The 275,586-nt window shown below is 42.8% G+C and overlaps 10 protein-coding genes across 10 annotated transcripts in view; 2 read left to right on the top strand and 8 right to left on the bottom strand.

The window, feature by feature from the left end:
- The window catches only part of chrm3a (cholinergic receptor, muscarinic 3a), a gene marked incomplete at its 3' end in the record, with an annotated part of 1,962 nt that extends 209 nt beyond the window's left edge, over positions 1-1,753 (bottom strand). Inside the window, exon 1 of the mRNA XM_079280800.1 lies at positions 1-1,753. This exon is cut by the window's left edge and continues 209 nt beyond it. Coding sequence (XP_079136926.1) covers positions 1-1,738 — 1,738 coding nt within the window. The 5' untranslated portion in view covers positions 1,739-1,753.
- An 85,806-nt stretch (positions 1,754-87,559) lies between these two features.
- Positions 87,560-139,622, bottom strand: LOC306785667 (ryanodine receptor 2-like; the record flags this gene model as incomplete). Its single annotated transcript, XM_079280123.1, has 103 exons — positions 87,560-87,655; positions 88,620-88,671; positions 89,918-90,018; positions 91,952-92,016; positions 92,289-92,445; positions 93,478-93,612; positions 93,814-93,960; positions 94,292-94,352; positions 95,208-95,344; positions 95,687-95,729; positions 95,930-96,060; positions 96,321-96,533; positions 96,952-97,038; positions 97,122-97,251; positions 97,485-97,546; positions 97,697-99,148; positions 99,416-99,520; positions 99,649-99,777; positions 99,925-100,013; positions 100,286-100,366; positions 100,700-100,773; positions 100,879-100,955; positions 101,183-101,262; positions 101,585-101,684; positions 101,884-101,937; positions 102,176-102,227; positions 102,790-102,920; positions 103,252-103,348; positions 103,660-103,772; positions 104,563-104,691; positions 105,306-105,368; positions 105,540-105,701; positions 105,866-105,952; positions 106,062-106,149; positions 106,487-106,724; positions 106,822-107,136; positions 107,280-107,410; positions 107,792-107,873; positions 108,359-108,606; positions 108,995-109,055; positions 109,288-109,337; positions 109,483-109,595; positions 110,388-110,464; positions 110,735-110,850; positions 111,043-111,166; positions 111,278-111,353; positions 111,723-111,800; positions 111,942-112,079; positions 112,301-112,390; positions 112,624-112,702; positions 112,900-113,063; positions 114,013-114,153; positions 114,257-114,347; positions 114,914-115,134; positions 115,410-115,579; positions 115,899-116,019; positions 116,667-116,775; positions 117,616-117,802; positions 118,511-118,646; positions 119,350-119,453; positions 119,752-119,884; positions 120,135-120,249; positions 120,408-120,684; positions 120,976-121,116; positions 121,233-121,344; positions 121,438-121,638; positions 121,792-122,421; positions 122,526-122,739; positions 122,885-123,111; positions 123,346-123,432; positions 123,651-123,810; positions 124,075-124,235; positions 124,556-124,670; positions 125,033-125,165; positions 125,391-125,610; positions 125,774-125,982; positions 126,171-126,345; positions 126,756-126,964; positions 127,248-127,395; positions 127,673-127,832; positions 128,005-128,088; positions 128,201-128,304; positions 128,462-128,566; positions 128,736-128,955; positions 129,060-129,252; positions 129,405-129,646; positions 131,634-131,767; positions 132,051-132,169; positions 132,414-132,509; positions 132,762-132,897; positions 132,983-133,163; positions 133,842-133,963; positions 134,097-134,261; positions 134,422-134,578; positions 134,950-135,024; positions 135,119-135,215; positions 135,559-135,682; positions 135,875-135,987; positions 136,131-136,209; positions 136,530-136,604; positions 137,254-137,358; positions 137,624-137,743; positions 139,575-139,622. The coding sequence occupies 103 exons, from the start codon at positions 139,620-139,622 to the stop codon at positions 87,560-87,562; spliced, it is 14,961 nt and encodes a 4,986-aa protein (XP_079136249.1).
- A 724-nt stretch (positions 139,623-140,346) lies between these two features.
- On the bottom strand, positions 140,347-160,853 carry actn2b (actinin, alpha 2b). Its single transcript, XM_079280560.1, has 21 exons — positions 160,535-160,853; positions 154,909-155,023; positions 154,570-154,689; positions 154,349-154,435; positions 154,123-154,210; positions 153,349-153,427; positions 150,250-150,331; positions 149,946-150,031; positions 149,614-149,706; positions 149,068-149,298; positions 148,689-148,836; positions 148,152-148,302; positions 145,897-146,005; positions 144,966-145,106; positions 144,528-144,710; positions 144,125-144,259; positions 143,611-143,790; positions 143,018-143,164; positions 142,344-142,409; positions 142,100-142,258; positions 140,347-141,927 (listed from the first exon to the last, which is right to left on the bottom strand). The coding sequence occupies exons 1-21, from the start codon at positions 160,664-160,666 to the stop codon at positions 141,769-141,771; spliced, it is 2,691 nt and encodes an 896-aa protein (XP_079136686.1). The 5' UTR covers positions 160,667-160,853; the 3' UTR covers positions 140,347-141,768.
- A 356-nt stretch (positions 160,854-161,209) lies between these two features.
- On the bottom strand, positions 161,210-172,716 carry p4ha1b (prolyl 4-hydroxylase, alpha polypeptide I b). Its single transcript, XM_079279801.1, has 15 exons — positions 172,583-172,716; positions 169,797-169,879; positions 169,596-169,692; positions 169,269-169,420; positions 168,938-169,075; positions 168,521-168,760; positions 168,016-168,239; positions 167,734-167,910; positions 167,365-167,435; positions 164,875-164,974; positions 164,664-164,717; positions 164,488-164,553; positions 163,337-163,405; positions 162,768-162,864; positions 161,210-162,648 (listed from the first exon to the last, which is right to left on the bottom strand). The coding sequence occupies exons 1-15, from the start codon at positions 172,624-172,626 to the stop codon at positions 162,578-162,580; spliced, it is 1,683 nt and encodes a 560-aa protein (XP_079135927.1). The 5' UTR covers positions 172,627-172,716; the 3' UTR covers positions 161,210-162,577.
- Positions 172,717-181,067: 8,351 nt separating this feature from the next.
- ecd (ecdysoneless homolog) lies at positions 181,068-185,916 on the bottom strand. Its single transcript, XM_079279673.1, has 14 exons — positions 185,803-185,916; positions 185,475-185,699; positions 185,265-185,382; positions 185,031-185,118; positions 184,573-184,751; positions 184,037-184,229; positions 183,740-183,868; positions 183,463-183,588; positions 183,247-183,332; positions 183,040-183,143; positions 182,579-182,840; positions 182,158-182,225; positions 181,842-182,056; positions 181,068-181,712 (listed from the first exon to the last, which is right to left on the bottom strand). The coding sequence occupies exons 2-14, from the start codon at positions 185,677-185,679 to the stop codon at positions 181,482-181,484; spliced, it is 2,004 nt and encodes a 667-aa protein (XP_079135799.1). The 5' UTR covers positions 185,680-185,699; positions 185,803-185,916; the 3' UTR covers positions 181,068-181,481.
- Positions 185,917-186,554: 638 nt separating this feature from the next.
- On the top strand, positions 186,555-194,029 carry fam149b1 (family with sequence similarity 149 member B1). The gene is made up of 16 exons (XM_079280900.1): positions 186,555-186,756; positions 187,153-187,269; positions 187,772-187,916; positions 188,350-188,498; positions 188,636-188,776; positions 189,648-189,809; positions 189,900-190,081; positions 190,189-190,331; positions 190,961-191,029; positions 191,516-191,628; positions 191,899-192,123; positions 192,475-192,598; positions 192,731-192,856; positions 193,072-193,153; positions 193,362-193,499; positions 193,650-194,029. The coding sequence occupies exons 1-16, from the start codon at positions 186,710-186,712 to the stop codon at positions 193,730-193,732; spliced, it is 2,046 nt and encodes a 681-aa protein (XP_079137026.1). The 5' UTR covers positions 186,555-186,709; the 3' UTR covers positions 193,733-194,029.
- Positions 194,030-194,528: 499 nt separating this feature from the next.
- On the bottom strand, positions 194,529-196,489 carry dnajc9 (DnaJ (Hsp40) homolog, subfamily C, member 9). The gene is made up of 5 exons (XM_079279763.1): positions 196,171-196,489; positions 195,705-195,845; positions 195,150-195,404; positions 194,926-195,012; positions 194,529-194,838 (listed from the first exon to the last, which is right to left on the bottom strand). The coding sequence occupies exons 1-5, from the start codon at positions 196,342-196,344 to the stop codon at positions 194,731-194,733; spliced, it is 765 nt and encodes a 254-aa protein (XP_079135889.1). The 5' UTR covers positions 196,345-196,489; the 3' UTR covers positions 194,529-194,730.
- Positions 196,490-198,083: 1,594 nt separating this feature from the next.
- On the bottom strand, positions 198,084-205,491 carry ndnfl (neuron-derived neurotrophic factor, like; the record flags this gene model as incomplete). Its single annotated transcript, XM_079280300.1, has 4 exons — positions 205,468-205,491; positions 202,537-202,792; positions 200,983-201,107; positions 198,084-199,510 (listed from the first exon to the last, which is right to left on the bottom strand). The coding sequence occupies exons 2-4, from the start codon at positions 202,713-202,715 to the stop codon at positions 198,084-198,086; spliced, it is 1,731 nt and encodes a 576-aa protein (XP_079136426.1). The 5' UTR covers positions 202,716-202,792; positions 205,468-205,491.
- Positions 205,492-208,340: 2,849 nt separating this feature from the next.
- On the bottom strand, positions 208,341-217,511 carry sparcl2 (SPARC-like 2; the record flags this gene model as incomplete). The annotated part of the gene is made up of 9 exons (XM_079280122.1): positions 208,341-208,375; positions 211,548-211,642; positions 212,762-212,874; positions 215,083-215,237; positions 215,356-215,474; positions 215,696-215,807; positions 215,962-216,034; positions 216,795-216,847; positions 217,430-217,511. 9 exons carry the CDS (start codon positions 217,509-217,511, stop codon positions 208,341-208,343), a joined length of 837 nt encoding a protein of 278 aa, XP_079136248.1.
- A 1,983-nt stretch (positions 217,512-219,494) lies between these two features.
- On the top strand, positions 219,495-271,933 carry ccser2a (coiled-coil serine-rich protein 2a). Its single transcript, XM_079280598.1, is given in 11 exon segments — positions 219,495-219,546; positions 229,707-231,181; positions 231,274-231,485; positions 240,172-240,265; positions 243,996-244,104; positions 244,221-244,401; positions 254,971-255,036; positions 255,183-255,302; positions 257,104-257,250; positions 266,822-267,445; positions 267,448-271,933. Coding segments are annotated over 10 exon segments (3,069 nt in total). The 5' UTR covers positions 219,495-219,546; positions 229,707-229,749; the 3' UTR covers positions 267,532-271,933.
- Positions 271,934-275,586: the final 3,653 nt, after the last annotated feature.

Raw genomic sequence — 275,586 nt, 5'->3', positions numbered from 1 at the left:
GGATGCAAACATTACAGAAGGTATTGACCAGCACCATGATGTTGTACGGTGTCCATGTGATGATGAATGCAAAGAGGATAGCACTGAGAGTTTGAGCGGCCTTCTTCTCCTTTACTAAGGACATGCGCTTCCTCTTAGTGATCTGAGTCCGGGCTCGGGCAGCAAAACGCTTTGCCAGAGCTGCATCTTTGAAGGACATTGGGACAGAGGGGGATTTGGTGGAGGTGCTGGTGGTGGTGGTATTGTCGGCGACTGTAGTAGCAGTTGTTGCGGGAGCATCCGAGCCTTGGTTAGAGGTAGCCTGGATGGTAGGCATTGACTGAATCTTTCGTGAGCAGAAGCGTTGGTGATAGCTATTTTCTGAACTGTTTGCCTCATCGGGAGTAGTAGCGGCAGTGGTGTTGGCGGTGACTGTTGAGAGGCTGTCTCGGTTATACTCCGCTCCCCTGAGGGGATCCTCCTCTGAGGCTGCATCCAGATCCTCACATGAGGTGAGTTGGGAGTTGACAGCAGCCTTTATACCAGGCAGGCTGAGAACAATAGAGAAAATAGCATGACTCTGGGTAATCATCTCTTTGCCCCCACAGTCCTCATCCTCTGAAGACCCAGAGTGGTCTAACGAGACGGCAGCATCATTGTTGTTCCAGCTGTCGCTGCTGCTCTGGTCTGGATCCCTCTCCCCCTGCCGGATACTTCCAGGTCTCCAAGAACGAACCCCAGGCCAGCAGTGGAAGCGGCCGACTAGTTCCCGACAAGTGCTCCTTCTCCGGGACAACCTGGTCAGCTCATAGCTGCTGCAACTTCTAGAACTTCCTGTCTGATGGACAAATCGTGATTTCTCGCCTTTACCATTACCACCTCTACCTGCTATCCCACCACGACTCCCCGAACCCTGCAATCCAGCTAACTCCTTCGAACGGTTCTGGGTCTCTTTGTAAATGAGCCAGTAGAGGACACTCATTATCGTCACAGGCAGGTAGAAAGCCGCCATGGCTGTGCAGAAGGTTATAGTGGGCTCTGTGAGGAACTGAATGTAGCACATATTTGAGGGCACTGTCCTTTTACCTTCAAAATACTGCCATAATAGGATGGCTGGGGCCCACAGGACAAGAGAAACAAACCAGGCTAGACCGATCATGATCCCAGCTCGCTTAGTGGTCCGTTTGGCCCGGTAGGTCAAAGGCCTTGTGATTGAAAAGTAACGGTCAAAGCTGATGACCAGTAGGTTCATAACTGATGCATTGCTGGCCACATAGTCTATAGCCAGCCACAGGTCGCAGGCCCAGTTGCCCATGGCCCAGTAGCCCATAACAAGATAAGCTGTGTAGAGGTTCATGGAGATGACCCCTATGATGAGGTCAGCGACTGCCAAGCTCAGCAGGAAGTAGTTATTGACCGTCTTTAGCTGGCGATTAACCTTGAAGGATACCACCACCAAGATGTTGCCAATGATGGTGACCAGTGACAACATGCCTGTCAGCAAGACAATAAGGACAACCTGCCACAAAGGGTGGCCACCCAAGGGACCAAGGGGCACAGTTCCATTTTGGGAGTCTGAGGTGAGGTTTAAGAGTTTGCTGGTGGAAGAGGAATTATCATCCAGGGTATGATAAGCCAACCAGGCTGCTCCTCCATTTCCTCCTTGGTGAAGAGCATTGGATTGAGGGTAGGCTCCGGCTGCTGGTAGTGAGGTGTTTGCAGTCAGGAAGAGACCAGGGTCTGTGCTGTTGGAGCTCATTGTTATGTCCTGGCATATTCCTAAGACAGAGACAGAAAGACAGGAAAGAGAAGAAGGGAGGTACAAAGAGAGAGGGGGCGGGAGGGAGGGACTTGACACAAAAGGGGAAGTAGAAAGGGGGTTTGGGGATGACAGAGAGAATGAAATGGAGAAAGGACACATCAGCATTTCTTTTTTCATCCAGTAGGTGAGGCTAGAAAGCTACTCTACCAAGCTGGATGTCTGAAATGACAAAGATGCTTGGGTCTGATTTGTCCACCCTGCTAAACAATCACTTATAACTGCATTTGTAGACGATCTGTATGCACACTGTGAATGCATTGCAAGCCATATATCAAATTACAACTTGGCATCTAAATCAACAAGGCCAGACAGCCAACACTTCCAGTGAGAGAGACTGACTGCATTCACCAGCTGTCACGTATGACACGCAGCAAATTGCAAAAGACATTTCACTTAAACACAGGTAATGCATTTTCGAGTCTGTAAGGATGGCTGCGTTGGGATTGCACCTTGCATAACAATAGGCCATGAACAGGGGTGGTTTTCTTCTGTCCGATTAGGTGTGGAAGCTGCTCACTAATGATCTTCATTCAAAGCCTGGTGTCTTGTGTCAGTCTGTCTGTCAGTCTGTCACTCAAACACATACAGAGTGAAACCGTTTGCTCGTGATGTGTTTTGTAGTGTTAATGCTCAAACTCTGTCAATTGTTTTTTCTAAAATATGAACGTGACAGAAAACAACCGGTGTCTGTTCATAACCCAAGTCAAAGTCAGAGAAAAGTTAAAAACGACGTTGCTGGCGACAGCTAGGCTATAACATTATGCAGGCATCATCTTATGTAGGCGATGGCAGACAGCATGAAGAATGGAGGAGAAAGAATAATTTGCCACCAGACTTGATCTACTGTTCCAGGAGCCTTCTAAGAAAAGCTTCGCAGAGACAAAACTAAATCGTGAAACAGAGAGAAAATAGCAGAGTGCTGTTTGTTGTTTGATTGGGCATCACTTCACAATGGAAACAAAAAACGGAAGACCCTGTGGTTTTCGTTGAAGCAGTTATTGATAATTAGATAATAGCAGGGACTGTCCTTTTGTAGAGCAGCATGTCTTGTCCATTTCAAGTTTTCCTGTGAATCAATTACCGTTGCTTTTTGCATTCAGTGTGCATGTATATGTTTGTATGTGTTGAAAAAAAATGAGATGCTATCTAGTGTAGAATATTTAGTAACTTTTTAAAAACAAATGTGGCAAAAATTCTTTGTGTGATTTGATAACTTTGGCTCAATACCATGACTTTTCTTTTTAATGTGAAAGTCGCTAACTTGGTGTTCTTGAGCTGACGTTTATGCCAGTGGTTTATTTTAAACCTGACACTGTCCTTAACCGGCCTGTGTGAAGGGAACAAACGCCAACCTGTTATCCTGGGGGACAACACCCCCCGACAACACCCCCCGGGAGCACCACCACCACCACCACCCATTTAAACAAATACACTGACAAATACATGTGCAGATAACACATGTACGACACATTATACAGTAAACCCACAAAAGCACACACACTATTTGAAACGACAGACAAAGGTATTTGAAGCTAAGTGCTGCTCCTATGCCTTGACAGAATCTCAGACCTCCCGCAGAGCTTTTAAAGAACCTCAGTAGCCAACAGCGACTGACAGCCGTTTGTGACATTGAGCGCATGCTGCTACTACTATTGACAGTGGGCTCCCCGCTATCCCCTCTGTGGACATATACCACTGCAGCCATTCACATACACACAGAATATGCTCTCACATTTCACACAAACACTGTTTATGTTACATGAGCATGCACAGCCACATACATGAATTGTATACATTATGTGCATATACAAATACAGTGCATGCATATGCGCACATAGATGGAAAGAAAAACATTGATCCTCCGAAAACAAAGTTTACCCTTCACAAAGCAAATTCTACTGAGAATTCAAGACAGCAATGTGTTGCTTGTGAGTGTTAAACATCTTTTAATTGGCTTACAAGGGCCAAATGTGTCCATGTGAAGATATGGTAAGGGCTTAACAGTGGGGAAATCTGTCTTTAATCTGATACCTTGACTTGGCGTAAACACAGGATGATAAAAATGAAATTAGAAAACCAAATAATAGAATAAAAAAAGGAAAATCAGACAGTGTCATGTCTGGGGAATAGAGGCAAAAGGAGGCTTGCAGAACAGGGGAGGAAAGAGTGTACCTGCCTCTGCCGCCTTAAGAGTGACAGGATAGTTCAATGTCGGCATAGCATTCAGGGAGTACAGCACACTGAGAACACAAAATGAATTATGTTAGTTATACTGATTGGATCAAATGATGCTTGTCTTGTTTCGTATGCTGTCAAATATACAGTACATACAATGTATGTGTCTATATGTATGCTGTTTATTCATGCTCCATTTTTCTGTGCCCAACACTGACTAATACCACAGCAGAAATATTAATATGGGACAATCAAGCCTGGCTGTTGCCTGAAATTCTAATGATTAACGACCATAGATTTACATCTGTAAACATCCCACGAGAGCAGAAACTGGCTGAACAACAGAGGACGAGTGGCTTTGTTTCTTTTCCCCTATAATTAAACTGATCAAGCCTTTTAAGATGAAAACTGTATGCAGCAGATGACAACACGGGTGGGCTAGCGAGACTTTGAAAATCAGCTGCTATCACAGTGAAGCCATTATAGTGTCTATCGCTCTGTTCACACCCACGCTAAGCTTTACATCTTATGTTTGACTCGCAGGCACGTAGGTGTGATGGTTTCAGGTGCACAGAGAGATCGATATTCGTTTATTGTGCTCCGGGTTCCTTGACATTTTGTCCTAGCAGGGTTCAGCGCAATCCGAGTTGGGTCCAAGGATCCATCTCAATGATTGGGTGGCTAATACAAGGCCATTTCAGGTTACTATTATATACGCACTGATAATGTCCAACAATGTTGAGTCTTTGATAAGTGCTTTTTGATAAAGGTTAAAGCTGCTGTAATTTGATGCAGCCCCTTGAGTGCCACTACATGCCTTGCGTTAAAGAGTTGCATGTCTCCTAGTACCATTCTTTAGGTATGTTGGGGAGGTTTAATCAACAAAAGAAAGAAAAAGAATATTGGTGTTGCTTTTTCATGTTGGCTTGTCTAAAATGTAACAACTGGCTTATGTAGCACCTTATGTAATGTGTGACAAGTGCAGGGAGACATCTGTATGCAGTCAGGGGTTTTTAGCACTTTACTGCAATGAGGCATTATTGTAAAAACGACTCAGGCGTCAACAGCTTAAACACAGAAAAGGCTACTGCCAAACAAGACAGAACTAGACTCAACCATGGAACGAAAGGTTCGTATTCAGGCTGAGAAAAACGAATCAACAATTGGAAAGCTACAGTGGACTGACAAAACTAGAGTTCGGGCTTTTGGCAATTACAAGAGAGCTTTTTTTTGCCTTGTAGCAAGAGGACGGACAGCGAGTGTAGGAGAGGCCTTCAAACAGTGGGCACTGACCGTGCATTAAAAGCAACAATGCCTTCGTACTCACAAAAAGAAAAATCCACGAGCTCCTCTCAGTCAAGCCTCTGCTATCCCTCAAAGCTGGAGGATGTGGTGTTGCACGATAAAGGATAACACTTATAACCAAAGATACCAGCTCATTCAGAGTGATAAAAGGTGGTAATGTGGCTTGTTTCAGGGTGAAATGTAATCTGGTAAGTAATACCACAGCACCGACGGCTCTGTGGAGTTACCGATTTCTGTGTTTTGAGTTCATTAAGCAGGCTTGCTGGAACAACTTCTGACCCACTCTGCCATTGCCACTCAAATTGTGTAAGTTTTTGCCAAACTAATCATCATGTTTCCGCTGGCAAAACAACTCTGCTGAGCCGGGCCCAGCCGCCTGTGCCCTTCAGTTCCTCGGTTGCATTTGAAATATTAAGTATGATTTTACCGGCAGACTGTTCACACCATGCGTTTACTTCAACATGCAAACACGATCGCAGTGAACTTCCAAACAGGTGTTATTTAAATAAACTGAGCAGATATTGGGAAAATAAATGGTTATTTTCTTACATGCAAACAAAGTGAAACTTAGCCGAATTAAATGAAATATTACCGGTTTTATTCACAGTATACAAAACTGTCTTTCTGAAGTAGAAATATTGACTGTTAGTAAAACTATGAATACCCAACAGTACAATGTTATCCTTTGAAGCAGTATATATCTCAATACAGCCCAGTAAACGTACTGCATTCAATTATTTTACTTCAAGTGAAGAGTGAAGAGAGGCACCATCAGCACAATGTTGTTAAATGTAAGGTGTCCAAGGTGGAGCTTTCAATATCTCATGCTGGATAATTCAATGACTAATTATTCATCATACTTTCATTATCATATATTTTTTGAGTAAAATCTGAATCTGCGATGAAACCAGCGTTCCCAACCATGACAAAGACTCCGACTTGTGGTTTTGCAAACTCTGTGTTTGAAAGCTTTTTTTTCACACAGATCCTCCAGCTGCACACAGAGCGCAGGAAGATAGCAGAGCAGCAACTGCAGTCTGCTGCTCTTTCCCCACCACCTCCGACATGCGGTCCGGTGAAACATCAGAGCCACTCTGACAATACAATTTGTAGACTGGTAAATGTCATTTTTCCCCGAGGACCATTCAGGGGAACTGTTTGCTCTGAACCAGTAGTATATACATAAGAAGAACTGTGTGAATCCAAGTTTTTCTGAATCAACACAAAGCACTGCACCATTCTAGTATTTGGTGAGAAATGTGAAGCCAAAGCCTGATTTCAAAACATTAATTGAACAAAGACAGTAATAACATGGAACTGCATGGTTGATGATGCTAATTACAATGCTAATTTATTAGATTTAATGAATCAATTATATTTTGGTCCGGTTTTGTTGTATAATTGCACCTAGATATAAAGATATAATAGAGACTACATCTACGTAAAAAAATTACAGAGACGCTTGGATTACACACACACACACACACACACACACACCTACACACACACACACACACACACACACACACACACACACACACACACACACACACACAGCAAATAGTTAGTTTGCTGTTGAATTCATCTTCTGAATTTAGCACCTTTTAAACGATGGTGATTCATTTCAATAGTTTTCAAACTATTTCATCGGAGCGAGGGTGTAAAGAGGTGGTATTTAATGAAGTTCATAAAAGAAAAAGGGACTGCACAGGATGAGCTAAATCTATCACAAGCTGGTGATGATGAGGCTGCTGCCAGTTGATGGTGACAAGGGTTGTGAAACAGCACTAGGCCATCTGTCAGGTGCTCACTGCTGACAAGAACAAGCATTTAGTGCCTACTTGGCAGGAGATGGACCTGCTGGAGTCTGTGAGCTGTGCTTTACCGCCACCCTTAAAGTTCAAAGATTTTCAGTTAGGCAAATCTTAAGTGAGTGTGAAGCATTCACCACACCTCCTCCAAACAAAGGTTTGCGAAAGCTGCAGATAAAGACAGCTCATAAAGGATGTCCACCATCCTGGTCCGTCTCAGTGAGAAACATGACAAAGCAAAAGATGACTTGCTGAACAAGTCTTCGCTGGTGGATCCGCGATTCCATGCACAAGGGTGACAAGAATTATGGCATGAAAATGAGGGAGGTGTCTGACGGCGGAGGGCGACCTCGATCCATAAACTGCACGATGGGTTCACAGGAAATGATGTAATGCAGAGTTACTTATATCATCTCACAGTTTACTTGTTTTCTCTTCTACAGCAGTACCAGAGCTGTATTGAGTTAGCGCTAACTGACTGTTTGCTGCCCCCAGAGTTCTGGGAACTGAAGTATTAAAACCGTTACTATGAACAAAGATGGAAATCTTAAAGCCTCTGAACATTCACATAGTTGTGTTCAATTATTCTGGCTGATTAGACCTCTGATCATGTTGAAGGAGTCCAGAGCTTTGATGAGAATGTATTAAGTCTCAAATCATCATCTTCCAATAAGCATGATAAAGGTGTGATTTGCCCCGCCCTAACAGGTGCAACAAAGCTAACAGGACACTCAGGCAGATGTCACTCAATTAGTCTATACACGCCCCCACAGTCCTGATCAGAGGTCTAATCAGACACCTGTGTGGGTGTTCGCAGGCTTTAGGATTCGCCGACAATATTGATGATTCTATTTACTCAATTTGTTGACATGATGCTGTTTTTTTAATTATCGTAGACCTTTTCCACTCTTGTTTTCATTTTTATTTGAGAAATGTACATTTCTGCTGACACTGGCATAAAGGGTTTTAAATAACTTTACACTTTAAGTTCACCCCAAAATGTAATGTATCACTCATTCAGTTGAAACAGAGTTCATATTCATCTGAATCTTTTCAAGGGAAAGAAAAAGCATGGATGGGCGATACACAACTTTTCCTGGTTGTTTCTTTGTTGTTTACTTTCTTCGTGGTATGTGTGACAGCCAGGCATAGACCGGGCATTTAAGGAATTGCATTTGCCGTTTGAGGAACTGCATTTCAACTTAATTTCTCATCACCGGAGGTTTTCGCTTGGTGGCAAGCTGGCAAGAGAACGGAAAACTAAAACCCAATTTCTTCTGACTTAAATAACAAAAGCCTTTGATGCATCACCCTATCTCCTTGATTACAGGCATCATATGTCCCTGTGGATGCTCCCCAACTGGCCAAGTTGGTCAGCTCGGCCAAGATGTCCACCTGCTCCCTGGACCCCATGCCTACAGCCCTGGTCAAGGACTGCTTACCCACCCTCTGCCCCTACATGGTGGACATCATCAACGCTTCTTTGGCATCTGGTATTGTCCCTACCAGCTTCAAAACTGCCTCAGTCACCCCCATCCTCAAAAAGCCTGGCCTGGACATTGATGACCTCCACAACCACCGGCCGATCTCCAACCTCCCCTTCCTCAGTAAGACTCTGGAAAGAGTAGTCGCCGGCCAACTCCATCTCCACATGTCCAACCATGAGCTCTATGAGCCCCTCCAATCCGGCTTCAGACTCCAACACAGCACGGAGACCGCCCTCATTAAGATCATCAACGATCTCCTCATTGCTGCTGACTCTGGCCGCCTCAGCATCCTCATCCTCCTGGACCTCTCTGCAGCATTTGACACTGTCTCCCATACCATCCTCCTCAACCGCCTATCTGACCTTCTAGGGGTCACTGGCACCGCCCTCTCCTGGTTTTCATCCTACCTCCATAACAGGGAACAGTTTGTTTCCATCAACGGCTCTATTTCCCCCCTAGCCCCAGTCAATCATGGCGTGCCCCAAGGCTCTGTGCTTGGCCCCCTCCTCTTCACCATCTACATGCTCCCCCTCGGCAAGATCATCCGCCATCACGGACTGAACTTCCACTGCTATGCTGATGACACTCAAATCTATCTCAGTACTACTCCATCCTCCCAGTTCCCCCCTCAGTCCCTTGTCAACTGCCTGCACGAAATAAAAACCTGGATGTCATCAAATCTCCTCAAACTCAACACCAAGAAGACAGAGCTCATGGTTGTGGCACCCAAGGCGCTGCTCCGGAAGGTTGGTGACTTCATCCTCGAGGTTGACGGCTGCTCCATCTCCCCATCTCCTGAAGTCCGCAACCTGGGTGTCATCCTGGACTCCACCCTTTCCTTCGAGTCCCACATCAAGTCCGTCACCAAAACTGCCTTTTTCCATCTCCGGAACATTGCCAGACTCCGACCGTCACTCTCGGAGTCTGTTGCTGAAACCCTGGTCCATGCATTTGTCACCTCCCGCTTGGACTACTGCAATGGTGTCCTGTTCGGGGTACCCAACAAAACCCTGGACAGGCTCCAGTATGTACAAAACTCTGCCGCCAGGGTTCCACGCACACAAAGCCCTGGCAGCACATCACCCCCACCCTCATCAACCTCCACTGGCTCCCGGTCAAGTCCCGCATCTCATACAAGATCCTCCTCCTCACCTACAAGTCCCTCCATGCCCATGCCCCCCAGTACCTATCGGACCTCCTCCGCCCACATGCCCCTCCCCGGAACCTGCGGTCTTCAGACTCTGGCCTGCTTGCCACCACCCGCACCAAACTGCGAACCTTCGGGGACAGAGCTTTCAGTGTGGCAGCCCCCACCCTCTGGAACTCTCTGCCTGCGGTGATCCGCAACATCTCCACTCTGGACGCCTTCAAAAGGGCCCTCAAGTCCCATCTGTTCGCCAAGGCTTTCGGCCCCTAGTTTACTTGTTCTGTTTTTCTGACTGTTTGTCTAAACTGTTTTTGTCTAAACTGTTACTCTTGTAAAGCGGCCTTGGGTCCCCTGAAAGGCGCTATATAAATTAAAGTTATTATTATTATTATTATAATACTGGAAAAATTAGGGAGCAAAAACTTTTTGTCCTGACACATTTAATATATTCCCAAAACAAACATGGCATTTAGACTGAGGAACAACTCCATCTGCTAATATCGTGCTTGAATTTCAGACAGTTGATCCTTGCAGCTGTCTCTAAAGCAGACGCGTTCAAATTTGGGTTTTGGTGTAAATGCAGTCCATATGGTATGAATACCAAATAAGTATTTGCAATTACTGTGTGTTTTTCTCTCGGAGCCAAGAGTCAGATATGGTTGGTTGCAAAACAGATTTTCGATACCAGCTCATAGGTTTGGGCAACGATCTATATTTTCATATTGTCAAATTGTAATTTCTGAGAGACAATCCGGCAGCTGATAGAGGGGCGGGGTCTTTGGGTTTTAAATGTCAATATGGCCTATCTCACAGCACAGCTGCTGTCATTAACCTATATTTTCATATTTATTTTCAGATTATGTAATCTTGCAAAAAAAGATTTCATCTGCAGCACAACAGCTGGGTAATGATTGCTGGTTACGGTCGTTTTTCTCGAGATATTCTTGACCAAAGTGGACCAACAGACCTACATTGCCCTCCCTAAAGATATGCTGTGTTCACACCTTAGTTTTCAAGCCAGCTAAGAAGATAATGGTTTACATAATCATTCTGGAAAAAGTAGTTGAGACAGGTATGTGTTGACTTTACTTTAGCTACTGAAAAGGAGAGAAGGGGATGCAGAAACCCATACAGCCAAACACAGAAATATCAATACTTAAGTCATCAAGTGGGAATCTTCAAGTTGAAAATGTAAACATGGCCAGTGTAAACGCTTCTGCCTCTAGGGCCAGAAAAACAGGACTTGTGTCTGTACAATGGAAGAAGTCCCGTCAGTCCCTTAATACCAGGAAGCAGCTCGGCATAATTATTCTGCCCTAACCTTGTTTATTCTCCTTTATGACCGTGGGCAGCCAGGAGATCTGCTTTTATTGAGGTGTCTTTTTTGCTGCAATCCAGATTACTGCAGCAGAGTGTCTGAGTCCTGCTTACACTGGCACCAGCGGCCATAAACAGACGGCAGTTTGACGGGAGCTCGGTCTGATAAAATAACAATGCAAGGAAGTGAAATAATAATCAGTGTGAGAGGTTATGCAGGGTGCCAAGGATGGCTGTGCATGGGATCCAGCCAAAACAGGATACTTGGAAAGATCCCTGTTATACCAAGAGCAGGTAGAGGGACCGCACTACAATTTACAAGGTACGAAATGTGAGCTACGTTTTTTGTTGATCCTCTAAATCTCAACATGCGGTAGTGGTCAATCTTGCAACCCTATCTCCAAATGCAACTAATTTACACTCTTGAATTCAATTCACTGGGACATTTAGCTCCAACATAGGAATCATTCTTACAGCGCGAAGCTTAAAGAGGAGGTTGGAGTAAATGGATGGTTGTACAAAGTGTTCATTGTCCTGTGTCTTTATTCATGTCAGTTTTGGGTTTTTCAATATTTAACAAATCATGGTCAAAAGCCCTAACCTGACATGCTTTAGCTGGGGCTACCAAGCTTGTCAGAAAAACAAACAATAAATACTGAACGCCCCAAAAACGACATGTCCTGTCCATCAAGGTGTGGTTGGATGGGTCAACAACATGTCAGACTTTGACAAAAGAGTCTTGTTTGTTTCCCTTTTTTTTTTTTTAACCATGACCCAGTCGTTCCCTCACCTTACAAAGTAGTGATTTTAACCCCCATCTTGATCTTTGCCTGTAACCTATCCAAACCTCAACCGTAGCTGCGTCACCGTAGCTGTGGTGTTACAGTAGTTAGGTGTGAGGAAAATATCTCCACGTGGAAAGAGAAGTAGGATGTTGTTTTGCTCCTGACCAGTGCAAGAGGCTCATGGGATTTCACACACATCCTCACCTCTGTGGTGGGTCTCCTCGCTTTTTGACAGCCTCAGTAAGAAGCTGCTGGAATCTTTTGTCACGGCACTCTTAGACACTTAGACATGCCTGTGTGGTACGTGTGTATGTGAACGCAAGAGACGGGAAGAGAAAAAAATAATAGAGCGGCAAAATAGAGTCGGTGAAAGAATGGCTCAGGAATATGTCAAACCAAAAGGCTGCAGCCACTTGACGGGGGCTGCACGGAGAGCATTGAAAGTTCACCTTGCTGTCGTTCTCACAATAAATCGAAACCTGGATGAGGTCCAATGCATACCTTGTGTGTGTTTTAAAATAAGAGTTAAGTTCCTGTCATTACAATGAGGCTGTGTTGGATGTCAGAGGAAAGAAAATGCTTGTGCATTCAATTCGCCACAGTGACAGCTCGCTCCTAACAATTCCCACAATCCAAACTATGAAATGCCACGCTTTTGAGAAACAATGTAGTGTCGTGTGAGGCTAATTCCAGGCGCTGACCTTTCGCCTCACTCCTCATGCCTGCGCTTCAATACAACACTAGATGCTATACACATGTAAGTGATAGGCTATTGCGATCAATCCTTAAAAGGAAGTGCAACCATCTGTCTATTGAACAGGCACTTGAACGAGACGGAGAGGGAGAAAAAAAAAAACACACACTCACTCCTATGTAAACATGCTTCAGCAGGAGGAGAGGGGTCTTTGAATGCTGGAGGCAGAGATGAGGGGTTGTGCAAGAGGTTCAGGAGACTGAGGTGAATGGATATTGTCGAGAAAGCTAGGAATGTGCCGGGGAGACGTGTGTAGTCACACCTCCCGCTTGGGGAGTGTAAGTCATGCAGCAGTTGGATATTATGTGTTGATGTGAGAGCGGAGGAACACAACAGACTTCTCATCTCAGGACAGAGGGCTGTCGGATGATGGAGACCATGTTGACCACTGGACTGTGTGCTTCCACACATGCATGCGCACTCTTCTTTGCAGATACGCGACACCCATACAAATGTTGACTCTGTCACACACTTTGTTTCTCCTCCACTAATGCACACATCACCAGTTGCCAAAGCTCAAACACTTGAGTAAACAAGGTGATTACAAGAAGTCTTGAAAGTGATCCCAAGTACCAAGTAAGAGAGGTGGCGCTGACAGAACTGGTCATAATACAGTCCAAACACGTCTCCTGGCGCATGCAGACATGCTTACATAGACTGGTAATGAAGCGCCAACAGTATCACAAACATGAACACTCGCAGGGACATGGAGAAAACACACACAGGCACACAATCTCACGTCGCTGGCTGCCCCTCTGTTTCATTCACTCAAACATTGACGGCCCGGCCCAGCCACCCATTCCCGCTCTCTCTGGCTGCTTCTCCCCCCCCACACACACACACACATAAACACACACACACCGACTTAGCAGAGGGCGTATGCTATTTCATCCAATAATATCAACCCAGGTGACGTGACCGCACCTGACACTGGAGCCTAAAATAGCTTTTAAATTAGTCTTTCTCAGTATTAAAAGCCCATTCTCTTTTAACCAGGCTCCAGATGAACCCAACGCAGACATGTAGATCTGGACAGACAGGTTGGATTCTAAAACAAAAGTCACCTGCTCAAACACAAACGCACACAGAAGTCTCTGTGTGGGCTTGTGCATATGGGTGCTTCACACATGAATGCACCGAGGAGCTTAAACTGGGCAGAACATGTCGATAAACATTTCTTCATCCCCACTTCCCGTATCCTAAATCTATAATCTCACACAAACTGTGTTTTTTCTCTTGTACAATTTCCGCTACGCTCATGTCATAGAATGCAGTCCCAAGATACTACATATTATCATAATATAGATTTCACTGGAGAAACTTTTGTCCCTCGAAGTTGGACTGAATTTGCCTGCATCTCACTTTATCAATATTTAATGCTCTTGTCAACACAGCACCTCATAAAAACGATTTGGTCCGCTGGATTATTTTATTTGTATTTACCACCCCTGTATAATTCATTTCCTCTTCTCTGACCTTTCAGTAAAACTCTGTTATATTTAATTCATCAAGTTCAAAACTAAATTGGATCGAGTAGGAATTGGATTACATGGAATAAAAACAGATTTCGTACAGAAGTTATGATTGGCTTACGGTTTTTCCTTTTTAAGTTGGTTATTCATCAAAACTGATGACTCATGCAGGGTGTATGCGAAATGCAAAGCAAACTTGAGACATGGTGGGAGTTACATTCATGCGAGTTGACAATGTTTCAAATTGAGCAAAACAAATTGCACCTACCTCGAGGGTTTAAGACTCCAATTCATGACCATACATAGCGCAAAGGAAAAATAAGGGTCAGGAGGACAATAACAGGAAGAACTTGGTAAGTTCTCAGTAAGTTTTGACAGCAGTCAAGACTCTGAGCTGTCACGCAAGTACAGTAGAAAGACACGTTGGCCGTTTGGGTTGGATGAACACAGATTGTGCAAACAGTCCACCAGGGTACAAATTATCTTCACGTTCAATCTGACAGCAAACAAAAGTCAGTATTGGGTGAATGTAGACAGACAAGGTACTTTATTTGATCAATCTATCTATCGAGTACACGTTCATTAACAATCAATGGGATGGAAACGTGCCAGCAGAAAGGCTTGATTGCATCTGCAGTCCCTGGCAGGTTGTTGTCACTGGTCAGAAAACATCCAACACAGGAGCGAGACGTGAAAAAAGATTCCGTTCATAGCCGAGAGCTTTACTTTGGCGGGATTACAATGGAGCTGAACTGAGAGGAAACACGAGATGAAGACTGGCATGTTGTAAAATACATCTGAATAGTGATGTCATCCCTTTGACAAGAGCGTCTCGTCTTTCGCCATCCTTAGAAGGAACTACCGAGCACATTCGACACATTCTGAAATTAGCGTAACCACTGAGCTAATACACAGATGGACTAATTTATTTAATTTGAACACTGCCAGTATTTAACTGCTTCGAGTGAAAGATGATCTGTGGCATGTAATAGTTCTCATCCGCCGCACTGACAGGAACATTACGAGGATGGAGAGTAATGGCAACTTCATAAGCCTGTGATACTGTATGGAGCCATGCTGAGTGGAAAAAGACTCTCTTTGACTCCTATTACGTACTTACAGCACGGCTAATATAAGTGGAAACACTCACCGCAAGAGACAACACAAACCAGAACAGGCTACTCGATTACTGGGTGGTTCAGCCATAAAAATCATTCTCAGGCTATGAAGTAATCATGCAATCAAATGACATGTTTGCTGTAATGACTCCATGAATATTCACCTCTTGATTGTCTTCTTCAGGTGACATCAGTTTATGGCTTTGAAAATAATCTCTTCTAAAGGGCTTCGGGAACACAATACCACGTACACTGTGAAGGGTAACACAAGCACGGCATGTATAATATGCCGATCAGTTCTCCTCTGCTGTTTGTCGAAAATGATCCACAACTTGAGAACTTCCATTTGTCACAATCACATTACACCTGTCGTTCCAAATGCTTCGTGCCAGAGTGCGTGCTGCATAAATCGCAGTGTTTACTGATACTGCACCGCTGGACTGTCAACATCGCATGTGCTAAGAGCAGAAAAACATCAGTGACTGTGTTCTGCAAAAAAGGGGCCGCAGAATGGTGACGGTTTAACATTTCCATGAAGTTCGCCTATTACTCCTGCAAAATGTTTCACTGTTCAAGCACTTGTGTCCCCTGCCAGACAATAATAATCTATCCCTTTTTGTCTCATGGAATACCAAGAATGAGGGTTTCTGCTTTGAACTACTTCCCTCTTGATCAACCAAGACCATTTTTCTCACCCTGGGGCCTCTTGTCTGTCGCTCAGCTTCAGATGTCAACACCAAACGAGGAGACTCTGGGGCTCTTAAACGTATTTAAACAGTGCTGAGAGTGAGCATATTACTCAATAGTGTATGAAGATAAACACCATGACTCAAGTGTCTCAGTCATTCCTGGAAGAGTATGATCCAGAGGTTGTAGGCATTTTGTAGCCGTAAACCTTTAAACGTATTCATACCAATCCGTAAAAAGAAAGTGCGACTGTAATACAATTCCTCTCTTTATCTCATGCCCTGTTCAAAACGTCTTCATATGGGCTCATTGATTTCCTAAATGTCAATGGATTTATGAAGGGAATGAAGGGAGAGAAATAGACATACAGGAGGACGTAGAGAGCATCACAGAGACAGGAGGAGAGGGAATCCCCCAGTGGCCTGGATTTGACTGATATTATTCCATTATCCCTCTTTCTATTTCTCCGCAAGTGACCTTAACCTATACTATGTGGGAATTGAAGTTGCACTGGGTTGTCATCCATGATCAAGGTAAAAGCTGCTATATATATATAGTCACATGTATTGTAATCCATAGAGTCTGGCAGACCTACACGTGGACATATGGAGCACCATGGACTAACTGATGATGGTGTTTTACACTGGTTACCACTCCTGAAATATATTAGCATTTAATATGGAAGGTCCCAATTGTGATAAGAAAAGGATCATCTTACAGAGATGCAGGTGATTGAGCTCTGCAAATATTGAACAAACGCCTGCGTTAAAAGATCAACTTGATGACGCACAGAGAGAAAAACGAGTCCACTGTAAGTACTTAGTGCCCTCATCAATCTGATGTGGAAATTAAAAGGTCGGACTCAAATCACGATCTTTTGAGTTATCTATCACAATGTGGTGCCTGAACAGTGTTTTGGCATTTTAAAACATCCACACTCTCACACAGAAAATTCCAGGGAACAACATCGACACATTTGAGTTCATAGCTAATAACACATTTGTGCAGGGGATAATTGTGGTGTAATTATTGGCTGACTATTAACTGAAATGTGTTTTCTTTTCGCTATAGGACCTGACAAATGTGAAGTGGAGGGATGATTGAGGAGCCGGCAGCTTGAGCGGACAATCGACTTGTCTGAATCGCTGAACGTGATTGATGTTTTTTTTTGGATCAGCTGATTATCAGCTGCCGGGTGCACATGAGTTACAGTCCACGTCCTGCCTGAACTAACGCGAAGCTTCATTAACTTCTATCCTTCTTCAAAGTCCCTAAATTGGGAGACATTTTCACTTTGCAACTCAAAGCCACATTACATCGCTGTACTCTCCTCATGTGCAAACAGAAATAAGCCCTGATGTCAAATACTTTGAACTGTTTCACACAAAACACTGTCGGGGGAGAATCAGGTCAGAAGAGGTAAAAAAACGTTTTTCTGAAGGAGACGAAGTTCACTTTACAAGCTCCTGTAGAAACCCGGTTCTCTGCAAACAACTCAATAAGCATTTGATTGCCTTCACTCTGTTGTTGGGGGACTGAATCGCTGTTCACCGAGATCAATAACATATTTAGTTTGTTAGCAAACACAGTATTCTTTCCTGCTGCGTTTTCAAGGCACGCATTAAGGTTGAACCAGGAATTTCAGATCAAATCCACATCCGGGATCTGTCACGATAATGGATGCATATTTGCCGGCTCAATTGTTTGTCTGTGTGATACAATGCGACTCTGGCCTTTCATGCCTCGAGGGCAAGCCTCTCTGTAAACATGGCTTAAATCAAACACGCAATACAATGAGAGTCATGTTTCCCACTCATGTGGATGTGTTGCATAAGAAACAGTCCTTTTTCGTTTCAGCTAAAAAAAAAAAAACATTGCCGACTCTCGTCTCCTGATCTGGAAAAAGAAAAAAGTAATCCGTGCCTTTATTTCATCATGCTTGAATTGCTGCGGCTCTCTATTCTCCCGTCTGAGCACGAGCTGCGTCCGCCCCAGAGGCAGGAGCGTGTAGCATAACACCAGCTTCCCTGTCTCAGCTTCCCTTTAATCTCAGAATTGATTTTAAGATCCTACAGTTACTTTTGTAAAGCTCAATGAAGAAGACTCAAGTGAAACAATTGATCTTATGACCTCCTGCATGCGTGAGCAGCAAATGTTTAGGTCTGTTCTTTAACCTAAAAGACATTTTCACACTTGTACTGTCAGAGCCTTTTTGCAGCCAGAAAAAGATACTGAAGGTCTAGGTCATCATTTAAATGCTTTTAATACGTGTCCTTTATAGAGTAAATGTATTCTGTCCCTGCATTTATCTCTTCGTACACCCTTTGGGGAGGTTTTCTCTTCAGTGGGCAACAAAGCCAAACGAAAACTTTGGTTGGAAGAGTGACAAGTAGGCTGTTTGAATGTGTTGGATTTGTTATTTTGGTGGGAAGGATTCATTGTGTGTTGGCATGACTATTCTTTCAGTGTAACCGATAAATTAGACTTTCAATTTGAAATCCAAATCGTTCCGTCTTGGCATTTGGCATAAAGCGAATAGATATACATCAGCCAGATGGCCACAAAGGGAGTTATGCTGATATTATGCCTCAGATTCAGTGAAAGGAATGATTTCCCAGTGTTATAATGGTATTATATTCAGAGCCTGATAATGTACACTTCCCAAAAATACCATATTAGGCTTCCCGTGTCTGTGAGCGCTGTGGACATTTAATGAATACTTTTTAAGAGTCTCTCCCTCTGGGGGTGGACAGATTCAGGGTATTTTGGAATTACAGTCTAATTGTTGGCATTGCTCGAGCACCCCCGAGCCAAATGAATGCTCTGAGTTGCCACCTGCGTGTGCACAGAATGCTCTGATCCAAAGAGGTTTTCAGACAGTTGCTGCAGTCCAAACCTCATCATTGTTCCATGTCTATGTACAATCATTAGCTGCTGCAGAACACGGGATATTTGTTCCCACAAAGAGTAAGACAACAAAAATAAATGTACCTGCTGAAATGCAAACACTCTTCTTTCAACCGCACTATGATAAGTGACTGTAATGTCATACGCTTCAGGTTTACGTGCCTATTAGACAAAACAATCCAGTTACTCTACCCTTGATTTAATGTTGCAGTACAAAAGTGGATCAAGTTTGAGATCATACATCAAAATGTATACCAGCAGTTACAGGACATAAGCAAAAGTTTCATCATGGGTGAGTCTTGCTTTTAATTGACAGAGCGATCACTCATTGCTATTGAGGGTGCCGTTTTGGGCTTTTAAGTTGTGATTTGAGGGTGGAGATGTGTCCACAGAGACCTGACACCAGCATTTCATTTGAGCAGGAGAGCATTTCTGCAGGATGTAGAAAAAAAAACAGGAGGCTACGCCTGAGCCCCTTTCGTAGGTATGAGGGAGTATTTGTACATACAAATTTGTATTGTGCAGCCTTGTGATTTTAAACATCGAATACATCTATTTTATAACTTCTCTCCCTTCATTTGTATGACATTAAGGCTGCTGAACAGGCTGTGTTGACTGTGTGGAACAAAGAGGGGACAGTGACAGGTTTCCTTGGTGGACAACAAGAGAAACGTAGGCTGGTGTGAAATAACAATAATGCTGTTACTTTCACTTTCTCACTTCTTGCCTTCTCTTCAACATGCATATAATTATATTACAAGCTAAATATAAGTGCCTTGTTCTTTCTGTTTGTAAGGAGTTTTGTCATGTAACATCTGATATATGTAATTATCATTCGAGTCGATGATTTCTTGCTCCAAAAGTGAGCTCTATTTGGGGCTTTTTGCACGCTGACAGGGCGACACGACCCAACTTAGTGTGAAGTGGTTGAGAAAAAGCCACACAAGCTTTTCTTAACTGAAGCCCCTGTATTTCACTGTGGTATTCAAATAAAAAAAGCATGAATGCTTAAGCTCTGAGAGAGACGAGTACTTGCTACAATACAAGAAAGCCGGAGATAATTAACCATTTTGATACTCTGCAGGAGGTGTTCCTCTATTTCATGTGGGAAGCCGTCACCTCTGCACACAGCCTCCACTGATTGTCAAGGACACGACTCACTGACTATTACACTTCGCGGTTTACTTTCCTTGCAAACATCTTTTGGGTGGTAATTGTTTTTGATGTTGAATGCACTCAACAGAATAACAAGAGCTGCCATGTTTATGCTTGAAATAATTTTTATATGAATTCCTTTTTTGCTAACTGCAGTCAGAAGAAAAACAAAAACTGTCAGTTCTTTGCTCAAATCATTCCGATATGAATTAGTGTATACACAGTAGAATATATCAGTGGAAAAGAGGTGCAATGCTGTGAAAAGTTTGGTTTCATTGTGTCAGTTTCTGACACGAGTTGATGTTTTGCTACAAGGTGTTCTCCTCGGGGAAGAAGCTTCGCTGCTTATTTGATGCATCTGACATAAACTCATCACATTCAATCTTTTAAAACGTTACGATGCTGCTCTTCAATTTACAGACTGTACGTTTCTACGGACATAACAGCAGTCCAGTCTAACATGTGAGGAGTATATTGCAGTCAGTGAACAGTCAGTGATTATTACCAGAATAATGTGGGACGAAAGAATAAAAGAGTCTTTGGTCCCCGGAGGATGAAGACTCGTCCATCAAACAGACATGATTTTAGCCGCTGGGCAACACACATTACCGCTGATGTGGAAGTTACCACTGAAATATAAACACTCAAGGGGTTTGATGGACCCCAGCAGGCTCACAGAACGTGATGTCATTAGATGTCAACCAACACAACTACTGTTCCCTTCTTTCGGTGGACTCGCGCCATGTATTCCCCACTGGCCTAAACGAGTTAAATACATGAGTGAGCTCGAATTTATCTTTTCTGTTATGCCGAGAATTTTATGCCAGTTAACTTCCAGTAAGATCAGCTGCTTATGTGTGTTGACCAAGGATGATTATGTTTCCCTGCCAGTGGAAAATCATGGGGTGTTTTCATCTGGTTAGATGTTTTCTTCCCACAAATTAGAGCAAATTCTGAAAGATTTTCAAGCAAATAGATGTGTTGAATATTACTACTTCATGCATTTAATCATATTTTATCATCCGGCAGATACAACTTCTTTCAGTGCTCTTGGTGTTGTACTGTTTGGCATGTTTGTAGAGCGAGACATTTGATAATTACAGCATTAAATAAAAAAGAATAATACCAAATTACAGTTTAATTACTTGAGGTATTTCAGCTGCAGAGTAATAACCCAATATTATCATTATGATGTATTCAACATAACTAGTATTGCTAATGATTAAATTTCCCAAATGGAAGAAATAATCATCCTAAAACACTGAAAAGACTTCACGTTCACTTTATATCCCAACAAAGAATCCGTCATGACAGCTTCACATGGAGGCCGCGGGAATAATCAAGTGAGGACTGCAAATACTGTGCAAAGCAATCGTGATCATGCAAAAATATAATCTAAATATGACCCAATATATAAAATTGACAGCATTTCCTAAAATACCATGTCTTGGGTATTCTTCGGCCAGTCTAAAATTCATCCGTTTGTTTTCATTATGCATCAGTGCACCTATAATATGCAAACAAATCAAATCTACGCCCGCAAATGAAGTCAAACACTCCAATTAAAACATTAATATTGACCGAGTACGCTGCAGCTGGAGTGTGAAAGGACACATCATGTCTGTTGTTATAGTCTGGAAAAGGGGTGCAGTGATAGTTCTTTGATGTCGGTTTGGTGTGTCTCGGACTTTGCAAGCCATGTCTGAAATTAAAGAGGGTGAATATTTGAGCAGATACTTGCTGACATCTGAGCTTCAACCTGGGACTATAGGCACAGAAGGTACAGGTAAATATCCCTGGACCTCAGTTCCCAAAATAACTATTAAAAGTAATAACACCGTCATTCACTAAAGGGGCCCACTTCTTTCAAACAGGCATTGCAAACTGTTTATTGAATCCTTTTGGAGCTTTTCTTTCTCCTGTCCCTCAATCACCCTCGTCCTTTCTCTCTATGCTCCTCTGACTCTGACACTCTGTCTCCCTGTTGCCTTCAGTTGAGGGATTTGCGGTGGGAAACCGCTGCTCTTACAGGAGGAGAGACACACGGTTGGATGAGATTTCATCGATCAGTTGCGACTGACCACAGCAGGTTGCTTTGTTCGGGGATGTGCTTCGGCAGTATAGGCAGCATCGGCCTATTTCATACTGCGGATCACATTTCCAATTACATTTTGAAAGCATTTCCCGTACAGCGCTCCCTCGCCTCCCACGGTATCACACGCCGTCTGCACAGTGTTTGTTTTGAGTCACATGTTGAGACACTTTCTGAAAAGAGTGATCTTCAATGTTGTTTGTTACCACTGTAAACAATGCTCAACATCAGCAGTATTTATTGTTTTCTGGGATGTTTTTTACAGTCTGAAGGACACCTTCAGTGTCCCACTGCCTGACGGTTATGAATAATAACTCCTGACTTGGGGATGAATGATGGGACTCTATGCTTGTATACATAAAGCCCACAGATGGTCATTGCTCAATACAGCTTAGTGGAGGAAAGACTGCTTTCTACAACAAAAGCCGAGGTTTAAGTCTTGTTTCAGCGTATTTCTTGGTCATACACTTTCACAGGAGGTGTTGGTGTTTACCCCATACATCTTTAATATTACACATTTTGGAGCTACTTAAAGTATGCATTGTTCTTTCGAAAATGACATTGGAAGCTGTTTCAAGTTGGAAGAAGTACTATCTGCAAAACTCACTGTGCGGCAGTGATAAAATCATGTGAAGGGAAAGTAATTAACTTCCACTGACCCAACCAGAAAATTAAACGAGAAGAGCAAAGTAAGACAAATGCTCAGTGGACCACAGTTCCAATGTTTGTTCAGTGTTCAATCAAACTCATCATCATCTTCTTTATCTGGCCAATCAATCCATGTCTCCTCCTCATCATCTACAAACAAGTAAGGGAGGAGTCAATGGAACCCAACAGCTCCCTCCTGGATACCCCTGGAAATCATTTTTGTATCCCTGAATCCAATCTCAGTCGCCTTTTGTCCGTTTTTATTTTTATCCGTGGTGGAAAAACCTGAATGACGTCTTATATGTGCTCACTCAATTCTTCCAAAGAAAAGAAGGTGAATGGCAGTTTCTTTTTTCTTCTTAAGTTAATAACATGAATGCTATTATATAAATATCATAAGCCAGCTTTTCAGTTTTTGTATCTATTTGCTCGTGAAATGATGTTTTAAAGACAAACATAATCAATTTAATCCAGTCAAGAGTTTGCTATGAATTTCTTATTCAGTGTGCTAAACTAAAATGTAGCATGTTAATATTTAGTTAGCACTTAAAAACAAAGGGCAGCAGATGCTGGTTAAACCAAAGTACTGGACAAACTAAAATATTGACCCGATGATTGCAACAGATGAGAAGTCATTTCATGGCAATCCGATAGTCTTTGAGACAATCCACTTAAAACAAATGTCAACCACATGGCAGCAGGAAAAGTCAATGGGCATCATTTCCTGAGAACCATGAATGTACCATATTGGCAATCCATCAAATAGTTGATGAGATATCTCAGCCACGACCAATGAGGTAGACCGGCCAGCCAACCAACCATCACCACATCATTTACACAGTGACTTTACACCGTCCACGAAACCAGTAAACAATGTGTAACAATTTGAGGGGTAAAAAACTGGTGATCCAATTTAAAACATGGGGTTTTATCAGATTAAAACATGGGATTTTGTCAGAATAAGAGACATCAATAAGTATGCCTTTTAAAGGAGAAACCGTTTGAGCCGTCTCAGTCAGAGCTGCAGCTACCATCGAGGACACTGTGGTCATGTGTTCCTTTATTTCTGGGGAAATTTGGCAGACTTAAGTGCAGGTTACTTTCAATAGAACATTACACATAAAGGTCACACGGTGTAAACAAACTCAATATTTTTTGAGGTGACAAGTTCCACATTTACGGTAAGACTGCAGTAGGTCAGTCATTAAATGTGTCCATATATCATCAACCTTCACTGGAGGGGAAGAGTACATCAATACTCATTATGGACATTACAGTCAACTCTATATTGGCTTTTATTTCCTCTCTGAAAAAAGGCGCTGTGCCTCCTGTGGCAATTTCTAGTGTTTGTTTTCTATTTGCAGGATAAGAAGATATTCATCTGCCAACAATGCTAACACTGAATATAGGAATGGAAGTTCAGAACTGGGATTGAAGAATACTTTGTCAAAAACTAATTTGATGATGCCTTCAAGATGATGCAATTTGGGTGCAATTCATAACAAGGCTTTAGCATACTACATGGCTGTAGCTGGAGAGTAAGATTAAGACAGAGAGGAAATTTGCCAAATTGTCTTTAGCTGAGAGTCTTTTTCATACATTCAAAAAACAGATCTCAGTTAATAGGCAAACATCTACTCACTCTCTAGTCTCTATTTCTCTTCCCAGCATTTCAGAGTTGGGTTGTTTTTCTTCGTAACCAAACGACAGCATCAGCAGTCATTTCCAGTGGGATAATAAATCACCTTCTACCCTGAAGACATTCAAACACGGCATGTGTGATGGATAGCCAAGCTGTGAAAATGTGAAAACGCACAGTTTGGGAGGAGACAATACCGCGCCAGAGTCTATGTCAAGAGGCACTCTGCCATTATGAAACTAGCCATTATCTTGAATAATAATCTCTGGGGAAAAGGTGATTTAAAACCAGGTTGCTCCGGGTGACGACGATGATAGTACCATAAGTGAAAAGAATCGCTCAAAATATGATGTTTGTGACGTAAACACAGAGAAGGCAAACTATGGGGAAACACAATCTATTTGCCTGAATGCCAAGAGGAAAGATGAATGAAAAATAACAAAAATGTGTTCAGTGCAAATAGCTTTCAGCAGCTGATGACAGAAAAATGACACAAGAGGATGTCAAGGAAAACACAAGTAGGTAACAAGGCATGACATTAGGATGCGAGAGGTGAGAAAAGGGCGGTCAAAGTAGAAAAAAAACATGATCAGCACATAGAAACAAGTATTGACCTATAATGGAGTGAGGCGATTATGTGTTTGTATCATCCGACTGGGCTGGTGGAGTTGTGGGAGGCTGCAGTGCAGGATGGAGGTGCTGGGGTGGAAAAAAAAGCAGCAGGGAATGCATCTTCTCCTCTGGGATAAATTGCCTGTGACTGCTTGGCGTGGCCATCATTTCGCTCTACGGTCTAATTACAGTCGGTTCCACCTGGCTACACTGCTCCGTCCTCGTCGGTGCACAATGATGGTAACATACAACCGCACTGAGATGAGGGGATGAGGAGTTGAAGTGGGAATAATTGCTGTTGTAATTTGGCAACATTTCGTTTTTATTTTTTTCTCTTTACATCCAGCAAAATACGTAAGGTTGTACGAGCAACTTTGCTTTTCTTTTACTGCAAAATCTCCAAGGCTCCAAGGCGTATGTCTGTAAATTCAGTGGCGTGAATGTATTGCTTGGGTTTTAGTCGGAGAAATAATCTCTGTATTTTAAGAGTTGGAGGGAGATGTGTTTTTTTTTTTGTCTTTCCTGAATCAAAAGCACAAGAGCAATTTGTAAGCAATTAATTAATCTTAAAGACATCTGTAAACTGAAGACGTTAGCATGTCCGGCTATCTAGCTTGCTGAGCAATTTAGCATTATTTCCACAGAGAATGTTGTAATTCAGAGCATTTTCACACTGGGAGCGTGTTTTTGTGCGATTAACACGCACGCGCACATCTTTTTCTTCGAACTGTTGCTTTTGTTATGAGTAGTTTCCCACTGAACGCGAATATGAAAGCAACATCACTTTTTCCTTCCAGAACGAGAGTGATTTTCCTGAGCGGTTTAACCGCTAATTCAAGCATCGACCAATCACGTGTTATGGAACAGACATATTCAATACGTACATTTTTAATGTACAACAACACGGAGGCTCAGTGGTACGAACCAAGACGGCATCGTTTATCACTCCTTTTAACCTTGACAAATGCAGTGTTGACCAGATCCTGTCCTTTCGTTCCTACCTTTCACAATAAAAGCCCAAGAAATATACACTGCGTAACTGTTTACCAGAGGAAATTCAACTTTACTCAAGCCTTTTGCTTGAAGGAAACTCAACAAAATATCTTACAGTAGCTTAGGCTATACAATAATTTACCCTCGACAGACTGCCAGATTCCGTAAGTCAATTATTTGTGCTGTTTTATCCTTTAAAAGATAAAAAAGCTCTGTCCAGTGTTCTTCCTCGCTGGAGGCTAGAGTTAGCAGTGAGTGGTAAATCTGCCACCATTATCATTGTAAACTGCATATGTGCTGAGTGAGAATAGAAAGTGTGCCAGGTTACTTTATCTGGCAACTTTTTTCCTCCATTGAGTGTCATTAACTCAACTATCATTATCGCAACTGTCTCGATATCTAACAGAACTGCCCCTAAAACGCATCACGATGAAGAGTCCCCGTCTTCACTATCTAATGAGAGGGATTGTCTTTTCTTCTTCTATCAAAATAATGATGGAGTCAAAACCTGAATAATAGAACTGTGAGACTCATTTAATCAAGCAACAGATTCTTGCCTTCAACTCTTACTTTCTCTCATCATTACTCCTGAAGCTCATTTTAAAGCCGTCATTCAGAGACATTTGGAAATAATTCATCATTAGAAAAGACAAAGTTGTCCTGAGGATATTAAGGATTGCTATATGAAGGTGGCCTCTTTGAAGTGACAAACAACAACAACAACTCACCAGAGCTGTCTACAGGTGCTCATGCTCAGTATGGTAGCATATTCCGGAACAGCAGGTGACAAGCGCTGGCACACATTTACACATTGCAACACTGTGGGAAATGATTAGTCATTACAAAAGCATTTTTACTTTCAGATTTAAAGCCTAATTGCACAACAGGGGTTGGTACTTACAACTACCCTGTCTTTTGTGGGCTCATTAGTAAGAAAGGGTATTCATTTCAGCCATCTCTGACACTCCAAACCACCTCAGTTGAATAACAAGTGGTCCACATCAAAATGCACGCTGAGCGTTTGCTTGACATTACGGAAGCGTTGGCAAATCACCCTTCAAAATAATAATCGACTTATTACAAATCCTGACAAATATGTGTACAGAGTTAAGTGGTGACAGCTTTCGAAATGAAGCACTTGCACTAATTTAACAAGACACGCATGACTGTTTGTGTGCGGTGCACTTAGTAGTCTGTCCAAATCACTTTGTCAGTTATCTTTTGCTGCGTAAAGCAGACCGCATTTTGTAGCGCTCTGAAGACACAATGCAAGAGGCAGAGTATATATAAAGAATGACAAGCATGAGACCTTCCAAGTGTAGCTACAGCTGTCTATCAGAGGAGGCAAATGCCGATAAAATCAACAGCATCGGTTTCAAGACATGGACAGCAGGTGAATGAGGAGAGAGGATTACTAGCAGCTCAAAGTTTTACCTCTCTACCTACAGACGGGGAAAGTGACAGGAAACGTCTGAGCTGTCTTCAAGATTTGGACAAACTGATTGTTTTACTGAGAGCGACGGCTCAGTGCTGAACAACACGGTACTTTCTGCCACGTTTCCGCAATCCCAGTCAGTCAGGGAGAACGAGGCAGCACTTCCCTAAAAAGTGAGCCAGGGTTCACAGCGTGGTGTCACTTTAAATTCAGACTGAGAGCATTCCAGCGAACTAGGATTGGCTACTTTTATAAAAGTAAAAAGCCAGGGAGCTTCTTCTGAAGACAGGCAGAGCTGCAGAGACTCAAGAGACTACGTGCACTGCATTGAAAAGGAATGCCACGTAATACCTTGTATTCTGTCTTTTATGGTTTGCTGACAATCACAGTCACAGACAGTCAGTTTCTCAGCTGGTTGCTGTGTAGCCCTTTTTTGGCTGATTAATTATAAAATTGGTGTCGAGGACAGTCTGAGATAAGGTTTCCCGGGGAGGGATGAAATAGCATTCTAACTGTGGGAGGTGAGACAACAGAATCAAGTTAGCGTTTTATAACCCGAGCAACTCGCCAAATGAAATATTGCCATGTGAGACATTTATTGCTGCGAGCCTTAAATTATCCATGGAGGCGTTTGGAACTCAGATTTCCAGACTGTGTTAGTGAGGACATATTTTACGGCCTGCTCCTCCACTTTCCCATTTGGGGATTGAATTAGATTATATTACACAGCACATGTGACCGTATTGAGTTTGCGAACAAACAAATGGCATGCTACGTTTGGCTGCCGGGTCAGATGTCGGTCACACCACTGTCCCGGTCCTGTGATTGTGTTAGCACACGGTACGAGTTCCCTGTGTGACTACGAGGAGAACCGATGGTATCAAACCTCAGTTTGTTATGAAACATGCCTTGGCTTAGTCATGTCTGAGTTATGCCAAGTATTGGCCACCCAAACAGCGGACAAAAGTGTGGCTTGTGTTGGAAAACTATGAGATTGAAAAAAATAACAAACCAAAGTATGTTTGTAATCACTGTGGAAAACATGAATTTTTGATGATGTAGATTGCAAATGTACTTTTATTCACTGTTGTATACAATGTTTAAATAATCAGAGACAGCCAACAGCATAAATAAGAAGCTAGATCAGGGTTGTGTCCATTTGAATCTCATTTCAATTCTGGCAGCTTTTTGCAAAATCCTGTGTCGAGGGCCACGCATTTATTTACGATTATGCGTGATGATTGTGTGATACCTCCGAGTCTGGGGGGTCGTACAAAGCTTCCATCACTGCGTCAGTGGCAAAACAGACCTGCCAATCATGTCACACTGCAGTCATTTCCAGCTGCGACTAATATCCTGTCAAGTCCAGCTAATTCCCGCGGATGTTAAGTCGCTTAATATGATCCAATTTTCTGTGCCATTATTTCCTCTTACACACCATGTGACAGAGCTTTTGTGTCAGCAAGACTATAACTCTTCGTTTTATTGACCACGCATCAATTAGTGTAAGTCTGTAACAGCCTCTTAGACAGAGGGACAGCTGCTTCTGTTCTGACAGTAATGTAGATAGACAATTTAGAATAAAGAATTTTTCTAACAAGTTTAGACATTTTGTAGGGGTTTAATACATTTGATTGGACGCCATGAGATACTGCTTCACAGAGAAAAACTCTCATTTGAAGTCAAGTAGTACAGTTAGGAAGTAAGTGAGAAGACCTTCACATTTACTGCTTGAATAAGAAGTATTTTCTCTCATCATCTTCTACTTTCATCTCTCAACTTAGTTTTCTCTTGATCTGCCCATGCTTTTCCACATCCCCGTTCTGTCTGCGCCTTTTACTTTCTCCTTTGCTTCCAGGAAGCGAGTGAAATCCAACAGCTTTTCAACCACTTGTGCTGATTTAATCCATGACAGTTTTAGTATGGTCCCTCATACTCAATCACACACCCATGGTGTGAGGATGATGCGATAAGAGCATTTGATTTCAGACATGCTGAAACAATGAATTAAAAACACAGATGGGTTGGGGTGTGGGGGAATTCTTTGAGTGACTATAATCTCTGCAACTTCATCCCGTGGGTTTGATGGCACAATTAGCTTGGTACTGATCTGCATTACGCCACACAAACACAGCATTAAATACTGAGAAATGTTTGTCATTCTTGTCCCTCTCCACTGGAATTTAGCTGCAAATTCATTAGCTTTGTTCAGCCGGCACCCTGAGGCATTGACTTTTGCATTATGTTGTCCTAGTGAATCCATTAACACCGTGTCACAGAGGCGTTTCTGTCACTGGCTACACACAGAGGTGGCTATGAGATTTCGCATCAGATCGAATCTCATCATCTTTGCGTTCGTCTCCATCAGCGGCAGGTGCAGCAGCAGCAGAATCAGCTAGACACTGTTCATTGCTGCTGGTCTCGCTGAAAAAGAGATTTTCAATCTTATTGGATCCACTTGTGTGGCAATTCACACTGCAGTGAAAGCAAGGTGAGTGCACACCCACACCAATACAACCTGGAAACCGGGCTAGACAGGAAATCAAGGCAGAAATCCATTAGCCGTTACTGGTGCGGGTTGTTTCATTGCTAGTAAGTTGGATTGATCGTGCGAATGAAAGTGTTTTGCTGTTTGTGTGCTTTATAAAGGCGAACAGGCAAATTCTTCTTGCTCCTGAGCAGTAACAACTTATTTTCTACCAGAGCAAGGGCAGACGTTTCACTTTCATTTATACCTGAAAGTGAAGTGCCATGAGGTCAGCAAATTCAGTTTAAGGAAATGAAGGCACACTCTGACCTTCTGGTCGCACACATATCTCATCAAGATCAACGAGGCATTCATTTCCTCAAGAGTTGAGAAATCAGGGAAACTCAGCAGACGAGCGGATGCCGAGCAAGTATTTCAGTTGTGAAAAGTGAGTCATCGGCCATCTCAACTGCCATCAGATGTTCATGCTTCCTAGGTGCTATATCCACATTCACTTCTATTAGAAAGATTTCAGCTACTCATACAAAAAAAGAATGCAATTTTAGTGTCTTCATTATTGAATGCTTCTTATTATTTGCAGCCAGCTATTATGGTATCTACTAATAATAATTAGTACAGAAGTATTATCAGCAAGATGTACTTTAAGTGTCAAAAGTGAAAGCTCTCATCGTGCAACAGAATGACCCCCTACTAATTGATAAACATTTGCTTTCATCTATAACATTGCACTGTAATCTATAAACTGGTATCGGATGTAAAATAAGATGAATTCTGAGTGAATGTAATAAAAGAGGTGAGTCAATGTTCTTGGCTATGAGCTACCACTGTTAAGATGAACAGTAAAATGAAAGGGTGAAGTAACACATTGTGCGAGATCTTTTTCTTTACATTTTCTAAGCTGCAGCATGCAATCAGAGTCTCTCAGTGTGCACAGATCGACCTATCATCCAATAAATCCACTTTCGCTTCATTCAAGGTAAATCTTTTATGCTCCATGCCATCACTTTGAAAAGTTTGCAGCTTCATGGCTGAACTCCATGCTCCACAAAACTTTCTCAACCGCTCTCCTTTATCACTCTCAGAACATGAATTGAGAGCTTTTACTCTTCTCTCAAAAGCCTTCGTCTCTGCCCTATACTGGAGGACTCTGTGTCCCTCAGTGTTGGATGCTGACCAATAACACAGTTCCTCACCCTATAATGCTGATGGAGGACTTTCTGTGCCATCTGCCAGCTATGTGAATTTGCAAGTGTAGACGCAAGTTCATCTGTAAGGTTATTTCTGGCAGAAATGTGACCTTACAATATGCTGTGTAGAGGCAGGAAGGAGAAAAAATACAGAGGAGGAACAGTAACAGGCAGGAAAAGGTATCGTGACAGAGTGAGCGAGACCTGGTGGAGGATAACGATCTTTTTTTAGTTTTTAACTTGCTGCTATTCCTCAAAGAAACAACGGAGAAATATCATGAGATGTCAGAGACTGGTTCAAGCCTTGCTGCTGAAATCCTCTGGGGTGAGAAATAATCCACACTACTATTTAAATTGCAGCTTTCAAATCAAATCATGAAATCATTCATGTAAAATCATGTAAATCATGGACAAGTAATAGTCTTCTTAATGAGCGGAATCTCATTGGAATCTTTTTTTTTTTTTTTTTTTATCCAATTCCAACAGTACTTTGAACTGATCATGAATATTCAGACCGCAGCCAGCCAGGACTGACCTCAGTCTCACTGGGTGAAGTGACATGTTGAAAAGCACACGTGTTTGACGGGGCATAAAAATCCACTTTAACACAACGTTAGCTTTTGCAAATAAACCAGGCAGCACAGGCCCGCAAATCAAATGTTGAGTGGACTCTTGAAGTAGGGTCTGTTAAGGTTAATATGTTGGTGCAGCTCCACTGGTTATGTCCCCAGAGAAACATTTAAACGAAATGCATGAAGCGAAAAAAATAAATGTGTGACTTACATCCCCAGGGGAGAACAGTCCTCTCGAGGGCTTTTTTTCCTGCCAAAAGGAAACAGGCTGAATCGATGGAGTCATTTACTGCAGGACAGGGCGATATTCTCGGCTTCAATAACTCACAGAGGAAATAGCTGTGGGCATTATTGCACCGCACAAATGGCATGTTAGCTTAGCTGATGGACAAGGAGCAGCCAGGCTTGAATGGACCGAGAAATGAACAAGAAGTCATACATTAGAAGTGATGCATTATTATTAAGTCACATATTCTGAAAAAAATCTGGGAAATACTTTCCAGCCGATATCCATCCTTCTGTCATTTTTATAGGTGGGAGTCAATAACAAAGACAGAATGACGAGATAAGCTGACAGCAGAATAGCATCGGAAGTGATAATATTAAATCAAAATGTCATGCAACATAAATTACGTGATTTAAGTTTATGGGTGGATGATCACAATGTACCGGTATGTGATTTTATTTTGCAATATATTGTGATGAGCAAAGTTTCAATAACGTCTGTTGATTAGGGCTGCAAAACAACGATTAGAGCTAAAACGATTCCACAATTAATTTAATAGTAAATCAACAGAAAATTAATCTGCAACTATAATGCGAATTAATTACTTATCAAAGTCATTTTTCCAGCAAAAAACAAGCAAACATTCTCTAGTTGCAGCTTCTCAATTGTCACATTGGGCCTTAGAGAATTCAGATTGTGATTTTCCCAGAGATGAATTGAGTGACGATAATGAAAGTTACCATAGCTGCAGCACAACTAAAATTAATTTTCATTGTTTATTCATCTGCCTACTATTGTCTTCTTGATTAATCAATTATCTGCTTGGTCTATGAAAAAAGCCTATTTTCATTTCCAAAAACACAAAAAGGCTGTCTTTAAATAGTTTTTTTTCGAAACCCGAAAGAAATAGACTTTACTGTCACATAAAACAAAGGCAAATGCTTGGTGAATAAAATTAGCAGACAGGAATGGCACATCGTTACAGTAATGGAAAACAAAAATTTTGATCCAACATTGCCATAACAAAGCTGCTCATTGATTTGCCACAATGCTGACAATAGCCTACACTTACAGATATTAAAGAGGAAAATGTAACTGTATCAATCTCTGATGACAAAATTACGTCTCATCACCCAACCCCAGTTTCCATCAAAACAATGCATCAAATAGTTCTTCAAAATATGTCACCGTCAGAATCAACACACCAGATTCTTTCTACATCTAGATTTTACAAATTATAATAGAAATGCCTAGATACCAAACACGCTGCAGAACCCATCACCTCCATCTTCAATCAGTCAATTTAATTTTCCTCAGTGCACTCGCTAATTACTCGGATTCCAATTACTTATCATAAGTTCTCCTCTCGATTTACTGCAAAGTGAAAATGTGGCTTTGCGTTATAGTTTGTTTATTTTTGCTGCAGGCTATGGTGCAAAATAGAGAATTTCTCCCTCCGAGCGTCTTATCGATGTTTGGAGACAGAGGGAGAATACTCAGCATGTGCGATCGCTCATGCACCCACACACATAGCGGGTATCTCATAAAGTAAGGCTGCTTAAGAGCCTTGCTGCTCAGGCGTAACACTTTCCATGCATACAGTTTGGAGAGGGAGGTAATGAGGCGAATTACTTTGCTAAATGGAGGGGCCTGGTGCTCTGGAGTATAGCACTGTGCAGAGGTGACCTTAGGGGGCCCTGCACTTTATTCAGTTCTCTTTCTCTCTGCTGATAGGCAGGATTCAGCCGGGATGTTATCAGCCAGGTTAAACGGGGTCTATCACTGACTGCTGGATTAAAGGCAACAGACTGAGGAGGAAGGTATTAGTCCAAAATGTCACATAAATAAATAATAAAGGGGGATACACCTTTATGCACCAATACCGGTACTGATACTGGATAATGGCCCAATACTGACTCAAAAATCTGGATCGGGTATCGGTGACAATAGGCCGATATGGTATCCAAAAGCATATGTAAGTATTCATTTGTTTTACAAAGTTAGAAAAGCATTGTTTGAGTCAAGCCTGATGTTGCCACTATATACATACAGTATATATATATACATACAGAGATACAGAGAGAGAGAGAGAGACAGAGACAGAGACAGAGACACAGAGAGAGAGAGACAGAGACACACAGAGAGAGAGACACACACAGAGAGAGAGAGAGAGAGAGAGAGAGAGAGAGAGAGAGAGAGAGAGAGAGAGAGAGAGAGAGAGAGAGAGAGAGAGAGAGACAGACAGAGACACACAGAGAGAGAGAGAGAGAGAGAGAGAGAGAGAGAGAGAGAGAGAGAGAGAGAGAGAGAGAGAGAGAGAGAGAGAGACAGAGACAGAGAGAGAGAGAGACAGAGACACACAGAGAGACAGAGAGAGAGAGAGAGAGAGAGAGAGAGACAGAGACACACAGAGAGAGAGAGAGAGAGAGAGAGAGAGAGAGAGAGAGAGAGAGAGAGAGAGAGAGAGAGAGAGAGAGAGAGGGAGAGACACACAGAGAGAGAGACACACACAGAGAGAGAGAGCGAGAGAGAGAGAGAGAGAGAGAGAGGGAGAGAAGTTACACCAATTATGTAACTTTTTCAAAAGTTACATTATAATTACCCAGAAATATTAAAACATTATTTCCATTGATGAGCTGATTGCAGAGACAAAAGACAGACGGGGATAAAAGCCAGACATGGGGAATAGATAATTGAGAGCATTAACTTCATTGGGCCGAAGCTGATGTAACGAGGGGAGTAATGCAATCATTGGCTTTCTGTAAAGTAGAATGTACTGTGGGTCTGATTTAAACAGCTACATCAGTGCTTTAAACACAGCTGGACAAGATGGATGGAATCTTCAAACGGGCAAGCTAATTGCCGTGAGCCATAAAGACAGATGATTCATCAACATAGATGTAGATAACATGACACAGTGGGCAGCAGACTCATTTATCAGATACAAAAATCAATCACCCCGAGTCTCGAGCATGTTTCAAAAATCCAGAGTAAATTGTGTTTGTGAGAGGTGGAGAGACTGTAGAACTTAATCATGTCCTCCTGAAATCTAAATAATGACTAATGGCAAATTACTGAAAACATTAAGCTTTAAAGATCGTACCAGATAAAAACTCCATGGGTGATTATGTTAAGAAGAGGACATTTCTTCTCTCGGCTGCTTCAAAGTGAAGCCTACGCAGGTGGATTGATATTCCTGTTGGAGCCACACAAAGCAGAGAGGGATGGAGGGTTAGAGTGGGGCCAGTCGCACCATGCATGTGTGTGTGTGTGTGTGTGTGTGTGTGTGTTTATGCGTTCCTCTCTGTGTGTGTCTGCAATTTTTATCAGGGTCTGATCCAAGTGCCTCCAGATGCTGGTGCCATTTGCTCCCCTGCCAATCAAAGGCCACAGCAGCATGCCAGTCCCTGAGAGTCCCGGTTTACAGGCGGCTTACCTGTATCTCAGGATTACCGGATACGCACTGTGCTCTACCCCTGTAGCAGTTAAGTCACTCAAGTCAGAGCACCATTTATCAGTTGTGAGCAAAAGGCACAGACTATTCTAGTTTAAATACATTATGAATATGTATAATCACATTAGTATGTAATCAACTGCCAGGAGTACAAAACTGAATGTTTTAATCCTTTAGTTTTCAGTTGTGGTTGATTTGTCGAAGCCCCAGTTCAATTTGAAATGACACTGAAATGACGATCACAATAACGAATGAATGAAGGATTCCAACTTCAAACTGATTATTCCAAACACTCCAAAACAAAACATGAAAACGAGAGAATGAAACATTTTCAAGCTTTCCAGAGGGAATATGTTCTCCACACAATATGTGCATTAAGAACAAGACACAGCATTGTACATTTATCATCGAGGAGGTCAAACAAGCTTCTGAAGATATAATGGCTTTTTTAAGAAGGACTGGGACGCTATTAAATGAAGTGTCTCCAGGTTAGGCACCTCTCACACAGTAGGTTAATGGAAATACCATCTACAGAACATGTCAGCAGCTGTAGGGCCAGTGTCATGCGTAGTTTTTGACACAAATGATCCGCCTGTTGCAACAACAAAGATGAGGTGACATTACCTTTGGCATTTACATTCATTATTGCCAAGTGGATGCCTCAGAAAAGGCCACATAAGACAAATACAGGTAGACCTACTGTACACTCGTATTTTTCACTCTGGTTATTATAAATTACATCACGTCTGCAGACCTGCACCTTGACAGATAGACTTTATCAACTTTCATCCATCTTGAGGAAATACGTTTTTCTCTGTTATATTTCAAAGCATTGACTCAAAACCAGCAATAAATAAAAAAGAGAAAGTCAAGGAAATGCAACAGAGCAATAAACAGCCTGACTGTGCGTCATGGAGAAATGCATCCGTCCCAATCGCATTGCTGATTCTGGCACAGATTAGCATAGCCTGTAAAGAATTGCTGATATCACTAAAACAGGCTATACTAATTAAAGCCAGAATCATCAATTCAGATCTTCGGAGACCTTGACCCCTAAAAATGGAAGAGAGGTTTGGTTCCAAGCGAAGCTGAAGCTGGAAACGAATCAAACGTTAGCATCGGAAAGTGAGCAGATGAATGGCAGATACAAGAAAACGACACGATAAACTGGATACTTCCACTGAATGGAAATGTAAAGAACAACACAACTTTTAATTGAGAGTTAAACTTGCCAAGATAGGCTCATTACATGCCACACAAACAATCTGTTTCCGTCTTATTCGGGAGAAAAGGAAATGTTTTCACATCACTCGAGCTGAGTGTTGAACACATGGTGCATCTCAGCAGCACAGGAGCAGAGAAGGGGTCCACAGGACAGATGGCCTCTTGTTCTATAAGCAGTCTTTATCACACAGAAGCCGTATCTGTGAATTATACCGCACACAATGCATCAAGAGTAATGAAAGGAGCATATAGGAAAGAAAAGGAGAGCAAACAACCAAGGAGGAAGTTGGGAAGGTACAATATGACAGAAAACAAATGACCAGTTTCGAGATAAGGAAAATATACAGTACATTCTGTTTCAGCTTAGAAACAGGTGGAGCAAAGATATTGCAGAATTTCCCACACAGAGGGACAAAGAAAGCTTCACTAACGGAGATGTTTCACTGGCTTTGACTCTCAGACTTATATGTCACAAAAGATGACGTTCCCTGTGTTTGGTTTGCTCTTTGAAACCTTTGTGACTAAAACACCAGAGGGTATGTCTGATTGTCAGAATTGTCCAACGAAAAATTAGCACTCAAGATGCTCTGCTCGGGAGTCTCAATCTTTCACAGACTTCCTGTGGCTCAGCGTATGTGGAAGCTGTAATAATTTATCAACGTAATGAAACAGACCTAAGAAACGGTGTTCGGCAGATACAATTCTACCGATTCATCAGCACTCCATCGTTACACAGGCTGTGATTTCTATCATTGACTTTGAAAAGGAAAAATTCCTAAGGGGTTGTGTAAAACAAATAACTAAACTACCGTAGTGTGACTGAGGGCCAAAAGACGAAAGGAAGAATGCTTGAAACAAAGAATGCTTGAAACAAAAGTTCCAGCTATAGCAATCTCATAGATGCTGAGTCATTTCACTGAAAACCGAAAATGTGAACATCATAGTGCTGCAAGAAGAAAAGTCAAGGGATCATCAAAGTCATTAGGATTCATCCATTAGAGACTGAATGACTGAACAAAATGTAAAGGCAGTCAACAACAGCTGTTGAGATATTTCAGTGTGGACCAAAGTGGTGGGACCAGTCAACCGGCCAGCACTGGCATCCCCAAGGCCATGCCACTTCTATTTAACTTCTAGTGTTGCACACTTTAAATCCCCGCCTCCCCCCCGTGTTATCGATCCAGCAGTGAAACACCAGCATTGTTATTCTTGATCAAACAGATGCTGCGCAATTGGCAAATTAAACTGAAAGTTCAAGACCTGGCAACAAATTGATTTACAAAAGAAACAGAATCAAAGCCATTTTTTCCCTCCCTCAAATAATAAAGCTGCTGTTTGGCATTATGTAATACCAGTTAGTGCTGCTGCCTTGTTCCAGTCAATAACGTTCGGTGCTAAAACAACACTTTTAGTGTGATGGAGCCTTTCCGAGCTAATAAAATCGAATTAAGTGTTCTGACTATTTGCTTTAAAAGGTTTTGTTCTGGGTGTATTTTAGTGCTGTCCCCTGACAAGTATTTACTGAACAGAATCTGCGAGGTCCAGTAAAACTATTCAGCTAATTAAATGGGTATTCCGCCAAAAGTCACTTCATATTGTTTCATACAGAAACTAAATAATATAGGTAAGTTTTAACCAAAAGTCTGGTAGTTTTGGTTTATAAGTTGTGTTGCCAGGAAATAAATATTTCATATTGCTAAATCCATGACAGCCAACAAAAGGCAAGGTGTAGCAATTTAAATTCCTGGAGGGTCTTATGAGAGGGGGCAGCGTAAATAATGTATTACATATTGCAAATATGGACGGAGGCAGCTCTGTTTCCACCAACGCATTCCAAAGCCGCAGAATAACATGTCTATGGGTTGACTTAAGAGCTGCACGAATCGAAAACCCCCAAATAAAAATGTATTTATGCCACAGGAGAAAGGTTGGGGATATACATCTGGACACTGTCTCCAGCAGGTATGGGACTGTGTGTTCTGGCAGCTGAAGGAGGAAGGATAACAAAACAAGGGAATTGTGTGGAGGGAGGGAAAGGAAAAAGGAGGTGGAGAATTTTTTTTGAAGTAAAGTTCTGGAATGTAAAAGTATTGTATCACTAGATCTTAGGAAAACATGGTTTGGTGATAAAGTATTATGTTTCATTTGGCTAATGCAATCATAGACATTAAGATGTTGGAGAGGTCAGGAAGTGAGTCTTTGTATGAGCAGTATGGTTTTGTATAGGAAAACTGCCTTCAATATATCAAGTCTGCAGGGTGCACAGCAGCAAGGAGTACAGAGCTCACGGTCAACAAGTGTAATAAAGAAATTCAAAAGAAGTTCCTCAAAGGCATAGTAAGTGTCCAGACAATAGGCAAACCAAAGGTGAAGCTTTCTCCAGCAGGACAACTCATCACAGAAAAGAAAGATTGCTGTGGAGCAAACATATCGACAAAAAGAGGCAGCAATTTGAGCAACAACTGCCTCTGGAGAAAGCAGCCATGGATGAGCTGGCGAAGTGCAGGAAAGGGACTCGGCTTAAGGGTTGTGCAATATGGAAGGGAACCAAATTAGACTCATTACTTGCAACATAATACGTCCCCCCACCACCAAACCTCAGTGGGTGGGTGAGTGGGTGAGAGTGACAAAAGACGAGATAATACTGGAGATAATAGAAATGCAAAAGACAATCAACAATAATAACCAAATATTTAAAACACCAGTTTCAACTAAACAGTGCAATAGCCACTCACAACTAAGGTTTTGCTTGTATACGTTGTTTAACAGTACAAATGACTCTATCTTCACTTTCTCTTGCATACTTTAGCAAGAATGACACAGCATGCATTCTTGAAATGACAGCACCTCAAGGCTCTAACCCCAGAGTAAAAAGCCACCAGAGACAATATCACAGCTGTGGTTCTGCAGTGTTGCAGCTGCGGTACTTTCACTTTCCTTAACACCCATGACTTCTTCAATCTGTCCCCAGAGGCTTCAACAGGGACGCTCCATCACAGCACCCGGGTGTTTGTGAAGTTCATCACTGTCCCCTACAGCAACTGATACATATGACACAGACATACAGCTCTACACTGCAAAGAATGGAAAGACGGCCTTCTGGCAATAAATGATACACCTATTTTCTTTAGGCATGCTGTAGTTTAGTGACAAAAGGTTTTTACATTACATCAAACTAATTGAGGATTAGACAGAGTAAATGCTGCAAAGCGTGGTGGCACAATATGATGTGGGCCTTAAGTAACAAAAGGTTGAGAACCCCTGATCTATTTTACTAATCGAGTACCGATAATTCGATCAATAAATCAAGTCATCGATTTAAATAATAATAAAATTCTAAGTTGAATCCTTAAAAGTGATCGAAATAAAAAACCCAGCCCAGAGTTGCCGACTCTTTTCCAATGGAAGCAGCGAGCAGAATTAGCTCCAAGAGTTTCTAAATCTAGCAGGAAGGTCGCCAAATTGGCAACACTGACAGCCGGCCCCTTCAGCCATGTATTATTAATGTACATTCTTCACTAGCCTCCATCTCAATCATATTGATTCATGTTAAATGCTTGTGTTACCACAGGGCATCCAAGTCACATCCTTTATTCATTGTAACCAATTGTGCAGCTGTCAAAATATTCCATTGTGCTCTGTTGAAACTACTATTGGAAAAATACAGCTTGATTAATGAACAAGAGAACGACAGAGTTACACCAAAAATGTCCAGCAGCCAACTGTTCCAATGAAGACATATAGACACACTGACAGCAAAGACAGTAGAGGTTAAACAAAGAGCCAACGTGCATCTGTTTCAGCAACGTTTTTTCAAAAGCACCGTGCTTCTCAAGTGCTGCAATTAGTTAAAACCTGTATTTGAACGCCAGTGCTGGGACAGAGAGGCTGTCCAAACCATCCTGTACCAACAGATCCAAACAAAGGCTCACGTGGGGTTTCATGATGTGTTGATTACCGTAAGTGGGGGGAAGCATGTTGAAATAAAGCGTAGCATAAGCTGTTTTAGTATTTTTAGCATGCACCTTATTTAGTATTCAATGTGCTGCTGTGTTATGTTAATGAAAAGATCAACTATACTACACAAAGCTGCAGGTCTGCTGAGACCCTCAGCTGTGTTTTAAAAAATGATTTATTCTGCTTCATCAAAACATGAAGTGGATTGTGAAGACTTCAGCAGAGTAAAGTTATGGTGTGTGTGTGTGTGTGTGTGTGTGTGTGTGTGTGTTTGTGCCTCTATGTGTGTATTAATGGACTTGTTTTCCCAAGTTAGTCAAGGATTATTTTGAAATTGCAAGTATGAGCCCCTGAGAGCTGCAGCTGAATACTGAATAGGTTTGTTAAATGTTTGAAGTATCATAATGCAGAACCTCAAACACTCCATCAGTTACATTTTGGCACAAATGGTTAGGATATCCAGCGAGTTACAGTCGACAGATTATCGTCGCTTGTGGCTCTAAAAAGTGGAGTAAATGCAAAAATTCTGTATGTAGTCATGATTATTTTGCATCTTTTTCAACATCTGAGACTAGACGACAGAAATAAGCAAAAACTAAAGCGTTTATTAACTCTTGCATAATGTGAGGGTTTCTCTCAAATCGCTGTTGCAGAATTGCAGCGTGAGATCTCTACAAGTTATTTTGAATTTCTGAGATACGTGCACTAGAGTTGTAAGGTGTGCAGGGAGTAAGAGTAGCTTCTATAGATCTGCTGTGCAGTGTGATTTAAGAGTAACTTCTGCAAAAAAATTACTTTTTAATGATGAGAAAATGTCATTTAATTATTGCAATTTCTTACTGTAAACTAGGACTAAGTAACAAATATGACTGAAGAACATGTCCTAAAGTTTTTGGAACATCAATATACTTGTGGGTTTCAGATAAACACAATTCCTCAAAGCATTACAAACCTTGAATCAATGATTACAATCTGCCACTAAACATCGTGAAAATCCAATAAAATCTAACAATGTAACCAATAGCTGAAACAGATAAGATAGAAGACGCGTCGCAGAAACACATTACTTCAGACAGGTAATCATATTCCAAAAATTGAGGTGACAGAAATGGTTTATCTCCTCCTACACTCATGCATAAATGTGCTCGACCATATCTCTTGTATAACCTTGTCTGCGCCTCCAGTTTCTGAGAACTCTAATTAAATGCACGCTGACTGAATTCCATCCGATGCTCGAATGCTTTTAACCAGTCCTGCTGTATACACGGTGAAAAACTGAAAACCCACTCAACTCTTTAATGAGTAACTTCATTTACAGTGTACACATGCACCATTTTGTTCTCGTGACAAATGAGCCTTGCCTTTGGCCAGTTAGTACAAGTTATTATTTTTTGCTAGATTTTCATGTTTTTCTGTGCGTTAGTTTCACATACAGAGATTGAGTTGATAATAGCCTCGAGGTTCTCCACTAATGTGAATGCAAGTCTATTATCGATCATTGCTTCAGTGCAAACCTGATTTACATATAGGCTCTCTCGCTATAGGCTATTTCACTTAATTGTGTATGTTTAGATGAGCTGTATGAATTTTTTATTTTTTATCACAGAGCAAGCTTTGCAGCATCATGCACTGTAGTACTATCACTCAAAACCAGCCATATGTCTCTTACTACGTCTATAACGATGACCATTTGTTTTCATTCAGAAAATACAGTGAATGCAAAAGCTTTCCATGTGTGGTCATGACCGCTCATAGGCCAAATGTTTGAAGCCTTGGATTAATGGATAAAGCATAACCTGTATGATGAAAATATGAAATATTCATTTTTCTTGTCACTGTGTTCTCACCCTAGTTGAAATCCTTTGGCATGTGAGCGAACAGATTACAGTAACCTGGTTGCCTGTCTGTCTGCTGCCAGGTCACAAGTGGCAATTCAGGCCGTGCAATCAAAATCCCAGCCTCTCCAAGTCAACACACATTTCCATTTCCGTTGTTGAGGAGCTGCCTCTTGAAGCACCAATACATTGTCTCCAACAACATTTCTAAGGTTCTTATCAAACCCCTTGTTTTTATCAAACCACACATATGCCGTGTTCAGGCAGCACAGCTGACGTTATCTCAAGCTCTGTATTTCTCTGCCCCCCCCCCCCCCCCCCCCAATCCCAATGCACATTATTACACATCACAAACTTTTAGTTTCTACAGATAATAAGTTACAGATGGTTTCCCCCCCGTCTCTAAGGACTGCTTCCCTATGTGCCTTCGCCTATGCTGATATCACACTGGCAGAAATGTGCATCCAAATTAAGGTCAAACATGATTCACCAATGTTTTCACATGGGCACTTTAGTTGAGTGATCTGCACTGGCTTCATGGATGAGACAGAGTTTTTATTTTTTTCAGATTCAACAAATAAGATTTAAGAAGTGTGATTCTACATTGATCTTATTTTCAACACAAAGCAGATGAAAACACCTTACAAACAATGAATGGATTGAGTACTGCATGTGTAGCCAAAGCCTATGTTGCCTAAAGTATTAACAACAATTCACTGAGTAACATTGTTGCACTGGTTGATATGTTCCCTTATTGGGATTAAAATGCATTGTAGTCTATTTTGAGTAAATCCCACATAAAAACAGCAGGTCATCAAATGGTCACTTGAGGCTGGCTCCAAAAGCGAGTCAATCCCCAAAGACCCCTGTGGTAAAATGCCCAAATTTACAGCATTTTTACAACCTGGTACAAAAAAAAAAACTTGTTTTGGATCTTTAGCTAATTTCCCTGATCATGACATCGTTAAGGGAGGTGAATCTTCATACATCTCAGCTGTTTGAATTATATTAGGGCTTGAAGTTAGGCATGATTGAGGGTGTGGCTGCTTCGAGTGACAAATAGATGCCGCACTCGGTCGCTCACATTAGGCTGTGTCGTCACTGCCAAAAATGGCGACGGCCAGAGCTACCCACTTTGAGCTCTTCAAACATCCATGGGATGAGTCACGGAGAATACGTCCATATTGTACACAGTCTATGTTTGTCACACAGAACCAGCTGAGAAGCAGACGTTGGAAACTGTTTGGAAAAGGTCAGTCACTTTCAAAACACACTGAGTGGTAATTGGATGAACCATCTGTCAAACAAATGTTTACTGAAGTCGGGAGAAGAGCAAAACAAAATGTTTCCATTGAGAAAAGCCTTCAGTGCCGTTCTCTGACATACGTAACTAATACTATTGCAGCATCTAGGCTGACCTCTTTAGAAGCCGCCATTGTTGTTTAGAACGAACATTCGCCTCTCCTCGTCATCTCGTCCCCACCTAAGCTACGCCCGTTGCTCCTCACATTACACTGATTGCTCCCTGCTCTGGCGCAACGGACACAAGCGCATAACTTGACACAGTGTGACATTGCAAGAATCCAGCTGCCATGCAAGGTAACTGTTGCAGAGGACATATGAAATGTCTAACGTGCACATTAACAAATGATTTGGAGCTGCACATCTTGCCAAACGTTGACGACGGGGGACATGGTGTCATTTGTGAAAACAATGGATTCTGTGACTCTTAACTCACCAAATGTTTTGGGGAGGTGAAGCGTCTGGAGGTCACCTTTCAGCGGAGGGCCTTCTGGTTACGATGCTGTCGACTGGGGGTGCATGATTATCCTCCTCTGGTCGGATCATGGCGTCTGGGAGGCAGGCAGGGATCAAGGGGGCAGAGGGAGGAAAAGAGGAAAGGAAAGAATGAGTTGCGTCGAGAGGATGTGTCCAAATTAGGAAGTGGAACACCTAAAGCTAACCTTTTTTTTTTTTTTTGCATTGGAAATGGAGGGCATATTTCAACAGGTCGGAAAGACCATCAATCTTTCCCTCCAGAAAATATAAATGTTGCCTCTCAAACTAGAGCCAAAGGTCTTCAGTCATCAACTAATTTGTATATCTTTTCATGTGACAAATAGCATGTTGCTGTGAGTAATCTACCTTTCCATCTGCAGCAGTGTTAGAATCTTGAATCATGCAATATGTTTCAATCAAGGATCTACTTGAGAAGTGTAGCTACCATTCCCCACTGGATAATAACTGTCAAAGGGAAGAATGGCATGTCTTCATGTCTCGGGAAGTGTTCATGCCTTATATAGTCTTGGTCTAGTAGAGTTGCCTGCTGCACATAGCTAGATCTAGCCAGGGACGAAGGAAGCAGACCTTATGAGAGCTCATTAAAACAGTCTTCAAGTCTTAAGAGACAAATACGAATGTACCACAAAAAAACGAGCTTGCCATTAAAAATAATCATAAGTCATGGAGCAGTTCCCAGACTGAAAAGGCCTTTATATAGAATGGAAGTCATAGTTCGATTGGATGGGTAAATAAAAAAGGGTGACAGAGTGGAGGACGGTCAAGGCAAAGGCTCGGCGCTAACAATCTAATAGTTCACAAAAGCTTCGAGTATTGTGAAACAAATGAGCACGTTACACTCTCCTTTTCATGTTACAGTAAAAAAAATGACACCTCAAAGGTCAATCGAGGAAACATTTCTCTTTTAATCGGAGTTACATGACATTTCGGGGCGAGGAGGATTCTCTTTAAAGTGACTTTTTTTTTTAGTAAAACTGACATCATTGCATGAAGACCCAACTAATTTAAATACAAATAGAAAATAGTTTTCTTGCATTTGAACAAGATGGGGTACTTTATCATAATTCTGACAACCTCATTGGCTTATCCACATTTTTGCTGAGTCTGCAGGGGCAAGTGAGCCATAAAGAGGACTGAACGAGACAATTACCATTTTTCAAGTTTCCTCTTCAAATCAGCAACTCGACTTGATCCGAGTCTCAATTTGCATTAAATACCCTATGAATGAGTGGGCTTTTCCCACAATAATATGAAATGGTAATTATGCAGATAGAGGGTGAATGTGAATGTATAAAAAGCTCATTACCAATCTGAAACGCAGTACAGATCAAGGCCACGCCTTTAAAGTAAAGTAAGATAAAAGGTCAAGTAATTATATAAGCTTTAGTTCTCAGTTTCACAGTGAATTACTCCAAAGACGAAAATCTTGAAGTGCTCATTTTTGAGATGCAACTCTGAGGAATAGGAAAATAAACCAATGTCTAATCAGTAAACCTTTGTTAGATGTGAGAATATCATTCCACACTGCGGGCAATTCCCTGCACCTCCCCCCAACAACAACAAAAAAGGCGGTGTTTGTGGTTTGGGAGGCAGCAACAGATCTTGTTCTGGTTGTTGTTATGGTGAGTCCTACAACAGGGTGTATTTAATGTGTGAAGAGTAAAATGGTTCGTAGGAAACTGTAGAGAAGTCCAATCAAAAGCATCTCAGTGAGAAGAGGTCCTTCTTAAACCGGAAGGTTGGCGGATGATCCCGGGTTCTCGGGTAAGACACTAAACCCCAAGTTGCTCCCAGTTTTTTTAAGTTTTTTAAGTTCAAAGTTTAGTTTTGCTTCCTAAGATGACATTTCTAGGGAGAAAATAATATTTTAATTTCTAAATTGTGTAGTATTTTTTTTTAAATTTCATTTATTTAAAAGGGACCATGTGCAGTTTAAACATAAATGTCTCCATTCGATGCACTGTACCAGATTATAGCTTCAGCTAATTTGCATCTGCAGTATCTAATTATGCTAAACCAGCTGATGTATCTCGGCCATTTTGAACACATTAATGAATTAATCATTTTTCTTAAATTTGTGATGCATTCAGCTCCACTTAGTAAGCACTTCTGTTATAATGCGGCCGAGTATAAAATGACAAAGAGCTGGTAAACCTCTGCATGTATTATGCAACAGTAAAACTTGACGGTGTCAGGTGAAAAGAACCACCTGGTGACTCCATGTGTATTAAAGGAGGCACGCGGGGGTCTACAGCCTCCTCAGGCCAACAGTGCAGCACACAGCCACAGAGGTACAGATAGAAACCACAGCGGCAGCAACTTCAACATGATAGGTTGGACTGTACAAATCTCATGGCACTTTCACTCACAGCACCACTTCTGTCCTCCTCCTAAATGGAGCCCCTTATCTCACCTCGCTGTGGTCCAATATAAATCTACTAGCAAAGCTCCTCAAACTTATTGGCCCGAAAACACATCGATATCAGCTTTCACTGACTGTTTATCCTGCCCTGGGAGAGAACAACTACACAGAAAAACTGCCCTTGATTTATGTCTTTTGGGTTTTATGTTACATGACTCAAACACCCAGTGTCGGGTTTATTTAGAAGCCATGATTAAACAAAATGGGGCTCAAACGTCATTAAATGCTCGGGGAAGAAAAAGGGTAAGAACGTTGAGTAAATCTGCCGCTGATATTAACTTTCAAGCAACATCTTAACCTTGCAGCAAATACTTCATCCCATAATAACTAGAACAAATGACTCAGTATCTAACCACCTGCGTGCAAGGGCTCTGCAAGAGTGTCCTGCAAATGGCAATCTTTTTTGATGAAGTGATGATGCAGAGTATATATTGTCTCCAGCTGTAACACTGTATCGAGGAATGTATAGGAGCAAGGCAGTTTGTGTGTGTGTAAAGAGAGTGTCAAAAAGACAGAGGTACAGAGAGAAAAAGACGTGTGTGTGTGTGTGTGTGTGTGTGTTTGTCATGAACTGCAGTTAAAATTCAGCCAAGGTCATCCTCTTACTTATGACATACATGGAGCCAGACTGAGCCTCTCACTTGGACGCTCTCCATCCGCTCCCACTGATAAGACCGGCGACTTCATGTGCAGCATACAGACACTGAGGCTCTGTATTGTGTGGATCTTGTGTCTATTTTTCACAATAAAGACGACAAGTATTCTCATCAATATGCCTTTAAATGTAAAAAAAAAGGGCTTCGGCATAGTTAGATGTCATGTTACACTACATCTGGGTACGTGACTAAAATAAAGACTTCACTGGTGCATTTTTTAATGTAGAAGGATGTACTAGGGTAGAAAAACAGTCCATGTATGAGCTACTGTAAAGCAGAGGAAGCTCTCACTGCGCAGTGGAGCACAATCATTCCATTCAAAGGACCTTTCCAGCCACAAAGGTGGAATATTCTGTTAAGTGGTTTATGCATTTCAGCTGGGAAACTCAATTGCAGACTATCAAAGAGGCCTGAAACAGCTTAAGGCAAGGCAAGGCAAGTTTATTTGTATAGCACATTTCAACAACAAGGTAATTCAAAGTGCTTCACATCAAACCATTAAAAGCATCAAAACATAAGGCAAAAGAAAAGGAGTACAATTAAAGAAACAGTGTAAGAAATAAAATTCAGTAGTAAAAAGTAAAGGAGATTTAAAACATACATTGAAACAATAATCGATGTCTCCCTGAGACATTACGCTGCACGCAATCAACCATACACTGCCGCAATTCTGCAATTACTCGCACACAAACCACGTCTGGAAAAGATCTCTGCCGATCTGCGTTTTATAGTGTACGCCTTGCACGAACTCGGTCCCGGAGGAAATGGCGATATATTGTGCAGTCCTTTTAAAACCATTAAAAGCATCAAAACATAAGGCAAAAGAAAAGGAGATTTAACAGCAATTAAGAACAGTGTACGAAATAAAATGCAGTAGTAAAATGCAGAAATGCAGGAAATTGATGAATATATGAATTGAATGTGGTTCAATTAAAGGCAGCAGCAAACAGAAAGGTCTTCAATCTTGATTTAAATGAGCTGAGGGTCTCAGCAGACCTGCAGCTTTCTGGGACTTTGTTCCAGATATGTGGAGCAGAAAAACTGAACGCTGCTTCTCCATGTTTAGTTCTGACTCTGGGAACAGATAGTAGACCGGTCCCAGACGACCTGAGGGGTCGGGATGGTTCAAATAAGACCATAACCCAAATAAGACCATAACCAGACTGTCAGCAGTCCACATATGTGTTCTCAACATCTGAAAACACGTGTAAAATGGGAAAGGCGTAAGTGCAACTCGCTGTCAAGCAGGATTGCTCTACTTTCTCCTGTTCAACACTCAGTCACCACCCTGGCAGCTAGAGCTTTCCTTAAAATGTATGAGACAAAAAAAGCATCTCTCTGGCACATCAGTGAGGACACATTACAGGTTTGTCTTCTTCCTGTAAGCCTGCTGTTGCACTCAGAGAACAACATGAATTCGAGAATAGGACTCAGTTAAGGACAGCAGCTCTAACAGAAAGAGAAATACGGGTGATAATAAAAAACTGTATGGGTGAGACATCGCTACATCGCTGTTTATAGAGATCAGATAGGCGCCATGTTGGTAACAGATCATACAGTGTTTAAGAAAGTGGCAATAAAGTCATGAAGTCCTATTTGCTGTACTGGGAGGATGGGTTTTTGTTTGCAAACAGTGACACGCGATTCTGCAATTAAAATGAACCGATGCTCCTATGCAGATTGCAGTGAGTTGACTGTACATGACTTGCATATGAAACAAGCAGACCCCATGGCCCTACATCAATAAACCACAAACTTTGTTTCTTCATTAAATGTTCACGTTGTTAAAGGAGTATATCTGTGAGCCATCTGCTAAAACACTGCCACTTCAAACACACACACACCTTCCCCCAGTGGTCTTGAAGGGCTATATCCAAAACTTCAGTCAAGTGGCCAAACCCCAGGCAACCTTCCGTGATGCAGAGTGGTTCAGGGACTGATCACCATAAGTACAGCGGATGATCTCAACATGCGATGCTTCCTGTTAAATGCGCCTTAGCCCATGGAGGTGGACCAATTGGCAGGAAATGAGACCAAATTGATTGGGAACCAGATGGAAGAGAAGCAGCCGCATGGGCTTCATAGCGGCTGTAAAGGAAAGGAAGAGATGAGGGGTGAAGATGAAAATGAGACCGAGTGAGCGAGAGTGGAGAATTTTAGAAAAAAGCAATTTCCTCATTAAAATCAATGAACTGTTTTCGTCTAGGTATCCGAACAAAAAGTACAACTTTGAACAGTGACATTCAGAACTGTCAGTAATGCATTTAAACAAAACGTATCTGCTAAAGGAGTTTAAAAACACTGAAAGCAATCTGTAACCTGTATTCTTGTGTCATCTTTCTAAGTGACAGGACACGAGGGAACACGAGAAGCCTTGAAAACGTGCCAAAAGCAGAGCATTCATTCGCTCTCATTTGTTAAAAGGCATCTTTCTAAAGAGTTCCGCTGAGAGACAACATGTCCGCCGTCTAAGTCAATTTCAAGACAGATTCAAGATTTATTCAATCAGACGTTTCACACATCAACACTAACGGTAGATCGGGTCTTTGTGACCTTACACAAACAGACTCCTCGAGTCTGAGAGAGTTGTGAAGCCCTTCGAAGGCAAAATCCTTGATCCAAATATAAAAAGGGTCAAACTTTCAAAATTCAAAAGTAACCTGCTTAGTGCACTCCTTTTAATATATATTACATCAATGTTGTTGGAAGCTGTATAGAAACCCTACCATCTGCCTGCATTTAAAATTGTATTTCGCCTTGTTTGGGATGTTTCTGGACGTCGGCAAATAGCATTTGGACCCCACTTGGGGGTGTAAGCCCATGCCAATAAGCATGGAGTGCAGTCCGTTCTTATTCCCAGGTCAATCAACGTCTCTCTGTCACACCCCTGCGATGCGAGTGATACCAACATTGACACGCCAGCCGATTGTGTGCGCAATAACCGGCTCTTGAAACTCCCTGTAATACCTGCTGGGTTGATATAACATCTATGCTGAATGGCCACTCGGATAAAACCTTTTGTCATCGGGGCAAATGACACATTGCCATAATAATGAATCTCCTGTGTTGAATTGGGCCATGCAAAACCACACACACACACACACACACACACCTACACACACACACACACACACACACACACACACACACACACACACACACACCTACACACACACACACACACACACACACACACACACACACACACACACGTCACTGTGTTTATCTAGCTTACTTTACTCAGTTGAGTCAATCTGTCTTGTAGGGCCGGATATGAAAGCTTCATATAAATCTCTGTATACTGCATGAGGGTACAGCAGTTTACTTCAAATAGCCCCACTTCACTTTCGCTGAAGTTGAGAAGTGGAAATGTAGAGGTAGGCATAATGTAGTTGCATCATTTTCTCTGTCAAGGTAAGAAGCATAGCTGTTATTATATACGCTTAGAGGAATAAGGATCAAGAGAGCTATATCGTACATGATAAAAAATAAGAAAACAGAAATTGAACCTTGGAGAAAAGATCTGCATGAATGTGCCACTTCACTGTGAATTACCTCCAACTTCAAATAAGTATCTGTACTAGAGGATACTTCATGCAACTGCTGAATTTCGTGCCTGCCGCCATTAACAGCCAATTGATCCCGGGGAAAGTCGACAGTGTCACATAATGACTGATCTGAGCCGAGACACATCGAATTATAGTCAAACAAATTCATATAAAGAGCTTCAAATAAACAGGTTGATCGTAAAGTGCAAAGTGCATGAGTCATCATAAGTGGGAGGATGAGACTTGAATGGGCCGAGGGTTGTTATCTGAGTGTGAATTAAGAATCCAAGCGTGGTCTCTACATCATTAACCCTTCGGAGCTGCACTGACCTGAGATGTTCGTTTGATCTCATCGTGTTTTGGTGAGTGTGGAAGTGGAATGGGGTGAGGGTGCGCCCCTTTGATGCTGCAATGCAAAATTTCTTTTATCTCTCATGGAGCGTTTGAGACCAGGCCGGCATGTCCAAAAAAAACCTCAATTAGAGCTACTCTGAATGCGAGTCGACAGCATAAGAGGAGGCGTGAGGCAGGAGGGTGTGAACGACACAGGGAGAACAAAATAAATAAATGCAACTAGTAGGACAAAAGGGACCACAAACTGAGCAACACAGACAAAAATAGCAGATTAAATCTGCTCTCCAACTGCAGGAGGACAAATCGTGAAAAAGAAAGAAACAAAATGAACAGCACCAGCTCTGTGTCTGATAGCAAGACGACCAAAGCACAACCTAATTCCTGTTCAGCTGCTCTGAATGTGTGAGATCCAGCTGGTGTACAAATAAGCTTTTCATCGAAGTTCATGTCAACAGTTAGCACTGTGTTTGATTGATGATTGAAGGCAGCTTGCTAGACAAATGATGTGTGTCCTTTGCTGCACAGAGGGAAATTCCTCAGCCATCATCTGGGGCTTCATCATCACACATACCACAGAGTAGCATAAAACAATTCAGAATCCCAAAAGCTCAAAGCTCTTGGCGTGTTCACTCAGCCAAAACTGTGTGGGTTGTTTTCTCCGTATATATTGTGCTGCACCTTAGAAACAAGGTGGAAAGAAAAGTGGGAATGGGATAAAGGAGGAGGATGGCAGGGATGACGGGAGGAGGAATATGTGTGCACGTGTCTCTGCATCTATGTGCTGTGTCTATGAACAGGATTGGCAGACCCCCTGCATTCTTTCATGACTGTGAAAAGTTGCACTGCAGTGAGAGGAGGGAGGAAAGAGCGGCGGAGTTGGGGAGGAAAAGAGGTGGCGGCACGGCTTTTTACATCAGGCCTTTCATCTCTCTCCTGCCGTCGGTCATCAGAAATGGGAGAACACCGTCTCCCAAAAGAAATTGCACTCCATTCCAATATCGTTTAGGATCGGTTGAGACACGGCGAGAAAATAAAGAAGGCTATATTACAATGTCCCAAAAGAGCAAAAACAATTATTCATGCACAAAGGAATTGAACTGCATTGCCTCAGCGCCAGCACCAACAAAAGAATATTCTTGGTTTTCAAATAAAGATGGTCTACCATCAGGCGAAAGCTATTTCTAACCCTCACCTTACAAGACCACTGACAGTCCTGAAATACATCCTGTGGATTCTGAAAGAGGCGGAGAATGCAGGCAAAAGGTCGAGGCTTACAACATCAGGAGAACAAACTCCCCTGGTTTCTCGAATCAGAGAACAGTATGTCTCACACAAACAAACCGATGAGGACAAAGTCTTTTCTCACACATCAGTGAGGCTCCCTGGGTGATTTTTAATATGTTGTGGCCATTATTTGACATGCATGATGTAAAAAAGTGTTTGTGTGTTCAAGGAATTGGTTCAGAGAGAATATAGGTTTACCAGTGTCGTGAAAACTTTCCATTAGAAATCTTTTTGGCCATTTGTTTTCCCTTTTCACAAGTTATTTGTTCAGTTTGACCTTTTAATGCTGCACAAACAGAATGTCATAAACAGTGAGGACCCATGATCTCCACTGAGAGAACATATTGAGAAATGAGCAATAATGGAGGAGAGATCTGAGCTGTATCTGGAAAGAGAAAGCACAATATTTCAGCTAAGATTTGTGCAGAGACAGAGCTTGCTTATAAAAAAGCAAAACCCTGTAATGTTGAGAGCTATAAGACTCATGTTCACGCCAACCTCTTCACATTTCGCCGAAAAGCCGCAGTGAACCACAGTTATGACAGCTGAAGGGTTATTACCAATTAGACCGGCTGTGTCTCTTTGCCTGTGTGACTATAAGGGAGGGAGAGATGGGGGGGGGGGACAGAACAGCTGAGCCTCTGCCTCCGGAGGTGACAAAGAGAGAGACAAGCAGCAGCAGCCAACCAGCCTTATTGGGAAAAGAAATCTCCTCAAGACAACAGAAGGGAGAAAAGGATTTAGAAACTGAACCCTGCAGCTGGTGAAAATGACAGCAAGTGATACGTTTTCAGAATTCCAGGCGACCTGCACTCATCTTAAGAAACCGTGCAGTGTCTCTGTTTTAAAAAACATGTCGCCACAACAAAAGCAACAAAGTCCATCTTTCAGGCTCGGATTTATTTCATTTCGCAGCTGTGTCATTGTCCAGTGGGATGCCAACAACCTCATATTATCAATGTATTATCCTGTAAAGAGATAATGATGTTCAGGTACATGCTAATGTCTCCATAATAACTAGACTCTGATTTCAACTGGGTATTAACGAGAGATTTTGGAATAGCGATACAGACTAATTAAAAAGACAATCCACATCATCCGTGAGAGGGATACTCCTTGGTGGTGCCTCATCTATTTGACTAAAATGCTTCTGTAATAGTGGTTCCCTACGCAGAGAAGGTTTGACAGGAGAGGCCAGACCGACAGCCGTCCAACGTTGAAGATTAAGCGCTTGTCAAATTGTCGGTGTAACTGGTAACACCGTTGGTGTCACAAATGTGTTACCTGATGGGAAAATTGCCTCAGCATGGCATCCCGAGTGCACCCGTTGTGCTCTCACATCACGACACATTCCTGTATTGGGAGTCATGTCACAACAGCCAGCTACTGTTGTCCGAGTCCAACAGCAAGTCACACATTTTTGGAGGTGCGTATATATATATATATATATATATATATATATATATATATATATACACGCCGACAATTATTTTATCAAGCGTCAACGCATTTTTTAAAATTTATTATAATTAATTCTTTTTTTTTTATTGAAAGACAAGAGACAATACATATACATAACAACAAGAGGATGACAAGAACAGTGGGATAAAAGCCAGCAAACATCCTATAGTCAGTAATTTTAGTGCACCTATGTGCTGAAATTCACGGTAAACGCATTTAAACGGCACAGATCGGGAGCGAGCGAAGGACTTTGAAAGTTAGCGGAAAGATTAACAACATGAGACAACATCCGGTTTCTTCAGACGAACATCCGGTTTTCAGAATAAGATGCCAACAAAGTATGAATTATATTCACATTAAGTATAAAACATGCTACCTGCATCTCGTGAACCAAATGTTGTTGCCCTTTTGTTCAGTACTTTTAAAATAAAAGTGCGCAATACACTACTTTTGAATTCATTATTGAACTTTGCCATAACAATGCGATTAATGGCAAAAAAATCCATGTGATTAATCGCGATGAAATATTTTTATCGTTGCCCAGCACTAATATATATATTTCAATTAATTGAGCTACTCAACAATTTCTCCACATAACTCCTGGCAACTGCAGAAGTATAAGACATAGTGTTGTGTTTCTGGTTTCAGATAGTACTTTATTAAAAGTGAAAAAGAAAAATAGCAGCAACAGCATTGCTCTATAACCCACTGTGGAACAGAAAATCATCTCTTGTCACAATCAAAACAACACGCATCAGAGAGTGCAGCTTAACAGTCTGTTGGAAAACAGGCACCCTGTCAACACATTAACGAATCCATAGTTTGCTGTTTGGAGTGAAACAAACAGAGAGAGGCTCGTGCCCCTGCACTTCTTTGTTCATTCTCTGCTCTGCTGGATCAAGAGTTGATTCTGCTCAGAGTGACTCTTGGCTGCAAGTGACAGCAGTAAATTAATGATTCATTATGCCCACTGTAAGCAAATAGTGAGCCGGTGAAGGAGGAAAATGGATTTACACACATCCAGCGCCAAACGAGCTAAAAAAATATCCCCATATGCACACCGAAGACGTTAACAGCAGCACTGGTTTGTAAAACGAGAGAGAGAATAAGCCAAATGTGATTCAGATCCACACATTGTTTTCTGAAAACTACTAAAGAAATCTAAAACCCAAAAACTTCGACATCATCATCATTCATTGTGAATGTGATGTATTGCTTGTTCCATTTTGTTTTCATTCAGGCCAGTCACTTGAGTCCTAACTGTAAAAAAAGAAAGAATAATAAAAGAGGAAATTAGGACCCTGTTGAGTCTGCAGGGTGCTCGACGGTGTAGAGGACATCATAGACATTTGACGGTTCATGTTTTGACAGTTTGACAGGATTATTAATGCAGAGAAAAGTGCACAATGGCAGAATGTGCAGTACATGCATATTCCGTTAAAAGGCACTTTTTTTTATTGGAGATAAAACTGAACCTGCTCCTGAATTTCAGGAGCAGGACCACACCTCAGCCACTCGCCTACTTCCAGTTTCTATTTTTGGGAGTGTTGTTCAAGTTCACCAATGTTATATCACCTTTTCCGATTCTTTGCCTTTCCTCTCAATCATTGTCACAACCAGAAGGAATAGCACGCGTGGATCATTCAGTCGAATTCCCGTGAAAATTGAGCAATATAAGACGCTGGGAGCTTGTAAATCTCCAGTACAACACATGGCCAACACTGTATGAGCTTTTGTTCATGTATTCAAAAGGTTAACATCAGAAAAAAATTGAAATAACACATCAACAGATGCTTCAATTTTTCAAATTCCAGAGACAGGTTGTTTGAAATGGATGGTCTTACTCAAACAGGACTTATGAGCAGGTTAAAGACGGAGAGGCACTGATGTCTAGAGGTGTTACGGATGTACAGCGAACCATCTGCATATGTCATCCTGATGAATGAGGCGGGAGCTGAAATATAGTGACCTCGCTGCTTCGACAAGCGCTGCGCGAGGTCGGGCGACGTCCTGTCACTTCCACTCCACTTCCACTTCCACTGACTAACGATTGCATTGAACGTGAACACGCCCGTACAATCACAATCGACAAGGCTCCGATAATGGCAGTGAGGGATGCGTGCTCCCGAGATGGGGGGGGGGTAAAAGCTAATCAATGTGAATGCATTTATTACAGTACATCTATCGCAGAGAAAGTAGTGTAGAACTAGAGTAAATGCTGTCAGTAAATACTTGACTGAATTTAAAAACTCAAGAATATCGATCGCAGCAGAGAAAATAAATTCAGCGAACAATAAAAGACGACGGATTTTTCATTTCCCTGCAGTGAAAGATGTATTAAAAACACCCCCCGAAAAACTAAATCCTAATCGGGACAAACATTCAAAACTGACTTGATAACAATGCTACATAATTAAAACTTTTGTTCATACTTTGCACATTCTATTCATTTATGGTACACTGTTAAAAGCAGAAGGAAAACTAAAGTAACATCCTTACAGTGACAGAAACATTGTAATTATTTTCTTTGATGTATTATTGTTCCTGTTCAAATGGTAATGATGACAGACTTACATAACTGAACTGAAAATATCGATGCTTTGGCAAAAGAAAACAATAAAAAGCATCTGCAGCTCCAAGGGAAAAACATCCGCCTCTGATTCAGCCATCTGCGATGCGAATTATCTTTTTTATTTTTCAATTGGATTGAGCTTCCAGTGTCTCATACAGCCAGTCAAAGTAGCATCCAATGAATGAGGAAGCCACAGTACCTGAGTTATGCTCTGCCTGTGGAGAAGAGGGTCAGACGCACAAGTATCCTGCAGAGCCTGTTCGACGGGTTCCTACAGGAAGCATTTAGGTATGAAACTGATTAAATCAGCACACCCTGTCGAAGCTGCATGGATGACACTGCACATTGTATATCTGTAAAGAATTATCCAGTAAAGAGCAGACTCTGAAACATCTGCCAGGACAGTTTGTTCCGGTTAATTGAACAACTTGATCAGAACACTATGGCCAACTGATCAACTCTGTTTTGAGCATTTTGACAGATTTCTCATTTCACCCTTCGGCAGCTCTTCGTTAATTCATCAGGCACACCTGGCGCTGCAAAGACCGAAAAGTTGAGAAATTTCGACTGTCTGGAGTCTCTCATCAATATTCATGCCTTGTTTACGTTACTGTTCAGTGACAAATCATTTCATACAACAGCCAAGAAGTCTCAAGCCCAAATCCACCAAGCCACAAGTTATCAAACACGCAGATTTGGCAGTGACGTGATCAACTTTCTTCACATTAGTGAAAGTGTTTGGAAACTAAGCATCGAATTAAGAATGAATCCAAACACTGGATCGTGAGCAATGTAAATAACCACTGCCACATCCTGATTGTGATATATGGAGAGCAAAGAGCTGCACTCAACCTTACTGCCAAAGCTGAGATACAATAAAAGGGGTCATAACCAAAACAGGGGAATGACTCAGACTGTTTCACTTGATCGCAAAACCACCGTCGATCATTGCTAATTCATTATATCACCTCCGATCCTGATATCTATCGTGAAAACAAACAATAGAGAGGCGGCAAAGAGGTCACGGGGTTATCCCGCTGCCCTGGAGGTTCTCAACAGAGGATTAAGCAGGATGTGACTGATGTAATGATAGGAGCTTAAGGAAAACCAGGCAGAGGACTGCTAACTCTAACTGCCCCTCCATGTCTCTGAGGAAAAAGAGATTTAATAAGATTCATTTAAAACAGTGGTTAAATAAACATGAACAGTAAAGAGAAAGGAACAAAGCGGTGGCACATCCTGAGAGACAACTTCAGTTTACCCAAGGCCATCGACAACATGAACCCTTTTTAATGGAATGTCGTTGCGAACGCAAGCATTTAAGCGTCGAAGAGCAGCAGCAATTCATCCAACCAGCTCAAAGCCTTCTGTAATCACACTCACAGCATTTATTTGCTCGATCCTAGTGCCGCGTTGAAAGTTTTAATTATTTAAAGCCACTATGTGCAGAACTATTATGTAATTATAGCATCTGTTAAATTGTGCATATTAAATTGTTGTACGTTTTTGTGTGTGGAGCTAAATTAAACAATCCTGGTGAAAACTTGCTTGTTGCTTTCAGTCCATTCTTCCTATAGTGGCCGCAGAATTAGCAGCTAAAGCTGTTACAATGCATCTCTTCTTCTTGTGCGAGATTCATGTTTTTTGTACATGGTCCCTTAAAACTAAATGTGATAAAACCAAACTGTAGCAGTGTGCAGTGCTGTCTGCCAAACTACCAGTGGGCAGCTCTGAAGACGACATCTTTTCACGCTAGCGGCATGGCTCTATGGCTCTATGGATGACACTGTCGGTCAGCTACTCTACTACTTTGATCCAAACTAAAATATCTCGACAACTGCTGTCAAATTTTATCGAGATATTCGAGGTTAAAATGTCGGTTCTTTGTTCATGACCAAATCGCATTACAATGAATGACTTTTCCATTAGCCTCAGCCGTACTTCTGTGTTTAGTGATACATAGCTGTGCGACTCTATCCGCCTCAGTTCAAGCAGGTTTGTTTGAAGCAGCACAATTCCCAAACTGAAACTAAAATGGTCTCTTGCCATGTGCCTCTGCCAGCATTGCTACTGCCGGAGAATAAGTCCTTGTTTGCTACTTCGATTTGAGGAGATTGAAACTGAGCTCTTTGCCAGGAATCCAGGCTTTATAAATCAAGCCGATTTCACCATTGTATTTTCATGTTTACGCCATATATTTAGCTGAATAAATATTGAGAAATAATAAGCTCCCGTAAGTCCAGTGTGTTGCCTGTATATGCAATAAATATGCCCAGCCTGGGTTATGATTACATTTCAAAGAAACACAGAGGGTACCAAGCCAATAAACAGTTTCCTTTTTTTTCGACCACGTACCCTGCCAGAAACTTTTGTATGGAGACATGCCAGGCAATTCCATCCATCCGCTCTCTCTTCTGGCCTGCTTTTCATCCCAAAGACACCACTAAAGTTAGTGTACTCTGGCAGTCTAGTCCTCCACCAAATCTCCCCCAATTCTGGAATACTTTATTGAAGGAAACAAAAATACTTCCACGACTTTTCCTTTACAAAGCCGTTCGATAAGGCTTGTGCCCGTTATTGCCAGCGGGTTTGCACAGCCGATAAGGATGAACACAATACAGATGACCGATCCTAAAATCTACTCCAGGGAGTCATGTCATTGCCCTTCTCCCACAAAGCTTTCATGCCATGCCAAGTCACACACATTCCTGTGATGAGCTCGAGTTTATTATCACTTTGCGAAGTGGAAGTAATCCCTGAGGAGGTGTTAAGGGTTAACATTGGTCCATCTACAAAACATGTAGGGCCTGAAAATACCAGCAAGGGAAAGCTGGTATTCCCTAATCATGCCTCTAGAGACTAAATCTATTGTTTCATTCCTAATTTCTTTTTTTTTAATGTTTATTCTGTCAGTGTAGCAGAAATGGGATCAGTTAATATATAGGTCTGCAAATAAAAAGAGTGAAGAGCTATTTGTAAAGCCTAAAGGCAACATTTTAAATTTGGCTGATGGACTAAGAGGGTTTCACTGACTACTTTATAAATCAGGCTGTTGTCAGCTTGTTACTATTATGAAACACCTCGAATCCCCAAAGGAGCATTGCACATCTGCGTCCCTCTTGTGTAATTCTGTCTCAGCCTTCAACCTGTCCAACAGGAGAGCCCCACTCTGCAGTAAAGCCTTGACAAGAAGGTATTGAACCACACACTTCTTCAGACGCACACTGACAAAAGAGCAAATTGGAGTAAAGTTATTTTCATTCGGCCTTTGTTGCTTTAGGCTCATGTAAATGTCAGCTGAGGATTAGATTCTCTGGCCTGGAGGTCGCGAGTCTTGTTGGCTTGGATTAATTTTCCTCTGCAGAGTTTAGCCAGAGGGCTCGCTCTACATCTCACCCAGACTTGCTGCAACTTTTACAACTCCCTGTCTCTTTCTCAACTGTCAATCAAACTGAGGAAGACTCAAAGACAGGAGCTGCTTTGAACTCCTTTTTAAAAAACGGGGCAAATTGTCGTTCTTATATTTCCTTCAGGGCAAAAACTAGGAAATCGAAACTTCAAGTGTTGTCCATTTGACTTTACTTTGAACATGTCAGTCTAACTTTGACAGTTGGTGGGAACTTGGGCTGGTGATAATCCTGAGACAGGCATAAAGCTACAAGAGGCAACTTTCAAGCATCATTTTCGAGTGCAGGTAGAACAAAACAAACGATGAATCAGGTGAATTGGTCAAATGAAAACCAGCTGTGTTGACAATTAACTAGTTCCATGACTGTAACATTAAAGTAAAGATCAATATTTGATCCCCAAAGCATGACTGCAGCATCTGCTCAAATTCTCAATAGGACCCTTCGGGGAAAATAAGGCACAGACATTGTTCTTAAGGGCTGCACACAGGTGGCAATCTCCGGGTCTTAGAGTGAAGCTAACTCTGAAGGGTCTTGAACTCGCATTCTTTCCAATAATCAGGCTGTGCCTTCTCTGGTTGCAAAATAAAACCCGAATTGTATAAAAGCCGATGAGAAGATGACCCAATTTCTCACTTGATTTATTACCTCAGTAAACATTGTAAATATTAGTTTATGGTCTCAATCGCAAGTCTTCTAAATTATGGTCCCATTTAGAGGAAATAGACAATAAAGCAGGGGAGGCTTTGGGGCGTGGCTATCATGTGATTGACAGGTTGCTACAGGTTGCGTTCTTCAGGTCTGTCGGTAGTCCGTGTTTTCGTCTTACAACTTAAACCCTTTGACAGTTTGTTTCCAGATAATGAATGTTCACTGTAACATTTTGGTGGCCTACATATGTCTTATGAAGCTTCCGGTTGTACTTCCACCCTCTCGGGGTACTTCTGGTTGCGAAAATATTTTGAATTTAAGAGGCTAGAATACCCTTTAAAATCACAGCCACACATCAACAACACAACAGATCAACTGTCGTTGGGATGTCTAAAAATGTACATAACTCAGTAGCAGAGAAGAAGCTAAACACATCACACACAGGACTTCAAACCACAGCACACACTGTATCGTAAGCATGTAGAAATGCTGCTGTTTTTCACAGCAGCTCTGCACAAATCTTATCAAAATCACAGCTGGCAGTGACTCAGCAGCGAAAACAGGTTGGCACAGCGGCCAATCAGCAACTCCAAATCCCCTTGAAAAAGCACGCGCTCGCTTTTGAAAAAAACGCATCCCATGAGCTCGTCATTGTTTAAAAATCCTCAACAGTGTTCTTTATCGACACCCACAGCTATGATCCTCTCAGTAGACATAATCGCCGGCCTAGTCAGTCTCTCCTGTGCCATATGCTGCTCCACAAGTAGTTTGTGATAAGTTCTGATTTGGAGAAAAAGAAAAAGTCCCTCGCGCTGTTTTAATTGTGTGACAGGTGTTACATAAAAGAGGGCTCTATAGGCCCATTAGGAGAGATGATGTCAAGTGGAGGCACATTGCTGAAAGAAGATTAAACAGAGTTGTGATCCACAAAAAAACAACAACAGAAGACTGAAGTAATTTCAGTTATTAAACATGTCCTTCAGTAAGTATGTCCCAGGGCCAAATACATAACTACAGTGGCTATACAGTCTATTCATGTCACGTGTCCTCACCCGTAAATTAAAAACTCCGTGACAAACTGTTGTGACATGAGTAAAATACGATTCATCATCATCTCACACTTACAATGAAAAGGTATCTTCAGTAATCCCACAGATATATGAGACTGAGCATGAGGTGTAAGAAAACATCTTTGCAATTGTGTATCGCAAGGTTATGTTTTGCGATCAACTTTCAGTGATACTGTATTGATTTGTAATTGTTAGTTGACATTAGAGGTGAAAAGATCGATGATTCGATTGATTTAACTACTCGGTGGTATTCCCATAAGCAGAATTATCATCAATTCAGATTTTCTGCTAAATTTGAGTGAGTATGTGCTTGTTAAACCAGTTTAGACAAGGTCATTGTGTATAATGACATCTTGATATATGATTTCATCACGATACGATTCCATTGAAAGACAAAAAAATTATAATTTTGCATCATCACCCAGCCCTGTGCCAGATTATTGCCAATATACAGCCCTACTTAGCATATTACGTGATATGTAATCATGATTGTAAACTCATTGGAGAAGGATCCCGACTCTGTGAATCTTCCCGAGGTTTCTTACATTTGTTTCACCATTTAAGGGATTCTTTTTTACAGCGGAATGATTTTTTCCCTCGTTTGAATCAAAGGCCTACAGATAGAGAGTATGACGAACAGACTTTAAGGTGCCGTGATACTAATTGGGATTTCTGATATTGGGCAACATTAATAAAATGAATTAAACTTGAACCAGTATCAAAGAGGTAAAGAAGCATTTTTGTGTTGAACCAACAGCAGATGTGTGTTCGTCTACACCAACATCTGTCACAGGACTTTCTCATCGTGAATTATAAATGATCTGAAAGACATAAATATTCAGCAGGTGTGACAGCGTTCTATCCATTCGTCTCGGTGTATAAAAGCGTCGCTTTGAACCCCGTCATGCCATTATTCAGTGCATACAACATGTCGCACGATAGTGGTATTCTTCAGATTCCTTCAGTTTGAACAATCCAATCAAACTTCCCGCTGACAGACATCTCCGTCACTTTGTGATCATAACCCATAACTGCAAATTGCAAATCGTCGATAGTGTTGCTCTATTGTTGAGAAACAGCTTCCCTAGTGCGTGTCAGACGAGAGAAAAAGTGTTTCAGTTCGCCGTCAGCATTTATCCAATCGTACATAAATGGCTGTGCTTCAGACAACATATCATTTTTGTTGAAATAAAAAATAAAAAAAATATTACAAATGCTGCATTGTTAGGGGGCTGTAGAAGGCAGACCTGCTATTTGGGGAATTCAGCAATGTGGAAAACGAGAATCAATAACATTCAAAGAACATTCTCTCTTTCACTTTTAAAATATCAAGGCAGGGTTTATTTAAAAAGGAAAAGATGCATTGTGAAATGGCATCATTGTGTTTTCAACCTCGATTTTTTTTCCAATACTTTCAAAAGGTATTTGAATTTAGTTTTGTTGTACCAGTTATCTTCCCTGGTGTGACAAGGGAACATTTGTTCCTTTCTTTCTACTTTCAGTTTCCCTTCATCCACAGGAGCAGTTCACTCTTATATAGAGTTTAGATTACAAAGCAATCTTTAATGTAATCAATGCAATGTGAAACTACATTAACTCAGAATAATAAACAAGCCATGGATGATGGAAACATTAATCGGAACAAAGAAATATACTGCTGAATATTAGAGAGTTAGAGGCTCGTCCAGGCCGAGCCAAACATCCATCATCATCACAATCTCTCCCTTTCTGTGTGTTACACCCGTCATTACTGGAGCTGGTGCAGATTCACGCTCTGCTAGTAGTTTTTCACTCCCAGTATACATCTTTCACGAGCGCTCTATCATTCTCTGTTGTCCCTGTCTCTTGTTAGTACAGCTCTCTTTTACCTGGAAACCGACCTGTCTGCACCTCCACTGAAAATGATGGAATGGCAAGTGGTTATTAATTTATTTGCTAAGCACAGACAGAGAGCATAAAAGAGCAGCCGTATATAAGATAGGAGTCTGAATTCCCTTAATAAGTGAGGTTTACTTTGTCAAGAGAACAGAAGGAGAGCGAGAGCGAGAGAGAGGGAGAGAGGGAGAGAGAGAGAGGGAGAGAGAGAGCGGGAGAGAGAGAGAGAGGGAGAGAGAGAGAGAGAGAGAGAGAGCGATAGAGAGGGAGAGAGAGAGAGAGCGAGAGAGAGGGAGAGAGAGAGAGCGAGAGAGAGAGAGCGAGAGAGAGCGAGAGAGAGAGGGAGAGAGCGAGAGAGAGGGAGAGAGAGGGAGAGAGCGAGAGAGAGGGAGAGAGAGGGAGAGCGCGAGAGAGGGAGAGAGAGAGAGAGAGAGGGAGAGAGAGAGGGAGAGGGAGGGAGAGAGCGATAGAGAGGGAGAGAGAGAGAGAGGGAGAGAGAGAGAGAGGGAGAGAGAGAGAGAGAGATAGAGAGGGAGAGAGAGAGAGAGCGAGAGAGAGGGAGAGAGAGAGAGCGAGAGAGAGAGAGCGAGAGAGAGCGAGAGCGAGAGAGAGAGAGAGAGCGAGAGAGAGAGGGAGAGAGCGAGAGAGAGGGAGAGAGAGGGAGAGAGCGAGAGAGAGGGAGAGAGAGGGAGAGCGCGAGAGAGGGAGAGAGAGAGAGAGAGAGGGAGAGAGAGAGGGAGAGGGAGGGAGAGAGAGGGAGAGAGAGGGAGGGGGGTAGTGAAACATGACGGACAGAGAAAAGGAACTTTAAATTTGGACAGAAGAAACAAAATGTTAGAAGAAGAAAAATAAAAAATCTCAGAATAAAGATTGCTGGTGCAGTGGAGCGTACCAGCTTGCGAGACATTTGCAAACTGTATGGAAATACTGGTTTGAAAGGCAGCATGCGGGCGGTTTCCAAGTGCAACATTTAGTTACGGCTGACAGATTCAAAAGTGCAACCCGCCGGAGAGTTTATACCTAACAGACCTGCATGAACCTATGTAGATAACACCGGCAACCTCCACTCAGCCTCCGTAAATCACCCTTCCTCTCCTGCCAAATATGAACTGTATCTCACTTGCATTATCTGGATTTGTGTGTGCGGATTGCTGTCTGCTGAACATACACAATATCCTAAGATAAACATGGAGCAGCAGTTGTTAACAGCCCTGAAGTGAGAACCTGATTGCCTCCAATAAGGGGCAGCCCCAGCCAAGCTTGTGACAGCTAGCAAAGGTCAGAGAGTGATGAGTGTCAGTTTAACGCACGTTATGTTAGCTATAAAAGCCTCAATTGCATCCGCAGGGCGCCAATATATCAAGTAATATAACCGTGAGACGACACCAAATTCAAGTTAAGTCAATAACATGTTATTTGCATTAGGCGCCAATAAATTATGATGAAAGCCCCTCTTATGTATTGTATTCATGAATGGCCATAGAAAATACATTTCTGCTGAGAACGTCCAGCTGCTCATCAGGCCACTGAAGTCAAGTGTCTTCCCAGCACTGCGTCTCTGAAGCTAAGCAGATGCTACGAACATGGGACAACAACAGTATCGCCGCCCAGAAAGTGGAGACAAAGACGAAGAGTCCAAGCACTCACCCCGTAAGGCTTTGCTGCGATCAGACCCTCGGGCAGCACACATTTTGCACAGAAGAACTCTTCAACTGAGACATTTTAAGGCCAACTATACGGGGAATTTGTGTTATTATTTTAATGATTGAACCGAGATGGAAAACCTTCTGCCCGCGTTCTGTCTAAAGATAGATGCTGCGCTTTGCTCTGTTGTGTTCTGCATGGCTGTGAAAGTGGATTAAAAAAGGCTTTAACATCAAGACGAGCCCTAATGAAACCCAATGGGGGAGTTAGCCTGTCTGTTTGGCCAGCTGACTCCTGTAAAATCCCCATCACTGTCTCCTGTTGCCTGCTCTAAAAGTAGCCTAGTGGTGCCAGTCAGCGCAAGCTGCGGCCTGAGGGTTATAGCCTACTGTTTGATGCTTTTTCAGGATCATAGCGAAGCTAAAACTCTCTATTTCACTTAACAATACATATTGCATATTCTTGTGTTTTTGTTGTTGTCTTTCTATTCAATCTGACATTTTTAAACCAATAACACGGCAGTGTCTGTGTCAATCTTTCCCAAAGACATCGAACACACTCCCATTTAAAACTACAATGAGTTGCACCATATCCATATTATTGCTTTCAAGGACAACTCAACATTTTGGGAAATACGCTTTTTTGCTTTATCGCCCAAATTAAAAAATCTGAGCACCACAACTTGTTGAATTGACTCTTGTTTTTGAAAGCTATAAACAAGTAGTGTGTAAAGAGTGTATCGATCATTTCATCTGACAAGAAAGCAATACAAGTATTTCACAAGACTATTCCTTTGATGATGAAACATCAGGAAAAACACTGACTTTATGTTCCAGTAAACTGTAGCAGAATAACACCCCATATATGACTAACAAATGGCAGGTTAACTTTGCACAGTGTACATTATTATTTTTCCAACAGCATTGGTACATATTGACAAGCTTGGGACCAATAAACCAAAAGCGTCTGTGCCAACAAGCCACTGTGTGCAGCACCCACGCAAAAACCACAGCCATCTCCACACCAATGTCACAAAGTGCTATCCTCCACCCAAAGCCCATCTGCAAAAGGCACAATGATGATCACTACGAGAGTAGCAACGTGCCAAACAAAGCCATCTATCGAGAGCGGTAAGCCTGAAAAAAATATCGGTCAACCAATATTGACCGTGGCTCAAACAATACATCAAGCCGTGAAAGCTCCATCGCTGCTCACCTTTTCTCTCTCACCCTTTCCTTCAAGCGTCTCTTTTTCTCAACGTCCCCCCCCCCCCACTGCGTCTCTCCCCACAGCAGGCAATGGAAAGTCATAATCATCTAAACACATTCCTGCTCCACCTTTAACAGACTAGTAACAGACCGTGCATTCACCACGACACAGCACAAGACCGCACTGTTCCCCAACAAAGCTTGTGTTGATACATGAAGAGAAAAACACGCTGGTAATGTTGATACGTGCAACATATTCAAATGTCATACTATCAGGGTTTGCAGCTATGGAGAGAATAGTTTGTGATTCATATTCGGCTACTGTCAAACTTTAACTCCGGCCTCTGTGATAAAGAATGGCAGCCGTGGACTAGAAGGAAAATATTTGCACCATGGTACAGATGCCATTCCCTCTGCTCGTACTCATTATCCAGCACAATGTCAAAGCACCCCCAGGTCACCAAGAGGGAACATTCCTTCACATTGCCATCTGGGCATCATAAATAAACAGTCACCCCAAATCATGAAAGCCTTCCACTTGCCATGTAAGGACACAATTAATGTCCTCCTCTGTCCACGACAATGCAGGAACAAACGCTTTATATCTGATCTATTTACAAATCGTACTCGAACAATAGCCCTTTTGGTGACAATGCTTTTCTTATTTTTTCATTTACTTTGACTTTACAGGTTTTCGGATATGAAAACAAATATTTTGTCCGTGTTTTTAATTAACTTCACTGATTTGCTTGAGAGGTCACGTAGCCTTTTTGGAGAAGCAGCATCTGAAGAAGGCAGGGATGCTGAGCCGAGCAGGGGGGGGGGGGGGGGGTATGGGGGGAGACAGCGGCAGCACTTGTTTGCCAAACTTGCATTTAAACAAAAGCACATCTAATGTGACCTTCCAATAGTATCCTGAATATAGTATGCGCATTGTGGACAAGTAGCCTCATCAGTAGCCTGAAATTATGTTGCGTTCTGGGTTCTGGGAGTAAAACCAGATACTTTACTGAGACACAATATAATAAAACTTTCAATTGTGTTGTCTTATTTTCACCTACCTCATAACATTCAATAGCGCGCCGGTCAAAATCAGCAGAAGCAGATGTGGAAGTGGCAATCCAGTCAAAACTTGTCACGGGTCCCCGTTTGGCACAGCAGCAGTCGGCTACGGCAGTCCAATCTGACCACATCTGAAGCGCTAACGGTTCACGGCTAAATAGGCTCGCCTTCGACCGTCACCAAGCCGTAGATCGGACGGCGATGTGAGGAGCACCGCGGGATCTCCAAGGGCGCACGAAGGATCACTGCGTCAGGATTGGCCAGAGCGGTCGTGACGCACCGGCAGGTGGCACACCCGGCGAATAAAGAAGTCCAGTTTCATTCATGGATAATAGCTCTGCGCTGTGGGAGCTCAACACGCACACTGGCAGATGCAGACGACACAACTTCATGCGAGATCAGAATGGTCAGGGTCCTCCTTATTTCATCTCTGTCTCCCTACAAGCGTCTGCGCTATATCCGTTTTAATAATGGGAGATTGTCATCACCCAAAGCTGCAAGCTCTTTCATGTTGGCACAACATACTGCTGTCATTTGGCGGAAGCGATGTCCTGTTTTATAATCGCAGTCTCTTTCCAGAACTGATTCTGCTGCAATTTAAAAACACAAAAGAGAGCTTCTGTTTCATTTATTTTTTACAAGCTAATTATCTGTTTTCCCGACAATCAAGCTGCCAAAAGAGGTACAAATGATGAGTTTTTCAATGATTGTTTTCCTGTTCTTACTGATAGGGCTAAGGAGAGAAGATAATTAAGGAGGATGAGGGAAAGAGGAAGAGAAAAGCAGTGAAGTTGCAGACTTATTCTGGAGACACTTACACATAAAACTACATGGAAGTGTTAAATCAGAGCTGAAAAAAACATCATCATTTCACTTGTTTACTTCACCCAATGTGTGGGGGGGAAAACAAGGCAAGCGGAAACTGAATGTGTTTTGACACTGAGCGTTATTCAAGGAGCCAAAGCAAACGTTTTAATTTATTTTTTTTATAAACACAAATAAGGGGAGAGTGGTAATCCTTGGAGGAATGTGTAAGCCAATTACGGCTGGCTGCAGGGAATCACGGAATGGAGCATCGGAGCTTCCTGCTCAGACTCACTGCAGAGCCTCGGACCACATTTCCTGTTCCCAATACGCGGGCAATATCTCTATGAAAATACAGAACGGCTGGAGACATGAATAGAATACCGTGAAGGACTTCCTCAGACATTTGCAGGGCTCTCCTCATCCTAATGCCTTGTAGGCTATTTGATACTGTGTCTGTGTGTACTTTCCCATCAGCGGCTTGTTTGCATCCTGTGAGTGGGGAACCATTTCTTTCCACGAGGACACCGGTGAATATGAATGTGTGAGCGCGTGCATCGGGTAACATAATGTGACTGTTTTATGTAGATGGCTTAGACACTTGCTGATTCTGGTTGGTTACTTTTGGAGGTTCATGTTGGGTGTACGGTGTACTCATAACCTCCTTGATATTTGCTAATCTGTGAGTATTAACAATAATCTAGCATATTATGCAAAGTATAGAAGAAAGAGACAAATAAACAAGGTAGAATGAGGGCAAATATTGACATGAAAGCCAATTTATTTCATTTTAGTGTTTACTATGCCCAGGCTGATAGAGCAAACATTGAATATGAAGGCTGCACATGACATCATGGGGACATGATCACTGCATCATATAAACCGTACCCGAAGTGTTAATAGCATAGAGAAATATGTAATGAAATATAGTGTCAGACACAGTTGAAATACAGTGAGATACACAGTTAGGGTGGTGTCAGGATTCATTTTTTTCACATCATGAATAATAAGATAAAGAGAAGCCAGTCAGCGGTTCTGGTCCAGCACACTTGATGTGGGCCTCAATAAACACACTCTGAGCTGAGCCTCAACATGCACCTTCCTGCAATTTCACACTGTCTGATTCCTGCATGAACTGCATGAACACACTGATAACCAAGTCACAGCAGCCCACTGGTCTACAGAGACAGCTTTTCCGAATGGCCTCTTCCATCCAACTCCCACTCGCAAGAGCATCAGCTAAACACCCAATTACAAGGAGATGATGTGGAAACATTGAAATTACCTTCTGCCTGTACGTAAAAGCTGAACACGTTTTTGCGTTTGAGCTGAAAAAATAAACACGGTTCGATTAACAATCAGAGCAAGATTTAGATCCGAACAAAAATAATATATACTTCTCCTAAAAAGATTTTATTTCATCGACAGGAAATAAAGTTCAGTGAAAAAGAGGAAAACACTTTGCCCACAAGGTGCACGGCAGGACAAGAGATGCAGGAAACTGTTATGAACAAGTTGTCAGAAAGAGAAGACTCAGTTGAGAATTAGATAGAATTCACATTTTTGTAATATAAGATAATAAAGTTAATACAGGGCTGCCAGCATAGCTGAATAGGCTCCATTTCATTTTAATATTTGGTCATTTGAGAAAAAAAAAGTTGCAGCATGAAAACATCATGCATCACTGCTTATGTTTCATATTAACCACGGTTGGGGGTTATTCAGGGGTACACTCAGGGAAAATATCGTGAGTCATTTCCACCGATGATTACAGCTCAGACATACAGAGAAAGCTTTAGAAGCTCATGTTGACGAACACCCTCGGGAAAACACATCTGATCAACAAATTACCATCACTTAGAACTGTTTATCACATTTGTTTACATAACCATACTTTTAATATGCACTCGGGCAGCATTTACAGAGGGGAACATGAATACATGTATTTTCATATTGTGATGCTGGTTGGGTACTGGTGCAAGATGACGTATTGAATACAACTAGTCTGTTTTCTGGAGGGTTTTTCAATTTAGAAGAAGTGTTTTTTTTTCCTGAAAAATAATTAGAAACAAATACCCTCAGGGTGATTTCTGTGTGTGTGTGTCCGTATCCTTAATGTGCAATGCGATAAGAGCATCTGAATACCAATGAAGCTTTTGCAGTATCAAGCATTCCTAGATCTACGTTTCTTTTTCAGCATTTCTCTCATTTCCAACATCTGCCTTCATTCAAACCGTTGTCTTACTTCAAGCATTCACTCCAGTATCGTCCCTCTTATATCTTATGCCATCTCTTCCTCCCTCTCTTCACATGAATTCAAAACCCACATCCTCTATTTCCAAAGAATTCTACATTTCCAAAGACATTTTAGCACCGAGCTTGATCACAGCCTGACTTGTCATCCCCAATGTCATCCCTGTCCTTTAGCGAGTTGTTAATAGAATATACAAGTAGGCCCAGTCTCTCACTGTCCCCCAGCAGAACTGATTTGACTTGCGGCCTGTCAACGGGGTCGTGTCGATTGCTCGTGTAGATTGCTCCTCAAAATATCTGGCTGTACATGCGTGCTTTGAAACTCCTCGTCCCAACTCAGATGAGCAGAAACCACTGGAAACACAACGAGGGATTGCAGAGCGTCAACATGTATTATTCATTGGGTAAATACGGGGAGGGCAACATGCTGTAAATCAACAGCTCTGGTTCAGCAGCAAATTAGTTACAGGAGCTGTATTTAACATTCTCACCATTAATACAGCAGCAAACAACTGTCTATGTGAAGACGTCGTGGAGTGATGTCTCCCTGAGCAGAAAATGAAGTCACTCTCCCTCTGTGTGTGTGTTGTTATCTGAGCTTCTCCTTGCTTTGTTGAAAAAGCTGGAACAGCCACGCGCGCTTTTAGTGCACGTGAGCGTGCCCCACTGCTTAGCCCACGGCTGCCGCTCTACATCGCTTTCATATGGCGGTTACAGCTGATAACGCCATCCCGACTGACAGCGTCGTCGCGATAGCGTAGCACTCACCCTCCGGTTGGTACTCATGTAAACATTGCGAGCTCTGTCGGCCCTTATGCCGTATTTTTGCACTGTCAGCACTGTCAGCTGTGAGCCGCAGGCTCGGCTTCAACGTGGTGAGAGCCGTTGTGAGGCAATCCATCTGCTTCCAGGAAAAGCAATTTAAGGACAGAGACACCACTTACATTTGGACTCGGTAAATGAAGATGGGTAATGAAGAGAGAAATGGTGAAATCTCCAGAAAAGAAATGAAAGAATCTGCAGAGGCTGAGATATCCTGACTTTTAGTCAGAAAATCCCCAGAACCTTCACCTGGAACCTTCACTAATAACAAGTACCGGTATACTTCATGTGTGAAATCGGTGAGGTACCCCTTTAAAAATGATTAATTTCCACTTGCTGTCATCAGTGTGACTCAAAGGCTCACATAATATCACCCTGATCCACTCAGAAAATCAGAGCGCTCTTAATAACGACGTGCTTTCATTGTCAGACTCAAGGTGAAGGAGCTGCCACCACCGCTTAATTGCGATGCATGTTACACAGACGACTCTCATGAAATCTCACCGATTCTTCTCAATGGAATCAGATGAAATTGAAATGACGTGACCTGAGGAGCAGCATACAAACACAATCAGCCCCCCCCCCCCCCCCCCCCACACTCGCCCTGTTTCTCCGGGTCCCATCTGTCATCAGTCAGCAGCTATTCAGTCAGAACAAAAGTCAGATTATTGAGGGTTTTAATTATGCTGAAGGTCTAAGCTAATTAATTATCACTATCAGTGGTATGGAACATCCCTTTAGACAAAGAAACCAAATCTAATTATCTTTTGACCTCCCTCTCCCTCCCTTCAGTAAGCTCCTCAGCAACTGTACAGTCAACACACAACACGCGTGAACTTGAACGTCAGACATTAATATGCCGCAAAATATGCACTGCAGAACTCTGCAATGAATTGGGTTGGCATTCATTGTCTCTCAAACACACCGGGGGGGGGGGGGGGGGGGGGGTAGACTGAGGCTTTTCCATGCTTGAAATAATGGCTCAGAGCTTTGACAGACCCAGTTGGACTAATTCCTCCTTGAGCCACAAAAAACCGGGGCTTTCCCCCCCCCCCCCATTGAACAACACAATGCATAAATCACTTGTTTGTGTCAGTATGCCATGGCTCACCATATGCTGCTTTGTCTCTCCTCCCCGAGACCCAGCGCCACGCCTTTCCTAATGATTTCCCAACCGCACACAGTCAAACACCGATCTTACAATATTCATAGAGGAAAGAAACCCAACGGGGTTTTACCGGGTAGAGTTCAAAACGCAAACGCACTCACGGGGCCACGTGTGTTCGCCTGTGATAAGGAATTAGTGCGACAGTGAGGACACAAGCGACAGAAAAACAACAAGTGGAAGGATGGATAGTAACAGAGCACGATTTCTGAGTTTTGATCCCTTATATGTACTGGATAATAGCTCAACCTCAAAGGGTGTTCATCCTTCTGGTCTCCCAAGCAGATTATTGGCTCAGTTACTGGATTTAACATCCAAATGTCCAGATGTTAAAAATCCCAAAGAGATCTAGGGGATGGGAGCAATAATGAAGATAAGCAAAGGCAAATAAAGGGATGCAATGTAATAACGAATTAGTGTGTGCGTGTGTGTGTGTGTGTGAGAGAGTGTGTGTTTGCCCACACATGCTGTAAAGCACAGGCCTGTCTGCATGTCTGCTTTTAAGCACCCACATTTACCCTGCTTATCTCTTTGCACTTGCACTTACACAATCAGGTTAAATGCTGATAAATATCCTCCTCCTTCATCAGCCCTCTGAAGGAAAAACGCATCTGGTCTTGGTTGTTAGACTCTTATTAGCTCTTCATGCAGGACGAATCAGAGCCGTCCCAGCCAGGCTTACGAGATAATGCTGGGTCATACTGTTCTGATGGACTGGGAAACAGTTTATATCTGTCCTTTGCTAATGTAAAACTAAAAATCCACAAGTAGTGAGGGGTCATACTTTTGACACAAATACATGATATAACAAATTACATTGTTGTGCAGGTCATGAACATGTTCAGAATCCATTTAGGACTTAAACGTTGTTGTTTTAGGAACAAGATGAACTGGATATTCACATAAAAAATAAGGCACAGCAGCGTTGAAGCTACAGCTGTGGAGATTTCTTCGATTCTAAGATGCACCAAGAGACGGTGACAGAACATAACTGTGAGTCTAGTTTCATCTCAGCTCAGCGTTAGTCTTTTCTGCATTTGGCTGTCATTCATTGTCTGTCGCGTTTGTTTCTCTCCTCTGATCTTTGTGTTTCACCAAAGACGGATTTTACACACACACACACACACACACACACCGTGTGCACAGAGCAGAGAGACGGCACTCGGCAAACTTGTTGCTCCCTGCCAGTATTTGCTGCTTTGTTGTCAACAACATTGGGCTGAATCATAATCGGAACGAATCGTGAGGATTCACACCCTTAGCTTCAGCGCTATGCTGATGTTTATAACTGCTAATGTTTATAAATGCTAATGTTTATAACTGCTTATATTTAGCAGGTATAATATTGATTTCACATGGAATCAGGCAGCAGGTGGACGGCAAACCGGATGTTATGTTAGTGGTGGAGAACAGGACGGTATAATTAAGTAAAGCCGGCAGAGAAAATGAGAAACAGTATCCTCCAAAAGGTACAAATATTGTATTTCCTGCTGTTGTTAGGGGTGGAATTTACAACCGGATGTTATAGGGAATGACAGTAGGCTATATTTTTCATGGTATTTAGTCATAAATCAAAAGATGAAATCAAAACGTTGACCTGAGGTTAATACGATTCATCCTTAGAGGGACATGAATGTGTCATGTCAATTAGTTTTTCAAGCCATTTCACTCACAACCACAAACCTCATGGGTGGGGAAAAGACAAGGGATCACCAAAGTCATGAGGATTCACACTGTGGACACCGTGGATATTTGTACCAAACTCTGTCGCAATCCATCAAACAGTTTTTGAGATGTTTCATTTTGGACCAAAGTATAGTGCACCCATCGACCAACATTGTCATCTCTGGCTGAACCCCAAGTGTGACGAAAAATAATAGAATTCAAATCAATTCTGGAAAAGGTCAAAATTTGTCAGGGATAAATCCGCTGTGTATGCAAATCACTGAACACACTCCATATTGTAAATGATCCAGCAAGATTCAAACAGTTTGTTGATAAAAAAGATGCAACACTGCGCGTTCATGTATTCAGAGTGAAACATGTCAGTATCATGGCATATAATATCATAGTAAACAATATAAATAACAGACGCATGTCTCATAGCCGAGCGATTTACTCCAGTTACCGATCAACACAACACAATTTAAAATCGACAGGCTGTTTATCATGTCCCTGGAGATAAAGAGAGAGGGGAGTCGAAAAGAAGAGGAACAACAAGAGAGAGTAAGTTATTTTCACTCGACAAACTTTTCAGCCTCTTTCTCTCCCTTTCATAACGGATGTTATATGAAGACACCATCTTTTAAAGCCAGTGTAAATTACACTTTCACTTCCCACTAACGTGGAGAAACTCAGAAACTCAACTTCCGTGTTTAAACGTTTGAACACCGGAGAGGCCAGGAGGTGTCCCCTTCCTTTGACATCTCAAAATAGGTTTTCTGGGCTTTCGTGTGAAACGTGTCCGCGCGGTTCTTTCTTGAGCAAATAACTCACCGAACGGCACCCATCCTTCAGATAGAGATTTAGAGATTTGATTATAAAAAAAAGATTGAAAACACTCCAGCGTCAGTTAATTGTATTCTGGTCATTTTCAACATTGTCGTCATTTTCCAAGATCATTACGTTATCAACATACAGCTACAGTAGGCTGCCAGTTGCTCTCCTAAATACCCTGAAGCGAGCTCCAATAACATGATTCTTTCAACCTAATGCAGTATGCAGCAGAACCCACTTCTTCTTTTGTGCATCCAAATTTGTATTAACAGCACGTTGTCACATCTCTCAGGTAACTCCACAACAAAGCTGCACTTTGGCTGCCCCCTCCTCACAGTCTCCTGAAAATCAGTGAACGCCATGTGTGTGTGTTTTTAATCACTTAGCATGTCAGCACAGTCCCTCCATGGGGGCTCATAACTTTGCGAGGACGAAAATCTGAGTCGCTCGAAAAATAACCTTGATAAACATCGAAAGACACGTTCTCCCTTTGTAGACAAGAAATGTGTGTGTGTGTGTGTGTGTGTACGCATTAGTACCACTTTTCCAGCGTGCCAGGATTCCGAGGTGTTTATGATCACACCTCTGCGTTATTGGTTCTGCATTGAGGACTGCCAAGATACTGCCACCACCGGGAGGACTGGCATCGCATGTACAGACACCACCATACTCATGCATGGATTCATGCATTGTCACATCTTTCTGATGTAACTTAAAAATCGATTTAAAACGTTGAGTCTAATAATGTGAATTCAACACAAGATCCAGCTTACTTGGTGGCTTTGTCTGGTGTTACTCCATATTTACCATTCACTGCACTATATTTACCACCATTTTATGCAACTGTATATTGCCCTTAAAATGTCCACAATGGAAAAAAAGCTACGTCCTTGCTCACACTAAAATAACTTTTCTCTTTCTGCCAACAATCACAATGTCTTGAATCCAATTGTATAGATGCTGAACTGCTGCTGTGCAACTCCACACCTTTCTGTGATGACAGTGTGCGAAATGTCAATTCACTGCTCACGATTGAGAAAACTGTTGTGTGTCATGAAGGTGACTGAGTGAACAAGGGCAAAGCTGACGGTTCCAAACGACATCTTGTGACATTTGTCAGCTCATTGAGCGGCTCAGTTGTCATGAAGCCGATTGAAGTCGAGTCTCCTGAAACAGCAGACATGGTACACCGAGCCAGAAAGGCCTCCAACTTCAATTTGACCCGTTCCTTCACTGCTGCTGTCCGCTATTGGGTTCTTAGGTTGCCCGCTAAAACCCTTCCGCAACTTCCACGTCTCAACCTCCTGGATTCACAAAATAAATGAGGAGATTCTGGAAACAGGCTTCACTCAGACGTCCCCAGTTCCCCCTCACTATCGGGTGTTAAGAATTACATGAGAACAAAAGTTGTGTGAAGCACTTCTAAGGGCTTAAAACAGTTCGCTGGTGTTAACTTCACAAACTCAACAATGTTTTTAAACATTGAACTCTAATCAAATTTAAACATTTATCTTCTTTCCTTCAACAAACAACACCAGCTTCAGAATACACGATATTCCCCCCTACTAACACTGAGCCGAGGTTTAAAACCATCAAATTAAAAGCTTCTAAATGAACTCTTACACAACTTTGTATGAATGTGTGTGTGTGTGTGTGTGTGTGTGTGTTTGCGCGCACCTTAAATAAACCGAATGCCACAAACAGGCAGGGAGAAATGTTTGTGTTCCTTATTAGAACGATGAAGAGTGGTGACGTGCCGGCTGCTCACTCTAAATCGGAGTGGGTGAGAAACCAATTAGTGCCGCGTAGAAGTTACAATTCTCATCCCCTCCTGTGCCAATCATCATAATGCAATTTCAGCTGACAAATTAAGTCCAATTTATGGAGACAATTAAAGTAAGGCCCCCCCCCCTCTCTTTCCAACCCTCAGGGATTCAATGATATGTGTATATATTTCTTCCTTTTTACGGGAGGAGAAATCAAATGAATAGACCTTTACCTCAGCCACACTGTGTGATAGGAGTCTTTGCACTATCCACTTACTCAGTCAGAGGAGCAGAGAGGAGCAACAGAGAGGGAGACACAGCTGAGGGAATCACAATTGGATCCCGAATGGTTGCATTGGCGATAAGCAGCCACAGGCCAAGGTAACTGAACAATTCCAATAGCAAAGTGACTGTATGGTGTCAATAAGCCTCAGAGTAGACAGAGGATTTAGATAAGAGACATAGTGGAGTGAGTGTGTGTGTTAGAGAGCGAGAGAGAGAGAGAGAGAGAGAGAGAGACGGAGAGAGAGAGAGAGACGGAGAGACAGACGGTTAGCTTGCGACGGCAGGCAGGAGACGGATATAACAATGGAAAGTTGACAATGAAAGGCAAAGTGTTCAGCCTGACAATAGGAGCAAGGCTGAATGCTGCATTGGAATCTCAAGGCAACTCCTCCATCTGTGTGCTAGCAGCATGGCTCTGTCCACGGCAATGACCGTCTGTTGGTCAGTCAGTCCACCGTGCATTAGCATGAAACGAGAGAAGAATACTAACGACTCCAGGTGATCCCACCGTTGCAACATTGGCGAGCCCCTGATATTTCCCCGAGCACCACCACCGGGACAAAATGAAATTGCTTTCGTCATGAAATACTTTGGTTTATGACTAAATACCTGCAAAACTAATGACATCAGCCTCAGGTGAACTTGGAGTTTTGTGCACATATGAGCATGATAACACGCTAAACTAAGATTGTGTCAACGGTAGAATACAAAACAGGTATAACAGCGGCTGAACCTCAGCATGTAATTATTGTCACTGACGAGACGATTCAGCTCAACGTGGCGCTGTGCCTAAGTACAGGCTGACAGAGCTGCAGGGCTGGTACTTTTTCACTGCAGCGCACATGATTAGCATCTTCCACTTTAATCATCTTCACCATCCTGAACATTGTGGCTTTGAGACTTTTTTTTTTTGCAAACTATTTCCTTTTTTTCCCCCTCATTCTGACATTGATGCATGAATACGTTTCACCACACTGGCTTTCTGTGAGGAGAACAAGCAGACTAAAGCTGACTACGGCTGCTGTATTTCCCGGAGGTCATGAATAAATTCAGGACCAGACTCCAGCTGTTGATAATGCAAACTAAGCCCCATACTTGGCTTGATTCTTCCTTTGAAAGCAACTAAATATTTGCCAAATGTTGCTACTTGCAGAAAGAAAAGGGGGGATGACCAGAATACAAATTTGGCGGTTGGCACTACATCATGTCTGTTCTAATCTAAAGGAGCCAAAGGGATTACAGGGGAGCAATCTCCCAGCATTTCAACCTGACATATTCAATGTCTGCTACACTCAGTCTATCTGTCTGACACACTCTCTCCACCACCCCTGTCTGACTGGAGGCAAGGCCTGATTCCTGCTCCGTCAGTGGGAGTGGATAGAGACAGACAGACAGACAAACTGAGCTAGCAGCTACTGCTGTCTGGGAACACTGAGCCCGATGACGGCAAGACATGCTTATCAAAGCCGCACAATGTTCCGGGAGTTGTACATCACATAACGTCTGCAAAGCACCCACGGGAAAAAAAAAGATTGAAACTTTTTTTTCTGCCCCCTTCTAAAACTTATTAGTATTGCAGCGCTGCAGTGTTACTCTTCATAACCATAAATCCCTCCAGAAATATAAATATTGAAAAAGGAGCAGCTTTTGGGCGACTGGGTTTAACACTGAAATGTCTGCGTGGTTGCTTGGTGGAAATATTAAAACACAGCATCACATTGTAACTCATAAGAGTCGGTTTTAAAATGTTTTGCTGCAGGATGGTACAAGTAAAAGAGGTCATTTGGATCTCAGATTATCTGCAGGTGTAAAGAGTCCTGAACTTTATTTTAAGAAGCTTTTTGCACCTCATCGCAGATCCGTTCATGCTTGAAGATATGTTGATTGTTCATCAAACGGGGCAGCCGCTGGGGAGCAGTTTGCCTGTGGCTGCGATAAGTGAAGTGGACTGCTGCTCTTAATCCGTATGCTTTTGAGGAGGATTGTGCAAAAATAATGGGAGACGTGAGCGTGGTTGATGGCACCTTCTGCTGGATTCAGCGAGCTTCATACAATTTGCGAGGGCCGGCTTTGTATAGAAAATCCCCCGCCTTGAAAGCAGACGCTGCTATTTGAACGTTGAATGTACGTTCATGGAAGATGGTGATGAGGAAGAGATGTGGTGAAAGGGGGGGGGGGGGGGGTTGCATTTACTATGTTTAGAAATGTAATTCTTTTCAGTCTAATAACTACTAGCATTGTAGCGTGACTCGATTTGGTTTTCTCATTTTGCATGTGCTAATTCTAGAGACATTCCACCACTTTACCTTTTTAAGAGATTTTTTGACAAATCTCGCCAGCACTCAACATATTGACACAATACTTTGCATCACAGTCCTGAACGGCTTCACCCAAACATGTCAGTCATTCATTTGTGTTTGTATTATTAATATTAATCAAGGCTCCAAGTGGCACTGCCTCACAGTGATGATTTCTGTCTGGCTTTCCCTCAAGTTCATTTGTATCTTTGAGTATTGTTCCTCCAGCAGCTTCAATGAATTGCGACTGAAATGTGAAGGTTTCCTCTGATAGCCATCGGGAACTGACAACTTAGTATAATGGTTCTGGATTATCACTCGGATCTGGCACGAGCACATCGATAGAGATCGGGCATTGGCACATTCTCACATTCACTAAGTTTTAGCCATCGAGTGAGAGACAAACCAAACCTAACTTGATGGAATCAAAAAAACACCACCTGATCAAAGCACCGAGTACAAAGCCATCCATGATAACTGATATCAATCTGTCTGAGAAGCTACAGCCTAATGATCTGAATATAATGACAAAGATAAGTGTGACAGACAGACAGCAATCATCCATCCAAATCACATTCACAACAATGAGCCCGTATCTATATTCAGGAACCTCCGTAAATCAGACACACACACACACGAACCTATCGAGAGGCAGATTTGATTGCAGGACTTTTTGATAGAGGGACGTTTGCGCGGTGAATCCAGATCGACCGTGACGGTACTTGTGAGGTTGACTTGTGCTCGGTGTGTGATGAGACTTTAGTTTAACAGCAAAACAAATTGAACACAAATGTTTTGACTGACTGACGAAGCATCAATCTCTTTAGAGCACAATCCGATGCCTTCCGGTTCACCCGTGGTCACTGCACACAAACTGTGCAAAAATAAACAAAACAAGCAAGTAATGACCCGCCCAGAACACAACATATCGATCAAATTGACACCCGCAGGAAATGCCTCGAGAGCAATATGAACGCAGTATATTTTGCCGGATTAGAGGCTTTAAATGGCGACCGCTAATCAAACATGCTTCAACATCCCAAAGCAACCAGCGTGAACTCTGACCCCCGAGGGAAACGTTGGCGATTAGTGTCAGTCGGTAACTGAGTCAAATGTGTCCTTGGCGTGTCTCCGTGATAACCTGCAGTCAGCTGTTCCTATTGACGGGGGAAGGGTCTCTCCATGACCTCGATAGAGGGGCAGACATATTTCATTCCTCTGTCCTTCTCTGTGACCGCATGCAAGAACTGCAAGTTTGTTTCCTTTCTGATTTACAGCGATCAGCCGTGGCGGGCATCCAGAGCCAGCGGCTACGCAATGAATGAAACCCAAACTCAGAAACTATGCCGGCTTATATAAGTCAACACTGCTCCGTGTTTACAGAACTGAATTTTGAGGATTTGCTGTGAATAACTCGAGCTTGCATGAAGTCTGTCATTGTCTTGAGTCATATTTAACGCAAACGGACGGTGAAAAGCGGTTTGTACTTTTAAACAATTTGATGGCATTAATGAAGGCAAAGTTACATGCTTCTAGTGGGCGATCTGCGCAACGTTTAATTGGTCCAGCCAGTACTCATTTCGAAACACCAAGATGAATTATGAATGTGTTCCCTTGGCAATATCGGGGCCATTTTAGGAGACAGAAAACCTTTTTGCCAGCAGTGAGGCCATTCACACAGCACATTTGCCCTCATTCAACTGTGTTGCCATCAAAGCTATCTGCCACACTGCACCGTGCAGTGTGCAGGTGAGATAGAATTGGTGCAGGCGTATCATTTATCCCCAGAAAGACAGAGAACCTCGGTTCTAGAAATGTCCATTTCTGAAACCTTTTTGTGCAGTGCGCCAAATTGAACAAATATTTGTTTCTTTTATTTAAACTGACAGTTTGGCAAAAAAGCTTTGTGTTTCATGAAGAAACGGGACACGGAAGGGTCTGGATGTGAGCGGTGTTTGTCGCATTTCGATGCAAAACTGAACCTCAGGACATAATGAACAGGATGACTTCTGCATCTATCAGACAGGAGAGCCTGTCTGGCATTTATAACAGAATGTAACTGTGGCAGTGTGTCTTTCGCTCCCCTCTCTATTTCTGTTATCCCACTTGAAAACAGTTTGAGTTTTAGTGGCCAGATTATTACGGCATGTGCTAAAGTACCAGAGAAGATGGAAAGCTAGATTCAAACACTCATCATGTGCAGTAAAGAACATTATTTGTGCCTTCAATTGGACATTTCTAAAATATCCATATTGGTTAAACAAAAAGCAAAAAAATAAACGTTTCACACATTCCGTAACATAAATAACAGTATTTGACACAGTTGAAACATGTTGTCTATTTATTGATGGGTGAGCAACTTGGTTTAGTTTTGTGCAATATTGTGTATTTGTCAGACTCATGATAAAATATACGCGGATTTCTTGAAATTGACATTATTTATCGACTGCATGCCTTCATCAACACGCGCACACACACACACACACACACACACACACACACACACACACACACACACACACACACACACACACACACACACACACACACACACACACACACACACACACACACACACACACACACACACACACACACACACACACACACACACGATAACATCTGAGCAGGCATATGTCCAGACAGCTGTGTATACAAAAACAGTTTGGATGATACTTTCTTTTAAACCAAGCCAGGCTTGAGTCCTCGGATTAGTTAGACAATGAATACAATGATGATTAAGAATAATATTGACATTCATCTCTCTTGGCTTCAGGTTAGTCTTCCTTTTTTTTGTTGTTGTGCAAATTCATGTTAAATTCATAATAATTCCGGCCAATAAACAAGTGCTCCTCAAACCGGATTTTTTGAAATGCACATAATTCCACTTGGCTGGAAAATGGGTCATGTCACAAACTGCTCTGGCTTACCTTTGAATGAGCCAATTTGCCAGTTTCAATTATTAAAGGCAGCACCTGTCTCCTTTCAAATTCCAGTGGCTCTGATCACTGCGGGAACAGCCCTGCAGAGACAAAATCCTCTCTGTCTGCAGATGTTAAAGTAGCAGCCGTCGAAATGAAAGACGATGCTGGTGTGATACGGGATTCAAAGAGGAGTGACGCAAAAAGACCTCACACGCTGGGATACCTACTCACTCTCCAGCCATCTTCCATCCATTTTCCTCACTAAAGCCTCGTGGAGTAATTGGCTTTCCCTTGGCATTGAGTTGTCCAATATAAATGGTAATTTGGAAGGGCCCTCCGCTCGTCACTGGCGGTAATGCTTGTTTACTGGCAGACAGTTACTCAATACAAAAATTAGAGATGTAATGAGAAGGGAAGGGGTCTGTCTGAGTGTCATGAGACAATACATGTCAAAACTGAGAATCTGGTCTTGAGCACTTTGTGTGATAAACGACATATTGCCTGAGGCACAGCAGGCGTGATCCCAAAAAATGAAAATATGGCCTAAATGCAGTTTATTTTTGCATTTACTTTGTCAACGAAGCCCTTTCTGAGTGTATCTGCTCTGACCTTCTACCCAGGTGCTTTGGTTTCATCCCCACATTGAAAACATAGGCATGGTGGGATTGGATTCTCGGTAAGAGTACAAAGGTAATCATTTTCATTCTGTCTGACGAATGTGACCCGTCTTAGATGCTTCACTGCCTCCCCCTGACCTGAAACACAACTACCGGAGTAAATAAACTCAACAAATCATATTTATTGGAAAGGAAATGTGAACAAATAACTAGATGATGATTTCTCTGCATAGTCTGGATTCTGTTTGGTTTCATTGTTTTTCCCCGAAAATGCATTAAAGCACCAAAGTCACGCGCATCTGGGAAAGTAATCTTACAGGATGTCTCCTCTGCTTTATTTCTTGTTTTCTGACCATTCATCTTAGAACTCATCCGATATCGGTGATGACAGATGTCTGTGCCAAGACTTCCTTGTTGCTCATTGTTTACAGTCTAATTAGCAACTTGAGATGTGCCGATGTCCTATGTCACAGAAAAAAAGTGTTATATGGTGTTATAAGTTATATATGAGTTTAGCAGGCTGGTGTTGATTTAAACCTCGTCACCACAGTGGATCAACATGCGTCATGGTGCAGCACTTTTCAAATGAAGAGGCTGTGCTGATGACTTGAGATGTAAGGATTTAATCACATACCTTTAATCAAGCCAATACTGTGTGTACCTAAATGATTTGTGCTTCGGGTTATGAGCAACAAAAGAAAGAGTCTATATCCCCAAAGCAACTCTTCTGACTTAAAACCCAAGAACTTGCCTCATTGTTAATTCACGACCGAGACTCTCCTCGTGTATCTCCCTAAGAAGCCCTCATATGCTACACAGACAGACAGGCTTCAAGTGATTCCCTGATGGGTCAATGGAAATAAAAAGGATAGAGGCTGAACAAAGAACATGACTTTGGAAAGGGAATGTCTGGGGATGACAGCATGGATGAAAAATAGACCATTACTTAAGTTGAATCTCAAAAGGTGCCCATAAATGCACACATCATACTCCTAACTGGAGAGGATGCAATTGATCACTTGCTCGCATCACCAAATATGTCCTTTTTATACTGAAACACAAGCAGTATGTTTGGTGCCAGCGCTAAAAAATCAACCAGATTAATACAACTTTTATGAGACCGCAAAAACAAGCAAGCAAGAAAGGAGTGTCCGACACTGCCAAGTGTTAAAAAAGATAAAAAATAAACTTCAATTACTGATTCGTAACCCGGACTTTATGTGCAAAACAGCCACAAACTGAGACAGACAAGAGCTCCCAAACTGAAATCAGAGGCAGTAGCAAAAAGGAGCCGCTGCTCATATTTAATTCCGCATACTTGGCCTCAGGTATGAGTAAATTCACAGCTGCACTCTCTCCCCCACTTTATGTCCTCTTGTACTTTTTATTGATTTACAGGTCAGATTCAATTTCCATGATAGAATTGGGTGCAGAAGCATTATCACCCAAAGAACCTGAGGCGATATTCACCGTACCTGTAATCATTTCTACAGCGGTTGTATGCCAACCTACAGAAAAGCAATCTGCCATTGCGTAATTCCCACATTCCTCATTGTTGGCTACACATACTGTACATTACCAGCATGTCTTTCAATAATGTAAACCCGAAGGTTATGCATGATGGATCCGTAACTCATTGGTTTTCCCATTGAGGACTATGAGAAACACGGCGGGGTCTATTAGTCACGAATGCATTTTGCTGGAAGGTCACACGGTCAGATGAGTTAATATTATGTCACTGCCAGGCTCACTGGCTTTGTTAAATGGGTTGTGTGACACAAGAGAACTTAAAGAACTCTGCTTTGAGGCAATTATGATATATATATATATATATATATATATATATATATATATATATATATGTATGTTTCTGTAAAGATCGGTGTATTCTGTACAGTCCAAAACGAATTTGTATCCCCTCTGCTGTTTTAATGTTGCTCCTGTTCTGTTGTTATGGTACAACAACTTGAATCATAATTTAAAATCTCCCGCAGCGTCTGGCGAAAAGCTGGTGCGTTTATAACTTTACCACATTCCGGTGTGCCTTCAATAGGTTACAATGACTACATGCCATAAATGCTGCAGGTGCAAAGTATGTGCAAGTGTTTAATATCAGCGTGTCTGGCTGAGAGTTGGTGCTGCAAGGTTGTGACTGAGAGAGTTAACATAATGAATAGCCACAGCGAAAAGGTTGCTGCAATGGCAGACGAAGTACAGAAGACGCACATCGGCTGCAAAGAAAGTTCACAATAAGTTCCATCCCTGGATTTACAAAGGAAACCCAGAGTTAAGACACATTCTTTTCTTTTTAAACATTAGGGACCTGATCGGTGTCACGACGCGCTAAATTACCGAACAACTTCAAGCAGACAGGGTCAATTATGCTCCTCAACCTTAACTACATCCAGACCTTCCGGCCTCAAACGCAGGACGGAAAGAATAGAGCAGAAAGCTTGGCGGCTGCAAACGGACATCCATCTTATCCACAATGTCCTTTGATCGAGCGGATGTGGCAATTACGCGCTGAACAGTCCGTATATTTCATTTGGGTTGTTTTGGGGGAGTTGGGTGCCCCGCTTCAAACACATGATGTTCTGGTAAATCGGCTGGTGGGAGGCTACTTTCTCTCCTGCAGAGAGGGGGTCGGATGTCTGTGGGTTCGGTGTTGCGACGGCTTGATTGATTTTTATACACACTCGAATGGGATAGAATTCCAAAATGAAATCGATTTTTGATGAGAGGTTTTTCCCTCATTCCTCGACCTCCAGACTGAGGCTGATATGGCACCTGATCGACTAGTTTTCGGTCTCTGGCAGCCCCGGAGCTGGCAGCTATGATCCTTATAAATCTTCAACAGTGACGTGGTCTTTAAGGTGCTTATTTATTGATCGTGAATGCTTCTTGGTCCTGTAAGTATGTCTGGTGGTAATATCCTGTCTCCCCTCCCTTTTTTATATGCACAACACTCGATTAGAAAAATTGTCAAAATAATCTGAACGTTCATTGGTATTTAAACTTTGACATAAGTAACCTGCTTCTTTCAGCATATACTGTATCGTAGTTCATGTAGCTTTGAAACCACCGAGACAACAGTGGAACTATGAGGCTCTATGAATGATTTGGATCTATGCTGCATGGTGACACTGCTCTTTGATGTCAGTAAAGGATGGAGAAAACAGGCCTACGATTGTCAGCATTTATCTTTAAAAAAAATATTCCTATGCTGACATGACAAGTGAAGTGACAGCTCATGTAAGATGATTCCCCAACTCCACTCCAACCCAGAGGCTTGGTTAAGTCGATAGAGAGCACGGACATGAAATTTCTTTTCTGAATCACCTTCTGTCTCACAGGAACCAGATGGAGCCCCCCCCCCCCCCCCCCCATTTCCTGCTCAACATCGTAACCTGCATGTACTGAAGTTCTTTGTTCGATGACGACAACAGTGGTCTAACATCATGAGCGAACCGCACACCACCGTGTCACCACATTCTCATTCCAATGAGGGAACATCCTGGTTGTTGCATGGAAATCTAACATCCTGTTCAAACGTCCCCTCTGCCCACTTAAAACCAGCAAGAAGAGACACAAACATCTCTAATGTGGAGTAATTAGTCAGTCAGCAAGAAACAGAATCACAATATATATCCATCATATCTCACATCAGGGATGTCTCTCGCACGTCGTAGATTGACGATATAATCAAAATGTTCCTCAGTTCGACTCGTGAAGTGGCCACATTTTTTTATTTTAATTATTGCTTCGTTTGTAATGAATTACTTACATTTCTGTTTGTACAATGTATATAATCCAAACCTTTTCCATTTCTCAGAGAAAAAGCAAGACTTCCTCATCTTTCACCCCAAAATCCTTTTTTTCTAGTCGTCCAATGAGTCGTGACCATGCATACAAGTCACACTCAAAAGCAACGTGAATACATATCAGTAGCAGACTGTGTCTAAACCCAGCGTTCAACCTTTGCATAATGAGGACAATATCTCTAGGAGGCCGTCCCACGCCTGTCATCCCGCTGTTAAGCTCTGCGCTTCACAGTTTAACAACACTCGTCACGCTCTTTTAGTCAACGAGTAATGACCGAGGATTCCCCAAAGACTTTCTTGTCCATCGGAGGTAGCGGTCAGACGCGTCATTAAGCTCGGTGATTCTCTTCCACGGCATAATTCTGACCTGAGCAATGGGACACCTGCCGGCATGCTACATAGTGGCCGATAATGAGGAGGGAAAAGATCTGAAGATGAGGGACAAGACGAGCCCCGAAAGATGGGGAAAAAACAAGAATAAGGGCCGGAGGCGGAGAAGGATCCTGCAGAGATGAACACAGCAGACAAGAAGAGAGTGCGAAGAAACAGGGAAGAGGAGGGTAAATAGAACCAATGCCAGAGGCAGAGTGTTTATCTGCATGTCACACAGGGGAAAGGGATGGGAGGCCGTGATTAGAAAGAAAAATCACTTCAGTCACAAAACACGAGCTGCACAGAGACACATGACGCCAGCAAAGTACCGTCAAAGTGAATTTGCATTGCCGGCTTTGCCTACTTGAGATAATGATAATTTTCTTTGTACACTCAAGAAATGAAAAGAGACTACCAGCACATTCATTTTGTGTCTGAACATAACATGTGGTCCACATAATTTAATTTAGAAATACTAATGTGCATAAATAAGACGTATATACTTTGTGGGAAAATCAGTCCAAAATCAATAGTGCACACACAGAATTCAAGCCACTTTAGTGAGTCGGAGGGCATCAATCAGGATGGCTTCGGTGTGATGCAATTATCTACGACGGCTTCAGATCTCTCAGATTTCCTCTCATCCCAGTTGATCCTCATATTGCTTTCGGAAACAGTCTCCCACAGGGAAGAATTCCCAGCAGCGCTCCTGGTACATTTTCCACACATAGGATTCCTGGCAAAGACAACAGAGTTGTAATATAGCTTTTGAGTCATTAACTACGCCAAATGCATCCACGCTTCAGTAAAATAACAATCGAAACAATGTCCACAACGATTGTTATGTAAATTTCTGAAATCTCTCGCAATATCTGTCAGGCCTGCAGGAGAGAGACATTTTCCACATTCCACCAACGTCCTCTTTAAGCTACACCTGAGGAAAACACCACGCTGAAGGATTACACAGCACAGCTCGGGATGAGTCTCTGAATCCAACTGGATCGTATCCAATTGTCCAACACATGTTAGGAAGATAAAACACAATACTGTCTGTCTTTCTTTCATCAATTCTGCAGCATCACACTCCAACCAAGCAAATTCTAAATTATTCCAAATGGGAATGGAATACTTATCATTTTCATATTACACATTGCAGCATTTAGAATTCAACCTTTCCTCATCTTTTCTCCCGGACATCCCTTTTCATAGATTTACGTATTTACACCAAGACACAAGAAAGAAAGAGGAAAAGGTTGCAGCTCCTTAAAAGAAGTGAAAAAATGTTTAAAAACACATTACAGTGAAAAGATAAGACAAAGAAATTAAAACACTTGCAATTTGAAACACCCCAATTCATATTCATAGCTGTAATACCGAAATAGTTTATGAGAAGAAAAAAAAGAGATATTATAATCATGCCTGGCATGTGCATTGTCATAAAATGTGCGTGTCAGGGCTGATAGCGCTTGTGAGAGAGAGAATGAATACAGATTCTGTCTTAGTTGAAAAGGTTACACGCCAGCTTTGTCATGGCTGAAATAAATGGGTCACTGAGACACGGAGGAACCGTTGTGGATGGGTGTATTAAGAAATGTGGCATTTGGCAATGCCATTAGAATTGTGCAAGAGCTTTAAAAGTGGACAGCGTGTTCTTACGCTGATTGGATCATGCAATAAAACACAAGAGAAATCTAGTATACCTGCCCTGTGTGTTCAGTCTCATCCTTGTTAATAAGGTACATCAGAAAGAATCTGCAAGGACACAGAAGATGGAATTCATGTCGCGACTCACATACCTCCCACACGTAGAAAGCTTTTAGCATGCTATTAAGATCTTGTGCACAAATCCAGGGATTGTGGTGATTATGGAAGCAGTCGTTAGGTATTACAAATGGAAATACAGCTCGAGGTAACAGCTACATTATGACAATCAGTGGTTTGTGTAATATGTGCAAAACCATTACAAAATGTGAAGAAAATTGTGACGCCTTTAATACCTTTAGCTCTACACACATATTTTGTCATTTGTCAAACATTTCACCCTTGTTATTTGCTATTCATCTTTCTGCAATGATTTCTTTTTTTGTATCATGATTTCCTTACAGTATACACGGCTCGTTATATTTCACTGTTACATTATTGGTAATCAAAAAGGCTTGTACGGATTGTGAAAGGCGTGTGGGTGTCCTGTGATTGGTGGATTCTAACCGGCTTATTGCTGTATTTTTATGGCGGTGGGGCATTTTAAGCATTACGTCCCAAAACTCAGGATCTGTTGCTTCCTCTCCAGAGTTTTGTTCTCAGCACCCGTTACAAAGACTGTGAGGTGTGCAGCGTTTTGCATGATTGCCATTGGACACCTCAAAAGGACATGTTTACCAATGCACATATTAATTATGAAACGAGACAATGTTTTGAATCTAAATTATTAATGTAAGTGCCGAGAGGTCTATTAGGGCAGATGAACATAAAACTGCTGTTAACATTTTACAACAAGAACAGGCCCAAAGGTGTTCAGAGCAGGATAACGGTTCATAAGGATAAACTGTTAAGCAGCAAAGAGGATAAATGATTGTCCAATAGGAACAGAGATGGAGGAGTCATTTCTTTTTATGTTCTTTTATTTTTTTCTCATTAAGGTTTAGTCATGGTGGAGCATGCAGAGTCATATTATGATCAGTTTCAATATTAAGAAATGCACATAGGAGGATTCACAGACGCATATTTCTATTCTAATTCAATCAAAATAATGGAGGGGGCATCTGACTGGCTACAGATAATTCCCCGTTGAAAAAAATTCATTTCTGAATCCTTCTGTGTCTATTTATAGATACTGAGACTGATCTGACCAGTCTCTTCTCTACATCTGTGAAAGGTAAAATCACAAAGGCCTGCCTTTTAGTGAAAACATATCAAGTTGTGAGTGTTAGTGTTGGTAAAATGATGAGGGATCGAGGCAATCCGAGGCAGCACGGTAGTGAGCATTAAATCAACTCACAGATAGTTGGCCAAGTTGTGCTCCTGTAGAGTGTGAGTCTCAAAGCCATGAGGGACTGTATCAAAGTACTCGCTTCCTATTCCACATACAAAACATTTGGTCTGCAGGAGGAGAGATGTAAGACATGTCATGATTCATGAAACGGGTTTAAAAACAAACATGTCCTCTAGAGAGAATATTAGAAAATAAGAAAATAAAATCCAAATCATCAGAGGCCTTTTGTTTAAGTGCTCTGTGACTCAAACATGGCGTTTAGTCTCCTAGAACAACACTCTTTAAAGTCGTTTATTTTTACAACAACACTCAAAGGACGGCCACAAAAGGCAAAAGAGTGTAAATGAAAGCAACTTCACACTGCCAGGATCGCTCGCTGGCTGCCAGGTTTTCATAGGACACAGAGGGCCATATTTGCTGAGGATTTGCATCATTCTGGGAACTAAACAGTCAAATAACTTTTGCCCATATTTACTATGTGGCTGTACAAAGGTTTTGTGCTGGTAAAATGAGAAGAAAAGGGTTTTTGGGTCATGCAATATATGTTTTTAGGTGACTCCTAATTAGGGCAACAGATTATGAGAGTATGGAAGTAGCAGCTCAAACTGACTATCATAGCTGAGTGCAGCAGAGCAACTTGTCTAAATAAACCGGTACCACAACTCTTAAAGCTGCTTTTCTCCCAGACGTTAAATGTCTTTTTTTCTACACGTGAATGTGCAACGGCAGAGACTGAGTAATGTGTGCTTGACACTCAAGTAGGAGTGACGATGACAACTCTGCATTCAGTACCATCACATGTGCACCCTTTAGAGCAGGGGTCTCAAACTCCCGGCCCGCGGGCCGAATAGGGCCCGCCACGTCACTTGTGGCCTGCGAATCCGCCAGCACAAAAAAAAAACAAAAGTAAAAAATCTTTTTTTTTCTTTTCTTTTTTTAAGTTAGACTTCACAATAAAAATATCCCCATAGTCGAAATTATGAGATAGAAAGTCGAAGTTATGAGATAGAAAGTCATAACTATGATAGAAAGTCATAATTCCGAGATAGAAAGTCATAACTATGATAGAAAGTCATAACTATGATAGAAAGTCATAACTATGATAGAAAGACATAATGATGAGATACTTAAACACAGAAGCAGCTCTTTGGCTGGTTACTGTACATTTGTCAGTACATTGAAGACTACTTCAAACGTGGCTTTAAAACACATGAAATACTTCATGTGGGATTGTGCAAACGCACCCTTGAAAGGATTTTAAGCTTTGAACAAAGTTATTGTAATAACTTGTGTTTGATATTTGTCTTTGCTATTTTCTTTAATAGTTTGATCTTTGATAGAGTAATGTGGGTTTCTTAACCCTAAATTAAAAGGATTTAAGTTATAATAACAGAAATGTGCTTCAATATATGTTTACATTTATATAACTGCATGTACAATATTTTTACACTTGAATAAACAATAATCAAATGCAGAGACAGTTATTTACCAATATGTTAGGAGTAGTTACATTTACACAGTCTTACATTTACAACCGGCCCTTTGAGGGCGACCGTGATGCTGATGTGGCCCTGAGTGAAAATGCGTTTGAGACCCCTGATTTAGAGAGACAGAGAGAGTTCTGAGAAAATAACGAGGAAACACACAACAGAGAATACAGTGGTACACTTAAACACTGAGGATGATCTTTTTCTTTGATTGAAATTGCTGTTATTGTCCACTTATCATTCTGGAGGAAAAGATAATGGCATCCTTTCACGAAGGTCAATGGTACGATTGTTTCCTGTGACACGAGCTCCCACAACTGAATCGACACACTTAAATTACAACTGACCTCAAGCTTAACTTGGCCACTGATTCCAAGTACGTCTCCTTCAACAGTCTTTGTATCTAAGCCTGACACATCATTGCATACTAAACAACGGTGATTCCACATAAAATATGCTCAAAAAGACACCAGTAGTGTACTTGTCTGTATTCTAATATGTGTGCATACATATAAGAGAGAGAGAGAGAGAGTTTGTGTGCGTGAGATCTCACCTCCATATCCTCTTTCACCTGCTCCTGCTGGTCACGAAGCTCCCCAAAGGCATCAATTATCAAGCCTGGAAAAAAAGGACACGATTGTGTGTGTGTCAGTGTCTCCCTTTGTTCACAGGTGAACTGCTGTGCTCGTCTGTCAGTGACAGGTGTCGGTGACACTAAAGGACTCGGTGGAATAAACACTTTGTTTCCAATTCCACATGAAAAATTCATCAAACACGTTCTAGTCAAACAAGGGCAATAAAATCTACGTGTGTGCGTCTTGGTAAAAGCATGTGGAATACGTGGTAATGCTGACCTGTATTTGTAAAACAAAATGTGCCGTGTGACTCACCCTGGATGATGGCCAGGAGGATGACGATGACGAAGAAGAAAAACGTGATGTCGAAGACGATTCGCTCCACCTCAAACTCGTCTCCTGCAGGGTCCTCGATCTCGTCCCCAATGCCCCCGCCCGCACGCACTCCCACATACATGTGGTACGTGTAGCACTGAGAAAAACAAAACACATTTTCATTCATCGTCTCGTACAGAACGCTTGCCACTCCAGGATGAGGACTCGTCATTCGGCAGGCATTTTCTCCGGCTGTCTGTTTGACAGGTGTATAATGGTGAAAAATGTAACGCATCCGAGAAGCAAACGCTACCAAACAAAATGAAAATGTATTCAGTAGGTTTCCATGCCCGTCTCCATGTTTCTGTAGTTGCTTTTGGGAGGGCATTTAAAAGTTTCAAACAAGAAGCAGCATTATTCAACAATTTCACTGAACAGTTGATGTTTTTTTTTAATCAATATTATTTGCCTCAAAGAGTATTTCCCCACAAGGAGTTTCTGTAAGCATGTGAGGCAAGAAGAAGAATCATTCTAGTCGTCTAGCAACGACCGTACAGTGTTTTTAGTGTCAGATTGCAAAGGATGACAAGTAACTTGAACAAAAACAAAATGTTAACAGTAAAGAGTGAGACATCTTCGGATTCTTATGTTTTCATTTTGCATTATATTTGTCGAAAACCATGGCTGCTGTGGTGTTGTTATGATGGGAAAGGGATTGCAAATCACTGTTGCACAAGTGCTGCTGCGAGTCCAGCACAAACAATAACACATTGAGTGATTTAATGTAATAGTAGGGTTTTATTCAAGCGCTATCGCTGCCCATCCGCCCGCTGATGTGAGTGACGGTGGAGTCCACATTAGAATAGAGCAGGCCGTGGGGTGTTAATGTTGTGACTAGCCAAATAAAGAGCTATGCTGAGGCGTGAGGGAGTGTTTTCTACCCATGTCGCCAACATTTTATCAAAAAAAGTAGTGGAAGGACTAAGACACGAGGCTGTTCTTACTTCAACAATTGGGATCACTGTCAGAATCCTCCTCTACTCCTCTCACTCTGAAGAGGCAGAACATGAGTGTGTGTGGCTTTGTTTGTGTGATGAAGATAAACACAGAGAGATAGAGAGGATAGATATATATATATGTGGAGAGAAAGACTGCGCTGTGTGTGTGTGTGTGTGTACATTTAACTCACTGTAAGCATGTCATTGCACTTCATGTCTCGGGTGTCGTTGTCGTCGCTCTTGTTGTAAAACTTCCTGAAGAAGTTGAAGGCCACAACGGTGTAGAGATACACCACAACCGCCAACAGGCCCACCGTGAGGACCAACTGACAGACACACAAATAATTAGAAAGGGATAAGAGACAGAGGCAGATGGGCTTTAATACGCTTCTTCATCTTAGAAAAGCCCCAATATAACCCGACAGCGTGAGAGCAAACATCACATGCATGCAAACATGCACATATGAGCACACATTAAGACAGATGGATAGAGGGTTAAGGACAGACCGGCACACACGCAAACACACCTGTTTCCCATTGTGTGTGACAGAAGAAAGGATGGTACGAAGTGTCTTAAAGCCCATGGCGATGTCCAAAAGGTGGGCAGCAAAGAAGAAGTTGTTGTAATGACCCAGAACGGACATGGCCATGTACCAGGCCAAGTACAAGAAGGACTGTGAACACGAACACACACACGCACACGAGGACATAAACACATAAAAACAGGCAATATAGATTACCGGGAGAGACAGTGAGACAAATGTGTATTTTAGATAAGGCAGAATCACAGGATATTACCAACATCACCCCTGCAACACGTGTAATTGTATCAAATCTTAGCACAGCAGAACAAAAGATTGAACAAATGAGGGACAAGTCATAAAATATCAGATATGTATTTACGCACACTGCTTGGTCATATTGCATTATCTGTTCATCTAAATTGCAGGAAGTGACACTTTCCTGCAAAAGCCATAAAGCACTGACTTACACAACTGAACTTACATTATCAGTGAACACAACACCTAGTTTCCAGACCTGGTACTTCATGTCGATGGAGTTGAATCTGAAATAGACGGCATCATCACACAGATAACACACGACGGTAAGAACACCGGAAAGCAAGGCCAAAACGGCCATCGCTAAAACCCCCAGACCCTCGTTGCTTCTAAAAGGCCCGCCTGACATGCGGCTGCATTTCAGAATGTCCTGTTCCTCCTCAAGTGCAACATTCTGTTCTAGGACCTTCTTTTGTGTGGCCACCCCCTGTTAGGTAACACACGCGTACACACACACACACACACACACACACACTCAAAAAATACGTAGAGTACCGTATTCGTGAAGTGGCTATTTATAATTAATGACAATCCAAATCGTGGAAAACGTGATTTGAATATGTAACTTACAAGGCCAAGACAAGAGCTGGATATGCAGCACACAAGCAGTCGTGTTGAAGCTCATCAGAAGGGTCATTAGGGATTCACATTCACCTCGACAGTAAGATACGTTAGAGAAAAAGCTGTGCTGATTCCTCATTTGAACATTTCTGTCATTACAAGCAAACATCCTCTGGAGAAGGAAGCCACATTGCTATCGTCATTGCAGGTTGTTCTGAGTACAGCTGCCCACACAACTGCATACTGTGATACCTTTCAAAGGCCAGAACTGTTATTCATGTGCACTGACGTCTATATACCGGTAATACACAAATAAATAAAACAATTGTCTTTCGATGCGTTCTGCCTCAGTTTGTGACAAACACTATTCAAATGCTGTCCTATTAAACAATCCAGCATAATTGTGTGAAACTGAAACGGCACACAATTCAAGATAACTGAAAGAATAGGGAGCTGCAGTTTCCAGCGGATCCCTTTCAAGGATCCTTTTGCAAGATGGCAAGGACTTTTCTTTGACTTACAGAGCACTCCAGGCCGCTTGTCTTTCGAGTCTCCTCCTCTCTTTTCTCTCAGAGCTAAAGTCTAATCCAGCTTGGTCCAAACCCAGGAGTTCACTAATCTTCTCACAGCCGTAAAAGTCTCCATACTTATCCATCACCTGACAGGACAAAAAGACAGGTTCACGTGAAACAATAGTCTCTCCTGTGGCTCTTCATCTGAATAAAGAACAGCACACTGGCTGTTAACATTCATCACACGAGAGGCAATCTGGACGAGGAAGCTAAAAATGTTACCCTATCGCTGGAGACAGTAAAACTATTTTGGTAACCGACAGGGGAATAATTACACCTGCCATTAAATGGCTCATTACATTTCAGTTCGTTTTTTCATCAAATGTCACTTAGTGAAATATGCACACAATTACATACATCCATAAGCACATTTAGAATATAATGCATTGTAATTTGCTGTTAAAAATCAAAGCTGCAGAAGAGTTTACCTTTCTCTTCACAAATTTATCCCAGTAGTTACTTGGAAATGATCTGAAAAGACAAACAAAAAGCAGAACAAAATATTTTTTGAGAGAAAATATGTTAAAGCAGATGCATCGCTGTAAGTAAAACATTTCTGTCGTGTAAAACGTGTAGCATGACGATTAATAGGTGCCTACAGCACGTTTCTAAAAAGGTTTAGAAGTATTAAACATGGTTGATGTTATTGTAACATGCGGTTATGAACATACGGTGTGATAATGACCAGTCGGTCCCACTGCCCTTTGATGTCCTCCTCGGGGGGCTGCTCTATCACATACAGCCCATCAAACTCCAGCTTTCGTGCCACTTCCTTCTCGCGTTTGAAGATCACCAACGGTACCTGCCAATCAAATGCACGACAGTGATCCCTGAACTCTTTAAATGAACACTCTTGTGTTGAGTTGGCAAAACTTCAAATCCCCTGAAATTCAGATTAGCTGCGTGAGTCAAAGCCCGTCTTTGTTCATAAAATGTGCTTAGACGTCAATTCTTCTGTGGTTTTAAAATAGAGCCTAGATCTAAATGATGGCGGGAAACTAATTCAAAGAAGTGAAACAAACTCATAATATATCTGCAAAAATGCATGCTCGAGCAATTTACCTTGAGGCAGTAGTACCCGATAATACAACAGAAGGAGATGACTGTGTGAGCTACAGCCAGGAAATGGAGCGACGGTTCCATATATCCACTGCTCTCCTCCAGCACAAAATAATCTCTGCCCTTGTTGTCGTCGTCACCAGAAGAGTTCAGTCCATCACGGTTGACAGGTGTGACGGCTCCTTCCTCTTCTTGTGACGCAGGCAAGGAAGCTACCTGGGAAGACAGCAAAAGACAGAAAGAAAGCAGTGACTTCACTGAAGCCACGCAAGCATACTAGATATAAAAATATGAGAATCACACAATATAATTGGACAGCAACAAACTATAGCATCCAAAACAAGAGTTAGGTCAACTCCTCTCTGACACAGTATCTGGTGAAAATACTACTATTACAGTTTGAACTGAATGAATAAAACATTTTACACAGGTAGAAGTACAAAAGTTTTTTTTTGTTTTTTATATATATATATATATATATATATATATATATATACACTCTGAATATGCGATATAACTCCTACACTTCTTAAATACAGTACAGTACTTGAGTATATGTACTTAATTCATTTCCAAATTAGATACAACTGCAAATGTAATTTAGTAAAATGTCTCACAAGCAAACTTCTCAAACCTTGTAGAAGAGGAGGATGAAGTTGATCGCAAAGGCAACGATCAGAGCCAGAAAGCGCATATTGTAAAAATTCCTTGCAAAGTAATTCTGGGGGGGAAATAAAGGGGAAAAAAAACATTCATCGTAGGAATCTGTATGCATAAGCGTGAGTGAGTGTATTTGTATATTACCAGCAGGCTTTTGTGATGAGTGATTATCATCTCCCAGGAGGCAGAGTGTTGGCTCTCTGGTTCCTCGGACTTATTATATCTCTTGACTTTGCATCTTGCCTCTGCTTTCTCTTTCCCAGTTTTCTTCTCTCTGCAAACAGTCCAATAACAAACAGAGGGAGGGTCAGAGATATGACGAAATCAAACTTTTACTTCTTAACTTCCAAGTGTCCTTTTTGAAGACGTGTGGCATAAACACCGGCGCTTAATTCGACAATGTAGTATTGTAATGTAATACTATTGATATCTTTTCCCTGAATTGACTCAGCATCTAATATTTCATCAAGTTGAATAATCCCTCTAATGGGGAAGCAGGAGACTTACTTTGCATTCTCCAAGTCAGGCATTGCCTCATCTTCAGGCTTTTCCTCTGCGGCGGAGTGGGTCTTAAGTTGCAAAATAGAAATTCAAAGTTGCAATACAAAACTTAAGAAAATGATGCTGAATAAAACGTGCATGAAATACAACATACTGAGCATCAAAGATTTAAAAATATTGACATTGTCTCATTTCCAAAGATACAAATGAATCCATACCGTCCCCTGCTGCTTCCCAGAAACATCAGCAGAGATAATCGTTTTGGAGGTGGTGTTGAACAGATCAGTCAAACTTGCAGTGAGGTCTGGTGTTATAAGTCTATATTGACCTCCCTCTTTCTTCACTTTGAAGCCAAATATGTCTGACAGTACATCCATCTCCCTGGGGGAGGTCACAGCTGCCACATGCCCCATCTCCCTCAATTCTCTCTGGGAGGAGAAAGTGGCAGAGTACTTCCTCAACCGATCCACACCAGTCGGCACCTCCATGACCTCGTTAAGGGTTGGCTCAAGGATACCGCCGAGCAAGTCTGATAGCCTCATCCTTTTGGCTCCCTCTATGAGCCCACCACTAACGAAGGCTATGTACAGCACATAGGAGATGCTGCCAGTTACAACACAGACACAGCGGACCTGAGCCATTAAAATGAATCTGAAGAAGAGAACAGCTGACATGAGGATGTCCTTCAGGGTCATCTTCATCAATGTCTTCAGGTTTTTGACAGAGAGTAGAGACATCAGCAATAACAACCAGTGATGCATGAAAAACATTCCTTTGTTGCCCACATCTTCATCCACACTCTTTTCTTCTCCTCCTTCACCAGCATGCCTCTCTCCAGTGTCAGAGCCGGATATCTGGGCTGCCAGCTGCATCTCAAAGATGGTGTCCTTGCAGAAATTGACAAACATCTCCATTTTCTTCTTCTCTCCACCCTCAGTGACCACATCAAAGATGAACTGCCTCTTGGACTCTTTGACCTGCGGCTTCTCCCACTGTGTGCGGCTGGATTCACTGATCTCAAAGTAGACACGCTCGATGCGCTTCCCACTGCCAAGGATCTCAATGCGTCCTAGATAGGGCTGGAAGTACGTCAAGACACACTCTGCCAGTTCCAAGAATGCCTTAAGTCTGGAATCGTTGGGCATGTGTTCGGACAAATTGGTGAGGAGAACGGCGATGCTGAAGCCGATGTCTTTGGCTGGCTCGTGGAAGCGATCCACAAAGGCCTCATAATCCACGATTTCACGATCGTTTATCTTCATGCAGGAGAGGAGGAAGTGAATCTCAGCTTGGGAGAAACGCTTGCAGTTTTCCATGGCTTTCTGGAAGTCCTTCCTGGAGATGCAGCCCTTATGATCCGGGTCGTACTCTCTGAAGGCTTCCGACGAGGTGAGGTCTTTGAGTTTGAGGAAAATGTCAAAAAACCTGAGAATCATCTTCACGTTGCCTGATGATTCCACCAACATATCCACCATCTGCTTTCCAATAGTTCCATTAACGACAGTACCTTTATAACATAGAAATAACATTCGTAAACAAATTATAATCATTAATTGTGAAGAAACATTCGAATAAGTGGAAATCTCACCTTCTAACATGGAAAGCAAGAAAACCACCATGTCCTTTTCTAAATCCATTAATTCTTTCAGAAGCTCAATTTGCCTTGAATCCTGTATACGAGAAAATACATTTACAGTTACGTACTGTACATCTTTCAGAACAGTCGCAAACTCATTTCACATCTTACATATCTACCAGACACAATACTCGAGGCAGTTTACATTTAGTGCAACAATATGTTCACAGTAAATGCTTTGTAATAGCGTTCCCAGCAGACTAACATGAGGAGTCTGGGAAAGAAACACTTCGGTGCACTATCACCTGGAGCATCTAGTGTAACAAAGTGATGCATTTTAGAGGGGTATATTACGCTATACCTGAGAGAGCTTCATCTGCATGTTGGCAAAGACGTGGAGGAAACCCACCACAGCGTCCCACAGACGACTGTGAGCGAGGCTTTGTTGGTTTCCACTGCATGGGCCCTGGATGAACACACTGATAATGTGAGCTGCGTTTTTTTTTTAACTTTCTGACAAATATTTATATTTTCAGTCGGCGCTCACAGAATGCATGAAACACACTATGACACTACAGCACGTAATTGACTGACCTGTATGTACTCGGTGAGTGTGTTGAAGACCTGTTTGGCCACTTCGATGGCCTTGGAGAAGTTTTGTTGTCCGTGTTCATCAATCACATCCTTCCCCGAGTAGTACCAGTAGAAGTCACTGATTGACTCCTTCAGTGTGGCACAGAATGATATTCGTGGTTAATGAGCTTAAATATACCATTCCCTTTAAGACAAAAGACAACATATTTCTGGACAATAACTGGAACATCTGTACACTAGTTTGGTTAGTTCGTCAAATCATCACTGTAGACTTACCTGTACTCTCAGTAAATAGTCCACAGTGGTTATTATGATGTTGACAGTGGTGTTGTTGCCCGTTTGTGTTCTCAAGTAATTCTGGAAATCTAACACATGAAGGAAGAGCATGCTGATTAAACGTGAAAAGCATTAAAATAAAAATGTATCCGATGCAGAAAATGTAAGTAGACGATTTCCATCAGCTATAGCAAAGCTGATGTGTTGCCCAGCAATTATGAATTGCTGCTAAACTCTTAATACCATAATGTTGAAGTGGCATAAGCCTGTATTCTCATCTTTCGTATGTTACAGTATGTGGTCACAATGCAATGTGAAGTTTGTGTCAGTGTGTAAGTGGATAAGGCATCGGGCAAATAACCTGAGTTGTGTCCTTCACAAAGCAGCTGTAGGAAACGGAATAGGTCACAGGTTATGTCTTTGTCAGGCATCACCTTCTCTCCTGCGGGAAAAAAAAGGTTTGGCAAGAGTTAAAAGGACGAAGGGCACGAAACGGAGAAATACTGCGGAAAAGGTACGACAGAATGGAGGAGAGAACGTACGAAGAATTTAGAAAGAGGTGAGAAAACAGAGAATTGGACCACAGTGGAGTGAAGGGAGACAGCTGCTGCCAATATTCTACACTGAGAAATATCGAGAAAGAAATAGGATTTTGTGAATTTAGAGTATGTTTTAGGGTATGTTCAAGTCTAGGGATCTCACAGCGGGCTCCACAGCTGTGACATGGCTTGATATACACACACATATGTTTTTTATCTCCATATGAATGCAGTACCTGAGCTCTCGTCCATGGCCATGCCTAATCCTTCCGCTTTGTTCTGCCTCTCAAATGCATTCAGATCCAGAACACTGGATATCAGAAAACCACACGCACACACAAAAGAATTACAAAAACCTTTTGCACTCCTTCATCAATCAGTTGACTCATCAAGAAAACGTTCCGACGGCACCCACCTACATGACCGCATGAGTCCAGCCATACTCTGAAAGAAGCCAACGTCCTGTTTGTCTCTCAGGTAATCCAGCATTCTCTATCACACAAAAGCATCAAAGACACGGTCTGATAAATGGAGGAGGATCTCGTCTGAGGCAGATACGATGAACTTAAAATTCATCATGATAATAAGCTATCTAGTCCCCACACGAGAGGTAGAAATAGCCAAAATCGGAGATCTGTCATTATGCAAACCTATTTTGGGTACCTTTAAGATAAACACTTTGTATGATTTGACGGGGAGACACCAATGCAGTACTGTACCTGTTGAACAGTGGCATTCCCTCCGTTGAGAACAGCAATACCCAGCTTCAATGTAGGGGCCATCATGGAGCCCAAGGCCCCTGATAGGATGGGAATTGTACCACAATCAGAGGAAGCAGAGTGACAACCCAAATAAAATTAGACTTCTACAGATCATGATTGACATTTTAAGAGAAGGAGCGAAGCACAAAGAAATGCTTTACATCGTTCTCAACTCGTCCAGGAGAGAGCTCGTCTTTGGTTCGGTATTCAGCAAATATAAAGTCTGTAGCTTACGACTGGCTCATCTAAAGTAACGACAAACAACTTGTCAAAAGAGAATGCCCCTCCTAACTAAGCAACAGAAAAACCTTAATTTGAATAACTATTCGAAATCATTCATTTAGCATTTTCCTCCTGTACCTTTGCTGGCACTGATGGTTTGCAGGACCATCTCAGAAGCTCCACGGCGATGCAGCCTGGCCTGCTGGTACAGCAGCTTCTGTTTCTCCATCTCCTTCTCCTGAGCCACAGAAAGGTTAGTTCACCAACTGTCTCTCTACTACTTTGCTCATGGAATACAACTCAAATGTGAATGAAATTGATTGCTTTTTATTGTAATTATTGCAAAAGAAAACATAAAGATGAAAAAAGTTAAGGGAATTACAAATACATAGTGTAAGCTTAAAATCTATTGTAGAGGTAAGAGCCCATTTTCTCACTTCAAAGCTTTCCACCTCCTGTTCTTCATCATCATCGTCTTCTCTGTGGCAACTCTGGGAGATCAAACGTACAACACAGGGGTGTGATTAAAAACAAAAGGGGTTAAAAAAGAAGAAGAAAACAAATCAATATAGAAGAGGTGCAATATGTACAAACATTTCTTCTTGTTATATATTGCATGTGACATGCACAAAGACACGAGAGCAACACCATTCAATGCACGGCACACTATTTAAACACATTCACCAACATTTAGACACCACAAATGAGATCATTCTTATGTTCTATTACCTTGGCCATAATGGCAGCGTAGGACTTATAGAGGCCGTCATTTTCAAGCTTACTGTGAACGGGAGAGATGGAGAATATCATATTAGTGTATATCAAGGTATGGACAGATGATGATGTTATTCACAAGGCTACCCAGTGGTATTGCAGATTGTTATTGACCACACCAGAACACCTGGACCCTGGCTGATTAGATCACATCTCTTCAGTGACTGTGTGCCCTCCCAGTCCTCATGCCTTCAGAGTGAGGCGGAGAGAAGCTGTTGATTTAACATTGTGCTCTCAGAGGGCATGCAAATCTCTGCAGGAATATCATGAGAATATCACAGCGATGCCTCAGTGGGATTGACGGACCAAATCATGCATGACGAAAACGAGCACGACAGGACAAACATTTCTGCAGGGTGAACCTACAAAGAGGTGAAACAGGTTTCAGATGTCAGGTTTTCAGAAAGCAATGGCCACAGATGTTTGACTGAATAAATCCCTTCGTAAAAATCTAATGTTAATGTTCTTGGTGATGGGTTAGATAAGTAATAAAGGTAGAGAAGAGGTTTTTTCTGTATGTGATCTTTTAGAATAAACACTCAAGCACACACACACACACACACACACACCTCCTTTCCATCAGGGCGCTTCGACTGAAGTGTGTAATGAGTTGTACGAGGGGATCGATTGGTTTGGCACCGTCTTCCACATTCTTTTTTTCCTCTCCGTCACCCCCACACAGCTCCATCACGCCTCCCTTCTGCAGGCCAGAGAGAGAGTAAAGCGGTTAACAGCCACTGATTGGCGACTAACGTTTAGCGGTCTGTCAAACACACACTACACACAAATATACAAAACATGATCATGTTTATGTGCACAGACATTTTTATTTGGTGCTTTGGTCTAGGTATTATATTGTACAGTAATCTTTATAGTGTGCATTAACTAATAAACAAATGATGATTTGATTAATAGAAAAGTGGCAATGTGTGTTTCTCACCTGATCATAATTCAACATATAGGCTTAACTCCTGTATGTTACAGAATAGTTTTAAACTACTAATGTCGATATGGCTTGTTTTTCAACTCACAGCCAAATCCTCCACGAGCGTCTCCTCAAAGTTGTGGTCTTCAGCGGATATCCAGGATTTATTGTAGCCTTGGAGGAACAGGTTGACAGCTCTGTGCCTGGGGAGGAAGAGGAAAGGGTGAAGAGACAACAAGAGATTAGCATATGCATAGACAAATGTAAATAAGAGAATGAAAAACAGGCAGCATAGAAGGACACTATTAAAATATAAAAGAGCTATGATTAGACCAATTATTGCTCTTTCATCAAAGCCTCGTATGCCACTACAAGGTGAAGTGTTTTAACATCCACTAGAGAATAAAGAGTGTTACACCACAGCTATAATTCACAAGACACAAACATAAAATGCAATGCCTTTACCACAGGACTTTCAGATGCTAATGCTATTGTAACCATCATACGTTTGTACCTGGGTAAGTTGTAGAGGGGAGCCATCCTTAGGCAGGCCACCACCGCTCGTTTCCTCTGTTTGGATAAGACCTTGTGCCACGCAGGTTTCTTACTTCTCTGAGGATGCTCCACCTGAACCCACAACCAAAGATAAACAAAGATCTCACAAAGATAATGAAGTACGGTAGAGCACATGAACCTCCGATGGACCCCGAAGTGATTTTAGTGATAGCTGTTGAAGAGGTTCATCCTCATGCATCTGTCCTGCAGTTCTCATGCAGTAGCACTGCAGGAATTACATTTTTCAATGTAATATATTCAAAATAAATTAGTGTTTGTAAATAACCCTTTCGCCCCGCAGGCCTTGCAATAGCCAACAGCTGATAAGGAGGTGAATCCTAACTCGGATTAACAGCTCTTGGAAATTCCGATTCAGCAACACTACTGTAACTAAGAGCAGAAGACTGTTTATTTATGATCTACTCCTGTGCTTTTTCTACTGTGACATGTCAATATGTCTTCTGTAAAAAATAAAAGGACCATCGCTAAAACTATGGCCAACAAATATATCTTCCTACCAATGAAGTAACACTAGTAATACACATTTTCAGCAGTTTTGATTAAAAAAAACTCGAACTACCACCTCGCGGTTCTATGGCTCCACTTAAGATACATTTGGGTGAAATTGTCATAGTCAGCATATCAATTCTTAAGAAATGGGTGACCACGTAATTCTAATCAGCTCAACCGTAAATCCCAGTGGACTCTTATGCTAAATTTGAAGAAATTCCCTCCAGGCATTCCTCTGAGATATCGCTTTCACAAGAATGGACCGGACGGACAACCTGAAAAACATCCAGCCACGGCTATTGCCAGAGGCATACAAATCTGAAAATGTTTTTCTGTTGCTTTAAAAGCTCACCTGGTCCAGGTAATGAAGGACTTGAGCTACATCCAGAATCCTGTTTACAGTCTTTTGGGCGTCAGGCACGGCTCCTGGCTGGCTCAGGCTTTCTGCATAAAAGGTTTCCTGCCTCAAACAGTCCGATGCCTGTAAAGAGAAATAAGAATGGCACGTTTAATTCGTTGGACTTCTTTCTTTTTTTCTTATATCAACCATTTAATTAAACATACTTTGAGAAAGGCTGCTGGAGAGGTCCCAAATTGAGGGAAAAATAGGACTATGGCGATGAGAAAAGAGAATTCAGAGCAAGCACCTTCAAAACACATGAAATTGGAAATGTGCAAAAACAGTCTCAACGCGGATTTAAAAGTTTCTTCATGGCAATGACAAGTCAGAATTTATGCTTTCATCACTTACCTATGAATAAACATAATGAACACTGACTCTTGAATAAACAAACATCACATGCATATTCTGAACAATATTGTGAGTGTGTCACACTGATGTCTCTGGTGAGCAACGAGTAATAGAAAAAAAAAAACAGATGAGGATTTAGCCGAGTACGAGAGCATTCTTCAATTTAATTTAACACACACTTGATGCCGTCCACAAATTAAAAGTCAAATGCGCTCAGGCATGGCAATGAATATGCAGAATGTAGAGAAGTCATCCAATGATCAATGAATGAATAAATTAATGTTTTTGTTCTTTACAGATGTCTAGGATGTTTGTGCAAACCCAAAGAAATGAACAGCCTTTACCTGATTCTGAAGATTTGTAAGACAATTGAAAATGTGCTCTCGAATCTCATCTTGAGTGTTCTTCTGTGAAAAGCAGAGAATGGCCAACATTAAACATATATACCAAGGAGATTTCCATACACTCACCGTCAGTACGATCTTACTACACTGCAGATTACCACATAAATGCACTCAATATGTCAAGGGTTTTGTCATCACGAGGACTACATTAACGACGGCACATTTCCAACCGACCTGAGTAAAGCCGCTCTTCGCTGACATGATGAGGCTGTGGTCGCTCGGAAAACAAACCCGGAGTCCCACAGGGAGCAGTCTCTTCATGGAGGCCACTATGAGAGAGGTGTGTGTGGAATAACGATCCCCCTTCCTCTTCATCCTCCTCTGCTCATGGTCGAACTGAGCATTACAAAGACATGAAAATAGATTAACTTCGAGACTTCAACGACAGTTGACTACTTTTATGTGATTACCATACAACCACCAGTAGTGTCCATATATACTGTATACTGCACATCAGTGTAAGCATAATGTCCTAAGGCCAATTCGTGAAAATGGCTGACCTTGGACATTTTCTCGTCGTTGACCAAGAAAGCCAAGTTGTTGATTTCATTTTGGACCACAAAGTTCTGTTCCTCCCACTTGAAATTCTGTTGAAGCAAACAAGGGTGAAGAAACATGTTTATGGGGTACAATATTCACTTAACTGCACTGAAATGAGAGGAATACATAAAAAAAAACATGATATGTCATCCTCACATGAGATTTGGCCCAGAATGTAAAGACCTCTGCCACCATGCTGAACAGCTGCTCAGCATCAGGGTTCAAATCGTTCAGCCAGCTGGCTCTGAGACGAGACAAACCAAAACACATCACGCTTTTATCGCAGAGTTTATTCCTGTGAAGACAGAATAACTTAAATAACCAATCAATGAACTTCCATTGTATCTTCAATGCATGATTATTTGTTTTTCTTATTTACTACCAACAGTTGTTCCACAAACCTTAATGGAACATTTGGTGTTCATAAGTCCAGATGATGATTACTGGAGGGGTAACGTCAACATAAAATATAGTGAAATAAATTTCACTTTCCAACAAATCTATGAAAACTTATATTTACTCCACAAGCTTTTGGCCTCAGAAAATAACCCACATCTTAGCTCCTTGGCAGTATGCCTTACCGATTAGCATCCACGAATGGGATGAGCAGGGGATAGAAGGCGTAGAGGTCTCGCACCAGTACAGTGAACTTCTCCTGTATCTCCAACTCTGCTTCGGAGGTGTCGCACCCTTCTGCTTTCATCTGCTCCTCCTGTAGTAGCACACATTTGGCCCTCTTCCCCAACTTCTCCATCAGTGGCAGGAAATGGCTCTTTAACAGCTCAGTGCCGGCTTTACATGTAATTGGCTGGGAAAAAACTGAAAGATATGACCGTTAACAGTGGAAAAGAATGAAGGGCATAACCGACGGTGGAATAAAGAAATTCACACAACAAATCGCACATGATCACAATACCTGCCAGCTGTTGCATCCAATCTCCCTGGCTAGCTCCCACATGGTTGTGGATAATACGGAGAATGTGGCCAAGAAGGTCACTAGCATGTTGAGGCGTGACAGCGGTGCAGATTGGGCTCTCTTGTTCGCCCTCAGGGCCCCAGTGCCACCAACGGGACACGTAGCTGCACAGCATAGGCAAAGTGACCTCCGTGACCTGGATGTAGTGGGCCTGGCGAGCTCCAGCGCCAGCCAACTCCTCTACTTCCCCGACAGCCTGTTCCAGAGAGGGCAGCAGGGGACACACGTCCTCCACCTGATCTGGCAGCCCCAGGTCTAACAAAAACAGATATGGAAAATAAGGCTGCGAAAACTGGGAGGGGGTTTAAGATGTGGGGGTCAGAGCTATTCAAGAGGAGCAAGATTATACAGACAACGCAGATAAATATCAGTGTGTATGCAGTGTGTTCGTTTATTACCGTCTCTCTGAGAGGCACTCATGGTGTTGTAGATGGAGTAGGGATTGTCTTGGTTTAAGGATGGCTCCAGGAAGCACACGGGAAACGTCCCAGCCAAGGCTGCCAGACAAGCACCGGCTGCTGTCCTCTGCCTGTATTGGAATGCTGTGTTAGGACGTAGGCATGGAGCTGACCAACGTCCAAAATCTTATCAAACTCTATGGGTTAGGATTACTAATTTAAGTTAACTTGCCAGCTGCTTTCTTTACCTCTCTTACATTGGCCTTAATACACTTATCAATAGCCTTAATAGATACTTGAAAGGCCCAAAAATAACACATTACTGAATACAGAATTTCAGTGATTTCTATGATCAAGTATTCGATGTACAGTATACACAAAGTAAGAAGTAAACACATTTTAACCAAAAGCTTATGTGAAAAAAAAACTAAAATAGAGAGAAAAGAGGATTAAAATAAGACATTATGGTCATTAGCACAAATTCTGAAATCACATAGCAATATAGGAAGTACCCCTCCATATAGATGCTGCTACTGGTGCCAAGAGAGAAGAGGCTGTTGAGGATCCTGTAACAGGACAGCTGGATACTCCCCACTGGAAAGAAAAGGTGATGGATTAAGCTGAAATCCTTGTTCGGTTTCTTTCAGGCACCGCAAAGGGCACTGAGTAGGAACGCTGATAGCTTACAATCACAGAGAGACAGACGCGCTGGATGGCTGCTGATTCAAGTAATGAATGATTCCTGGAAGGTCAGGATATTAGTGGAGGAGACAATATGCCCCTGCTGCAACGCGGCGATCCCTGAGACGCTTAATGAGAGCTGCTTTCAAAGACGAAGAAGGTAGGAATTTGAGGGGAAAGCCCTGAGAGTGATTTCAGGGATGTGGAAACCAGCTGTTCATCCAGCTTTATAGCATACAGAGGGAGATGAATGAGACTACTGTGGTGGTGCTTGTGGTATGTGAACACATTACATTTGTAATTGTCTATTTTAGTGTGCTCTTTAGGATGTAAAATGCATCGTACAATAATTCGAGACATTGTTCCTTAATGGTGGTCGACATCAGGGACGCCCTTACCCAGGAGGTCCACGCCATAGTTTTGGTTGCCAAGATGCTGAAAGAGGGATGTGAGGGTGGGAAGGAGAACGGAGGCTGTGAAGCTGAGAACCTTGGCTACTCCTCTAGCCGGTTGATTCCTACTCTGAGGTAAACAGACCAGGGTCACAGACAGGTTTTCCACAGTCGTCTCCAGGTCAGTGGCGGCTGCCTCAAAGAATGAATGCAGAGATGCTTGGATAGACTCTGGGGCTGAGTTAATCAATGCCCTAAGGCCAAAAGATGAGAAAATGGCAGTTAATGTTCCTGCGACTAGCAAAAACGCAAGTATGTGTCATTAAAATAAACATTTATTTTCTGTAGTAAATTGTTACATGGACTAAATCAGCTAATCTAATCCACCAGACCAGTCAAAATGACATAAATCTTTGCTCAGGCTCGATTCTACTCCGAGCATCATGCTTCAGAGGCATCGTCCTCAAGGAGTAAAAGTGATATCAACAACAATTAGATCGCATCAGTGTATCAGTGGCTCAATTACAGCAGCCATCTCATCCTCAGACATGCCGGTGTGATACTGATGTGACACTGATGTGACCGCAGGCAGAGCAGGGAGATCGAATCACGCAGAGTGAGACAGTAGTGCCATCTAGCTACCTGGCATCCAGAGCCTGAGACAAAACATGGAGGCAGCTTGCAACTGATGAGACCTCGTTTCCTGGAAAAACACACACACACACACACACACCAAATCTAGAATTTCAGCACACACAGACAAAAAAAATTAATACACAGAACATCCATACATTCACGCATACAATGAATTGTAATCTCACACAATAACATCTTAATTAATGAGCAAGGAACCAAGGAATCAAGGCCCAAGGAATCAACTAAAAGGAGTGGGATACTTGATGTCTGAATGAGCTGTATTTCCACACTGTCCTTACCAAAGAGTGAAATCCTGTGTCTTACCAGAGCTGCAAGCTTACAAAAGAGGCTGGAGGTGAGAAGAAAAGACAAGCGCAGTAATGAGGAGAGAGGAGTGGGAAAATTACAGAACACGCAATCAGAAGAACAGCATAAAATTAAAATACTACCAGTGTAATCAGCACACCATGCGTTTTGTCGGGGGTGATGCATACCTTGCAATCATCTCCTTTTCCTTTTTTGACGCACAGCTTCTCGAGCAGAGAGAAGTGGACAGGAAATACAGACAGTGGCTCTTCACAAATTGTTCCAAGAGAGGAAGGATAACCTGTTAAATGGAGTAATAGCCAGATGTATTCACCACATTCCCCTTAAATGTCCTCCGACTACTGTAGCTTCAAGGTTGTGTATGAAAAAAAACATCACATACATTCTGTGTCTGCTTGTCCCAAAGCCTCATTGAAGCTACAACCCACACGCTGAGAAAAACATTTTTTATGATGGTAAAGCACCATTACATCAAATAGATCTCTGGAAGTACTTTTCTTCCCACTTTCTCTTCATTCAGCCGATCTGAATGTCTTGTGACCATGACTAGAATTTCAAAAGGTAGAGGTCTGAGCAGTGCCTGCCTGTTTAATATGAGTTTGTAACGACGGACCCAACGACCCGTGGGAGTTCAACATTTTTCACTTCAATAGCTTTTCTTATGAAGCATTACCATTTGACAGTGAGGCAGACTGCATGGTTGTGCGAGTTGTGGGGTGGAGAGATCTGAGGCGTGTTGATGGTATTGGCTGACTGGGTCTGACTCAGTGGTGCCCGTCAATGAAAAATAAACCCTGTTCATCCGCTGCCTCCTCAGAGGCAGAACTGCGTGGGAAGCTTTAATCAGCGTCCTGATGGCAATCGACACGCCCACATGGATTTCTAAAATGGTTAAATAAATTACACGGCCGCAAAGGGTTTGACTTAGAGGGGTTGTCCGTGGTAACCATCTAACTGAACTAATTAGATGACGTAAATGGAAAACAAAGGCTACGGAGAGGGAAGAAGACGGTGTTGGAAAAATTCAATTGGACAGAAGATTGTTGAGATATGCATTTGATCTGAGGCAAACCTTGGGGAAAAAATGAATTGCTTGCTGGTGTGGCGCTTTCTCTCCTTTAGACATCTGTCCTCTGGCTTGCATCACCTCTGGAAAGAAAATCACAATGAAATACAAAAACCAAGGACTTAAATTACAATGATACTTCAGATAAAAACAGAGCGATATAGATGATAAAAGTCTCCAGTTCACATACCAAGGCCTGGTCTGGTGTGCGCTTTTTTCTGATGGTTCAAATTAAAACTACCCTGAGGCAGACTTGCTGAAGAGACTGCTGGCAGTTATTGATACAACGTGGAGATTCAAGCCCCGGTGATATATTCAAAATGTAAGGTCAGCTACATTCATGATCATCTTACCCAGCTCCAACATCTGCTCTTGGGCGTCCTCGGTGTGAGACAGCAGCCGCTGAAGGAGAGTGTAGCCAAAGCAGTTGGCCATGGCTGGAAAGTCCATCTCCACTGTCTTCCTATCCCTGTAGAGGAAGTGAAATCAAACAGGGAAAATGAACCCTTAATCGCTGTAAAATCTGGACTTTGTATTTTGAATTTCCAGAATTGCCCGCACAGCACTGCAAAATGAAAATGGAACACCTCAGTTGCCAACCCACCTCATACATGCTGTATCACATTGCCCTTTTGCAATCACAAGCTCATTCTGTGCTCACCTCCACACTGTGTAGCCATTGAGCGTGAGGAACTTGAGGATATCCTTTGCTCTCTCTCTGAATTTGGTCTTCTCCTTGGCGGTCAGGGTATCATAGGGTGCAAGCATCGAATGGCCGCCCCCTCCTGCGAGTGGAAATGGGTCAAATGTGTTGGAATTTTGTTGAACTGTTCGGTGCTTCCTACGAGAAGAGGAGAGGATTTGAAGAAATATACGGTCACAGCATGGTTCGGTACCTTTACTCTCAAGTTCTAATTTCTTCCTCTTAGCCCAGGCGTTGTGGTAGTTTTCAGCCAACTGTTCAGCCATAGCCTATGGCAACAAAAGTAAAAATCCATTTTCTGTCTGGCACATACATATCAGCTCCTTACACGCCACTTTCAAAGCAGGAGGAAAGTCCAGGCCCACTTCTCCAACAAGGAAACTTCTTCTGTGAAGCAATGTATCAAGGAGTCCAGGAGCCTAAATTTGATGACACAGCACTCCAAACATGTTTCCAATGGTAGATGATTTCTCTTTTTAAGATGTTTACATGACATCTGACAACTCACAACTGTAGCCCAGATTACACGCACGATATTATTTGAATTATTCTAATGTATTTGCCTTATTACACAACACTAGTAAACATTCTGACCTATGCAGATTTAGGTAGAACAAAAACAAAAAGGTATTCCTCACACACTGGTCCCACGATAAGGTGATGCTGCTCATGTCCATAGGTTTGGGGCTGAAGGTTGATGCTCCTTCAAAAGACAGCTAGGACACACAACAAATGGCTGATTATTAAAGTAAAAAAAAATAAAAATGTGTGAAAGCCAGTAAGGAGAAGTTGTGAATGACTAGAATGGCGTTTGGTGCCCAGAGGTTAAGTGAATGTGGCCTTTTGAGTTTAAATACCTGTCCAGACTGGGACACCCTGCGTGCACAGGTTTGCATCCCAAATGCTTCTCCTTCTTTGGTTCTCTCTATGCACCATCCGAAGGCCAGCATACTTTTTATTGTTTCTTTAATTGCCCAGCGGTATGCCTCCTTCTCCTGAAATACAATATGTAACACTGAACTTTATCGATTGTCGAAGGACAGCAGAAGCGCAAAACATAATCAAACTCCAAAAACTCGAAAAGAAGTCTGTTGTCCACTCAATACAACAAAGACCACGAACAGAGGCATTTTAATCTTTCATGTTACACTCACACCACATTGAGCAGGCAAGTGCCTCTGGGATTTCTCTTTCTTTTTTTGACTTCTCACTCTACCTTCTCAGCCAGAGCCCTGTATGGCTTGAGGAGAGGGTGAACCTTGGTGTTCTCACATAGCTGCTCCCCATGAACCCAGCCATTGGCAAACTGACAGAGATAAGACACAGATTGAGTACAAATTCCACCTTAGAAAATATGCAGACATCGTGATATTAGCTCAACCACACAACACAGACCGATGTTTTGACACTTTCAGACAGAGAACATCTTGTAAATGTGTTCTTAAGTGGTTCAGTCCTGGCCAGGATATCACAAATCAACTCTACTTTGTCATCTTTAACAGGCTGCTCAGATTTAAAGAACAACTACTGTGGTATTACCTTGTCCAGTGACCACTTCTCGTGAGTATGCTCTGCATACTTGTTCACTACAAACTCCAGTCTCTCTGGCACTGACACACTAGCGCAGGGAAAGAAATAAAACATAATTCAGCTCTATAGCACAGTAACACCTTTGGATACACCAGCACACATATTTATCAAGAGCATTAAAAAATAAAAATAAATTCCTGGGGCTGAACAGGTCATCAAGAAGCAAGGTTTTCAATATTTATACCTTTATCCATAATCAATAGATATCCCTGGTAGGTATCTTACCTGGAGGTATCTACAGGCTGGGGGTCAAAGGGTCCTTCCGTGTCCATCGAGGCTTTTCTCTCCGTATGGGACACACAGCTTGAGTCCATGTGGTCAGGGGGCAGGGCCATGACCACTGCAGCCAGGCACTGGACAGACAGCCTGAACAACTGAGGCTCATAGGGCTGCAGAGGTGGAGAAGGACGGGGGTATTGGAAACATAATGTTGTAGGAGGGACAGAAGAAAAAGAGACTGGGTCAAGGGAAGCCGGGCAATACTGTAAAATGGGATAAACTTTCTGAATTTGACAAAGAGAACACTATTCAGCTGAGGGAAAACGCTTGAATTACAATTACAACACATTACAATAATTATAAATACAAATAATTAAATGCAATGTGTGTATGATACAAGAGTAACAAACTAATATAATCTAAAAAGTATAAGTATATTATCTAAAATAAGCAAAGTACAATAAATAGGGCAACAAATATACTGTAGGGCTGAGCTACACTTTACACTCTGTAATATTTCTCTGAAGAGATTCTTCTGTGCATTGTTGACTCGGTTTGTGAAGCCGTTTGATGTGGGGTACAAGTGGGCCGAGAATGATTTCATGAACTAACTTCTTTTTCATTTCATGTTCTCCATCTGTCGGGTAAATATCGTTTCATAAATATGCTGGTATATGCATGCAGACAACTGAGGAGAGATTCAGCTCTGTGCAGGGGTTGGTTTCATACAAGGATATGAAAGATTTACTGTAAATCTCAAGTGTGTTGTATCTTCCTCCACACAAGTTATTCTACAAGTTTACTGGTAGAGAAAATCAAACACGGATTTTGGTGTTTCACCTGAAATATACTTTGAGTTGAAATAAAAAGAGGCACTAAATGAATAGTAGGATCAAACATTTATTATTTTTCTGCAATTTTTCTGGTGCTCCATGAAAATATCCAACTATAAAGCAAATAATCTCCATGTACTGTGTGTGTGTGTGTGTGTGTGTGTGTGTGTGTGTGTATGCATGTCCTTTGCATATCTCGAGAACTATTAATCCAATCTACTTCACACTTGGCGGCTGTATTTTTGGGGTCCCAAGGATGTACATACAGGTATTAAATATTGTTTACCTTCTTTGCCAGGGCCTTAAACACGCCCCAGAACAGCTTTCTAGATAGGTGGAGCTCCTCTTCAGAGGCCAAACCATGGTCACCCGGCCCTCCAGCTAGTGAGTAGTACTTCCACCTCTGCTCGTAGTGACAGGTCAAGAGCTGGTTGATGAAAGTATTGACCAAAGTCAATCAAATGTTATCTTTTTAACTCGGTGTGCAATTGTATATATTTTCACATGTACTGTAAACTAATATTTTTCACCTTTAATGGGATCTTGCTGTAGTCTGTGAGGTGGGGAACATCGAAGACGAGACGTCGAAGAAGAGGCTGCATCATAGAGGGTTGGAGTTTACTGAGGACACCAATGAGGGCAGAATTTGTCACATGAGCAGATACAAATCACATCCACCAACACACACAACAGATGAACGATGAGTAATTATCATGTCTCAGAAAAACGTCGCATATAATTGAGAAGTTGCCATGGGCAAGATCCAATTAGTTTGTTTCATTTCTGATTGACTTTGGTAAGTAACATCTAAATTGGGCAAAACAGGCTGACTGGTGATTCACTAAATATAATTAGTGGGAACAAGAGTGCACTTATGTGTTCGCATCATGAAGCAATGATTTGTTACCGTGTCTCTTTTCGCTTCTCAACGTATGATTTGGTAAAAAGCAAAAATGCAGTTCGGTCAATCGATACAGGAAGCTCATGGCAATCATTTATAAATTACAAATGGCACACCACATAACCACATGCAGCTTCCAAAGATAACATTGCACCGTAACATATATAATATATTAGCGACTTGATGAAATATCTATATCCTATCTGCAGACAGCAACAACTCTTTATGATCATAACAAGAGAGAGAACCCTAAAACAAGCTTCATCACACCAACAAATAGCACTACCTGCACACAGCCAGCAAACATTCTTCGATCGTGTCTCTCTGAGCCTTGGTCAAGCTCAGAGCCCTGGAGAGGTTGTAGATGGCCTGGATGAGAGAATCCACCAGCAAAGCATGGTCCTCTAACGGGCGAAAGAGCGCTGAGCATTTGGTGAGCAGGGGGAGAACAGATGTACATAAGTATCTGTTGAGGGCCAGGGCCATATCAGTGGATCCTGAGTCAGCCTGCAATGAAAAAGAGGTTACAATTACAGAGTCCAATTTACTAACTAAAGGGAACTAAATAGACAAGATGGAGTGAGGAAGAACTAGTGGCCATGATCAGGAATGCAAAAAAAATGTCCTCAGATTTAACTTCGAAATATGTTAAAATTGAAGCTGAACAATCTACTTTCATCAGGTGGGAGGCACACGATTAAGTTTTATGGAAAACAAAACATTCATTCATTGGAATGAATCTTCTCTGAGCAGGGCAACAAAATACAATTGTCTCTGCTCACAGTGTCAAGAGAGACGGCTGCCTGAAGGTCGGGCAGAAAGCCAACTTCTAGTAGGTGGAGAAGAAAGTTCTGGTTCTCAATGCCATAGACCCGGTCCAGGAAAAGAACCACAGCTGCCTTGTGGTCTGGGCAGAACACTGTGGACAGGTCAGGCTCAACCGCCAGACCATCTGGACAGGCAAATGAAAAAGTAAAGATTAGATGTTAAGACCAAAGGTCATACTGACACACATATTATATATTTATCTGCACTATGTGAGCACATCCCCGTGTGTGGTTCTGGATCCCTGGTCCGGACTCAACCATTGACACCATCATGTACACAGGATGGTGCATAACAGGAGAGTAAAAGGAACACTGTAATAACAAAAATCTCTGAATGGGTCTTTAGGGTATCATTTAAAAAGCAACCGTAGTAAACAAGCCAGGTTTCTGTGTAAATACTGAATACAAGCGGATGGTTTTTTTAGCACTGTAAGATGGGCTGACCTCCGGACACTGAAGGGATTTGAAAGGAGATGCTGATGACTCCCTCAAGGTCCTGAATGGGGATGAGCGATCTCAGAATGGCTCTGATCCGGATGGCTTCTCCTTTGCCTCGTTGAATCAACTGGACAAGAATTCAGAACAAAACATTCGTATTGGTCATTTGCAGCTTACAAAGGATTCTCACAATATGTGATGACAGAGTGAAAAAAAATTTGCAACACAAAAATTGTCCCCGTCTTGTTTTTTCTTTGAACTTCAATGCCATTGTAACACACAAAAAGAAACGCATCCTTCCAAAAGGCTTCTTTTTTCTTTCCCCCACGCTGGCCTCGTGTGTACATTCTGACAGAATTAAGCCAATTACACTGTCAATATCCAGTAAATAGCACCGGGGAGTTTAAAGTTGTGATGGACATCACAGACCACCTGACAACATACATGACAATATGTATAATTAATGAACATAGTGTCTTCAATATTCTACACATTCAGTGTATATTAACACAGTATAGTCCAACTAGAGTCTCAATGTTGTGGAGTTTAATGAGATGAAGTAGTATCATTGGTATTGAAGCATTACATATTCCGTCATCAAATGACCAGTTAAATGTTTTCAGTTTTATAGTCTAAACATAAAGAGTATGCGGGCCAGGGCATTGTTTTTCTTTGGCTCACTTTGACCCACTCTTTTCTCCATTAGGCTTTATTGTTTGAGACGACAGCGGATATTGATGCAGAAGGGCTTCTGAAAGCTGGAAAAACACTCACATGCATTTCTGGAGCACAGCGTCCCAGCATGTCAATAAGGGCCGAGTAGAAGGTCATGATGGCGTGGCCCATGTGAATGAGGTCATCGTCAGTGTCCTGGACAACGTCTCTGTTACAGGAGACAATCATAACAGTCCAAAGCTTGTCATTAACGGAATTATATCATTAATCATCATTGTTAATAGAATCAAATGATTGATTGTTCCTAAATAAAGCCGCCCATTAAGCAGGATAAGATAAGATCTTCCCTCCTCATTTCTAATGACCTCAATATTTATCTAAAATTCTGACAGTTACAATAGAAGAAATGCAGACAGAGCAGTGTTCAGCTCCCACTCTATATAAATCCTGAATTAAGCAGCTTAAAAATAATCAGTGTCATTAAACCATTCCGCTGTTGCGCATAGCTTATTTAACCTCTATTTACCAAGGGAAGGCTGGCTGAACACAGATGCTGCATTCAAGCCAAGAACTGCTCCGAAAAGCCTGAGAGAAAATTAATCCTGAGACTTATTATGATCGGGCATAAAGACACAGTGCTCAACAGGTTTATACCCAGTACGATGTTATACTACTTTAGATGATTGTTGAATGCTATTTACAGAAAGCGTAGCATTTAGATAAAATATGTATACACAAATCTCTTGACGCTGGCGAAGTTGAATCATTTTCAACTCTGTGCATTGAAAGTTCAGTGGAAAATGGAATCAATCAACGAGCTTACATGTTGGTGTGAGAAAGTGATGAAGCTGAAATGGAGCAGAACATCATCGGAAACCTATTTTATGAATATTTCTATACCATGCAAAATAGAAAATAAGATGTGATGCACTAAAACTGTCTGTGGTCTTGTCAACTGCAGAGTTTGTGCATATTCGCTGATACGTTTGCAGATATAAGCACATACACCAACATTGTTTTTTTGCAGGACTAAACATCTCATACTGACAGTGTTTTGTTGGACTGGTCGGTGATGCAAGGTCCGTCCATAGAAGGGTCCTCCGAGATCCTGATGGCTTCCTGCATGGCTGCTAGGAGGCCATTTCCCTCCTCACCGCGCAGGGCAGGGCCAAAACACTCAGGCCGACGAATCAGCAACCTCAACACCACATAAGCATTCTCCTCTACACTCTCGCCTGTGGTTAAGAAACGCACAGAAGATAAAGATTAAACAAAAAGGTGGACTTGGATGAAATTGTGGATTGTGTAGGAATGCATTTCTTTGTTTTAGATCATATTTATCTCAGATATTCTTATTGAATTTATAGGAAATCAATGGAATAATGATGCCCGGGTCACTATATGTACGGCTTTAAGGCTACAACAACATGAAAGGCACTTGGTTTAAAATTCCATGCCATTTAGCTGAACTGTCAGCACCCTCAAGGACAATTTGAACTGATGCTTTCTGGGCACCGCTTCAGTGTCAGAAAAATCAATAGTAGAAGACCCAGAGTTAATTACCTCTATTGCAAATAGCTCACTTAATTGGAAGCCTGACACGATGCAGCCTCCTGTACCTTTCTAACTTTGTATATCAATATCTGAGAGGTGATTAATGCCCTGAAAAGGTTAAGTGAAAAGTAAAACCGAATATATAGATAATACAGTTTGTGAAATAATGAATGCGTTTTAATGGCTGCCAAAAAAATAAAATTCCCTCAAAGACAAATGGTCAAATAAAATAATCACGCCAGATGCTGTAAAGGGACAATGAAGTGTATGTAATTCGGTTCATTCTGAAATATATAAACAGACTGGAACAACACACATGCCTACAGAAATCTTATTCAAATGATCACAGGATGTGCTCTGAATGGGAGGACTATGGGTGGAACTATTACCATTACAGAAGACAGCAAAACGTAAAAAGTCCAGGTAACGCTCGCCCTCCACAGGGTTCCATCCAATATCAGGATAGCCTTTAGCCACGAGCATCGGACAGCTCTGGAGACCGCAGCCAGCAAGGTACTGAACCACCTGGATAGTAAATGACATTAGTTTTACAGACACTGGTTCATTGCAGCTACTGTACAACTAATGGGGTGCAACAAAGATAACCAAGAATCCATAGACAGTGACAGACATAAATGACATAGATGCGTGACGAGAGAGTGACGCCGCAAAACAATATTGAACGTCAGAGCATGTTCATTGCAGACCAGGCGTCTCAACTATAAAACAGTGTGTAGGATCCACATGTACAGACGCTCTGCTAATTCTTCCATTCCAGACTGGTTGCTTCTTCATATCTTTTACGAAAGGTGCTTATGGAATAGTTATGGCTCAAATACAACTGCTGATTATTAATGATAAAGTGGATCTAGAAGTAATGCGATTTTAATGAAATGTGTGAGAGTACATCATTATATGTATAATGATGTACTCTCACATTTAAATTCAACTGGAGGTTCGAATTCAGCACCTCACCATCTGCGTTGACAGTGTCCCTCGTCTCCATAGCGTGGGTATGCATGGGTCAGAGTGTCCTTACGAGTGCGAACATTCTCCCGTCAAGTTTGTTTTCATTGATCGCAACTTGTGCATGGGAAGCACGTACGCCTCATTCGGGCCCAGTTTTGTTCATTTGCAAAGAACATAAATGAGATCCCAGAGTATTTATGGACATAATGGAGACTATTAGCATCAGCACCGTAGAGGAAGGCAGCAAATGTGAACTCACCTTCTCTAGGTCAGGTTCCCTCAGCGCTAAGGCCAGTTCATTGTTATCCATAACAGAGGCTGCTGCCACATCCAGAGGAGTGGCCCCACGCATGGATGGTGAAGCTAAGGGACGAAGTCATTAAACAATCTAAACCCTGACTCATAAACTAGAAATGATGTCAGGATATATTGCGGGTTACACCTTCACAAGGTTATTTTCTTAAGTGCAAAATAATGTCCTCGCATAGAGTAAAAGGGTCACAAACAATGCCACATCTGTGTACACTTTAATACAACTTTACTCAGTAAACTACCTTCGTGAAACTTTCAACGTTACACGTTTAAAAATTGAACGCCATCCTTGCAACAACACTACAAACTATGGCCTCGGAAATTGCCAGAGTGAGGAAATAAGATTTACCTAGACCAACACTGCTGTTTTCCAGCAGATAACTGAGATGGTCGAACAGGGCTCCCTGATTGTGGCGGCTGATGCGGCAAAAATAACACAGGAATCGACAACAGCTGGCCACCATCTTTGGAAAGGTGATCTCCTAACAAAGGAAAATCAATGCATGGGAATAAAGAAAATCAAGATGCGAGGAGGTCATGGCTCTACTGACTGCACTGCAGGGAGTATTGCTCTATATTGATGATGCAGCTACAACACAGTATAACCTTTACCTTTAGTACATGACCGATGGAATACAGATACTCTACCGTACGGCTAATGAAAAGACATGCTTCTTCGTTACACACATTTTGTCCATTTTATCACGACAAATGTCAGATTTGTCTCTTCACCTTTGATTCCCCTTCTCCAAGAACATTGACCATCACCTCCATCACGGTCTCATGTATCCCCAATGCCCTCATTAGGTTAGGGTGCTGGTAGAAGACTTTATTATTCATAATGTCTCTGTACGTAAAACAGTGAAAAATGACAAAAAAAATGAAAGATATTTTCCACACAACAAAGGATATTACGATGCATACATGTTAGAAATAGATCAATACAAATAACAGTATTGGTGTCAAACGAAGCAAACCCATGTCCCATTAGAAATGTCCCCCTACCCGAGTCTTCTGATCATCAGCCTCTCCTCTTCTTTCCCCATGCGGACACTGAGGAGGGAGCGGATTTGGCTCAGCGAGGAGAGAAGAGCCATGGTGTCTTCTACCGATGCCTGGCTGATCGTATAGGCTCTGCAGAGGTGTGCTGCCATTTGGCCCCCGAGGCCCTGATACTGGCGGTGCAGCAATGAGAAGACAGCCCGAACCAGTTCAGGGTCCTCCATCTCAGTCTCTTGAGCCCAACGCACCATCGTCTCAGAGATCAGCGTTTTGAGGGACTCTGAAGAAAAAGCAGGTGAAAGGTAATGAGACTGAATATGTCACATGTGTTACATTTTAGGGTTATTTTACATTACATTTTAGGTGTTTGTCCAACACAAAGTTTAGTTGGCTGTATTGAACATGACATCTCTGATGGGAGGTTAACACTTCATATTCACATTGATTTTCACCCATCATATATATTGTATTGATACTGAACCCAATAAGGTTGCACAATCCCATGTGCACGTGAATGAATAGGCCACAATGTAAGACAAAGAGGGGGCTTTGACACCATAGATGCACTTACTGGCGCTCTGCGTTCTACTCCCTTCCACTTCTATTGGTGTCTTCATCAGTCCAATCACTCTCGCCGCTAGACTGAGAAGTCGGTCTTTCAGAGACATCTCTGAGTCCTCTTCGTCCTCTGTGTCACTGTCCAATTCAATGCCTGCATAACAGCAACAGATGAGATTTACTCAGTGGCAATATTGGTAAGTGCCTTCAAGGAGGTTTTTTTCAAAGAAGACTCATAAAGAATAAATCAAAAATAAGCTGTGTTCCAACCACAGTGTGTGCTGAGAAGGTGATGGAAGTCATGCAGGAGCTGTTGGATTTCCACTGGACATGGACAGTTTTGCTGCTGCTCATCCTCTTTGAAGCTCAGCAGCATGTTGATCTGAAGACAGGGCACGGATGACAGGCACAGTATAGACGATAATCGAAGAAATCTTTAATGTTTATTTTTTAAGCACATTTCAGCAAATTCAACCTGCTCCTGTGGCGGTGAACGGAACTCCTTGGTCTTGCGGGCGGTGAGAGCAGCAGACATGTGGAGTGCTTGCATGACCTGGTTGTAGCGAAAGCGTTGGTTCTCCTGCAGCTGGCCCACAAAGTTGTCAGAAAACGCAACCACAGCTTCTACCCTGTGGCGCACCTGGCAATCACACAGGTAGGACAGCAGATGGCAGAGCTGGAGAAAGAAACGGATGAAATCTTCCTTTTACGATTCATTTTAGATAGCGTGTAGGAATATATAAACATAGTGTCTGAAGCTAATCCAAAATGATATCAAACGAAAGGAGAAGAAAGACAAAACATGAAAGTAATCTGCTGGTTCGTTCACCTCAAGTTTGACAGCTTCAGGAAGCTTCATTTGAAGAAGTCCTTGTTTAAGGGGGTAATCTTCTTTTTTGTTGCACCCGTTGCATTCTTTTTCATCATCACAAGCTTCTTCTTCTTCCTCTTCCTTCTCAATGGTTCCGGCATCTATGGAGAAGACTCCCGGCTCTATCAGTCTCAGAACCTTCCCCAGGTCCTCATCCCCAAACACCCCCAGAACCAGTAGGGTGTAGAACAGTCTAATTAGGGGAACCAGCAGAAGCTCAATGCTGCCTCCTACAGGATCCCTCACACCCTGACCCGCAGCCCATACGCCCGCAGTCAACATCTCCACAGTCAGGTTCTTCAACATGTCCAGAGGGATTTCTGGGCTGTCTGTGCAGGCTATATCCCCTCTACCATCTCCTTCCATCCCATCACTCCTGACAAAACAAGGAGATGAGAAATGCATCTGTGGTTTCAGAGATGTGCTGAGACTAGTGCTGGAAATGCCTTCTAGAGGTAGACCATTCTCCCCATTAGCACCATTAGCAGGGCTGGGATAAAGGGTGATTTCTCTGGTCTGGTCAGTCATAGGCACAATATATTCGTGGTTCATCATGTGACATGCTGTGGTGTGGCTGCTGAGGTGAACCTAAAGAACAAGAATACACATTTATTTCCTCTAGAAAGTTTCCTTATCCTGTTGTTTATGAATAAATTACCTCAAGAAAAACATGAACTCAAACAAGCAATTACCTGAGTAAGGAGCTGATAAAATGCAGAGCGGAGGGGGCCAGGGAGGTGGGGATTCTTAATGGCGTGAAGGATCTGGGATTGGTCCACGTGACTGCAGAGGGCGTGGCAAACTCTGGTGTTTCCAAGGGTGCATAAAGAGCAGTAGAGAAGGAGAGTGTGGTGGTGAAAGGCCAAGAGGTCATCCAGTTCAGACAGCTCCAAAATGTTAACAGACCTTGAAGGATGTGATCAAGAGGTAAAGACAATTTTAGTGTGATAACTTGGCAAAATGGCGGCACCAAATGCTGTAGCCTGTTGCATTGTTGATGATATTATTAGGTATTATTATTAGATATTATTATTTATTTCCATTATTTAACCTGTTTTCATCAGGAATCTGAAGGGTCATGACTTGTAGGGGTTCATGGCATTGGACTCTCCAGCCGCGGCGCTCATCTGGCCGATCCACCATCACTTGTAATGCACGGTCTGGTACTCTGATCCATGAAACCGGGTTGAGATGCTGCACCTGAAGCCTGGGAGGACACTGAGGGGTTGCATTCCTTCTTTGGCTGCGAAGCAAACCTGCTGACAGTGGCATCACGTTCTGGATCGAGAGGAAGACAAACACAAGGAAAGGATGTTAACAGACCACTAAACATTTGTGAAGAATAAAACTGATTGAAACACTGATTGAAAGCAAAGATGCAACCGCATTAATTACTGATCCAGTCTTTGAACAACAGTTAGCCCGAATTCCTTAATTATGTTGCCTTTATCTAGTAAAGAGTAAAAACGCGTCTTTCTAATGTGTTTGATTACAAATGGAGAGTTCATTTACCTTTATGACTCCCAGCTCAAACTGAAACATGCTGCTCGTAGTGGGCTTGACAAAAACAGCCGGAAACAGCTTTGTACTGGCTTCTACCTGAGAAGACGGAACAATACTACCGTACCTCAGTTTAATAATGCAACGCTGCAAGTCAAACATCGCTCACTATAAGTTATTTTCATAACAGTAAAAGACGTAGTTTAAAGTAAGGTTTTATGTGTGTTGAATTTAGACATAAATGTATTTCATTTAACAAAGATAATGACTAGAGAAGAAAATACTAATAAGTATGAACAAATCAAATAGATTCCTACTTGGTAGAAGGTGGCCATCTCCACTCCACTGGAGGTGAAGGTGAGCAGCCCAGTGGCTGTGTCAATCAAACAGCCAATTTCCAAACCTGTACTTCGGCGACTCTGAGACAGGCCGGTTGCCTCTCCAGCACACACCATGTAACAGTTACACCGCTTCACACTGTGCAAAAATGATGGGAATACGGTTAATTGGCAGTTTGCCGATAATTTGTCAGGAAAACTCAAAATAAGACAAAAAAATCCTGAGAGTCAATAGCGTTGAAATTCAGTACTAATTATTGTTCCAGTAATACAGTAAATATAATTTCAGAAAAGCATAATAATGACATCATCATCATCTCTGACAACAATAAGTATTAAATTCAATTAAAATCTTGGCAGAGTCAACGATACCGACAATAAAACGGCCTTGCTGTTTCCTGACCTTTCCTGGACTTTTCCACTGTCGTCTCCCAGGGTGACAGTCACTGTGAGGACACCGTCGGGGTCAAAGGTCATGTCGTGTTGATGAAAGTCAGAGGTCACCCAGCCTGCCCACACATTAAACGGCTCCTGGCCTGGAAGAACCCTCACGGAGTAGTAATACTGAAACAGAGAGGGCAGCTGGGTGTCATTGTTTGGTGTTTTCATTTTGCTTTCTACTTTGTTTCTGTATCGACCCGCCAGGAGCTGAAGAGTTGCACAGTGCATGTGCATAAACCCTGCAGTGCAATTTATTTACTTTTAGTGCACTATGAAGCAGCAGAGTGTCCAAATACATTTAGTCTTTTCTCTCATTATCTTTGCACATTGTTCAATAAATCTAAAATAAAAGCCCATGACATTTGGTTTTCATATTAGTGTTGCATTTCTATGTTCTGTGACTCTCTGGTTATGATGAGATGATAAGAAAATGAGAGTCTTACTCTGGAGCTCTGGAGAAGGTGACCACAGTTATCCTTGTCCACTACGACATCTTCTAGAAGCCGTGCAGACGAGTTGGTGCTGACTAGCTCTGGTTTTGTCCTCTTCAGCATGAACCTTTGCAGAAAAGAAACACAAATTAATTTATACGCAGCACAAAGAACTTTGTCTCACCACAGTCACTATTAATCTGCAGAGAGCCTGTCTGCTCTCTTTGCTTCTCTTAACAATCTTCATTTCCTGTTTTCTCTCATTTCATTTGGGGAAACTTCAGTCAGAACCATGCTTTTGTCACTTTAATCACCTGGCAGACAAATATGGACACGAATACAATACACAGCATTGTTATATAACTGGTACATTATTATTGAAACTGAAAGAACACCATTGACTCAAATATTCATTATTTTGTGTTCACTCTTCCATTTCCTAAAGTATATGAATTTCATTACATATCATGCCAGTGCCCTACAACCGACCGTTGCTTCAGTTTAGACGTTTTGTCGTGACTGTGATCCTTGTGGGTGAGCTCGTCTCTTGAGCCAGCAAAGCTGTGGGCTGACTTCATCAGCACTTCAAAGTCAGAGTCAAACTCCTCCTGCTCTTTCCTTCCTAAAAAGGACAATGGGAATTAATTACAGCAGGACCCAGGGGAGCTTAAACAGAACAACACAAGGTCATAATGGTTGAATATCTCACACACTAATTATTTCACAAAATGTTCACCTCTTAATAGCTACGCCATTTTTACATGCTGCATCAGGGGTAATGTCATTTCTTTTTAAACTCAAACAACTCATTTTAGTTGTCCTCAGTGAGGTCATCCGTGTGGCTGACTTGAACACACTGTATATGATATATGATATGATGTAATATCGTCTGAACCTGGAGAGAGCGAGCTGGAGGCCACAGGAGGGCTGGTGAGGATGGGAGCACACTCGACGGACATGCTGAGCCGGTAAAAGCTCATCTCACTGCCTCCACCGTGGTGTGCAAACAACCGCTGAGAAACCCTCAGGCTGGATAAGGAGTCCTGTGAGCCACTGACTCTGGTGACCTCGAATAAGATTTGAACACGATTTTCAGAATCAGCGCTGTCAGTTAGCAAGTGCTGTAAGCGACCCTGGGTCCCAGAGAGCCACTGCACCATACTACATGATTGAGAAGACATATAATATCAGCTACTAGGTAAAAGAAAGCCCGTAGACTGGTAAACTAACCTGTAGGTTTTGATCCTCAGGCATTATGGAGGTAAACTGAGGCTGTTTCCAACTCATCCACAGGGCTGGGTCTCTGGCCATGTTGACAGCAAATGGTTCATAGCCCTCCTGCAGGCCACACACAGTAAAGTACTGCAGAGAGCTCACTTGGTGGCCCAGGTTCAGCCTTCCCACCTGGTTCACCCCAACACTGACGACAGGCAACAGGCCTGTGCAATACGAGTAGAGACAAGAAGGAATATATTTTAGTCGGATAAATATATTTCTGTCTTTAGTTTGGATTTTTCTCAAGAAAGGGATAGTACTGCCTCATTATCTTTCAATTAAATAAACAGTAACTAAGTCTATCAAATACACTGTATAATGTCAACAACAACAAAAAAAAACTCTTCCAAACCGTCTCCGATATCAAAGTCCTTGGCAGCCAGCTCTGATCCTCTGTCATTGAACAGCACCTCTCCATTGAGCGTGACAATCATGGTGCGGTCAGTCGTGTCCACCAAGCAACCCACCACATCGCCTCTCTGCCACGGACGCCCCAGGGGCTCAACGCCCTGATGGTACCACTGAGCCTGAAAAGCAAAAGGAAGAGAAGGAGTTACAAAGAACTACAATTACTGCCTCAAGGTTGTTTGTCTAAAATGTCATCACTTCATCATTTTATCCTATTCGACATTTGCGAGAAAGTGTCATAATGAGCCTATGAATTGTTGAATGATGGCCAAAAAGGTGTTTTGTGAGATCACAGTATCCGTTGGGCATCCAATTCTAATCAATTCATCCATAAGTCCAATTCCCTTCAGGCGTTCATTTTGAGTTTTTTATAATATTTCTATTCTATTATAATTCTGTATACTGTGAGAGGAAATTAACAACTGTGGGAACATAAAGCCATGTGCTATTATGAGTGGATTCGATGTATTGCTCTTAGAAACGCTTGTCATGTGGTCATATTGAGAACTAGCTAATTTTATTTTCCCACCTCAAATCCATGGAAGACGAATGCCTGGTCATCTGAGCCAAGCTCTTTATCTGGGGTACAGCCTGTTCGGGCCCAGCCCACTCGCATATTCCCAGCTGTCACTATTTCAAGTTCAAAGTACCACTTCCCCCGGGTCACAGAGTAGGATTTATCTGGTCTGAACACTCTGCACTTCTCAGCAGAGAAGAGACACGCATTTGATAATGTGGCTGTGAACCCAAGAAACAGAGAAAAAAAACACGGTTATCTGCTTAAATAATACATTTGCATTCAATTCCCATTAAATTCAGTGACATTTTTGTCATACAACGTTGACAAATGTTGCAGTATTGTGAGTATTCTGTAAAATGGTGAAACTCATAAACATTTATAACGAACAGAGCCTAATTTGAATTGAACTAAAATGCATTATCTTATGATGGTCACCATAAACAAAAGTGAACCGAGCTGAGCTTTAACGGATGAGACTGATGACGGGGCTTTGAGACGTACTGCGTTCCTGGTTGAGAGGCTCCACGCTGTAACCGTAGGCCAGCAGAGGACAGACAGCCTCTCTGACACCCTCCCTGCCCACTCTCCTTCGCCTTTCATCAAGAAGGCCGTAGGGCACGAGGTACGGGCTACGCTTCCCTTTCACATCCTAAAAGTGCAGATGCAAGGAGCAAAAATGAGCAACTATATTTGTTAAAGAACAGTATCAGCGTGTGCTGTTGCTATGTGAATGTCTATGTTGTGACTGGGATGAGCAATGAGCAGGGAATATTATTTCATATCTGAAATCAAGAAGTCTCATTTTGAGTGAGGTTGTATACATGATTAAGACTGCAAACAAGCTGAATTGCATTTGAGCAACAAGTCGTTCAGATTCCTCCACAGCAGTGTCAGACCAAAGCAGTAATACAGCAGAGAACATAAACCTGTTGGGCTCCATAGGTCCATCCCTGCTTGATGCGCTCTCTGGCCCATACATTGTGATCATTCTCTGCCAACAAGTTAACCACTTCCTCGTGGGCTGGGCTCAGAAAAACCTGGCTCAAGTCGACTGGGGCCGGTCTATAGCCACTGGGCTGCTCATACCTGTGAAGGGGAATTTAAAAAAACAAATCGTTGAGCATTTACAGTATTCATGAATGAGATCATCAGAAACGGAGCTGCCCTAGCCAAACTCAACAAAAAATAGATCATCCCATCCCCTCGGCCCAAATGTTTAATATGTACAAGGGCTCCAAACAACTAAAGCTGCACATACTTGTTGGCTAGTCTCATGTATTTGACTCTCTCCTCAGCGTGGTCATCAGTCAAACCAATGTGGAAACCAAGGGCAAGGAGAGTCCTCCAGTAGAAAAACAAACAAAGACATTCACTCACCTTGAAAACGAAGCCTGTACACATTAAAAAGCTTCAAAGTTTTGTGTATTGTATGATGCAGATAGCAGACGGCTCACCTGAGTGTGTCCTGAGACATCTGAAGGTTTTGGTTCTTCTCCTGCTCCGACAGCTTAGAGAACTCCAGCACACTCGGATCATGCCTCTTAACTTCATCTCTCACCTATTTGACAAAAGCGCTGGTGTTTTTTTTAAGCCGCCAGTGAAACCGAAGAGAGCTGGAACAAGCTTTCGAGGGTACATTCCTTACATGCTATGTGACAAGTGGTTTTCATGTATGCAATGTAAATAAATGATTGATGTTGTTTCTCTTCTCTTACAGGTCCATGTGTCCATCCAAGATCAATCTTATCCATCGCCCAGAGTTCATGGATATTCTCAGCCATTTTTTCTCTAATATCCTCAAGTTGTGGGGGCAATACCACCTATGGAGAGTAATATTAGTACAGTAAGGGTAACTGAGCTACATTGATATATCTTTCAACATAAAGGACCAACTTTAAACTGTGAAATAACATCAAATATCTTCATATCCAATTTAATATCATTTGATTTAAAGTCTCTGTTTCATCTGTTTGACTGCTGATTTCTTACCTTGCTGATGTCTACTGGTGTGGGAGTAAAGGTCAATGGAGTTGCAGGTACTAAGGGGCCAATGAGCTCTTGTGTCCCCTCTCCACGGTCCAAGATGTATTTCTGACATGGCTCTAACTTCAGCTTGACTCTCGGGAGCAGAGCGTCAGAGCACGGAGCAAAACCTGGCGGGGGCAGGTAGCGAAACTCTCCATGCTGCCCCCCAAACAGAAAGCGAACCCTGCATTCCAGAAAAAAAAAAAGGACAAGGAAGACATTTACTGGATGCATCGCGGTACGCACGGAGACAAAAACAACATGAATTCAGGTATCTCCACTACTGACTTGACTCCTGCAGAGAAGCTGACCACAGGATGAAGAAGTCCATTGGCACCGAAGTTCTCCAACATGCCCTGCACAGGCAGACCGTTAACTCGGAAGGAGACGCAGAGAGCGCCGAGGTCAAGACAGCAGCTGACCACATCGTCATCTTTCAGCAGGTGAGGGAAGAGAGAGCTCACCCTGCGGCCCACGCAGCCTGAGAATGAGGAGACACAGCCGTTAATGTCGTCCATGTCCAGATGTGGTTTTGATGTAAAGTTGGTTGTGACTCAAGGGATCAGTAAAACCCCTGAACTATGCTTCGACTGTAGTCTGAAATGTGGATCTCTTGTTGGATCTCGTCCTCACCTGACCAGAGGTGAAGCCCATCAAAGCCATACGAGCAGAGGTCGTCTCCCACTCCATTGCCCCCCCAGCCCTCCCCTCCTGTGGGCCTGGGCTGGTAGCCCTCAGAGCGAGCCCAGCCAACGCGCAGGTGGGTGGGCTCAGATGTGAGGAAGGAGTCGACATGATCTACAACCAGCTCATAGTACCACCGCCGATGCTGGGCTGATTCTTCGCCGAGAGCCAAAAAGATGTTCGGTCTCATGCTGTGGTGTGCAGAGAACACCGGAGATAAACAAGAGGGCAAAAAAAGACAGACAGATAGTGGTGCATTCCTTTGGATACGGTTTTGTTGTATGTTGCTTGATTATAATTTTTTTTTAGTACAATATTCATTTGAAAAACGCCAATAGCTCTCCAAAATTACACAGCAATATGATTATGACTACGACATGAAAAAAAGAACAATTGAGAAGAGCAGGAAACCATGAGACACATGGGACCACACACTGTATTTTCCCTCTGCAGTCCCCACAGAACATAACTCAAATCTCAAGGGCACAGCACATTGTTATGAAGTTATACATTAATGAACAAATACAGAACCAGACTCTTGCAGAGGTTCTCCTTTTGCCCCCCCCCCCCCAATATCAATACCGAAACTGAATTACCCGAGACAATTTAGAAGCTGAGTTCGACAAATAATAACATGGAGAAAATCACCAATATGTTGCTGAAATTCAGACTGGCCAACATGGTGTTTTGAGAAAAAAAATGCTAGTTCTTATAGTGACACTAACATTGCCCTTGACAAAGCTTTGGTGACAGGGAAGACATAAGGAAAGAGACGGCGGGAATTGAGAGAATGGGGAAAGGACGAGGAGAGAAATGTGTGACCTGGTTAAGAGGCTCCAAGAGATTGGATAGAAACGGATCAGCAGAATGGAAAAAGAAAAGAAGAATAGGAAAAAGGGCATCTGGAAGAACTGACTGGACAAGGAAGAGAAGATGGAAAAGAGCAAAGAACTTAACGAGTTAAAGGAAAGCAGATGAACTAATGAGGCATTTAGGTTAGTTGAACAAGGAGTAAAAGTGATAGAAGAGATAGAGAAATTGCTTGAGCAGGAAGTGAGAGCAGGGAATTGACTGAGCAGTTGTGAAGAATATGAAACAAAATAAGCTATAGGGGCCTGAGGAACAAAATGGGCTGCTGATAGAGAAAAGCATGATAAAAGAAGGCAGCTGCTACGGAAGAAAGGGCAGATGGAGTAAAGAAATTAAAAAAAACAAGCTCAAAGGAAATGGGAACTGCCTAGAAGATCAGACTGGCATCGTCGGATAAAGTATTCAGAGATGAAATGTGATGAAAAGGGTAAAAAACAAAAAAAAAGGATATAAATGGCCGAAGATTAAATCCGAGAGCCATAATACCTCAGGCAGAAAGCAACTTTTCCAAAATGTCATTGGAAGAGGCCGAGACAAAATCATCTGTGCTTGGACGTCAACATTATCGGCCTGATCTATTCTGATCTATGAAGAGACTCGAATGAAAGGACACAAACAATTAAATTTACTCAAAGACGTCAGAGAACACATGAGTGCTGCGGATAAATCTCAAGTGTTTGTTGTACCGAGGATGTGGACATAGTTACAGATATACCAAGACCCACAGAGGAGCGCTCTCTACAGTTGACTAATAATGCTCTTTTCTAGCATAAGAGCAAGAAAAAGAAAAGGCCCCGAGTGATTCTCCAAAAGTGAATAAAAGCAAGGATGGAACAATGGAACATGCACTCCATGTAACGCACATTATTTGTAAATATGCGCCTCTATATAATAGATAACTTACAGCAAAGAGCCTCTGTCTGCGTGTATGTCCTTTGCATCACCCAATCTTTGATTCTGAAGTAGCTATGTTGTTATTTATGAATAATGAATGATCCTTTAATCCACGGCCACATATTTCCATCACTGCGATGATTCGACTGAGATTGGCAGTCGAATCAGGCTCCTCAGATCAAATTGTAGACTTTTCAGGGTCACCCCTATACTTGTGTAACTACCAGAGTCTTCTTCACTTCCCTGGAGTCAACGAAAGCTTCTTCACAACGCTGCTTTCCTAATTTTGATATCTTACGTGTAACTTTTGCACGTATGATTTTTGTGTATACTAAATGACAGACACTGTTTCTGACTAACTCAAAATCAAGATCAAATTAGTTGTATTTAGAAAAACACATTATAAATTGTTACCTTGTGACTTGATTAGCCAGACGTGTTTGAAGCAGCAGGTCTCTGTCTGGCAGCAGGTTGTCACAGATGAGGTTCTGATTGGATCGCACAGCTACACCATGACACACACACAGTGAGCACAGCACCTCCAGCACCTGGAACACAAGCCTGTCAGCACTTCATCCAGCAAACGCTTGATTAAACACATGAAAATGATCCCACATTAGGGAACAGATCAAAATCTGCCATAACAGCCGCAATGGAACCGGACGAAAAGCAGCCTCCCGACTACTTCTGGCATATTCACAGTAATGGATATTAATATGCGCTGTCCCTGAGAAATAAACGGAATAAATGAAACGCATAAAAGCATAAAAATGACTTCTCATAATTTTTATTTGAAACACACACACACACACAACCCCCCCTAAACAGTACCTTGTGGTTGCATCCATGCTTGTCTAGAAAAGAGATGATAGAAAGAATGTGTCCTTCTTTGATGACGTTGAGCGCTTCAGGACTTTCCACTAAGACACAGTGTAGAACCTCCAAGACTCCTATACAGTATATGGATGCAGTTATTCATTCATGTAGGAAGGAAACCCTATATTTACTGTTTATATCACATTGTTATGTGTAGATGTGATATGATACCCAATGTTAGAAACAACATACAGGTAACAGTATAAACCTGGTATTTCACTACATAATATCACTGATGTCATCAAAGACTGTTTTTTTTTTAATGTTTTGCAAATTAAAATTAGGATTGCTAATGAAATGCAAAACAATCCACCGAACCACAAGAGGCCTCCAGACGGTCTAGCCTGCTAATCAGCCAGTCGAGAGAAGCTGAGAAATGTGCACAGCTCAGACGGTTTCGCCGGATCAGAGCAGCTGAAAGAGAAAAAGAAGGATTTCATTTGGAGAGTGTTCAGGATTCTTGTCACCGACACAGCCAATGGATTTCATGCAAAATGTCAGAATTCAAATGTTTTGGCAATTCTTGGATCATTTACAAGACAGGTATTCTCAGTCAAATGCAATTAAATGGGTTATTGACAGGAAAAAGGTGCATCCGTTTGGTATCAGGAGATGAAAATGTGGGATTCAGCCATCGACACTGAGAAGATGTGTGTTCATTCTCACCCAGTAGCTCATAGAAATTGTTGAGGATGTGCACCCACTCTGCTCCTGAGTCACTCTGAGCAGCCTCAGCAAAATGAGAGCCACCACTATATTGGTGGAGACGGTCAATACAATCTAGAACCAAATCTATCACACCCTGGGAAGAGAAGAGGGTAAACTCATGGAACAGTGACAAACGTATCACATGTAGGGTTGATTTATTAAGTCACAGCTAGATTTACCTCTTCTTGAAACATGTTCTGACGATTCTTTAGAGCCGTCATGTTGTTCTGTTTAGCTTCATGGCCTCGCCCCCCCAGCGGAGGCTGGAAGTAGTTTATTAGATCCTGCAGACTACGTGTCACTAGCTCCATTGGCAGGCTGACAGATGTGAGGTTTCCTTGTCTAAAACTATCCAGTTTCCTAAAGACGGATACAAATAGATAGAGTACATTTATAATGCAAGCAGGAAATTCAATTTCATTTATATTTTCTCGAAGACAGCCGAAATCTGTTGTGGTATTGTGGGTATTATGTGTGCGCTGGCGCTCAACATCTAATGTGCAATATAATGGAGCATCTCGTACACAGTCATAGCATTTGGATGCTTTGCGACACCTAAATCGAGTACCACTCGTATACGACTTAAGCCGGAGAGATAATGGATTTTTAAGGCCTTTGAAGCCTGCCCAATATTTGAGAGTTAAAAAAAACCCAGATATGTTGGCAGATTGTGAATGCTTTTTTTTAAACATAAAAATACAACATAAAAAATAATCTTCAGAACATACGCATCATAACACATTTGCTTTCTAAATGTGACCTTTTACATTTTACAATTGAAAAATCAACTCGTCAGTTTCTAAATTACTTCAAACCTAGTTTGGCGTTTCTGTACTGAAACTTCCTATTAAAGATCAGCCAACATATACACGAAAACCAACACATCTGCAAAACGCTAATATCGGCTGATTTATCGGAGTAGTACTAACACGAACAGCTAAACAGTGGGAAACAGCTACCTTCACTCATTCATGGATATACCACACTGATAAGAGACATTGTTACACTAACTGAGAACCTAGACCTGGCATCCAGTACCCGATAAAGCCAGTGAAGAGGCGAGTAGCACTCCGGATGAGTCTGGCAGTGTGAGATTCTTCCCTCCGACAACGAGACAGCGTCAGCCCATCGTCCATGTGACCCTCGCTGTGCAGAATGGCCTGGAAACACATCATTTGCAATCATTACCTATCGAGTCTTTTGCTATATTTAAGTGCAATTCGATACATTTTCGCATTGAACATTCTTAAAAGATAGTCAATACAAAACTTGTATTCTAATCTAAAAGTTTACCTTTCGCTGAGCACATCCCATGCGTGTAGATTGGGCATCAATAGCTTGGTAGGTGAGCCAGAGCCCAGACTCTACATGCTGAACATAACAGATGGAGTCTCCATATTTGATCTCTGGGATCCCCATGGCATCAATATGAGTCTTTGTGCCAGTGTCAAGCTTCTCCTGTGGGCGGAAATCTTTTGTTGAATGCATCACAAACCGTGTTCCTGTCAGATAATAAACGTACCTACACTGATGACATTCTATACAGGATATTTTGGAATGCGGATCGATAATTGCAGCCTTAAACAAATGGCAGGATATTTCTCCCAAGACTCCCGACCTTTGATGATCGAAAGCAGAAGGAGGTTGTGTTGACATCAGCCTTGTCTCGGTCGACCAGATGCAGCCCTTTCTCCTCTGTAAGTCCCAGGTACCTCCCGGTCGTCACATGGCAGAGCCGGAAAGGCTGCCCCCAGCATGCATGTCTGCCGCTCCAACTGAGGTACATCAAGAGCATTGTGTTTTTAGTTGGTTTTCTTTGGTTTTCCTTTGAAGGAAACTGAAATGTGTATTGTTGAAACAGCTGGGGAGAAAGCAAGGGACATGCAACCCTAATTCCATTCTGGGCATGTGGTATTAAATATGGTTCCAGCCTTTTTGGGCAAAAACAACAAAAACAGAAATGCTCTGCTCTGCTCTGGCAATGATCAGCAGCAATGTGTGCAACATAACATTCACAACAACCAACTACTGTGCTCATGAGTGCATTCTTTATATTCATATTTTATAAAAATGTATCGTTTTCTAATATTACGTTGAGAACTGTAAACTGAAAGTGGGCGGATCATCACATCCCCTGTATACGTACACAACACGCAGAATCTCCAGCCTCCAGAGAGAGCGGGCATGGCTGGAAACTGATCCAGTCTCATAATGCATGATCCTAAAATTAAGAAAAAACAACAACATGACCACAGATTGTTTTTTTTCATTTTTTTTTCAGCTGACACGACAGCAGACTGGTCTTTTCAACTGACCTTTGCAGTTCCTCTCCCTGCTCTGTGGACGGAATAGTCAGACATGCGTCACTATGGCTGTGGAGCAGCCGCAATGTGTCATCCCCCTTCAGGTATCCTACAATTAGCACAACAGACAAAATATACACTGAAAGAGACATTTCTACTGCATCTTTGAAACAACTGGTATCCAAACGAGGGTAACTACTACAAGCGAAACAGCAGAGGGCATGCTTCATATTGATTGTAGGTACAGCTCTTATACTGAGTGCTAACAAACATCCTTAAAAGTCTGCATTTGAACATTTGCAACCTAATTGGGACTCACGGCGAACATCAGGGGACATTACATGTGGAATACCTCTTTGACTAATCACGTTTCTTGGACAATCACTCGGATTATATCCTTCAAAAATTAAGTTTTTTTTTTTCCAATATGCTTAAAGAGGAAAGAAACTTGCCTTGAGCAACTCCACTCCCAGAGCAAATGGGAGCAACACTCCAGAGAGTCTGCTGGAAGGCTGCATTAACAATCAGGCTGTCACTCAAGCTCTTGTTGTCCAATGTGGTGCCAAAGGAGAGGTGCTGGGAAGACACAAATACGGGCTCATCGAGAACGAATACAACTTCTGATTGTTCTCCTGTAATAGCTGTTATCATAAACAGTTATGCTCATTTCATCAGAGGCAGACAGATTGCCAACGACTAAGAATGCAACGGTTTCACAAAACTCAGGGTTCCGATTGTATCATGGTTTTAGTCGCTTTACTGACTCACCAGATATCTTTCGGAGGAAATATTGACCAGGATGAGGTCATCTCCAACACGCACTTTCTCACCTTCTGACCTCTGTCTGGATGCTGGGTGGACAGTCCACCAACAAGCCTCACCTGAGCCACACACACAGAATACACACCAAGGAAAGTTTGTTCCACATGATATATCGTGTGGTAAAAAAAAAATCAAGTATCTAGAATAAAGAATAAAAACTATTAGAATGTGGATTTCATTAAAAAGGCCGAACACCAAATACCTGCTTTATCCTCTTGCAAACCGACATCAAAAGCCAGTTTGTCTGTTGAAGCGTGAGATGAGGACAAGCAGCTGAGATACTGGGAGTGAAATAAACAACAGATAAGTGACAGTGAACATCTGAACCAATGTTTTGAATCAGAATCAGCTTTGTTGGCCATGTGTGCTTACGCATACATGGAATTTGTCTCCGGTTTCCACTCCGCTCTCAATGTACAAACACAAATTTACAATAAACAAGCTGGAAACAGGACAAACACACAAAAACAGAAAAAGTACGAGAGAGCGAAGTACCGAGGCCGCCATCGTCGGCGGCGCCATCTTACAAGAATAAGTTAAAAGAACTGTCGGCAAATAAAGACTTTGTGATTTATATCTGTATCGTATCAAGATGACTCACCATGCCACTGTACGAGTGTAGGAACAACACAGCCTGGCCATATAGAAGGGTGCGATGGCTTCCTCCAGCTTCCACCTGTGACTCACATGAACATTATTCAACTCAAGAGGATGAGTAGACACAATAGCAGTGCTGTGAAAAGTGAATAAACTGAAAAAGAAAGAAATAGAAACAAATATATATAAATCTGAAAATGGCAAATAATAATTAAACAGAAGTTACACGGAAGTTTGCCCGCTGCAACGGTCGCAATGGCAACAGTACACATAAACATGGCCGCTGCTCTGACCATCCAGCGAGGTGGATTTGAATGGAAATGTCCCTTCTACTCCTATTTTATATATCTGGTCAACAACAGCTGTTCCAGCTTTACAATGGCTTTGTTGGTCTCTTGTGCAATACGATTGTGTTTATCTTGTTGCTCCAGATGATTTGAAAATCAAATCAGTTCACAGAATAGTACCGTAGTTTAGTACAGCAGCATTTATTTTACTTAAGGCTGAAATGAGGTCCGTTGAACCTCGCGACTTGTTGTGGCGGTGTTGTTTCGAAAGCATCTGTGGCATCTTGGAATTCCAATTAATTGCTTATGATAATTAAATCCAATTCATAACATAAATTATAGAATGAATAACATTGACAAATGGCAAGTAATATCTGTTTTAGGAGTGTTGAGACGCACTGGGAGACGAGAAAAGAAGAGACGGGAAGAGAAGAGTCTCACCTCTGCAGCCAGGCGCTGACTGTGGACCAGCATCTCCTGCAGAGCTCGGACAGAGAGACACTGGGCCATGACGAAGCCACACACAGACAAGTCTGGAGGCACATTCTGGTAGAAATGAAAGGCAGCAGAGCATGTGTGTCATATCTGTCTACTCCATCCACCGGCCAACAATGTTGTCAGCAGTGATAAAGACCACAGCAAATTTGGGAATCGGGCAAACTGTGGGTAATAGGGGCAAAATCTGCATTTGCATAATTTTACACATCATATTCCCAAACATTTCAAGAGAGACGAAGCGTGACGATAATTGACAAACAGACTGCTCTGGCAATGAGGAGCGACAGTCATTCATTGAGGTGGGGCTCTGTACCTTGCAGTTAGAAGTGGCCTCAAGCCGGCAGAGTCTGCTGCCAAATCCCTCCGCTGCAAGACAGAGTTTCACGTGTTCCTCATGGGAGGTGAAGGTACTCTGCAAAACCACCTCGTCTCCCTGCGAAAAACACACACACACAACCACAGAGATGCCACCAGTAAGCACAAACTCTCGTGTGCATAAGAGTCACAGATTATATTGAAACTGCACTCAGCTCACAAATATTTTAGAAATAACTTACAGAAACCCTGAACAAATGACATGAAAATATACAGTCTGTATAAAAAGATGGATTGTGCCCCTAAGAGCAGAGCCTTAATAAATCACCAAACCCTACTGTAAATGCATGTACAGCAGATCTCTCTACAGTAGATCTCTCTAAATGTATCTTATCTCAAAGCCCAATGGACCACGTCAAAGGAATAAGGCTTTTCACATCTATTTAAAGAACTGCAGAGGACAACAGACGACTGGTCTACAAAGTCCAACTAGGTCTCCCAACACCTCTCTATAAAGGCTGCATACCTCCATATTGGGAAGACAGTGCACTGTCTCACCCTTCTTTCCACTCTTCATATCAGCAGTGCTCTGCTATCAGTGGAACACACTGCCCAATGCGGAGGCACTGTGGGGCATTCAGGCAGCTACAGGACTCCGCTCTTCTTCAAGGTGCATTTGGCAAATGAAAAGTCACGATGCTACAAGACTTCATCCAAATGTCCAAAGCCCGGGCAATTGGAAAAACGTGTATTTGACTGGAAAGGGTCTTGAAACTGACGCTGGTCTTTATTATTCCAATCTGTATGTTTCAGGGTGATGTAACAAAGAGGAGGCAGAACACCTTGTGTCTCAAACGAGGACCCCCTGCACTTACATCATAAAAATGATGCCACTTTCATGACTTCAGGGACAAAAGCAAATGTATTATTTCAAAAATGCCATTCATTTAGCCACTTTGTTTCCTGTCAACTAAATTCTAGCCCAGGATGGAATTCTAGCCTCGGTTGAACAATTTCTTGGAGGAAACCCAGCATAACACGGATATCTTATGCAATTTCATATTGTGGATTGATCTTGCAAAATGACTCAACGTCTCAATCTGTGTATCATTCCTGGGTTCAGTAGCGCATCTGCATCACTGCCTGTATCACCAGACACTCTCACTATGACATGTCCTTATCAGAGTTTAAAGATAACAAGCTGTGAGGGGACGACTTACAACATGACAGCATCTTGCAGTGAGGGTGGAAAAAAAAGCCATTTGTGGTCTTCCTTTACTGTCGGTGATTAAAATAAACAAACTGATGAAGATAGCAAAAATGCTGCTGGGAGAAGTGCACAAAAGTAGCGCACACTTCTAAATGAAATGTGATGGTTATTAATTGAACCTATATGATGTTACTTATACTTGTAAATAAAACATTTCAATAAAACAAAGAACTTTAAGTGAAGCCTTAGGTCATAAGGTGATACTAAATTTTGATGGTTAACTAAAGTTAGTTATGTTTATCTATTACAACAATATCTCAGTAAAAGTAGACAATATTAAAACGGAGGTGACACAATAATGAAAGAAAACGTTCTAGAGCTACTTGGGTATCTGTAGCCAGTGTTAAACTTAAAAATGTAACTTAACTTTAATGTGCAGCGAACATCACTTTTTCATACTGAGAGAACAATGTTACACTTTAGAGGACTAGCCCTCGCAACACAAACAAAGTGTGAACAGTTTTCAAATCTGAACTAAACCGTAAACGCTTTAAAACTAAAATATGACACATTGTATCACTAGCGCCCTTCCAAAGAGCTAAGTTAAGTTTAGGTAACTATTGACACCCCTGGAGCTAAAGTTAGTTAGTTTAGCTCGGCTAGCCAACGCATCATTTCTAGCTTGACCAAATATTAGCTGTTAATTCATTTCAACTAGTTTGACACATGGCTGACTCACCGTTCGTAGAAACTGGAATTCGTCATCTCCCTCTCCAGTGTCGGCCATTATTAGAGACAAAGTAGACACTCTTGAGGAGCATTGGTGGCACTGAGGACTGGGAGGAACAGACAAGGTGTACAGCTGATCATGTGGGCGGAGTCAGCTGTTCAAATCCAGGACCCTGCCACTCCATGTTTTTTTTGTTTTTTTACAGCTGTTATTTTGGCGGGAGTACTTGGATGAAATACTCAAGTTGTCATTTATTTCTTCAAACCTACCATAGTCTTCATATAGACAGAGCTCACTTTTTTTGTATGTTTCGCTGACCTTTAACTTTCTGTCTGTGAGCTTAACAAGGTGTAAGTGTTCCAACTGTCTCGGTTTTCCCCATTATTTGTCCCAAATTACGCAGTTCTTACCAGGAATCATTTTAGAAGTTATTAGGAGATAGTTAATCCGTAACATAAACGGATAAATACCTGAATGACTGATGCAGCTCTAGAAAAGTAGAAAAGTTCCTACACCAAACAGGAATAAGGAAGGAATAATTGCAGCTTCAGAAGATAGCATTGCAGATATCACTATTCTTCTACTTTACCAAGTAAAAGCACAACCACTACTGCTGTAAGTACATCTTTCTTAGCATCAGACATCAGCCTCGGGTGTGACAGCAGGTTCCAGTCTTGTGACTTTTGACGGATTTGGTTTGCATGTGGCTTTAAATATGTTCTAATATGGTGACAAATTGCAAAAAAAACACATGGTACAAGTAATGATTTATTCCATTTAATTGCTTGAATCACAAACTTTTTTTTTTTTATCAATTGAATTAACCCATCACCTTCAAGTACAACGTTTAACTCACTGAATTCGTTGAAAACGGAGCCAGCAAACGTCTTCCAAGGTGTCAGTACCGCCGGAGTATCTTTATTTTCGGACCAACAATTCAAAGCTTTCACCAAAATTGAGAACATCTCTTGGATCCAGAGATCAGTGGTGAGTAACATAAGGTTAATTTGTTGCAGTGAAAGTACATTTTTCAGGGGATTGCAGCAATCTAAACTGAGATTTTAAATGAATGTGCTCCACTGCCTTGGCTTCAGTATGTGTGAAGTGGCCAATGATCCTCTTCACAGAAAGTCACTTTAATGACTTCCACAGTACTCTAGCACTCTAGCATGACTTACAAACTGCCAATGGATGTGAAAACCATCACACAAAATGTTTGATTCATCATTCTTGTCATTAAGAGAATTACATTTATTATAGCAGAAAGTAATTTGCATAAGGAAATGGTGTTATGCGCATATACATAACTAGCATATTCTGGTTAAATCATTGCCACTACTGTTTATTTAAAGACCATATTTGCATATGATAGTATGGACCATCGAAATACAATTTGTTCTTTAAGCCAAAACTTCAAGCAGGACCCGTGGGCTTCATTTTATCTTTATTTCCTCATCGGTGTACTTAACCTTTAACGCGCTGATGCCTGACTAAATGTTTAATCCTAAAATACGATACCGCACATTTAATTTTCTGTGTTCTCTGCCTTTAAACCACTGAGCAATTGGAAACATTTACTTTCGCAATCATGTGGTTTCCCACTTCTTTCCCTCTGTTGGGTTGGTATATTTATAGACTTTTGGGAACCCGTTTCCTACACCGTTTGTTGTTGCATGGCAGTAGGTCTGAAACGGCTCCTTTCTAATTCACTTTAAAAGGATCTCAAAATGCCTTATCAGATGACAGTATTCCCTAAAAGGAGGCACTGCAAGGAAACATGAAAACAATACATGACACTGCTAGATGAAACAGGACTTTTATGTCAAATTTCTTCAACTGACACTGAAGAAACACCATGATTCTGTTGGCTTATTAGTAAGTATTACTCCGTGTCTATTTTCTTCGAGTACATTTCTCTTCTAGGTTTACCTCCATCACAGAACCTTACTTTCTGCACAAACACAAAATGTACAATGCATTATTTCTCTCAATATAATTTAAACATGGCAATTTCTATTTGTTTAGGGGGACATTTCTCATTCAAGAGGACCAAGACAAGTGACAATCATCAAAAAATCTGGTATGGTCACAAACATTTAACTGAACATATTTGATTCAACTTTTGTATAGATTCCTTAAATTCATTGGGGGGGGGGGGGGGGGTTAGGTACACGGTCAGTAGATGGAGAGTGTTTCGAGTCGGTTAAAGGTCGCTCTCTCCATAGAGTGCAGTGGAGAAGGCAGTGTAGTCCAGTGACCCTGGTGGTGCTCCATGGCCGGAGTAAGGCGGCATCCTCATGATGCAATACTCTGCTTGCTCGGGGGGAAGTTCTCTCCTCAGCTCCTCCACTAGTATGTAGGGCTGTGGAGAGAAAATGCGCTTTAGACATGTTTCAACAAACATTCACGCTCCCCCTTTTTCCATTTTGAGCTCATGAACAAAATTGTAAATCATAAAATCAACACACCATTGCAAATAATGAAGAATAGATTAGTGCTGGCTAAGAATGTCTTCCCTTAACACACACACATACCTTGTCAGTTGCGAGGATCCGGAAGGATGCCACAACCTGCTCGGAGGTGTCTGTGTCACCAGTCTCTCTCGTCATAAAATCAATAAAAGACTGGAAAGAGACGTTTCCAGTACCATTGGGGTCCACCAGGATCATTATACGGGCAAACTCCACCTCCCCCTGAGAAAGGCATGGATGGAGAATGAGCCGAGTATATGCGTAACTAACTGATAACAAAGCCCCAACCACATTTGAAACATCATACCAAGTCATAACCCATCGAGATGAGGCAGGCTCTGAAGTCATCAGTCTCCATTGCTCCATTCTTCTTCTACAGTCAGAAGAACATTTTCAGGTTCACAATACAGACGGGAGGAAAGTAGAGTGAGAGGAGATTACAGGGCCAAATGCATCATATACGTACAGAACAACATGCTTTACAATACGTCATAAAACATGACGGCAGCATTGTAAGACTACATCCTAAAGAACTTTATCCAAAGCAACACTGACAGGCGTTTGCACTGTGATAAAATAAATAGTTGGTTTTGTGATAAGACATTAAAGATGCTGAAAATGTTATGATAACTGATGCCTGAGAGCTTAAAAACACAGCAACGAATTGTAATATCCACACTACACCTGTGTTGTTGTATACACAGGCTCAAGTTTCTTATCTGGGACATCAGCAATATTTTGAATTTATATTTGGCAGGTGTATCATCCCCGCTGTTACTCCAGCATGGTGAGGCATAGTCAGTATGTTGAATTCCTACAATACCGATGGAGCTGGAATGAAAGCTACAGGGCAAACTCTAACTACAGGGCTACCACCGCCACCATCCTCTGCTTCTGAATCGCTCTGATTGCGTCGGGCCAGTCACTGAAATTGCCCCAAAAAACTGACTCCAGCGATGTGAAACTGTGAATGAGCTGTACCCTGTCAAAGTGGTTGAAAGAGGATCTGAACTCCTTCATCTGCTGCTGGCTGATGCCTTTGGCATCCCGGGTCAGGATCTGGGTCTCTATCTCGTTGATGGTTCGGGCGATGGTCGTGAGGAGCAGCTCCCACCCGACGCGAATATGCTGTCAATGTGGCGACAAGAGCAGGCATGTCAACACAGAAGACACACCTTGAGGAGTCTGATTGATGGATGGATGGATGGATGGATGTAGATATAGGTATAGATATAGATATAGATATATATATAAAAAACTGGATATCTAAATGTATGTTTGTTTTTTAAAAAGGAGACATATTGCTCTTTCAGGTTCATACTTGTATTTTGGGTTTCTACTAGAACATGTTTACATATTTTAGCCCAGGCTGCTCTGATTGGCATGTGAGAAAAAGAAAGAAATGACCGAGTTGTCTTATTTCACAGTTTGTGAGTTGGTGGGCTCTCCTTCTAACCAAACATATGTGCACGTCACTTTAATGTATTTACACAATGTCAGAATTAATGCAGAGCTACAATATACTGTACATGCATGCAGTGATCATGTCCATGCTGTTTGCCACTGCCCCGTACCTCCATATTGTAGTTGGTGTGTTTGTTATCGAACACCAGGGACTCTTGGATTAGCTGGTGGTCTCCCTCCAACTTGTCGACGTTGGGCTTGTAAGCAACAATGACGTGCTCGCATTGCTTCAGCTGTGTCATCTGGTCCTCCAGGGCGCCTCCTATCTCCAGGGAGCAGCGCCCAAGTTCCTGTCGGGATAACACACCCGACAAGGTTCATGTTTGGACCAATTCGGATGATGCACTGCTCGTCCAAAGATCACATGGTTTGCTCACCAATACAGGAGGAAGTCATTTACATGTGGCTAAGAGTAAATTCTGCCAGGAGCTATATCATTTGATTCAGGAATATTTTATGTGCATTATAATACTTTGCAATACTTAATCATCGTCATTATCAAGGCAGCAACCACCATTGTACCTCCCTAATGTACAGTTGTTGAGTATAATCATCTTACGTTTGATGCATCTTTGATTAGATGAAGATGACTGTTAAATTGCTCATGAAGCCTGTATGTCTAACCTCCATCTTGGCTTGTATCCAGGGTCCAATGAGATTAGCCTGGGTGGCAAACTGCCGCCTCAGCCTTTCATGGGCATGCTGATGTGCCATCTCCTCCTGGAGGGCACTATCCCTCTGAGGAACCAGCTTCTTGACCTAGAAAACACACAGACAAGGGTTGAATTGTAAGAAGCTGGATCCCCCCCCCTGAAGGAGCCATTCACATTAAACTGAATTATACTTGCATTATGCTTTAGGTTCAATCTGGCTGCCAAGTCCTTCAACTCAGTGCTAAACCATTATAGCAGCACTCTGGCTGTCTGTCCATATAAAAGCATTAATTATGAAGGAGGAACGCCATCTTGAATAATGACTTTATTCCTCGCTATGCGAGTCGTTAAGCGAGTTCTAAAGCCGTCGCTACCTTTTCCCATTTGTTCAGCAGCTCTTCGTTTGTGAGGGTGCTGTATGGGTTGATAATGCTGGCCTTGATCCCATAGCTCTGCGAAATTTTCAGCACCTCATTGTGAATTCCCAAGATGGCCTGTCTCTCTGCATCCGCCTCGGGAAGAGTCGCTTTGAACTGCTCATGAGCTGCGATTAGACTCTGAAATGGGGAAAAAAAGGGGGAAGTCCTGTAATTTTATTAAAATTTCATATTTGTCAAAAGTGATACAATGATGTTCCTTTTTGAGTGTGACAGGTATATCAACATTACTTCACATCAAACATGAATCATAGGAAATCATGTGCAGGTTGATCGTAACTACTTTTTTTTTTTTAACATTAGCTATATTATACTGTGAAGGGAAAGCAGAATAGCAGTAAGTGTGCGAGTCTACAGTGCGATTGAAGAGCCTACCTGGACCTCTTCAATAGTATGCACAATGAACATGTCCTGCAGATCCTCCATGGCTCCTTCCATCCAGTTGTTGAAAGGGGCCAACCTCTTGGCAAACTCCAAGAACAACTGATCAATAGTCTCCAGCAGCTTATCTGTCCGCTGAGAGGATTACAAGATATCACAATGTCTGATTTGTATATTTTTACATCAGGTAAACCCCCAAAATATCCAACCGAGCTCAGCATAATGCCCTCAACTGAGGAAGAGTCATAGCCTTCATATCTCACATACAAATCCCCAACAAACATCCCCTCACCTGTTTTAATGACTAATCCAAGGGTGCATAACATTAGTGTGGCCTTGTTCGCCTCCAACTCTGGCTCTGTTGTTCCTGACAGAATCTCTCCCCTCAGCAGCCAGCGCGAGGACAGAAAACAGACCTCTGTTCCCGTCATTCAGACTTAATCCTTGGCCCTTTCCCCAGGGCCCTCACAGGTCTGAAATGGCCCGCATGGATCAGAGGAAGTGGCTAGTGGGCTCTCAGCCAATCACCTCCTGGACAGGACTCCTGCATCTATTTCTCCCCTCCACCCCTCCACCCTATCTGGGTCAGGGACTTTAGAGGGGATCCAGTTCTCGCTCCTCATCAATCATTTATGTCTTCACTGTCCAGTTGTCATTGACAGATATCCAAATATGCTTACACTGCCATTTTGATTAAGCTGGTTATGTATGCAACTTCATTCTTCATCTGGTGGGGTCCATGTGGAACATTAGCACACTCTTGTGGAGACTTACTAACTTATCCTAAAATACCTAAAGTTTGAAGAACTTAATCTCGAATGAAAAAAGTAACCTTATGTGAGAACCTGTAGAGCGGATATGAATGCCTTTCAGTCATCGGCCGTCACATTGAGTCATTGATACCCGACTTGAATGCTGCCCTCACCTCCAGAGACTCTCTCCTCTTTTGAGTCAGGGTTCCCAGCTTGTCCCACAAGTCACAGATGCTCTGACAGCGTTGGTTCACAGCGGCCACATCGTGGTAGTCCAGCTCACTGGACAAACAAAGCACAGAAAACTGGTTTCAGTTGTGAAAAGGGGCTTTACTGTGTTATTGTTCCACAGGCATTTAGGCAGCCTTAAAAACGATTTGATAGCTTTTAGAGGATACACAAAGCAAAGTCAGACTGAGCCACCAAAACAAAATAAATAAAAAGTGTAGCTCGGCAAATTGTGTGCAATGTTCTCAGGAGATAAGAACCAGGCATTATAAAGGTAGCTTGACTCGTATTACCTCAATGTTTGTGTGAGGTACCACAAAAACAACTAAAACCCCCTGACTGAAAGCGTGACAGTTTAAAGTCTGGACCCAGGATTACTATCCATAGCCACTTACTTGAGACATTTTAATAAACTCCCACCTCAGATTTGAAGCAGGTAATCTGAACCACATAGAAAAGAACACAAGGTTATTGAGCATTTTATTCAAAATTCACACGAACAAACTGAACTGCAGAGAAGACTAGAGTCACCGTTCTTCTGATCTGTTTCAACGACCTACAGTGCTGGTTAAGCTTTGCTGTAGTCCTGGGTCTGCTGAGGCGGAGTGGGGAAGCGGGATCTCTCATAATGGGCTTCGTCCAAGTAGTCTCGGCCGTTCTCATGGTCTTCCTGGAACTGAGTGTACGTGCCAGAAGTAAGCTGACCAGTCAAGAAGAGGTCGTACTGGCTCCATCCAGCTGGTGTCAGCTCGAGTGGATCTGGCTGTGCGGAGACCGACGTGGAAGCAGCAGACGCCTCAACTCCCAGCGCGCTGAGGCGTAGGGAGGCGGTGGCACGTAACCTTGTTCTTCCGTTTCCCACTCTCCATTTCCATGGTCAAGGTCCGACGTGTACCGACTCAACTCACCAGCCTGGTAGCCAGGATATAGAAGAGGCTGAGGTTGTTGTTGTGGTGGTGCAGGGAAGTTTAGCTCCTCAGTTTCCCTTTCTGTATTGCCGCGCTCCAAGTTTCTTTCATAGTGCTTAAGCTCGCCTGCTTGAAAGAAAGGGGGAGGGCCGATGTAAGGTGTGGGCATAGAGTTTCTGGATGCGGCCGCAGACTCTTCCACAGGATCCCAAACAGGAGGAGCACTCCATGAAGCCTCGCTGGACATGTCCGGAGAGAGGCTGGAGCTTGCTGGATAGGCACCAGGACTAGAATACACTACGTCCTCCACAGCAGGGTACCTCAACCTGGAAAACAGTGCAGGAACAGCTCGGACCTCCATGTTAGACAAACTGCCCTCATAAGGGTCATGCTGGCTCCAGCCTAAAAGGGGAAAAAATGTTTGTGGTTAAAAAAATAAATAAAAAAATTTAAAAGTAGTGAGCCAAGGTGTGAGAACATTTCAAATCAGAGGTTGTAAGCATCAAAGTACATTTATAGTCACCATGAAATGATTTACCTTTTTTAGCAGGAAAGCAAAGGACATTCCAGCTGCACAGTGCAATGAGGAGCAACTGACTGTAAAAGACAACAGCTAGGTCAAAAACAACAGTAAAATAAACACACCGTGAACAGAAAATGAAGCAAATGTAGTCATTGAACCGTCACATACCTTGGAAGAACCCAAGTAGCCATTTTGCTTGTGAGCTGAAATGATGTCTTCTGCTCTCAAAATCATATTAAATACAAAAACAGGAAGTTCTCCGAGGCCAATCCCAGACTGAGAAGGAAATGATGGACAGGTGTTCCTCATTGAGTGCTGATTGAGAACGTCAGCGCGACCGTGAACTACACCCTTCACCCTTCTACTGAGAGAGAGTGACATGTTCCTAACTAAGGAAAAGAGCGTTTAAGTCATGTTCATGAAGACCTTTTTTCCCAGAGTGGTTCAAAATCATCTCACATGCAAATCACATCGAAGAGACTGCACTGCCTTTCCCTTTTTTCTTCTTCTTCTGTCTCAAACATGAACAGAAATCAGATGTTTTGGGACCACTGATGGACAGCCTTTCTTTGTGAGTGCAGTGTTGTGCTTATGTTGTTTGTTGCCTTTCATTCAATACTATATACAGACAGGTGCCCTTGCAGGTCATACAGAGTCTAAAGCCATAAATATTATTTCAGTAATATTCACGAGAGAGAAAAGAAAAGGAAACAATATGTCATTAGCTGATTTTTCTATTGACTAAATGTCTGCTGTATGGAGTGCATACTTTAGTTCCTGTGCAATGGCGGCAATCTGCTCCACTCTGTCCTGGTGGGCTGCCAAGTCACTCTCAAAGGCCTCGTGTTTTCGAAGCAGTGCTCTGATTTCTGTCAGGGTGGCTGTTTCATAGTCCTTCTGGGAGAGGATCAGTTCTTTACCTGAATATCACAGATATGCAAAGAGAGGAAGGGATGAGGTAAGAGAGCGGAACAACAAGATGATTAGTAGGTTAGGTCTAAACACAGGCCTTATTTGGTCATTGAAGATGGAGAAAATGACCTGTTGCTGTCCACTACAGGCTGATTGCAATGGGACAGATTCTAAAACCTTCAGTCAAACCTCATTGGGAACAAGTGTAAATAAACTCCAAGGTTAGTGGAAACACTTGAAAAGCAGCCAGAGAAGCAGGACTACAGATTCCAGGGAGCTACTGCAACAAACACACAGACGTACTATATGCAGACCTATAGACGTACTGCAGCAGGGAGATGTGGGTACAAAAGCAAGCATGCAGACAGTTAAAAGCGCCAAAAGTACAACTCACCGCTGGCCCAGTTCTCATGATTGGTGGCTTTTTGGCGAAACTTTTCCGCCAGGTGGTCGAGCCTCTCCAACCTACGGATCTCTGTAAGGAGCCACTCCTCGAAGCCTTTCTCTGCCTGATCCAGCCCCTGCCATGCACTGGCTATGTCCTGTACACACAATGAAGAAAAAAAAGAAATCACAGTCTGAACTCACTGAAGATATTGATCGTGAAAAGATGAATATTATTTGAAGCTGCAAAAACTTGGTATTGGTTCTCTGTCAGAACCTGTAACTTCTTCATCATGTGTAAGATTTTACCTCGAAAGGGTGCAACCAATCACAAACACGTCTTGGCTGTTGAATTATAGGAAGTGGAGGAATTTGGAGTCGTCACTTACAGATACCATCTTCCCCTCAGAGGGCATGAAGGCAGGGCGATTGCTGATCCGCAACTTGGTCTGAAGGGTGTTGAAGTTGATTTCCAGCTGGCACTTCTCCTGCACTTTAGGGGGCTTGTGCTGGCGCCTGTAGTCCCTGAAGTCCTCCAGCTTCCGCTGCATTTCCGCCATGGTCTTCTCTGGAGTCCGGTTCTCTAGCCAGGGAGTGGTGCGGCGGATCCACTCCAGCAGCTGGGAACCACGCGGACGACATGAGAATCAGTGGAGAGGCGAGTAGAGCGCCATGTTAAGAGAGCAGTGTTTCAGGAAGACTGTGATGAATTATTGTTTCTCTTCAGCAGATGGGTCTCCGCTGTTATCACATCAGTCGATGCATAACAGTAACTTAAATCTGCACTTTTACTTTGAACTAGATTCAAGACCAGCTTTAGTGTAATGTACTGTGTTATATCATGATCCACAAAGTTTCCAAAGTTTCATTGTCTTTTGAAAAAGACTGCATTTGCACCATGCGTCATCATCATTCAAGAAGATTTTCATGTTTACCTCACTGGCCAGTCTCTCGTATTCCTCCATCAGTTTCTCATTCTCCTGGTTTACACCGAGCACCTTACAGATCCTGTTGGCAGCCGTCTCTGCCTGAGAGCACAGCGCACCGCAACAATGTAATTACATCGGCAAAGAAACACAGCGGCCCATGCTCCCATTGAGCCTTTCCATTTCTCCAACAGCATCCTCCTCACAATAGATAGTGTTGATCAAAATGACAGAAACTAAATATATTAGCGATATATTCTTGCACCTGTTCTCAAAAATGCATATGGGTAGGGTTAGCTAACAAAAAGATATTAGTGATGTTATAGGTTAAACCACTGTACCTGCTCAGCTCCAGCAAAAGCATGGTAAAAGCAGGACATATAGGTCATGATAGCTCTTTCGTCGGGCTTGGGGGTGTTGATGATATCTATGGCATCGAGACGGGGGAAAAATGAAAGTGGCAGATGTTTACTTCAAGTGTGATTGTAAGGCTGAAACATTGCAAACAAAAAAACCGACCTCCAACAGACAAAATAGCCTCATATGCATACAGTGAAGTTCATATCGAAAACACACGTTTCAAAGAACAAGAGTATGCGAAAGCTAACATTGTGAATCAGAAGACTCTACTCCATAAAACATTACCTTCTGCGTCCAGCATTTTGGGAATGTCCAGGTGTTTCTCGGCGATGTCAAAAGCCAGGTTCAGGTTCCCCAGAGGATCATCCTAAATACAGAAACACAATTCCACATCACTGAACAGCAGTACTGGACTTAAAATATCCCCACGCTGACCTCCATGCTATGGTGGACACGTCACCTCCTGTACATGCACAGTGGTTTAGCAGCACTCGTTTTAGTTTTCTGGGAGCTGGATGTTTATCAGGAACTAAACATGTTGATGATTGCAGTTTTGATCAGTCTCACCAAACCAGTCTCAATGGGAAAACGATTTGTTATAATCTTCTCAAAACCGTGACATGCACATGTTGAACTTTTATTCACAGTTATTGATTATTTTTACATCACTCAGTTGATGTTTTAGTTTGTGTCATGTTAAAGTGATGTCTTTGAGATGAGGGAAGATAACAGGCAAGCAAAACTTCACATTTATGAATCCAAAACCAGCAGATGTTTGTAATCTTGACTTCATAATTTACTTAAACGGCTATACAGTAAAAGTAAATGTTAACAACTTAATCAGCTCGTAAATCAATCCTCTAACATTTCATCCCTACACTATACATCATATATTTCTTGAAATGTACACACAGGTGACTGACAGGAGAAATCAAGTGTTTTAACAGAGTGACAGTGGTGCATTAAGCCAACAGCTGACGGCGAACCCTTCCCTGCTAATGGGGCAGTCAGTGAGGGTGCAATGGGGTAAAGCAGGGGTCTCAAACTCCCGGCCCGCGGGCCGAATCCGGCCCGCCACGTCATGTTATGTGGCCCGCGAATCCGCCAGCACAAAAAAAAAAGAAAAAAATCTTCTTTTTTTTGTTTTTGTTTTTTTAAGTTAGACTTGATAATAAAAATATCCCCATAGTCGAAATTATGAGATAGAAAGTCATAACTATGATAATGATGAGATACTTAAACACAGAAGCAGCTCTTTGGCTGGTCACTGTACATTTGAAATGGAAATGTATTGTGAGTACATTGAAGACTACTTCAAACGTGGCTTTAAAAACACATGAAATACTTCATGTGGGATTGTGCAAACGCACCCTTGAAAGGATTTTAAGCTTTGAACAAAGTTATTGTAATAACTTGTGTTTGATATTTGTCTTTGATATTTTCTTTAATAGTTTGATCTTTGATAGAGTAATGTGGGTTTCTTAACCCTAAATTAAAAGGATTTAAGTTATAATAACAGAAATGTGCTTCAATATATGTTTACATTTATATAACTACATGTACAATATTTTTACACTTGAATAAACAATAATCAAATGCAGAGAGAGTTATTTACCAATATGTTAGGAGAAGTTACATTTACAGTCTTACATTTAGAACCGGCCCTTTGAGGGCGACCGTGATGCTGATGTGGCCCGGAGTGAAAATGAGTTCGAGACCCCTGGGGTAAAGGGATCATGCTATCATGCTGATGCTATTGTCCCTATCTCTGTGCCGCTGTTCCATTAAGGTAGGGGGCTGGGGGGCTGGCTCACCACATGACAGGGCCAGCTGCTCACAGATCCAGTGCAGGAGACAAAGATGGATGTATAGGGTGGTAACTTGATGGTGGGAAGGATGAATGACGAGAAGGCTACCCCAAACCCCAATCGACACCATCCCTTACTTGAGATGTGACTGACGAATATGATAATACCCATCTCATAGACATCTTCCTGCCTTTCATGGAGGCCCAGCGAAGTATAACTGGGGGACACAACGTGACATCATGGACAATAGCAGAGGGGTGAAGTTAAGCCCGAGCTCTGCGGGGACTAGGCTCGTGTTTCTGTGACTATTCCGGGTCAACTCCAAGCCAGGCCGGTGAGTTGTGCGCTGAAAAGAGAGCGCTTCTGTTTCCAAAACAAATGAAACTGTCACTCTTCGTAAATGGGCCATAGTGTTCCCCTACTATACATATATACGGTACCGGGCCTAATTTGTTCCGAGGTTAAAGTAAATGTTCCTATTTGAGCTCAGCAATCCGACATCATTATTAAAAATCACAATAAAACCATATGGACCAAATCTCTATTGTCATTTTTTCGCCCCAACTTGCAGTTTTACACCAAAACAGACTTGGCAGTGGAAGAGAGAAGCCTCAACTCTTCCCACAGACGGCCTTCCTGTCTAAGACAGCTCCTTCTCCCAGTCGGGAAAAGGTTGCGTTCTTGTTGCTCGGCTAACACTGGAGGGCTGTCGGCTGGGCTCGGTAGCTCTGCAAATAAGCAGCACAGCTCACTGAGGCCCTCGCCTGTTTGTACTCAAACACTGACAATCCTGGGCGTCCTTTTAACCCACGACATTTAAATCAGGCTGTGGACTTGTTTGACCTGAAAAAGCATTTTAGCTCAAGCAGTATGCACACACACCGATATGCCGGATGAGAAAAGTCAAACTGTGCATTGATTGGACATCATTTAAATGTAGGCATCCCGTGATCTGCATATGAAACGCCATCTCTCCATTAAATCCAATCTTATAATGGGCACAGTGCATGCTAATCATGCTAAACTTGTGGACTGCTTTAGGTAAGAACAATGACGCATGATTTGGCACTAAATAAATGCACTTAGGATAAAAACATTACGATGTAAAGAAGAAGCACATAACTTGATTAAAGACGCGTTAAATCCATTCGCCAAATGACACACTGTTTATCTACAGCAAGCATTACATGACTGCACACAGCTGCTGCCTGTGACAACAGAGTGGACTTCTTATAGACGGCTTACTTCATCCAACTAACTATAACTCATATGACATGCCACATGGCGTTAGTGTATCCAAAAGTGCCACAAGTCCCGACAAACTACTTTAAACTCAAAACCAAAAAGAAAGCATGCACCTCCAGTCCTAGAGAAAGACTCGTTTTCCTCAGTGTTTCGCAACATAAGTCAACACGTCATAAAACGTAGCCCATGAAAAGTGACATCATCCTGAGTCTGTATTTGTTTTAATCAGTTGACACTGTGACAGAGGTGTTGTTAATCGTGTGGGAATCAGTGGTGTTAGTTTTAGGGGCTGAAACACAGCATCCTGGTTACACGTGAAGCCACACGACACCTTGTTGAGCTTAGAGTAGTCGAGGAGGTCGGGTCTGTGTCTATGAATCAGGGCGCAGAAGGCCAGGCCATCCTTCCAGCTTCACACGCCAAAGAGCAGAGAGAACCAACATGTCAGTTCAAACGGTAAACGGACTGGACCCAAAGCGCTTCACACAAACATCTCAACATTCAGCCCATTCACACACACACACACACACACACACACGCACGCACACACACACACTGATGCATGCATGTGCCACCTGTCCATCAGGATCTAAACTGATGGTCACATTCGAGCACACTCACACACTGGTGGCACAGCCTTTGGGAGCAATTTGGGGTTCAGTATTTTTGAACCTCGACTGGAGGAGCCGGGGATCGAACCCCCGATTTTTACAGAGGACGACCCGCTCCGCTCAGAGATAATGGAGTCCAGTGCTAGCGTTGACTATTAAAAGGTGCAACAGCACTTGGTGGCAGCGTTTTTGCTGATGCCATTCTCACGTCTAGCTATGTTTTACTTTTTAAAGTCAGCCTCAGGAAGAACTGACTGCTGACATTAAGATAAATGTATTCACTTTACGAACTCCACATTACTGTTATAGCTGCTGCTGTCATCATTTTCTCAGTATGCCCAATTGAAATGAAAAAAGTATTTGGAATATGTATTGGCATTCGAGATATGACACGACCGTATAGAACGAGAGGACAACCTAGATTAGCTGTCAATCACATACACTTTCACAGTATTGATTGTATTATAACAGTGTTTGATGTGTTGAACACTCACCTGACATGGAAGTTTTGGACATTGACGTTCCTGTAGGGAGCAGTCTTTCTCTGACACCACAGAAGAAGACCTTCCTTGGCAGATGTTTCTGAGGAGGAAATGAATTCACAGGAGCTGGTTACATATTGGTGAGAACATAGTAACAGTTGTTCAATGTTTAGACATTCAGTGGACACACAATGTCGACAGAGAATTCATTTGGATCATTTGGAGTTCATTATCTCACCCTCCACAGAAATGTCCTGGATGGCGAAGCGGAGGATGATGGTCCAGATCATCCCAAGAGTCATCTTTACATTACCGTCCACAATCTCTGAAAGGCGAACAACCTGTTGCAATCAGTTTGCACTACAGTGATTATTAACGGTATTATTCTGTTTGTGAGTTCCTATTGGACACCGGATTCCCTGTAGTATGTTTCATACATACAGGAAGGTGTTGGGATACCTTCAGCTCCAATGGAGACCAGTTTCACTCCTTTGCTGGTGATGTATTCCAACGCCTTGTTGACGTTGGCGATCTTGTGAAATCGCATCTTCCCTCTGTCTGGCTTAGGTAACCTCTCTCCTGCAAAACAGGACATCATGTGACAGAGTCAGACATGTTAAATGCCGTCTGTGCTCAAACTGAAACAATTGTATCCCATCATGAGCAGAATAAGACACCAAATCGAAGACTACATTGATGAAAATTCAGCTCACGGCGAATAAAATGTGCACTGTATCAGAAAGAATAAATCCTGAACACATAAAGTTATAAAAGAAAGATAATCCTTTGTGATCTAACCTGAGATGACTTCCAGAAGCAGCATGAGTTTGAGTCCATTTCTCAGGTCCTCCTCGATATTTTCAATTTGAGTGCCGGCTTTCCTCAGGTGGGAGTTACACCAGGCTGTGAATGTCTAACAGGAAAGGGACACCCAGGTCAATTAAACGGGGATTTTATCAAATACTACCAGACAGATGAACAGCACTGTGCGCATGACCATTTTAAAGCTTTGCTGATTGCACCACAGATGATTAAAAAAAAGGAATACCACATAAGAATGCATATCGCTTGAAAAACGAACTAAGCTCTGAAGTTAGACTTTAACCCCATTGTATATGGATTACACTACAAGTGTGAGGGTTTTAAGTTTTATTTCATGCATTAAGTGTCTGTGAGATGGGGTTTGAGGAATGTGCAGGAGTGGGGGTGGTGTGAAAGTGGCAGGGAGAGGTGTGAAGTTTAGGACAATGGGGCATAGGCCCAGGTGGGGCTTGTTGGACTTCAGCCAATCAGTGAGCTGATCGATGAGCTGAGGAATGCAACTTTGAGGGGACAAAGGGTTTGAAGCACGGGGGAATTTCAGATCTTCTGCTGGCCACCGAGGAGGCAGACCAGCCTTCTGGGTGGCTCGGATTGGATCTCACATTTGATTTTATATATATAGGTTTGTTTTGTTAATAATTGTGTGATTCGGTTTGTAACTGTTTTTATGCTTCTTGGATAATAAATCCATTTGATTTTTACTTTAACCTGCTGTTGTGTTTTGGAGGCGACTGAGACAGCATGGCTGCAAGGGGGGGGGGGGCGATTTCTCCCTGTGTCCAGAAGTTGTGGCCTTAACAAATTTGGCGACCCAGATGGGACTTGACGAACTCTAAGACGGGGATGTGGGACCGCGGATACTTTCGGAGTGTACACGAATAAAAGGTGAGCAGAGCCATTTTAATAAAAATCTGTTTTGGTAATCTTAGCCGAAAGTGTTCACGGACCGCATAGACCCTTAGGGCCGCATCTGGGCACAGAGAAAGACCGCAGAGTAACCTGTAGCTGGAAAAGTGCATTCTCCTGAAATTTACGCTAAATAAGACCTCAGAGAGGCCGGGTTGGAGTCCCGAGGCGGGGTTAGAGTCCCACGCTAAATAAGACCTCAGAGAGGCCGGGTTGGAGTCCCGAGGCGGGGTTGGAGTCCCACGCTAAATAAGACCTCAGAGAGGCCGGGTTAGAGTCCCGCAATGTGATATGGAGAATACAGCGAAAAAATAAATAGCCTGTTAAACCAGAGGCAAATATAAGGGTGGACTAAATTGGGGTTCCTTGAAAAAGGCAGTTTTTGCCAATTAAAATGTGATCAACTTGGAGTGTGCTTAGAGAAGAGAGAGAAGTGAAATGTATAATGAGTTTGTTGGACAAAATATACTGCTGTCTCTGTTTCTCTGTCTCCCACACAATCTGAGTTGTAAAAGGTGGAGATTGCACATGTGTTCTGGTACGAGGACCAGGAATGGTGTGAAAGGACATGTCTGACTGGCAGCAAGTCAGACTCAATTCACTGACTTAAAAAACACAGATGATCCTGGCAGCAGAGCTGGTTACACCCACTGAGACAGTGGCTGCATTAACCCCCCTTCCCCCAAACCACTCCACAACCCCCAACCGGAAAGGACAAAGGCACTGGCAAGCTGAGCGGTGTCATGGACAGTTCTCTTCACCACCCACACGAGAACGAGCTCCCTGAACAGTCACTGCACTCACAGACTCAACTGAAGTGAAAAGCAAATTCCCCACCATTGGACGACGAAGAAACACCCAGAACTATGTGACCTTAGAGGCACAATGTGTTGTCTGCTGTTTTTAGCATGTAATTTGTAACACCTATTCTGCTTACACATCATGATGACACCTATGTGTAAAGAATAATCCTTTTCCCTCAACAGCTTGTACTTACTTTAGCAATGCCACACGAGAACTGTTATAAATGCTTTTAATATACAGGGCAACCAGTTATGAGTGGATGATGCATTGATGGATACAACTGTTTCATGTACTCACTCTGAAGAGTGAGTAAAGGGGGAATTGTGAGGGTTTTAAGTTTTATTTCATGCATTAAGTGTCTGTGAGATGGGGTTTGAGGAATGTGCAGGAGTGGGGGTGGTGTGAAAGTGGCAGGGAGAGGTGTGAAGTTTAGGACAATGGGGCATAGGCCCAGGTGGGGCTTGTTGGACTTCAGCCAATCAGTGAGCTGATCGATGAGCTGAGGAATGCAACTTTGAGGGGACAAAGGGTTTGAAGCACGGGGGAATTTCAGATCTTCTGCTGGCCACCGAGGAGGCAGACCAGCCTTCTGGGTGGCTCGGATTGGATCTCACATTTGATTTTATATATATAGGTTTGTTTTGTTAATAATTGTGTGATTCGGTTTGTAACTGTTTTTATGCTTCTTGGATAATAAATCCATTTGATTTTTACTTTAACCTGCTGTTGTGTTTTGGAGGCGACTGAGACAGCATGGCTGCAAGGGGGGGGGGGGCGATTTCTCCCTGTGTCCAGAAGTTGTGGCCTTAACACAAGCATGGTATTCGTCTCTGTAGACCTGAACAAACTGAGGCAGCTAACAGCTTAACAAGTCTTCACAACAAGACTATGAGCCAAATCGACGTTAACCTGTTTGACCACTGCTACATTTTCAGATTAACCTTCGATGATCGTGTCCGATTTCAACTTTTTCTTTGTTGTATTTCCACAGATCACAAGCATCAGAACTAATGTGCTCCATATGGAGGGGGGGGGGGGTACTGAAATACTGTAAATCAAGTTAAGACAGGCTCATTGTCTTTCTCCTACTCCTATTTTTATGAAGTCTGTCAATAGCGAGCCACAGAGTTCAGGGGCGCTGAGCGATGGATGAAAGCTGGGAGCCGACCGCAGAGCACATTCCAAAGCGATATAAGGCGTTAAATTTAGACCGCTCTGCTGTGGCTCATGATAAGAGGGGAAAAAAAAAAAATGCCAAAACGTCTCGGCGTGTCAACATGAGTGGAAATGTCACGTGGCTGCGGAAAGAGTTTTCACCTCACGTTACTTTATGTCACTATTTTGCCACTTTGGATGTGATTTGCTACCGCTGCAGGGAGATAGCTTTATCACAGCACGTGTGCTGTTCTTCCAGCTCATTACTATGCTGAGGGCCAATGAATGGGTCTGTCAAGGTGGCACACATGTTAACTCCTGTCACAATGACACATTTAAATACCCTCGTCGGCTAGAAATCACATTTATATTTTCATAGATATTTAAATGGTCTACAATGGAAGCGAAGTGGATGCTAGACTTTACTTTCCTACCCAACAAATAGGTCTGAATGAGTATTTTACTATTTTGAAGTACTTTTTGAAGTACTTTTAATGTCCGTGGTTGAAGTATGATGCTTGCGGGAGATTTTAAAACATGTATTAGCAGTTGATAAGTCATTCAGGAAAGAGTGGGAGCAAATTTAGCTGGTTTCACTTTTGCCTTTTTCACATTTGGCTTCACTTCATTTTGAATATTTTGGCAGTTTATTTGCATTTCTGATAAAATGGTGGATTGAATTTGTATTCTCATCCTGTTAGATTAGAAAGAAAAATATGTGGCAAATGTATTTTCTAACGAGTAGCTCAGTCATTTTATATGAGCTGTACTTTTATATTTACATGAGTATGTTTTAACACCTGTAGACCTATTGGCTAATGTATAAATTCAACAAAAGCACATGGCTTGAGGAAGATGTTTTAGCACTTCAGTGCGGGTGTATGTAGGTGCCCATGCAGCCAGCCACTAAGGCTTTCCCCTCTGGGTGCCGTGCGAGAACAGAATATCGCAGGCTTTACAGTAAAGGCCATCACATGCCACGCTGAGTGAGTCCCCGGGGTGTATGTGACATTGAACTGCTGCCCTCCCTTATTCGAAAAAAAACGTGGCCTGCAAATTGTACCCCTGTCCACAGTCGCCGACCCCTGCTGCTGCTGCCCACTTTCAAAGCCCCCTGCCTCCCTCTGCAGCACTACCGACCAGTGACGGTTAGAGCTAAAAATAATTATGAATCTCATCCAGAAAGGACCACTCCTGTCACTGAACTGACTGATGCCTTTGGGGGCCTCGCTAGGTCAGAGGCTGGCAGGCTGGTGGATGGAAAATACATGAGAATCGACTGTTTAACATATTGAAAAGAACAGAGGCTCTGTAACATGAATGGGCACTCAAGGAGTAGCCGTCTGAGTCGGTTAATAGATTCTCGAAGCTCACATTAATATTGAAGGAAAGCTGCTAGTAGGATTTGAATGAAGGCTGCTGCCCCGGGGCTTGAGCGAGACTATAGATGTAAAGCTACTGGAGAGACATTATTTGGAAAAACAAAAAAACAATTAACAAAAGCAAACAAAAGCTTTTTTGTCTAAAGAGCGACGTCATCGCATCCCACCTTGCAAAAAAATAGAAACACAATACCAGTGTTGCTGGTGCTTTATCTATTCTGATCATTTTAAACAGCTGCTCCGAGAACCAGACCAACATGTCAACGTCAAATTACAATCAGTAAGAAGATAAACAGTGTGGAAATAGCTGTGGATATAGACCAGGGACCTATTGCTGCCTTGTGTTACCACAAATACACCGTTTTGTCATCCTCGTGGGGGCCAAAGAAGGTTATGTGCACCAGAGTTGGCGGCCTCCAGTTGTGCAAAGAGATGCAGTTTAAGGCCCAGGCCAACTTTTTAAAGCCCTAAAACCAATTGGCAATGTGGGAGGCCGAGGCTATATTGAGTTGAGCCGGTGCTGCTGGTACTATATTTCTCCCTGGTTTCTATAAACAAAAGAATTCCAAACCAAGGACACTGGATTAACCCTGCTGTAATGCCTTTAGGTCCCGAGGTTTAAAATTAGATGCAGCGTCCATTCTAATCCCGAGAGCGTCATCATGTGTTCGGAGCATCTGTTGACAGCTCGCATTCCGCGCGTATCAGCGGAGCGGCAGCAGTCTGGAGAGCCGCTGGAAGGCAGCGCTATTGTTAGCCGCCCGGAACCTACGACCCGCCGCATCCGTCCGTCCATGGACGCGCCCGGCATGCGATGCGTCAAGTCAGCAGCACGTAATTAGAACCACACCGGAAGTTAAGTGATGCTGTCCTGCAAAATAAAACTGTATGTTCATTTCACTTCTTTGATAGTTTATAGTTAACGTTGACGAAGGTGTGTCTTCTAGCGCCTTTCCCCACATCACGTTACATTTCCTGTAACGTTACACACATAAATCGGCAAGTATTGAAGACAAATGCCTCATTATATCGGCGTGTGTGATAAAGTAACAATGTAATTTTATTTGCCACGTTTAATACACTTATTAACGCTCATGAAAACGTCATGTTCGCCATCATGTCTTATTTTGAAAGTGTTAACCGGAAGCTAAGCTCTTTAATTGTGGTAAGCTTGATGTTGGCCCTGTTAGAAACTTCTCCGATACTGTAAAAAAAAAACTGTTTACTCGCAGAGTATTAGCGTTAAATTGAAATGTCAAATAGAGTTTTCACTTTAAAAACGAACCTCTAATGTTCCCATCACACATCCCAGATATATTAATTGTATTATTTAGAAATCGGTGTTTTTGACTTACCTTCCTCTGCTGTTGTTCCCAGGCAGGGTCGAGTAGCATGTCCCTGTCCCACTCATCCTCCTGGTTCATGTACTCATACTCGTAGCCGTTATCATAGTGCACCGTGGTCTCAACCTGGGTCATCATCATCATCACTGCGCCGGTTTACTTTCTGTTCCCCTGAAACTCAACTGCTTGATCAAATGTAACGCTGACGATGAGTAGCCTGACTTTCTTCTCTGTGAGCCGCTTCTTCTTCTCTCTTTCTTCTCTCTCACGCTTGCCCGTGTCCTCCCGACCCGACAGTCGTCTGGCCCTGGTTGCCACAGATGAACAAGCGAAGTTATCATTAGTACCGAACAGTCACGTGACACCCTCATACCTCCCCCCAAAAAATTCCCCACACACACACACACACACACACACACACACACACACACACACACACACACACACACACACACACACACACACACACACACACACACACACACACACACACACACACACACACACACACACACACACACACACACACACACACACACACACACACACACACACACACACACACACACACACACACACACACACACACACACACACACACACACACACACACACACACACACACACACACACACACACACACACACACACACACACACACACACACACACACACACGTTTATTAACTTGAGATCAACAGTCTTTATTGTAGAAAACAAACAAAAAATTCAGACTTTCAAAAAAATAACACAAAACTGGCTTGGGACATATAAATAAAATGTTTCTTCCTTGGAAAACGCATATATTCTCACACTGAAAAGCACTGGACACCATTTAAAAAAACCTACCAGAATCATTCACTCTGTAAAATAACTGCCATGGCACAATGTGGTGTGTCCAGCCCGCTCTTCTTCTTCCAAATGTTCATTACTATTGTTCCTTTGGTGCTCTTAATATTTCAACGACAGCTGGTGGTCGTTTGGGTCCTCACACAACACCGGTACAATGGGGATGAACAAATACTAAATTGGACGCAGCATCGGGGTGTTCGTAACTGTGTCTGTGTCCAGGTGTTCAGTGTCCATGCACTTGTAATCACCCTATGTTCAAGTACATCAAATCTAAATATCTCACAGTGTGACCATTCAATTGACTTCACAAAAAAAACTAAAGAACACTGGTCTTTGAGGCAGGCAAACACATTATGTGATATGTGAAAAATGTACTGTATAGATGTAGCCATGCAACTTAGACCAGTTCTGAGTAGTTACACAACTGAAAGTGTTTCTTTCAACCAAAACACCACACTGAATTGTCAGATTTTTGGAGTCTGAGCATTTTCTGATGTACCGAGTCTATTCCTTCCACAAAGCACTTACTTTGGTTTTTAAAAATGTAATCAAAGTTATTGGAGGCAGACTTTGCTACCACATGTAAATAAAGAAAGAAATGTAGTGAACCTACTGTACCCTAATTCAATCCCTCTAAAGAATAAGCCAGTTTCAGAAACATACCAAACTGTTTTAAAAATCATTTTACAAAGAGATAGTGTGCAACCCCAATGCATTCCCATTGTTTAAAATGTTTAAAAACACAACAACACAGGCCCAGTGCTCTGCTAATGAAATGAAAGGAATGCAACGAATCAGATAGGCCTCTTAAAAACGTGAGCTGTTCCTTTAAGGTTCAAACTTAGGGACCAGCAGTCACTGGTGAAGGAGAACCTCGCCTCAGAGACAGAGTTCATACAGAGTGCAAAGACGGACACAGTGGAGTGAAAAAGGGTGTTTCTCCAAAACCAGCCAACAATCTTAAGGACATACGTCATAGTGATGCTAAAACTGTCCAGGGGCTCGACATTAACCCAAACAATCTGTGGGCTCAGAGCGTAACAGCTGGGGAGGAAAGGGGAGTGTTTGTAGAGGGGGGGGGGGAGCCGTTTGGACCCCATGTGTGTCTGCTGTCTGCTGCAGTGTTCTGTGGTCCGGGGAGGTTCACAAGGAAGGAGGGAGTGAGAGGGCCGAGGAGGTGAAGAGGAAGCTTTTATGTTTGCCATCATTCCGTTTCATTTAGGGCACAAGGCCTCCGCCACTCCTGGCCTCGTTCATGGATCCATTTGTTTGATACTAAAGACAGAAACAAAAAAAAGATAAACTTATAGCCCTTTGATTCCTTTAGAAACGGTACAAATGTTTACTCTTAAGAGCTATTTACTCGGGCAAGACAAAGACAAAGAGGAGCTCACCCCACTTGTTGCCGACCAACACTGGACAAGCTGCATGGCGGGTGCGGTAGTCTCCCTCCCCGCTGGGAAATAGATTGTACCAGAACACTGCAGAGCCCTGGAATCAAACAAACAACAGGCAACGGAGGTTAGCGGTGCTGCAAAATCTCCAGCAATAGCCCGGATGCCAGCCTCAGTCTCCTGAATACAGTCAATAAATACACGTTTTGTGATGGTTAAACGTGGGATGTGGACTCGGGAAAAAACCTTCTTTCGATGGCAGGAATGAACAAATAGACATTTTCTTAGAGTGCATGATCTTGTTTTGCATTAAATGGTTGCCCTGTGAGAGGATTGTGGTCTGTGGGAGAGCGAGAGAGAGAGATAGCATATGAATGTGTTGAATAATTAGTACCGTTTCTCTCTATGTGGCAAAAACAACATTTTGCACAATTGAATTGTGTTAATTCATATTCATAGTGTGTACTATACTTCAAAACAAACAAACCTGGGAATTTGTTGGTGATATAATGTGACCAACTCAGTCATAATGCACTCGATGTAATCAGTGCTGGAACATAAGCGCTTACCTTTTGGGGATAAACTGCTGCGCCAACATCTGGAAATACTGTGGCTCCACCTGCTGCCACATCACTCATCTACAACACAGACAAGAAGAGTTTTTCTGTCACAGCAAATACTTCTGCAGTACTACGACTGTTAAGTGCATTGTTTTCAGGTAACATTCATTGCTTTCTGCGTGGTTACAATCCATTTAAGTGTCATTTCACATGAATATTGAAACTAGATATATTGGCACAGTTTATATTAGGGGTGGGAATCGCCAGAGATCTTGCGATACGATATTATCGCGATACTTCGATATTGTCGCGATGCTGCGATATTCTGAGTGTTGTGATAACATATATTGCGATTTATTATTTTTTTCAACTTCAAATTATGTCCCCAAAGGAAAACTGTGTCAACAACATGTTTTATCTGAGTTCTTTCTCTGATGTCTCCATCTTTGTTTCGACCAACTTCCTACCAATCACGCAGGCAGACCCGGCACCTCTGCTGACCTCACCAGAAAACAACTCAGCACCATCTAGTGGACTGAAAAAGTCCACTTTTAATAGTTTATAAAATAAAATATCGATATTTGGCGTCCGTGTATCGATATAATATCGCCACGCAAAATATCGCGATACTATGCTGCATCGATTTTTCCCCCCACCCCTAGTTTATATACGCAGCTTTTATAACAGTGACTACATTTTACTCCAAGCCTCATTTCTCATAAATCTCCCCTCAACCTTTTAAAAGTTAAAACATGATGACATTCCTTCAGTCACTTTAAATAACGATCTGCTTTTTTACCCGTAATGTTGGCCTTCAGAATAACAACGGCTGTTCTTTTCTTGTCCATGTTGTACACGTCATCAAAAGGTATGTAAATAATGAGTGTGTGATCGACTGTTAACTGAGACAGGCATTTGAAGTAGTGTAATAAACGTCCCAGATACCTGCGCCATTACTTCATGATGTCATTTACTTCACATAGTTCATCAGTTGCGATTTAGTGTCTTGACATTAGAGTTTAAAATAACGCTCTGCATGTGTGAAGAAGGACCGACACACCTGTGTGACACGAGTTAAGAAGGCTTGGCCAGAGTGTAAGTTCAATCTAAAGTTAACACCACAGGTGTTGTTTAGGTGTCTCCAGGGAGAGTTCACTCACATAGAAGAGCCATGTTGCGATGCGGTTGCCGGTGCCCAGCTCTTTAAAGGCATCTGGCTCATCGTGCTGTGGGGGGGGGGGGAGAGAGAGAGAGAGAGAGAGAGAGAGAGAATCAGGTGTAATTGCCCCGACGTATTAACATACTGTACATGCAGATAAATGAACTTGTGTCTTACCCTTCCAAAGTCAAAGTGAGGCTCGTATTGACCTCCAATGCCATAATTTGCAACCTACAGAGATCAATAAAATATGATTTAAGTCTCACAACTCTACCAATCAGGTTTCCAATCGACAAATACACAAACAGATGGGCGGGGGTTTGTTATTCAGTAAAGAAAAAAAGATCTAAACCAAAGAGAAAAGCCTGTTTTGAAGCCGACTCTTTACCTGCAGCTCCTCTGCAGTGTCCATCTCCAGCCCTGTGAGATCCTCAATTCTCTGGTTGATCGTGTCAATCATTGGATCTTCATAGCCAGTGAGCCAAGCGCTGGAATACAGGAGGGAAAGCAGAGCAACTGAGAAAGAAGACGGGCAGTTCTACACAGCACGTCAGTGAGTCACGTGTTTGTCCACCAGATGGTAGTAAAGACTCTGGTCGACCTGAGATAGGCGACAGAGAGGCATGCCACATGCTGCCACGAAAAGCTAAAAAAAGAAAGTGAAGTTGGACATTTCAAATCAGATGATAGAAGAGGGAGCGGCGGTATGGAGGAAATGAAAAATAGGAAAACCGGCCCGAGGTTGAGAACCTCCAATCAGCTCTGGGTACAGGGTTGTTCTGACTTCAAACTGCGTGCTTTCACACAAGAGTCTGGTTGAGAACTGCGACAAAAATGCTTTCATGGCTTAAACTTCCCCGACACTACCTGCCTTTCATACTCCGTCCCAGAGAAGGCCCACTGAGCATGACAATGAACTCTTTCTTGTGAAATATTAAAACATGACACGACTGCAGTTCTGCAGGCCGACATGATTCAATTCAAACTGCTATTTCTTTCTGACTAAAGCAGTAAAAAAAAGCAGCCACAGTATCCACATAAAACACTGCAAAACCACAACTAAAAAGAGAGAATTGAAGATTTATGTGACGTTATTAACACATGTGTGACGTGACGGACAAAGACAGAATCAATTCAAACAATAAACTACTTTAAGGCGTGCATGTGTGTATGAGAGAGTCAGCTTTTTTTTAAATCAGTGTTTTTTGTTGACAATATAATATGTGATCTTTTTAAAAGGAATGCCGGACCAAATGTGTTCCGATGTGTCTCGTAGTCAGCTCAGTGAGCCGTCAAACTCTTCCATTCTGCTCCCTCTGTCACTCCATGTTCACTGAATATGGAAATACATGCTGGCTAACACGTACGCCTACGAAACACATCAAAGGAACACCACACCCGTCCACCGTAAGCACACACACCCAAACATTTATTCCCAAGAACTGCAAAACCAATAGAAACGTGGGTTCTTTTGGTAAATTGCTAAGCCTGCTAAATTGTGGGTGTAAAGTTTAACTTACAACAGAGAACGTATCTATTGAGGTGGAACACTGCCTCTAACTACAGGATAATACTGTCTTAACATCTACAACAATGAGAAGAACACTCTCTCCTTCCACACGTTCACAGCATATCTCTATCTGTGTTTCTAAGAATGTGCATCCAGACTCAGGAAGTGTATTCATCTCTCTTGCTGGTTCATTCGTTTGAAGAGGCATAGAAGAGTCGCAGCAGCTGTCGAGAGTTCAGACGAGAGAATTTGTGACGGATTCATTCCTGGAAAGTGCAGTGGGGAACAGAGGTCCAGTGCTCAGGATCTCAAATAACCTGGGAAGGATGGCCGGGGGGGGGGGGGGGAAGAAAACAATCTGCCACAGTCGTGCCGTTCCATTACAAATGTAAACTCACTGGGGAAATTGAAGGAATACAGAATATTTCAGCTACACCAAAAAAACACAACAACAATAAAGGATTGTTTATCTTGATTTGAACTATGTTTAAGCTCAATTTGGTGTCGAAGTTTTCACTTTAAAATTAAAAACCTCTTCTAGTGTTAGTTTTCCAAGTGTAGCTAAACATTTTCCTTTTTTCCATAATGTTAACTGGGTGCAGGGCTCAACAGGTGTGTCAGCCAGGGCACAGAGACACAGATAAAGAGAAGGATGTAGGAGGCCTTGTGGTCCTCCTGTGACCTGGGACCCCTTACCTCTTGGAGACTGTGCTGGGTCGTGGTAAGTTTCCCGGTTAGGGGGTCATGCACCGTGGCTCGCCTTAGCTACAGTAGTTCCCGCAGCACAAGGAAGTCGAGGACAAACAAGAGAAATAAAAGAAAGGGGAGAAAAAAAAGACGACAGAGTGTGATACGCACAAGAGCACGAGTGGAAAGTTAGAGGACAGAGGGAGAGGAAAGAAAGGCAGATCCGGTCACTAGTTGTCAATGTTATTCTTTAGCAGAGCCAAGAGAGTGCTCTGTGAGGCAAAGCGAAAAAAAAACAAGATGTCCATTTCAAAATAAGAAGATATACCAGCAGAGAATCAATGAGTGCCTCTGATACACCTCCTGGCTCACAAAAGCAACTATGTTCATATCAACTAGCTCTATAAGGCATTCTTTTCCTTTCACCTGTGTCACATATTGCAAAGGAATTATGGACCAATAATAGTGTTACAAATGTGTCTAGCTGGATCTTGCGCCTCAGCTCAAGAGCCTTTAAGCTTTGGAAAGGCGGAGAAATGGAGTGATGTGCACGGACGGGAGAGCAGAGGATAAAGGGGATGAGTTACTGAGGGGGAAAAAGGAGGAAAACCATCTCACTTTCTCCTCCTCAGCTCTCTCTCCTATATCCTCTGCTCTTGGCGGCTCCTGGGCAGGCCTTACCTTTTGCTGATCCGGTACGGCGCTGTCTCCAGCACTCCTGTGATGGGGTTTGAGATGGTGGCCCTGCGTAGCTGTGAAGCCAGGGACACGATTTACCCACACAAATCATGTCAAACTAACAGAATCACATCAACCAGCCTCACAGCTTTGACCTCCCACACCCCTCAACACATTAAAACCACATAACAGAAACCGCATGTCCCTACTAAGACCATTACACATAAACATCCCAAATGTGCCTCAGTTTATTTCCTGTTGCAGTGTATGCTAATGACAGACGCTGACAGGAAGTAAACATGGACCCAAGCTCTGAAACGTCCTACGCAATCATCAAATGGCACCGTAGCAAAACCATGGAGAATCACTTACTCGGGGCTTTGCCAGTTGCTTGACCCTCTCCATTTCTTGGTCGGAGATGATGTCGATGAAGCGGACGATGTAGGGCCGGTCCCACTCATCTTGCTGTTTGACGGGCGCCAGCACATACATGGGGTTGTGATTGTTGTCATAATAACGACAGAACAGCCGGCTCTGCCTGCGGGGGGTCTGGTTGAGAGAAAAGGAAAGCAAGGAGCAAAAGGAGTTGAGACCGATACGTCTTTGTTAAGTTAGAAATTGTGTTTTGTGTGCGTATCTTTCTGTCCTCCTCACCATTCTAATGCCCTCTCCACGACAAAGCATTTCATACTTCTTCCTCTCTGGGACCTGTGGAGTTAAGAACTTCTTTTTGGGCTTCTCCTTCTCCTTCTTCTCAGTCGTTTCTCTTTTCCCTCGCTCCTTCTCCTTTTGAGTTGGGTCCTCCTCAGCCTTTTTCAGCTTCTCCAACTGGAACTCAAAGTACTTCAGGTTGCCCTTGGCACGCTGATGCTCTGGGTCTAAAATGAGACGCCAACAGAATTAATAGAGGTGATTACAAATAGTGACGACTGCAGCAATGTCACACCCGCTGTAATCACAATAACTGAGCTTCCAACATGACATAATTACTGTTACATGCTATTTATTCAGTCTAAACAAAAAGCATCAATTCCTAATCTGTCTGATGTTTATGTGACATGATTTACCTTGAACAGAAATGTTAGAATCCAAACTTGCACTGTCACTTCACATTGCAAAAGATGCCCCCTGGTGCACTTGATAGTGTGGAGGGACTCACCCAGTGCAAGCAGCTGCTTGGTGTAGTCCAGGGCTCGCTCTATCTCCCCCTGCTGGTAGATGGAGTAGCTGAGGTAGTCGAGCAGCGTCACCTTGTCTATCGTGGACTCCTCTCCCCGGTCGAGCTGTTTCAGGGCCTGGGCCATCCACAGCTCTGTGTGGTAGTAATCGACATCAGAGTAGGCGATTTTCCCCAGCTCATAGCAGTCCTCCACTGTCATCTGGATCTTGTGTTTCGCTCCTGGTATGCAGAGGAACATTGACATAGAAGAAAACTGAACCATCCTCTTTATAATGTAAACAACATAGAAACCAAGAGAAACCCTCTCTTCCCTTATGGCCCGCTGTTTACTGTGACTATCGGTGGTAGTGGTAGACATCCGGGTAGATGTGGTGTGCACAGATAGAAGGTGCTTACCGGGTAGGTCTCCTGTGGAGATCGTGTTGGCGTCCAGTCTGTAAGTGTCTTGCAACCGGAGGAGAGCTTTAGCCGCCCCGGTCTGGTCCTCATCTGTGGGGAAGTGCTGTCTCTGGATCGTCAGGTTGGAAATGAATCCTGAGAGAGGCGGACAGGAGAGCACAGAGAAGGATATTGTAGGATGATTATGTACGGGATACAGACAAGTGAAGACAATAAATAAACGGCCAGTGGGACTGCATGGAGTGACTCTGATCATACTTTATTAAGGCAGACATGTGGCAAGGATTAACGAGTAATGTTCTCTTCCATCTCAATAACTCATATGTACCTTCAGTGGTGTCACTGAGCACGAGGCTCTCCAGCTCGCCCCACTCCGTGTTCAGCCTCTTCATCAGTTTGAAGGCATTGACGGGGTGCCCCAAATAGCCCTCGGGGTCCTGTATGGCTGCGGCCGACAACAAATCCAACTTATCAGCCCACCTATCGCAAGGATGACAATATACAACTAAGATAGATTGCAGGCACTTCAATCCACGAGCAATCACACGTTATTAATCATAAATATCTGTTTTTGAGTGCATTCGTGTGTTTGATACTGTATGCTCGTGTACATGGATGCATATCTGTGTGTGTAGCTTCGTGTCCACAAACTCACCGTTTGACCCGCTCGAGCTTGTTCTCCTCCATTCTGATGTAGTCCTTCAGCGAGGTGACGAGGTCTTTTTCTGTGTATAACAGATCCGTCATCTGGCCTGAGGGACACAAATCAGAGACACTTCAACGTCAACACTGCAACGATGACCGACAACGGGCATCACATCGTTACAGGTGTGTGTTTGCGCGACGTTGTTTTTACCGATGGAGGTGTAGAACTCGTGGTTGGCCGAGAGCGACTGCAGACAGCTCAGCAGCAGTAAACATAAACATGGCAGCTCCATCCTGAAGAAGGAGGGAGAGAGTTGGATTCGTTAACCATGACTTAATTGCAGGCTGTTACACTGACTAGCATACCCAACATCTCTAAATTCAGACAGATGTTTCAAGTTGGAGTCATTTAACGTCTGGCTTTCATTTCTAGTGAGCCGCATCACACATCAGTGACCTTACATCTCGTCTAGAATGCTTCTTCCTCTGTTGTTGCTTAACCTCCCTGAGTTATGATTTTGTTGTCCCTTTACTCCCTACGGTGCTGCTCCTATTGAACTCAAAACATGGTTGTGAGCCCCGTTTATGAGCAGATAATCCAGAGACCTACACTGGGCAGTTTATCTTTTTTATTCTCTTCAATAGCAGAAATATCAGCAGCAGTTATGTCAAGACCTGGGAAACAAATCGATATTTAGGTGCATCAAAAGGTAAAACAGATGGAGTCATCAAAGCCTTGAAAAGTTGGGAGCATCTCCTTCATCTTTTTACAAGTGCAGCCTCCCGACTACCACACAAAGCCAAATATAAGTCTGCGGTTGCTTATACTGTGTCTGGTTTGGTTTTGCAGTTGGCATAGTCATATAACTACTAAAGGGCTACTGGCCTGTGAGGCGTGGCACCGCCGATGGGTTCTGACGTTGACTTGTGAAACTCTGGGGGAACAGATTCTTTTTGCACTCGCAATACGCCACACATTGGTGATACTTCTGCGTGAACATTTTCTGTTTGTTTCGGTTTTCCACCTCTGTTGAAGAGCAGAGTACAGCCGCTTCCCTTTCATTTTTCTCATCCCGAGAGTCTCAAACGGGTTCTGCGTCTGTCAGACGGTCCGAAGGGAATACTACCATAGCAGCAGAGTGCAGAGCAATAACTTCATGTAGGCTACAGCAAACTGTAGGGCAGGCAGATTTAGTCTTGATATATTAGGACTTTATTCCTGTAATATTAGGACTTTATTCTTCTAATATTAGGACTTTATTCTTCTAATATTAGGACTTTTTTGAAATACAAACGCAAGAGTTGTCAGGTACAATAATAAGAATACTACTGGAAATATCCACAACAAACACACTTGCACGCACAAGAAAAACCCTTCCAAACCAACACACACACCTTCGGGCTTGCTATGCACACACACACATACCTAGTGGCAAAGTAAAGGTCATGCATGAAACGCGCATCGATGCAGATTTCTAAAGCGTGCCTTCACTGGAAGCAGACAACAGGCTCAGACAGGTTCCATCGTTGCCACAAGGACAAGCCTTCAGAGAAAATAAAAGAATGACTCCACGTGACATTTCAATTCAGGTCAGCAGCACGCAGCCGAGAGGAAGGAAAATAAATGTGTCAGAGCTCGATGTATTTGATTAAAGCATCATTTAATTACATTAAAGTCAAGCAGACACTCCATGGCAAGACACAAATTACCATTATCCCCTGACTGCTACCACTGTGGTGCCACTCAGTCCACAATACCATAAATATGCCTCTGCCACTTAGATTTTCAGGATAAAAACTCAATAGAATATAATTATTATAATGACAGGGTGTCAGCAACGGTGTTGCTCTTGTAATAACATTGTTTAAGTGTAATGTCAAGATTAAAGCTGTAAGTATACCACTTATATTTAAGATCTGTGTGTCATGTCACACATGGCAGTGAGTGGTAGTGAGAGTGTTTGTATGTGTACATGCTTGTACGCGTCATGTGAAGACTCCAAAACATTCCTGAAGGAAATTCAACATTTAAACTATCAGACACTTGAGGGGTTGTTTGTTTGAACTGGTTATAGAAAACTATTTTGCATTAAACTTGCCGGTACGTTTTTATTTCCTGACCTTTACAACTATGTGTGAATTGGTTTTGTTCAGACATGTTTGATGAGCAGGATTGTTTCCCCCCCCCCCCCCCCCCACAATCAGCTTCATGTAGATTGTGGGTAAAGAGGATTTATCACATTTGGATGAAGGATACACCCTAAAAAAAACAACTGATAAATAATGCTCTTTGATGTTGAAGAAATTACACAAAAACAAAGAAGCTATGAAAAATAACCCAACTGTTGTCACGGCATTGACACAACATTCATCCACAATATACGCAGGGAACAGATCAGTAATAATACAAAAAGTAATATTCATTAACAGAATATTTGACAGTGAGATATGATAAAATGGTCCCAATCCCACAAACTGAGGAGCATTCACACATGTGAGCCCTTTTGAACGACACATGGTCATTAGGTGACATTGTGTCAGCCTCACTACAGTTTTCAGTAAACGTAAGACTCCTCCACTCAGTCTAACGCTGTGTTTTAGCACATTCCTCGCAGAGAAATGGCCTTCACCTCTTCACTACCTCTACGGCAGGGGTGTCAAACTCATTTCCACTCCGGGCCACATCAGCATCACGGTCGCCCTCAAAGGGCCGGTTGTAACTGTAAGACTGTGTAACTAACTTCTCCGAACATATTGTTAAATAACTCTCTCTGTGTTTGATTATTGTTTATTCAAGTGTAAAAATGTTGTACATGCAGTTATATCAATGAAAAATGATATTTAAACACATTTCTGTTATTATAACATAAATCATTTTAATTGAGGGTTAAGAAACCCACATGACTCTATCAAAGATCAAACTACTAAAGAAAATAACAAAGACAAATATCAAACACAAGTTATTACATTAACTTTGTTCAAAGCTGTTTGTGTCACCTCTCTGCATCACTACTGTTCCTCCCTGTCGTCGTCCTGTGCATGGCAGCTACATCCAAGAGCTCCTCACTGAGAGTCAGGTCTGATGAACATGGATAGATGCTCTGTATCCGTGTTGTCTGTGCTTCATCAACAGCTAATGAAGAAGACGAGTACCTGCTCGTCTCTTAGCTGTGTTGTTAGATTGCTGCTTGTTCATGAACTCGGTCTGCGATGGTGTTTCTTCACAAACTGACATTTGTAAAAGTCTGTATCTGGGCGGAGCTCTGCTCACATACCTTTAGCCTGCACTGGGCTGTAGCTGTGTAAATATATTCTGCTGTGATTGCAGTCTGCCTTTTGATTCTTGGACAATTTGATGTTTTTCTTGGAGGCCAAATGCCCGCTTTTCGGGCTGTTGCCTCTCCTGTCCACCTGTTGTGATAGTTTTAATGTCGGTACACAGACAACATGCTGTCTCATAATTTCAACTTTCTATCTCACAATTTCAACTCTCTATCTCATAATGTCGACCATGGGGATACTTTTATTTTCAAGTCTAACTTTTAATTATTTTTCCAAAAAAAAAAAAAAAAAGTATTTTTTTAATTGAAATTGTTTTTTTGTTGGCGGATTCGCGGGCCACATAAAATGACGTGGCGGGCCTTGAGTTTGACACATGTGCTCTACGGAGCTTCGCTGGGAGTGAAGCAGTGGAGTCAGATAACACAGGATGCGGATGGAGAAGAGGACTGACTGCCACGTCTTCGCCCCTCCCCGCCGGGGAAACTGATGAGGGAACACAGCCCAATGGAGTCGGACTGACTTCCCCAGGAATAACCCCTCAATAACCCCAGAACAACTCACTGACAGCGGGAGAGGAGAGGGGGCTGTTCATTTGTGGAAGACAGCTTGTGCTGCTCGTTAACTCACAAACCAAATGAGCTAAAACCAACAAGAATGCAACTTAAAATACCTAATACCGCGAGCTCACTGACGTGTGTGACTGTTACCGTGCAGAACGTATCAACAAATACAATCCGTGCATATTACGCTGTTAATGTATGCGTGTGTGCGCGCGTGTGTAAGATAAAGCTGCAGCAGCATCCCACGCTGCATTGCACAGGAATGCCACAACACAGACGCAAGTTTTATGAACCAGGGGGGAAATTCCGGATCGCTTTTCTTTTCTCGCCATTTACGGCTTTTGCTTACTGAATTGAGCTAATATTACTCCGTGATAATCAGTGCAGTCTTATCGTGTTATTCGCTGCTGCCGCGAGCTGTCGTGCTATATCAAAGTTTCATCCAGTTTAGCTAGTTTTCAGCTAACCTAGCAAGCTAAAAACAGCAAAACAGCACTCCACCGGGAGTCAATATTTACCTAAACGAGAGCATCCTGCAGCAGAAGTGTGTCCCCTTGTCGTCTGGTCCTCCGATGTCTCGTTAGCGGTGAGCAGATGCACGCGCACAGAGAGGTCTGGTACTTCTTCCGCCTATCTGGGATGTCTCTGCGCACTGTTGGCCATCTGGTGGTAAAGGGCTGGATTCCTAAAAAAAAAAAAAGTCTGAACGCTACGTGCAGAACCTCACATGCATAAAGTCCCCCCGCTACGAGAGACTTTGGGGGCTGGCGTTGGATTGCGAGGGGAGGTGTCTTGTTGTCTGTAGACTGCCATGGATGAGTAGGCTATTTGTGGTCTTAATGGTAAAAAGCTAACGTCACCTTTCTGTCACGTGTTGAAACTGCGCTGCAAATGTGCCTTCTTTTTTAAAACTTTTTGCCATGTCCATCAATAAAAAAATCCCTTCCTTTAAAAACCATATTTCATTTGACAAAACGCTTTGACGAGGAATGTGTTGTGTGCCCATAGATTCAATAGCCCCATTCAAACTCATGTTCTTTTGTAGTTTTAAACAGTTTAATTTGGCCAAACTAACTTATTTTTCACCGTTTTCACCTGCCTTTCCTCTTCCTCCCACATTCCAGAAAATTCCTTCCTCCCATCCGAAAAAAAGTGTGACTGGAGGGAGGGAATTCCTGCTGCATGCTACTGAGTTCAACAGGGTGGAGCTAATTGTGTGCGCGTGTGTGCGTGTGTGTGTGTGAGAGAGAGACTGAAACAGAGAGGCTGACTGTTATGTTGACTGCATATACAGGCTGCATATACAACAAATCTCAATGGCATGCCCTGTGTAAACACTACAGTGTGTATGTCTGTGATAAACAAAGACCTTTGCAAGCCTCCATTCTGTTTTTAAATACTTTTCCGCATGAATAATGCCGCAGAATATCGTCACATTATGTAGGAGAATTGAATAAAAAAACGTTCTAATGTAAAACACTATGGATACACTTTATTCATGTATACATTCTATCAACTATCATCAAGCAAAATGGCATAGAAGGGATTATATTATACTCTGTTTTACATTTAACATCAGTATGAATATTACTGTGTTTATTTTCTGTTTCATGTTCAGATGAGATAGCCATTCATCTGACTGGTTCATTGATTCAAGATAAGAGAACTTTATTAATCTCCAAAGAAATTCTTGTGCCAGAGATTGCTGAAAAATCCCAATAATATAATAAAAAACAACACAACACAACAGATCAACTAGAAAATGCATTTCCTGCTGAAAATGCGTTGGAATGCTGAAAGCTGAAATGAATCTCAAAAACATTGCTGAAAATAGATATCCAATTTTAAAAAAATTCCAAAAAGCTGAATAATTCAAAAAGTTGAAAGATTACAAATATGAAGGTATATCACCCCTCTCCTGAAAGAGCTGAACATTTTGATATTCGAACGGTTTCTGTAGCTTAAAAGAATTCCAGCAGTAGTGATATTTGTTGTAGTAGTAGTAGAAGTATTATTTGCAGTATAAGTATGAGTAGCATTTGAATAAGTACTAGTTGTAGCAGTAGTGATATTTGTAGTAGCAGTAGAAGTTGTTGTCGAAGTATTTGTAATTAGAAGAAGTAGTAGTAGTATCAGCAGTCGTACTAATAGCTGTAGTAGTATTAGTACTGGTTATTAGTAGTTGTGGTATCAGTAATAATAGTAGTGGTAGTGGTAGTAATAACAGTAGTGGTAGTAATAATATTTATGGTAGCAGCAGTAGCAGTAGTAGTAATAGTAGCAACAGCAAAAGTTGTAGTAGTAGTGGTAATACTAGAAATATTAGCAGTATTAGTAAGAGCATTCATTATTTCAACAAAAAAGCACCCGTGTGCCTGAAGCCATTTCATGGAGATAAAACAGGGAAACACCTCTCAAACAAATCCTCAAAACTCCCATAACCGTAGCTCCTATTGCTCCGATATTAATAAGTGCGAGGAAGGATGAGTTGAAGAACAGATCCTGTAAAAATTGTGTCTGTCGTGTAAAAAATGTGGCTTAATTGGCGATCTAGAAATGGGGTACCGTGTTCTGTGGAAGATGTTTTTGAAGCAAAATTTAACATTGGTCTCTATGGAGCAGAAAATTGGTTTTCCTCTCAATTAACAGCTTCAGCGTCAAATGTGGAAATCTGTGGGATTCCACACTAATTTTTCTATGCTTAACAGCATTCCAACAATAAAGAAACATGATAACAATAGTTGATATGCTTAACAGCATTCCAACAATAAAGATTCGAAGAACAATAGTTGAAATGCTTAACAGCTTTCCAACAATGAACGTGAACTTGTTGTGTGTGTGTGTGTGTGTGTATATATATATATATATATATATATATATATATATATATATATATATTACAAATAAGGTGTGTTATGATGAGTATTTATTTTAAAAATAAAAGCTGAATGAATGTCTTATCCTACAGAGAAATATACTTTGGAAGTTTGTAACATAGTTTTAAATATATATATATACAGCCCACATATGATTGATATATCAAAAATCTTATTTTAATGACAATTGTTATTCCCAAAAACTTGCTTCCAAAGCTTTGTGAGAGAAGGCTGTATGTGTCTCCACACCAACATCAAAACAGAGTATGCAGCATGACTGCCCCCTGCTGTGCTCCTGAGTGCACTTACTGCTAAAAACCTGCCCTACACTTTGTGAATGCTCCGGGAAGAATATACACAACATTCAAATACAAGTATGTATGTCCACATATCAGTGTGCACATGTCATACTTATTGTAGTGACCGTTGCTTCCCAATAAAAAAGTCACTATGGTTGCTGTAATGCTTGTTCTGACGCCTGCCATAAATAACATAGTCCAGTTTCGAATATTGGTGTTTTATTCCTCACATAATCAGAGTTCACCACTTTCTCTCCCAGTTATGCATTTCTCCATTATACCGATAAATCATAACACTTGCCTTTGTTACGTCTGCACGGTCAAAAACGGTTTGCTTCTACCTATGAGCAACACCTGTGCCCAATGACCCCACTGATTATATTACCTGTGGCCTGACTCACAGCGCCACTACCGCCCCATGTGGTGGGAGGTTGTACATACACAAAAACAACTAAATGGCTCTTACACATATTCATGTGCTTGCATGTGATATATCACAGACCCCCCTCTCAGCCTCGAGTGTTTTTTTCACTCATGGTCTCCATGATGTCAGGGATCCTGACAGAGGCTGAGTCAACAACATCAAGCTGAAGGAGGGGAAAGAATGTCACAAACAGGTGTCAAAGTGTTCTTAAACTTAAACATCTGTTATTGATGCGGGATGACATGTGACATTCCTCTCACGAGGCTGTTGTCTGTCACTATCATCTTATGTAATGAAATGCGTCATTAAACAATGATCCCGATGGACTCCACACAGATACTGTATGATGTGTGTCTTGGTGTGAGGCCGACTTTTAAGAACTGTCCACCGAGGTGTCGTCTTTAACAATGAGACAAGACAAACAGACCAGCAGGACCAAAGTCCGTCTGGACAACAAGCGAGGTGAACGTCCACTTCAGCTTCCGCTCAGCGTCCGCTTCAGCGAGCAGATGGGCTCATTCAGCACAATGGTGGGAGAGACGCGTTAAGACCAAGGTGGATTTATATAGCTGTTGTTATAACAGTCTTATTATTTGCAGAAGTAGTCCCTCGGAGGGAATGGTTGGAGTTTGAAGATGAAGTACGACTTCATGACGAACTTCAAATGGTGAGTAGAGTTTATGTTACTCTCGCGCTTTTTCCAGCTTGAATGCGTAAACAACTATATAAAACTTGTGTTTTCTGTAAATACCTGTTTCTTTTTTACAGCAGCGGCTTTGTGTTATGTGACTTTTCCGATGTTATTATTACCAGAATTTAATTCTTCAACTTGATTTTTTATTTAAAAAAATAAGCTATTATTTACTGTATATAGACCATATTATAAACATTAAAACGAGTACACATTTCGATGAAGAGCTCGAATATTCTGTTCTTTATGCATGGGAAATTGAGCTTCATCTTGGCAAAAAACAGAGACATCCATCAATAAAACGGAATTTAAAAAAAGACATTTAATAGAACACGTTATGAATGAGCAGCATTGAGAGAAACCTAATGAAAACAAGTAGCCAAATAAGAGCAGGACAACAAAAGGTCAGGAGCTGTTTTTGCTGTTAATGGTGCAGATTTAGTCCTGCATATAAAACACATGAATGTTGAAATAGCTTTCGAGTTAACCTTTAATTAGTTTACTGCACAGCTGCAGTGAGAAATATATGACATAATGGCTAATCCAGGTATTTATTTCTGTTCTTTGGACGTCTATAAAATTCTCTTTTCCCCACACAGCAGCATCTGCACAGAATGACAGCATGTCTACAGGTAAAAGGTAATCCAACTGGCTTTTATTCATACATATTTGATTGTTTCTGGTATTCTGGGAACCACGCATGCAAATCATATAAAGCCAACTGTATTTTCATAGGCAAACTTGATTTGCATACTTATAGCATGCAGTTTACTGGTGTTCCATTTCTTACAGCCAATATGTAAACCTGTCATTCCACCTGTCATTCAAACAAAGCAACCTTCTCCGGCTGTTGGCCATTAACGCATGAGTTTTTGTTTTAATTTATTGTTGTTCTTAGCTCAGTAAAATTGGCTTTAAAAAAAACCTTAACTAAAAACGCAATTCTCACCAAACTACATTGACAGGTGTGTCATTGTTATTATGTGATCCGTGCAATAAGTCCCCATGTGTGCAGTTCAGGGAGCTGGAGGAGGGGATGGTGTGCCTCAGCGTCGAAGAGTCTTTCCTCTAATCATGCACTGAAGCCCCTGGTTCCCATCCTGTTCCTGGCAGTGGTGGTGATATACGGCCTGGCCAACAAACTCAGAAACTTTGTGGCCGCCGTCTTCATCCCACAGTACCACTTCCCATACGCAGTGGCTCTCTGCTTTGCCCAGGTTGGTGCACGCTGCCTGGCTTGTTTCGAAGGATGATTCACACTTTATTCTGAATGAAGCAATCCAATATGGAGGCACTCTTTGTCTAACCTCCTGTGTCTGTGTATTTTACTAATTATTAAAAAGACAACACCACACACTATAGCTCACCTGCTGTTAAGTATACACAGAGTATTGTGTGTCATGACACCAGGGTATTGAGTATACTGCGATTACATGTACCTTCATAGCATTTCTGTCAAACAACAACTAGTATGTTGATACTGAAGTACCATAAGAAACCTGACACATACTGCATGTACATGTATGTAAAAACAAATGCTGAAATAAAAAAGTATACTACTACTAATATTGACAATAATGTGTTATTCATCAAAAAATCACAAGTCTTTTATTGGATTATTGTTAATCACTGGAGCAGTTAACTTCACCTGTGCAATAAAGTGTCAGCTGCTGGCTATTGTAAATCTGTCAGTATTTGCTGTGTGTGTGTGTGTGCTGGTTTGAAGGGCATGTCATGTGGTAGTGTTCGTGGTGGGGAGTGACAGAAGAAGAATTTAGAGTTATAGAAACTGGGCCTGCAAATGTTTGGCGTAATTCTCTTGATAAAAACTTAAATTAGGTATCTAATTAGCAGCCTTATATCAGTATTGAGATACTTCTGCCTTCTATTTGAGTCTTTAATGTGTTGCGGGTTTTTATAGATGCTATAACTCTTTACATATACGTGATCTCTTCCAGGTTCTGGTCTCTCTCTTAGTCTTAAATCTCCTCCATGTCCTGGATCTGGTGCCTCTGAAGCATTACTCCAGGTCCCTGGGTGAGAAGGTGCTGGTGCCTTCCATCTGTAACAGCATCCATGCTGTACTGGCCATGTGGGCCAAGGCCAACAGCTCCAATGCCGGCCTCTTCCCGCTCATCCTGCCTCTGCTGCCCATGCTAACTGTGGGTTTCAGTTTCTCTCAGAAGCTGGCATCCACTCCATCCCTCCACATCTCTGTTCTGATTTCCATCCTAGGCGGAACATGTTTTGTCTTCACAGGTAAAAAAAAAAAAAAGGTTTGGATGTTATTTAGAGGTGAAACTGATGGTTCTTCGCCTCTCTTTACCTTCCTGCCTGTCTCTCTCTTTCTCTCTGCAGCCTCCCGAGGTCTGTCAGGCGTTGGGCCTCTGGAGTACATGTATGCACCTCTGGCTTTAATCCTCCACAGTCTGTCTCTGACTTGGCTGGCTAAAGTGTCTGAGGCCGAGCGCCGCCACCACCCCGACGCCCAAGCCTCCGTTTTTGACATCTACTACACCCAGCTGGTCAACCAGAGCTGCGTGCTGGGCCTCCTGTGGCTGCTGCACCCGGACAGTCCCTGGCAGGTGTTGAGTCACAGCAGCTGGCAAAGCCTGCTCTTCCACGGATACCTGTTCGCTCTTCTCCTGCTGGGTATGGTGTTGGACTTCCTGGTCGGTATGTCGGCTCTGTGCCTCTCACCGCTTGCTGCTGCGCTGCTACACTCAGCAAGGCAGCTGGTGCGGCCGTTCCTCCAGCTTTTGTAGTGTCACTGGAAAGGACTAACAAAATGATTGACTGTTTTGTACTGCATCAACGCGACACACACACACACTGTAATTTAATCCACATCAATGACCACGGTGTCATTCTGTTCTATGGAGACTAACCAGCCCGTTCTGTGGTGTTCCCCAAAGTTATGTTAGTGGTGTTTGTGACGTGTCGGGATCTTAAGCCCACTCATGTTGATGGTGTTTTGTTGGCTAAACCTAAGCCTAAAGTGTTTTTGTTTGAATTCACAACACGTGTTTACTGCCGGATTCAATAGAAACGTCATAACTTGCTGAGATCACTTTTCTGTTGGTGGAGTTCTGCTTCGTCCTGCTTTATCCTTTGAAGCTCAAATGTGCGTTCTCCAAATTATTATTTAAGATGATTTGTTGCCCAATTTTCACCGTTATCTGATGGAGGTAATTGGGGACAGAGAGAGAGAGAGAGATAGAGAGAAGGGTACGACATGCTACTAAGGTCCCACGGCCGGGATCGAACTGGAGACGCTGAAGTTCGATGGTATGCGCTGTTCCCCAAATTAACTAAATACTAAATCAAGACGGTCAGAGACTTGGTTTTTTCGATGAAGGAACGTGAATTAAAACTCCACATGAAGATTTATGGCAACACCGTCATACACTCTGTATTTATACTGCAACCAAAACTGAAGATGAAGACATTTATTGTTCAGCTGCCGTTGACATGTCCCAATCATACATAATTAATTGGGGCATCCTAAAAATGTTATAACAACTGTAAACTACAAACAATGCAGGTTTTCATTCCTAAAGAATGCAGTTTTACAGTGCGCACATTAAGTTCCAGTGAGAAACATTGAATGTTTGCTTTCAATAAAAGCTCTACGGGACATCTTCGACATCCATGAGTGCTCTGTATTGCCAATGCGAATGAAGGCATTCAGCTAACTACTTTAAGGGTTCGTCAGCTGCAGATGCTAATCCTTGCTGCGTGTTTCAGTACCAAAGTCTTGTCCTTTATGAGGGGTCAGAGTTGGGCGGTAGGTGTACACCGAGACTCTGCAGCAGGTTAGAAGCCGGTCCGGCCAGCCCCGACTGGCAGCTGAGGGACTCCAGCAGGTTTGTGATCAGATTCAGGTCCACGTCCAGAGGCTGGATCTCCTCCTCCTCCTCCTCCTCTTCCCTCTCCCCTCCATGGACAGAAGCAGAGGAATGAGGGGAGCCGTTGTCCGAGCCCGCCTTGTAATTCTGCAGAAAGGACAAATGTAGTGAAACAGATGGTTTCATAACTAGAGTCAGGACGATACACATGCATTATTTCACATACGTTTTGAAAATGAATAATAATTTCTGTGGGTATGTAATTATGTAATTTACCATCAGGTTGAAGCTTTGTCCTATATTAGTGCTCATCAGCTCCTGATCCATTTCATCCATGTATTTTCTGAGACCGTCCAAAGTTTCTGTCCCGTTCATCTCTGTGTGACCTTCTTTCTCTTTCTCCTCCTCACCCCCTTCTTCTTCTTCATCATCATCATCGTCGTCTTCATCATCGTCGAGATCATCTGAATCTAGCTCTTCTTCTTTGCTTCCTATAAAATTAAAATTAAAAACAGATTCAGAAGAAGATGTGGCAAGTTTCTGCTGGTCATTTTTAACATCTGGTTCCACATCTTTCATAACGTCAACATACCGAGTAGTCTGTCCAGTGCGCTGGCCATGGAGTCAGGCTCAAAACTAAAAGGCTGAGTCGAACTGCTCCTGGAATACAAAGAGAAACAATGTGAAACCTGAACAAAAACACTGTCGCTGGGACAATGCACCTTGAATACATTCGCTAGACAGGCTAGAGTGTGCATGCACTAGCATTTGGAGCCCAGATACAGAGCCCAGACAATACATGAGTTACATCCAAATGCACGATCAAAATCATAATTTCTACCTTGGTTGGATTTACTGTACTCCAACATGTTTGTGGGTATGTTTTCTGCCAATTACCTTTTAGTATCATATGGAAAATAAATACATAAATCACCCTAAATCATTTTATTCATTGACCCAAATGTGCATTTGATGATCTTGGCTAAATATGATCAATAGTCAGCTAGTCTCACCAGGGAAGTTCAGCCCCCTCATGCGACGACATGGCGTTGAGGAAGTTCTTCATCCCTTGACTGACTGCTACCAGGCTGTAACCGGCCTCCTCTTCCTTCTCCTCATCCTCCGTCTCCTTTCTCCTCTCCTCAGCACCCCCGACATGCTGTTTCCCCTGTTTGGTAGAACTGGAGTTTTGGCTGCCAACATCTGCTCTCCCCCAACTCCTCTCCTGCAACATGCGCTCCAAATCCTGAGTTGTGACATCCAGCCAGCTGTCACCTGGAGAAAGACACAAAAGACAAAACAATTATGGGAAATGCTCTAAAGAGAGAGAGACCCAACATACTGAATATGTAGGTCGGCCATCCTCTACGTTTCTATGTTCAGACATTTTGATACTTTATTTCTGCTGCCAGGATCGGTCACCAGTCTACCCAAATAGTGTGTTTCATATTCAAAAGGACAGATTTCCACTCACTGTCCTCTTGGGGGAGCTGTGACTCTTGTTTCTTCAGCTCCTCCAAGTCGATCGGACCGCAGCTGTGCAGCAGCTGGAGAACCTCCTCACCCGCGGACAAAGCACTGAGACACAATGGGTCAGATTCAGGCAGATGCACTGGGGATTTCACAGGCAGCCATATTCACACAGTGTCCATACACGCGCATGCAGAGCCACAGCACTCACCTTGATTTTGAGGCGACGGACTGTTTGAAGAAGTTTTCCGCAGATCTCGTCAGTTCTCTGTAATGAGCCGAACCTTCCAGTTCTTCCTGAAGTTGATAAATGCGGAGTATATTACATATTTTACAAAGTGTGCTACTCTGCCTAACTTAATATTCCAGGTGTGGTAAGGTAGCTACTATTCCTCTTGGCCTCAAACATTCAAAAAGTGAGACTAACCCGGAAGTAGTCGTTGCTTTTCAGACTGTCCATGAAGCCTTTCCACTGAGGGTTACAACTGACGGGGGCATCCGGCTCTGATGATGGCAGCCTGCACTTAGAGCACAGGATCTCAAAGCCATGGGCCTGGATGGGTGGGGGGGGGGGGACACACGCACAGAAACAGACGCATCATTAAATACAACACTAAAGGGCCGCCTTGGATTCTACTAAATTCATATATTTATTTATCCGAAAGCCAGATCAGAATAAAGAGGAAACACAGATGATGGCTCACCAGTTTCATGCCGAGCTCGTGGGATTTGTACTGGGGGTGAGAGTGAGGAGGCAGGGTGAAGCCGCTCCTCCTGTCTGGAGTGAACTGCTGCTGCTGCAGCTGGGCGTACAGGCAACGGGTGAATGTCACCTGGAAATACATAAACATACAGAATAGTACAAGGTTACAGCTTTTCACAAAAGCTGAACATACTAATTAAAAACTAAAACGGTGATTACAGTCAGCAGTATTTTGAAACAATTCCCTTTCTTTGAAAAGAAAACCCGCTATGATCATGAATCTCTAAGTGCGTTTTACCGAGGTGAGGACTCTTGTGTCGGGAGGAAAGGTCTTGAAACTTCGACACGCCTGCAGATCTACTGGATCCCGCAGGTAGAACGCCGACACTGCAGGGGCGACCAGGTCTGGTCGTTGTGCTAACACCATGGCGATAGCTGAAGGGATGAAGCAGTGGGCACGCTGGAGGCCAGCTCTTATCTTCTCTGGGTACCTGAGTGGAGAGTTGAGATGGATTTGCTTTTTCATTATCGATACATTTATAGTCTCATGTATTATTCCATCCACTTACATAAAATATTTCTGAGATCGTTAACAAGCCGGTCTTATGCTGATGCAGGTGTTTTATCAAGTTTGTAGTGAGGAAGCATCAAACACTGATTCTGTACCATGAAAATTGGATTCTGACATTTAGCTTTTTTCCTCTTTACTGTAAAAATAGGTACGGGGGGGTACAGCATACATATTGGAAAGCATATATACTTGTCAATGGCATTGACTTTGCAACACATTTGTGTATCAAAAGTAGAGTTTAACACAGGGAGACATCCTCTCACCCCTCTAATCGCTTCCTCAGGGCTGAACATATCTTGGGGCTTGCCCTGCAGGCCCCTGGGTGGGTGGAGAGCAGTACTGTAGCTTGTGTCACACTTGGTACCACATCTTTCGAGACCCCCACTGGACTGGATTTGGAGGGACAGGGCAAAATATGCAACTCTCCCCTATAGAGGAAGACCTGCAAAGAGAATTAGTGAAAATTGAAGGTTGCACATAGCAGGTTAAATACAGACAATATGAATATATTTATAATGGGCCATATGAGTGGTTCTACATGTTTTGTTAAAATACCTATAAATGTGATTACTTTACACTGATGTTAACCATTTACAAACCATTTTTATTTTACTCAAAATAACTGAAAAACAAGGTGGGCTATCAATCACGCATTGGGAGATGGTTTGTACTTAAAGGGCAAAGACTAAAAGACTAAAAAGATCTGATGAGTTGGACTCACCCTGTTTTCACTGGTGTCTGGACTCAGCCACTTTGGAAGATAATCTGCTGCTTCTATCAGAAGAAACTCTCCATCGTTGTCCTCAACCCTTCACACACAAACACGGAATGGAAGTTAGAAACAGATAAACAAACAACTGAAACGGCTCCCTGTTTAAGTACTGTAATATGGCAATGAAATAATTTGATATTTATTCTTTTTGCAAAGACAAACTCAGAGCACATTTTGTCTCACCTGGCTATGAGCTCTGGGAAGGCCTCTGTGATTTTCTGCAAGATATAAACAACAAACCACTCGTCGTCCACGTTGTCCCCAAACTGAGTGCTCCCTCCAATGTGAGCAGGTACACCACCTGTCGATACAACACATATATGCATATGTATATATCGTTGTGGGTACCGATATTGAAATAAATTCATCTGTGAGGCGCTGACAACACAATACCTTTCTCAGGATGAAACTTGAGGTTGAATGACTGATGCTGCCAGGTGTATTGTATCAGGAGTGAGGCGACCTTCGCCAGAATCTCCTCTACTAGACGTGTGAGATGCTCCTCAGTCTGCTGTGAAGCTGAACCGTCTGTCTGGATCAAGAAGAGTTTGTACTGAACCATGTCTTCCTGAATCACTCTCCTCTGCAGGCCGTCCATCGTAGTTTTTCAATGACCGACTAGAGTCAGAAAAAAAGCAAGAGAGAAGTATTAAGGTTTAAAGGCTAACGTCATGTAACCACAAACAATGTATCGCAGGAAAATCTATTTTAAGTGTCTTACCTTGTTCTGTTTTTAAATGTGAGATGGTAGGACAGAGGGATGTCAATACAGGAGAGAAATTAAACTTTTCTCATTTCTACGAACGTTGCCAGCACGCCATCTGTCACTGTTTAGGTCCTACTGCCAATTCCACTCGACTTCCACAATGGTGCAACAAATAACAGTTCCTACGTTTTGTATTTACTTATTTTCACTGTTTTACCAATACATATAATAATAAATAATGGATGTACATCCTAAATAAAACAGATTACTACTGAATTTCATAAAAATGTCAGGATTCATTGTATAATTCACATTTTTAGTTCAGTCGAATTCACCAACGGCAAGCGAATACATTTCAGGGACGCAATCACGCTGCGCAATGCATGCTGGAAGTTGTAGTGAAATGGCTGATAATCCTACGGCTATTTTGTAGGTAGCTAGTCCGAAATCTATTTCCCGTGAGACAACGGAGCTGCGTATCCATGACAGCCTTATTATTGTTGTTGCTGATGCTAGCGTTAGCACGAAATTCCTCTGAGGTGGCGATAGCTCGCTTTACTGACGCTTTATATTTTAAAATGTAAACGTAATTGATCAGCAGCGTCTGGACCACACAGGATGCTAATTATTAAATGTACAATAATGTTCGTGCCTTGCTGATGTTTTATCTGTCCATCCATGTAACGATAGCTAGCTTATAGCATCCTGCGAACAGTTAGAAGCAACGTTAGCGTATGTAACCATTAGCACATGTAGCTATTAGCATATGTAGCCAAAGCCTCGTCCAGCTGCTCTGAGGGCGTTTATCTGCGGACTAGTGGAGATGTTGGACCTCCCTCTGAACAGTTCCCAGCGAGTCCAGGACGTGGAGGCAAGGATGAGAGACCAGGGCTTGAGACGATAAAACGGAGACAGGTGGAGAATGATTTCACGGTACAACAGAAGACCTGTATCGCACAAACTTGAGATGTGAGTACCGAAGTACCTGGATTTGTAACTGTGACGTTACCAGCTGAGCACTATAAACACGGGTTTGAGGATGAAGGTTATTATACACTGGAGGGACGTGAGATGAGGGATTGACTAATGATGGAGAAATAATATTTGTATTGATCCCGCTACTGAACAAGGTCTGTAAAGTAAAAGCCACATTATTTGTGTTAGATACAACAAGAATTATGATAAAGTTCACGTGGACAATCAGCTGTTTTAACTGTATTTGATGATGTTTTGTCATGTTATGATTGTAAGCCCATCACTAACATTAAACACACCACCGGTCGCCTCTCAAAAATGTGATTTACACAAACTCCCTTTTATCGGGAGACCTTTTTTTTTGATTGCTGTTCTCAATCTTTCATGCAGACGTGGGTTGTCTCGCAGCAGCCTTGACCACCACCCTCTCCCAGAGGAGGCAGACGATAACCAAATGCCTCAGCGGTACCTCCATGACCTCCAGGAAGCTGTCTCCGCTCACAACAGGTAACCGAGTCCTGGCCAGGCAGCAGACAGGCAGCCCTGACTTCTTCTGCCAGGAGATAAACCTTTTTTTCCAGAGTAAGGTCAAGATGAAACCACTTGGAACTAGTACACAAAAATACTCTTCCCTGTGTGTTTCGTAATCTTATACATTGTCTCGAGTGGACAGCTGATTCTCAGGGCTCTCGCTGTGTGAAACGAGACACCCAGAAGCAGTGGATTAATTGATATCACATTGCCTCCTTCAGATGTGCAGTTAAAAGAATACAACATGAGTCAGGCTGCTGGAATATTCAATTACTTTGACATTTGCCCTTTATTTTCCACTTTGAAACCTTGCCTTTTGATTATGTCAGCAACCGCCATCAGTAAGATTTACGCAGCCACATAACAGAGACCCGGTTTATGTTGTGACATAGAGAGTCACGGTGTTTGTATCATTGACTGAGAAGCGGTGAAACATTACTCATCAAACTGTATATGTACTGATGTCCTTTCTATGCAGCTCAGACACGTCTGCTGCCTCGGGCCACTCCGACTGTCCCACCGTCATTTCAGTCGACTCCAGCCAGTCCTGGTCCGGCATCCACAGCTCTACAGGCACCGGCATCTCCACAGAGAGGAGCTCTGTTTTCTCCTGGGGCTACGATGTAAGTCTACTCCAGAGATCTTAGAAACACACACACACACACACACACACACACACACGTAGACATCATTGTTTTTCCTCTAGCATTTCTTCATCCTCTCAGTTATTGTGTTTCAAAGCTAAAAAGACGCCAAATACATACTTTCACGCACGTTTTAATGTCCGATTTTGATTTACTTCCTAACATTTGTCACCTTTTGGCAAACCCATGGAAGATGCCTCATTTGTCTGCTTCTTCTTTTTATATGCGAGACGATTCCACGGGGTATTGGTTTGTTATTGTTCTGTGCTTTCTAGCCTCAGCTGGTCCTCCAAAAAAGGAACAGCGATGTGGTAGCAATAACTGAAAAGCAGCAGCTTTCTGTCATAGAGCCGGTGTGTGAGAACAGAGGGATGACGAGCTTTCCATCTCTTTTTCTTTTTCTGTCCCGTAGGAGTTCGACAAGGCAGCGTCACGGCAGGTGCAGCAAATGTTTGAGGAGATCGACAAAGAGCTGTACGAGGGGAGAGGCAGCGGGGGAGGGATACTCCAGGGGCTGCACGATGAGTGTCAGCAGTGGGCCACACGTTTCCCACATCTCCGGTATGTTCTCCACGGTTCCCCACCAACCGCCTCACCTTTTACTGCAGGGTTCAAGTGGGAATCAAAGATTAATGCTGAGAAATCAACTCTTGAATGAAAACAGTGTGTGTGTGTGTGTGTGTGTGTGTGTCACTCAGGATCCTGGGGACTCAGCTGATGTTACCAAGCGATGAGGGCTTCCAGTGGTATGATATTTCAGGGAAAGGCAGCTCTGCCGGCAGCCCATCATCAGGCAAAGAGAGCAGCGTGAAGTCCCAGGAGAAAGATAAGAGCACAGAGTAAGTCCTAACCGCACTGATGTCAAAATGACACGCCTGCTAGATCCGTTTCCTTGATGTAAAGAACTTCTTTTTGTTGCTTTATTATTTAAAGACACTTCTCAGAAATATTATGCCTCTCCATCTCGAGTGGCTGTTGGTCGGCTGTCCAGATGACTGGTGTCAGGGCATCAATTATAGAGGAGTCCTGGCTGACTCTGTGGTTTCGTGACCTAGATGCTCCGGCTTCTTAATCAAGTTTGGTGGGTCATGACCAGCTGGGATGAACAGTTTGCAAGGACGGCCACTTTTAAAACTAAGTTGCATGCATGTGCTTGTGCATGCGTGCGTATACTGGAAAAAATCTTCTCACGATCTTCCTTCTCTTGAGTTTATTTGTCATTTATTCATAGTAAAACACACCGGATGTGTGGGCGTGTGTCTGTGAGCGTACCGTTTTTATGTGTACATGTTTAGGTGCCTAACTATGTGTCAGTCCCACGCACACGATTTAAGACACGTGGTGACCGAGCCTTTGAGGCAGTGGCGCCGAGGCTCTGGAATGCTCTGCCTGCAACTCTACGCCTCGCAGATACTGTGGATACTTTTAAGAACCAGCTCAAAACCCACCTTTTTAGGCTGGTGTTTGAGTAAAAACCCATGTCCTAGACCTGCTCTTAGACCTGTGTTTTAATTTTTATTATTTTATTTTTTATCTTTTATTTTATTTTATTCTGTGTATGTAATTTATTGACCCTAGGGTCACATTGTGTTTTTTTTATGCTTTTAAATTTCTGCTGTTAAGCACTTTGTGATGTAATTTCTGTGAAACGCGCTCTATAAATAAATTTCATTTTCATGTGTGCCCTTGTCTTGGCGGGGGGGTGTAAAGGTTGAACGTGCAGGGCAGGAGAGCGGCGCTGATCACGGCCTCCTCAGCGGAGTCGGATGAGCCTCCTGGCACCTCCAGTGGCTCCAGCAGTCACGACAAGCCCAGACTGATTGAAGAGGAGGGCCTGATGGAGGAATATCTGGCTTTCGACAGCAGGGACTTGTGAGTTACTCGCTGTCCTTATGTGGCACAGTTATGTTCTAACGCCAGAGTCTATATCTAAACCGCATCTTTTAAAATGACTTTCTGCAGGCAGGACGAGTGGGAGCCGGATTTTTCGGAGTCGGGTCGGAGGCATCCCTCTATGCCCCCGGTCTCTCCGTACCGGTGTCGCCGTCAAGCTGTTCTCGACCTGCTGTTCGACGATGTGTGGCGGCAGCTGGTCGGCTGGATGAAAGAGCTGGTCCAACGCCACTGGGAATGCTGCACCTCAGGTTCGCCTGAATTGAACTCTTTTGCACGCACCGGACCGAACTTACATCGACAACCGTCCATTTCTCACGCACAGTATTTGTAAGTGATTGTGTGCTTTGATTGGCAGGCGATGAAAAGATTTGTGGGAGCTTAAGCCCCGTGCCGCAGGACTCCCAGAACCCCTTCATGCTGCTCTCCATGCTGCCGACGATGCTGCCCAAACTCGACCAGAGCAGGGTGCCCCCGCTCACAGCTGGGCTGCAGTTTCAGGTCAGTGGTTTGAGGGGGGGGGGGGGGCTGGGAGGCAGCAGGCTGCGTCTGGGGCAGTAGACTGAGAGCCTTATTTCACTTTTAGCACTGTCGGCAGTTCAAGAGGTCGATTTAAAACTTAAAACTTCAAAAATGATCCTTTTTAAAAAGTAATCTATTTCTGCTTTTAAAAGAAACAATGAAACACAGTCAATTATTTAAACAACAGTTTTTACCTTGAATTTCCACTGTAAGTTACTGCAATATATAACATGCAAATAAAGTTATGTTTGGAGAAGACAAGTCGACCTTGAATGGTCTTGAAGAAGAGTTGGACTGTGAGGTCTCACCAGGTCTTAGAGTCGCATGTCTCTGTTCCACAGTCCACTTCCTGTCTGTTGCTCTTTCAGTCTCTCAGTGCTTCCAGTTCAGTAACTTGTATCACTGTTTTCTTTCCTTCCCTCTTTACTCTCTGCCCTTCACTTTGCCAACGTGTTTTGTACCTTTTTTTATTATTTTTGTCTGTTTTCCTCTTCTTTATGTTTTTCTCTTTTCTTTCTTTGTTTCTTTCTTTCCTTCATGTTCTTTACTCACCTCTCTTCCTTCCTCCACTATCTTCCCTTGGTCATTCCTCTTTCTCCTTTTTAAAGAACACAAAGTCAAGGGGCTCAAAGCACAAGTCCAGACGGAAATCCAAAAAGCAGAAAAGGCCTTCCACTGTATGTAACTCCCTCACTTAGAGCCAACATGGTGGTGTGTTTGTGTGCACGCCGTCCATGCTGGCTCATTATCTTTATCTCTAGAATAAATGTGCCTGTGCCTGTTGATTAACCCCAACGCATCACCACCGCTTTTTTTTATTGATTAACTGCAATTTACTTTCAACATGAACTACTGTTGATTTATTTTTAGATCTTTCTTTTCTGTCACAACGAGAATGTTGGAATGCTTTGTTTTTGTTGCGCAGCAGATATGGGGTCCTCCTGACATCACTGCATGCTTTGACAATGTGCTGTATTCTGCATAAGAAATCATAACCGTGTGGCCACTGGCCTTCATAGCATAATGTATTTATATCTGACCTATATTATGTCTCTTGTCTCCTCTTACATCCCTCCTAATTTTTCTTTCTTTTCCTCCCTCTCCTTGACTCCTCCCTCCTCTTATCACACCACTTTATTGCTTCCTCTCACACCATGCTGCAGGCTGTAAGGGTCCCAGTAGGAGCAGCAGCGACCCAGCACAACCTGAACGACCTAATCGTGATCCACAGCATCCCCCTGCAGCAGAGGAACCTTGGCGTGCTGGAAAGAAACCAGTATGGACACATTTTACGCTTCCGACCAATGAGCATTGGTGCCAAAATGGAAAAATCAATGACGCCTCCGCCCACACATTTGTATATCCGTGAAAGAGGCACAGACATCTTGTGGTCCTTGTTTTCCATTATAGAGAGACATAGCCTCACTCATGCCATGTTTTTGTCCCTGGTCCTAACACCTTGTTTGGCAGAGGACACAGCCAGTTGGCAGCAGGTGGAAATGTACCATTCAGTGATTATGCTCCACTCTCTCTCCTCGCCACACAGGGAGCCAGAAGAGCGGGCGTCTCTCAGACCGGCCTCCAGCGTGGTGCCCTCCAGCAAACCGTGCCCTCGCAGAGCCCTGGAGCAGAGCTCCTCCTCGCTGTCCCGCCCGGCACAGTCTGCCCGACGAAGAAACCCTCCGCCCCGAACCCTCCTGCCGCTGGTTCCCAGTCTGAGTCCGTCCTGTGCAGCGGGATCCATGGATGACGTCGTCCGTGGGACACGTCTGTGAGTTCAAGCTTTGGGTGGCACAAGGCTAGCTGTTTCTCCCTGATTCTAGCCTTTATGCTGAGCTAAGCAAACAGTCTCCTGGCACCAGCTTCATATTTAACAGACATACCGGTATATGAAAGTAGGATCATCTACATTTTCTCTCTTCACGTCTGCTCTTTATTCTAAAAGTATCTACGCTATCACATGAAGTAAAATTCTACCTTTGACTTTCATCCTCACACCTAAGCTGTGAATTTTCGCAACTCCCACGGCCTTTTCAGAAGGAAGTACTTATTAGCGCCATAGATGCACCATAGAACAATCTATTTGCAATCACTGTGTGTGTGTGTGTGTCTTCTTCCACAGACCCACAGCCAGCAACTGCCTGACGTCTCCCTTGTTGCTTCTGAGCAGGAACACACTGCTTCCCCCCATCAGCAGCGGAGACCCAGAGTCATCTCACTCGGGGCAGCACTGCAAACCTGCACAGGTGAACCACAACTACTCCGACAATGGAAAGCTTGTTACAGCACCTGATCAGACACACAGATCAAAGGAAGCTCAGAAACAATTATATTGTAGCTTCTATTAAATACATAAGTCATTTTTTTGTCCTGACCAGCGTCTCAGAGGCCCGTCCAGCCGCGCCCACAGTGCTATAAATGACCAAGCCGGCAGCTTAATACCGAGGGATCGTCACCACCTGCTGGACGTCTTCTCTCGGCCCAACACCACTCACACATACAGGGTGAGAGGCTCTTTATGGTCACACATCGCACATCCTGCATACACATACGGCGTATCATCACAGGTGGCAGGTCAATGATTCTGTGTATCTCTCTGGAGAGAGGTTTTCTTTTTTTTAACCCATTAGGTTTAGGTCTTAAAAGTAATGCGTTGGCAAATGTGGCGATGTTTGAGTATAGCAGACCGTGTGTTTGACCCCTGGTTTTTTGTTTTCAGTCCGACACTCCTTACCGTCGTTCCTTCACAGTGTTGGACAACATCGGGCAGGGGCGGCCGGGCAGAGCCTCCGTAGCCACAGGTCAGAAATTCAACTTCAATAGTTGCATATGAAAACATCAAAATGCTCCTGGAAAAGGGATGTGGTATACCACGAACAGTGGCCCCCAAATATATATATGTTATATATAAATGTCTATCCCCTGGTTGGGAATCACTGATACTGTACGCTGAGACCACTACTTTTCATGAAGTTATTCACTTACGCATTCATTCATTCATTCCACCAGACTCTCTTGGTATCGGTGTGACGGGCATCAGTATGGGCATCAGCAGCTCATCTTTCTTGGACTCGTTTCCCCACCACCCCTTGGGACATTCGCCCATCAAAGACGAAGAGGAGCCAGACCCACAAGCCCCCGTCCCAGGTCAGTGGATTAAAGCACTGATGAAGCTCTTCCAGACTGAATAAACTATGAATGAAAGAGGCTGCAGCGGCTTGCTTCAAGTAAGATGTACCTGCTGGTAGGATGATTTAAGTCAGTATCTTTATTATTTGTCCTTCTTCTTTCCCACAGCGACACCGGTGTCTGTGTCAGTCCCACCTCGGTCTTACACCAGAGGAAGCATCCCGACCAGGGCCGGCAGACCTGGCTTGTAGTTCGCCTCCAAACCCTTCAGCCATTCAATCTTTATTTACTCCAACAAAGTGCAGCATCTGTGCCCTTTCTTTTTTTACAGAAGTAGCAGATATTATTTTTCATATTATGCTGCTTTTGGTTAAGTTTTTGTTTGAGGGCCTATTTTTGTATTTCAGATATCAGCTCATGTGGCTGCCAAACACACAGTAACTCTGTTGTCATGTACAGTACGAGCTGTATGTGTGGACATTTGTACTTTGTACGTATGGTCTGAATGTGTATATATCTATTTATATGTGAATGTACAGTATATTATCCTCCGGTGTGTGTTGTGCTGGTAAATGACTATGCAGGGAATAACACATCCACCCAGACGAGGATGAAAAGCACTTTCTTTCCTCTCTGATGCTCCATCAGGGAGTTTCGTACTGTATCTTTTATAAGGACACAATTTTCAACTCACTTTAAAATCATATTAATCAGAATATGGTGGCTGAACATCTCTGGAGCCCACGTGCTTTCACATCTATACCTCAAGATACATGTAGGAATAGAAGAACCTGTAAACAACTAATTCATCATGTCTGTACAAATGAATATTTGAGGTACATTTTGCTTATTACCTGAACAAAGCCATGTGGGGATGCTTTGACAGGGAACATCAGGGTAGTTTTCCCATCATTCGTTAATAAAGTATAGTCGGACAGCCATGCGACACAGGTGACAAAGCTTAAAAATCAAAGCTCATCTTCGATGCATTGTCTTTTATACAAAAAAATATTAAAAACCGGAATACTGACAAAGCATATAAATAAGTTTATTAAGTTTTTATTAAGACTGACAAAACAGAAATAAAAGATGCATTTACATTTTGAGAAGAGTCACATGACAAGCTTGTGAGGCCCACAAAGAACACACAGATCGAACATACATCGAATGCTCTTATTAATCTAAACGTTTTAAGAAGTGCCACTATTTATATACATTGTATCTGCTATAACCAGAGCCTCAACGCTTCTCACTTTTTCCCTCTTTTTCCTTTTTGGGGCCCACTTTTTTTGGAGTATTTTGCTTCCAGGTCAGAGAGGAAACCGTTGAAATTCTGCTCTCTGGACTTCTGTTTTTGCTGGAAAATAAGAATGAAAGGATTTTTTTTTTAGAGAGGGAAACACAAACAACTCCCCGAACAACTTCATACGTGTGCATTCATTACCTTAAGCATCATGACAAGACTGTCATCCTCATCACCAAGCCCCATCTCTTTCTGCATTTCTTCCGCTTCCTGTCGCTCCTTATTGGCCTTGAAGGTTAATTGCAATCAACATCACGGACATTGACATACGTAGAAAAGTGTAAACGGTGAGAGAATATCTAGAAAAACAAATGCAATATGAGCTGTGAGGATTTCGTGGCTTTAACTCCAAACACATTGCTCACCCTCTTTCTGCGAGCACTCTTCTTCTTGTGGCTCTCCTTCGTAAACGCCGGAAACGCGGTGACTTCTCCGCCCTCGATGGCACCCTGGATGATGCCGCAGAGCCTGGGCTCATCTTCCTGGGAGCAGCACATTGCCGAAGCTGTGATGGCGTCCATGTTCCCCTGGTGCTGCACGTACAGCTGGATCACATCCTGCCGCTCCTCTTCAGAGCCCTTATATTTATTCTCAAACTCGAGGATGTCCTTCACCGTAATCTGGGAGAAGGATGCAGATAGAAAGCACGTATGACAGCTGCTGGTCAAGGCAGTACAATTACATTTATGTATGAAATAATCCACTATTATCCCTGAGTACATTCATGTTGAAGGATCGTATTGGTTGTACCATGGCAGGTGCGGTGACACCACATTGATCCCCATCTACTGTAATTGTATTCAAAATACAATTCCTGGGATACAAGTGACTCCCTCCAGGTGTCCCATCATTGCGCATATATAACAAAGACTCATTAAGTCACATTTATAACAAAGTAAACACCTGCTGTGCTCTGTTACCTTGGGGAAGAGCAGTCTCCAGTAGTCCTCCCAGCAGCGGCCTTGACTCGGGACATCAGAGTCTTCATCTACCGTCCCCTGCTCATCGTACGCAGCTCTCTGCTCCTTGTCGCTCAGCACCGCATACAGCTGTCCCAACACCTGGAGGGGGAAAGGGCGAGATACACAGATTTACACACATCTGCAGGCCTCAACAAAAAGTATGGTATGCAATCATAATATACAATAAAATAGAATGGAGTGATGCAATGAATGCTATGTAGTACAATCTGTCAGGTATTTAATTAAATGGACAATTAAAACAATCCACAGACACTTGCATGTGATTATCTGATCTATAGAGTTTGGAGAAACTGTAGTAAATAGTTTACTCACTGTTGTACTTAGCTAGCTGTGCTAGCTAACGGGAGCTGGTTAAGCTAGCTTGTGTTCATTGCGTGTCTAACAGCCAACAACGAGAGTTCACCTGGAATTTCTCCGTGGCCAGCGGGTCTTTGGGAGCCCGGTCCGGGTGCACTTTCAGCGACACTTTGTAGTAGCTCCTCCGGACCTCAGTCTCGGTCGCCTCTTTGTTGACGGCCAGCACCTCGTACAGGTTTGAGGTCTTGAAGAGCTCGTGGCAGCGCTCGAGCAAACCCATCCCGACAGCTTTACCGTTACTCTGGTAAAGTATTTCTTTTCAAAGTTTAGTTTCGTGGCTAAATATCCTGAATAAGTAAGGTGTCTTCCCCTGCTTTCGCTTTGTTGGTGATATATATTTCGCGCGCTGGCCTGTGGCGTACATCCGTGCGTCCCGGCGACGTGGTGACGTGGAAAGAACAAACGCCTCTTATTGGTTCCCATTATCGATGTCGTCAGACTACGTATAATATATATATATAATAAAATATTTCGTCTTTTACCTGGTCGTACCTTCTTTTAGATATTATTTAAACGTATATAAACACCGTGTTATGTTTTTGTGCCACCAATATCTTTACTGTTTATGTTGGTTGCATGGAGTTACAATAAGTTACACTAAATGTGATCGGCAAATTAAAACTCATCTATCAGGTGTCAAATGGTTCAACAAAGCCTGGCATAAATATAAACACTCCTCTTGACTCTGGTAATTAATTAATAAATTAAACCTTACTTTATTTAAAATCTAATCCTGACTCCATTATTACAATCTAAACACACACTGTTGTAACATTGATCCTAAACGCATGACTAACTGAACGTGACATATTTTAACACAATCATGACTCTTTACTGACACACTTTACTTACTTAAAGTATCAGAATCATACTGCTAAAGTAGTGTAAATATGTCTGAGGTAATATTTGATTTATCTTTTGCAGCCTAGGGTTGCTTGGTAAATATAAATAAGGAATTACTTGACAGCAAAAAGACTTCAAGAAAGATAAATACTTACACTGCAGGGTTCAAGCAACAGAGCACACAGTATTTAAGTTACCCTGTGATATATTTTACAACCTGGGTCTTTCCAATGCAACCCTATAGTTTCCAAAACAAACACATTTAATCGATACAAAAAATCAATTTAATATCACATATTAATATGACACTGAGCTGCACAAGGCTTCATCTACTACAGTAAAAGTGAAAGCTATCTGAAAACAATTTGGTCGCAAAGGAAATCAAATTTGACAGTCCAGTCTCCACTCAGTCAAGAACGTACAGTAACCTAGTATTTATTGGTGCGTTTGAAGCAGCACAAGAATACATCAAAGACAATGAGGCAAGTCACTAAGTATTTTCTCACTGCTTCATGCGAAAGCAGAACACAAAGATACACACTGACTTTGAACTAAGCATCTGTAGATTGCGCCCATCTGTGTTTATAAGCCTGTACAATATGCAGCACTGGAGATATACACTGCAAAAGCCCCCCCCCCCCCCCCCCCCCACCCGCCCCGTTCTCAGATGTTATCCAATTATTGCCCCATCTGTTTCTGTTGCATATTTGGCACAGTCTCTGTTGTTGGTTTTGTACTGACTTTTTTTTTTTGTCATCACAAACCTCCTCTGTCCTTTGTACTCCGACACAAAAAAATAAGCACAACTGGCACATCATCATCATCATGATCAACAATGAAAAACAAAACGACAAAAAGCACAAGAGCTGTATTGTAAATGTTATGAACGTCTGCTGGTGTGCAAATCCTTCTCATATGCTTCCCATCCACTCGCGAGTGGAGTTTGAAGAAAAACCATTGCTCCTCCTGGGGGAATATGTCCTTGTTCTGGTAACAGACTCTCCACAACAGTCAAACGGCTTCGTTCGCATGGTCAGTCTTTTTCAGCATGTCCATGGCCGATGCATTTTCCCCTAAACTGGGACAGTCTAAAAACCTCCTGTGGGGGGCAGCAACTCAGCATTCCTTCCTGGTCTTCACCATCTTACTGGCGTACTTGATCGGGATCCCCCAGCGTCTCATTAGATAGACATCAAACACATAGGCCATCCCTGGCTCCAGGCCCCCGATCACAGCTGTAGTGACGGCCCGCCGAGGATTCAGCTCCTGGAAATACTTGCAGAGAACCCTCTCGGTGTCAGAGCGGGACTCTGGTCCCAGACAGGGCGCAGTCAGAGCCGACGCTCCCCCTGCCTCTGCTTCACGCTCCCCCAGCTTTCTGCGGTACACGCAGTACAGACTTCTTTCTTCTGTGCCCATCCACGCCAGGGTGACACTGTTGCAACCGCGCAACCGGTTGAAGGATTTGATCTGCAAGGTGGAGGGCAGAGATGGGACCCCTCTGCGGTGGTACGCTGAGGAGGTCTGCATTTTGACCGAGGCCATCAGACCTCCTGGTAGAGCCGGGTCTGTGGTCGCTCCTTCTCTCTCCAAGTGGATGAGATAGGACGGACTTCCCTGGAGCCAAATGTGCACTAAATCTCCCCCCACGGGCTGTGAGGTCAAAACCTGACCTTTACTGGACACGGTGGCCTTGACCTTTTCACCTCCGCCGCAGCTCTGCAAGGTGAGGAGGCCACTCTGTTGCGAGCCGCGAGGACGGAAACTGAAGAACTGCTCTGAGTTGGAGGCTCTGTCGCGGAAGGTCACCCACCTCAGCTCCCCTTCTCTCAGAGCGACGACAGCCGCCCGGGCCTCCTCGTGCGTTCGAGCAAGCGTCCCCTTGTAGGCCGCGCTGGTCCCGTTCAGCCTGTCGATCACAAAGACGTCAAAGTAATAGCGGGTGTCAGGCAGGAGCTCGGAGACGGTGCAGACGCTCTCTGTCCCCTGACACGCACACTGGAGATCAGCATATTCATCAGTGAGGGAGGAAGGTGGACCCTGGGCTTCAGGATAAGAGTCCCACTGCTGCCACCACCACTCTTTCAGAATCGGCCACACTGTCACTCTCCTCTTCTCCTTCTGTTCATCTTTCTGCTCTTTCTTTTTTCCCGTGCCCTCTTGTGCGGCACAAAGACTGGGGTAGTTTCGCTGAGAGTTGACAAGGACACAGTAGTCGTAGCTCTTCTGCGTCTGCGGGAGGCCGGTTACGGAGGCGCTGGGCGCCCAGCTGAGGGTGACGCTGGTCATGCCTACACCTAACGTGTGGACTCTGGGGTCAGCTGGGAGGAGAGGGAAGGCGCCTGAGGGCCCCAGGCCTTCATGGAGGTACACTGTAGCTCTGGTGTTCTGCTGTTTGGAGCGCAACCTCAGGATGTAGATGGAAGCCTGGGGAAAGGAAGGACCCCTGTAGGTGTTTACTGCATTGCCTGTGAAGCTGTGCATTTTCTCCTCAATCCCAGGAGCTCGCCACCACACCTCGGGCATACTCTTTTTGGTGCTCCCTGAGAGGAAAGAGAGATCAAATGAAAAGATGTTACTCCACATCTAAATGATCAATGTGTTGTTGCTAATCGCTACTTCGTTTGGATGTTTGAACTTCGCAATCGTAATTGAACAGACAAAGTACAGAAATTCTCTCTGCTTTGTTTCCTGGTGTGTGAACACGGTTATACTTGTGTACAAGCACACACTGTATTTCACCTTTAAAATGATTCTGGGGGTTGCGTAAGCTTTGCAAATTGCGAAAAACAAGAACAACAAACAAAGCACACCGAGCCTGACTGATATAAAGAATAAAGAAAACCCTAACACCTCATAAATGAACAAATACATAAATACAATGTCAAATGCCACTTCAAAAATGGTTGGCATTTTTTCCCATTCATACCTAAAGTCATTTTCCTTTTGAAGTACGCACTCTTGCACTCGAACGACGCAACCGTCAAATAAACCTGAAAAAACCCCGTCACCACTCGTCTCCACTGTTCAGCGCTTCTCGAGATGAGAAATTGCTTCTCAAATGAGACAAAATGTTACAGAATCAAAGTGAATAATTCAGGCTGGTGACGGGGACCCACGAACCCACTGTCTGAATGATTCATGTGTCATCTTATAACTTCATAACACCAAGTAGAGAAGCCTTTTTAGTTAACCAGGAAAAAGTGTTCATGGAACACTCTGAGGTATATTTTCTTTTCCAGAAATCTGCACCTATTTAGCTTAGAAATGTTTACTTTGAACACTTATTAGTTTTAAGCCTTTTTGTAATCCTCTTGCTCTGTAGAATGTTTTAATTTCCTGAGTTTATTTGATTCCTTTGGTTGGCTGGTTTGCGAAGCACAAAATATTCCCGACCAAGAGCTCAATTTCTTCTTCATTGTTTATTTAATGTTTTATGAGATTTTGAAATCCAAATCCAAAGCTTTATATAACATTTGTGTCCGTGTGACAATCAGATATGATCACACTCACTGTATCTGTCGTGGTTAGAGATAGCGGTTGGCCTTTTGAATAAATATATAGCATTTATGGTGCTTCGAACTTAAACAAACTGGTTGTGCTGACAAGAAGACAAGTAAAAAGTCTTATCTACCTGAGTAGTTGGGACAAAGACATTTGGAGACAATCGCAGGTTGAAAAATAAAGGCCTCAGCTGTTGTTTATTGGTCGATAAATGTTATTACAGCAGTGGTAAATTAAAGCTTTGACCTCCAGGCTGCAAACACGGGACAGATGCTAAACCGATATAAGACCTTTAATAGTTTGATCATCATATATCTACTGTGCTACAATTTCTTCCAAAAAGAAAACTCTCTTCTACAAACACAACGTAAAGTAAGATTCAAGTCTTTGCCCTCCACTGTCTCGTATGATAACATCTAATTGCTTGTCTTGGCTGAGCCAGATGCGGTGGTGATCTTCAGGCTAAAGCAGGTGTCTGGAGGTGCAGGTTGTGGTCTTACTGTTCACTCACACTGCAGGCTCTTGTGGGGTTTGTCCTTCAGGGTGCGGGATGCCAAGCTCCATTCGATGGGGAGCTCACAGGGGCTGACAGTCACCGACATGGCCGGGGCCTTCTTCTTCAGCGTGAAGTATAGCCTGTGGAGCAACACCAAAGATAACCGCAGAGTTTGATTCATCACAGGGAATGTCAAAAAGATAACATCCTGTTTCAATTCAGCTGCGAGGTGATGGATGAGAAGACAATATATCTTTCCACTGCATACTGTGCAACGTTCTGTCATTTTTGTTGGATGATTTTGCAGATACGGTGAGTTGATTAGCATTTTCCTTTTCCAAAAGCTTGAAAATTTCACCGCGGCAGCTGTTGCCAGTCGCCGTCTTTCCATTTGCCTACATGCTGATCACTCATTTGATAGCGGATCAGGAGAGGTGACCTGGGGATCAGACGATAAGGCCGCATTGACAGTTTCAGATGGATATCTGCTGTTTGCTGTAACTATCTGGGATCGTGCTTTGCATCGAAACTATTGTGTCCCTTGTTGTGATCAGATGTTATTGAGCGTTTGGATTACAGATTTGCATTTTAGATGGCAGTTAAAGGACATTTAACAGTCCTGCTGTGGTGGTCGGGTCTTATTTTGATTCGAATAATCACCGTTTGTTCACTCACGAGTCAGTGTTGAACTGCTCTCCTCCACAAAGGACGCCTGAATAGGAAGTCTGTCTCTTTTGAACTCACAGTTATCTAACATGTCATTTCTTCACAGCCAGTTACCTCTCATGGAATGAATGAGCAACTGCCCGGTTCTTTGTTTGTAAACATTAGTTGTCCGTCCTTACAAACATCATTATTTCTGATTCTGTGCAGATGGTGGTCGGTTTCCAAACAGATGTGCGACGCCGTCATTCTCAAGGGCGCTCTGCGGCTTATTTAATGGAGTGATTACTTTCGGTATCAGTGTTTTCTCTCCATTATTTGCCGTGTGGCTCTGCATCACTGCACCGACAGACTGCAGCACAAGGGGAGATGCACTTCGCAATTTTTCAGCTCCCAGTTTCAGAAAGCAGGCGCTGGCACTGTTGTGTAGGGTTCAGGCCAAATGGGCTCCACTTCCTCTCCCTCCCGCTACAGTGGTGCTGGAATCAGCCACCGCCTCCATTAAGGTGGTTGGTGGATGGCTGGTGACTTGTTATTGAAGTGGAAACAAGGGCACATGTGATGAGCAGGCCTCAAGATTTATTCATAAGCTCTTAACGAGGGAAAATCTTCACTTTTTATAACTGTTTAGTGCGGCCTTGAGGTTCAAAAACATCTTTGCTGTCAGTCACAGCCAGTGGTGGACAGTACATCAGTCTTTCAGAGGGAAAATGTTCTATGTTTTACTTTTCATTTGATAACTTACTTTACTTAGATTCTGATTAATAATACAAAATATAATCAACAAGTAAACTATGATGTATTAGGATAAGATAAGATACAAATGCATCAACATTGACAGTTATCTGAACAGACTAGATCCAACGAGACCGCCTGCGTACTGCCTCTGTCCCTCTCTTAACCTACCTGCGAGTGCGTCCTTTGGGGAGAGTAACAGAGGTGATCTTCCCCTCTGGGAACCACGCCGTCGGGCGAAGTGGCACCTCGTTCTCAGGTGCCAGGGCGGAGTGCACCTGGGGCCACGGAGAGCCACAAAACAGAGCCAAAGCTGCACCGAGACACCAGGACAGGGACATGAGCGCCATCGCTGCTTCTTGCTGTCTTGTTTCTTTCGCTCTTTGGCTTTCCTCAGTCAGCACGTCTTTGATATCTCTCCCGGGCTCTGAGAACACATGGTGGAAAGGTCAAGGACATCAATCGGAGCCCATCAGCAACACACACACACACACACACACACACACACACACACACACACACACACACACACACACACACACACACACACACACAGTAAAGCACTCAAACACACTCAGTTAAATTTCTACTGTACTATTCATACACTAAAGAGCTGTAGCGGCTGCTGATGATTCATTGATATGAAGAAACATCCTCTCCGATTCAGACAGAATTATTCATGCAGAGGAATAGAAATTGCAATGCTATATTACTCTGGGATGTGTGTGTGTGTGTGTGTATAGCACAGCGTGAAACTCGCTGTAAAAAGAATACTTTTCAAAGTGCAAAAGTGGGTTTCTAATCACAGTCGTTGCCTTTACATCGACATTTCTATTTTTAGTCGGTGTTCAAATGAATCTGTTCTCCAAATATCTTTCATCGTGGGTCTCAGCAGCCATTTTATCAGGAGAAAAGTGACGCCATGCTGATGTGGAGCGAGGTGCACAAACAACACCTGGAGGTGCTCAGATGCAGTCAGATTCAATCAGCAAGAAACGCCGAACAAGAGCGAGTATGGTTCTGTGTCTGTGTCTTCTCTAGCTTGTATGCTATTTATTTCACACCCTTTTACTGTTTTTCTTTCTCCTGTTTTTTTTTCATGTGTATATTTATATACGTGTGCGTGTGATTGTGTGTGTGGCTGGGATTTAGTGATAGTGGATAGGATGATTACAGGTCTCACTGTTCCTCTTTCAACCCCCAGAGAAAAGACATTTGTTCAAAGTCACAGAGTCTTCACAAACACACTCCCCGCCTTCCTCTAACAAGGTGTATTATGTCAGTGCTGTGCCCTATAGATCAGATGACAATCACAGTGGAACCATGTATGGAGGCGGCTAGACTGCACATCCGAGTCTTTCGGGCCCCGGGACGCGCAGAGATCCAAACTCACAAACCGTCGCACAGCTACAAAGTCGCAGAGAGGCGCCTGCTCATTATCCTTGCAAAGAAAGAGTGGGGAGGGAGTGAACGACCCATAAAGCTTTAACTGAGAGACATGCAGCGGGAGAGAGGCAGATTGAAATGGGAGGGGAGGGAGGAAGGGGAGGCTGAGGAAGAGAAGGCTGTGGAAATGGAGAGCATGAAGAGGAGGATGTTGGATCAGTAATTAGAGGGAATGAGACAGAGGAAGGAAAAGAGGAGAAAGTGCAACTGGAAAAGAGAAGATTGGAATCAGAGGGGGAGAAAAAAACAACAACCCACGCAACAAGGTCCCAATGAATTTGTGACGGTGTTTTAGCCAGACACATGAAGCTGATTGGTGTTTACTTTAGCCCCCATGTCGAATGTGTCTAATGCGTCACATGTTACCAGACGGCTGCACACCCTCACACTCCCCCTCGTTCAGTCTTGATAAAAATGAAGAAAAAAAGCTTGGCGGGCTTGTTTCTTCAAAACGCACCCGCTGATGAAATATGCATACGGCTCCTCAGCAAATTATGGCCAATTGAATTTTCATAAGGCAAAAAAGGCTGGGTCTGACAGAGAGAGGGAGCTCAGTGAACTTAACCACCGCCCTCTATAAATAAATACACACTCCCCTTTAAACACAGGAGCTCATGACTTTGATGGTCCCTCTCACTCTCTGTTCTTTTTTTCCCCCTTCTTTTTGACGAGTTTCCCTCTTTCCAATATGTGTATCCCAGACTGCCGACCTACTGCAAAAATACTGTTTGGGTTTTAATGAAAGATATTTCATCGCTGCTCTGTTTGTCTTTTTTCTTTATCTCCCTCTCTGCCCTTCTTTGACTGCCTGCTCTTCACTTCGTTTGGCCCCCTCATTTAGAAGTTGATGCAGGCTCAGTTTCAGAGGTGCAGGTTGAGTGCTGTGTGCTATCTGTCTGCACATTGTATCCACTATCTTCTATCTCCCTGTGCTCTGGCAGGACCATCTGCCTTCTGTTATCTGTGGGCAGGGACAGATTAAATGGCATGGGGTGGTCCCTGCAGGATCCGTTGTCCACCCCCCCCCCCCCCCCCCCCCCCCCCCCCAAACTACTACGAGCAAAGAACCGGCCTGCGGTTCATGGTGGGGGTTGACGAGATGATGGCGGGGAAAAATGCAATGACCATGGAACTTGATAGGATTTTACGGCTGATTTTCTACCGCGCTGCATCTACATTTGAATATTTTAACCCTTCTCCTGTCTTCTTTACTTTCATTGTCCCTTTGTGCCTGCATCTCTCACACTTTGGTACAGTATCGTGCCCTTTCTCGATGCTTACTTTATGACTGCTCTTTCTCTGCGATCACTGACCCACTCCACAGTCATACTTTTCCTTTCAAATGACAAGAGAATCGTTGGTCGTCGAGAGAGAAAAGACAGACACAGTGAGCAATAAAATACACATAACAGATGAGCACGGCCTTTAAAACATGCTGTCAAGATGAAAACGATCCTGCAACAAATGAAAAGTGCCCCGCATCTGTCTCAGCTTTTTTTTAAACCCTCCATAGCCACACACACACACACACTCACACACACACTCACACACAAAGAACTGATCCAAAGAACAAGTTGCTGACTTAAATATTGAAAGATGAGACGCTGACACACACACACACTCGTGCTCTGCGAGGACAACAACATGCATCCTTACCTTCTCTCAGTGCACGCTCTCCCTCTCCTGCGCAGGAAGTGAAGGATGGGATCAAATGAGAGAGGGAGCGAGGAGGAGGAGGAGGAGGAAGAGAAGGGGATGAGAGCCGGTCGCGAAGAGAGGAGGAGCGACAGCAGGTTGCTGTTGGGTGTTCTTCTGACTCCGTCTCCCATGGGGTGCTGCTCACTCCCTACCTCAGGAGGTGTCTCCTCAGGGCTCAGGTGTCCCTTCGGGGCTGTCTCAGCTCTGTTGCGGTGCAAGGCTCCCCAGACACTCCCCTCACTCTCTGTCTGGTCCTTCACACGTGGAGGCTTGTCCTGACACTGTGTGAATGTCATCCGGTCACTGGAGCCCGTGTCCCTCTCTTCTCTTCTCTTCTCGTTTTCCTTCCGTCACTGTTTTTTCCGCCTCCTTTTCTTTTCACTTGTTCTCTCTGTTTACCTCCTCTGGTGGTTTAACAGAGCTCACTTGCAATTCAAATGGGCTCATGTGTGAGTGTGTGTGTGTTTGTGTATCTGTGTGTGCAATCTGAGAGCGAGTGGGTGAGTGTGAGGGGGCTGGCGGTGAGGTCGCTGAATGGGGGTGGTGATGAGGAGAGAGAGAGAAAGGGAGAGGGAGAGAGTGATGAGAGAGCGAGAGAGAGAGGGAGGTAGAGAGAGAGAGTTGTCAAGAGCAGTACAGGGAAAGGGGAGGTGATGTAAAAGTTAAATAGCCTCCATTAACCATTCTCTGGCTGATAACTTCTGCAGGAGAGGGCTTCAGACAGCGTGTTGGAGGTTACACTGTCCTTGTGCCCTTATCGATTGTTCAATCGGGTGCTTAGACTGCCTGTTTATGTGGAAGGACAGCCTATCAGAGGCTTTATGGATTTATGCAAATGTGTATTGTGCTTGAATTAAAAACTACACAAAGTCAAATAAAAAGAGTAAAATTGAACTTTCTACATGTTTCAAACAGTGCTGCGGTACCATAAAACATATTTTAGCCTTCATCTTTTTCCATTGAATGAATACATTTGAAAATAATTTTTTCAAAAGAAAGAGGAAATAAAAAAAATTAAAAGAGGATGCACAATCATCATTACATAGTTGTATACTCATGATTTGATGACTTATCTCATATCATTTTGTATAGTGCATCATGTCAGAGCTCAAATATAAATGTAGCTACAAGTTTGAGCCACATTAAAAATGTATGCTATTTGTCAAATGTGAGTAACATCTCTTTGGGATTTCAGTGGATTTTAGGGTGCATGTAGTTTTGAATAAATTGAGGGATCAGGTCTTCAAGTTTCCAAAAATGAAAGTACAGTGCAGCAAAATGCTATACTTGCATATCACCAAACATAATTTGACAAAAAGCTAAAGACTAAACTAGAATACATAATCCTCATTTACTATTCATGTTTACCTGCTTGCATACAATGTTAACTACATCCTATGCATACTTAAACTAAGTTTAAATCGTTAAATTCTTCTGCAAAATTCTACAAAAGGATCAATACTGTACATCTCTCACATCTGTACTGTGAAGCTGGAGCCAGATAATGCTATTGCTTAGCTTAGCATGAAGACCAGAAACAGGCATAAACAGTTAGCCTGTCTGTCTTAAGGTAACAAAATCCACCACTAATTACCACATAATCTGTTGTTTGTTTAATCAGTACAAAACCAAAGTAGAGTCAAAATATCTGGGGGTTATGCGCGAGACAACAGTGCCATGCTAGTTGTTTCTGTACATAGGAGAAGTTTACCGTCAGGGCTTTTTGTCAGAAAGAGTTTATTTTGACCGAAACATGATGCTTTACCTAATGATAGATTTAATGCCTAAACCTACAGCGATTTCTGCTCCCATGTGCGTTGTTTCCCCCTGTTTCTAGTCTTTGAGCTGGTTAGCGAATAGCTTAGCTAATAGCTTATTTACTGTACAGACATCCCTTTAAACAATACATCTCCTCACTTTCTCTCTCTCTCTGCATATTTTATTGTATCTAAGCTTTTGCAGTCTTGATTTCAGTCTGGCATACTAGCATTTGCTAGATTGTATTTTCTGCCTGAGGCTTGGTTTCAGAGTGCATCCTAATGACTGTAGAGTTGAAATAAAAAAAATCTGTGCATCTGCATGTTGTAGTGAGGGCACAATGTATTGAACTGGACAAAGGCTATAAAGTCCGTATATGCACATCCATATCGAAGGCTTGAGGTCCTCCACCTTTAGGCCGAGTGTAGACCTCAGAGGATTGGGAGCATTCATATCAGTAGCTCTCCAACCCCAGCAGCCCTCTCATCTCCACACAATGGCGGGCCTCATGTACGGCTCTCTCTCTCTCCTGAGCTCTTTAATCAATATCATTAGGAAAATAGAAAGAGGCTTGCCACATTGTGTGCTAACCCCCCCCCCCCCTCTCCCATTCTGGGATGGGGCCTTTTCTCACTCATTCAGCAGGTACTTCAGTGTAGGGCTATTGAGGTCACTCTGAATGGGACCCACTCCACCCTGAGGGAATATTGTCTGACCGGAGGTTAACATCGGATAGACCCCCTCGCTCCCTTCCTCTCTTTCTCTGTCCTCAACATTACTTCAAAGAAGAATAAAAAAAATATGGCACATGAGCGCTATTAATAACTCTATCACAACTGGGATATATTTTTTGAATGAGGACCCTTTGCTGGACTCTCTTTCAAAGCCACCAGTCTGTATCCCTCTCCGTTCGCTGGCCCACTTTGCAGTCCCTAAGAAGTTCCGAAAGTCTTTTGAAGATTGGATGGCGATTAACCTTCGAGAGATTACTGCACACGTACAACTTTGTGTATGAGCTGCGTTCCAACAACTTTTATCCAGTTTTTCCTTGTGATTTGAGAAACACGTTGTAGTCAGACTTCGGACATCTGTCGGACATCTGTCAGACCTGGAACGGATGCACAAGCTTGAGTGACACACACTCACACGCTCTCACACGCTTCCTCTTTCCCTCTGTTTCACCGCCATCGTGACTGGCCTGAATATTTCTTTTGATCCGCACAGCTCCTCTCCTCTTGTGTTGCCGTTTAAATAATTGATCGACATACAGTCGCCGGACAAACTCCATACGCAGATAGAGAGAGCGACAGAAAGTGAGAGGTCAAATTTCATTTGGCATAATTGCATGAAAAGAAACTGCAAAACTGGCCTTTTCATCTATTATGGATGTCTGCTTACAAGCCATGCATAATGCAAGCGGGGCCGTCTTTATGACAACCATGTATTGAATATCATGTTCTTGGGGTCGGGGGGGTCTCGGGCTGCGTGCTTTCACTGCCACAGTTAGTTGGCTTTAGCACTGAGTAATAGCTTACATGGACAGTGGTGTACGAGCAAAGAGAGAAAGGGTGACTGACAGTGAGAGGAAGCGATAATGAGAAATTGACAGAGTGAGATGAGATGAAATGGGGGGACATGAGGGAGGGTGTGCTGGCTGACAACGGGTTAACAGGAATCCTTATTTTTAACAACATGTCATCACCAGTCGCCCATCTGCTCCTGTGCTGTCAGAGTCCCTTGGGCAGGGGAGAGAGAGAGAGAGAGAGAGAGAGAGAGAGAGAGAGAGAGAGAGAGAGAGCGAGAGAGAGAGAGAGAGAGAGAGAGAGAATGATGCAAGCCAGCCATCACAGATCAGATCTCTGATCAGCACCAAAAGGAGGAGGAGGGGAGAGAACAAGGTTAGAGAGGTGGGTGGCACACAGATATGTCTCTGCTCTAATATCCAAATGGGGTGTGACATGTGAGGAGGTGAACGGTGTGTGTGCGTGTGTGTGTGACAGGAAGGCACGGTAGGATTAGATGGATCAATCTACAACTGCCCTCTCTGTGTTTGGATGGGGGGATGGAAGGAGGTGGAGATGGTGGTCCAGAGGTAATGAGAGGGAATCTATTAGCACATGGAGGGGGGTATGAAGACACACAAAGAAAGGAGGAGGAGGTGTGTGTAGGCTGTGCTGGACCTCCAGGGGTGGCCCCAACAGCTCGCTTTATTTATTTTTTGGGATAAAGGAAGTAGTTCCTTGGGGAAGAAAGGAGCGATTGAGGAGAGATGTTAGCTGTTGGAGGTAGCGGGGGCACAGACGTTGTATTTTTACGCAGTGGAGGGACAGCACCAACAGCTTGCCGTTCCGCAGGTCACTCATCATTAGCAAATAAAGGTCCACGTCAGTTAATCTCTCTGCTTTCGCTCTTTCTTCTCGCCTTGTTTTTCACCCAGTGTAGACTTGTTTTCCCTCCCTATGCCAAGACCAACTGCAGCCCTCCAGTGGTGCACTCCACGTCATCAAACGTTTTTGAGTGAAAATGTGATGGAATGAAAACATCTTGTTTTGATATTCATGATGATGCACTTTCTTTCTGCACGACATCCTCGTTTGCCTCGCGTCTGCACTTGATCTGCATCTCACATCGAGCACTAAAATCTCGCCCCCCCCCCCTTTTCTTCATCTTCTTTTCCAATGTCTTTCTCTCTCACTCCCCGTCATCCTTCAGGCATGGTAAATGTGAAGGCTAATTAGTCCAGAGAAACCAGTCACACCAAAGAAACCACCGCAGGCCACAGGAGCACATCCCCCCCCCCCCCTATTGATCTTGTAGCGCCAACACAAGTAAAACACACATTCCCACACGAACCAGAGGAAAACAAACAAGATGCAACAAGAGTTTTTAGAGCAGCATGTATTATAGATGGTAGGTATGAACAGAAAGTCAGTCAATCATGCAATTCTGTTTTTTTTTTTACCTTGACAGAGGTCAAGTGTTTATTCCGCATCCTGCTCAGTGATGCTATTTACAGAGTTGACTGTAAAGGAAATGTTTTGCAGCATCAAAACCTTTTTCCTCGCAGTTCCTCTTCTCCTCAGTTCCTCCCGCTTTCTCAGCCGTCCCTTCCCCCCTCTCACTCTCCGTTCTCAGTCTTTCCCTCATTTCTGATCCATTTTTTATGCATTACTCCATTACTCTCAACTCCCATTTACAATGCATTACCTCCTCCCATCTTTCACAAACACACTTTATACTTCTCTCTCCTTCCTTCAGTCACTTTGCTTCCCTCCTTCCCTCCCTCTCTCTCCTCCAGTGCATTATGACACTTTCCTCTACTTCTCCCCTTCACCCCCTCCCTTTGTCTCTTCTCTGGTCACGTCATCCCATACGAAGCGATTCTTTTCCCCTTTATCTTCATTTCCCATCTTGTCATTCAGTGAACATCACGCTGTCATCCCCCCTTCTAATTGGTTATTCAAAGCATGCCATGCAATTACTCAATATTGCCAATCGTCTCTGCTCTTTTACAATACAAATATACAAATGTCAGCTCATGTAATTAACAAGACTGGCGGTCAGTTCGTCCAGACATTTATTTACACACACGAATGCACACACAACCAGCAGACGTTCAAATTTGATGAGGTTATAAATCACCGTGTTACGAGCCGCAACACTGGCGTGAAACAGACGCGAGAGCAGTGTGTCGAGATGCCATCCAGTAGCTTTTAAATCAGGTAACTGTAACGATGTTGTCTCCAGCAAGTTCTTAACAGTTTAAAAGACATGCAGGAAGGAGTTCATGGCCGTTTTTCATGTCAAAGGTAGAGTTCCCTTTGATTGTGGGACACAGCTTGCGGGAGCCCATTCTCATTGCTGTTAATACAACAAACAAAAGAACATATCATTTCGGTTTGGTAGAGACAAACTAAAAATGCTGTTGACAATTGGCTTATGTGCTTATAATAACAATAATCTGCATCTCGGAAATCCTAAAAAATGTATGGATGTGCAACACTAAATTGCTGGCTTAATGAATGAGTGTAATCAACATACAGGAAATGATTTTTCTGAGCAGATGGTTCATGACTTCGACCTAAAGAGTAAAACTTGAAGCAAAAATGTATGGAAGAACATGCACCATAAAGTATCCCGTCTTACAGCATGAAACGCAGTAGACTACTTTTAATCGGTAAAATATATGCAGTAAAAACTTTAAGTAAGCTATAACCTTCATCTACTTCATCTGTCACCATGAGGAATTAGAATAACATTGGGCAAAAGTTTTGACTCACACATAAATCGGTAGAACCAGGCCTCGGAGAGATCCACCAGACAGGTTGTCCACTCTCGCAGGGTCACCTTCCTGTTCCTGTTACGGTCACATGACCTGCAAACACAACACAGTACAACACGTGGTGACCTCATGACGTGGCATTCATTCACGCTCTCATTGACCCATGTACGTGCTACGTGCTTACACAACATGACAGATGTAGATGGAGATGGTATAAAGTGTATGGACACAACTGCATTGGGGCTCTTCAACAGCCGTTGTCTTTCAGTTCACCCTGCAGTGTTATCTCTGAAGGGTACTCCTTCAATTTGTGTTAATTCATGGGCAGCCGGAGACATAATAAACATAAGGTAATAAACATTATCATTGCTGGGAATGGCTTGACATTGACACAGCCAGCCCTACTCCCACAAAACCTGTCACTGCAGACTGGCAGGGGAAAAGGGGGGGTTGGGCGAGCGGATGGTAGAGAAGGGGGAGAGATGGAAGCATGAAAGAATGAGTGAAAATGAAGAAAGGATTGACAGAGAAGGAAGCAGAGGATAAGTGTATTTGAAGATGAAAGTAGGAAGCACTGAAGGGGGAAAGAAGTGCTCCAACATGGAGGAGGAGTAAGATGATGGAGAGATGGTGTGGTCGTGAGATCGGAGGGGAGGAGGACACAGGAAGCGGGTGTTGGCATGGAGGATGAATGGATAGATAGATGGCGTGCAGGGAGAACAGCATGGTGGGAGGTGCAACTTGGTCACAGAGCGGGGGCGAAATGCATCACCGTGTGACAATTTTAACCCTCGGTGTTTCAGTAATTAGCAGGAAAGTAACATATTGCAAGAGACAGAAGGTTCACATTATGAACATTTGTGTGACATGAGGGGATGGTGACATGAACACGGGGAGCAACACTGCCCTAACGTTATTGACTACTCAGTCACCTTATGGTGTAGGATTATCATTTCACCTACTTATCAAATAGGCCATGTAATCATTGTTTTTTTTCATCTCCCATGCTATGGGCTTCCTGAAAATACATGCAACACTAAAAATGTATCATTAGTAGATATATGTGAATGCTATAGTGCTTCTGACATTTCAGAAAAAAACATGCCGATATTCAATTAGTTCAAAGGTTAGCCAACTAAGTCAATCATCTTATAATTTGCACTTGTTAAAGCTAAATTCTCAGAGGCGTTCGCTGCTGGAGGAGGGACTGACTGAAAGAATGGTGAAGCACAATGCTCCAGTGGCATCCTCTTGTAACGCAGCTTCGTCAGGTCCCTGCGGCTCAACTTCCCATCGTTGTTCTTATCCAGTACGGTAAATGTTTGCTGAAGAAAGAGAGTGAGAGAGATAAAAAGTAATGGTGGAAATAAGTCTGCTTATTAGAATTCATACGGCAATAGATGAAATAAATACGCTTTGCCAGCTATTGGATGGGTTGCCATGAAAGTTGACATTCAAGGTCTTGATGAATGTAAATTATTTTTGTGATCCCATGACGTTTCATGCAATGCCACCATCAGGTCAAAATGAAACGACCAAATACCTGCAAAGTTCATGACATTCCCATTAGCGTTGTAGCCCACTTTGCATTTACAGGTAATAAGCAAGCCGACACGCTAAACTACGAAACATACCTGCTAAACAGCAGCATGTTAGCATTGTCATTGTGTGCGTGTTCGAATGCATTTACATTGAGAACTAATTTCTGTCCATGCCAGAGTGAATGAATAACATCTTAAAATGAGCCACAATGCACATCATTTGAAGGACCACAAACATTTTTTTATTTCAAAAAGTATGTAATTTCATCAAAAATAATGCAAACATTTTCTTTTAATTCATTGGAGGCCAGGAGGTCAAGGTGGTTGGACGTGAGAATGTTAAGTTATCCCTTCATGCGTCATCTTATTGAATAATTCAGTGACGATTGACCAAATCCTATTTATAAATGGTGTTCATGAAAGCCCCTGTCTCATTCTGTTGACGACCACACCACAAGCAACACAAGAACTCGCCACTTCCAGTTGGTTGTTAGCATTGATTTCTTGCTGGACAACGATGACAGTGTGGAGTAAAACAACTGTATGTTCAGTGTCTGGTTACACTGGGAGTGAAAGTGGTCTCATATTCTTCATCTGGCTATGGTTTCTTTTGTATTACATGTTGTAATGGATTTCCTTTGCATCATCATAAATCATATTTAGTTTGCTAAATATCTTCTCCCCTTCGGTGCATGTTTAGTGTTTGTGAGTCTGATGCTTGGGCTCACTTTAAACGGGACATATTATGCTCTCAAGTTACTGTTACAACATGTTTACATGCTCAAAAACACCTTGTTTTTCCGATCCCGGCTGTCCTGCTGCACCTCTTCTTACCCTGAAACGGTCTGTCCGAGCACCTGTTTCTCTCTCCAGAAAGGCTTAGTCTGCCCTGATTGGTCAGCGAGCCCACTCTGTTGTGATTGGTCAACCACGTAACGCAAAGACATTCACAATGTCTTGAGATTTTGGTGACCAAATTGGAAGGGGATCTGTTCAATGCTCTTGGAGGAGTTTCCAAAAGTTCCATACCTTAAATCTACAATCAAATGTTTCAATGACTCTCCATACAGGCGATACCGGCCTCTCGCCTACCGTAACTTTGTCAGCGGTTACTTTTTAGGACGGCACATGAGGGTCGCCGTCCCGTCGTGTGTTGTATTTCGGAAACGTAGGGAGTTTCGTGATCCGGCTGGTCAGAATGTTGGCTTCAGGCTGCTCCTTGACTGAAGCGGGACACATGGCGGACAATCACTTCCTCCTTTGAGGGTCTCTCACACTGGGACGACAGGTCCTTGGGGATGGGGATTGTCTGCAACTCCACAACAAATGGAGTTGGGTCCTCAAACACCTCCTCAAACACGAGCCTCATCAATGCTAAATTGTAAATGCTACGTAAAAACATAGCATTTAAATAGTGTTTTTTTGGTTTCAAACCAAGTACGCTTGGTGATGTTGATCTTTGTTGTTGGTCTTTTCGCTATAATTTTCTTTGATATGTAAAAATTCATATTATTTACACTTCGATGGCGATCGCCGAAGAAAATAGACCAGAAATGCATTATAAATTAAGCTTAGCCACTTGTCCTTCAGGTCATCTTTCTTTGGTGGTCCATACAAAGAACATTTCCTTTCGCAGAGCTGAACACAGCGTCTTCTGGACACGACGGCTGCAAACCAAACTCTTCGGACTGAGCTCCAGCTCCCGTCGCTCTGGCTTGGTTAGAGGTACTGCCAAACTAGCCGGTCGGAGGTATTATGCAAATGTGTAACATAGTGACTCACTACGTTACGGAAGTGAAGACAAAATTAATTTGAGCCGTTTCAGGTGGCTCAGGAGCAGTGTTTCTGAGGGGGAGAGTAACCCCCTTTTGGGCGTGGACTTCAGTTTTACAACTCTACGGACCTTCTACATGTACAATAAAATATATAACACACTAAAGTAAAGGGAAAAAGACAAAAAGCATTGAGCTTTAAGTGTGAAGTTTCAGCTACCTGTGCTAGTTGTGTCCTCTGGGCGTGGCTGAGGCAGCTCTGGGGCGGAGCAGCAGGTGTGTAGGACTCCCCCATACGACTCAGGAGCAGAAACCAGTCCAGGAGGCGATATGGAAACTGGTTTAACTCCTCCTCAGTGCATCTAGCCTTTGGGACTGATCAAGAAAGATAAGAGAGCTGCTTTGGCAGGCTGCAGTACACAGTGGAAATGGTGTGTAATATCTAATATGTGTGTGTGTGTGTGTGTGTGTGTGTGTGTGTGTGTGTGTTTACCCAGACAGGTTCCTGTGTGAGCCAGTCCGGTGCGGCGTCTCTTTCTGCAGGCTTCTTTATGCAGCAAACACTCATTTCCATAGGTTTTTCCCAGAACACTGCACACTGGTGCCCTCTGCCTGATCACATGAGCCAGTGCTTACATACAAAACTGTATTGTGAGGTGCACAGCTGGATTAAATAAACCGCTCTACTTCATGATTTCATCCCAAAATCAACGTATTTTTGTTTCATATAAGTTTCACTAACAAATCCAAATTCGGTGAATAAGCAACTTACAAATGAAGGATACATTTGAGTAAATTTGCTGGTCAATTAAAGAAAATTGTGCTGTGTTTACCGTGGACAGGACTGAGGACAAACACACTTGGGGACGAGGACTCCATTTTCCTGAACTACCTGGCACCAAGATCCCACTGGACTGTGGCATTTCAGCAGCTCACAAAGCTTTTCTGAAATTATATAAAATATCTGCTGCAGCCGCATGACGATGATCTTTTGGATGTTGGAAAAATAACAAATACCCAAAAACAGAACTTACCGTGTCTATAAGAGATGCAGGCAGAAAATGGCATTCCTCCACTGTATTGTACATTAAAGTCTCACCTGGCTCTACTCTGCCAATATATGGTCTCAGGCTTTCCTCAGCTTGTCTCTGTCTGCGCTGAGCTCTGCCTCCCTGAGACACACACACACATACACACACACACACACACACGCACAGGTTTCCTATCATGTTCTAGGTACAGCTGAAGGAATCAAGGTTTTACTTTCATGTCATTCCACAGGCATGCACTAAACTCAAGTATAAACTTATCATTAACAAGTAAAACTTGTCTTAAACTTTGGATCAAGAGCCAACATGATGTGTCCTCACGACATGCCAATAATATATGTTTTCATCGGTGTGATGCATCACAGGTGAAGAGGCTTATTATCAAATCTAAGTCATAAAAAAATGTGTACTGTAAATGATTAAAAAAAACAAACATCAAATGAAACCACAATAAAATGGTATGCTTTCTATATCATATCCATCTTCCTTCATACGCCCCAAATCAAAACTTTTTTCCAAAAACTTTGTAGTCGGCGCCAGGACCACATCTGCCCCCAATGTCCTACCAGATGAGATGGGAAACAGGTGCAATGCTGACCCAAAATACTGGAGCCACGCTTCAATAGGTCATGAGATGCTATTTAATAAACACCCATCACAAAACATTCCTGAAGACTGGACGAACAAACAGCCAAAAATATCCATGTGATCTGCTGATGAAACTATCGCAGGTCATCATGTTTATTCAGCTTTGTGTCAGTAAGTTCGACTTACCATGGTTGCACAAGAGTGAAGACTCAGGAGAAGAAACAAGGCACAGGTCAACAGGTTCATGGCTGAAACATCCAGTGAGCTACCGGAGGAAAATATGAGCTGAACTCACACTGATCACGCAGACATAGCTGTGGTTGATATCTCTGTAGAACACATACAAGACTGAAAGAGACAAATTATACACATTGGTATCTATTTCCAGCAGCATCCCCCATCTACCTTTACACTTCGTGATATCAATTACATCTGAGTTAATAATGCTCCATTATTAGATGCATTTCTTCCCGTCTTTCTTTTGTGGTGTCATTTACAGGCTTTTACTCCATTTCCAGTCATTCAGATAATGCAGCGGGAAGCAATGCAGCTCATTGAGTCTCACGAAAACAATCATTTTCCATCACAGAGGAAACAGAGGGTAGAGTTACACTGAGAGGACAATTCAGTCGAGGAAGTTATTATAGTCGAACAAGTCATTCGATATCCCCTGGCTGCTTGAAAAAACAACATCTTACCTGGGCCTCTGTCACGCCTTTCTTCTCGTGTTATTCCCTTGTTGGTGTTCTCCTTCTTTTCCTTGTTGCCAGATATCTTTGACTCCGTCTCACCGGCTCCTGTGAGGGTGTATTCCTTTTGTACAGCCCTCTTCAGCAGTCTTTTCTTTTCATTTGTTCCATCTATTTTTACATTCTTGCCATATCTAACCCCTCCCCTCTGCTTCCCCCCCCCCCCCCTCGTCTGTCTGACTTTCATCCTTTCGCATTGGCTCCTTGTTGATTGCGGCTGAGTGAGTGCACAGGTATCTGAACTCAGCGTTACTTGAAGACATTGTGCAGTTGGATGTTGCTGAGGTATGGGAAAAGTACAAAGAGCTGTGCTTGCTGAAAGAGGGAGGGGGGGGGGGGGGGGTTTGGGAAAGTGGGTTGGTTTTCATTGAAGTTGGCATTACAGAAATATTTACTAGCCAGAGGGAACATATGGTCACACACACTTCTTCTCTTTGCTCTGTCTGTCTCACATTCAAACCCTCTTCATATTTCAGACACATGCAAACACACGCAAAGGGAAAAGGATATAAGGAACGACACATCTGAAAATATGAACTTTCAAAGGCAATAATATGGAAAAGGCTGCACTCTAGTGGTTATGTTGATCAATGACATTTCCCCCGTATGACTGGTCCAACTTCTGTGAGCCTACAGGTAAAATCACAACATGAATTTTGTCAGAATCATCTGTCAGTTGTTGTTGTTGTTGTTGTTTTCCTCCTTGAAGGAAGGCCATCGTTTAAAGTAGTTTTTTTGAACTCTTAGAGTATTAAATTAAACCAAGTTTTAGACATTTTCCCTGCGTAAGATCCTCTCATAGTACGGAAGGAACATTAAATATCAAATTGAGGAGAAAACATGAAAGATATAACATGAATTAGTAAAACATAAAAAGGTAATACAAGTAATATAGGCTATCCTTGATAACAAACATCTGCTATTAGGCGAACATATTGTAATCAGAAAATATGAAGACCTCAGAGAATGATACTAAGAATAATACATTGCACAACCACTGTTGCTGCTACAACCAGAGGTGAAATAAGTAATGCAATACTTTATGTAAGTAAGAGTAGCAATACCACAATGTAGAAATACAGTATTTCGAATTTATACTGAATTAAATTTATTTTATGTATGGTATGTATATTGTATGATAATTATGCCATAATGTGTACTTATTGTTGCAGATGGTAAAAGAGGGGTTGATTTGAATCACTGTAGTTACTGCTGGGAAGTGTGTGAATCAGAATTCAGATTAATAATACAAATTATAATCAACGGATACATTCTGATATATATAAAATGTATAAATAAATAACTCCACAATCAACAGTTGTTGAGTGATGACTTGAATGCATCAATAATCATGAATCATAATCCAATGATTTTAAACTTGTGCTTTAAGTAGTCGATATAGTAATGCTACTACATAACATTTTAAATGCAGGATATAACTTGTACTTGTATCAAAGTATTTCTGCACTGTGGGCTTGATATTTATTTTCTCAAGTAAATAAAAGACGAGTACTTCTTACAGCACTGTGATCATTACTGTGGTGTAGTATCCGTGCACGCGGTCTCTTATTATAGTCTGACGTCACATCGACGGCTAGCCGGAAGGCTGTCGTCTACAAGCTTCATTTGCATATATGGTGAATGCAGCTTTTCGACACACGCCGACTCAATTAACTAACCGGAAAAAAAACGGTAGACATGTAGACAACTTCCCCAAAAATAGTACACAGATGTAGACAAACAAACAAGTACTTTGGGCTTAGCACTGATTGTCACCCTTTGAGACCCAGGTGGTGTCTGTGAACGCTCCGCCCAGCTGGGAGCGAGAGGACGGTGTCAGATAAAGTGCTTTGGGAAGTCATTCTGCACCGTGTGCTCGTCTGCTGTGTTCGCTTCATCTTCAAGACTTGGGACTATGTTTTTGCATGAGGATTTCACCGCATTTACACGTCCGTTTACTCCTTCCCCCTCGCTTTGCGGGTAGTGCGCGCGGTACCATCAGTAACGGCTCAGTGATACAGTAGCTTCGGGCTATTTTTGACCTTAAAGTGGAAGTACTTTATGGAAATGCCAGGAATTCCCACCATGTTGTGTCTTTGTTTTCCCAGTTAGCTCGTCTTAAGTGTACAGGACTCCACATAGTTACAAAGCAGACTTTATATGAAGCTTTTCATTGGACGTTGCTATCTTTCACTACTTCAATGAACCATGAGGTTCAGAGACAACATGTCATTCACAAGAGAACAATCGGACTGTTTGCTGACCCATCGTTGAGGCTGTAAACATGCTTTAATTCAGGTAAGTGCAATCATGTTGCGCATGTATCCGGTCACATATGCCTTGTTATGATTGTGAAATTATGGGAAGACAATTAAATTTACTGTGTAGGAAATGTTTACTGACTTTATATATATATTGTACGAATAAACCTTCCGCCATAACATGCCCTGGAATAAGTTACTGTACCCTGAATGACAATGACCGGGCTTTTATGTATTGAGCATATTCAAAAGTTGCATGTTATATAACAACATACAGCAGCAGTTGTGCACACTGCTACCATAATGTAGAATGCATTGGAAGATTAATGGAGTGTTTCTGCAGTCTTTCACCATGTCAGACACAGTCTGTCTGCATGTCTCTGTAGTTAAAGACTTGAGGGGAACTCAAACTTGTCTGAGAGACACCATTGAGATGGTTGCTCCTTGTGCACATGTCAGGATTAAAGGGTAACTCAAGATGCAAGCGTTCACTCTCCACTCAGACAGGAGTTCAAATTTAACCAGGGTTTTTATACCACGCAGCAGTGCAGCCTCACATATTCATATTTTTATACCACAACTGAAGTTGCTGTCAGTCAAGTCTCATAACTATATGTGTGTGTGTGTGTGTGTGTGTGTGTGTGTGTGTGTGTGTGTGTGTGTGTGTGTGTGTGTGTGTGTGTGTGTGTGTGTGTGTGTGTGTACCGTTTTAGGCTGTGATCTATTACAGCCCAGACGGTGCAAAGCGCCATGGCATCAACGTGCCGGCACAAATTAGGATAAGGCATGACTGATAGCCCTTAGTGTAAGTGAGATGGACATCCCTGGTGTTTTGGGTAGGGGGGGGTGTGTGTTAAAACACACACACGCATACACGCAGAATCCATGTGTGTGTTCCTCAGGCACCTGTTGGCGTATAGGTCCTGTAGCGCCACCTTGGCTGAGGGTGTGTTTACAATCTGATTTCCCCCCCAACAACAGCTGAATGTCTCCACTATGTGGACCCCCCCCCCCCAAATTGCAGTTCAATATGTGAGGGTTTTTCCCATGACTGTGTCTGTTGTCTGCCTGATTTCCTCTGTGCCCTAACCCTACTGACTAGTGTGAAGATACACTTCATGCCCATTACCCTGTGCATAGTACTCATTCCTGACACACTGTAATATGACTTTGAGGGCCAACAGATAAGATGTCAAAGTGTGTGTTTGCATGATGCTAAACTTGGTGACTTACAACACAGAAAAGTGTGGAGTAATTTGTCTGGCAATGCCAGAAATGACAGACTCGGGGAGTGTAGATCAAGGTAGGTGATACACAACCTTTTTCAAACTGTCAGACATGAACTTTCTGCATCCTTTACACTCTCGGTGTTGTATTTACTGCGAGTTGTGGTTTCTTTCTTCGCTCATTTATTGTAAGATGAGGGATCTAGCTGAGATTTGGCCACTCAAGTTAATGCAGTGTGCTTCTAGTTTTGTGGTGTACTTGATTTTTACTTTGACTTTCCTCTGATCCTCCTTGCCCGCTGCTCTGTATGTGGCCTATCATTGGAGCTATACTTAGCCACGCTTATCAGTCGGCCTCGGTAAGACCACAGATGTTTAAGGGCTTGGAATAGCTCAATGTGTAGCAGCGTGTAGACATCGGGTCTCAGATGCACTGACGGTGTCAAAAATAATTGACAGGAGCTTGGGGGCAGAAAAGTCCCTCAAAGATCAGGAAATGCCATTTGAATAAAAAAAAAAAAAAAGACTTCTCTGTACATTTACAATCTCCTTAGTTGCATTGTGATAACGGCACATTGGTTAACTGCTCTATTATATCCGTTTGCAGCCCTATTACAGTAGATGGAGTCCCTCAGTTCTCTTCCTCCAAATAGTGTGTTTACACAGGCGTCGTGGTGAACACAATGCAGGTAGGTGGCAGCAGGTGTGTGTCGTTATTGGCTCGATGACGACATGTATTGTTCAGACACAATGAGCAGTTGCTAAAAACAATCTGGCTCTACCTAGACATGTCGTAAACACTGAAATACAACACTTTCTGGGGCTCATTCATGAAATTTCTGTCGGGGGGTGGGGGGATTTAGCCATGTCCTTATAGTGACCTACTGTCATGTTCTATTTTCATAATAATAATGTGCATCATTGTAAGCTTCTATATACCCCCGGTGCACCCACACAGGTGTATTTACCTGGCCTGATTACACCTTGTGTGTGGGCGTTTATGCTGACTGTGCATTGTTGACGTTGTCCAACTTCCGCCTCCGCCTAATAATATAGCTTTAAATGAGCGTGCATGGCCTTCAAGTAGGAACTAATCAGATAAAAAATGACATTTTGTATGTACATTTATCAGATAAATTTAAGCACATAAGTCACATTCATTTCCTGTCATTGTCGGCGTTATTTTTCAATTGACGGTACTTCATAAGAACTGTTTCATGTACTGAGTGCCGATTCTGAAGCATGGTATTTTCAGCACGTGTTCCCACGTGACCGATAAAAGAAGTATGTGCTCAACACCTTTACGTCTCATTCAATCATCCTTTAAGGCTTTGAGTCATGTGACATATAGAGTCTTTATGTGCTTGGGATAAAGCCGTTGGTGTGTGGGAGACAGAGAGGGTAAAAGTTAACTTTTACTTGCACAGACGTGCCGTTTATATTCAAATACTGTGTTTGCATGGCGGGCTCAAACTGCAGCATTTGTCGTCACCGTGTAATGGACTTCACTGCGCACAATAGCCTTTCTGTGCTCAAAGCGATTCGCACAGCGGGGTTTATCTGGCCTCAACCGCCACCAATGAGTATTCAGCCAGTTTACCCCGGGGAGTAGAAAGGTTGCTCTATTGTATCAGACGCCCTTTTAGATAGGTTCCCTTCCAGTTTCATCAGTTGACTTTATAGCTCTAATCCCTGTGAGAAACGGGACACAAAGGTATGGCGTTTGATGGATGTTAACCCCGAACTGTGGCCTTATTTGATACGATGAGGCCTTGTTCTCCCCCGGCCTTCATGTGAGACTGTTTGCTAGTTGCTGCAGAAGCATGCGCTGCTGAAGAGGATATTTGGAGATGGGGTGAACAGGAAGGAGGCGCAGGAAAAGAGGGAAGTTGGGCAGAGAGGAAGTAGCAGTGCATTGTCCATTCACAGAGGATAAATCCACCGGGAACACCATCTATTTAACGCTTATAATTTAGGCTACGTTTCATATTCAGGGCCTTACCAAAGCCTCGTCTCTCACCTCTCATGACAGGCCTGTGGTTCGCAGTGTAGCAGATGTACTCGCATGTCGGTGTGAAGAAAAGCCGTTGATTCAGCAGAAGGTTATGTGATGTCATTGTTCTGGTATCAAAGAAAGCTTTGGGGGAATGCAGGAGGTTGCTGAACTGGCCGTAACTCTACGTGTGTGTGTGTGTTCATGAATCATGTGAGAAAACATGCTTCTAAAGGATTTATCCTTCACTTAAGGCGCTCTGGTGGCGGTGCATAATCTGATGCATGTGCCTTTTACTTTTTATGATCTAAAAGCATGAAACTTCAATTAAACGTGATATTGTGCTTCGTATAAATGTTGTCAAGTTCTCAGCATAGCTTTGAAGCAGACTATTTATTTAAATGTTATACCATGCTAACGGTATGTCTTACCAACAGATCATAGAATATGTTTTCACAGCAGCATGACTTACTCCCTAGTTGCTGCCAATACACATTTCAATAGATATTTTTCATAGATGATTTTGGCTTATCAGGGAATGTTTATCGCACACATCCGCTCGCCTGCACTGACGGGGTAACGCTCTTTGACGGTCACGTTACATGCACTCGATTCTTTGTTGACGAGATTAGTGCCGATGTTCCCCACGGGATATTTTGAGTCTAAACCGAGGCTGTACGCATAATTATAGAAAAAAAAAGATCTAATTTGCAATTTAATCAGACCAGATGTACATAAGAACTCATAAACCCAGCACGAGGCAATGGCTCGAAAAAGATAACAGTTAATGCCATCAGAAAAGCTGGCCTCGGGCTGCTGTCGGCCCGGCCTTCGGCTATCATCTACACAAACGACTGTAATGACCTCACTGACGGTGATTGACACCTGCGCTGTAGCCCTTGTTGGCCAATCGGAAGGTGAGAATTGAACGGAGCTGTCGAACGCCCTGCAGTCCTCTCAAAGTGAGGTTCAGGTGAAGGCCGAGGAGAGAACAGATACTCTCCCGTCTGTCCGTTCAGGGCGAGCATTTCTAAAGTGACCGATGAAGCAGAGAGAGAGGAGTCGTGTGAGGAGAGAGGTGATTGGTGTGTGGACATCTGGGCGGCTCAAACGGGGAAGATAATTCGATTCTGCCAAGTTCTGCCATGACTTCTACTGCTCAGCATCACACCTCAGAGAGAGGGCAGGAGTGTTATTCTTATGGATGAGGACGGTTCATGTATGATACATTTTGGTTCAGACTTTCTCTGTCACTATCTTGGTTCTGTGCGTGCATCCTAAATGAATGCAGCACCACACAAAAATATCTCTCCTTCTCATGTAGTAGGAAAATTGCATTTTAAATTCAACAGCTGTCTTTGATTGAAGCGTGTTAATGGAAGCCGAATCTGAAGCAATTTAAAAGCTGAAGTGTTCCTTTGACTTTATTGCTGCTGGTGTGGGTTGCATCAGACTCCCTGCTGGGATTTATCAGGGCGTGTACCGACAAACGGGAAATATGGAGGAGCCGGCAGTGTTCGTATTGTTTTACGACTGGCACTCAGCGGAAAACGGTTGACTGACTGGAAACCAGTATGCTGTCGACCATGAAATGAGTCGGAGGAAATTGAACTCTCATTGAATCTTTGAGAACCACAACAAACTCCTCTTTGCTGGAGTGACTTTTCATGTGCGGCTGAGGGCCCAGGCAGGGTCTGTTTCCCTATATCATCCCCTCTGGTGAGCCTCAGGACATTACGGGGGCTGCAGCATGCACACTGAAAATTGCTACTTTGGCTTGTTGGTAAAAATGTCTTGAGCTGGGAGGATTAAGTGTCTTTAGTCTGTCGACTTTGTACCATATTGTGGATAGTTGATCAGCCTCTTTCCCTGCTGCAGATCTCATTTGTACTGGAAATGGGTCTCTGTAATGTGTTTCTTCTCTTCCTTTTTAGTGTATTTTCCCCCAAAACATGATTTTTCCATCACCCACTTGCAGCACACTGGGTGGGGCGCCTAAAAGATGCCCTATCAAATATTAAACGCACCCATAAAGGCTCTGTTCTCTCCATCACCACACACACATGCACACATGCAGGGAGAGAGCCAGGCAGCAGACAGATCGACCTCTGAAGAGTGTCTTCCTGCTGCTGTGCTCTTTCCTTTGGGTGCTACATTACTTTCAGTTGAGATGTTTCAGAGTGACGTGGCAGGGCGTAGCTCTGACTCCGGGATGAAGATGATCGGACTAGTCAACACAAGTTCACTGGGTCAAGGTAATCTTCTGTAATCTACTTCTCTGTGGTGCATTATGAGCAATCGTGTGTTACTTCCAACATGCAATGAGTACACACTAGTTGTTCATGTAGCACGTTGCCACACCTTCTCTGTCTTTCTCCACTTCTCTCTCCTCTCTCTCAACAACACTCTGTTGGTCTGTGCCATTTGATCTACCACAGTTAGCGTACAGCATTACCAAACCCTCTCTATACCGTCTCATTGGATTAGCATCACGTAGCATCCGTGCAGCCCAGACTATTGCTTTCACTCAATACACATTAGCCTCGCGTCAGTGTTGCTTTCATCCCCGTCTCATTCTATTAGCCTGCTCTAATGGCACTCTGTTAATCTCTTCAGGGGCAGAGCTGTGGCCCTGTACCGCTCAGACCAGATGACGGGCCCGTTTATTACTCCACCGGGACACTGGACTCCGTCAATATATGGAAATGAGGCTGCACTTTGGTTTAGATTCAGTAGGAGGTGAGGAAGTCATTTGGGCTTCATTTGATTGTCGGGTTATATTTTTAAAGCCTTCATCCATTCTCGGAGCAGAGACTTTGAATTAGATATCATCCGGTCTACATATTTTCTTTAAAAGAAATGGATCTGTACTGTTGGTTAAAACAAGCCTTTGGCTTTGTTGGGAGTCTCCACAGACGAGAACACGGCTCTTATAACCACAGTGGTTATGTGTGTGTCTGGGTGGTCCTTTATCTTGTGTAAGTGTGGAGTCAGCTGGATGACAAACGAGGCTCTTCAGACAGGGCTTATACAACATTTGATCCATATAATTTATTGGTTTGGCGCTATGTAAGACGGATTTACCACTAGATGGACAGAAAGATATAGAGAGAGAGATGGAGGTAGGGAGGAGTTGCAGCTGCCTTCAACATCGTACTATTTATGAAACCGTGCCACAAGAGTCTTCATCTCCTCTCGCTCACTCCAGGCATCCGTCCTGTGCTTCACGCCACGCGTGGCTGTCTTCATTGTGGAGGTGAATCACAGTCCATGATGGTTTGAATTGCTCAGATATAGTGACGTTAGTTTTATAGTTTGTTTGTTTTATTCAAAGGAGAAAGCGCTCTTCTTGGTAAGTCTGGCTGAAGCTACTTTTTGTTTGTATTTTCAGCCTCTGTAGTTACAAACACTACTGTTGTATTTAGGAAGCTATTCTGAACATTTAACTGTAATTTACCACTCTACACAGGAAATATCAGCTAGGAACAAGGACAACAAAGCTGGGCAAATATATACTGTATATATGTATTTGACACGAATGTATACTAGGGGTGTAGCAGTCAGTACACATAAGTCACGGTACGCTTCACACCCATGTTTATATACAGCTTTGATTTCAGTTTCTGATATTGTTTGTTTTCTTTTGAAATTGCTTTTTTTTATATATGGCATCCCTCACTCTGGATCCTTCTCTGGGGTTTCCACAGTCTCAATAAAGTCAAATAAAAATCCTCCCCTTCTCAATCTTTCAAAATTGAATGAAGGAGAGTTAAGAGGGAAAAGGTGGATGAAGCCTGACGTTCTGCTGTCAGAGACATTGTAGTTGGAGAGAACTGTGAGCGTTGGGAGATGGGGTCAGACAGCAGAATAGAGGGTTTACTGTGTGCAGTAGAGCACATCCATTCATGACCCAATAGATCGTAGCCCTCGGCCCGTCACATCCTATCTGCATCCATCCTGTTACTCTGGAAGAATGCATCTCTGTAGTGTGTGTGTGCAGTTCAAAAGTGAAAGCTTTGCCAGAGGAGTAATAAACGTCCGTATTCTTGCACAATCCAATTTTTCAGCCTTTCCTGCGTCTCTGCCAGGTGCGTTCTGTCTGGCTGTCCTCTGAGTCGGAAATGAAGTAAGGCCAAATGGCCTCACTGGCAGACAGACGGGAACCATCCCATTCCCCGTCTGCAGAGAGTAAGAAAAGATGTCATCTCACCTCCCTGCTCATTTCACACACGGGGGATGACTGCTGAGATGCTAATATGTAGGTCTAGCAGGAGATCTCTCTGTGGGAGAAGCCTGAGGTCTTGTCTCACCGTCTCTTCACGTCTAACTCTATTTAACAGTATCTGTCTGCATCTCTGTGCATTCCATTGTGTGTATTGTTCGTCTCCCTTGACGGGGAGTGAAGCCGTACAAGCACCGCGTGATATTGGATGTTGATCTCGGCCCTTCATCACTTCTAGGAAACAGACGCAATCTATAAAACATTGAGGTCTTGGGGAATCGAGATAAAATTGCAATGAAGAATACAAATAAGAAAACAAAGGAACTTCATTGTTATATCTTTAGAAATCAATGTTGAATCGGGTTAAAATGAATCAACAGCACTTAGGCTTGTTCGACTGTTTCTCATTATAGTGTACATTTGTTTTTACTGGAACGTTATGTTTTCACGATATACAGAGGTATGATTACAACCCTTACTTCAGTCGGACTGCGTCTTCCTGGACTGTTGTCTTTACATTATTTATCTCTTCACACTGTTAAGATTTCATGTTTTGTTTCGTATGCAGTGCAGAGGCACAAAAGGCACATTCTTTGGTTGATAAGGGTTTAGTGCAAACCATTTTCAAGATGTTAGTGAAGCTCTGGTCTATTTATTTACAGTTCTATACCCTGGGGGGGAAGGGAGAGGGGGGGGGGGGGGAGGGGCTGGCCTTCAGATATGAGCGTTTGACAGATGGCCTGCACGGTTTACTGCCTCTGAATGTGTGTCAGTCATTAGAACGCTGTTGTTTATGTGTGGTCCTCTGGAGCTGACCTGTGTCTTTGTCCCAGTATAAGGGATCAGCGCAGAGTAATCAGCACCGAGTAATCAGCACCGAGTAATAGAACCAAGATACTTTCAAGACACATTTACTGATTTTAAAATCATTTCTTAAAAGTGTTTACTTAGTGCTTGCACTGATGAATGTACATAGTACTTTTTACAACAAAACTTATATATGACAAGAATTGAAGCTGTGGACTTCTTTATGGTGACTTGCACTGCAGACGGCCGTATGATGAGTGACATGACCCAGATGAATAAACGTTTGCCACGTTAGCAGTGTGTGGATCTGCCACGCTGGACGTGAATGAAAGTTGAGAGGTTGTGGGTTCGTTCACAGTAGCAAAAAAAAACCCCAATCGAATTGCTTCCCATTATACACACATAGACGCATACAATCATCTCCCCCCCGCCCCCCCCCCCCCCCCCCCCCCGGGGCAGAGAGGCTTTGGTTGCCCTGCCTGCACATGCTGACCTGATTTTGTGTGTAACTGTGTGTTTTTAGTGCTCGTGCCCATGTGTGTCTATGCAGCGGATTAGGATGGTGGCATAGCCAGACTTCTATGGCAGTGGCGAGTGTGTCTCTTTTGATTGTAGACACGTGTGTCTGCGCATGGGAATGTGGGGCAGCGTGGAGGTTTTTTTCCCCCGATTAGAAGACCCACATTGTAACACAACACCCCTCCCCCACCCCTCCCCAAATTGAAGTATCTGCCTTTTGCGTCTTTGTGCCAGTTTGTCAAGGGATTCACTCACATGTGAGAAATTGCTTGATCTACTGTGGACGAGCAACACAGCAGGCATTTCTTAAAAGTTAATTGGTGAGTATGAACAAAGTTTGATGCAACACTCATTTATTTTCTACCGGGGTGAAAAAGTCGACAGGCACCTTTTTAGAAACTGCTTTGCTCCCTCATGCAGATGGATCACTTTCTACGAACCGCACCAGCCATCTGGATCTCACTAACTTTCGTATTCATAATCTTCCAGCACTAGCCAGATGGATGTAACACGCAGGTGGACCACAAACACATGTACACTTGTCACATGGCTGATTCGGAATTTAATGATTTTAACAGGAAGCGGCCCTGTGTTCTCCCACTATTGGCTTTACATGCTGTACGTCCTGCATTCACTATTCATAGTGCTGACCAGCTTCCCAGCGCTGGTTTTTCTCCTTGTCCTCCAGGCCTAGTCTGTTTGCCCGTTGTTTAGTTGGCCAGGCGTGTTTGCACCATATCCTGCAAAAAACCTGCGCCAGCTACAGGTCATGTCACGTGTAAAACTCTAGGCGATTTTATGTAACAATTACATTATTTCAAATGAATCGCAACAAGCACACTCTTCAGTTTCCTGCACTGGATTTAGTTTCATACGGTTTTGCCGTCTACTTTGAAAATAGTCAAGTACTTAGGACATTGTTTAAGGAAGAGACATCAGATTCATCATGTGTGATTTAAAATTTGTGGCCGTATACCAGTTGCATGAGATTGAATTGGCCATTGTGTCTCTCACATTACCATGTGGAAGCGTCATGCCAGACTTTCCGGGACAGTCTCAAGTCACCCTGTAAGATTGCCAGATTAATCCCTAATGCTCCTCACAGTCAGCGATCTTTGAAAAGGAGAGAGACATGCATCCACTGCAGGAGGTGGACAGGACGGGCCGTGGTATTATTACTGCTTATCTTCACAGATGCATTACAGATCAGGGCATACATTCACGAGTGTGTGTCTCATTGCGTTTGCTAATGTGTGTTTCAAACTACATTTGAGTTTCTTCTTTCACTCAACCTGTCATAGTAGTGTTTTTTTGTCAACAGGACTATGTTAACCAATTAAAGTAAGATATAAAGATGCTTGTCAGTGTGTCCCAAGTCAAATCATGGACACTTGAATCTAATCTCTGTCTTTTTTCTATTCTTTCCCCAGTTGAGTGTGATTTCATGTTCCTCCATGCCTTCGTTGGCATCTAATGGAAGAAAAAGCACCCACCAAGTCTGCCATGGTATCTAGACTGCCTAAGTTCGGTGGACGCTCCTCAGCTGGTGGCGCTAGCCCTTTGTCCAATGGTTCCACACAGCCAACCACCCCTACCCAGGATGGTAAAACCACTCCCCCGGCAACACGCCCAAATGGTGTAATCCGTACCTCTCCTTTTTCACTGAAATGGAAGAGAGATGAGGGGACGAGCCCCACCTCCCCAGCCAACCCCGGAGATGGAGTTGAAGACGAGGCTCAGACACAGCTTCCCTCATTGGCAAAGGAGGTAAAGAACGGCTCTCCGGCGACACCCAAGATGCGGAGGTCAGGTGCTTTGATGTTGGCCATCTCCAGTCCCAAAGCCATCCCTAAGCAATCCTTGAAGATGAGTCCCAAAGTAAGGACCAAGCTAGGCCAAAGCCCACTGAACGGCAGTCCTAAAATAGGCCATTATGGCTCCAGCGTTCCTGCTCGAGCAGGGTCGGAGTCCCGCCTTGCGCGACCAAGGTTTGACTCCAGCGCTCCCCGAAGTAGCTCTCAAGACGGCCTGTCCCAGTCCAGTGACAGCCTGAAGACCTTGGCCCAGGACAACATGGTGCGGTCGAACAGCTTCACTCACTTTAAGCAGATTTCCTCGCCCAGCAGCCAGCCCATGATACGGTCCTTCTCCTTTAACCGGGCTGTGGAGCTAGCCAAGCCTCTGGCAAACACTCAGCTCCGGCCTCCTCGGAGTAGTTACCTCAAACCCCCTCAGCTCAGCAATGGTAGGGTGAGTTTAGGACTCGGAGGCCTGCATGGCAGCCTTGGAGGTTCAGGAGGTCTTGGTGGAGGACTTCAGTACAGTAGACCTCCTTCAGCTGCCTCCTCTCTGCCCACCCTCTCGATCCCCCCAGCACCCAACACTCCCAGCGCTTTGAGGAAGCCACTGCTCCCCAGTTGTGTCCTGACCAAATCACTGGGCGGCAGTGGGGGGGCTTTGGGTTTCAGGCTGGCTCGGTCTGGACTGCAAAATAATCTTTTTCCAGGAAGGGTCAAGGGGGATATCAGACCTTCAGCTGCCCCTGAATGTGCAGGGCTATTAGCGATAGTAATAGACATTGAGCGGACTGGTGAGGCTGACAAAGCAGACTCCCAGAGTGACAGTGATGGAAGCTCTGGAGCAGGAAAAGGAGGAGAAAGTGGTGGCCTTAGGAAGAGCTCTGGCCAGACAGCAGGCGAGACTCTGGAGGACATGTCCTTATCTTCGGCCTCATCTCTAGACCGAGGCGACACCAGTGAAGAGTTTCTCGATGACTTTGACTCTGTGAGCGACGTGTTCAGTGATGTGGACCTGCCTGACAACAGAAAAACTGGCAGCACTACTCAAACCCGCTTGCACAGCTTTCTCAATGAGACCCTTGACTGGGACTCTATGGATCTGGCAGGTAAAAAGAAAATATTTAAAAGGAAATTCTAGTCAAAATGTGTGTTACATTTGTGTCAGTTGTTCAGGACAGCTGTTGTATGTCTTCTGCAGGGCATGAAGAAGAAAGCCCGATGCAGGACTCCCAGGGACCACTGGTGTTGTCTTCAGAGCAGAGTGATGTCCTTCAGGCTTCGTCTGTGGAGCTGTCTCCCTCCAACAGCTCTGGTGGAACCTACATGTGGGATGAAGATGGTCTTGAGCCCATCGGGGGGCCTGGGACACATCCATGTGACAGCTTTGATGATTCAGAGCTCAACAGCATGGTGAGGCCTATATTCCAACTTTCATTGAATTGTGACATAAATGTGTACAAAAAAAGCATAACCTTTGTTAATTTGGCCGTCCTAATATCCGGTCTTTCTTGAAACCATTTTGCCACTGGTTCCACTTCTTGCTACTGCCTTGACTAATCAAGGTGAGGTGTTGAAATCAACTATATCTCAATTGTTATTATTAACCTGATAAGAAAGTGAGCACTCTTGTTGTAACGTCTGCCAACAAGCTCCCCGTGCTCTCCACTCTTTCTTGCTTAATGCCAACTGGCAGATTGCTCTGTAGCATATTTCACCAAGGAAGAGGGATGGAGAGCATCCAAAACCGTTTAGCGAAGATAAGGTTACAAAAGGTAAAAACTTAAGAAATTGATTGCTAGTTGGCAAAGACTGGCCTGGAGTTGACAGAAATGTGACAAGTATGACACCCTAACAGTGGTCTGATACATATTATAAAAAACTCCTTTCTGGTGTCAACCAAAAGTCACTCTCTCCCTTCAACTTGTGACATCACATCACCTTAATCCTGGCTTCTCTCCGTTGGCTCCCTGTTCTTTTTAGGATTGATGTGAAGATATTACTGATCACTTTTAAAGCACTTCCGGGTCTGGCCCCTAAGCTACAAAGCAAGAAATGTTGACCCGATACGAGCCAGCTCGCAAACCTTGGATCCTTCTGGCTTTTCCAAAGTCGAGGCTTAAAACTAAAGGGCCGTGCATTTTGCCATCAGGGTCCATTTGCTGTGGAATGACCAGCCTGGGGGAGATGAGGCTTGCAGAATCAGTAATCTCTTCTAAATCACTTAAAACCCATTTTTATAGACTTGATTTATGGGATGTCTTTTTATCATCAGTTTTTTATCATCTATTTATTTTTATTTTTTTTGGCTTTCCACAATTCCTCCTTCCTTCTATAATTGGGGATTAAACTGGCAGAACAAAGACTGAAAAGGAAAGCAAAACTGTCTAGAGGTTTCTGCCGACTCTCGCTGCCGGTTTCATGCCAAGGCCTCTCGCTCTCTCGCTGAGAGGAACGCTGACCTGGCCCCCAACTGCATGTTAATAGCATCGCTGGCCTTCCCTTTGGCGCTCTGTATTCCTGTACCACGGCACCTCATCTCAGGAATGCGTAAAGAGCTTGACATGAGCAGGATTATACATGATATAATAAGCTTTGTGTTTACTGAAAAGGAGGAGAGAGCCGTGTGTGTGTGTGTGTGTGTGTGTTGTGTAGCAGATTAGTTGAACCGTCATCATGGGGTAGACTTGTTTTGATGTTTTGAAAAGGCAAAGTGTGATAGACATTCCGTAATAGCAGACTGGAGACAACAGCTCAGACCATAGCTTGTGTATTTCCCCATCATGTGCTCCACCTAAATCTTCATACTTCACTGTACATTGACACAATATTCTAGATAACACTCCTCAAATCTTTACAGGATTACACAAATGGAGGATAATTAAATACAGATTAGGGAATTTGAATCAGTCCTAAAAGAAGCGTCAGTTCAAAAGTACACGATACTCTTCACACGACTCGACTGCAGGTCAACACCACATTAGGCTTATTGTACATGATAATATCGTGTCGTTTTGTTATTGAAATAATTGTGCAAAGAGAGGTTGATTGGAGAGATGTAGAGCCCAAATCCAATGCTGTTTTACTCTCCCAGAATGAAACAGCCACAGGGCTACTAGTGTGTTTGACCAGAGGATGCGTGTCTCCTGCCAGTGTAACCGGAGACTGTTGTTGTATCAGTAGCTGCCATCATTCACGCCCCGAGGCCAATGCGACGACATCCAACAAATATGTGGAGAAACGAATGACTGCAATGTTGCAGCTTGTGTGAAACCTTTCTAAACAAAAGGTGAAATGACCTTTTATTAGCTTTGCTGAACACATGCAGCGTGGATAGTAACGTCTTTAAGTGTTGTACTGACCTCTGGTCCGAGAAGAAGGGAATAGTGTTTGATGAGTGAGCGGGAGCTAAAGAGGAAAAAGAGTGAAGAGGAAAAGAGTAGAACCTGAAAGAGAGGGAGAGATTTACTGTAGTGACTGATTGCTGATCAGCTCTAAAGGGAGCGCGGGGCCTTTGATATATTTCACTGAGGTATTTGATTAGAGTAAATGAGCCCACTTACTGTAATTAAATGCACTAAGCTCTCTGTCCCACCCCATTTACTCCTATTCTTTTCATCCGTTAGTGTTACTCAGTCCTACCTTGTTCACTGAGTAAATATTCCTGAGTAATGAGCAGAAGAAAAGCATGAATAAACCCTCTTAAGAAAGACTGGAACTGCTGTTTGTAGCATTTGTGTAATGAAATCCCCCCCCCTGTGTTTGTTTGTTTGTTGGTATGAGAGAACGAATTAGACATTCGGCTCCTAGCAGGTTTAGTTTGCTGTGCTGCAGTGGCGCGCTCGGTCCACTTGGAGGCGCTGTGCATCCTTAAGACGACCCGACGTGCGTGTGCGTGCTCGTGTTCCTGGTTTGTGTGTCCCAGTATTTTTCTGGCTATATATGGCTCTATCTGCATTCTTATGCCTCTGTGCAGAATATAGGAGTGGGCTACCTGAGCTGATAATAACATTCCCATGATGCACCGTGCAGCTCGGTACTGTTCCGGCTTTAAAAACACTGGCGTTGTGAAACACAGGGCCACTTCTCAGTGACTGCTGATGTTTCCCAGGCCTCAGCGCAATTTTATAATGCGGTGCAACAGCATCAGAAGACCCGGGCACAATTTATATTTAAATGGTTGAATTATTTTGAAGTATTCACACAATCATAGATGCATAGGGTATGGAGGAGGAATAGCTTTCTGGTATTTACATAGGGGTGGACACAATAATAGCAACACCTGTGCAGTGAACGGCAATAGCTCTGCAATACATACAACCTCTGTGAAGCCTATGATATTCCTGATATATGATATATGAAACTGTCTGAAGGTTGTTTTGCTGTTGGACGGCTTTATACAGCTAAGCCGTTGTCTCCCCTCTGTATTTGCCTCTCAATTCAAGGCGTTTGCAAATATTAAGATGTAAGTTTTAAATACGACATAACTAGAATCAACACGTCTACCAGATCTCCATCAACCGCATCAACACATTAGCAGTCTCAAACGTTGCATGCATTGCAGGCTTATTATATTGTATTGCTCTACATCACCGTCACCAGCTTTCATCTTTACATGACCTCAAACTGTATGTATGGTCACACTTAAACAGATAAGTAACTTTGAGAAGTAGTCAAACTTTTGCTGTAAAGTTTCTGCAATTAGAAGCAATACATTTCCCTCTGAGTATCCCTCCACGCAGCATGAAACATTGCATGGAAACCGCCTGAACGTTTCCCTTTTACCTTTTATAACTCTGTCGGTTTGCATCCCTTCTGCTCTTGGATAGCCTAATCCTCTAGTTCTCCCTTCGCTTCCTCAAAGCCACAGAGTTACCGCCTCTTATCCCTGATATATTTATTTTGCCTCTAATTTTAGTCTTTTAAAAAAAAAATTTTTTAACAGTGTTGTTTGTGAACCTGTTTTGAGAGCATTCATTGCTTTCAACAGAGACCATCACACACAACTTGTGTCAACTGCTGTCTGAGCCATTCCCAAAATTACAGCCCATAGTTCCTATGATTATATATATTATGACTCCCTGTATTTTCCGACCACAGTCGTGACTATCATCACCATGCTGCTTTTTAAAGCCACTCTGTCGCTCAACTGGCCTCCACATATTACACATCTTAAATTGGCGAGTTATTGGTCCCCTGTGAGAGATGAAGACCATAATACACTCGCTGATTCCGAACATAAAAGCAGAACCACTTTTCACGGACATGATTTGGTTGCTTAAGTGTATTCAGATTGACTATATTCTACTTGCAGCTACATGATTAGCAGTGCATCTGTCTAATGTTTTACAACACTTCATTTCTGAGCGTAATCTCAAAACTAAAGTTAAAATTTATACGTGATCATTCTTTAACTTGTAGTCCGCCATACACCGGACTACAATTACCTTGATGCTTAGCCACACAAGTTCAACTAATTGACACAAGTTGTCTGCATTAAGACTAATCTAGTGATGTTCCTTGAACCTTTTTATTCGGCTAAATTCATTTGCTACCTATTCTTGCTTTGAAGAAGGTCTTTGACCGAAAGCTCACTTTATAAAAAAATGTTTTGCACATATTTGAGAGTGCAGATGCTTCTATTTTGGGACTTGATCAACAAAGAAATCATTTTCTAGGATGTGGATTGAGTTCCTGGAATCTGCTCCTGAATAATTTTAAAAGGACGTTTTAGAAAACAGAATTATTTTCGTGTTTGTTCGGGAGGAAGACGCGTTGAAAGATCAGTTTTTACATCAGATTTCTAAGACATTATACAAGATCAATCAAATGCATGAAGTATAAAGATCCCAATAACTCACACTCAAAAGGCATCCATCATTATATTCAAACTAAGCAGAGCACTAATTGTATGTGATACAGAGCAATAAACAACAAAATGAAACTACTTGTGTTGTTAATAACAGTAACTACATCTTAACAACAAACCCTGTTCAAACTGCGGTCGTCTTATACAACCTGAGGTTTCTGAGTGCAGCAGGACGTGTTGACAGTCTGTTTTATGTGTAAGGTGTATACACGATGGCACAGTACGCACATTATTGTCATTTCATCAGCAATAGACACATCTTGAGCACCAAACAAAATGTGAAAAAGATAAAACTGGAAAGACGCACTGATTTGAGGATTACCTCAATCTCTATCTAGCTCCGTTCTGCAGCTGCCATCACTCATCAAGCAATTTCACTCAAGTGTGCCTCCTCCGCACTGCTGCTGTTTCCTTCTCTGAAAGTTTGCCTGGGCATCGCATCACACAACGGAAATAAAGTGTTAATATAAAGGATACGGACATTTGTAGCAACATGCTTCTAGCAGGGGTGTAACTGTAAAATCACGGTGTGATGCGAGTCTGGTACAGTGGGAGAAATAACCAAATGCATAAGGATCCGTTTCGTTTCGTTTGAACAGACGGTAGTGCAAGTGTCAATGACATCTTCCTCTTGCTGGGGACTGACGTAGCATTCTGCCCGCTGGCAACTTTGGTGTACAATTTTCATGATAGAAATAAGGAACATTTCAAACACTTCCGTATTCCTCTGCGCAAACACTCTCCCTGAAGGCAAAGGGTCACAACAGGCTGTACAACTGAAAAGCATCTCTTATGCTATGAAATTGAAAATACAAAATAGATGTTGCCTCTTGGAAGGCTGTTATTTACCGTGAAACAGTATCACTATTCTAGCCAAAGTTGAAAGGGAAGAGAATGATACGAGAATCAATACAAAAACAGATTCTTTTTTTACATTTGAATTAAGATTTCCTGGTATTCTGTATTTTTCTGTGTGAACCCATAATTTGGATTCATTCTTTGGATATTCAGACTCCCACCACTCCTTCATTCCTCAAGCACCCAATTACCGCTGTAAGACCAACAAGACTTTCACAGTGGCTGTACTGGATTATCCTACATTTCACACATCTCACAAAGGTCTCCTTCAGTCGTACCACCGAACAATCCGATCGTTCCCGACGTTCAGTAAGACGGACAATAAGAAATCGGTCTTCGTCCAACAGCTGCAAATGAGTCGGGTAAATGGATTACAATGACATCTGGAAATGATCGAGGTAGAGGACAAAGCCTCCATCAAAACCACCAGCGAGTCCCAAGTCATAGAGTATAAGAAATGATTCGGTGACGTAGACGCGCTAATGTCACACAGGAGACGTACTCTGGTAGAGTAGCTCAACTGAGATTTCATTCCAAACTAATAGAAAGGTACTGGGCTGAAAAGAGCGTCTCTCTTCCTGTGAGACAAAAGAGAAGACAAAGACGGATGTGTCTGCGAAGAGTCGAAACACTTCTCCTTCGCAGTTATCGATTCGATTTATGTAACGCTGAAGTTTGAACAGCAAATTAGCCGCCTCCTTTGCCACGTTGGCTGTGTGGTGTACCACGATGCTAATTTACATGCAGCCCACGAATACCAAACATCTACCAGAGATCCTGAAGAGACGCACTCAAAGAAAGCGACGGTGTAGAATCAAGGTACCTAGTAATGAGCTTTTAATTTGCTCCACAAATCTGCTGTGCAGACAACTCGGGTCATTACAGGGCAAACTGTCAAAGAGAAGCTCAGCCTCAGAACTTTCCCAGCGAGTTTGAAGGTTTTAATCTGTGTCTGATCCAGCTGTGTTTGTTGGAAGATTCCTCTGATGTGGTGGGATCAGAGAGTGTGCCATGAAACGCGAGTATGTTGGAAGACCTTCCCTCGGCTGTTATGATTGTGAATGCTGCTCATGCTGCAGGCCTTTTGGACACCCGGTCCTGACAGATAGAAAATATGCATGTCAAATTATTATTCCTTTAGTGCGAGCAAGCTCAACAGCTACATTTGAGATGCATTTTGATAACGGCGCGTAACAGATATTGCCTTTGCAGTCGAATCCAAGCGTCCGAAATATTGTGAATGCACAGGACACACTGGATATTTGCTACTGAGCATTTGCTGTTCTGTAATATCAGTACTCATCCTTTCCAAAGACAACAAAGACAGTCAATGGAAGGCGCGACAGAGAAAAAAGAAGAATGTGTTTCACCACAATTTACTTGTGTGTACAGTATGTGAGCAGAGCGTAAGATGAAAGATGGGAATGAAATCTTAAATGTAACTGGCAATCCAATCAAAACACATTTCCCACCATAATGCTGTCGTCATAATGCAGGCGATTTTGCGAGCAATCATTTATGATACATCTGTGTCTAACTGAAGAGAAAGGGACTCCTGAAATGGCAAAATTCTTCTTTTGCGAAATTAGGGATTCATCACACTACATTTATTTCCTGCCTTTTTATTTTAAGTTTGCACAACTGTGATGAAAGTATGTGTAATAATGCACAAGATGACCACGCTGGATGCGTTTCGGGTTCATCCATCTGACGGAAATAATACAATTCAATTGTAACCAGCCCACTGAGTCTTTTAAAGGCCTTTCTCAGTTTGGGTGTTTTTCCACTTGCACAAGTGTGTGATTTTGCACTGAGCTGTGATTTTTGTCAAACCGCGTAGACACCCACGATAGACTCTTGCTGCTGGTGTACTGTACAGAGGGTCTTTTTAAACAGGTGGACTGTCAGACAGCTGAAAAGATCCAGAGATGAAATGTTTGGAGCAGAGGAAGAGTGCACTTATAGCTCTGTACTGCATCACAGGATCGCAATTTTGAGGTCAATATGTCGCTGACATTTTACTGTGCGAGTGTCTGAAAAAGAGAGAATATAAGGAGAGCAGAGAGAAACAGGGTGGAGGAGAAAATAAACATAAATCGGAAGACGGGAAGGAAGTGAGAGAGAATACAACAGACGAGTCGGGTCGATTTATCAAACAACAAAGATGCCTCCCACATCTTGGTTGACAGTATTTGGATGGCTCCAGAAGTGTTTGTTGTTTATTCTTTTCCCTTCATTATTCATTTTCATTACGCCTGAAACACTGAGTACCAGCCAGTTATCATGCGACACATGAGATTTCCTATAATGAGTCATTTTATGCTTGTGTCTTTTTAGTTGAAGCCCTGTCAATTTAGTTTCATGAAGCACAAAATTGCCTTGAAAAATAAAGCTTTGAACTGTTGATTCAGTCCTTTCAGTGCGTTGAATTATTCGGTAGACGGCAGCGCGGCAGTGAGACTAACTGCATATTCGGCGGCTGTGATGAGAAGTGTTTTTGATGCCTTTTCAAAGTGTTCTGTATCATCATTCACAATTGAGCGGTATTTTCCAGAAGTCTGTCCCGTTATCTGCTGATGTGTGGGGTAATCTGAGCTTCTGGAGGGAGAGGCTCATGTGAAACGGTATCAAAGACAAATGTGATTTACAGCCCTTCGTAAACTGTTATTGTTAATGACAAAATTGACAAATTACTGGGATTGAAAATTCATATTAATGAATAGATAACGAAACGATGAATGTTTAAATGTCATAATGCAATTTAAAAAAAAACGCCATGCATAATAAATGCAAGAGTTCATCATGATTTATTTTTATGAAATGAGATTACGTTACTTTGTGTAGGCGTTCCTGCTCTTGTGTCCAAACATTGTTCATTTGCGTAGCTACCTAATTCTCACATTCATGAATGAAAAGAGTACTGCATATCTCAGCATCAATTAAACCTCTGTGTGCTAACGATGTTGGAAGAGGTTGCCAATACCAGACCAAGGACAGAAGGTTCCTGGTTTAGATTTACATCCATTTCTGGCTAATTGTATGATTTTGGAATAAGGTTTATGTCCATACACACAAAACAAATGTGCTTGCAAAGCTTTATTATTTGCAGGAAAAGGCTTTTTTTTCTTCTTTTCTTTTTCCCATTTGTGCATTATGTGTTTTTTTTGTTTTGTTTCTGACCCTGCACATCCATGTGTCTGGCCCCTGGGCTCTAGATATTTCTATCCCAGCAGTTTGTTTTGCAGAACAAAATCCATTTTTTGCCCAGAAGCAGAATGATATAATGACTCGAATGCACCCATAATGTGCCTGTAATGCTATCTAATGCCTTACAATGAAGGGATTGTTACGTGATCATTTTGTGGTTCTCAGGATATCCTGAACAACCTGGAACCTCCAGGAAGTGGAGACTTGGACGATGATGACCTCATGCTTGATGTGGACCTCCCAGAGGATGGCTTGCATGGTCGGCACACACACACACACACACACACTGTGAGGTTATTCTATGGCCAATACAAATGCTTCAGTCTCGTTGGCGGGATGTTTTCCTCTATTTTCTTAAAAGTGGAAACCTCCAGCAGAACTGTTCCGATCATAGTTGTAAATGAATGCATTACCAAGGTCTTAGCATTCTATTTCCAGCAATATCCTTTTATGGCATATAATGGCTGGAATAAATAGAATCCTGCATTGCCGAGGGTGAATAGTTACCTCTGCTACATCCATTAAAACATCTTTTATTGGACACCTTGCTGTCTATTATGTGCCGTTACTCTTTTAAAATTTGGTTGCTGAAGAGTGATTTAATTGCCGCTCCACCACTGCCACACAACTGGCCTTTAATGAAAGATGGCTCTGTTTATATGAACAGATGCACACACACTTGGGTATGGTACCAGCCCCTTCACGGTGCATATACAGGCTTAGTGGGAGCAGACTTCACATTTGATTGCCTTGACAACGGCAGTATGGTATAGGGCTGGGCGATATGGCCTAAAAATAAAATCTCCGATTTTTTTACAAAAAATCCGATTCACGATTTAAATCGATTTTTCCCCCCACAAATTTTTGCAGATGACAGAAGCTGTTGAAAACAATTTTTTATTTTATTTTGTGATGATTTTCCCTCGTAGGTTGATAAAAATAAAGTGCAAACAAAACCTGAACATTGTAGAAAGGTGCCTGTAGTATACAAAAAGTATTTGGTCACTCTTTTGTTTGCCTGAATCATTTAAATATAAAATTAAATTAAAGATAACATTAAATGGCATTAAATAGTAGCCTTCCATTGTAAACAACTGTGCAAATGTAACTTTTGACAGTAAGCTTTTCTAACTGAATACACTGATACAAACACAGCATGAAATAAAATGTATGTGACCCTTTACCATTCACATTTTCAAAAGTCCAACATCTGATCTAACATCAACATAACATATTGTGCACAGTAAATAAGTGCATGTAAACAAAATCAAGTGCATTCACAACATAACCAACAGTATTAAACAGTAGTGCATGTTTTTTCTAAATATTTTTTGCCAGGAAGACAGCGTCGCTTGTGCTCCCGCGGTCCTGCTCCCTCCTCCGCAACACTTCTCCCACTCGGCGGCATGCCTCTGTTTGAGGCTGTTTGTTCTGTGTCAGATGACACGAACCCGAACCATTTCCAGACCACCGAAGACACATTCTTCCCTCTCTTAAGAACGAGAGCTTCACTGCTGGCCGCCATTGTTTTCGTTTGTAAACAATGCGCGCGCACTCAACTACGGGAACCCAACGGGGGGAGGGGTGGGGGCGATTTTCTCGATTTTCAATAAAACACATCGCCTTAAAGCACACATTCGAATTAATCGATTAAATCGATTTATCGCCCAGCCCTAGTATGGTATATACATGACTGATTTAATAGCGCTCTATTCCACACAACACCTCCCCCTCCCATCTTGATACCATATCTATCTCAGCCTTGGAGTTTTCTATTTTGTGAATATAATCAGTTATCCCAATACCATTGAGTACAATAGTGTCTTTGTAGGTGTCAAAGACAATCGGGTCAGATTATTAACACATACTAATAGTGTTTACAGCGTTGTGTATTCATTGTGTGTCACAAACATGAGCGTGAGAAGGGTTGAGGAAAATGAATGTAATTTGTCATGACTCATGAGCCACAATGAATTATAGGAAGTGAAGTTTCTCTTGTCAGCCCTGAATATTGGATGATACGTTTATTGCACACGTTGAATTACCGACATAATGCAAAGGGCACGTATGCCTCGTTGTTGTATATGGATGGGCACAATCACATGCACACACAGTGGCCAGTTTATTAGGTACACTTTGAAATGCAGTCCACTGCAACAGCTGTGCAGTAAATTCCACATTTATCAAGTCCCTTATGTTCAGCTTATGTTGGAAGTGTTTTAGAGGTGTTGATTTGACTTTATGGTCATATTGGAGGTTGTTGATTGTTGTGCTGTTGAATTGCATTCTGTTACACTGAGAGGCATTTCTAATATTGAGTCTACCCTCAGTGATATAAACTACATCCTCCAAAATGACTATAAAGTTGGATTATTACTTCTCGAAAACAGCTTCAATAGAAACTGAACACCATAATCTTCACTCTGGTAGAGTCTTTTGCAGGCCTGTTGTATTACACTGCATTTGTTTTCGCTAGGTGCGCCTAATAAACTTTCAACTGGCTATACATTACTGAGGCAGCTTTACAACCCTGATGTCATTCTTTAGTCTTTAAACCGTGCTCTCCTTGTTTTTGAGAGAAGAACACAGAGAGGGAGAGAACTGTTCCCTCCAGAGGAATGTGAATTGGAGTGTCATCCTTTCCTACTCCTTTTGGGGAAGCGGCCGTATTTATAGCGCCCTATGTCATGGCCGGCGCTAGGGTCATGAGAGTCTGAGAGAAAGCAAGAGTCCAGTTAGACCCGGCCCACAGGGCAGGCCTGGGAAGGGTGGTCCCTCCCTTCCAGAGACACCCTGACTCTGCCACAGAACAGGAAGAGGGGAAGGGGAGAAGAGGCCTCATGTCATATTTTCCTCCAGTCGTCGGGTCCCGTGACAGGAGAGAGGCCCCAGCTTCTTTCCCTTGCCTGCCGATGCTGCTTGGACACAAACCAGTCACCTTGGCTGCTCCCTTTCCACCACCACCACAGTCATTTCTTCCCAGCTCTAGTTCCTAGGGAGTTCCCAGAAAAACAAGGCTGTCAACAAAGACAGAAGCAGGCAGAGTTGATTTTCCCTCTCTGGCCCTTTAACTGCTCACCAACTGACTGGACAAGGAGTCATTTCTCTCCACTCTCTTTCTTAGTTTCTCTGCCTTTGTGGATTTTATTTTCCACAAGTTTACTTTTCAGTGGTCTTTTTTTCTGAGCTGAAAAAGGGTTATTGGAGGCGCTGAATTTTCCTGGAATGTAACAGTTCAGGATCAAGCAGAAGGTCCACTCCTGTGCTGTGTGGTGACACTCAGGGTAAAGTATTTTAACCACCGCTGCTGCAGCACTTGAATTGGGTCTTTCAATCTTCCAATATTTCTTTATCTCCCTTTTTCTTTTTCTCTTTCTTCCTTTTTCTCTCAGTCAAAGGACGATCTGGAGTATAGAAAGTCAAGGATCCTTTTGGTTTCCTGGGGGGGTCATGCTCTGTTAGTGGTCAATTTAGTTGCGGTCACAGTTCATTTCACAGCTATGTGCTATTGAGTGTCACTCAATACTGTGTCCTTTTACCTTCTCGAAAATGAAATGGCCCACCACCATTTGTGCGACACTTGAGAGAAATAAGAGAATGAGGCGGAGCAGATCATGATTTATATGCAGATATTCGAGAATAGAGTATCTGAGATATACACAGCAGCAATCATCACCATAAGCTATGAAAAACTCTCTCGCAGTGTTGCATTTTGTGTTTGTGTGTACCAGTGTGTAGTGGTTGTAATGGACAGAAACTGTCAGAGGAAAACATATTCTATCTTTTGCGGAATACTGCTAGTCTTTAACCACAAACGTGTTCTATTTCAACAAATAAGAGCAGAAATAGATTTTCTTAGACTTTGCATCGACAGCAAACCCCAAACACTGGTTTTTGATTGCACATTCGATATGATCTTTTATCTCTCACTTCGCCATGCACAGGTTTCTTTACTCTGGCTGACTTTGCTCTAAACTCTTCCCATATAGACGCTGACAGGATGTCCCACTTTGAGCGCTCAGAGAGGGCCGGTCGGCAGGGCCAGCGGCGCAGACACCATCGCTGGAGTGGACCCGATCACTTCTACAATGATAGCAGGTTGTTAAGGCCTGAAAGATGAATACACGTGGCCAGAGAAGAAGTCAAAAGTAGATTCTGTTCTTCTGTCTGCCTGACTCTCTGTGACCGTGTCTCTCTTTTCGTCTCTTTCTCAGGGCCCATGTCGTCCAGCACTACGACGGTCTCAAGGCTTCAAGGATCTCTTCACGGCCGGTCCCACCTGAAGGCAGGCAGAGTGGCTACAAGGCAATGCTGGATGAACTCTCGCTCAAGCACATGACTCAGGACTGCAGCTCGCTCAAGAATCAGCTGCTCAGGCTCAAAACGTTACTACAGGTTCGTTCGACCCACAGTTGCAAAACGATGAATGAACACGAACATGAACACTTGCATGTACCAAAACGTGCAGTTCTGCAGGACGGCAACACATACAAAGACTCAACCGTGGACCTTGAAACTCTCTGACTCTTGTGGAAAGAAAAGTCTTCCCTAGGAGCGTGGAGCAGGCCAGCACACGCGGTACTGATAGCTTTTCAGCAACACGGCGCTAAAAACGTTACCGAAACTGGTTCACCGTCAGAAAGGATTTTAATCCTGCTGTTACAATTACAGTTATGCAATGGTGTACATTAATCTTTGAAATATTAAACAATGAACCCCCCCCTTGGAAAAAACCTCTCCCCGTCCCAGGACAACACGTCTTCCCAGGACTTCTACGTAACAGGAGAGGAAAAACGCTTGACTATCCCCTCCCTTATATTCATTCGCGACTCCTCCCCTTTTATCTATCTCCATTTTTATTGGCTGCCTACGCTCACTCCTCAGTAAACGCCTGTCTCTGCATCTCGCTCTGCCTGCAACAAACACATTCAAATCCTGTCAGTTATGACTTACTCCCTTGTATAATCCTACAACACTTTATGTTTTTCTTAATTATGCATTCCCAAAACCCTTATGATTATGACTAATTATGAACCTTAATTATGAATTATTAAACACTATTATATCTACTAATCACCCCTGTTTTGCTCAAATTTCTTACAATTCCCCCCTAACCCACAGTTCACTGTGAGTTAGTTACGCGAATGTAGTAAGTTACTCAAATGTACTTAAATGTTGTTAGTTTACACAAATATCGTTAGTTACTCAAATGTACCTGGAGACCTCCCCCCTACTCAATCCAGGAAGAGGCTCCCTATCTATCTAAACAGAGGCAAACAATTCATGCATACAGATAACATTTCAAGTATTTCTGTTCAGTCCGTTTCAAAATTGAGTCCGTAAAAAGAAGACAAAGAAGAAAATTTAATCCGTAAAAAAGGGAAAAATTGAGTCCGTAAAAGGAAGACAAAAAAGGAAAATTTGATCCGTAAAAAAAGGGAGAAATTGAGTCCGTAAAAGGAAGACAAAAAAAGAAAATTTAAAAAGGGAAAGATAGAATCCGTAACAAAGGAAAAGATCGACTGCGTTGAAAATCACTGCCTTCCATGTCTTGGGGCTGGCAGGATCAGGATACAGCCTGTAGGCTAGAGAACACATACTGAGAAGCCTTGACTGTTCTTTTACACCTGTCAAACTTACATTTCTTAATCTTTACACCCTAAAATCCCATTATAACCCATTAAACAAAAATAAAATCTCAAATTACTCATCCAGAACAATCAGTCTATTTCCCTAATTTCCAATATCTCACCGGATGTGTTAGAAGTCCATCTGGGCCTTTATCAGGTCCTTCAGGATCTCCGAGAGGATGGTCAGGAACCGCTTGTGAAGTTCCGCTATGGCACCGCTGGTGGCCTCATCTAGACTGTGGCCATCAGAAGCTCCAATTCTCCCTCATCCTCGACACATAACTGGTTGCCCTGGACTGGTGTCTGGCTCATCATTGAAGCAATAAACCCCTGTAGAAGTCCACGGATGCAAGGGAACCCACATCCACAGACGACTAGGAGGCCTACGACGACAACACACAGAGTAATTACGATTGACAAAATTGTATGTTTCCACTTGCCAAACATGCTCTCCAACCAGTCGGTGAATGGATCAGCGGCACCAGAGTTCTCCGCTAGCTCTTGGCTGAGTGCTGTCAGTCCCTCCAGAGCCCTGGTCACCGATCCATCAGGAGCTGTGTTATTTGGAATGAAAGTACAGCAAGCAGTCCCAAACATCTGACAAACGCCACCTTTCTCTGCTAATATCATATCTAATGCCATTCTGTTCTGCAAGGTCATTAAACTAGTCTTCGCCAGCTGTGCATGCAGTCCTGATATGGCATCTCTGGTGAAGTTTACAAAACGCTGTTGGTTGTAGTAAATGTAGTTGATCCAATCGACATTTTTATTAATCGTTACCCACCAGAAAAATGCAGATTCAAAACCGGCAGCTATCTGATTTCTGGCTTTGAATTCATCCGGCACCCCCCTTGGCACTCCTATGCCATCTATGTATACTTGGTCATCGAAGGCTCCCTTCGGCCTACCAGCATCTCTTTTGGATCTTCTGTTGGCATGTGGGTGTGGAGAGATGAGTTCTTTATATGTTACATCATTGACAGGCAAGATATAGAATGGTAATATAAGTTGCACCAATGCACATCTGCCTGTCCAATCTTTAGGCAGGATTGGATATATGGTTCCTCCTCCACACCACCACCATAAATCAGCTCTGGGTGCTGTCTGTCTTAACACACTGTTATATAGATAGTCGCTAGCATTGTGACTGTTGCTACAATTTGCTTCAATAATACTGCCTACATTGGGCCCCATAGCTGTATCTGAGACTATACAATCAAATGGACCCTCTGAAACCTTGAACAGAGGTGGGGTATTATATTCTACAGGCGGGTAATCCCAGTGCAGCCCCTGACAAGTGTGATGGAGGGGCAAAGTGTCATCAGTAAACAGAGTTAAAATACAACTAAATTCAGGGCTTAGGGGTCTAAATCTTGAAGGAACTGGTGTTGCTAGGGGTCTAGGCCCTGAACACACAATGCAATCTGTACTTCTCTGACTTGAAGCCGTATACTGTACCCACCGGAGCCATAAATTCCCATCTGCCATCGCAGTTTCCACCCCCGGTACCTCATTCTCTGCATCAGTCGTATGTCGAACCTGGTCATCCATGATCTTTTTGGCAGGCTTAACAATGACCCTAATAAGCCCTTGTGGAGCAGGACTATCAGTAGTTGCCTTTCCCTGTACTACGTAAAGTCCTCCGTCAGTCAATTTTGGGTCTGTTAAGGTAAGTCTTAAAGGATTACATCTACCCACCCCTTTTCTACACATGTGATAAGAAGCTGGGGCATTTAACATCTTTAGTCGGTCTTTAAGACCTGGGTTGGGGTCTTTTCCTAAACCCCCGCCAGCTGTGTTCATCGTTGCCCATCCCCAATCTTCACAATCACAGTTATGATACGATAACAGCTTACCATACTTATTTGTGGCGGGCCCACACTCGTCAGTTATGATGCACAAGGTCTTGGACATCCAACCGTAGGTGTGTTCATACCTGGGACAGGAAACGACTTCACAGAAGTCGAACTGGACCGTTGATGTTGTACCTTCTTTGAACGTAAGAGTGAGAGTTACATTTTCATAGGTGAGTGTCGTCGGAGAAGCCTCTCTACGTGGTCTGAGATTGGTTTGATTAGTTACTGAAGCTAAATTTCGAATCCTGATGTAGTCATGCATGTGTTCTGGCTCCTGTCTGTGGTTAATTCCCCACACTAAGAGGGAAACTACTGAAATCAGGAAGAAAGCAATTACAGACTTCCATAACCTACTGAAGCTAGAGTCTCCCAATGGAAGGCCTCGCTTAAACTGTGGGGGAAACGTCATTGTCAGTACTGTCTAAACCCTCTTTTGAGGTGTCTTTAACTTCAAATTTTGCCTGTCTGATGTTCAATCCTGTCTCTGCGAGTGTCTCACTCGTTACCTTTGCTGCTGCACAGTGTGTGAGGTGGTGCCAAGTAGCTCCAGGTTTACCTTTCACCTTTACTGCATGTGAGGTTGCCAATACTACCTCCCATGGACCGGTCCACCTTGGTTCACTCCACTTGCGTTTGTGGACTTTTATCCACACCAGACTGCCTGGTGACACGACAGGAGGCGGCTTCCTTTCGTCAGCTGCTGCTTCTGCGTTTGTCACCTGAGAAAACAAAACTCGGCTCATGTTAGTTAGCGCTCTTGTGTATTCCTCAATTTCTAAAGTTAGCAAGTCTAGGCTAGGTCCATGGCTACTGGTCCGTGGTGGGCCAGACATAGTAAGTGTGTACTATTGTGTTCTGTATTTCTCATGGACATTAGTGCCAAAGGCAAGGCGTCTGGCCATTTGATAGATGTGGTGTGACAGATTTTAGCAATTTTCCTTTTTAAAGTTTGATTAGCTCTCTCCACTATTCCCTGAGATACTGGATGATAAACTGATCCAAACCTATGTTGGATTCCTAGACACTTTTCTACTGCTGCTAAGTGCACATTAGTAAAATGAGAGCCATTGTCTGAATGTATAACTCTCGGGAGACCATATCTCGGAACAAGTTCATTCCTGAGCCACTTTACCACTGTTGCACCATCTGTTTCTTGTCCTGAAGTTTTCTATTGAGTTCTCTGTCAGCCTCTTTTATTTGAAGTTTCAACAGTCGCTGCGTCATTCTCTTTATGTCATCTTCTCCACTTGTCTCCTCCGCTAGATGCCTTTGGGTGTAGTGAGTAAGGTGTTCTCTCCACATGGCATCAGTCATGTTACTCAATCCCACTACTCCACGCAGTGCTGTTCGTACTGTTGGGGGCAGGCCCTGCTGTACAGTGTGCCGCCATACAACAGTGGTGGCCTCATCGCTGTCATGTCTCCCTCCTGTGGCCATAAACCACTCTACTTCAGCTCTTTTCAGATACTGATGTGTCTCTTCCTCTGCTTTTATCTTCAGTCCAGAAAGAGAGTTCATATTGGGTTTTGTGGCCCAGATGCCCCTCATTGCTGACCAGAAAACTCCTCGGAAGTTGTCAAATGAGGTTTCATCCCCCCTATTGGTCGTTCCTGTACTTACTTCCAAAATATTCAGTTGGGCTGTTCCTTCTGTTCGGATTATCATGGCACGGATGTCTCCCAATGCCAATTTATCAGCTGCTGTGAGTTTTTCAAAGACACGGATCCACGGATTGGCTCCACCGGCCAGCGGTGGCAACGCCTTTTCCAGTGCGTCCATGTCTCGATGTCCCCATGGCACAAACTCAGCTTGTCCGTTGGATTTTACCAGCAGGGGGTACTGTTGGGTATGGGCTAATGGTGTCATCTCACCTCTTACAGGATAGATGTGATCTCCATAGCGCTCTGGTTGACGCCTGTTCCTACTGGATCGTCTGGCAGGTGAGCGACCTCCATCTTCTCCTTCTGCTCTCTTTCTTCTGTCCTCATCAGTGTCTTCATCGCCACTGGCGATTGCTGTCCGTCTGTTCTCAGGGGTGAGGAACAAGTAACCTTTTGCTTTATACTCACCCATCCTCAGATTCCCTTCCTTTTCCTCTTCACTTTTTTCCTGTCTTCCTTTCTTGTCTGATGTCAATTCTTGATGGTTTCTAAACCACTCTTGTTCCCAGATAAGTTGTTTGTCATGACGTTGTTCCCGGGGCAACATCTCTGGAGCTTGGATATCACCGAAGGGCCCTGAGGTCTCTCCTTCAGCTCTGCCACTCTTTGCCCCTTGCTGGTCATGGCAACTCTCTGGAGTACTTACCGTCACTCCTGTACTGTCAGTCTGTGAGCTGATGTCTTCAAGCTCGTTCCTAGACCTGCGTCCCTCTTCACTCTCCTCTTCCATATCCAATGTTCCCCCTTTGACTCTGTAGACAGGTGCTTGGATTGAGGGATAGATTGTTCTCTTCACTTTCACATATGGCGGGGGAGGTGAGGAAAGCTCAGTCTGTCCATGTGCTTCTGTCAGCACTGACGGGTATACTGCTGTGTTGCCAGGGGTGTCAGGTCTGGGAGTGGTGGATTTGAAGCCAGTCTCCTTCAGGACCTCAGGTAGTCCTACTGCATCTGGAAGGGTGTTCGGGTCGACCGCTTTCCAGTACGTGAGCAGACGCTTGGTATCTGCACACCTCTTTTCTTCCATATTGCGGGCCCTGCTCCTACCTAATTTGTTCAGGCGACCGGCTCCCACATGATCTGCAACAGCGTTGTTCCTAGCCTTCGCAGCTTCTCTCCACACTTTGCATCTGTGTTCAGCCGTGGGTGCCGTCACCGTTGGAAACCACCCGTTCCTCTGCCACTTCTTCAGATATTTTCTCATCCTCTCCCATTCCTTTCCCCTTTCTTTGGGCACCGTTTGGTCCTCCATCCTTTCTCTGGCTCTTCCCAACATTTCCTGAGCAGTTAAGACGGCCATTCTATCTCCTAGGTGAGCTCAACGTTCACACACCCGTCGTAGCACCGTCCCCGTCAAAGTCGATTCTTCGGAACTGTGTAAATTAGTAAATGTACCAAAATTAGTCAAGACGGGATACGTGAAGAAATTTTGAACCAAAATTGAACCTAGAACTCTCAAACAAATGCAACACCTAAATCAGAATCAAAATCAGATCCTAATTCGAATTCAAAAGGTTTAAAATCAAATTTACGCTTAAATTAAAAAATCAATAATCAATCAAAAATCAATAATTAATCAATAAAATCAATTAAGATTAAGATTCCAAATCAAATGTAAAATCGAAATTAAAATGAAATTAAAAGTTAATAATTAATCAATTACTAATAGCAATAAAAAAATCAATTAAGATTACGATTCCAAATCAAATTTAAATGGTTTAAAATCGAAATTAAAATGAAATTAAAAGTTAATAATTACTAAAAGCAATAAAAAATTATCAATATCAAAATTCAAATAGTTCAAAATCAGAATTAAAATTAAATAAAAAATGAATAATTAATCAATTAAAAAAAAGCAATTAAAAATTATCAATATCAAAATCTAAATTCAATAACTGTATTCAAAACATTCAAACAGCAAAGCCAATGTAAGTCAAACTACAATTACAATCCACACTGCAATCATTGACACCTCAGCAACACCACACAGCACAATAATAATCACATTTACTACTGAATCACTATTAAGTTAAAGAATTGAAGGAGCACAACTGAAACCATTAATCTTTGTTAAAATGCTGAATTAAAACCAAAGTCAACAACTAAAGTTATAATGCTTAATTAAAACTAAAGTCAGGATGTAAGCACAAAGGTCATAGACAATGAATTTCTAAGACTGTTTTGTGTAATTTATCTAGGAAGCCACTGGGTGGCATAAAACTATGCTGTGGTTGTCTCTCTAAGCCACCAGATGTCAGCCTTTTTAGTACTAATGTAATGACAGATTCAAAACACTAGGTTTAATATTATTATTATCATTAACTAGCAGTTACTCCTCCTGGTCACTAGTTGGTGGAGTTGCTTTCTGGCGTTTTCTTCTTCTACGGTTTATCTACCTTCCTGTTTACATTCAGCCTTTGCCAGCAAATATACTACGTAAATGCTAACGGAATATGCTAACGGAATGCTAACAGCAAAAACGGAGCTTCTAACGGAGCATACGCACACACAAGTTTCACCAAAATCCCACACTTTATTTTCACTCATACGCCTTCTGTCTCCTCTCACACTCCAGCAGTTATTTTCTTTACAAGCACTTTTATTTTTCATACACAGTACAATAAACCCGGAGCTACGTCGTAGCCAACGTTAGCTCCTCTTATAGCTACCACAGGTCATGCAACGGTATTCATCATGTTAAACGTATTTCCACGCTGCTAAAACACAGACTAGTCACACGTATTATTGGACTTATTTATTCATCAGTTTAAACGTATTTCCACGCTGCTAAAACACAGACTAGTCACACGTATTATTGTTTTATTTTAACTTAAACCTCCAGTTAACCGGCTTTCAGCTTCTCCAGACCCGAGGTCATTGTTACGTTTGATCACGAGTTATACACTTCCAGCGTCACCCACTCGCCCAGTCCGCCTAGTACCGCCAAAAGCCGTTATTCTACGTATTCTGAATCATCCACACGACTCTCTAATTATACATTCACAGCCAAAACAAGCGAGTGTGTCTTTCCTGAAACCACAGCCTCAGAAGCTAACTCCCGCTAGCTTAGCTCTCTACACAGCGTATGTTTTCGAGACCCGAAAATTCATGCACGAGACCCGCAAAGGTTTGCAAGCCAAAGCCGGAATGTCACAATATTTCAGTCCGCCAAGTTACATACCTGCTTTTGAACAGTTGTCAGCACAAACCCAGCCATGCACCCCAGAGCTGGAGGATCTCAGAGCGATGCAAAGCTAGCCCGCTCTAGCTAATCAACTGCTTGGTACCAATGTGATGATTTACTTACATACATACACAGCGCTGTCCGTCTTTAATTAATTCTTAGGATCCTTTTACTCTTGACTTGTCCCTTTAATGCATGCTACAAATATACTCTCATTGCAAACTGCAGCTAGCTCAGCTCAAAGCCTGCTCACACGCGCCTTTTTTTTTCACACCTTCTCACAGAACAAAGGCACGTTAGCAGGGCCAACACCGGCCGGCCACATCTCCAAATAAATTGTCCTATAACTACCTAGACAGACTTCGTTAGGTGCTGTTCTTACCTTGTATTGGCGCCTTGGAGATGTAGGTGGCCGATGCCGTCCAGCATCCGTGTCTCGTCCCGCAAGCTACCTCCTGGATCTGGCTCGCCAAATTTGTGGAAAGAAAAGTCTTCCCTAGGAGCGTGGAGCAGGCCAGCACACGCGGTACTGATAGCTTTTCAGCAACACGGCGCTAAAAACGTTACCGAAACTGGTTCACCGTCAGAAAGGATTTTAATCCTGCTGTTACAATTACAGTTATGCAATGGTGTACATTAATCTTTGAAATATTAAACAATGAACCCCCCCCTTGGAAAAAACCTCTCCCCGTCCCAGGACAACACGTCTTCCCAGGACTTCTACGTAACAGGAGAGGAAAAACGCTTGACTATCCCCTCCCTTATATTCATTCGCGACTCCTCCCCTTTTATCTATCTCCATTTTTATTGGCTGCCTACGCTCACTCCTCAGTAAACGCCTGTCTCTGCATCTCGCTCTGCCTGCAACAAACACATTCAAATCCTGTCAGTTATGACTTACTCCCTTGTATAATCCTACAACACTTTATGTTTTTCTTAATTATGCATTCCCAAAACCCTTATGATTATGACTAATTATGAACCTTAATTATGAATTATTAAACACTATTATATCTACTAATCACCCCTGTTTTGCTCAAATTTCTTACACTCTTATGTTTGTCGTCGTTCTAATGCCGGTTATTCTTATAATTAGTTTTAGTATCGTAAACTGTCTGGATTTTAGTTTTGATTTCAGCTGCTGCTTTGTCTGTTAAATGCCGCTTTGTATTAGTTTGCTGGACTGTTCGATATAATAATTATCTTATTGGGAGTATACTGCATCGTTGTCCTCAGGTGTTCAGTATCAGCAACATGAGAAGTATTTTCTGACAAAACTGAACAACGCTAGTTTTATTTTGAATGTGGTTCCACATGAAGTAATTCAAATGTTTAATTATATCGGTTTAATGAGAACTGTCATCGCACAGTGCTGCTGCCCTGTATTTAAACAAAGAAAGATGTTTTAGGTGAAGAGACGTTTTAATGTGCTGCATATGAAGCGTCAAAATATTTTCTTTCAAGATATTAGAGGCTCTGGGCATCCTTCTCTTTAAATGCACATTATGTGATCTGTAGTTTGCATATTAGCGTGCGTACATGCATATAAATGTCTGTATCTGTGCTTGTGTGAAACTGATAACGTAATAGATCTTTCGCCGTCAGTTTGTCAGTCTGAGAATTCCATTTAATGGGAAGAATAGAGGGTGATAGGGAAGGAGAGGAGAGGAAAAAAAGATGTCTGCTACAGAAATGTGCTCTTGCATTTGAGATGAACACACAAAACTCACAACGCCATCGCTGACAATGCACAGATCACTCTGCACACGGAGTGCAAGGAAATTATCTTGAATGCCTCGACTCAATTTACCCTCTACAACATAAATGTCACATTTTAAATCAAATGTCTCCTGCAGATGCATTGTGCTCACTGCAATTAGTCCAACGCTTTGGCTGTATAGCCGCAGGAGGGAAAATACGTCTGTCGCCCCATTAGTAAGCCTGTTCTTCAAATGAGCCTCCAGCTGAATCCTAATTGATCTTTGCTTCACAGTCGGTGATATAGAACTGCTGGTTGTAACGAAATGAATCTTCCTCACCGGAATATGGAGCAGATGAAATGTAGTCTTGAAATAAAATGTATATTTCAGATGTTGACTGAATATTTATCAACTATTTGATTCATTTTAGAATGAGGAAAACTTCCATGAAAGAAACTATTTCACATCGTAAATTCAACACCTTTTTGTGACTCCTGGCCTGATTTTAAATATGCAATTTCACAACTTTTTTATGTGCTCAAATGACCTGTGATTGGCATTTGTCATTATTCTTGATCACCAAACATTAATTGGTAAAATCATCAAAGAATGTAATTAGAGTGTTGCGTCACATATTCTGTCTAAGTGTGGATCTGCTTTGGAAAGCAAAAGTACTGCATACAAACTTTTTTTTTATTTTTTTGTATTCCGTGAAATAAATGAATTTAAAGTTTACAGCAACACTCTGCCTCAGGTGACTGACAGTTCAGGGCCAGCAGAGCATATATGCTTCAGACTAAAGTTCTTCCACTGTAGAAAATATTTTTCTCGAGGCATGCCTAAGGCAATTATCATTGATCCAGCTCACCGTGTGTGTGTGTGTGTGTGTGTGTGTGTGTGTGTGTGTGTGCGCGCGCGTGTGTGTGCTTCTAGCTTGAGGATAACGAATCTCCAGCAGATGTTCCTGAAGAGGTTGAAGACAATACCGCTGCATCACAGGTAAAGAAACGTCATCTTAGGTTTATAGCAGTGATTGATTGGAGATGCTGTTTACAAATATATATTCTTTATTTTCCTACCAGCTTCTTACCGAGGTAGTCCGCTACCACGGCAGTTTACTGTATGCGCGTGTCTTGTGTTTTCAGTCGGAGGAGCTGATTAAGGAAGTGCAGTTGCTCAGAGAGCAGCTGAGGAGGCGAGACCAAACTATTGCTCAGCTCACATTGCAGTGTCAACAACAACAACAACAACAGAGGGAACAAATGGTGAGTTTGTGTGAGCAGGACTGTTACACGTGAAAAGTATGAAGGCAAGAGTCTGAGAAAAGATCTGCACACTGTGATGATAGCTTCAAGCAAATATGCCTGACCAAGATCTCTGTTCGATCAAAATGTCGCTCTACAAATGATTTGCTGGGAGCTATGAGTACAGTGTGCAGCTCTTTTTTTTTTTTTTACCGTGGCAGGATTGACACTAGACGGTTGATGTTTTTATTTCGGTGAAGTATGCGAGTTAATTCTGTTTGATTAGTGAGATTAGAAACGGAAGCAAGATCAACATTGAGATGATTGAAAGCTTGTGCAAAGCAGAAATTGACCTCAAAGGTCAACAGATGATCTTTAGGAGGAAGGAAGAGCATGTCATGACTCATTCGTGTTTTTAATGCACAGAGTGGGCAGACAGAACAAGATGGAGAAACTGAATGACAACGTTGGATAGATTAACTGAAAACATGCAGTATATGAATAATGTACTTCAGACACGACCTGGACAATGGACACGCATGCATGGTTTGGACTTCATGTTTGCTGTTATGAAGGGGTTTCTACATGAAGTATTCATGAATGACATACAGCATGGGGGCGCTCGTACACTGTCACGTGAGCATACATAGAATATCAATGCAGGTTCATCTTCAGTCGTGTATTCCAGGATCTAGACGCGTGATCCTCGGGCATATACAGAAAGAAGATAAGAGGAAAAATATTTACTCTGCTGAGTCTGTCTTGGAAGCACCATGTGAGCAATCCGGGTGCGAGGTTAGAGGCATGCCGAAGATGGTTTGTGTTCTCATTTCCTCTGATGTCCCTGCAGGACAGGTTTGAACAACGAGGAAGCCAATGAAACAAACGCAGGGGAGAAAGTCTGTTGCTGTGTGTGTGTGTGTGTGTGTGTGTGGAGGGCTGAGAGGAGAGAAAATGAAACAATGGGAGAGAGAGGAGTGGAGCTATCGCAGACAGAAAACTGATTTCTCAGTCTGAATTGACAGAACGCAGCTTCCGCCGCCGTTGAGGCAGACTGCTCATGATTATGCGATTCTGCCATATATTTTGCAGTCGAGCACAAGTTGCTCTGCTCTTTATTCACGCATCAGAAAGAGTATGAGATTCTTACAGAAATGGTTACAAAATGATTTAGCGCACCTCATTGGTTGCTCTGTCGTTTATTTCTATGTTGGATTACCCGCTCATAGTAAAGGCTCGTAAGTCACGTGTATTACTCGCATCAGTTCGTTAGTCATCGTGGTTTTACCAGATGAAAAAGGAGGTAATTTTCTTGTGCTTCAAGTAAATATCAACGAGTTTAATTTACTGCAAGACCTTTCGCCATTTACCAACCTGGGCTTGATTTTCTCTGATGATTTCCCATCATGCCCCTCATTTATCTGTGGAGATACAGGATGACATTTCATTGCTGCAGCCTGGTAATATGCATTGATCTTTCAAAAATGCCATCAGTTTCATTTGTGAATTTGAAAGCAGCTACGTGAAGAACATAATGCATGTCATTATATCTGATATGTTACAACCTGCTGTGTTTACTGCTGCATTTAGACAACTGGTAATGCCAAATGCCAGATATAAAACCCAATAATTACATTTTTTTTTTTCATGCTCTTCAAAGTAAGCAGATGTCTTTTCTCAAGCATTTTATGATTAGAACGATTCATTGCACTGCTATTTGACTGCTCTGCAGAGTGACAAGGTTATTGCCAGCATGGAGTAGGAAAACATGGCCCAGGGTCTTTTCTTGATTGATTCATTCTTGTTGTTCTTGCCCCCTCAGCCTGCTCAAGGATGGCCGGTCAGGTGTCAGTGCCACCACCAGAGGGCTCCCTCTTCACTACGACAGAGCGACCGACAGCTGGACAAACGGACGCAGCCTCACTATGACAAGGCCACCCAGACGTACTGGAGACCACCAAGCCAAGCTGTGAGTCCCAACACTCACAGCGCACGTATAACGGCTCTCTTGAAGTGCTCAAAGGTTTTCTTAAATCTGACACTGGTTCAGAATAATAAGTGTGTGTCACCTCACTTCAACAGTCATCAAGATGTTATTAGATACCAGCACTCACATTGGTCCCTCGGTCAGTTTCCCGTTCATTTGCTGCCTCTCTCAGCCATGTCTGAATTGTTCAATGACTACATCATGTCCCCTCTATGGAATACAGTTTACTGGGTTGTCAGTGGGACGGTCTCGCACTCTTAATACCCAGATCTCACACCGAACAGGGAGTTGTGAGGCTGGTGTTAATGCTCGAGTGACTGAGACAGAGGAGATGAACAGTTGGCGGGTGGGATGTAAAGGGAGAGGGATTCATGGAGACAGACAGACAGCAAGAGGTGGAAGATGGATAGATATGTGTTCAGTTTGTTCATCAGCATGCCACACTAGCATGCTGTCTGGCAGCCAAGTATTGATTCAATAGCAGGAGTGTCACAGGGAGGATGCCTAGTAAACACTCTCCTAATTGACCTGCTCTCATCCTTCAGTGTATGATGCACACACACACACACACACACACACACACACACACCTAAAGATAAGATATAATAAATTGTAGAAATGAGGCCCGGTGAAACTATTTTATTGGGGTACACATGAGCTACAGAGGAAAGAAATAAAGGATGAAACAAGCTCACTAATAACTACAGTAGGTCCCTGCTTACCACGAGAGCATGGTCTAACAGTTGCTATGGCAACCATCAAAGCAGGGCCAGTTGTGCTCGACAGGAAGCGTCTCCGAGGGAACATCAACCTGTGACCTGGAGCGCCCGGCGTGCAATAACACGTACAAACACAGTTGAGAGTTTTCTCTCTGTTCTGTCAACTCTTCTCGTTTTTGTGTTTTGCAACCGTCTTCAATTTAAGTTACTTTTGTCGTCCCCAGAGTGGAGACCGGTTCCTCCGCAGCACTGTGGGGACAAGCACATTATGTTCGTGTCATTTTGTGTTTCTGAGCACGCGAATGCTCTAAGAGGTTTTTTGACAAGATAACAAGAAAAGAGAGCGAAAGAGGAAACAAATAACGGAGAGAACGGGATGTTTCTCTCTCTGTTATACTTTTACATTGAATCAAAGCTTTTGGTACCGCGATGACAGGTTTAGCACCTACAGCGAGCCCGGGTTCACGGTGTTCCTCAAACAATGCTTTGCTTTCACCTCCTGTTTTTCACACAATCCTTCAATGCCTTTTTCTAAATCTGTCTCTCCAGCGATTCTCTTTCTAACCTTTGCCATTTGTTGGACACACATTATTTTCTTTTTCCCCACTCGCACATTCATTGAGTCTGTATTTCACTTTTCACTACTTCTCCTCAAAACACACACACACACACCTTCATTGTTTTTTCCTCTTGCTCTCTGAAAGGCCATTTCCTGTTGATTTTCGGCTCCTCTGACATTTAAAGTGCCGCTTCATCATAGCGCTGGAGTAGCTCTTGCCCTGCGATAGTATTTTTTGAGTGCTCAGTTGAAAGGATCGGCCCAGAATATTTTTGATGTCAAAGGGCAGCAGCTATAATCTTTTTATAGCTTTAATTCTGATATCTAGTTGGCTTATCAGCAGCCCACAGGCTAATGTGTGGGACTGGGAGGTCCAGAGTCTTTCCTGCAACTTGAACAAGCGATTCAGGAGAAATCTCGCTGTGCTTTGAGCTCAGATTAACGGTAGAACAATAGAGTGAGCTCGTGGTCTATGACCCTTGGACTATATTTAAGGGCTTTACTGTGACCGTTCGTTATTCAAGCAGTTGATCTATTCTCTTCTAGAGAGCCATTCATTCCCATCATTTCCTTTCTGGAACCCAAACATTGTGGTCTGTCGCTCAGTAGACTGCTTTAAACAATTCCACTGTTTGTGATGAACTCATCTCAATCTGTGGGAAGGCTTTGGCAACACATCCGAACCGACTGCTTTGGGCACGAGCTCCCGCAGCTTCCCATTTTAATCGGCTTACAATCCAATTGTGAATTCCAAAAGCATGCTCGGGAAAAGAAGAAGAAGAAGAAAAACAGTCTCACAATATGGCGTGAGTACATATGAGCAGATATGTCTGTTAAGCAGAAAACAGTGGACACGCGTGTCGCAGCAAGCCGCACATGTAGAGTGGAACTGGAAACTACTAGAGTGTCACTTGTGGAAAAAGAACCATCTTGAACGTCTCCCCGGAGCAATCGCAGAAGCAGTTTTCTTCGCCTCCTCTGCTTTTCGCAACAAATAAAACATGAGCAGTATTTTTAATAATTTCAGAAAACTGTGTGTGTGTGTGTGTGTGTGTGTGTGTGTGTGTGTGTGTGTGTGTGTGTGTGTGTGTGTGTGTGTGTGTGTGTGTGTGTGTGTGTGTGTGTGTGTGTGTGTGTGTGTGTGTGTGTGTGTGTGTGTGTGTGTGTGTGTGTGGGTCTCTTGTACTCGGTGTGACAGAACAATGGGTTTAGCAGACTGAGGACCAGGGAGCAGACCTTGTTAATAACCCAGATAAACAAACATGCAGATGAGCAGCAGCAGTGAAACAATGGCAATGTTTCATCAGTGGCAGACAGAGAAGATAATTACAGCTGCCCTCCTCCTCCCTCTCTGCCTTTTTAAACATCCTCCAATTCACCTCTTCTTTGGTTTTTTAATCACTCCAGCTCTGTGTCTGTTTTCTTTCCTTCTGTCTTGCTTCAGTGATTCTCCCTGTATGTTGGTCTCTGTCATCCTTCCATTGACATTACCGCTCTACTTTTTAGCTCAGTTGTAATTCGATCAATTTGCTGTCAGAGAGAGAGAGAGAGACAGAGGGAGGACAGGGAAGGGAGAGGCAGGGGGATTTGAACAAGCTTAGTGATCAGTTTTAAGCTGTATAGGTTGAAAGAACACGTTTTTCGCCTCTCAGATCCTGACATTACGTCTCCACCCACACTCCCTCTGTCTGCCCCCTCGCATTACAGACACACCATCACACATGCACGCTCATCAACACGCAACGCACAGCGGAGTCATCTCGGACAGGTGAGGATTTAATTGCTAGAGTCTGTGAAGTGAGACGTTGTAGCCGAACCTGAGGTATTAGCTGTAGCCAGCCACGAGAAGCTCCGTGCAGTGGATTAGAGGATTAGCGTCACGGAGTCCTCTACATTCTGTTATTTGATGAAAAGGTTGTAGGATCACGAAGAACAACTTTTGACTTGACTTTTAAATTCTTATCTTACTTCGCAAAGTTTTGCTTTGGGACTGTGCACAGACAAACTCTGAGAGGGGCCTCTGGTGAACAGACTACTACGGATGTGGTAGTTATTTATGTTGGTGAGAATGATGTCTAAAACAAGACTAACCAACCAACCAATCAGAAGGAGTTGTGAGTGCAGCAACAAGGACGAGAACCCTCGCTTGTTTTTCCACTTGTGAAGAGTTGTGTTCATTGGAAAAGGCTGGAACTACCGCCAGGCATCAAACCCAGGGTCTCTGTACTGGTGGGAGAGAAATGAAAGAAGTTTCTGATTGAATATGAAAAACTTTCCTATTTTCACAATTGCTGTGTCCCTGTCCTTGTAAAGCTCTGTCAGCCCTTCATTGGAGAGTCTTCACAGATATGGAAAACTGAGAAACTGACAGGCTTCGCTGCTACCGCTGCTAACAATGCTGCCAGACACTGTCAGACACGTTCAGCCCTCCAACATACCCTCTTGTTCTCATCGCCTGAGGTTTTCCTCCCTGCAAATGAAGCCTCGACAGGAGGCTTCTGCCAGCATCTCCCGCTGAAGCAGTTGCTGGTGTTCAAGGAAGGACATTGACGAGGGCAGATCAGGGCAACCCATTCCTCCCCCTCTCAGACGCACTAGGGGGGCTCTGAAATAGCTTGGACCTGCTGGGAAGTTGCTGCTTTCCCCTCCTCGTCTTCTATCGCTCGATATCTGTTCCTTCTTCCCTCTTATTCCGTGCTCCTCTTTTCTATAATGGAGTCCTGTTTGAGCAGCGGCCCTCTCCGCAGCAGAGGGAAGAAGTGATAAGGTTTTAGTCCGTCTGTCCGCTGAATGTGATGGCCATGCTTCCCCTTCACTTTGCCTCTCCTCATGGGGGGCCTGGAGATTTGCTATCAATAAAAGGGCTTGTTTTCTTTCAGGTACATGTTCGTGCTCACGTATACACATGCTGGTTTGAACAAAATGTTCAGACAACAAAAAGTAAATGTGAGAAATGGAGATTATGCCCCCCCCCCCCCCCAGTTTATAAAACTTGTACTATCAATTATCAAAGTGATGTCCCTTCCTGTGTCACCTTGTTTTTTTTGCACTGGCTAGGATGGAGTGCTCTTCTTCAATGGGTTGTAGTCTTGGCACTGGGGATGGTTTTTAATGGATTTGACTATATTTATGGACAAACAATGACACAGTAGGAGGATGAAAATGTTTTTCAGGGTCGCCCGGGGAGAAACAACATAAAGACTATTGGAAGTCTCCAGGTAGCCGATGTTTTATTGGACGATGAGTAGAATGTGTCAAACGATGTGAAAAGATAATCTCCTGAAATGACTGAAATGAAGACTGGGACCAAAATGTTGTCCATTGAAATACATTTGTGGTTTGAAGTCAGTGTGCAGCCAAACATTGTTCAAATCACATCATTTTATTTTGAATTCTAGTAGAGATCCCAAACTGTCCAGAGACGCCAAATAGCACTCAATTGTGGGCAAATGGGTGCCGAATTACCTTCATTTGAGCGAATAGTGCCGCCATAAAAGAAATGGATCCTGGGTTGAATATTTCACGAATGTATCCTGTTTGTATGTCGCTTCAGTGAACAGTTGGATCAAGCAGATGCCTAATCTTTGCAGTTTACTGTATGATACTGTCAGACAGTGTGGGATAAGAGTACTTTTCCAACACAGAAAGCTACTTAAGGTTAAAGGAAAGAGGGAGCCTTGATGGTAACACTAACTCATTAACACTAAAACTGAAATGTAGTTTCAATTTTTGTATTTAAGAACGTGGTGTTTGAGTTTGTGTCGGTATAGTACGTGTGTGCAAATCTGTTTTTGTGTGTAAATTGGGCTTGCCATACTCATTAACTGTGAGTGTGTGTTTTCTGTGTTGGCATGCCTCTGTGTGTGTGAATGTGTGTTCTGGTACGTCTGGTATGCCTTTTGTCCTTTGTGTTTCTCTCTGTGTAGGGTGCGCTGCCCACCCCATTGCTGTCCCCGTGGCAGGCACAGCACCAGGGCTTGACCCGTCCCAGCATGCCCCAGCGCAGACAGAGTGAGTCACTAACATCCTCTTTGCAGCCTCTTCTCCATCTTTTCATAACACAACGTATCCATAGGTCTGTGAATAGCCTGACTTTATCTCCAATTAAAACCCTCGGTACTGCTGAAATATCTTTGCAGCTTTTTTTCCATTGCGCAATACCAGGATGGTTTGTCCTGTATGTCTCTCTTTAGATGAATTTGAAACAAATTACTAACATGCAAAGTTGTCCTTGTTAGTTTTCATGAACACAGTCTGACTTATTGACCTCTTACCAATTCATTTTCTGGTGTTTTTTTCCCCTCTGCTGCCTATTTATAGCTTCAGTTCCCCTTGAACTGTGTGTAGTCAGAAACTGGCTGAAAACCTGCAGACACCTGCATTTCTAACTCTCACTTACCACCCCTTAACTGTTTGTAAAGACAATATATCTCCCATAATATACATTAACAACAGTATCAATTCACACTGCAATCGAATAATAATCGAAAAAACAATGAAAGCACAGTCACAAAAGCAGCGGATCCCACACCAAAGCTATTGTATTATGCTGTGCTGATGAGGTAGCAAGTAGAGGAGGCAGAGGATGACAATGGGTAAATAAATAGACTGCAGAAAATACACATGTGCGAGACCGAAGAGCAAAAGAATAAAGAAAGAGGCAAAGAGAACAACCCACGCTGTGTTCTTTTGATCTATCCCCGTGGGGCTCAGCTTTCTATCGAGGGGGAAGGCGATAAAAATGTGGCTCAGGTGTGTTTTATTTCAGTGCATCTCAGGTTATTTCGATCTCGAATGACCTTCTGCTTATAGAGTGTTTTGACAAAGCATTTGTCCCCCCCACCAGTAGATTGCATGGTCTAATTAAACAAAAGACAGCAGATCAAAAGGTCATCTGTACAGTAGGAGATCTAAGATGATAAACATCTGATGTGACCACTAATGCTCTGGCCGCCCTCTGGGAGCTCTGGCCGTCACCAAACCAGCAAAGAGTTCTTGCCATTAATGTGGGTTTTTAGACAGACTGATGAGAGAAGGAGCTGCACTCTTCACCCAGGTTGTGCTGATTGGGATGCAGTAATTATGTTTTGCATTAAATGAGTTTGTTTGTTGAACTAATGTTTGACCTTTTATTGCCAGCATGGGCTGGGTGTTAATGCTGTATTTAAAATGTCTTTACTCCAACAAGAGTCTTTCTTAGACGTCTGCTCTCTCTCTCTCTCTCTCTCTCTCTCTCTCTCTCTCTCTCTCTCTCTCTGTCTCTGTCTCTGTCTCTGTCTCTCTCTCTCCTCTCCCCATCTCTAATCTCTGTCACTCAAACAATGAAATTGAATCTTCCATGTTCTGCCTTTGCCTCCCCACACATAATGCCCATGACAAGGAGTGGAGCACCTCGTGCAGTACTTCACTGACACGGCGTGGTACAGTAACGCTTCTTTAACATGCGGTTCACTTGCTGCCCTCGCCTCCTGCACGCCGGGCTGTGGTTTGCCGCCACGAGGCATGACTGAAGCATGCCCTTCTACATCTGCGTCTGCATGCTTTGCCTTCAATTTTCCGTTGTTTTGGAGTTTGGATTTTGTGTATCTGTACTTGGAACTTTGGTCTGCTCTTCTAAAGTTAGCTTTTTAAGTTTTTTGATGTTTTTGTTATTTTCATTTATCTGCTTTTTAATTTGTTCCATCCTATCAAATGGACCATATAAGAACTGTTACGCATGCATGGGTAAATCTCTCTCTGTGTTTTGTTTTTCTATATTTTATTCATGAAACATTCGAGATGCCTACCTTAAAGAATTTGAGCGTATTGAAAGGAATATCATTTAGGAGAACCCATGTTACGGGACGTGAATGCATATCACCGCTGCCCTAATCGCCTTCGTTCTAACTCCACTATCAAAGCAGTTAAGCACACATCCTCTGCTCTTCCACTATTTCCACTGCTTCAATTCCAACACGATCCAAATCACCATTCTCAAAACCATCTATATTAAAGAGTACTACAAAGTGTATTCTAGCTTCTTAAGGGAGTGCCACCATATTGCCACTCCGATTCTGCTTATGTGCTGCAATCACATCGTCTCCCGACAGACGCGAGGCGGCTCATTTACATCCTCATTCGAATTCTTGCGTGTTGATTTCGAGAGATCGGTTATGTTGGGCACAACATCTTTCAGGTGCTTCAAATTGGCGTCTTTCTTGGTTAGACGGAACATTTCCATTCAAGTGATGGCTATCATTAGTGAGCTGAGATATTCCTGGCAGTGCAGTGAAGAGCACAAATGATTGTTGCTTATTATTATTGATATCTGTAGGAGACAGCTGTGGATGGCAGTCATTATGGACCGTGACCTTATAGACGCTGCACGTTTCCGGCACTGTCGGAGGCTTCTTCCAGATGAGCCAGCTATAAATATATGCGCTCAAAGCGAAACTTGCAATTAAAGGCGTCATATGTTCTTATCAGAATGGAAATTTCTGGTGGTATTTTTAACATGAACCACAATGTCCAAACTGAAAAATAGTACAAGGCCTGTATCTACAATGATGCTGTCTGATTTATTGAGTGATTCTTTGGTGACACCTGTCCTTTGTGGAGTCTTTTATTTCGTTTTGAACGATGAGACTCCGTAGGGAGTGCTCACTCTCAGACTGAATCACAATAGGAACTGTATGTGTAAGTTAACATAGCATGCTCACGATGTGAGTGACTGACTAATCAGACCTTTTGTAAGCAGCAACGCAATCATCCAGTGTTAAGTTCATATTAAGTTTTTCAATTACAGGCTTTGAAATCGAAAAACAGTATTTTTTTCTTGCTTGAAACAACTCGACACTGAGAGGTGGACAAGGGTTTGGTAATGGGCTCAAGGACGCATTGTGGCAGGGGACCAGGAGATGGAGCTGTGGCCTCGGTCATCCGCTCCCACTCTCAATATGTATGACTGTGGGTAGAAACGGGCACAGCAGCTTGACCTGCACAGCTTCATATTCACATCCTCTGAGAGCTTTTTACTTTGAACTCACAGAGGGGATGTTTCTGCTGAAACCTCCTTCATGCTTTTCAGCAGCTTGAGACGGTTCCAGGTGGATTTAGATTCTTACGGTTCTGCTCAAAGGACATTGATAGAAAAAGGCCATTCCTCGGATCTCTGACGGCTTACAGAATCTCAAACTGAGTAGGCACGTAACATAAAACAGTCTTTTTTATAGATGCTGAGGCTATAAGCTGTTCAGAAAATGGACTAATAAACTGTATAAAATATTCATATTGACTTTTTTGTGATCTGAGCAACTCTGCTCTTGCTGCTAGTTTTATGGACTAATAAGCACTGTTGGCCTTATATTCTGCTTATCTTGAAATGTGGTGCAGAATAGGTGTAAACAATGTTACAGTATTTAATACATCATCAGGGCATATAGTGGTGGTACCTCTTGAACTAGCAGAATTATCTACATTCCTTTTTTTTTTTAAAGTAGAGCTGAAAGTATGTAGAATCTGTGACGCATGCGCAGCGAGTGGACCGATATATCATGAACACTTGTACAAATCGAAACCAATCCGAAACAAAAGTAATGAGTTTTTGTTTGAATTTGTCGTTTGCTGGATAGTTACCAGCTTTCTAACACACACACACACACACACACGCACAAAATTGGAACATAAGCGCCTGTGAGTCAGTATTAGTTGCCAGGCTGTTATAGAATTGCATTACTTTGTACAGGTGTTCATGATTTTGTGTTTGTACCTTGTATGTCCCCGGGTGGAGGACAACACCATGGTTGGTCTAAACTTCATGTGGTTAACGACTCAGCACGTTCTTATACAGGCAGCAGGTATCGTAGCTCTCAGTTTGAATGTTTTTGAAGCCTCTCTGCAGCAGCGATAACAAAGCGAGTCAAAGACTTCAGTAGATCCCGGGCTCTCACACGGCAAGGTTATTCTCCTCTGCTTGTTTTTAAAGTGCTGAATCAGGGCTTCCTCTCTCTTCCATTCTAGGAATAGAATGGAAGAGGCAGTGGAAACAAGCTGTGATATTAAAGAGTAAATAAACAGTTTGATTTCGAATTTTCTTTGCAGCAGCAAAATGTTCAAAAGCCTGGATTCCACAGGGATCAAACGCACCAAAAAGAATGGGGAAGTTTAAAATCCAGCCATTTCTGGAACACGATAAAAACAACTGAGAGCTGTACCTCATTATATTCTGACTGATCCATGACTATTTTATACCCATTTAAAAAAGATCCTATTGATATATCTTTCCTCTTTTCTGCAGCCTCAAGTACTACAGCCTTTCAACCCCTGCCTCAACGAGCACCTCCGCCAGGGAAGACGAGTAAAAACTCCCCCCACCGAGGGCCGCAGTGACCTCATGAGGAGTAGATCGGAGGAAGGAACGCGCACAGACCTTATGGCAGACGTGTCCGGACCAGCAAACACCGACGAGCTGAGTCATCTCGGCACTCGCCTCCGCCGCCCAGGCACTGGGGCTCCTCGGGGGGTAACTGCCAGAGACGGTCCGGCATCAGCAGCTCTGTCTGCAGCACAGCATGAGCCGAGAGCCCCCGCTGTGATCGAGCAGAGCTTTGTCACTCCTAACTCTGCTGGCTCGACTAGCCCTCGCATGCTGCAGCCTCCGCGCATGTCTCTCACTTCGCTCAAGCCAGGGGTCACTGGTGGCTTTGCCTCTCTGAAGCCCGGGTGTTCCTTAATAAGGCCTCTGGCTAACCGGACCAAGCAGCTGCCCCCTCCGTCTAGGGGCCTTCCCTGCTTTAACACTGGACCCCAGGTTCAGGCTCCGAGCCTGTCTCGCACTTCACTGCTTCAGCCTCGCAGAGCATCAGAGCCCGGCAGGGATCTGTGGTGCTCCGACTCGAACCTGGAGGAGCCCGATCAGGGGACACACAAAGACCCCGGGTCAGCCAAGATCCGGATCCCTTTGAGTCGCTCATGCCTCCCGAAGCCAAAGATTCCCTGAGGAGCTGAAACCCGTCCATCAAAACTTCAAACTGGAATCACTCCGACATTGATATTCATCCCCTTCCCTGCCCTGCCATGATAACAGTGTAACGGTTTTACCTTTTGAGTGTCAAAGGAACACACACTGAGCTCGTTAACCCCTATGGACCATTCAGGGTCCGCCTGTGTCGTTGACTTTTGTATTTTGCCTGTTTCTAAATTAGCATCTTCAACCCCAGCCTGAATAATAATATGTAGCGAGATCTAATCTACACAACCACAGTTCTTAGGTTGAGGGGGATTTATGGAAGAAGTTTTCCAGCCTTGCACATGAAAGCTGCTGACGCACACAGAGTGTTGCTGTTCAGAGAAGTTGGCTTTTGTCTTCTCGTAGCCGCTGGCTGTTTATCAAATGTAAAAGTCTTTGTTCACTTGGCCTCACACCGCTCTGCCCTCTGACACACTGGTGCGTTTAGTTTTAAACATGGAGGTGATATGAACGTGACCTTTGCAGTATAATAGAAGAGCCAGGGGAAATGGAGGCAAAAATAAAAAAGTTGGAAAGAAAGGAGAAAAAAAGATTAAAAAGAACAGCAGTGGTGGGTAGGGGGGAGTTAGTTGACTGAAAAACAAAATGTATCAATGTTCTGTGGAGATGTCACTCCCACACTGAATATAGGTTTCAGTGTAAATGTGTGTGCGCTTGTATGGAAGTGAGAGATGAGACATGGGTTGAGGTGCATATATATATTCGAGTTTTTGCTGTACTTCCATCTTGAGTGAACCTTTTAACGTGCACGTATTGGCAAAAAGGGCTTTCAGACAGTGTCACTCGGATGGAAATATAGCGTTACAAAAACTAATACCACGCTGGTGGCGGGGATGTGATGAGACACCGTGTGCAAGTGAGGAATTAGGATTCATGATGTAGCTGAAAAGAGCAGCGTAACGAAGCTCTCTCACTCATTACGGCTGCACAAGCACATTGTAGATAGAAAACAGTGAGGAGAAACAAAGAATGACGTCTGGTGAGAGAGAGGAGGCAGCAAAGAGAAGCGTAATGGAGCTAATTTCATATCTTACAGCCTCGTTATCTATACAACACAAAACATCTGCCACTCATAGAGGAAATGTGCTCCTCGTTTCCAGTGCATGTTGAAACCTTTAGCTGAAAAAGACACAAATTATCGTGTCATTAATTTGGTGTAAGAGTCTAACTTAATTAAATAACTTGCACACTGACTTCTTTGAACTATCTCCCGCACTGACCCACGCAAAGAAACATCAGCTAACGGGGACTCGTGAGACGTGTCAAGCTGCTGCCTGGTGTGTGTGTGTGTGTGTGTGTGTATATTTGAGTGTCTGAGCAGTCTCTCCCCCCCCCCCCCCAGTTTCTCTCCTCGTCTCGCTCTCTTGCTCATCTCTTTGGGAACATCAAAGGTATTAGTGCGTTATTTTCAGGTAGGGAGCCTTTGGGGCTTTAGTGGTGTTTCTGTGGGAGCTTCTGAGAATTGTGTTATCTCTCCTTCGCCGGAGCCCTTTTGCAGTCAAACGCTCCCGAATGTCCCCAAAACGGAGAGCAGCAGTGTGTTAAAAAGGCCTTTTGACAGCAACTCTGCTCTCTTCTCTGTCACGCCGCGTGGCCACTTGGTGTACGCCTCTGGCACTGTCTGGTCTACTGCGTCCAATAATGCAGCCTACATAGACGGAGTGAGACACGGACACATCACACGCATACCGATCCGGACACACGAGTTACATGGACGCACATGCACAGGAACTCTGACAAAACTCAAAGAGACACAAAACTCTGAGGGAACGCACACATCAGTGAGAAGAGGCTGGAAATGTGGATGTATGCGGCTGATAAAACCTGTTGGACGGTTTCAACACTGCGCCGAACCGGCCAAGCAGTGCACACCGCTATGTGAAGCCAAGAAAAACCCATTTCTTTTAATGAAAACAGACGGAATGATACATACAGAGGAGGAGAAGGATGCAGAGGGAGAGACGAGAAGATGGAGGAGGTGGAGACAGCAAAGAATAATAGATGTGGAGATGAAATAGTGAAGGGGCTGTGAGTTTTCCTGGCAAACTTTTCTGCCTGCGAATGTTAGTTTATATACAATGTCGTGAGGGTGTGTAGAGAGGAGAGCGAGAGACACACACAATGCATAGCATGTTTGTTTGCGCGCATTGTTCAGAGAACCCAGCCGAGTCCCTCACGGCTTAGTAATGCCAGACAGGAAATCAATGTTGCCCGCTGTTTGTGCGTGTGTGTGTGTATATACATGCGTCTCCAGACACTTCTGACTGCCAGTGTTTCTCTCGGAAGAGAGTGTGTGTTTGAGAGAGAGCGAGAGAGAGAGATGTGTCTGCCCACAGGCCAAAGGCAGACCCGTGCCATGGAAAGCAGGGCAGCGACATCCTTCTCCCCCCGTGCTGTATTCCCTATCTCCAAATCGATGTCCCCGCTCAGTTTAACAGTGAAGCCAATCAGTCTTGCTAGCTTATGCAATGACAAGACCACAACTGGGCTCTCTGTAGCAACTCGGATCAATTGTAATGCAGGATCTCGATCCACTTTATATCGCGATAAGTCTCACAAATGATGAAGCTGCACTGCACAACAGAGGCCCTGTTGTTCTATATTATTTCTCTGAATGGCTTCGGGGCTGCATTTCGGCACTGAGCGCACATTATCTATCCATGAAGATCTTTTCATGCAATACAAGGAAGATGCACAGCAACTGAGACACATTACTTGACTTCAACTGATATTTTAGAATAGTGGAGTTACTGCAAAAAAACAAAACGGAAGCGAGGCATATTTGCGGTTTTAAGCTTTCAGCTTTACTTTAAAGCTGCTATAATCTATATTCATTTTTTATATTAACAATACAAACAAATATAATTCAATTATATTGATAACAATTTGAAAGCAGTGTCTTGTCGTGACAGACTCACAGATAATCATCAGCTACTGTAACTCTGCAGCTCCCCTCAGCTCATAGTTTTAGCGCCTTTTGGCTCATTGATTTGGTTTTAGTTCACTAGTGATGTCATTTTTAAAAAAAAGAGTCTGATAAATCTACTGTACACTACCTGTCCAGCACCAAAGAGACAAATGAAGGTAGTGAAAGCTTCCTCGAGCAAAACATTGAGCAATTATTGGATTTTCTATTTTATTTTAATTGGACATTTTACAGGTTGACCCAAACATGACCCCAAATGAATCTTCTGAACTCGTAAACACCTTAAGCTACTGATTGCTAACACATTTGCTGTATCAACTTAATGTTTACGAGCCACTTCTGCTCCAGATGATTATTTTAAAGGTAAATGCTAAAAGCGTAAACTTGCAAATATGCTTTTGTATATATTTTTCTGAGTAACTTTCTGATTATATTTGACTTGTGTTTAAGTCTGTACAGTCCATTGACCTCGCAGTTTCAAGTGTTAACAGTTGTCGTTTTCATCATAGCTGAATTTTAACCTAGAAGTTGAAAGATAAAGCAAAAGCCGCACTGTAGAAAATCTTTTCTTCCCATACTATGCAAGGTGACGGTATTCATCACTAGATAATCTCTGCTTTGAGCCGTTGAGCACCGTCTCCAGTACACTGTGCAATGTTGTTTGAAGCAAAAACACCAGGGAACACTACATCATGTCTTCAGCGACCTTTTATGCAAACTCAAAAAAAAAAGAAGCAAATTAATCTTTTTGAAAATTCTGATCTGAAGCACTTTAAATGTCAGTTGTGAAAGCTGGATTTAGAAGCGACTTTGTTCCTTCTATTTTTTTTTCCAGTGTGTCTTTGTTTGCGAAGGCACTTTTTCTTGGAAGCCACGTGAGAAAGCAATAAAGGCTGAACCAAAAATCTGACCCGGGTGTTTCGTGCTTTGACACCTTTTACCATGTTTCCATCATGACAGACCTCCAGATGTGTTTATCTTCAATGCTTAACAGTAGGTCAATAGCAAGACGTTAAAGAAGATGGTGCGCTGCCGTCAATGAGAGGCCACAGGTGAAATCCCCGGTCATATGGTGGGAGGCACCTCTTCGACAGTCATTGCTATACATTGATCTGGATCATAGACCATTGCCAACGCTTACACACACAAACACAAAGCTGCTGACCTCAAGACAAAAAGTGAGAACCTCATTCTCTGTTTTACTTATTTTCACCGTCCACTGGTTGTATTTCTGCGGAAATAATAAAGTATGATCGTAAAAACATGTAGTTTGTTGATGGTTTTGTTATTGTCAGAATATGTATCGCCCTTTCTTTTCTATTCATTTCTTCACACTTCAGAGGCAGACACAAAGCCCTGGCACGAGTAGCACAGAAGCTGCTTTTAGGACTTGAAGCAAAAGGCGTTACTCACGAAGCATAACTCGCATCTTTTCATTACAAACTATGCAGCCTCTGTACACCTTGCATATAGTCCTACAAATGAGGTTACACGCTTCAGAGGCGATGGGTGGATAACGGCCTGCCAAGTGCAAAGAGTAGCGTGACACCGTCATTAACTTAGAAAAGTTGGAGATGAAAAGTTGCCGATGGAGTGCACAAGTTTGTTTCTTGAAAGGAAGCCAGGCTCTTTTATCGTAAAAGGTCAAATATACGCTGCAAATATTTCTCTGTGTAATGTTTGAATTCTGCAGGTTGCTTCTCACACAGGTTTGGCAGAGTCATTTCTTGGGTAATATTAAGGTGAGTGCCTGTTCTTATGTGAGATGAATAATTACAAAAATTGGTGCTCTTCAATTATGCAGGTTTACATGACCTACTCCACTCTCTGGAACCAAACGCACCTTTTTCGAAATGGCAGCCAATTAAAAACACCATTTCGCCTCCAAGTTTTTTGACCCTGCTGCTCGGTTACTATGCTGTTAACGTGGCTGCAGGCAATTCATACAAATGCAGTCGCGGTCGCCCGCCAACATGTGCTTCGAAGAGACTTTTGTAGACTAATGATGATGTAGGTATAAGGCTTTAATCAGACCAGCTGTGGCCTCAAACGCAACTTCAAACCGGAGCCAGTTTGGGAGCAGACCATAAGGTCCAAAATAACGGCTTCACTTCTTCAAGCTAAGCTGTTTGTGCTGACAACCTGCATGTTGTGGTGCGTTGGCTCTGTGGTGTGCTGCTGAGAGGAGGTTGAGTCGCTCTGCTTCTTCATGAAGTCTTGGCTTCTGCAGGGCGAGCATGTTTTGCTGCCGTCTGTGTCTGTTTTGATAAAACTTGGGAATTAACATCGTTTACTGGCTTAGTTTTTGTTTTTCTTTGATGTCTGGCGTGTGTTTTTCTTTATGCTGTTATGCTTTTTTTTTTAATTTGCTTCGAGATGAAATATTAGTACTATTGATTTGAGTACTATCAGTGTTCTGGCGCTGAATTGCTTTAGTGGCATATTTACCTCTTGATTGGATTGTTGTTGTTGTTGTTTGGGGGGATTTTCTCTGGTGTCTTCTTATCCATTGTTCTGGGACAGAGCACAATAATCGACAGTGACAACTCACTGGAGTAGATGGAACTTTTTTTTCCACCTTGTATGAGCTCAAAGTGTTCAGAAAAGATGTTTAAACAGGCTTTCAAATCCAAACAATAGAGACTTATTGTAAAACTCATGAAATGAAGTTGAATTCAATACACTTTAGCTACCTCCCACGAACCACTGAACAAAGAAGGAGCGGCTTACAACCAACAAGGAGAGTTAATGAGGTACACAGCAACCCTGCGACATACCGGCATACAGACAATCTGCTATATTAATGCTCGGTTAACACTTTGGCCTCAGCAAAGATGTTCTGCAACACAATCAAGTACACTATGGAGCTACTCATTAAGCCATGCCCAGCTCCTACATTAACCCTGCTACAACACGCCAGGGATTAAAATCACATACTGTCCAAATATGATGAGCAGTGTCCCGTTTACCTTTTATGCACCACTCGCCATTATAGGTGCACTGTGCACGGGAACTTTCACAAACACCCACGTCAAAGTACAGCAACATCCATTGCTTAACCAGCCGGTCAACGTGACAGTCAGCTTTTCATGAGTTTTATACTGCAGAGCTGAGCCGGCACATCTGCAACAAAGACAACAAACATCATAAAATATTCAATAAAACATTGACCCATTTCACCCTGCCAGTATAATATGTAGTAATGAGTGTGGTTGTTGTGTAGCCTGTCTCGGGATCTGAATGAATTACCACCGTGGCTTTTTCCCTTTGACTAAATCCTTATGAGTCTTAAATAACAGGACCCTGCTAACTGAATATCAAATACATCGAATATTAGTGTTTTTACAGTGTTGCTCACTAATTAAATTGCTTTTAACGACATCACCTGCACACACCTTTTCAGTTAAATGCAGTTCGAGTACAACATCTGGAAGAGATTGCTGTGACAGCCAACAATGCACCACAAAAGGTTGAAGAGATTAACAGCATGACAGGTCGACCTGTCGGATTGAGATGTGGGGTTATTTGGCCCCAAAAGTTAATGGATGTTTTAGTTATTTATTCAAGTAGGTATATATAAACAAACATAAACAAACTAACTAAAGGAAGTGAAGGGTTATGGTTAAAGGGTGCAGCAGCCTGTGAGCTTGAAGAGTGAAGCAGCCGTAAACAGTAAGCAGGAGATCAACAGAAGAAATGTAATTATGCCAAGAACAGAAAAGCACACTGTGACATTAAGTGCCTTTTGATGTGCAAGTTTGGTTTCACTTTTCTAGGTCCGTGCACGTTTAACTGCTGGACATAATACTTCTGTTACAAATAAATGTTATTGCTTGAATTGAGCTAAACGCCTCGATCTCAGTCTGTTCACTCGAGTTACATCCCCAACGGGCAGAAGTACATGACCATAATTGGATCCCCTGACAGCTGTTTGACTTCTACCTCCTCTAGGACAGGACCCACTCACTCCGACTCGTTTTAATTCACACACAAAACGCTCATTGCTATGCGTAGCTGTCCTGATCAGTTTGCGCTTTGAAATGACCTACAGATCGCACCGTCTGGCATTTGTGAGTGCCTGCTGTCGGGGGCATTTGTCGGCTTTGCAGGGTGTCAAATAAAAACAATGATGTCCTTGTGTACGTTGATGGTGCAATGTTTAGTTCCGTGTGAAGGCTAGGTCCTGTACCTGACAAATACCAGGTTGGGTTTGTACCTCCTTTTTGGAGAAACGTTTTGAGATGGATAGAAACTGACATCGTTTTTTCTTTTCGAGCTTGGTTCAGTTTTGCATTTATTAGATAAAAGACATCAAAGAGCCTGACAAGGAATAAGGAGAGAATGATATTGAGGGGGGATGACATGCAATATATCTGCATTATAGACATACAATATAGTTTATCTAATGCCGGGTACACCAAAATAATACTTTATCCGACTTTGAAGTACCTGCTAACTCCGCTAAACATTAGTTGACAATTGAATGAGCTTTTTGTCAACCTGTAGAGCTCAACATATCCTTGTTAATGCGACTCGGCCCAGAGGGTGTTTGTGTTTGGCTTGTTGTCACATGATTTAATTTGATTAATTTTGGACTGATACACCTGCAGTTTAGCACAGATCATTTGGCCTGTTTTGAGCTCTTGTTAATTGTCTCATGTTGATTTGAAAACTTGCACATCAAAGACATGAGTGCCATTCAGTTGGCAAAAGCTACTAATTGGCATTCAAACTAGCGCACATCAACATTTGTAGCAATGTATCTGTGATTAGGTTACTTAAACGTATAATCATAGATGTTTGTGTTTGTGCCAGTAGTTTTTGACAAGGCTTGACACTTTAACCCTCCATTGCTTTACAAAGCTTTATATATTGACTTTCTCTGAGTCTTTTGAGTTTTTTTAGAATTATTTCTGTTGTTTTATGTCGGACTGTGTGCACGGATGAATCAGGATGTCGATGTCATCCCGACCCCTCAGGTCGTCTGGGACCGGTCTACTTTCTGTTCCCAGAGTCAGAACTAAACATGGAGAAGCAGCGTTCAGTTTTTCTGCTCCACATATCTGGAACAAAGTCCCAGAAAGCTGCAGGTCTGCTGAGACCCTCA

This window comes from Melanostigma gelatinosum, assembly GCF_949748355.1.
Source record: "Melanostigma gelatinosum genome assembly, chromosome: 12".
NCBI classification, from domain to species: domain Eukaryota; kingdom Metazoa; phylum Chordata; class Actinopteri; order Perciformes; family Zoarcidae; genus Melanostigma; species Melanostigma gelatinosum.
Note: the sequence above shows the minus strand (reverse complement) of the source record. Positions and strands in the feature narration are given on the sequence as shown.

Bases quoted from the DNA above. Each gene is read 5' to 3' on its own strand.
- fam149b1 (XM_079280900.1), top strand. From the start codon at position 186,710: ATGATTTCACGGTACAACAGAAGACCTGTATCGCACAAACTTGAGAT. The intron at 192,124-192,474 runs GTGAGTTCAAGC...CTTCTTCCACAG, and splicing joins GTCGTCCGTGGGACACGTCT to ACCCACAGCCAGCAACTGCC. The intron at 192,857-193,071 runs GTGAGAGGCTCT...TTTTGTTTTCAG, and splicing joins ACACCACTCACACATACAGG to TCCGACACTCCTTACCGTCG.
- actn2b (XM_079280560.1), bottom strand. From the start codon at position 160,666: ATGATGATGATGACCCAGGTTGAGACCACGGTGCACTATGATAACGGC. The intron at 154,436-154,569 runs GTATCCCAACAC...TTCGCCTTTCAG, and splicing joins GGTCTCCATTGGAGCTGAAG to AGATTGTGGACGGTAATGTA. The intron at 150,332-153,348 runs GTGTCGTGTGGC...TTCTGTATTTAG, and splicing joins ACTACTCTAAGCTCAACAAG to GATGATCCTCTGGGGAACCT.
- dnajc9 (XM_079279763.1), bottom strand. From the start codon at position 196,344: ATGGGTTTGCTCGAGCGCTGCCACGAGCTCTTCAAGACCTCAAACCTG. The intron at 195,846-196,170 runs GTGAACTCTCGT...TTCCCCCTCCAG, and splicing joins TGGCCACGGAGAAATTCCAG to GTGTTGGGACAGCTGTATGC. The intron at 195,405-195,704 runs GTAACAGAGCAC...TCCTTCTCCCAG, and splicing joins GGAGACTGCTCTTCCCCAAG to ATTACGGTGAAGGACATCCT.
- p4ha1b (XM_079279801.1), bottom strand. From the start codon at position 172,626: ATGCACAGGACGACGACAGGGAGGAACAGTAGTGATGCAGAGAG. The intron at 163,406-164,487 runs GTGAGTGAACTC...TCTGTGTTGTAG, and splicing joins TCGCAACATGGCTCTTCTAT to ATGAGTGATGTGGCAGCAGG. The intron at 162,649-162,767 runs GTGAGCTCCTCT...TTCTGTCTTTAG, and splicing joins GTTGGTCGGCAACAAGTGGG to TATCAAACAAATGGATCCAT.
- ecd (XM_079279673.1), bottom strand. From the start codon at position 185,679: ATGGACGGCCTGCAGAGGAGAGTGATTCAGGAAGACATGGTTCAGTAC. The intron at 184,752-185,030 runs GTGAGTCCAACT...TTCTCTTTGCAG, and splicing joins CAGACACCAGTGAAAACAGG to GTCTTCCTCTATAGGGGAGA. The intron at 183,589-183,739 runs GTGAGCCATCAT...CCACCCATCCAG, and splicing joins ACGAGCTCGGCATGAAACTG to GCCCATGGCTTTGAGATCCT.